Genomic DNA, 283810 nt, shown 5'->3' on the forward strand with positions numbered 1-283810 from the left:
TATTTGGAGTTGGTTTACATAATCTGTGTGAGTTTATTAATATAATCAAAATCTTGCAAGGTGGGAACTTGACATTTTCTTTTGAATGGATTAATATTAATATCATAGTTAATGGAGTAACGACTTTTTACACTCTTTTCTTTGCATTTTTTTCTTTATTTTCCATTTTCTCTCTTTCTTTGTCGTGATAGAGCTTTATGACTATATCCACTAATTACGTTGATTGTTTATTTTATAAAAAAGAAATGCTCAAAGTCAGAAATTGACGAGTAACAGAATAGATGAACAAAAATAATTTAAGAAAATATTTACTTAATCAATATATAGATAAAATTAAACGTTTCATCCAAGACTATTAAGAAAGAAAAATCATTGGCGAACACAAGAAAACAAAAGCAAACATACACCATATATACTCAATGTTAGCCACCAACCTTCATCGATCTTTATCTCTATCTCATGGATAAGTGTGGCACAAGTTAAATTATTTTTTAACCATTGAAATAATCATTTTAATTAGGGTAAAAAAAGTAGTACTAACTTTGTCTTATAACGACATAATAATGGTGGGATTTATCCACTTTTATATTATATAAAGGGGAAAGAAGAATGGGTCAATTATGGTACATTGTAACTTTTTCTATTTCGATCATAAAAATTTATTATTTTGATCCAAATTGACACTTTAGACGCCTCTCAATTAATCAAATTTAAAAATTGTCACTTTAGACGACATCTTAAGTGAGAAGTAGGTCCACAATTTATCAATCATTACAAAAAAAATGAATATATATAGTCATACGCACACATTATTTATATATCCCACTTATATAGTATAATGCACTATTGAAGTTCCTATATATGGAATTTTCAATTATTTATGACTTTTGTTGTATACTCCTTCCGTCTATGAACAAGAATTTCATTTTTTTATTTTAATCTGTTCATGAACTCTTTTGGTACACTTTTACTATAAATGATAATAGAGTTTTACATTCCACTAACTCATTATAGTCACATTTTATTTAAAACTAAAATTCTACAAACCATTTTTTCACTTATTTTTCTTAATAATATTTCTTTTAAAACTAAAATTCTACAAACTATTTTTTCACTTATTTTTCTTAATAATATTTTTTAAAATTCGTGTCAGAAAAAAAAAATGAGAATCCTAATCCTATTAATAGGTGGAAGGAGTATTAATCATGATTACTTAGTATTATGAAGTTTCTCACTTACCCCAATAGAAATATTCAAATACTACTACTACTAGCAACGATTTCAACTTAGCATTGATTACAACTTTTTACTTAAATATTCCTTATATAATATGATCATATCTATCTTTTTTTTTACTTGAAGAACAAATACAGCTGACGAATCAAAATAAAATCTAATCCAAATGACCCTATAGTTTGGACACAGATTCTGCTACGTAGTGTTTGGTTTTATTATATAAAAAATTTAAACACTAACAACACATTTAAAAATGTCCAGATTAATCAATAACCCTAATTAACCATTGTGATAGCTAGCCAGCCAAATAGATTAGGTATGGTTTAATATTTAATGTAAACACACCAGTTCCACTATCATAGAGATCTTCCCCATCATCCAATTTATAAAAAATTGACAATAATCATTTAAATGATGAATTTTTGTTAATTTTTTTTATCAGACCCACAAGGTTTGAACAACTGGTCACAAAGTTTCATTTTTTTGCAATCATCCCATCTGTTTACAAAACAACATTTTATCAAAATAAATATTTTTTATTTCAATTCTTATTATTTCAATGAAAAAATTTTATTTTATTTTGAGCATAACTAACATACATTATTTTATACACGAATAAGATAATTGTGAAAAACTAAAGTGATTTAATAGTTCTTTTTCCAAACTTTACAAGTCTGAATAGAAATTGATAAAAAAAAAAAATCGTGATTTATTAATAAGCATTATCCCTAAAAATGAATAGTTAATTAATACTCGTATTTTTTATTTGGGGTTGATTAGTTATCTTTGTGGATTATTTACTTGAATTTATGAGACATTGGTATCATAAATTAGTGAGCAGGCGGCGCATTGGGGGCTACGAAATTAATGTTAATTAAAGGGATTTAAGTTGGTTTTGTGTGATAATATCAACCGTGACAGTCATAATACATCTACATATAGTGTATGTATCACAAAAGTCTATGTCCATTTATAATAATAAGAAAATTAAAAAAAAAAAGTCTTTTGATATTAGAATATTAGTTAGACTTAAAAAAAATTGTAGATTTAAAAGAATTTCCAGAAAATTGAAAAGTAGATCGTATATTCTTGAATATATTTAGTTCATTGTTTCATAATAAAACTATCCAGTGATAAATTCAAGTGAAAGCGAAATCGAAGATTGACCGATTTTGCAACCGGCACATAAATGTGAAAAAACTCTTTTAAATTCGGCCTCACAAATTGTCGCTGACTCAAACTTCCTGATTGAATTTCATTTACATTATTCATCATGCAGTCATTCATTGCCAACGACGAGTACCATACAAAGTTAATTATCAAATGTCACAATCTTATAGCATAAATACCATTGAATACAATGTGGAAAATGCAAGCTTATAGGGTGATAATTTCCTATCATTTCAGCCAAACCTAATATATTAGCTCCAAAATATATAGCATGAGAAACGTAGTTAGTACTGTAATTAATTAATTAGAGCACTAGCTAGACCATGGACATCTTTGACATTTTCTTTTTACTATGTTTTATACTACTATTCATCACATAATTAAAAATTAAAATATTCAATTGAAAAAAAATGTCAATTTCTTTTTATCTGTAAATATACCACATTTTCTTCTACCTAACATACTAACATCATCTACTCAATAAAATACACACATGGTCGTAATAAATATATACAATGTGATGAATGATGCTTCCAAATATTTAATGTAAAACATAATTAACATTATTAACAAAAAGAGTATTACAAGTTACACGTGTGTATATATTATTTATTTTCAAATCAAATACTAGACGTAAGGGAACAAAATTGGCTACGCTAAGGAAATTTCGTTGAGTATACCATCAAAATACACACTATATTCAAACTTATTCAATATAAATTGGTAATATAATAAAGTCAAAAATTAAAAGCTATTTATAAGGTAAACCTTTACCAGTCGAGCCTGTTTTTTGCCAGCTCTAATCCTCGTAAGTTAATAAATTCACACCAATACAGATTTATAGTACTTTATTACAATATTATACATAGATCTCACATTTATTATAGTATATACTACTAGTATTTATTTCCATTACAAAACTTGGAGATATCCCACATAGAATCCTTCCAAATAAACAAATAGAAAGTGTTAAAACATCTTAATGAAGTTTTTCTAGAAGAAGAGAAGAATATTAGCACAAAATAGAATTTTAACAAAAGTTTTATTGCAAAAAACTTTTAACTTATAATCAATCACAAACACAATAATTTTTGGGAAAATGTTGAGAAATGTCACTTGAATAACTTTTTATAGAAAAAAATATTGGAAACTAAAATTAGTGAACATTAAATAGAAATAAGCATTTCAAAACAAAAACTACAACATAAACAAATAAAAATTCTATTCAAAATCATTTTAGAAGAAAAATATTATACAAACACAAAAAATAGTAACGGTATCAATACATATCTTTAACGTTATTCGCTAAACTCATCCATCGAACATACCAGAACGAGACCTACTATCGATAATATTTTAAAATACAATTTGGTCAAAAACAAATTTTCTTGTGCTTTTCTTAGTCACAACACCTCAACTTTGAGGTGTCAAAATAAAACTCAACTCGTGTTGTAGAAATCGAATTCAAACCGACTGAGAAAATCCCCTTTTGCCAAAAAAATGCAAAATCCCAAATTTTCTTTTAAAATACACACACTCTTTTTTTGTCCATTTGACTTTCTAATGAAAATCACACACTAATGTGTGTGTTGTCTTTCTCTATATATGCGGTTTTCTTGTCACCTTTCCAGTGCTTGTGTAAAATTTCATAACTTTAATCGAAACTAAAACAAGAAATTCGCATTAAATCCCAATCCCAAAACCCCTCTCTCACATAGAATTAAAATTAAAAAGCCTTTTTTCTCCAAAATCATTCCTTTGAGGTGAAATATGCAGAAGCTGTGGAGCTTCGAGAGTTCATGCAAATGGGCTTCTCCAATTTCCTATCTTTTGCAGTAAAGATTCGATTTTTATCGTTTTCTTGACTGTTTTGGGAGATGGGCTCGAGCCAAATCGGCGGCGGAGGGAGTAAGAATGGGAGTAGAGAGAGTTGCGGCGGCGGCGCGTCGTCAACTTTTGCGTTTTTCTTGTTTTCGTTTGTCGTTTTGGGGTCGATTGGGGGGCTCTATGCGAGGTTCATGGTGGCGGCTAACGTGCGCGCGGCGGCGCACGGCTGCGAAGAGGACAATGAGGGCTCGTGGGCTATTGGAGTTTACTATGGAGATTCTCCCTTTTCGCTTAAACCCATTGAAGAAGTATGTTTCTTTTCTTTTTTATTTTGTTTTTTGGTTTTCAAGATTGTTTTTTTTTTTTTAATTATGTGTATGTTGTTGGATCATTGGAATTCAGTTTTATAACTTTGTTGAAGTGTTTCTTGGCTTTTGAGGTGGTGGAGTTTTGATTATCTTGGTTGTGTTCTTGATTAGGGGACATAATTTATTGGTTTGTTTGCACCTTTAAATCTGTGTAAATTATGTGTATTTCTGTAGGCATGAATATGTATGTTTCTTTTTAATTATTAGTAATTTTTTGGGTTTTCAAGAATTTTTTTTCCATTATATGAATGGTGTTGGATCATTAGAATTGATTTTTGTGATTTTGTTCAAGTGTTTCTCGGTTGTGTTTTTTTTATTAGGGGACATAATTGTTTATTGGTTTATTCACACATTCAAATCTGTGTAGATTAAATATTTATGTAGGCATAATTTTAGTCATTTTTTTTTATTTTCAAGATTATTTTTTTTCATTATATGCTTGTTGTAAGTGTTTCTTGATTTGTGGTGGAGGAGTTTTGATCATCCTGGTCATGTTTTTGGGTGTAGATTAAATACTTCTTTATGTATGATGCTTTCCTTGTTCTGGTGAATTTCCTCAATCAATTGTTTATTTTGGTTTTTAAAATTATATTTTTCATCATATGCATGATGTTGGATCATTGAAACTGTTTTTGTAACTATGCTGAACTCTTTCTTGGTTTTTTGTGGTGGTGGAGTTTTGATCATCTTGGTCTTGTTTTTGGGTGTAGATTAAATATTGGTTTTAGTGAGATAATTTCTCAGTTTCAAATGATCTGTGTAATATATGATGCAATCATCTCTCTATATATATATCTATATGGGCATTCAAGTTGATGATTGATTGAAGATAAAGAAAAATGATTTTGTTGGCAGATGAATATTTGGAAGGAGAAGAGTGCAGCTTGGCCTGTGGCTAATCCAGTTGTCACTTGTGCCTCCCTTTCTCATTCTGGTTTCCCCAGTAATTTTGTTGCTGACCCTTTTCTCTTTCAACATGTAACTCCCTCTCCCTCTCTTTATTTGCATCTTTTTATTGTTAATTGCATTATACTATTGGAATCTGATGATAAAGGTTATAACTTTATCAGATTATAGCAAGTGGGGTTGAGTTGTAAATTGGATCTGGGATAAGTGTAAAGAACTGTCCCTCTTTTAGTTTAAGAAAACAAATATGGCAAACAAAGTAGATTTGAATCCTCACTGGCTAACTGGGAATGAAATAAATTCGATTTTCTGTTCGAGAATGGGATATATTCTTTCCCTTTTTGTATTTGAGACTTCTGTGGAGATTTGGAATTAGATGGATTGGATTATCAAAATTTGAACAAGGCTTACTTGAGAAGTAATCTGATAATAGTATTGTAAAGCTTTGTTTGATAGCATGGTTTAGGTAAAGATTAGATAAGTTATCTTAGCCTATGATAAAAAAACTGAGATAAAAAAGATTTATTCTTTACTCATGTTTGTGTATGTGAGTTTGTGTGTGTGTGTGTTTGATGTTTATGACAGTGAAATAGAGTTATGGTTTATCTACTTGTCTTGATTTCGGTTGAGGCAGTATTCACTTTCGATTTCCAGTTCATCTAATGTTTGATCACATGATCCAGGGCGATGTTCTTTACCTGTTCTTCGAAACGAAAAATTCGATAACAATGCAAGGAGACATCGGTGTTGCACGAAGTGTAGATAAGGGAACGACGTGGGAGCAGTTAGGGATCGCCCTCGATGAGGACTGGCATCTCTCATATCCGTATGTCTTCAAGTACAATGGGAATGTAAGAGCTCGAGTCGTTAAGCACATTTCATTTTCACCTTTCTTGAACGAATCACTCACTGTATTGTTTTGTGAAGATATATATGATGCCCGAGGGCAGTGCGAAAGGGGATCTCCGGCTCTATCGCGCAACCAACTTCCCTCTGAAGTGGACCTTGGAGAGGGTCGTCATGAAAAAGCCGCTTGTGGATTCGTTTATGATTCTTCATGAGGGGAAGTACTGGCTTTTTGGTTCCGATCACAGTGGCATTGGCGTGAGGAAAAATGGGCAGCTGGAGATCTGGTATAGCATCTCGCCTCTCGGTCCGTGGAGACCTCACAAGAAAAACCCGATATACAACACGGACAAGAGCGTGGGGGCTCGGAATGGGGGGAGGCCTTTCGTGTATAATGGAAACCTCTACCGCGTAGGTCAAGACTGTGGTGAGACGTACGGGCATCGGATACGTGTATTCAATGTGACCGTTCTCACAACTCTGGAGTTCAAAGAAGTCGAGGTGCCCTTGGGTGTCAATGAGCCGGTTAAGGGACGAAATTTGTGGAATGGCGGCCGCAACCATCACCTTGACGTGCAGCAGCTCAGCTCAGGTAAGTGGATTGCAGTTCAAGACGGAGACAGAGTTCCCTCAGGGGACTCTGTTCGTCGCTTTGTTCTCGGTTTTGGTTCGGTTATGGCGGTCGCTTTGCTGACCGTGCTCGTTGGAATGCTTCTCGGAGCTGTGAAGTGTGCCGTGCCATTGAGTTGGTGCCCCCATGATGTCGGGAAGAGGAGCGACGCTTTCTTGGCTTTGGAGAGATCGAGTTTTTTCTCCTCCAAGCTACGGCTCTTCTGCAGCCGCCTGAACAGAGGATGCTCTGCTCTTCGAACTAGGATAGGGCCGAACACGTGGACCGGAACTCTTGTCGTGGTTTCAACCGTCTTGTTTGCTGCGGTACTAGTGTGCACCGGAGTTCGGTGTATGTACGGAGGGAGCGGCGCGCAGGAGCCGTACGCGGTGGAAGGGCACTACTCTCAGTTCACGCTACTCACGATGACCTACGACGCTCGGCTATGGAATCTAAAGATGTACGTCAAGCACTACTCGAGGTGCGCCTCGGTGAGAGAGATCGTCGTGGTGTGGAACAAAGGAACCCCGCCTCAACCGGGCGACTTCGACTCGGCCGTACCAGTTCGGGTGAGGGTCGAGAATCGAAACTCGCTCAACAACCGGTTCAAGCCGGATCCCCTCATCAAGACCCGAGCGGTCCTCGAGCTCGACGACGACATCATGATGACGTGCGATGACGTCGAGCGCGGGTTCAAAATCTGGCGAAAGAATCCCGCCCGTATCGTCGGGTTCTACCCGCGCCTCGTCGGGACGAGGTACCGAGGCGAGAAGCACGCGCGTAAGCACGGCGGGTACAACATGATCCTCACGGGGGCCGCATTCCTCGACGGCCAGGCCGCGTTCAGGCGGTATTGGAGCGAGGAGGCCGAGGCCGGGAGAGCCTTGGTCGACGAGCTATTCAACTGCGAGGACGTGCTGATGAACTACTTGTACGCGAACGCAAGCAAGGGCGGCGTCACGGTGGAGTACGTTAGACCCGCGTGGGCGATCGACACGTCGAAATTCTCCGGCGTGGCGATTAGTAGGAACACTCAAGCACATTATGGAGTTAGGAGCAAGTGTTTGAAGGAGTTTTCTGGTATTTATGGGAGTTTAAGTCACAGAATGTCTAATTTTAGAAGAAGGAAAGATGGGTGGGATGTATAGTATAGTTGGGGATTAGTTTGTTGTTAATTTTGTCTGACTTTTTTTGTTTATTTTTCTCTTTTTTTTCTTTTTTCTTTTTACAATGTATTTCCTGATAATTGTTTATAGTCATCTTGTTTGTATATATATTGGTTTGGATGAGTTTTGATTGATATAATTTGATGAAATAGTAATGGATGAAGAATGTAGAAGAGTGACATGGACAGTCGTATTTGTCATTTGAATAATATTTTGGCTTATAGTTTGATTGAAAAGGAGTGTCTATGGCCATCCCTATATTATTTACATGTTTTAATTATTTGGATGTGTCAATATGGACCATTTCTTAGCACAATTATTTGAGTAAAATTGTTTTCCCATTTGACATATGTGGGTCCCCATTCTTGATGAGGATAAATTAGCCATTTAGCATAGATGAGTTATTCTTTTTAATCTACAAACATGATTTTTAGGCACCTTTAGTTGTTAGGCCTATATGTTTAATTGTCTTGTTGTTTCTCAATTCTTTCAACCTTGTCTTGTGGTTAGGACTGAAACTCAAGGTTTCAGGTTCGAATTTGTGGTGACATGATTTTTAATATGTTTTGTTTATTTATTTGTAAAAGTAAAGAGTTTAAAACTTTGAAAACTGGCAAAATTGAAATAGATGGCCTCGGACACTAATTATACTCTCTTTTTCATTAAAAACTTGCAACAATTGATTGTTAAATTTTCACAAAATAGTTCTGAAACATTATTAATATATAGTGTAATAGAAACGTGATCAAATGAAAACTCGAAATATTGTACAAACTAAAAATTATGATCTGGGCCATTGAAAAACGTCAACAGATCACAAAAAACATAAACATGAAAATGTCAACAGAATTTCAACGTTAGTTAATGATTGATGTTGTGTTGACATTAAAATCTTGAAATTTTACACTGATATTGTATATGAAATAATGTTAAACTGTGTTGAGGAGTTTTGAGTTTGTACAATATATAAGTTTGCATTTTATCACTATCTAGTGTAATAATATTATATTATATTATACTTAGGAGTATTATATTTGTTGTGGTTATATTGTTATATAATCTGTGTTGTAAGAAGTGGTTGTATTTTGAGTCTTACTATAATACACTTTATTCTTGTTGCATTTACTATCCAATGAATTTTATTTTACTGTATAACTTATTGAAGTCATTTAATTCACTCAATAATATCGTTTAGAATAGTATTTAAGAAAGGTTTATATGATGATGGGACAAAAAATTTTAAAATTGGGTGTTCAACACGAAGTTGGAAAGAAATCTAAGAGCTTAATGACAAAAGTAATTTTAGCATAAAAAATAGGCCGAATGATATCTTTTTTAAATTAATTTCCTTTATTATTAATTGATGTACTACTCCATAAGTCCATATATGCATTTGATTGAATCTCAACACTTGAGACTTTTTTAATCATTAGAAATTGGTATGTAAACTGATAATCCTGTAAATAATAAAAATTAAACTAAATCATCGACACATTTTCCATTATCATTGATTAAAGGATGATTTTTCTTTCAATGCTTTATAAAGGAAGATTTTGTTTTCTTCTAATTTACATTAAAATTGATATTTGACATTAAAAACACGTGGTTAATTTAATTCTGCAAAGAAACTCAAAACTAATTCAGTTCTAAATATAGTAAAAATACACACATTTATGACTTAGTAAAAAAAGAGAATATTTATTCATTTCATACCCGTGCAACATCTCATTTTAACCTATGAAATGGAAATGGAAATGAAATGCAAACTTTATTTACTTTTTCAAAAAGAAAAAGATGTAGAAAAACGATTCTCCTAAAATAATGGAATCATATAATGTTTTAATAAAAATTTACAATGGTTCAAGAATTAGGAGGCTTCATCTGCCAATGATTTTGATTTGTTTTAATATTATTTTTTTCATTTTCATGTAGTTTTCCATTCATCCTAATCCGAAGCTTTTCCTTTACAAGGCCTTGAAAGATTCACAAAGTTCATACCTTTTTCAGACATCACATTTTCATACTTGCATACAAAAACCAAAGAATAAAAAGGGGGGAATTGCAATTGTATATGTATTCAATCACAAATTTGTGTAAGGAATCATTTGCTTTTCTGGGGTCTCATTTGAAATGGTGGCTTTATCAGATTGCTGTCTGAAACAGAGAAAAGAGGGAATATTTGTGGAGAGTCTAATCTGATGTTTGATGGGTAGTTTCCTCAGGTTGTTTCTCTGCTATTCAACGGTCTTCACTTTCATTGAAAAAATACATCCAGCTCTTGTCTCAAGATTTCATTTTTTTGTCTCTAGAGAGAGAAAGATTGCTTTTTTAAAGGGGAATTAGGTGTTTTGTGTTGTTTTGCATGTAGTTTTGGGGGAAAATTATGTTGGCAACCGTTAATCCAACAATGGAGAAGGAATTTGATTCGAAGCTGAGGATTGAGAGCAGCAGTTCTTCTTCCAACAATGATGGTGGGAATGATGATTCTCAGAGATCTAAGGTTTTTTCATTCAGAGCTCCACAGGAGAATTTCAGCATTCAAGATTTTGAATTGGGCAAGATTTATGGTGTTGGTTCCTATTCGAAGGTCTATTCTTCCCCCTTTTCATTTCTGTGTTATTTTTGTTTTCCAATTTTTTTTTGCTTTTCTGTGTATGTTGCTGCTGATTGTGTCGATTCATGTGTTGATTTGATGCATTGTTTGAATTGATATCGATTCCATTGAAATTGATGTTTCTTGTCTTTTATTTTTCTTGATTTCCTTTGAGTGCGTGTTCTTTGTAATTAGAGGAGCAGAAGGTGCTTTGGAAAAATCCAACCTTTTTGTGGTGTTTCTATTTATATAATGTTTCTCTCAGTTATAGCACAAGACAACAAGATTTATGGTGTTGGTTACTATTCAAAGGTGTATTCTTCTTTGTTTTTCCTCTCTTATTTCTTGATTGTGTGGATTCATGTTGTTTTGATGCATTGTTTGAATTGATATTGATTCCATTGAGTTTAATGTTTCTTGTTGTTCCTTGGCTCTTTTCTTGATTCCTTTGAGTGCCTGTTCTTTGAAGGTGCTTTGGAATTTCGCAATATCAAACCTTTATTCTGTTGTAGTTTCTTCTAAGTTAGATCACAAGAATATAATCAATGCTTCATTTCTAATAATGAGAGCTGTGAATTTTTGAACTGGTTGTCAAGTCAATGAATTCTTTGAATGCTGGAAATTTATAATAATCGGATGGTTAAAAATCGATGGATGAGATGTTAAATCTTCCTGAAAACTCTATCTACAGATATTATGGTGTATGTTTCTGGTTTTAGTTGAAGTATGAGGAACTTGTGGAGGAAACTGTAATTCTAAATCGAACCTAATGTGCTATGGACATCGAGAATTTGGTGCTTGTTTCCCTTTTCATCAGTTGGTTATTGATTCTGTAGAAGCTTTTCACAAGCTATATAGTAAAGCTTCTACTAGCTCGTTTCTTCATAGATTTAAGCTATCAAACTTGATTTCTTCCCGCTTGAGCAGTTCAGAGTGATTCTGTGGTGTCATCCCAAATTTCCGATGGAAAGTATTAGTTTTTATGTGCGTAATGCAGGCGATGCTTGTTTCACATTTGATTTATTATCGACAGGTTGTCAGAGCCAAGAAGAAAGACACAGGAAAGATCTATGCTATGAAAATCATGGACAAAAAGTTCATTACGAAAGAAAACAAAACGGCTTATGTAAAATTGGAGCGCATTGTTTTGGACCAGTTAGATCATCCCGGTGTAGTGCGATTATTTTTCACATTTCAAGATAATTTCTCGCTCTGTGAGTATTACTCGTGACAATGCCATACACTCCTTTTATTTTCTTGGTTCACGAGCGTAATTTGATGTTCCTGTTTTAATTATGTTCTGTAGACATGGCGCTCGAATCTTGTGAAGGCGGAGAACTTTTTGATCAAATAACGAGGGTAAATAGACTTTTCACAAAAACATCGGTTTTTCCTAGTGATTTCTCCTTCTGAAGTATCATCGTTGGTTGGGCTGCAGAAGGGCCGTCTATCGGAGGAAGATGCTCGTTTCTATGCAGCTGAAGCGGTGGATGCTCTCGAATATATCCACAGTATGGGCTTGATACATCGAGATATTAAGGTATTTTGTCTCCTTCAAAATTGTTACCTTGTTATACTTAGCAATGCTAATAGTTTATAGACGGCAGCCGGAGAATCTGCTGCTCACTGAAGACGGCCACATCAAAGTCGCAGATTTTGGTAGCGTAAAGCCTATGCAAGGCAGCCAGATAACTGTCCTTCCAAACGCAGCATCGGGTCAGTCTGTAATACTATTATTTTGCTGCTTATATGAATTAGGTGAATTCCGAATTATCATTGTTTATTCTTTTTAATGTATTCAGATGATAAAGCATGTACCTTCGTGGGAACAGCCGCCTACGTACCTCCGGAAGTTTTAAATTCATCTCCGGCAACTTTTGGGTATGAAGTTGTGTTATTTATCGAGTTTTTTTTTTCTTTTCTTGTTGTGTTCGAACTTGTATTATTCTTTTCATCAGTCATGACCCGGTGCTCATTTGAAATGCGTACGACCAGGAATGATCTGTGGGCCCTTGGGTGTACGTTGTACCAAATGCTTTCGGGGACGTCTCCTTTCAAGGATGCCAGTGAATGGCTTATATTCCAAAGAATTGTTGCCAGAGACATCAGATTTCCAAATTACTTTTCGGAAGCAGCTCAGGATCTGATAGATAAATTATTGGCAAGAAATACTAAACCTCATTGCTATTTGTTTCCTCTCTGTTTCATACCTACTTTTCAACTTTTCTTTTGCAAATTCGCATCAGAATCATTCATTTTTGCTTAATATGTGAACTAGACAGCTCTCAATATGGACTTAATATCGGTTTCTGATGCTTTCACGAAAATATTCCACGTGCTAGTATAAAAGGATCGATGCTCTATCTGCACGTCGATTCATACGATGTTTGCCTCCTCTAACCATTTACATTTTTAGCAGAAAATCTCTGTCTCACATTTGTTTACTGGTGTGTTTTCCGATGCAGGATATTGACCCGAGTCAGAGGCTGGGGGCGGGACCCAATGGCTATCTAGCTCTGAAAGCCCATCCCTTTTTTAAGGGCATTGATTGGATAAATTTGAGGGATGTGAACCCACCTCAACTAGCTTTAGACCCAGCGGTAATATCCTTTCCATTTCGTTTCGTTTTCTATAGAGTTCTTTTCCTTGAAAATTGAGGTTTCAAGAAACGTGTGAAATTTCAAAAACTCTTGCTGCCTTGTTGAAATTTCCAAAACATTGTCCAGGCTCAGTCTCCTGGATGTGAAGATCACGATTCTTCGTGGAATCCCACACACGTTGGAGATGGTTCGGTGAAAACATGTGATGGAAGTGCTGCAGTTGCTTCTGCCTCTGACACCGGTAGCATCAATAGACTTGCTTCAATCGATTCATTTGACTCAAAATGGTTAGTCCCGAGAGTTGTTTTTTGTTTAAAAAAGTTGAGACCTTTGGATCATTTTGCTTCGTAGATGGATCACGTGAGTGCTATTCGTGCTACTCTACATGTAAATCCGTTGCACGACAATTTGTCTAGAACGTTCAGCTCAATTCGAAGATAGATTGCATCTTCTGTTCTTCGTTGATTTTTTTGTTTGTTTGACAGGCAACAGTTTCTTGAGCCGGGCGAGTCGGTTCTTATGATCTCGATGGTCAAGAAACTGCAGAAGTTGAGTAGCAAGAAGGTGCAGCTCATCCTTACTAATAAACCTAAATTGATCTATGTCGACCCAGCGAAACTGGAGGTCCGAGGAAACATCATATGGTCGGACAATCCTGCCGAGCTGAACGTTCAAGTTATAAGCCCTTCGAATTTCAAGATTTGCACGGTTAGTCTCCCTTCTTCTTTTATAATGCTGAGACTTGATTTTATGGCATAATAGCATGAATACATCCTTATGTAATGAAAAAAATTGTATCTTGATACAGCCGAAGAAGGTCATGTGCTTCGATGATGCAAAGCAACGAGCAGCACAGTGGAAGAAGGCGATCGAGGCCCTTCAAAACCGGTAAATTGCTTGCTGGCGTGACAACACATACTTCTGGATATACTTATGACACAATGGTAGAACACAAAGTCGAAAAGAGAAAACTTGAGGCCACCCGGGAATTGTTTCGGATGCTGCTCCGTTTGGAAGCTTTCGTTCGAGGATAGTCGTCGTTCTAGCTGTTTAAGATGAATTAATGATGCTCTCATGGATGTGTTATCCACCAGTTTTGCTGCAAAAAATAGTTTGTTCAGAATTGATCTCCCGTTTCAAATGTCATTTAATTTTTAGATCATGTTTTTGCTTCATTGTACTTCATATTTGGTTGATGAAATCTACAGACTATGAAGTGTAAAAGACCATAAAAACATTTGATTCATTTAAATTTGTATGAGAAAATTTATTGGGTTTAATTTGAGGGTTTCATTTAAGATTATAATTGCAGCTGTTAACACTAATTTACTTTAATTTATTAATCATCAAATTGCTACTTACTTACTCCTAGATTGGAGCAAGTTTGTTTTTTTCTTTACTTTAATAAAATTGTAATTTTACAATAAGTTTATGAACTTTTTCTAAAATAATCTACAAACTTAGGTGTAATCAGGCAATTGATCGATAAATTGTTGAAAAAATCATGAAGTTTGGCTATACGTTGCTCCATATTATGCGACTTTCAAAATCTCTCGAGAAAACCATGAAGTTTTGCGATATTCTCAATTATCTCATGTTGAATAAAATCGGTTGCCAACAAGTAATATACTATTGATCTTTTTCAATCAAATGATGCTGTTTTTATATGAATAGACGGTATCGAGTTACTCAATCTCGAGGAATTTGCGAGACAAACAATAGTTTGACCAAATTTCGTAATTTTTTCAACAATTTGCCAATACAAATAAATGAATGAAGAAAATATTTAGAGATTTTTTTTTCTTTGGTAGGTCAAGCTCCCACGTTCTTCAAAACTCTGTTTCTACTATCAACTCAAAATCTCTCTGTTTCTCCACTTTCATTCTCTATCAATCAGTTTTTGCTGTTTCAGCTCACTATCTTCGAAGACGATCTTCCCTACGCAGGTATATACTTACTATGGAAAGTTAGATTCTCCTTTTAAAGTAGTATATTCTCAAATTTTGTTCTAGGATCGGATCCAGTCCCTTTTTGTTATTGAAATTGCACATTTACAATCTATGCTGTGTAACTTGATTTACCAAAATCATGAATTGCTCAAGGGATAATTGAACTTGTTTCTCCTAAAATCCAATTGTAAACGGGTGGAAAAAACTGGTGAAATCTAGAATCTCGTGTTGGATCACATCTAGGGTTTATGATCTGAGCTTTGTGATGGGTTAGAAAATGCTAACTAGGATAAGATTGCATTGGATAAGATCTGAGCTTTGTGATGGGGCATCCTTAGAGATGGCAATTCAATCCGGATTGGGGATGGGATTAATGGCTCTTCTTAGCAGTTGAATTTGTTGGTAGTCTGAGCTTAAAGAGTGTTTATCAAAATCTGTAATGTAGGTTAGCTTGGTGATGAATTATGTAAACACGCTTGGACCCTGTAGTTGTGTAGAGTACCATATTCTTGTCGATGTTGGAAGAAGATGTTGCCATGTCAGACTTTGAGTTTTAGTGTTGCTTCTTCCTGGTGGTAGCGGACCTTGTAGTTGTATAGAGTATTATCATATTTTTGTCGATGTTGGAAGCGAATGTTACCATATTGGATTTCGAGTTTTTGTGTTGCTTCTTCCTAGTGGTAGCGGACCTTGTAGTTGTTTAGAGCTCGGATATTCTTGTCGATGTTGGAAGCAAATATTAACATGACGGATTTTGTGTTACTTGATATGCATTAACGTGCTTCTCTTTGTCAGTGCAGCCTTTCTTGAAGTTCTGTAATTATGGCCAGCAGTAGCCAGAACGGGATTCAGCTCTTGTTATCTGCAGAGCAAGAAGCTCAGCACATTGTGAATACTGCTAGAACTGGTGAGAACTCATTAACCTTTTTGTCGAAGATGTATTGCTCAAGCAGTCTGACTCTGCTGTCTTATAAATTCTGGATATTGGTTAGTGAATCTAGTTTCAACTTTTGAGCTCTTTCTGGTTGTGCCGAGTGCTGAAAGTTGATCTTTGGCATTTGGCGGATATGCATTACAACCTAGAGTTTAGTTGGAAGAAAGTAGCGTATAAGTTCCTACATTTAAAATGTGTCATATATGTATAGTTAGCAATTTGTATTAGTGTGTGAAAGATACACTACTTAAGCTTGGAACGAGTGATTTGAACATAACCCGGCCTTCGTGTGCAGCAAAACAAGCTAGGCTGAAGCAGGCAAAAGAAGAGGCCGAGAAGGAAATTGCTGAATTCCGTGCTCAAATGGAGGCGGACTTTCAGAATAAGGTTGAGGAGGTGAGGGTTTATAGGGTAGTTTGATGGGAACACTATTGAATTATTTGCCTGTTATTTTAACATGTCTAATTTACGTCGTCTTATGCTCCAAGACGATATTTCCAACGCACTTGTTTTTTCCTCATCTTATTCATTTCAAGAAGCATGTTTTTGTCAGATTGTTCCTGCTTAATCAGTTTATATTCTATTCTGAGTTCTTCTATGACAGAGCAAACTCTTGCAATCGACCATCTGGTCTGAGCTCTAGAGTCTCTAATCACATGAGATTGAACTTTTTCGTGTTTTTACAGAGCAGTGGAGACTCAGGTGCCAATGTGAAGCGCCTTGAGCAAGAAACTGATGCAAAGATCGATCATCTGAAAACAGAGGCTTCAAGAATTTCTCATGACATTGTCTCCATGCTTCTAAGGCACGTGACAACCGTGAAGAACTAAGCTCGTGTTCGAGTTTGTTCTATTGGTGCAGTTCTTGCCCATTTCTTGAAGAAGACTCGTTGTTTCCATCATTTTCTATTACTATGAATAGTGTCATTCTTTGTCTCTTTACTGGGCTATATTGAGATATTGAACCAATAAATTGTTTGTGCTAAATTAAATTGCAACGAGGCTTGTTGTAGAGTGTGAAATTTGAGTTCGGATTTGGTGTCGTTGTGAGGTTTGGCGTCGAATAATGGGTCTCGTAGATGTTACACCCGATGAAATAATATATGTACTATGTTTTATCTCTATCCTAGTTTGAAATACAAAGGCCCTTATATTTTGAAAGATTGGACTCCTAAATAGTGACAAGATAATTAAACAAGAATACGACTCAACTATATTGGGAAAAAGAGTAATTTTTAATAAAATTCATATATTTGTATCAACAACCCTAATTCCTCCTTGTTTATTACGATAAACAACTAGTGTAGAAAAACTATGTTTTAGTGGAATGATGAATCAGTTTAATGGATTAATTAGTTGTAGTTGGTGTAGATTTTCAAGTTAAGTCTTCATAGTTTTGAATGTGTGTATTCCAAGTCAAGTTGACTCAATTATGCCAATTACCAAACAATAAGTTGAAAAGGAATCTCAATCTTCACAAGCTAAAAATTAATCATCATACTATATCGCAACTTGCAATATAATCCCAAAACTATTAAACTAGTAAAGTTCATCTCTAACTTAAATCACTCTCACATGACAAATAAACGTCTCGTGACTCTTCCATCCTAATTCACATTAATGAAAATTCACATGAATCCCTATGCTTGGTCGACATGTGAGTTGGTAAGATGTACGGCTTATCGCGACTTAGATATAATATAATTGCACGCCTAAATAGTGACGGATTTAAAAACATGAATCTTAAGTTTAGTCTATATGGGAGTTGGTAAGATGTTCGACTTATAGCTATCTAGATACAATATAGTTGCACGTCTAGACAGTGACGGATCCAGAAAACAGAACTTGTGGGGTTGAAGCGTGGAGTTTGTTTTTTATATTGTGTGGACCAAGTCTTCCATCAAACAAATGCCCAATTTTTCTTCTTCTTTAGTATGAATATAAAGTCTACATTCTACGCTTGATATTAATATTTGCCATTTGCAATGATACATAGTAGAGTTCACAAAAAATGGATTTAACCAAATCTATATGGATGGACCTACCTATCCCATTTCCCTCTCCACCAAGGAATCATGATTTTCAACTTTGACCCTATCCTACCCTACCATGGTCTATTATATTAAACTCCAATAGTACTATACATCTCCCTTCTTGTATATAAATGATATACAAGAATTGATGAATGGAACACTAATGTGATTAATCAAATGGCCAAACCTATGCTACTCCTAACCCTCTCTCTCAATCTAATCCTCCTCACACAAAACAGAGTACTAAGTTGTGACAAACAAGAACAAAACTCCTTACTATCATTCATTTCTTCTCAATCACCTCCCCTCAACCTCAACTGGTCTCCCTCCTCCAACTGCTGCCACTGGGAGGGCATAGCTTGCACACCCGCCGGCCGAGTCACGCGACTCTGGCTGCCGGGGAAAAACCTCACCGCCGCCTCTCTGTCTCTGCCAAACCTCCCATACCTAGCCTACATAAACCTCTCCCACAACCACCTCACCGGCCTCCTCCCCTCCCTCCCGCCCCGCCTCCTCACACTCGACTTGAGCTTCAACGCCCTCACCGGCCCACTCAACCGCACCCTCCCCATCACCATCCACACACTAGACCTCTCAAGCAACCGCTTCAATGGCTCGCTCAATCCCTCACTCATGCTCCTTCAGCCATCTAATTTGGCTATCTTCAACATCAGCAACAACGCCTTCACCGGCTCCAACCCTTCGTCTATATGCAACGTCTCCCAATCCATCAAAATCTTGGATTTCTCCGTGAATCAATTCACTGGCCCTATATCCCCTTCCATCACCCAATGCTCAAACCTCCAAGTCCTCAGAGGAGGCTCCAACTCCCTCTCGGGTCCTCTGCCACGCGACCTTTACACCCTGACGAGTCTGCAAGAACTCTCCCTACCTAACAACCAACTCTCCGGGCCAATCAACGACGCCATTGCCAACCTCTCCAACCTCGTTATCCTAGAACTCCACGTCAACCAACTAACCGGCCCGATACCTCAAAATATAGGGATGCTTTCGAGACTCGAGCAACTCCAACTCCACTCCAACAACCTCAACGGCACATTCCCACCATCTCTAACAAACTCTACCAACCTCACCACTCTCCTCCTCCGCAACAACCTCCTCAACGGCCAAATCTCCGCGCTCGACTTCTCCAAACTCCAACGCCTACAAGCCCTAGACCTCGGAAACAACACCTTCACCGGCACCATCCCCGACACCCTCTGCCTATGCAAGTCCCTCACAGCGATCCGCCTTGCGTTCAACGAGCTCAGCGGAGAAGTCCCTCCATGCATGGCCTCTTTAAAAAACCTCACACACCTCTCCCTCTCCGACAACCTCCTCTCCAACGCGGCCCGAGCCCTGACCACACTCAAACACAACCACAACCTCGCAGTCCTCTTCCTCTCCCGATGCTTCCATGATGAAATAGTGCCAGACGACGACGACCTCCTCGTCCCCGACACGTTCAAGAATCTCCAAATCCTCACCTTAGGAGGATGCAAGCTAAACGGCCAAATCCCGTTCTGGATCTCCAAACTAAAAAAGCTCAAAGTCCTCAACCTCTCATTCAACAAAATCCACGGCCCAATCCCGGAATGGATAGGGACGATGGACAGCTTGTACGTACTCAACTTAACCAAAAACTCATTAACCGGAGAAATACCACACAAATTAACTCAGCTTCGGGCTCTAATATCCGACAACACCAGCACGGATTTGAGCCACCTCGCGCTTCCATTCCTATTCGACAGTCTCCAATACAACCGCCTCTTCAACCTCCCCCGCGGGGTGAAGCTCGGGAACAACAGCCTCACCGGGATCATCCCTCCCGCGATCGGGGAGCTGAAGCTCCTCCACATACTAGACCTCAGCAACAACAACTTGAGCGGAGGCATTCCGGACTCGGTGTCGAAGCTAGAGAATTTGGAGAAGCTCGACATGTCGGGGAACGAGCTCACGGGGGAGATTCCGGAGTCGTTGACGAAGCTGCATTTCCTTTCGGCGTTTAGTGTTGCGGATAATGATCTGGAGGGGGAGATTCCGAAGGGGGGGCAGTTTGAGACGTTTGGATTTGGCGCGTTTGAAGGGAATCCGAGGCTGTGCGGTGAGGTGGTGAATAGGAGCTGCGGCGGGGTTGGTTTTAGGCCGGCGGCGGCGGGGGAGGAAGAGCAAGGTGGTGGGAGTTTTTGGTGTGGTGCTCGGATTCCTTTTGGGGTGGGGTATTTTGTGGGATTGGTTGCGGTTAGTGGTGTGGTTTTTTTCAAGAGTTGGTAGAGAGTGATCAATGATGAATTGGCCTCATTTGATTGGATTTCTTCTACTACTTTTTTTTGTCAAATGAGATAGTTGTAGGAGAGGAGGATGTGGTGGTTGTAGGGTTGATTTGTCGGATTTGCATCGAGAAACACGAGCGTCGTGCAAGATGGATTTGAGGTCGGGATATCATCATATACGGTGATGGTATAGGATGTGTGTTCAACCTTTCAATGCCCATAATGTTTTTTTGTGTACATAGTGCTATTGTGTTATTTGTATTGCATCTTGTGTTTTTCTTTAGTTTCTGATCTGAAAGAGTATTATTTCAGAATGATAGATTTTGTGAAGTGGGATTATTGTTACAGTATTTATTATCATGGGGCATGTGTAAATAATTTTTACTACTAGCGTTTATAAAAAATAGTCTTATTTGCGTACGGTACGATTTTAATGATAAATTGGTAAAATAAAAGAGAATACGACGAAAAAGTGTGTAAAGTAAGAAATTTTGGAATATGGGTCTCAATTCGGCTGACCTTTCGAGATTAAAGATTAAAGTGGGAGAAAAATTGATGTTCGCATAGGGAGCATAATATAATTGATGTTTGCAGTTGGCTAAAAGTGGAAATAATAAAGTGGGAGCAAATTGAAATTTTAGAGAAATTGGCTTAAAAGGTGGTTTGGTCAATTTATAATTATTGGAAAAGAAATAATAAGAATAATGAAAAGAATAAATATAAAAAATAGAAATTCATTATTTTGAAAAATTTGCATGCCTCGAACCTATATTTTGAAAGGTCAACGGATTTAATCTCTAATATTGAAAGGTCAGCAAATTGAGACTCATATTCTGAAATTTCTCGCGTAAAGTAATAGAGAAGTTGAGAAAAAGAGAGGAACATATGAGAGAAATGGGAGAAAAAGTAGAAAAATATGAGAGAAAATTTTAATTTATAAAAATGAGACTATTTTTTATGGACATGTTAAAAATGTAACTATTTTTCGTGGACGAATGAAGTATTAGTACTAGTTACATTATATTTGCATAATGAAATTATTCCTCATCTGAAATAATTGACTCAAAGTTTGGAAAACGTGAAGCAAACTACAGGTTCAAGGTAAAGTTTAATTAAATTACTAATCATTGCCCATGTAAAATATATAAGCATATAGCATTATATTTCATCATAAATATTGAAAAAAAAAACTGAAATGACAGAGAAATTGCAAAAACTATGAAATTTGATAACTTTATAAAATGCAAGCTCTAATAACGAATTGAGTCGAACTCAATCGAAATATTAAAATTTATTTGGATATTTGGATCAAATTAATTTTCATTCTCCACTAAATTTAGAATTTCGTTCAATTCTAATTAATAAAGAAAGTCAAAATCCAATTGAACAATATGCAGAAATGCAACTGTAACAGTCGAAAATCTTGCAATTCTCTTTGTTGAAGACGACAAACTCCGGCGAGGTGCGATTTTCTGTTCCTCATTCGAATTCCGCGGATTGCTATCGATTATTAATTGCGATTTATACGAATATGGATTATTGAATATGTGATCTCAATTTGCAACTGGAGCGTCGTTTTGGTGTTTCTCAAGTGAATTTTGCAGCTTTTTTGCATCTATTAGAAAAATGTTATCTGGTTTTAAGTCATTTTGTTGAACTTTCGACATTAACAGTCGAAGTATTTTGAGTTAGGTAAATCGACCGGTTTAATTTCAATGATGTGAAAATGTGATATGCATTTCATTCAGATTTCTGTATAAAGCAATGAGGAAAAGAAGAATTATCTATTGCTATCTAACTATAGCTTCGATTTTCATCATCATGACACCCAATTTATCAAACAATAGCCTGATTATAAGTGTAGGGGAGAGATTCCATCTTTTCCCTGATTGTATGTGCCTCCTCTTCATAGATTGAGCTTCGATTGTTGTAAAAGAAGATAGGAGTATATATTTTGCTAAATATTCTAGTGGCTGCCGTTTGTATGACTTATTGAGGAGACCTAGGCCTTGGAAGCTCATATTCTTTGGTTGTTTTAATTTTCACCTTGATCTAAACAAGCCACTAGATCCTCTTGACGTTTCGATCACTGAAGTATCCATCTCATAAGAGCATTACTAGTGCATCCTTATTCTCCAAAAAAAGTCTTTAATCACTGTATTTACTAGTTGGCTTTTTGCAGCAGTTGTTATCCATATGAAGTCAGCCGACAATTCAAAAGGCATCATGGAGGACAATGATGATGAAGAGGAGGTGTGACCTAGATTATAATTGTTACTAATATGGTTTTATCCAAGCAAAATTGTTAAATGTGAATTTGTCTAATTTCTGCAGTTTGAGCATTTTGATGATTTTACTCTTGCCTCGTCATGGGAAAGGTATGGCAGTGTACTGGCAATACATATTAGGTTATCTTCAAAAAGAGCACACTGCTAACAGCTGCATAACCTTTTAGGTTCATTTCTGAGATAGAGGCCGTCTGTCGACAGTGGTTCGCTGATGGCCCAAAGAACCTATTGGTAAGCCTTGTTCCCTGGCGGATTTGTTCAAATTAGATAACTCCTTCTATACTGTCAAGCAGCAACCTTAAACTTTATTTCTTTTTCCTTTCTTTTATCTATTTGAACCGAATTAGAAGGCTAATATGTAGCTATGTTGCTCGAATCATGTTTCTGTTAAGTCACAAGATCTTGATGGTTCCATATCAAATCCTACTATATACAGCTGCAAATAATGTCATTGAGGTAGCTGTGGGGTATGGTAAAAAACTGAATCTTTGTCATTGTCAAATTAGTTTCTGCTTTGCCTGATAAATCTTCAGGAGAGGCTCTGTTGAAAACCAATATCACAAGTTGGCTTTATTTTAAATTGCATTTAGTTATATCCATAAATAATTTGCACTTGATGTGCAGATTGACTTCTGTTCTATTTGGTCATAGGCAAAGGGTGCTGTTCAGGTGAATCAGCTAAAAGATTTGTACAAGATCAAATCTGAATTCAAATATGCTACAAAAAGTTATTGCATGGAGTACTATTTTGCAACAGTTGATGATGGTACTCATACGAAAACTTAACTACAAAATTTACCTTCTTAGAAGGCGCTTTTTCTCTAGCACGTTTCTTACTAGGATATCTTACCGTCTCAGGTAAAACCCTTGATTGGGATCATCCATTGCACGATCTGCAGCTTTCATTTGGGGTGAAGGAGTTTGTGGTCTCTCTCTCTCTCTCTCTCTCTCTCTCTCTTTCCATGTGTGTGTGTAAACTATTGTTTTTTGGATAATACCTCTGAGCTCATTGTTCTCAAACTGTCAGGTGATTGCTCCGCAAAGTGCGAGTGGTGTAGTTCTTGATGCACCAGAGGCAAGCAAACTTTTGAGTGCAGTTGCGATTGCTTTGTCCAACTGTTCATGGTTTGACTGCTATTGTATTCTTGCTCAAGTGTTTCTTCCTTACATTTCCAACATTGGTATATTTTGTAAATTAAAGAAATGGTCTCAGTCTTAAGAGCATAGGTAATGAGGGGCAGTGAGCTGAACAGTAAAACTCTAGGGATCTAGAATGTCGATAAACTTGAGGATCAATTGGATGTAGATAAAAATCTTACTGGCTGAGATTTCCAGAGCATTTAGAAGCCAAGTGTTTTTAGAAACTCATGGCTTATTCATTGTCCCTATAAAAACTTCTTAGGAGTTCACAATGTGGACAAATGGCTGGAGGATGTATTAAATATGTTCAATTACTACCAAATATAACACAATCAAGCTAGCAGAGTGAGCTTCTTGGAACAGTTTAGAAGATTGTAAGGAAGAATAAGAAAACAATTGCATAGTATTAGTTTAGGTGCCGATATTTGTATTTGCTTATCCCAACTGTGTTAATGTAATTTTATCTTGTACAACCAGATTTCCAAATTTGATGTATGTTGGATTTCATGACCTTCTACCCTCTTGCTTTCATCTTCTTTGGTCATAATGTAGTTCGGTGCTCACGTTTACACTTATAAGTTGCTTTACTTCTTTTCACTGAGGACTAATAATGAAGTGCTGTTAATATGTGTTGGGATTGCTCATCCTTTGCAGCCTATGGCCTGCCTTTGTTCCTGTTCATGATTCTTCGCGTAAAGCATATATTGGTATTCAAAATATGGGAACTGTTTTCACTAGAAGGTTTGAAGCTGACCGCATTGCCAGCCAGGTTCCAGTAAAGCTTATGCATTTAGAAGGACTGTACGAGCTGTTTGTATCCAAATTTGTGAGTTCCCTCTTTCTCTCTCTCTCTCTCTCTCTCTCACACACACACTGGTAATTTTTTTCTCTTCTGGGGTTTAACATCTATGGAACACACATGGAACATGACTGTATTCATTTGCATAGCAGATGCATTTCAATAATTACTCGAATTGCTTATTATTTTGATAGCTTTGTTTTGTATAGTTGTATGTGTACCGAATGCCTTAGCATGTTCCACTGCAATATTGGTATCAGTTTTCCTTTTGGGAATTGGCTTCAATTACTAAGGGATTAACTGTTATGCCGTTTACTTACAAAAATCCATTTTCTGGATATATTCCCAAGGCCTATACTGCTGTGGACTGGTCTATGAATCATTTTGAAGTCCATTTTAAGATGAAGCTAACCTACAGAACTCCCATCCATGATGATGAGGATGAAATTCATGATCCTGATGCTGACATCACAGGATCCAGTGAAAATCCTGAGGTTGATAATCATGTGAAAGCTCAATGGGATGACAATTTTCCTTGGAGCAAGTGGTATTCTGCAGAGGACCCAGTAAACGGTGAAACACTTCTGCTAGCTATATTAAAAATTTGTTTTTGTTGCCCAATTTGTGTTGGTCAAAGTCTTTTTTACTGATTATCAAGAACAGTACATAATATTAGCATTATACCCGATGGTATATCTTGGATTCCTAAGTGCCATGATTTTTCTTATGCAGGATTTGAGTTGCTTGCCATATGGTTAGAGATAACAGCTGAAAGTTCACTAGATATGGCTGAACTAGAGAATGCCTCACCAGTAGAAGCTGATAAGTGGTTCTTAAGTCCATGCCTATCTGAATATCTGTAAGAACACCGTTGTAATATGTGGGATTTTCAAAATTTCCCCATCATGTTTTGAGAATTTTTTATTTTTAGCACACCATGTTGTCAGCTGCAAGCAACTTGTTTAAACTGTCGGAAAAGGGAAAGTGTTGCATAAAGTAAAGGAGAATAACATCTATATGGGCAATATATGTGGACTTGGACTCTTGAACTAATATTTTACACGTTCTATCTATTTGTTGATTCTACTCTGTTAGCCTTATTCCATACTTCTGTTTCTTCATGGCTCTTTTTTGGAAATTATATTACCATCAACTCCTCACCTAGTAAAAGTTTGTTTGAAATACAAAATATTTGTCCCAATCCCAATGTTTATGAAGTATATAGTTCTGTTTAACCTAAGGGAGAGAAGCTAACTTCTCTTCTTCCTATCAAATATTTCATAGCTGAAATAGTTCCAATCCTTGTTGACGAAATGGAATGATTTGTATTCATCCATTTTTAGCAGTGACGTTTCTGGTGGAAGCACTATTGGATTTGCGTCCCAGCTGCACCTTCTAGTTAAGGCACTGGAAATGTCATCAGAGGCCAAGTTCATTGAGGATTTTATATCAGGTTTGAAATTCTCCTACTGCATAAGTTCATGTATCAAATGTGAATTGTTGTTGACACATGATGTAGTTTCTCATAGTGACTTCTGATTATGTTCTCCGACCATGTTGAAAAATTAAATTTCCAGTAATTTTTAAAATACTGTATGTCTTCTAATTTAGTTTTTGCAAACTCAGGTTCTGAAGCTTTGAAGTCTTCAGCAGTTGTACCTCCACAGACAGTTCTTGACCGTGTGCTAAAAGATCTCTTTCATGAGGGTGCATACATTTTTTTCTCATTGTTGTTGTATCTTAGTTATTTGATTCTTAGATAAGAACTGTCCCTTACTGAACTTTTTGTCTCAAAAAATTCAATTCGTCAATGCTAGTTTCAAAGATCCATTATCTCCCCGAATTGTTTCTTTAGTTAATATCATTTTCTTTAATTTGCAGCTGTGGAAACAGAGATGAATTCCTCTCCAACTGAGCATAAAAATTCTCGATCCATTAAAGGCGCTCCGCAGGAATCACTCTTCGCACAGTTCTGTTTACATGCTCTTTGGTTTGGGAACTGTAGTATACGAGGTATTTCTGTTAATGGAACTTATTGTAAAACAGTGTATTCGTTTTTTGCCTGACCTATCATTTCGCAATTTTCTCATTGCTCTTCATCTTGTTTATTTGATTAGCAATTTCCGTACTCTGGATAGAGTTCGTTCGCGAGGTTCGCTGGTGTTGGGAAGAATCACAATCACTACCAAGAATGCCATCCAGTGGCCCAATCGACCTGTCCACTTGTTTGATTAACCAGAAACTGCACATGGTTGGTCCAATTGACTCTCTCTCTCTCTCTCTCTCTCTATTTATCCTTTTTAATGTCCCGTGACATAGCATTTAAAGCTCTCACGTTGTATATTTAGCTTGCTGTGTGCATTGATCAAAAGCATAGAGAGGCAGAAGGACAGTTTGTTGATGCAAATGACACTATGACTTCCCAGGTCTTGCTGTTTTGTTTTGATTTTGTTCCTTGTGATTTTTCTATTATGCTGCCATCCACCTTCTTACGTTTAGTATCCATTTAACTGCAGGAAGATCTTCAGTTTCCAACGCACAATTCTTCTTCTTCTTCTTCTTCTCGCGGAGCTAGTAAAGAAGGTTCTGACAGGAAAGACAGTAGGTATAAAAGATAATACTAAGAATTTAGGTAATTAAGATACTGAATATATCTATGTAGAACCTTTTTTGCAGATTATGCAACATGTGTTTTTTTTGTTTTATAGATAACAATCGTCTTAAATTCTCGATGTTTGTTTCGTGTAAGTTCTTGAATCTCTTATATTAATGTGTGTACTTGCATTATTAAGTTGTTTAAAGTGAAGCCATTGACGAGATTATCCTTCATAAATTCTGAGATTGCTTTCTTGGTAGTTGGTTCTCGAATGCAAGTAGTGAGTTATTATAGATACTTCATATTTCTGCATTTGCTAACAATCATCCCTAAATGCCAGCAATGATGCAGCTAATGTGGCAAAGCCGATGATGCTCTTAAAGTCGAACAAGATTATGCGTGCTCCGATCACCCTGGTAGTTCACTTTCTGCTGCTTTGTCTCAAACAACGGTAAACTTATATCTTTCTGACTTTACTATAGGAACCACCTCCAATGACAGAAGACATGCACGAAGAACGTCTGAAAGCTGCTGTAGCCTTGGGTGATTCATATGTAAGCAAAAATTACCATTTGATATGATATTTTCACTGTCTAAACATGACTCTCTTAATTTGTAATGTCATTTCGTGGAAATTAGTCTTGTGATCAACAATTTGATAGTAAGCGTTTCACATCAAATCACTAAAGTGACCATTGGGAAACTATTGGTGTTAATAAATTCGACTTTTTGCTGGTTTGGTTGCTGAAAAATATATTATGTATGTTCCTAATTCGTTTTTGTTAGACTTATATGTGAACTGACAATTGTTTCGTGCATGCCATTGCAGAGCTTCTCTGCTCAACTCGAAACAGAAATTTTGGCCTCAGGTGATTGACTTTCTTTATTATGCCTGAATTATTCAACTTAATATTGTATTTCTAGCTTCTGAACTTGAAACTTATTTTTCAATAAATCCTTGTACATTCTCTTTCACTTGGTATGATTTAGCCTCCAGAACTCTTATTTCTGTTCACATTAAACCTATGTTGGCAAGCCATTGCATATCATTTATTCGTATCTAGCCCTAGAAGTTCTCTATTTGACGATATAAAAGCATATCTGAAGTGTTTAAGATGCATTCTACATAGATATGTCGTGCTTTGCACACACGCATATATATAAAAATCATTTTCTCATGCCATGTATTGTAACCTGACTGCAGATATGTCTGCTTTCAAGGCTGCAAATCCAGATGCTGTCTTCGAAGATTTTATCCGATGGCATTCACCACGGGACTGGGAAAACGATGAAAGTGAGGAAAATGGTGCATCTGAGTCCAGTTCATGGCCTCCTCGTGGAAAACTTTCGGATAGAATGTCTGATCCGGGGAACTCATGGAGAAAGATCTGGAATGAAGCCCCTGCCGTGCCTGCTTCTGAACAGAAACCACTTTGGGACCCGAATAGAGAAGGAGAAAAGGTTCTACATTTACTGATCATAATCGTGTCTTTTTTCTTACTATTATTTCGACAGAGTTGTAGATTCCATTTCATCGATTTCTTCAGTCATGTTGGACATTTATTACCTGAAATCAGGTTCTTCATTACCTGGAGACTCTAAGACCATACCAACTGCTGGAAGAAATGGTCTGTGCTGCCTTCAGAGCAGCAGCCGACACTCTTAACCGGACCTCGTTCGGTGATTTAAAGCAGATGAACATAAAAATAGAACAGTTATACATAACCATTGCATCAGTTCTCAGAATTTTCCTAGGTAACTTTCCCTTAATACATGTTGCTTATGTAATTATATACGGTTGCAACTTCGAAGTAACAATTTACTGATCCTAATACAGCACAGAATACGGCCACTGATACCGAAGTTCTTGAGGACCTCAGGAGGCTATCCACTACTTTCGAACACATTGAGAAGTTAGTTCTACTCGCGGCATCTCTTCATGTCAAATTCTTGCAATCACCATACCTTGGCCAAGCGATCTTCACCGACTGCTTCAACTTCTACCTCCCAAATATGGGAACAAGCTCTGCCAATGTCCACAATGATACCCAAAGGGTAAGCTTCAACTGGATTCCTCCCCAACTCTTCGTTGAACGGTAACTGCCATTGTTCGATAACGATGCTGTTTGTATACACCAGGAATTCGACAAGAAGCAACAAATAAGGTCAGACGACAGGGACTTAATCCTCAGCATGTTTCCTCCACCCACAGCAAACCAGTCATGGAGGAGAGTGTTGAGCATGGGCAATCTCCTCAACGGCCACGAGCCTATCCTAAGGGAGATCATATTCTCTAAGCGTGACCCTGCGAGTGGAAGCTACTACGCTGCCTCATCCCCAAAGCTCCATCAACAGGACATAGAAACCTACAGAATGTATGTATCTGGAACTTCGAATGATCTTGGGGTTGCACTTGCTGTTGCCTCATTTGATTGAATTTCTTATGCTATATACATATTTTTTCGAAAAATGGGACAGTTATAGGAGAGGATGGGGTGGTTATAGGCTTGATTTCTCGAATGAGAAACAAGAGTGTCGTCTAAGATAGATTTGAGGTCGGGATATCATCAAATACGGGTGATGGTAGTTGTGTATTATTAGACTGCATATAGAATGTGTTTTCAACCTTTCAATGCTCAAAATGTTTTTTTTGTACATATTTTGGATATTGTGTTTTAATGTGTGGTGTTTTTCACTTAAAATATATTTAGGAATGTTTGATTTATAAAATGAGTGAAATTTTAGATTTACTGTTTCACATTTAAATAATACTATAAATATCGGAATATATTGACACCATAGTTTTTATTTGGCATTTTTTGTCAAGAAACGTCAATATCTCTTCTAAAGGGATCCAACTTTTTTGTTCAAATTTTATTGGACTGTATTAATAATTTTGTATTTTACACTCAACTTTTTGTCTTGTGGAGATCCGAACAAATGTCGACACTATGATAATTAATTTCCATAACACAATTTTTTTTTTCGAATTCTCGATTTTTATTTGACTTCTCCATTTGGCATTAATATATCCACTCTGTTTTTCCATAAACTCGTATTTTTAAATAGATTTACGCAAAAATCAATATTTTCATAAATTCATAATCACGTGCTACATTATCAATTAATATTCATTAATGAGATACATAAAAATGAGATGCATACAGCTAGCTAACAACCATGCTTCGTTATTTCCAACAGTAATAAATTTCGTCGGCTACAATTTTCTATTAAAACAATTTTTGCTAATTCCTATATCAAATCTGATTTTCAATACACTTGTTTCCATAGTCTAGAAATGCCCACAGTTCCGGAATCGACGGTTTCGGTTTCGAAAATCGTCAAGCTAGAACCAAACCGCGAGGATGTTTCGCTGTTACTGTTCTGGTTTCAAAACCGCTGGTTTCGGTTTTGGTTCCAGTTCTGAACCAATGGTTTTTCAGCGGTTTTTTTTACAGTCTTTCACGGTTCTGAACCGCCAGTTTTCAATGGATTTTGTGGTTTCGACTTGATTTTTCACAATTTTCCGATAATTTTTCACAGTTTCATTTCTAAAATTTTGGTATCCAAACCAGCCTACAGTTCCAAAAATAACGGTTTCCATCCTTTTAAATCTCACGGTCCCTTAATTTACTAAATAGTGGTTCTTTAATATATGTGTATGAAAGATACGCCTCAATTATGATTGTATAATTTTGATCATCTCTATCAATACAATGTTTGGATTAGTGAACTTTGTAGTTTTATCAAAACTTACACGCCATTTGTCTACGTCAATGATTTTTAAAAAAAAATTCTAGTAGCAATAATATTAATAAAATTAATAAATATGCAGAAGAAATTAATTCCCGAAGTCGTTGAACAAAAGAGGCACAAACGGCGCCGTTTCAGGTATTTTAATTCCACAAGCTTCCTCTTCTTTCTCACTCTCTCTCTCTCTATTGTTGCCTCCGCCATAGCTAAAAGCTCACCAAACCTCTCTCCAAAACCCCGCGTTGAAAAATGGGAGACTCCAACAGCATAGCGGAGGAGCAGAAGAACCCCTTCGTAGTCTTCTTCACGAACTTACTCGCCTCAATTAAGCTGCCCTTCCCCCCGAAGAAAAACGACGCTAAGCCGGAACACGCCGTGGAAGCAGCGGAGCCGCTGAAATCGGCGGCGGATGAGGAGAAGAAGCCAGGATTCGTGACGTTTCCGCGGCAGAGCGTGGAGGAGATCAAATTGGAAGCGGAGGCTGATGCAGCTGGACGGACTACTAATCCGTTGATTTTGTGGCAGGTATTGATTCTTTCGTGGTCGAATTGATTTTGATTGAGATATGTTTCGATGCATGTGATGAATGATGATTGTGTGAATTTATTTGATATATTCGTCTTGCTCCTTTGATACGGCTGAATATCTCTTGTTTATTATTGAGTTAATTAAACTGAAATTGTAGTTGATATTCATCTTACTCCTTTGATTTAATTTAAAAGGTAAAAAGAGTTGCTTGGAACTTGTAAACTGCTGAATTAACTGAAACTGTAATTGATATTCATCTAGCTCATTTGATTCTGTATAGGTTATATGCTGGATATCCTCTTGTTTATTGATTTAATTGAAACGGTAAAAAAATTGCTTGAAACTGTAGACTGCTGAATTGACTGAAACTGTAATTGAATTCATTTTGATGTTCTCAAGGTTATATGCTGAATATCTCTTCTGTTTGTTTATTGAGTTAATGAAAAAGATGAAAAAAAGACGAGGTTGCTTGTAAATTCTAGAATGTTATGTAGATTGCTGAATTGGCTGAAATTGTACTCATTTCGCTCCTTTGATTCTGTTTTAAGTTGTATACTGAATATATATTGTTTATTGAGTTAATTAAAAAAAGTTGCTTGTTACTTCTAGAGTGTTATGTAGACTGCTGAATTGACTGGAGCTGTATTCATCTTGCTCCTTTGATATTGTATAGGTTATATGCTGAATATCTCTTGTTTGTTGAGTTGATTAAAAGGTTTAAAAAAGGTTGCTTGTAACTTGAAGGATGTTATGGCGACTGCTGAATTACTGAAACTGTAATTGGTGAGGTGGTTAGGTAGGATGGAAATTCGATCAGTTGGTTGATTGCCACGGTTGCTTAGTTGGTCGTTTTATTCATAACTTTGACCAGATACCAAGTTATAGGAGGATTGCAGTTTATAATGTTTATCGTGAACTGTGATTAATAGGCAAGTTTTTGCTTATTCTATGCTATCTATGGAACAAATTCTCTCTTGTAAAATTGTGATAGCCATAGGATTTTGAGCCTATTCTAAACCGTGATTCGTGTTGTATCTAGCAGTGAAAAATGTAATACCTTTTCTGTTTATGATTTTGGTGGGGTGGGATATCAAATCTGAGAAAAATACATACTATTGTAACATATTCGAACTTGTTTCTATGAGCCTATGATTGACAAAGAATACATTCTTTCTTAAGGTATATTTGAACCTCTTGTTATTAGCCTAGGATCAAAATCTAAGAATAGATACTTTATAACGTATAATTGAGCACGTTCACATTTTCTAGAGATATCACATTGTGATTATCTCTACCTTCTACTATTGTTTACCAAATTAAGTTGGCGTCAATGAGAATAGGAAACCGTTTTTGATATCGTAATGCTTGCTGATCTACAATCGTTCATCTTCTGTTGTGTCTGGCTGGTCGCAGGTTTATGCTTTAGGCGGAATTTTAGTTGCGAGGTGGGCATGGATGAGGTGGAACGAGAGGAAGGGACAGAAGAAGCCAGACGATGGTCCTCCCCCGTCTCAAGACTAGCCTCTTTGATCCTTCAAGTAAATGGATTAGATATATGGTGTTCATAATCATGGTCTATTCTATGAAGAAAATGTAGTTTATACACTCAAAACATGAACTTTCTTTTACAACTGCGCTGCCCCTTTTTTTCTTGGTTCATTAAATCTTTCTACAGTTTTTCCATTATCAGTATTTCTTTCTTTTCTTATTCTTCGTTCTTGAAATATAATCTTGCACCAAAATTGTCGTACGCAAATGAATCATTTCAGTTTTTGGCAAAAATCAACTCTTTAATTTCTCTTATTTTAATTTTTCTCTTCAAATTCAATTCTTCTTCCATGTAACTCAATAAACACCACTTTCTTAATTCTTGTGTCGAAAATAATGTCTCGATTAATTTAGGACAAGAGTAAAAATGAAGAATAAGACTTGTGGTTGAGAGTTGTCTACTTCTTCTAGCCATACACACTCCATACCTTTGATCCATTTTTGGATAGATGCATCCATTCTATGTGTCTTAGAGAGAGAGGAGCACAAGTCTATCATTTTATGGCATGTGCTACATAGTAATTTTTTTTTAATTAAAGTGACAGCTACACATGTATTTATTCTAACAATCACAACTGGTTAGCAATTTCATACAATGACAAAATTTGCAACACAGAACGTAGAATCTATCAGAATATGCCAAAACAGTAAATTAATCATTACATCTGACAAAATGCATCTGACCATTCCTCCAAAGATATTTCAATTTATTGTATTATTGATCTTAGTTGAAGTATGAAAGTGACAAAATGCATTTATTCATCTAAAGGATAGCAAAAAAATTAGAGCTAGAGCTATTGAGTTGGGATTCTATTCACCAGAATGATACATACTACCTGATCCATGATGACAATAAGAGTGAGTTAGAAGAAGGAACTTGCCTTGTTTCTACCTATGTGGATCGCCAGAAATGAGTCCGGCTTGTGCTAACTCTGTTCGTGATGTATATACACTCCCGAAGACCGTGTCCAACTGAGGGTCTTTATATTTTTTTTCTCACAAAAAATTCTTGTAAAAGCTGCTATTGTGAATCAAAATAGCTGTCGTATATAGAAAGCCGGTCGAAAGCATCAAAGTTAGCCTTTAGGCCGACAAACTGACTACCGCACTGGGCACAGCCAGCTTCAGGCCATCTACACCCTCCCTCGCGGGTGCGTAGAGGGCATAAAGATTCACATACCCGGCATATAGGGTTGATGGAATCATCATCATCTTCATGACGAGCAACATACACGGGACTATCTGGTTTCTCATCACTCCGCGTGCCAGCAGTGGAAAAGAGAGATTTTTGAGGGATCTCTGTTGCTATGCTTTCGATGCTAACAATGCAATCACCTTCTTCGGAAAAATGGACTTTGGACCCGAGTGCTTGTATTGCCCGTTTTATAGCAACATTTTCCTTTTTGGCACTCCTAGCCCAGTCCCTGGCTGAGCTGCTGCTGAGTTTCTCGTTTCGCAACTCATCTGTCAAAGACTCCACAGCTGATGTTGCTTCTCTAAGTTTTGCCTCTGCTAGATCTTTTGCCTGCCAACATTTATTACTACCTGATTACTCTTCAATAATATCAATTATTGGGAAAGAATTATTGGGCTTTAAAGCAATCTAGAACTTTTTCTAGAGGGGTTTTTTTGTGTAAGCAGAAACAATAAAACCACCATCACGAACCCTTCCGTCCCAGCCCGTCTTATATACTAAGCCTTTCTGAAAACCCAAACCTATATAAGCATACCAATCCAGTTAGATTATCCTACTTGTACAAAAGAATCCAAATTCAGGTACTTATTCCAACTTAAAGTAGAACGTAGTTTAGAGGTCATGCTCCTTAAGAAAGGCCTCTACTGCACATTTTATTGACAAGCACGTCTACCAGTCTTTGATCATGATGTCTTACCAATCTTTCCTATTTCGAGCATGATCCTGATATCTGATTGATTGACATATTCATGCCGGGCCCACACGCGGGGAGGAGGGGGGGGGGGTGGTTAACAGGTGGTCATTTCTTTTGGAGACCACAATTTTAATTTTGTTTGTTTTCTTGAAAAGGATTGGAAATATCATCTTCCTTATTCCTTATGTTAAACAAACAGTTCCTGTTAATGCGGTTTATATTGTGTTCTCGATTAAATGCCAACATATGAAACTGAATCTACCATGCATCCATTATTCCACACCCTGTCTAGGCTTGTTGATTTGGCGAATTCTCGCACTATTATTTGTGCATACATGCAACACAAGGATTTTAAACTAGAAAGGATCTTTTCAGGTCCCACAGGCACAGATACGACACAGCAGAAAGAGAGGAAAATTAGGTGAACAATGATGAATAGAAACAAATTACGTACCTTCTGCAATTCAGATAATTTCTCAGCCATGTTTCTACAGTGTGTTTCTAACTCTCCACCTTGGGATTCTGATGGACAAGCCCATCGAAGGTGGAACTGAGGCCAAAGCGTTGGTGCTAAAGCTGCTGCTGGAGGTAATAACGGACCTTGAAATTTTGATGCGTCGTAGAAGTGGTTATAATGACCAGAAGGCCTATCTGAATCCCGCAACTCAGCCAAATAGACCCACATGCACCCACATGCATCATAAACACCAGCTTGATGCCTTTCTTTCTCACTGATTTAACAAAGAATAAATCAGACAAGAGCAATATAAACCAAAATATCAATACATTGTTTCCACATCAAGTTGTTTGTTGCATGATGCAAAAGCCAAGCAAAGACTTCTATAATCATGGCCGTGGTTACCAACTAAAATTCCTCACCACACAGCATGGTTGTCAATTGTAATAATAATTCATATTGTACTAAATATACTTTATACATGAGCAGATATTGGAGGTAATCAGAAAGAACTAGCTTTTATTGATGAACTCTCTGCTTCATGATTTAACTTTGTATGTCTTTGGTGATTGTTGAATAATAGATCATAAGTTCTACTCTACTTTGTAAGCTGAACACAGCTTTTAAAACGTCTCAATAATATCATTACCTTCCTATTTGTGGCAAATCCAACATCCCCAATTTTTTCAGCATTAAAACAATGTCATTCAGCAGTATACATCGTCCAAATTTCATTGTAAAGTTTGGGGATGTTGGGTTCCCACATATTTAAGTAAAGATGGTGGCATTCTTGAAATGTTTTAAAGCTGTGTTGAATTTGCACAATAGTTCATTATTTTATGATTTATTTCAGCAAATATCCCTACTAAAAACACTATACATAAAAAAGGGAGCTTGCAAAGAAGACAAGTAACATAATTATGGCAGTGAGCTAGCAAGGAAAGAAAAGGCATATACCTGTTGCAGAAAAAGTTTCCAAAACGGCAGGACAGAACACAGTCTAGTAAATCTACCAGGAATACCTGCAAAGCCATAAGATAGAGTCAGCAAGCAGCATTATGGCGTAACATCATCGAATTAGCTATCTCATTATGCATTGGAATGAAGGTACATTACCGAAGAAAACTCAAAGGCAAAGGGATACATTCGTAACAATTGGGAAATGCAATCAACCCACTGTAGAAAAATACTGTAGTCAGTGACCCGAAAAGAAAAGGTGTCGTAAGATATTCATCACAAAACTCAATTCACAAATAGGGATCTTTGGGACAAAAATAGTCAGACTGTAACTATGCCAGTTGGACAGCGCTTCTATAAGTGACAAATGACTATAATCACTTCCAAAATCATGATCAAATCTTCATCTGTTCATGTTATTTTGGCACTGGTTACTAAAGCAAATAATGAGCTGGTGTCCAACTGCCATAGCCATAGTAAAATTTAGTCTTACTGAAATTGAGATCTAAGCATTAGTATTTCTTAAACCCATTGAATATAGTAGAGTGGTGACTATAACATAAATGCACAACAGAACATGCTCTTTAGCTCTAATTATTTAAGGCGGAGCAATGGCCCTTTTCAAATCCCCCTAAAATCATTTACTAAACTGGTGCTACAAAATCTACTTTCTAAAAGATAGTTACTTCCATGAATGATCTCAACAAGCAGAGACAAAAACATAATGGTAGCAAAAATTAAGCATAAAAGATAGTTACTTCCATGAATGATCTCAACAAGCAGAGACAAAAACATAATGGTAGCAAAAATTAAGCATCAATTGGTCTACCAATGTTTCTAGTACATCTACCTGCAGAAAGATAGGTGAACAATTATTTTGTGCATGAGAAGAATTAGGCTGGGGAGATGATTGGCGACTTGGAGATGAAGTTAAACTCCCAGTAGATGCCTGCCGTGTAAATTCAGGAATGCTTTCACTTCCCGACACAGTAGGCAGTCCCAGACGATCTGAAAACGGATGACCAAATGCAAGCCAGTCTTTTTCTACAAGAGCCTGTTTATTCAGAAAGATTTGAACTCAGTTACAAAAGCCAATCTCTTCTCATACTCCCTCGTCCCATATATATTGACTTGTTTTCCTTTTTGGGCACATATATTGGACTATTTCCTTTTTACAACACCTGTATCACTCACACACCTTTAACTAATACTCCCTCTGTCCGCGAATAGGAGTCCCGTTTTTTCATTTTGGTCCGTCCGGTTCATAATTACTATAAATGGTAAAGAGACCACACATTCCACTAACTCACTCCACTCACATATCATTTAAAACTAATATATACAAGTGGGACTCATATTCCACTAACTTTCTCCCACCCACTTTTCTTAACATTTCTTAAAACCCGTGCTGGATAGGAATGGGACTCCTATCGCGGATGGAGGGAGTACTTTACTACCCACTCACCTTTACACCATAAAGCAACATTCCTGAAAACCCATGGCAATAAAAATAGGCCAATATATGGGACGGAGGGAGTAGCCTAATTATCATCACACAACAGGCCTAATGAACAAGATGCAATCTATATAATTGGCTATTGCATCAAACACAGTAATTAACCATACCTGGAAACCTTTGAATGTCCGGTAGTATGGATCAAGCAACAAACTTGCAAGAGAAACCAGCTGAGTTGTTCTGTCCCATCCATCACTGCAAACATCATTTTGGATCATTCATAAAAGATCAAATCAATCAGTTGTTCTCGGTCTTTAATAATGTTTAGATTTTGAAATGATGCACAAAATGAACAAATTATCCATTTGAAGCAGACAAAAATTCTTCAAGTGTTATGGTTGAAAACTTGCGTCTTTTCTGAATTTTGCATACATAAAACAGCTTTTAAAGTTTCTTCTCCCAGTTATGGGCTTCCACAGAATATTGGATAGAGATAATATGTTCTGGATGACACATAAGTACAAAAAAATATCATCTCTTACCAAAGTAGAAATGGAGTTCCATTTTCCAAGTATCTTGATGAGGACCAAAGATATTAATGCATATTTAATTAGTGCTATTGTAGAGAAAGCACTAGCAACATATATATGCCCTATGTCATGATCTCTAGATAACTAAGGGTGAGGGTTTCAGAATCAAGAAACAATTATATTATACCACCAATAGGACCAGTCAGCAAACAGGTTCAACCAGGAAGATACAATAAAATATCCTACCTACAATGGACTAGCACCGTAGCTGATTCTAGAGCAATTCGAGCAGCAATCCAAGCTGAGCCAGCCAAGACACTCTGAACATGTATCAACCAACCGCTGTCCCCCAGAGTTGAGACTGAAGCAGACATACTGCTGAGATTTCCTCCTCCCCAAGTCCATCCACCATGCCTCTGTCAATAGAAGGGCAAGAATACAAGTATACACTTAGAAATATTACTACCAAATAGACTAAATATTACTTCTTATAACCCCTAACTCTGCTATAATTTGTGAAAGATGAAAACATCACCGCACCACATTATGACTAATAAAATCGATGGAAACAACTGAAGAACTTTGTTAACAGAACTTTCTCTTCTTTACATCATAACATAAACCCTTAAAGAGAAAGAATGCTGATTTTTCAATCCCTTAGAAAAAACCTTTTGCGGACACAAGGACTTTACAGAAAGAAGACTAATGAAAGACTGCAAAAAAGTAAATGTCAGTAAATGAGTGAAGAGTGATTGCAACAACAAATGTAAACAAAATCCCAGCTATACATGTTAAAGTATATCATTAATCTCCCAAAAAAGAACCAATGTGTATAAACAGATTATTCTCTTGAGGTGCAACAAAATCATACCAAAAAAGAAGACAACCCATCTGAAGATTTGGCACCATGAGTATCAACATAGTCTCTAAGCCGAGCAAGACTCTCGCGCATTGCGTGTATATTGTCTATACCAAAGAAGACGATCTGAAAAATGGAAAAGGGAGGATGAGAAGAAGGCACCACTTACAGAACACATTATAAGTGCTTCTAAAAGTTAGGATGCACAATTTGATTATGGATTTAGATAGACCTCAGACTGAGAGTAGTTGGCGGAGGACTCTGACCCACCACCCATTGCACCATTCGCCAATGCATTTTTCCTAGGCCTTGCATCAGCTATATATAGCTTCCTAAATGAAAATATGGATTTGATGATTCACCAAAGAAAGTACTGGAGATATTTTAGTTAAATACCTCAAACTGAAAATATGAATTTCAGGTGATTTAGTTGCTTGATAACAAAAAACAAATACGATCATGGAGAGCCAAACATGGTTGAACTATAGAGAAGAAAATGAATACTGATGTAAACTCAATGAAAATAAGTTACCTCCTGCGCTCCCTTACTCCAGAAAGTTGAGTCCAAAGTGCGGCAACTAGTTTCTCATCAGAATTGCTGCAAAAAAGAGTGTATGGGTTCAGAAGACAATATATGGATTATGAGAGAGGAATGAAACTACAAGTTAGTTTAGAACTCCTACTACTCACTATGATCACAGTCATAAATTACAGTATCTATGAAATCATTCACAACCCTTTCAAACCAGCAGACCGACAGGATTATTTTACATCCTATAATCACCTTCTCATGTTCATCATGAGGCCAACCAGTGGTTGAGAAGATCGCGCTAGGACAGCTCCAGTTCCTGCAGCTAACCAATTAGTCTAACTTCAACATGATACGTAGAAAAATTATAATGTGAATTCAGCTCATACCTGGGTTACACCAGCATATTACAGGCAATCTACACCGTGCACGGAAGGAACAAGCCTGCAGTATCTCCACATCGCTGACAGAAGTTGCAAGGAAAGGCATGATCGAAATCACTAAAACTATTAGTATAAAACTCTAGCAGTGGCTCCCATGGAAAAATAGATCTGCATAGATTTTCTTACCTTATGGAGTTTGGAACAAGCAAGGCAAATGGATAGGTAGGGCACATTGTATAGTTAGAGTTCAAATTGCTGATTCTCCACCATTCATTGGACAGTGTGAATGATCCATCTTCAAGTGTTCTAGGGCAAGCTTTGCGTGATTCTAACCCAAGAAGCCGGAAGTACTCATTCAATAACCGCACTTTAGGGGTCGTGTTACTGTATCTTGAAGTTCCAGCAGCAAAAGCATAGAGATCCCAAAGTCTAGCTGGTCTAGTCCACCTTGATATAGCATCAAACACAGCACGCCTCTGCAAAATAAGCATTTTATTGCATAACAATGTGATTCAGATGACCATCTTCGGCATCAATAGTAGAAAGCATAACTGAGATGCTTAAAAGTTAAACTGATTTAGTCGCCCAAGTGAATAATTTGGACTACTTTTTAACCCACGCCAAAAATATGATTCTGACTCTACGTAGCGCCTTGCATTATAAATATACTATAAATTTGTAAGTACCCAAACAATTTAATAGAATTATTTTAAGGTTTTTAGGCAAGCTTATTTTAGAAATTGTTTAACTCTTCATCGAATACCACAAACGTCATGAATATAATCACCAAAGTAGGCTAGGAAAATCATCATATACATAAACTTCCAAATCCAAGATGACTGACCTGTTTCGTCCGAGGCCGAAAGCCAAAGACAACAATTCTCATATCTTTACCTGCAAAGGTTTATAAGAATAATACAATCAAATGCAAACAACCACACATCATAATCATGAGATACAAACACAGTGACAAACATCATTTATGCAAAAACTAAAAGTTACTCCGTCCATCCCATTTGCCTTCAACAAGAAGGGTCTAAACAAGTGGGCTTCTTAATAAGCGTGCCCAGAAATTTGGTATCATTGGGGGTACTAATTTACGATTAAACTGACATTCACCGCAAGAAAATTCAAAACCTTCATTCAACTATCTCAGTATTCTGATCCAATTATTTTCGATTGCTCTCGCCTCTCGATATATTTACTTTTTGAGAAATGATGCTAAGAACCATACCAATGACCTGAAGCAATCGTTGAGATGGATTCTTATCAATCTGCTTAGGAGCTGATGGAAGCTTCATACCCTTCAGTCAATAAAGAATATCAGAGTTAAGATCTTGCATTATGAACTAACAAAACATCTGCTTTATGGAGAGAGTTAAAGAAATTAAACAAAGCAAAAATTACCATGAGATAAAAACATCACATTTTTCTTAGGAAAGTACAATTTTATTGCATTGGAAAAATAAATACTGTGACAAGTAGGGCAGGGGCAAAGTGCTTAAATTGCCTATCACAGAAATTGGAGAAAACTATTCGGATCAACTCTGGAAAATGATTTGCAATGATTCCTAACATAGAAAACTATTAGGATGTAAAATTCTTTGTGATTAACATCTGCAAAGGATGTATACTAGCAAAATATACAAATAGACAAACTAGCATATAGAAGAAGATTGAAGGTTACTGACTCCATTCATTACAACTTACAGTTCTGCTGAACTTCTCGATTGCCGCCAATGGTATTGTGCCAAGTCCTATAACGCTTCTAGATCCATCGCTCTAGGAAAAAAAGGAACAGTCCTATAAGCAAAAGGTTACATTTATTTTCCAAATATTACATCAAAAAGGCAATACTTTGATTTATAAAGAAATGCAATCCAGAATTTTTCATGCGAATGTGGTTGAATTTCATAAGGTAAAGCACAAAAGATTGTATTTGACTCATATGTCCTGATGATGAAGACCGAATCAAAACTCAACAAGTTTTAATGTGACTGGATGAGATCTAGCCATCTAAGCAGTCAGCTCAAAGTTTAGTGGGTAAATAAATCATTTGAAAATTATTAACAATGGCTTCCACACAAGATACTTATTCATTAGTTAAACTATAGCTCTTCTTTGTGCAGATGGCCATTCCCCATACGAATTGTGTAATGAGAATAGTCAAACCAGAATAAGTGCAAGACTACAGTCCTAACCTTAATGTTTTATCAGCATGATATATGGCAAACTGCCAATAAAGTAGAAACACCCTAAATTTTAATACAAAATGAAAGAGACTGTATTAGCAACAGAGGAATGAACTTTAGTGTCTTACCAAGAAAAGAAGACGAAAATTTGTCACATATAAATCTCCGGCCTCGTCCGTGTTCACAAGAACAACGCCATGTCCCTGGAAATGAATCTTCAATTAAGTCACCCCAAAATATTCTTATTGAAGATGCAAAGAATGTGGAAGATAGCTCCTTTTTTCCAAAATATCATCAATCAGCATAAAGCATATATGCATCCTTACCAATATATACCACCCTCCACTCTCTAGCAACATCTAGAACAAGAATGACCTTATATAGTGTCTGTAATCTAAGGCATAATTTACAAATTACACCTCTTCTAAGCAATACACAGATTACCAGAAGCTAAAATCCTGATATGCTCCATAAATCATGTAAAAACACTAGATTACACCTTCACTTAATACAAGCTTTTCTAAATTTTGTCATCATCCAGAAATCTTACATTAGACTTACCACAAAAATTTCCATATTGCACAGTTATGATTAGCATCTTGAAGCTACAGAATTCAAATAAGTTAATTCGAACTATAATCCAAATTCACATCCTCAAAATCAAACACTACAAGAAATCATAAAATCCAAATTCATAGGCACACAACCACCAAAGAAGCTCAATTTTCAACATCACCTCTACTATGACAAACTCCCCGTCGAACAACAACTGCTGCAATCCCTGCGGCACAGGCCTCAAAGTCGAAACTTGCTGGAAAAAAAAGGGAAAATCACAAATCAATCACGCACATTTTCCGAAAACCTAGAAATTACAGAAAAAACGGCGCATTTCGATGAAATTGGCAATACATCAACTTTGGTCCATTCGAGGGTGTCCCAGCTGCCGTCGCCGTCGATTTTCTCCGGCTCCGGTTGACGGAGCGGCGTCGACCGTCCGGACCTCGCTCGCGGTATAGACATAGGGTTGCATATACAAATCGAATTGGCCAATTGGGGAAAGAATTCAGCTTAATCGGTGACAATTTGGGAGAAAAATTGTGATAAATTTGTGAATTGACGAATTTGTGTGTTGATGCGGGTGATCGACGTCAGCGTGACACGTCACCACGTAGGCCCCATCTGACGCGGGCCCAACCGCTTGTTAGTTAATTGAGTATTTCATTTTATTTTGCAAATTTGGCTCTTGAATATGTTCAATGAATCAATTTACTTTTTTTTTTATCAAATGATCATAATTTTTACAAAATTATAGCATTCCAAAAAAAGTTTATTCATTTTATCAAAGTTTGGAACGACGTCATTTCATCAAATATTATCAAAATTTTATTTTTTTCAAATTTGATGACACTTTCTTTAGAATATCAAAAAGTTTAGAATACTTTCTGAAACACACTAAAAATAGATAATACAAAAACACTTTTATATTCATTCGTACATTTTGTTATAGCGCAAGCGACATATTTTCACATGTTCAAATGGAAATAAAAACCATATCAAATTGAGGTGCGTGCGAAGAATAATTAATGGGTCCGCGGGTGGATACTCTTGGTAATTATCAAAGAAAAAAGAAACTATATCAAAATCCGCCAATATAAATCGATTTTCGCAGCTGACTTATTTAGCGAGATATTTTATTAAAAAAATGATTATAGTTAGGGATGTTAAATCGTTGATACTAAAATGAATGTTTGGAATATATTTTGCGGCATAGAGCTCAAATTAACTATAAAAATGTTATTGTATGTATGTTTAAAATTTATTAAATTGAAGAATATTATTAAAAGACACTTAGTAATTGGTACATAAAAATGTACGTACCCTTATCTGATTTTTATAAATTTTGTCGGTATTAAAATATGGAAGACTTATCTTATACTCCATTTTCTAAATATATATACAGGGATAATAGTAAAATAAAAAAGACGGCATTATAATATTTTTTATTGCCAGAAAATTGAGTTAATCATCTCTTAAAATACAGATAATTGAAATTATTATATTCATTATAATTATAAGGCCCAAACTACATATTCCAGAGTCCAACCCACTTCGGCCCAAAAATCTCATGACGAAAATACCCCCAACATCACACAAAATACCGAAAATATCCCTAAAACCCAAAATCTAAAGAAACACACTCAGTGCGTGAAAAAATCACACAGCAAAAACCAGTCAAAACCTGCTCGCAGTCGCCACTCTCTCTTTCTCAGCTTTCGTGGTGCGAGAAAATGGGGCTAAGCGATAATTCCATAACCAGACGGAGGAACAAAAGGATCAATAGAAAGGCGGAAAGTAAAAGGGATGCCTCGTCAAAAGTCTCCAGCCGCGTCGCTGCCTTCATCGCCGCCAAGAAGCGCCGCCAATCCGGCAAGCGCCGCCAGTGTCAGGTAACGCTTTTTCTCTTCAATTGAATTTTTTTTCCCAATATTGAGCTATTGGATTTTCAATTTCTGATTTCCTTGTTGTGGAATATGAGTTTAATTTTGGGTTCGTGTTGTTTGAAGGTAAATGTGCAATCTTTTAGGTTTTATTCTATTTGGGTGCTGATGTCAAGCTGCCTAAGTTGCTTTACGAGTTTGATTATAGTTAATTCAAGCTATGGTTTTGCTAATTATTCGTAGCTAATCTGTTTTATGTTAAAAGTGATGGGATATGTTGTTGAAAATTGGGATTTTTTTTGCTTTTTGGTTGCTGTTTAGGGTATGTGCTTCAGCCTTCCTTCTCTTGAGGACCCTTTCAATGAAAGAAAGGGGAAACCCGAACCCATGGGGAAAAGGAAGAGGGATTCGAAAGAAGATTGGAAGCTAAAGGATAAGAAATCTTCTAGGTTGAAGAAGGAGTTTGTGAAAGGAAATGATCAACGTGGACGTCTTCCTGGGAACAAAACGGAGAAGTCTCAGATCGTGGAGAAGGGAAAGATGGCATTGCATTCGTGTATTAAGTTTATGGGGTCGGAGATTGCAACCAATCTGGGGAAACCGACTCACCAGATTATTAAGAGGGGAGGGTCCAAAGGCTCTTGGGAAGAAATTGTCTCGGACAATGTTTCTGGGAGCCCGTCAAAGTTTTTGCTTATGTGTTTGAACACTATACAGGATGCTATGCACAATGGAACAGCCTTGAGTGATGAAAAGGACGAACCTCTATTTGCTAGTGCTTGGGGACTTGATTTTTGGAATTGTTACAGTACTGGAATAGATGTGCTGGAGGCCAGTGGAGCTGACTCAAAGAGGGAGCAAATTTCTTGGATAGCATCGACTGCTGCTGATATCATTTCAATGAAGGAGAAAGAGGGTGTATCATTTACTGGTCCTTTCCTTTTATATTTAGTGCCATCTCAAGATAAAGCCTCCGAGGTTTGTAGGATGCTTACTCCATTTCCTATCTAGCTGTCTATTAATTTTTTGTGCATATACCTTTCGGGATCTTAGATGATGCTATGGTGTCAATCATATATCTGAAATGTGCAATCACATATGCTGCGCGACAGTGTGCATCAAATTTTAATTGATACGATACTATATCATTATTGAAGGTTTCTGTTCCAAGATAATCTGTCTTGATAATTTATTATGCTGCCCTACATCATCTATAGGTACGCGGAGTCTGCAAGCCGTTGAAAGGGCTTGGCGTACATACAGTGAGTTTGCATTCAGGTGCCTCCATAGACCATCAAATAGACGGGTTAGTCTCCAAACTGGTTACTCCTTTTATGCAACAACAGATTACTGCCAACATGTTTGTGATTTCTAGAGATGCACGTTACTTTATTTTGGTCACTGATTGTTTAGTCTCGTATCTAAGAGTCAGCAGATTTTTTTTAGTTTGTAGTGGCGGGCATTAGATAAAGGGGCGACTGTTTTCTGACTCATTGTGTGGCAAGTTGATGTAAATCGACGTGCTCTCATCCTGTTCCTTTTCCAAAACTTATTCATGTGAAAAGCAGCTGTTTCGTATTTGTGTATTTGATATCAATGGGAGTGTTTTTCTTGACCTGTTCTCATCGTATTTGGCAGTTTAAATAATTGTGAACCAGAGTTTCTCGTCTCCACCCCCGACAGACTTTTGGAAGTTGTCGCATTAGAGGCCGTTGACATATCTGGAGTTTCCTTGCTGGTATTTTACTAATCCATCATGCATAACAGTTTTCTCCGCAAAACATTTACACCAACGTGTTCTCGTTAGTTTTTACATCTCGGTGTTCTCAACTTCTCATAGGTTGTTGATGGATTGGAAACCCCTTCTAGTGGTGCCTACTTCGATGCAGTCAAAGCCGTAAGGCAACACATCACTGGAAGCCTTAGAACAATTGTCTTCTCCGACTGCATGAATATTTCATCCGATAGCTGAATCAGCCGGCAACTGAAATGCCATACGGGTTCATTCGTGAGTGAAATTTTGTAATGTTTTTTTCGTTCTCCGGTGCATCGGAATATAGCTTCGATATTATTTGGGTGCAGTGATATTGCATTAGGCTTTCATGCATCAATTAGAAATGTAGGAGTTGGTTTCACTTAGAAAAAGGCTGCATTTTTGTATGTCATGAAAGAGAATACAATTCACACAATGAGAACTGCAATTCATGTTTTATGCAGTTGAATTTTTGCAACTTGTATGCTTTGGGAGGCTTTATTTTTGCCAAAGGATCAGTAATGATTCTATATTAACCCTCGTCTTCGTGATAGCTCGATCTCCTAACTTATTGTTGTCAACTAAGTTGTGTTTTATCGTCCTACGCAGAGAGAGAGAGACTTGGCCACTGAATGAATCCTATCTTTTATTTATATTTGGGGGGTTTTGATCCATGCAAAACTAGATTTAAATATAGAAGTGCAGAACAAAATTATACGGATGGCATATTTAGGTCACTGGTAGTTTATTTTTAGGTTATTTTAATAAATGATGACCTAAAATGATTTAACAATGACATCAAATCTGAATTTTATAAAATGACAAAATAGATTAATAATGATTTTTCTATGTTCTTGATTAATTATTGACAATCGGATTGCTTAATCTTAGCCCTTAGGACTACGATTTGGACTGCATTTTTGGATTTAAAGGCATTCTTTTTTTTGATCAAAATCCTGTTTAGGGGTGAATAATCAATTTGTCACATCTAATCCACATTATCATACAAGAAATATTTTTTTTACAACTTCAGGATGTAAAAAAAAGAAGGGAAATTGGTTTCTTAAATCATGAACTTTGTTTAAATTTTGGTATTTTCCACAAAGTTTAAAATTGGACTAAAATATTGCAAACTTTAAATTTTGTTTGTTATTTCCTATGGCAGCCTAAATAAGATATCTTCGGCAAAAATCTTATTTTGCGTGGGCAACCGTGAAATCTTATTAGTCTCATTCAAGTATTCTTGTATCCAAAATATTTCAACTTTTCATAAAAAAAAAAAAAAAGCCTCTTTTCATCTGTTCATTTATCAGTGCCAGAAACAAATTCAGTAATTATATATGTTGTTGCAATTTTTCCAAGCAAAGGTTTTTTTTTTATAAAAAATGAGTTTGATCAATTCTATCCTTCCATCCAATTACAACTAATTTCCTTTTTTATGTTGTGCAAATTTTTTGGGTATTCCAAATAATATTGCTAAAAACAAATAAAAGATTCCACTATCTTAAATGGCTAAAACATTATTTGAGTGCTATATACTATATAGAGTATGTTAGGGACCAATCACCAATGTTAAAAATGTGAATAATTGAGACTTTTAACAAAAAAAATGATGGGACTTATTATTCTACTTAAAAAGTTAGGTATGTTATAATGGTACTTTGAATGTAACTGAATTTATTACTATTTGACTGTGACATAATTATTATAACTATGAAGGTTCGAAAATTGAGAAATAAAATTATGAATGAGTGGATATTACCCAAAATGATGGATTTCATAGCCTGATACTAAAATTAAACTACTACTACTGCTATTACCTAATAGAGCAGTGATATAAGCAAAACTACTGCATAGTACCGAATCGTTGAACCAAATAAGAAGTTTATTATTAGACAACATGGAGTTCCCTTTAAGATCGTTTTAGTTCATTCTTTCTAGAATGAATTAAAACGATCTAAAAATGAATATCCATATAAAATGAACTTCAACAAAACTAAAAACAAACTCCGTAACAATATTTTAAAATGAACTAAAAAGGAAGGGTTCAAAACTTCGGTGCTATAAATTAGTTCGGAGACTAATCATAATCCATTACCTAATATTCTCAACATATGAAAATAGAGTCAAACTCTTGATATACTCTTTCAATTCATTACTAATAATCTTAATAGTGAATGATATTAGATTTAATGCAAATTTAGTTAAATGTGAAAAAATAACGTTGTTATTGTTATTTGAACGTTAATAACAATATAGAAGAGAGAGTGAGTAACAAGTCGTGTCGGTCATTGGGGAATGGAAGACGAATATATTTTTTATGAAATAACATAACTATTGATTAAAGACGGAGATATATACAGTTTTTAATGAAGTATCTATGCCCGTTGACGCAAATCTAGTTTTTCGACAATTTTTGGTTGTATTACGTTGTAGAATAATAGAATTGACTACGGAGTATATGACTATCAGTTGCTAAGTACGACGAAAATACCTAGATGTACGGAGGGAAGAAGTGAAATGTGAATATATTTTGTACGGAAAAGTATAGGAAAAGTATAACGTTTAATTATAAACATAGAAGAGTACATTTTTAAAATCAGTATCCTATCCGTACAGTGTAAATCTAAGACAATTTTTGTCTTGTAATAGATAATATAAAATTAAACGATAATACAATATAAATAGTACTAGTAATTTAGTAATATGTAACCCAATGTTCAAAATTAAATATAGGGACCGGAAATTAAATATTGGGATTGACTATAAGTGGGTTAGAGTATTAAATTTTAGTACTACTACTATACATTTATTTTTCTCAATACTCCTCCGTCCTATCATAAAAATAAGAATATTTTCTATTTAGGAATGTCCCATAAATATATCTCATTCTACTTATGATAACTTCTTTATTTATAATAAGATGAGTCTCATTCTCTAATCAGAGTCACACACTTACTCAACTGTAATTACTTTTTCTTTTTATCTCTTTTATTTACCAGTTATTTATCAGTTATGCATTAATTCTCGTACCGTCTTAAATGTTTGTATTTTTGTGGGACCGAGAGAGTATTATATTATCTCTCTCATTTCTCACCTTCTTTCTCTCTATAAAAAAAACCAAATACTGTTATAACTGTTGCTGACTTGGCTTTCCGACATTGACTCAATCTCAAACACATCACTCCGGCTATACGTACAAAACGGCTGTATGTATCCATCGGTGAGCTCGACTGTAACTGAACAAAACTCTTGAATTTTCCAAATCTTTTTTCCATCACATTTTTCCCCGTTAAACCCAATTAACACGCCTCTTAATTCTGTATCAGTAAAGGATCACATGAAATAATCTTCATTTAAGGTTTTTATGGGCTTTACTCAAGAGAGAGAGTGAGGAGAATTCATTGGCACATTTAAGCTAGGAATTAAATCACCTAATTCACTTTGATTTGCCTATTTATCTCTGTTTTGTGTTTTTCATTTCCATTCAATTGTGAGGCATAGGTTAGCTAAGAAGTGGTTAATTTGGCATGCCTATAGATAAAATATATTGTGTGGAATTCAAGCTGTGAAAAATGCAGGTGGTTTGTTTATTTAGGAAATTTGGTGTAAAGATGGAATTTTTTCATCATTTTCTATCACTTTGATTGATTGCTCTAAAAAGAAAGGTTTTTTTTTTAGATTTTGGGGTTTGAAGAAGCAAGAATTGGGAAAGGAGTATGAAAATGCATGTGGTTTATTTATTTTAGGAAATTTGAGAATATATGGATGAAGAAAAAAATTTGGGAAAGGAGAGTGAAAATGCAGGTGGTTTATTTATTTTAGGAAATTGGTTTTAAAGGTGGATTGATTTTTCCATTTTAGATCAGTGTGATTGTCATAAAAAGAAAGGCTTTTTCAGATTTTTGGGGCAAATATGGATCACAAAATAGCATAAGGCTGCTGAAGAAACAAGAATTGGAGGAGTATGAATCTGGAGTTTGGGATGCAGCAGAGTGATGGAGTCGAAAATTGGGAGGATTTGCTCGGGCTCTACACCGATGTTTTGCAGGACGGATGGGGCCAGGGGGAGAGTGTTGGGCCAGCTGGTGTGGCTTTTGGTGAGACGGGGAATGAGACGCGTGGTGGCTCGACTGGGCTATCCGGGGCAGATCAGTGGAGCCGTGGCGTTGAGGATGTTGGAAATGTGGTTCTTCCTAGAAAAGTTGAGTCTTTGGAAGAATTGTTGGGTAAGGTTGTGGAAAATCAGGATGTTGGTGGTTACAATCTGCAGCAAATGCAAAGTGAGTGTAATTTCTTGACATTTTAGTAGTACTAGTAGTGTTTTTATTCAAAAGATTTCAACTTTAATGTTTGCTATGTTCACATGATGTTGTAGGTTAGATCTTTTGTGTGTTTGAGTCATTTTATGAGCATTATGTGTATTGTCTCATTCTACTCCTTTACTAGATACTGAATTCTGCATAATACTTCCTTCGTCTGCATTAAGTGTCTCGTGTTATGGAACATGAGTTAGTGGAACGTAGATCTCACTTTTTAGATAGTACTTTAATTAGTTTCGTAATGAAATGTGGGACCCACCTAAGATTAATGGCGGACGGGTGAAGAGGTAAAAAGTTATGGTATACTTGCTCTAGACGAATACATACTCTTGGCAGAATAGAACAAAACAATTAGTTCTTTATTGATTCGATATGGATTTTAAGAAATGTAAAAGAAAGAGAGGGAAATTCGTTAGTGGATTGTGGGTCCTACTTTTATAAACTACTATTAGTTTTTTCAATGGAATGTGAGAATAATGATTTAGTGGAGCGTGAGGTGCACCTACCCAACACGGAAAAAAGTGAACTTGGACTTTTAATTATGAACGTACCGTTTGCCAAAATGACACATTTTTTTATCGTGGACGGGAGCAGTATTTGATGGTTGTGATGTTGTGTTTACAGGTAGAGTTTTGGTGGATAAAAGACCAAGCGACGGCCTAACCTTACCGCGGAGTTCAGAAGACGGAGACTCCACGAATGTGAGTCGGCCTTTCCATCTCGGACCAGCAACACCGGATCACCACAGCCTACTGAAGAACAGCCAGCACAGCCAGCCGCCTCATCTGTCAACAGAAGAAAACAGTAAGAAGTCTATGCTGCCTCAACAAGCTGAAACTGGAGAGAGAGAGCACGGCGATTTCGTCTCCGATGCCCTGAGTTCAGCGTCTCCTGACGCTTCAACGACAGAGGAGAAGCGAAATCCAGTTGGTGGAAACAACGGAGGAGAGTTTTGTAACGAAACACCACCTCAGAAGACACCAAAGAGGAGAAAGCACCGGCCGAAGGTAGTGAGGCCAGAGAAGCCTAAACGAACTCCAAAGCCCGCGGAAAAAGAAAACAAGACCCCCGGTGGAGATCCTCCCACCAAAAGGAAGTATGTGCGGAAGAAAGACATTAAAGGCTCGACGAATCAAGGGAAATCGTGTAAGAGATCGTTAAATTTTGACTTGGAGGACGAAGTCGGAAAGAAATCTAAGCGCAAAGAGTTTGACCACCGCGATGATAGTCATACGGGCAGTGAGGCTGTGCATCAAAACATTAGCAGAGAGCAGACACAAATGGAGCAAACGTTTGTAGGAAAAATCCCGCCTCAAGAGTCACTGGCATTCGCAGCCACAGTCCCGACAGCCTCATCGAAAGGCCACACTCTTAATGCCATTGCAAGGAGTTTGAATGCGCGAAGTACTAATCCGGGTGCACACAGGCAGGTATACAGTCATTCAAGTGGCGGCTTTAGTCAGCTTCTTATTCTAGCAAACACCCGACAGCAAAACATGGATGGACTGAGGCATCCGGGACTTCAAAATACGCCTCAACTTCCGTGGGAATTGGTAGGTAACAGGGAGGAAAAGCAACCCGAAAGAGCATATTCCTACACTGCGCCAACACAACCCCGGATTGTCAGTTCCCGTGGAAGCCACTTTAACGAACAAAGCATGACACCGTGGCAAGATTTTGCAAAGATGAATGGGCTCAGAATGCCTTCTGAAAATTTCTCCGAACAAACTGTAGGCCCGAGCAGGAGCATTCATGGCCATACATACAGACCGCGCACGAATGCTGGATTGCCATATTTTGGCATTGAAGAAATAACCAAATTGATGAATCCAACGTACGAAGCCAACAAGGCCACCCGCCATTGGCGCGTGGATTCCATCGGTTCTGGACTCCGGTTTCAGAAGCAAATGTCCACTTTAAACCAAGGCCCTAAAGTTGGAAAAAGAAAGGAGATGGCGGCTGCATTTGCTCGCGTGTCAGCAAAGAGGCATTACATCAGAAAGACGCCACCAAACAAAATGTCGCGTACAAATAGAGTAGTACAGCAGGAGACGAATGTCTCGGGTACGCATCTTCAGCAAACTTTCCTCTTAATGTATAGTTTTATTTGCACGAAAATGTAATATCTCTGTTTGCTCTGCAGGCGCACGCGAACATAAGAGAATCATATTGGCAGTTGACGATATAACAGAAGGCATGAAAAGGCTACAGATCAGTACGGGAGAGGAAAATGCTCTCATTCCGTACGCAGGAGATGGTGCTGTGGTTCCATATGAGGCGATCAAGAAACGGAGGCCACGTCCCAAAGTGGACCTTGATCAAGAGACGAATAGGCTATGGAACCTGTTAATGGGCAGTGAAGGAAGTGAGAATGCGGACACCATGGACGAGGATAAACAGAAGAAATGGGATGAAGAACGAAGAGTCTTCCGTGGTCGTGTGGATTCATTTATAGCCCGGATGCATCTTGTTCAAGGTATATTTATTAAGTTGATATTAGAAAAATTTCAGTATTCGGATAAAACCGGAATGGAAATTTATCTTGGCAGGCGATAGACGATTCTCCAAATGGAAAGGTTCAGTCGTTGACTCGATAATTGGAGTATATCTCACTCAAAATGTCTCGGATCATCTTTCGAGGTATGGTTGGTTTCCACGATAGCGAGTATTGAGGAATAGACGATGATAGATCGCGTTTTTAACGTTTTTCCGCATTGCCTGCAGCTCGGCTTTCATGTCTCTTGCAGCCAAGTTTCCTGTCAAGTTGACTAGAGATTCATCGTGCCAAAACGCGGGAAAACCATCAACTGAATATGTGGTCCGCGTAACGCATCCTGATGGAACGACTTGTCATCAACGAATGACAAGGGAGCCAGTTTACGATCACAAATCATCTGAACACGGTTCAGAAGAAGTTCCTCCGGGCAAAGAGGCCAGGATAACAGAAGAATGTATAGCTTCGTCACAAACTTCTTCAGGCTCCGTGAGTTTCCAAGCCTCGGAGGATATCAGATCAAGCTCGGGATCAAATTCTGAAGCCGAGGACCAAGCAACTGGGAGCAATTTGCATCGACCTTTGTACCTCTTCGAAGAGGCTGGAGGAATAGCAGAGCTCCAGAAAAATCAGATGCCAGAAATGGGAGTTTCGTATCCGGACAAGATTCTCCCGAACGATCATCGGGAATACGAAAAGGAATGCACCTCTTCCTTAAGTTCTACACTTTGTGATACGACACACGGAACAGTCGTAGAAGAGTTGCATAATAAATCAGCCGAAGCAATCGGGCAAAACCCCACAGGTAATCGAAAACTCTATGCAGATAGCACACTTGAGCCGACCGAGACGAAGACAGTCCACGCTTCTGATGAACAATCAACAAATGCAACTGCGAGAAAGCAGAAAAGCGAGAAGGAGAAGGAGAAGGAGAAGGAAAAGGAAAAGGAAAAGCCAACTGACTGGGATTCGTTAAGAAAGCACGTGCAATCAACGGGCGGAAAGGGAGGAAGAAGCAGGGACACAATGGACACTCTGGACTACGAGGCCTTACGAAAAGCTGATGTCCGTGAGATCTCTAGCACTATAAAGGAAAGGGGAATGAATAACATGCTAGCAGCACGAATCAAGGTATGCAGAACGTTGCATGTTACTTAACACTTAACCCTAGTGAAGAAACTAATTCGATGTTTCTGCAGGAATTTCTCGACAGACTCGTTAAAGATCACGGAAGCATTGACCTGGAATGGCTGCGAGACGCTCAGCCAGACAAAGTCAAGTATGCATAATGAAATTCGTCACGTTTACTAATTACACAGATTTACGTAGTCTTACATTTTCTCTATTAACAACGCGTGCTGTTGCAGGGATTACTTACTGAGTATACACGGGTTGGGGCTGAAAAGCGTGGAGTGCATACGCCTCTTAACACTTCACCATCTAGCTTTTCCGGTAAGCACACTTTCCTGCAAGGAACAACGAAAAAGAAAACCATTTCGCTGACTGTTTGTTTTTAGGTTGACACGAACGTTGGACGAATTGCTGTCCGGCTTGGCTGGGTCCCACTTCAACCGCTCCCGGAGTCTCTACAGTTGCATCTTCTTGAACTGTAAGTTTGCATCACATCATAAATAGTTAAGGCCGCGGCTGATAAAAACGCTATTGCTTTCTTGAAGGTACCCGATGCTGGAATCGATTCAGAAGTATCTTTGGCCTCGACTCTGCATGCTCGATCAAGAAACCTTGTAATAAATTCTCAACCTGAATCAGCCTATCGCGATAACAAAGTTATATCCTTATGTTCGTTCCACTGACAATTGTATTATGTACGACAGGTACGAGCTACATTACCAACTGATAACATTCGGGAAGGTAAATAACTAATCATCGTACAAATCCAGAAGAAACGTTTTACGATAGTTACTTACCATGCATCTGATTACGATACAGGTTTTCTGCACAAAGAGGCAACCAAATTGTAACGCATGCCCGATGAGAGGAGAGTGCCGTCATTTCGCCAGCGCTTTCGCCAGGTACGTGTAAAAATAATCGTATTCGAAACAGAGAATGATAAAACTGCATAACTGATGCATTTGCAACTGGTCCAGTGCAAGGCTTGCTCTTCCGGGGCCAGAAGAGAAACGCGTGGTCTGTTCAGACGTTTCAACGGATCCCAGTCACAGTTGTGGCGTAGTTGAAAAGCCTATGTTCTTACCTCCGCCCGAGGATCACATGGGAGGTGGTGCAGGGTTCACAGCGATAAACTGTGAACCTATCATCGAGGAGCCAGCCTCCCCCGAATCATCGACAGAATATACAGAAAGAGATATTGAGGATGCATTTTACGAGGAGGATCCTGACGAAATCCCGGAAATAAAGCTCAACATCGAGGAATTCACGACTAATCTAAAGAGCTTCATTCAAGGGAATAAAGAAATGCCAGAAGGTGATATGTCCAAATCCATAATTGCACTTAGCCCCCGACTTGCTTCTATTCCCGCACCCAAACTGAAGCACGTTAGCCGACTGCGCACAGAACACCAAGTGTAAGTTCATAACCTCCATCCAAAATAACAAAATATAACAATCCTTATTGGTATTCTTTTTCTCTCTTTCGTTCATCCTTCTGTTATTGTAGATGAGTAGTAGCTTTGAGCATCTTCGATCAGTCGAAATTTTCATCGATTTATGATACGTAATTGCAGGTATGAACTCCCGGATTCACATCCACTACTAGAAGGGGTTAGTTATTCCTCATCTCTACCTAAAGCTTTTAACATTTCACAATGCATCAATCTGACAACGAAGTAAAATATGTCTGTTAGATGGATAGACGAGAACCTGACGATCCAAGTCCGTACCTTCTCGCCCTATGGACGCCAGGTGAGACTGCAGACTCCACTCAGCTTCCGGAAGGTAAATGTAGCGCTAATGAAAGTGGCTCATGCGACGACAAAACATGTTTTTCATGCAACAGCACGAGAGAAACACACGCTCAAACAGTACGCGGGACTATTCTGGTAAGTGCTAGTATAAATTGCCATCCATAGACAAACAACAAACCCGATTGTTTTTCTTGCTAAAGGAACCACCTCGTTGCAGATACCTTGTAGAACCGCAATGAGAGGTAGTTTCCCACTCAACGGGACATATTTCCAAGTCAACGAGGTAAAAAACTTCTCACGATTCATATTTTCCGTATGAAATTGACAATCAGTGATGATCAATACATGCATATATGTTGAAAATACACGAAGGTTTTCGCTGATGATAAAACGAGCAAGGATCCTATTCACGTACCAAGAAGCTCGATATGGAATTTACCAAGAAGAACAGTCTTCTTTGGGACCTCGGTCTCAACTATATTCAAAGGTAAATTTTAACTAGTAGCTTACACGTAAAGAGTCGAAACAAAGTGACTTAGCGATTGGTGATTTTTAGGTATGTCGACGGAAGGTATCCAGTACTGCTTTTGGAAAGGATTCGTATGTGTTAGAGGGTTCGACCAAAAAACTCGAGCGCCACGACCTCTGAAGGCGAGGTTGCATCTTCGTGCAAGCAAGATAGCAAAGAAGAATGAGTGAAAACACAAGATAATGTAGAGCAAGCCACCATCACTCCAAGATCAAGATGATAGAAGAAGTGCAGTAGGATAGCATTATACATGACCAATTCTTTAACATTCTTGTTCTGGTTAGTGTCCAGACCACTTTTATACGTATGCAGCAAGGAGAAATTACTAGGATAGAATCTCATTTCATAGACATAGTCATTTTCCAACATGTAGTTTTTCATCTTTTCAATATATGCTTGACATTGATAATGAGCCATTTTTTCCAAGGGGGAATTATTTGACAGAAAACAATAAATAAGAAAATGTAACATTAAATCTTTTTTAAATGTGAGTATACTTTTCTAGCATGTTAAGCGTACTTGCTAATCAGCTCATGTACTCCCCCCCCCCATAAAAATAAGTAAATTTTCTTTTTTTTCTTCAGTCTCATAGAGGTATCTCATTTTTCCTTATGGAAAGTTTTGTCAAACTATTGCTTACATGCGTCAATTTATTTACAATTGTGATCACTATAACTCACTATTAAACATTAATAATACCCCTAATATCACATAACTTTCAAACAGTTGGTTTTTTCCACAAACTTTTAATTTGGCAAATAATATCGCGAACTATTACCCTAGTTTGTTATTTCTCAGCGACGGAAAAATTCCGACAAATAATACCATGATATGGATTTTTTTCATTATTTCTCGACAACAACTTCGAAAGCTTCAAGTTCTTCAATATTTGAAGATAGTTTTTCTTGAAGCATACCCTCTAAAATTATTCTTCAATCCATTAATATAGTCAGAACTCTTTAGCTAGTGAGAAATAACATTATCGGTTAAAAGTTTATGATATTATTTGCCAAACTAAAATAAAAAAAAACCAATTTTTTAAAAATTCCATGAAATTAGGGGCCAATATCCCTAATAACAATATCTACTAAAACTATTTCAAGGACCATCTTCTCATCTCTTTTACTGTTATATTGTTCGGTCGAGTCGTCCAAATATCCTTATTTTTTAAATAGAGGGATTATTAGTGAACAAAAGTAGTAGTGGCAATTCTTTTCCATCAGATTAACTGCAAAAATATTTAAACCAGAAATCATCAACAATGTCGCTGGATCCATCCATATTCGAAACCACAGTCCCGTCCCGCTACATCACCTTCACACTCCCCCTCCCCCACCTCCTCCTCCGCGCCGCCGTCCTCGATTCCCCCTCCCCCTCCGCCTCTTCACCCTCCTCCACCGCCGCCATATGGGTCCCACCAGGCCGCGAATCCGACTGGATTTTCTCCACCTTCTCCGGCCACCTCCAGCTCCTCCTCTCCTCCCCCACCTCCCTCCCCCTCTCCCGCCTAATCCTCCTCGGAAATCCCCCATCTTCCCCCATTCCCACCTCCTTCAATTCCACCTCCCCTCCACCGCCACCGCCGCAGAATCTCGCCCCCTTGCTTTTAGGGCTTTCCCCCAAATCCGAATTTCTAGGTCACAGTGAAATCCCAGAAGTGCCCTTGCTGGTTTACGAGGATGAGGTGGTTAAAAATTCAATCTTGGAGATCTGCGATGGGCCTTGTGTAGGTGAATTTCTCATTGAGAATGTTGAATTGAAGTTTGATGATGGGGTTAGAGAGTTTAGGAGGAGGTTGAGGTTCAAGAGAATGCCTAATTTTGTCCAATCCCAAATTAGAATTCGTCCTAAAAAAGTTTCAATCTTGGATAGTTTAGATGATTTGGAGTTTGAGTTGGAAAAGGGGGTTTTGGTTCAGCCCTATTTAAGCCCTATGGTGGCTGGCATTGCTGTGATTCACCGCTTCTTGGATGGAAAATCGCGGCCGAGAGCGTTGTGTTTGGGAATTGGTGGAGGTGCATTGCTCGGATTCTTGGCCGATCGCCTCCATTTCGAGGTTGATGGAGTCGAGGAAGACGAGGTTGTGTTAGAAGCTGCCAAGAGGCATTTTGGATTGAACAATGATGAGTTAATCCATTTATTTGTTGAAGATGGGATTAGATTCATCAAGGGGGTTGCCAACAAGTATGACATTGTGATGGTTGATTTGGATTCGAGTGATGTGATGAGTGGCGTCTCTGCGCCACCTGTGGAGTTCGTGGAGGGCTCGGTTCTAAGGGCTGCGAGGGAGGTTCTTCGGGACGAGGGTGTCCTCGTTGCGAACGTGATTCCCTCGAGCAAGATGTTCTATGAGAGGTTGGTTTGTGAAGTTGGTGAGGTTTTTGAGGAAGTGTATGAGATTGATGTTGGGAATGAGGAGAATCTTGTATTGATTGCAGCAAAATCAGGTGTTGGAGAGGGTTGGGATGGGGAAGATAGTACATTTTTGAACAAGTTGAAGTTGGTTGTTTCATGTAGTTACATAGATTCCATAAGGAGAATATCTAAGACTAGATGATGATCATATGATTTTCTTGGCTTCTTGCTATGTCAAGATCTTGAGTTCGGGCATATCTGTCATAGAATCTGAGGTTTTAAAATCTGAGGTTTTAAAATTTGAAATTTCAAATTTGAGGTTTAAACATTATACTAGTGGTTTATATTAAACTTTATCATTTATAGTAATATCATTTGAGCTTTAATTCAAATTCTTCACATATTTTATTTTAAATATCATTTGAGATTTAGTTCAAATTTTTAATTATTTGTGTGTATAATTTGATATGGTTCCTGATTATTACACAGAAGATCAAATTCAAATATATCCAAGATTACATAGCATAAGTATCTATAAGCCATTCATAAAAAAAAAAAAAAAAACACAAACTAATCTTAGTCATGCATCAAAAAATATATAGTATTTTGATTTCAATCGTTCATAAATTATAATAAATCGCAAATCAATCTTGGTCATATATTCAAAATTAGTAAGCCAAACGAACTTATCCATTCATAAAAGACACTCAAAATTAGAAAGCAAAACGAACTTATCCATTCATAAAAAAAAAACACAAACTAATCTTAACATTCATCTAAAATAACCAAATCTTTCTATTTTGTTCTATAAAATTACCATTTTAATGTGTCCTACATTTATAAATTCTATAAAATGAATATTGACAATATAACATTATTTTAATTTTATTCTCAACATTTGTTTCAAACCTAATAGCCATATTCAATTAAATAACAAAGTCCATTTTAGCACATCAAATTGTATATTTAAATACAAATATAAATTTATTGCAAAAATTTCCACCGCGCTATTTGTTTCCTCAACCCCATTCCATTATCTTCTTCAACTCTTCTTCTTTTTCCTCCCATTTTCATCGTCTTCTTCAAACTCTCCTCAACCCCATTCCATTATCTTCTTCAACTCTTCTTCTTTTTCCTCCCATTTTTATCGTCTTCTTCAAACTCATTCCGTCTTTCACGTTGAGCCATGTAAGTTTCCACTCTCAAATTTTGTTGTTATATGTATTATTCAAAATATTCAGAAGATAGGATTAAAATAGAAGAAATCACTCTAAAAAAGTTGCTAATCAGATCAGTTTACAGCTTTTAAAAGCAGGCCAGTACATAGTAATAGTAGTAATATTACATAACATGACAACTATGGAACCTTGCACATGAAACAAGGCTAAGTACTACTAATCTGTTCATAAAAGTACACAAACAAAAAGGAGTATATTATTTAATTGATGTGATAAAATGTGAGGAATGTATCTTCAAATTATAATGGACATTACAAAAACACAATTTGTATTTTTGTATGAAATTAATCTGTACTGTTGATCACAAAAATCACAAACCAATCTTCGCTTTCATATAAGAGCACAACAACACAATAATCTTAGTTCCATCACAAACCAATCTTAATGATCATCTAAAAACATTTTATATAATGTTTTCGAAATTTTATAAAAAAGAGATTTTTTTTTTATAAAATCTAAAATTCTGATAATATAACATTATTTAATATAGTTTTCATTTCAATGACAATATTTTTCAAGCCCAATTAGGTCGAATTTAATTACCCATTGGCCCAATCATTAAATTAATAAATGTACAAGCCCATTAGCCCATTAAACCAATATCATATGCTTAAATAAAAAAACTAAATTCTGCAACCCTAAAATTCGCCCTCTTTCTTCTTCAAGCGTATCCCTCTTTCTTCTTCGTTCAATCGATTGAAATATTGCAGCTAAAATGGGATTAAAATCGAAGAAGAAGCTAGCTGTGAAGAGCTCGAAGAAGGCAGCGGTGCAGTTTTCAGCTTCAAAACCTAAATCGGAAGGCGCTGATTACTTGGTTCGTTATTATATAAAATAATTTGAACTTTATTTGCAATTCCGATTGCAATTTTTTGTTGATACAAATGGAATTAATTATTTTGCTTGTAATTGGGAAATTCAGCCTTTGGAGGGCGGTCCGGCGAAGAGTATTCCGAAGACGGAGAATAAAGAGAACAAAGCAACCGTTTTGTATATTGGAAGAATTCCACACGGATTTTATGAAACTGAGATGGAAGGTTTGTTTTGCTTATTTTAGTTACACGGGCTTGAGTATACTGTGTTTTTCTGATTCCGTGAAATCGGCTTTTGCAGCTTTCTTTCAGCAATTCGGTGCGGTTAAGAGGCTTAGGATTGCTAGGAATAGGAAGGTTAGTTTCTTTTTCGTTTTTGAATTGCAAATATGCTTTGGATTGGGGAGGTTTGATTGTTTGGCTGCTGTATGTTATGTTGTTATATTGGTAGATTGTGCCTGTTAATTATTTATCTATAGAAGAGGCCTAGTATTTGGCGTAGGTTTTGGCATAAAGGTAACTGTAGTTGAGGCTGTTTCAACTGTAATCGATACTTAACGAGTGAAGAATACTAGGGTTATTGTTGAGGTAAACTAAGAGTTTGTGAGTTCTGACAACGAAGCACTCTATTTCTCAACTTTGGTTACTCCTACAGCTTTTAAGTAGATGTGGGTGTAGACAGTCTACTATTTTGCTGCATTGTTGCTTTAGGCAATTGTTGGTTGAGTATTATGGCTGCAAATCCAGTTGTTTCCTCGTAGTAACATGTAGCACGTTAGACCAGTGATCAACTTCTTTTAACAATTTAACTACCCATGTCTTGGCACTAAATAGTAAAGAGGATTAAGTTGTCTGGTTTTTAATCAACATTCTGAAAGTATGATTCCTTGTGCGATGCTTGGTGTTGGAATGAGTAAAATGTTGACGTATAGTCTTCAATATAAATATTGTATGTGTATGTGTGTTATCAAGCATTTTTTTTATTCCTCTGTTGAATTATGTGCATTATGAAGTTGATATAATTGTACCATTCAAAATGACAAGACATTCTATACCTTCTTTCAGTTCCTCCATTTATGTATCTTGTTTCATTTTTCTGTTTTAACAGACGGGGAAATCGAAGCATTTTGGTTTCATTGAGTTTATGTCTCCTGAGGTAGTACAGTTCTATTTAAGATAATATCATATCTTCCTTGGCATGCTCTCTGTTTGACTGTTCCCCTTTCTCACAAACAAATTTTCCGGCCGATGCAGGTTGCCAAAGTTGTTGAAGAATGTATGCATAACTATCTAATGTATGAGCACCTCCTCCAAGTTAGCATTGTTCCTCCTGAGAAAGTTCATCCAAGTTTGTGAGTACATTCTTTAACCGACCATCAATCTTGCTTCTTCAAATATTCTGTTTTGAAATCAATATTTTGGTCGTTGGAGGATTTGAATGCTGCCCTTAGAAGTCTTTTAGTGCGTCTTTCTAACCAGAAATATTTTTCAGATGGAAAGGCGTGGGCCGCTCTTTCAAGCCAGTGGACAGGGTTCACATTGAGAGGAAGCACCATGACAAGGTGAACCACACAGACTTCTTAAATCCTCGTATCTTGATTTCTCTCATTCTCATACTGTCTTCCCGATCAAATATAATTCATAGGAACGGACCCTAGAGCAGCAGCAGAAGTTAGTTACCGGCGTGCTGAAAAGGGACCAAAAGAGAAGAAAGCGCATTGAGGCAGCTGGTATTGATTATGAGTGCCCTGAAATGGTAAGATTTTGTGATCTCTTATCTTTTCCCCCTAGTTTCGTTCTGTTGCTTTGAAAGCCCGTCCTTGTATTCTCGTAGTGATTTATTTGTCATAACCTAGTTATGTCATTAAACTTTGCTATATGAAATTGATTGGGATAGTTTCTCATGCGAAGGGCGGTCAAAGACGATTGATTTTCGTTTCACTAATGGTTTTGGTTATTATGTTATTTGCAGGTGGGCTGTGTGCAGGCTGCTCCAAAGAAGATTAGATTCACAGATTGAGCGAGGAGGACTTGTGTTGATCTATATATTAATACTAAAACAATGGGAGCCAAAATTTTGTAACTGACTGTTGAGATTCTTGAATTAACCATTTTATTTTCATTGTATTGAAAGTTGAATCTCATATCTCAATCTTCAAAGGCTATTGAGCTTCTTTAGTGTTATGATATTCATTAGTCGAAACAAGTACTCGATTAATGCAAACTAAAGCTTCCTTGGATCTAAACAAAACTACAAATAGTAAAGGGTGCTCGATTGATGTAAGGTGTAATGAAAATAGGCTTCTTCAATAGTAAGTTCACATTTAAATTAACCTAGTCATAATAAGATGTCATTATTGATACTTCATAAAATTGATCGATGGCTTGTAATTATCTCGTGTGCTCTCAATTTTTGATAAATATTATTACCTCTGTCTGCATATAGGAGTTTCGTTTTTCCATTTTAGTACATCCACGAATAGGAGTCTCGGATCACTTTTACCATAAATGGTAACAGAGATCCACATTCTACTAACTCATTCTACTCGTATTTTATTTAAAACTAATATATACAAATGAGATCCATATTTCACTAACTTTTTTTCACACATTTTTTTAAAATTTCTTAAAACTCAGTTAAGTGGGCCTTGTGATGGCGGATATAGGGAGTATATGGTTAGTTAAGTAATGTATTAGAAGTCTCATTTTTATGACATTAGGTTAATGCTTTGATAAGTTGGCCAATGTTTCAGGCAATTGTCTTAGTTGGCAATTGTCTCGGATCGAGTTTTCGTGTCACGGTTTTTAAATTTAAATTTATTTACCCTAAAAAAAATAAAAAAAATATAAGCGTTCAACATTGAGAACGATTTTGAAAAAATTTCAATGTTCTATACACCCAAAATAACCTCATTCAAATCCAATTAAAAACTGCAACAGTTTTTCAGTATTCTCTTAAAAGCTCCCAAAGATTCAATAAGAAACAGCTAGAATCTGATAAATCTCATCCCAGAGTTGATTCATTTTGTTAAAATACGTCACAATCGGAAACAATCTATGCAAAACCAAATAAAAAAAAATCAGAGAAGAGTGATGAGGATGAAGACGAGCAGAGCAGCGACGATGGTGTATTTGAGGGCGGCGAGCACGATCGCCGCCGATATCACGACCAGCTGCCACAGCACCTGCACGCTCGCCCACGTCAGCAGCCCCGTCAATCCCACCGCCACGATGTTGTCCGGATCCGGATCCAGCAGGAGGTCCTTCCACCTCAGGTTCAGCCGCGGCCGCCCGTTCTTCGCGTTTTCATCGCCGGATTTCTCCTTCGGCAGCTCCTTGCCATTGTTGTCGCCGTTGTTCTGCGCGTGAATTAGGGTTCTAATTGGGCGGGATTTTTTGGGGGAAATTGAGATTGAGGGGAAATTGGGGATTTGGAGAGGGAGGGGTTTGGAATTGAAGGAGGAGATTGGGGGCGGCGGCGGTGGTGGGAGTTTCAGAGAGAGCATTGATTTCGGATTTCGGTGGATTCGACTGTGTGCGAGTGTGAGTCGTGAATTGGTTGAACAATATGAAGTGGGAAGAAGATGACGAAGATGTACAATCAGTTGTGCATAAAGTCCAATACCTATTTCATCTCTGTGTTTGTGTAGAACTGGTGAAACAATGTACAACTAGATATGCACAAGGTCCAATACATCTTGACTTACTGCCCAAAAAGAAAAAGAAAGAAGAATCTCATTGTATTGACGCAATACGGTATCGTTCTAATAATAATATGATAAAATAGAAACTCAATTTCACACAACATAATAATCATTCAAATGCTAAAACTCAAACAAACAATTACTAGTTAATTATGAACTGAATTTTTAAAAAAAAAAGTAATAACGATGTTACAATAAGGGTTACCACTTACATGAATTTGACATGTCAACACTAAAAAGACATGAACACGATAATATTTAACACTAACCAATTAATTTCATACATATTTGTGTAGTGTCCAATGTCCAACACCTTCAACACCTATTTTAATTCTTGTACCCCGAAAGTGAAAATTTAGAATGGACTACATGAATCATGACACATCTACACGATAAGACCACAAATACGTTAATACTTAATTTCGTGCTTCTCCAAAATTTTGAGGGTCGAACACCTCCTTTACTTCTTACTCACCCCGAGCTTGCCAAAAGATAACGTAAAAAAAATGAAGACAAAAGAGAAGGAAAAAACTTCTTGCTTACCCTACCATACTAGCCTAAAGAGTAGGGAAAAACATTGCAAAAGATAAAGTGAAGTAAAAACCAAGTGAAAATCGACCACAGTGGGAGTCGAACCCACGACCTTTTGATCCGAAGTCAAACGCGCTAATTCACTGCGCTATGCGGTCTGCTTGTTCTCCATGTCTAATTAAATTATTTGTAACATAGTAACGGTTGGTTGGTCACTATCATCATTGCTTCTTAATTTTAATTTAAAATGATTTCTGTTCGAATAGTATAATAATTCAATAACAAGAGTACTCCATAAAAGAGAAATTTGACCCTTCCTATTAACTCAGTTTTTCTTCTCATTTTTATTTTTGAGACATCAATAATAGATGGACTAATAACTAGTTTTGGAACAACTTATTCTACATCCATATGTGTATGTATTTTCATGCATAAATACCATAATATGATGTGCTTATTTAAATCAAAACATATAAATTTGGCTATTTTTTTCGATTAATAAAATGCTCAAAATCAAAGAAGAAAAATTCGAAATACACAAACAAATGGTTGAAAATTGGACAATGGTTATGAAATAAAGAAAACAAGGTTTTTATTATTTGCAACAAAAAATAGGTAGGATGTGGCATAACTCATAAGTGAAATATCATTAGCAGGGGCAATAAGGACTTTTCAGGTCTATTGGGCTTTGACAAGATTGCTGGACTTTATTATTCTTTAAATAGACATCGAAATTTCAACCTACAATTGTATCCCCAAATCCACTATATCAAATTAATGGGCCGATAAACGTAGGTATAATAGAGTAGGTTAATTTCTATATTTTTGTGGAATATCAAAATAATTTAATATTCTAGATAAAATTTTTAATATTCAATCTAAGGGTATGGTGTAAAATTATTTTTAATGTGAAATAAAAAATATTGTATTAAACATATAAAGTCAATGCATTTAGAGTAAAATTGACCGTATTCTAAAAAAATCTGTCTATTTTAAAAGGGAAATTGGTCTTTAAAACCATGAACTTTGCTTAAAATTTGGTATTTCCCATGAACTTTGAAATTGGTATATAATATCACGAACTTTGCATTTTGTTTGGTATTTCCCACGGCATGTTTATTGCTATATTTGACTAACTTACGAGGCTTTTTTATCATACTTGGCACAATATCAACGTAGTTTTCAACGTGACTTTTTATGCTACATGTTATGAACTTAAAAAGTGGTTTCAAGGTTGCCTATATTAAATAAGATTTTGATGAAAATATCTTATTTGAGTGAGTTTGGGAAATACCAAACAAAATGCAAAGTTCGTGATATTATATACCAATTTCAAAGTTCATGGGAAATACCAAATTTTAGACAAAGTTCATGATTTTAGAGACCAATTTCCCATTTTAAAATCTAATGTAACACAACACTCATTCAACAAGAAAAATGCATAACTCATAGATCTTTGAAGCGCATTAAAAGTTTCCATTTTCACAATAAAAACAACTTTTTATTTGAACCTATATATGGTGTGTATTGTTTAACGACAATAAGTCCTATTGGACGATTCGATATAAATTTCCTTTCTGTTTAACGTAATCAAACATTCATTGTAATGTTTAATTACAAAATGTCCAATCCAACTGATACAAAAGTAATTCAGAATATAAACAACAACAATAATAAAAAAACAAATGAGAACATTAAATGTGTTAAACTCAATTAATTTTGGTATTGGCTTAAATATAGTATACTACCGCAGCTATACCTAGGTCAACAATTATTTGTGCTATATCTAATCTTACACGACATAAATATTTTCCTACCTATGCTAAAATAATTCAAGCATTCATCGGAATAATTCCTTACCTCATTTAACGACTTGCATGTGTTACAGAATTTAATGACTCAATTCGTATAGCAGTGTACGTCCTTTCACATCAAATATATTTTCTAGCCTTTAGACTTATAATTAAATAATTAATCATATAATAGGAGTAATATTTTGTGTCTTCCAATATTTAATTTGTCATAAATCGGTGAGCTGAATTGAAGTTTATCTACATACTACGGCAACTGACAGCTGATGCATTTCTGACCATTCAATCATAGAAAGCATTATTTTTCTAACCATAATCTCCCAAATTGAGATAAAACATTGAATGTTATACAGATATATTCATATATGAATTAATATGTAGTCTAATGTAGAAAGCATTATTTTTCTACCCACAACCTCCTAACTTAAGATAAAACATTGAATATTATTCAGATATATATCCATTCATATATGAATAAATATATAGTCAGATGTAGAATAATAATTTCACATATGTTTACCATCAACCTTATATGAAACAATTACTCCAAATCAATCCTAGTATAAAATAAAATGAAAATCGTTCTGATAAATTTCTCATTTCTATAAATTTATTATTATTATTATTATTATTATTATTATTATTACTATATTATTATTATTACTATATTATTATTATTATTATTATTATTATATATTGTGTTAAAATGATTTAAATAAAACATTTTATTTAAATATAATATTCAAGTACAATTAAGTATATATATTAAATTATAATTTTTGAATTTTTAGACTCTTTCGATTTTGACCGAAAATCCAGAAGAGATTTGTTTCGATACACTAACCATAGAAAAATCAAAACCAAAATTATAAATTTGGCATTGTTCGAAAAATCATTAAGATTGCCTGACTTGTGTCTCACAACTTTAAAAACCAGATATTAGAAACATCATAATTTTTGAATTTGTTCCCTATTATCACACGTTAAAAAATATATTCTGACTGTACACGTGTTATACATTATTTGTAATTGTGAATCAAGTAATGTCATTTTCTTTATATCATGAATATACAACATTGTTTTTCCACGCCACGCGAGGTTTATGTAAGATTTTTCGACTATCATATTATATACAATTTCATAAAAAAAATTCACCACATAATAATTGCAAATAAATTTAAAATTTTCAATTTTATTATCTAATTATTAAAATTGCAGAAAGAATATAAATTTCAATCAATTTTCATCAAAAAATATATTGAGAATTTATCTAACATAAATTTTTATTACAATAGTTGAGACATTGCATATGCAGTTTTCTGACTGAATGCAGGTACACATTTAAAGTATGGCATAAATGCATATCTATTTTCTGACAAAATTCATAGCTGCATATGACTTTTACTTCACGGCCCCTAGCTTGTCACTGCCCACGGAATATTACAATCTGGTCAACTTATTTAAATATAACAATTAAAACAAAACATTATGCATCGAAAAATGATCAAATTTAAATACTCCTAACAATTTTAAATAAAACATTATGCATATAATTTTCCACTTGTAACAAATATGTGTATTGTCAACAAGAATATGCTTAATATCCTATAATTCGATGTTAAGAAGATATAAACTAGTAGTATCATTTTGGAATTTGCACCAATTGATATAGAGCTATATATAGCTAATGTAATATTTTTAGATAATGCATTTAAGTAAAATAAGAAAAAAATTAATGCACCAGCATGAATGTCTTAATGATATTGTTAGAGATTGGAATACTTGCTGTCATATAGTACTAATGTATTATTTGTAATTAATAGAACTAATTCAATCGATATAATAATTACGCCAGTGTTTGAGTTAAAAGCAAGTAATTTACATTAATTCTATATTACTGTGACATGATAGTACGAAATGAATTATTTTATGATACCAATTTTTATAATTAATTGTGTACCGTTAGACCAACCAAATATTTCTTAGGCATGTACATAATTCAAAAATTCATTTGGACAAATATATGCTAACGCAGGATTGTCGTCCGTGTCGAAAGACAGAAGTGGTGCGGTGGCCATCAAATAACAACAGATGACGGACGAAGAATGAAAGTGAATCATAATCATAAAGAAGTGGGATGACGCTGCCGCATACAATACTAAAATGTGGGCTTCATAAAGTGAACCCCGATTCTAAAAGATTGAAGTGAAACTGTTTAACGGTGAGATCGACGACAACTCTAATGCAAAGACATCTAACCAGTGAAGATATATGATAGCTTTAATATCACTTCTTTTTCTTTCACCAATATTTTATCGAAAATTATTTTGTCCTATAATTTAACACAAAGTGGCCCAAAGAAGAGATCTCTTTGACTTTGAGTTCTGCAAAATTCAATGACAGAAGGTAGTTGGAAGTGTTTAATTACTTAGATTACTGCTTTTTTTTTTTCTTTCTTGAACCTCCCAACCACCCTCTCTCTATTTCTCATCATTAATTGCCCATTCATTTCTTTTCCTATAATTTCCTTTTCAATTATAGTACACGTTATTTCATTACCATCATGTTTACATTAGTCCTCTACTAATTTAATGAGTGATGCTAGATTGATATCCAGTTCAGTTTATTTCCTATTTAGTAAAATCATCTTTTCTTTCAAATATATAGAAGGATATAATAATGTATAGATTTAAATATTAAATAAACCAATAGTAATTTATTTATATTTTATTAATCCACACAGTTAATATGTGTGGTGCTATTCAATCAAAATGTGATTTGTCATAATTTTTATTTAAGATAAAAATTAATTCATCTACTAGTGATTTAATAAAAGAATTGATTCACCTGAAAAATGTGATAATATAATGATATTTGAACATTAAATAAAACTATTAAATTAGAAGTATTCTTTTTACTAAAATTTACAAAAACCTGCATAGCTACAAAATAAGAAATGTAGACTTTTAGCAATTACTTCAATTTGAATTAACATTGATTATATCCCAATCGAAACATACACACAATATTCATAAAATTCTCCATATACACTTTATCACATGCACCACATAGAGCATTAATTAATGAAACACAACGTCAAACAAGAAACGAAAGCCAAATTCCAAAAGCTACTAATATTCACATAATAACAACCAACCATTAACCATTAACCACAACCACAGTTTATTAAATCAAAATCAAAATCAAAATCCAATACCCTTCAATACTAGTACTTCTCACCCACACCACCAAGTAGTGATAAAAATATATCTTTCCTAACTTCTTGAATTTATAATATACTTTTGGTTTAATTTTATGTAAAATTTCATAGAAATGTCTTCTTAATATCAACGTAAAATGTCAGTTTTCGGATAAAAAAAACTAGTAAATGTCTTCTTAGTTTCAACATGAAATGCCTAAAACCATAAAAAAAAATCTAGATTTGTTGAATTTATGATAATGTGTTTTAATTTGAAGTAAAATTCACAAAAGAATCCGTGAAATGATTTCTTGGCCTCAACGTGAAATATCTGACTTTGTCACTTTTCAGAGAAAAAAGAAGATGTAATGTCATATTGATACTACTCTTGAAAAATTGTTAAATATTCTCTTCATCTCAAGGAAAAATGTCCGACTCTGTCACTCTTCAGAGTAAAAACCTTAATCTCAATGTAACAGGTAAAATGTCCAACTACGTCAATCTTCTGAAAAAAATTGTGAAATATCTTCTTGATCTCAACGTAAAACATCCGACTCCGTCACTCTTTAGAGTAAAAACTGTTTCTCTCAATGTAAAAAATCCGACTCCGTCACTCTTTAGAGTAAAAACCACTTCTCTCAACGTAAAACATCCTACTCCGTCACTCTTTAGACTAAAAACCGTTTCTCTCACCGTAAAATGTCTTGTCACTAACTTAACAAACAATCAATTCCCACAAAAAGAAAAAAATCAAAATTCAACAGCCCTCATTAATCCCCACCTGTAATTTCCAGCCCTCAACCATTCATATAACAAACCCCTACTCCCCAACACTCCCATTCCTCAACCCTCAACAAACCATGGCTTCTCTCCTCTCCTCCTCCCTCTCCCCTTACTACCACCTCCTCTTCGCCGCCTTCGCCTTCCTCCTCTCCGCCCTCCTCCTCGCCCTCTCCCGCTCCTCCTCCTCCTCCAAAAAACTCCGCCTCCCCCCGGGCCCCCCGGGCTACCCGGTCGTTGGCAACCTCCTCCAGGTCGCCCGCTCGGGTAAGCCCTTTTTCCAATACGTCCGCGAATTAATCCCGAAATACGGCCCCATCATAACTCTTCATATGGGAACCCGAACAATGATCATCGTCAGCGATGCTGATTTAGTCCACGAGGCATTAAACTCCAAGGGCCAGCTCTTCGCCTCCCGCCCGCGTGAGAATCCCACGCGGGCGATCTTCAGCTGCGACAAGTTCACCGTCAACGCCGCCGTCTACGGCGGCGTCTGGCGCTCCCTCCGCCGCAACATGGTGCAGAACATGCTCAGCGCCACGAGGCTTAAGGAATTCAAATCCGCACGGGAATTGGCGATGGATCGGTTGATTGATCGGTTGAAATCCGAGGCGGCAGCGAACGGCGGCCTTGTTTGGGTTCTCCGGAATGCTAGATTTGCTGTTTTCTGCATTTTGCTGTCAATGTGCTTTGGAATTGAAATGGATGAGGAATTGATTGAGAGAATCGATGATCTGATGAAGGCGGTTTTGATTGTACTTGATCCGAGGCTCGATGATTATTTGCCAATTTTAAGCCCTTTCTTCTCGAAGCAGAGAAAAAGGGTCTGGGAGGTCCGCAATGACCAGATCCAGACCCTGGTCCCTCTGATTGAGAAGCGCCGTCGCGCGGTCCAGGACCGTGCGACGGCCACGGCCGGGATGGCCTCATTTTCTTATTTAGACACTCTCTTCGATTTAAGCATCGAAGGGAGGAAGTCGACTCCGAGCGACGCGGAGATCGTGACGCTGTGCTCGGAGTTTCTGAACGGCGGGACCGACACGACCGCGACCGCGATCGAGTGGGCGGTGGCGCGGATGATCGAGAATCCGTCGATCCAGACGCGTCTCCGCGACGAGATCCGGGCGACGGTCGGGGACCGAAAGGTCGACGAGAAGGACGTCGAGAGGATGCCGTACCTGAACGCTGTCGTGAAGGAGCTCTTGCGGAAGCACCCGCCAACGTACTTTAGTCTGACGCACGCGGTGACCGAGCCCGCGAAATTGGCGGGCTACGACATACCGACGGATGCGAATGTGGAGATTTTCTTGCCGGGTATTTCGGATGACCCGAAATTGTGGGTCAACCCGGAGAAGTTTGACCCGGACCGGTTTTTTGAGGGTCGGGAGGAGGCGGATATAACCGGGGTGAAGCAAGTGAAGATGATACCATTTGGAACGGGTCGGAGGATTTGCCCCGGTTTGAATATGGCAACGGTGCACGTGCATTTGATGCTGGCCCGGATGGTCCAAGAATTCGAGTGGGCGGGTTACCCGGATTCGGGGAAAGTGGATTTTAGTGAGAAGTTGGAGTTTACGGTGGTGATGAAGAATAGTTTGAGGGCTAAGATCACACCGATGGCATGATGGTAATTATTTTGTTGTTGTTTTTTTTGGTAATTTGTTCTTAATTAATTTTGATTTTTGGTTAGGTTTTATGATTGTGGAGAGTTTATTTTGGTTGAGTTGGTTTTATTGTATCATATGTGTATTTAGTAGCAATTTTATGTTACTATTAGTGCATTTAGATGAGAAGCACTTAAATAAGAATATTACCTTTTCCAAATATGTTTTGCAACCTACGCATATCAAGACTTGGACGGAATTAGCTATGTTATTGCTAATTAATTGATTGATTGATTAATTACTCTCCAGTTGTGGAAATATCCCATTAATCAATGAATCATACAAAATCTCATGCTAATTAGCCAAACCGTATGGAAACATTTAAAAACCTATATACTTCATTCTAATTTAGTAAATCAATTCATCTAAAACAAATTAATAATCAATTTTGTACTTAATTTTATGCGCATTGTAGTAATGCAATATATGGGGGGTCACCTCATATATTATGATGCTCAAAAGTTGATTGTCGAAATTTAGATCACATCAAATTTATTGTGATTTTGTTGGGTACACATCAAAATCAAAAGTGCAATTTTTGAAGGCCAAATATAGGTTCATGTCTCACTATTTAGCATTTTCAGACCTTCCAATATTAAATTATTATGAATATATATATATCCAATCCTTTGACATTTTCATAATACTATCATAAGGTCGCATTTAAAAAATGCATGATCATTTATAACGTGGACCTATAATCTATGACCACTTCTTCTACTATTTTTTCTTTATTTATTTTATTTTATTTGTTGTACATTAAAACTCGTATTATTTATTAATTTATTTATTTTTTCTGAGACAGGAAAGTACGAAATAATAAATCAACTTGGAATAAATTTTATTTCTTCCTAACTTAAAATTGTGGCACATGGTGGAGTACAAGTATACAACCAATTCTCACAAAAAGACAAAAGAAAGTAGGTATTATAAATTATTAATTACATTAAATTTTCACCTTTTTGATGGTTGGAATAGCTCATAAGGGCATTTATTTGTTTTTTCAATTACTTTCTCTTCCATTTAGAGAAGTCTAGAAGCATATATTATAGTTAGTTAATATCGTTTTAATCATAAATTATAATCTTTCTTTAATATTGTCACGACACTAGTAGATTTTATTGTTGTTTCATCCAGGATGATAATACCTTCTTTAATTGCATTTATGCATAGTAGTTTTGTCATTAGGTGTTAGGCCCCAAAAATAATAGTATTACCAAAATATTATCTAACCAAGGTAAACCAAGAAATCAAGGAAACATCAAACATGGCTTCAAGTTCATAACTATAGCTATATTAGTACATTTGTTTCTAACTAAACTAACAAAACTGCCTCTCCAAAATCACAAATACAAAATCAAATAAATCTATAAAGAGAAAGATAGAGAGGGAGAATACCACTAATTCCATATTCACAAGAAGCCTAAAATCAACAACAATATGCATAGACATATTAAAACAAAGCATCAACTTCTCCGAATGCTCGACTCACCGATCGGACGGGGTCCCGGTTTTCACATTTCCCGACTCTTTGGCGTGGACTGCGCCCGCCTCTGGCCGACAACGGTCCTCCTGAACGGTGGGGTGCAACGAGAGGTTGTTATGGGACAGGAACTCGGGTCTCGGGCCGTTTGCCATGCAGTGGCAGTAGTGCGCGTTGACAGGCTGCTGAGACCGGACAGCTGAGCTGAACATCGGCTGCATGAACCACTTTTTCTCGGGAAGCTCACGGAGCGAGACTCTGCACACCGGGCACGTGGAGTGCTGCTGCAGCCATATGTCGATGCACGCTGCGTGGAAGGAGTGCCCGCAGAGGGGCAGGAAACGGAGCGAGTCCTCTCCGTGATACTCGGACAGACAAATCGAGCACCTGCAACATTTTGTGCACACTTTAATTCAATGAAAGCAACAACAATGATGAATTCTTGTAGATGTATTTAGACACTATTAATTCAAACCAAAAGTGCCAATTAGTAACTTGTAATTGGTGAAGAATATCAATGTTATATTCCTACAAATGTTAGCAATTTTCAGAATCTTCAAACAATATTTGTATAAGAGCGGAAAACACAGTAACAAGCATGTTCTTCTAAGTTGAAAATAAGCATCATAAACGCGCTAAATGGTGTTCGAACGATGATACAGTATCCCTTCGATTGCTACTAAGCATCGTCTTTGAGATTTCTATCCGGTTTTGCCTAGACAGATGTAACTTGTCGTCTTAAGTTAGCTCGTCTCTGTTTTTTCCTCATCCTTCCAATGGATTCGGCTTCTAATAATTCAATCATGGCTAAATCCGGGCTTCATCACGACAAGAATGGCCTACCCCGCCCATCCCACACCGTACCACAACGGATATATGCAAAGCAACATCAAATTTACCAAAACATCACCATCTGATAGCTTAAAAAATCGAACTTTTTCACATACCGGACCTAAGAGATTCGCCTTAGTATTGTAAAGCACTATTTCAACATAAACAAGTAAGCATAATATGTTAAAGCAACGGAGTTTTTTCCTAACGAAACGAACCAAGAGGATGTCACAAAACTCACTGAGCATTTTCTTTTGATGTCAAGCACAGGTCTTGGTACTTTCTCGTGGGAAAATTGGCTACTACGAGCGGCTTGATTCCATGAAGTCCCCTTTCCAACTGTTGAAACACACAACAATCGAGTCAGAGACAATCATACCAGTGCTTATCCAATGAATTACACAGCTACATCAGATCAAACAGAGCAAACAGTGCTGGTAAAAACTCTTGATTCGACGAATCCAATATAAATAGACTAACTTTGGAGATGCTAAAGATCAACAGTTCTTATTTTCATATACAGAAACTAACCTCCTATTTGGGAGCCTAATAAATACAATTGCAACGAAAAGTCATACGAAAAATATTCCGACTGCCAATTTGAAACACATAGCAGCCAAAGACAAACAATCACAACAAACATGAATAGGATAATAATCCAACACAGCAAGAGATGGCACCAAATTTCATATGCCAAAAACAGTCTAAAACTCCCAATTTGAAACACATATGCAGAAACTAATTCCCTATTTGAAAGCCTAATAAAAAAGTCATGGGAAAAATTCCAACTGAGAAACTGTCCAAACTTCCAATTTGAAACACAAAGTAGCCAAAGACAAACAAGAATAGGAGAATAATCCAACACAGCAAGAGATGACACCAAATTTAAATGCAAAAACTGTCTAAATTCCCAAGTGTGATGAAAAGAAAATTCAAGATTTTGGTTTATGTCAAATATGCAACCAAATCCAGAAAACCAAAACCAAAAAACAGAAAAATAAAGAAAGAAATATGCTTACAATGCTGAAATCAGATCCAGAAGCTGTGGCAAAAGACCTTCTTGAAGCATTCAGCTGAATTCTTGCACAAATTAACCTCGTGCACACAAACACTATAAACATGGTACTGACTGTGAATCCAATCACTGTCATCACCAAATTTATGCCCGAAGATATCATTTTTATGCCTTCTTCCACTATTTCAACCAACAAGATTCAGTTTTTCGTTTGTTTTGTTTTTTATGCACTGACACTACTGTCCCACTAATCCAAGAATCATTCTCTCTGTCCCACTTCTGGAAACCCCAGATGAATTTTTTCAAAAAATCTTGCAGCCAACAAAAAAAAACCTCCAACTACAATCAAATTTCAAAAAGATTGCATCTTTCTCTCTCAAAATCCAATCTTTATGTTGGGTTTCTCATCCCCAAGATTCCTTGTAGCTCTATTTGCTCTACCTGGTGTGTGTGTGTGTGTGTGTGTTGGGAGCTTACATTTATGATGAGGAAAAGCTAATGGTGGAAGGTGGAGAGAACCAAAGTGGAGGATTGAGGAAGAAATGGGGGAACTCCATATAGGGAAAGGCAAGCTAGGAAAAGACAGATTAACAGTGAAAGTTTTAAAGTGGGAATGCAGAATTCATTGTCAATACAGTTTGAAGAATGATAGAGATAGAGGACAATTAAGCAAACTTATAGAAATGAGAAAGAGAGATTGGACTGAGTAGAAAACAGAGGAAAGTAGGAAGAAAAAAGCAGGAAAATTAGACAAGAAAAATGAATAAATTCACTATTTTATAGTACTAGCAACTTTTCTTGGTGATGATATGATCTAATAAAGATTTAGAAAGAGTAGTACAACGATATAGTATTTTATAGAGATGGTTGAAACTTAAAATAGAAACTTCACTTTGTGCACTATCAAAAATAATTCTACTACTACTACTTATGTTTTACCTAAAAAATGCACTATTGAGCTTATATGATCTATGATATCATATTTAAATTATAAAATTAGTATTATTATTATTATATCTATTTTTTAACTATAACTCGTGCAAAAAATAGGTCCGACATAAATTTACACAAAATATATGGATTACAAAATGAACTTCTAGATATTAAGCAAGCTATTATTTCTACAGGAACTCATAACATTTATATTTGGTGATTTATTGTGATTGTGAAAAATGTGAAATAACGTGTGTTATAAGGTTGATGGTTTCTCGTTAAAAAAAATTAAATTAGATTTAAACATATTTATGGTGGTTTTCTTTAATAGAGGGATTAATTTTAAAATTTTGCACATGATCCCACTCTCTTAATTTGTGGTGATTAATTATTTTCAATTTGACTACATAAAGCTTAATCCGCCACATATTAAAATAACATCTCATGGATAATTGAGATTCATAGCTTTTTGCCGATTAGATTAGGTATTTTCATTATCTTTTAAGATTTAAAGTTCATTAAATGTATAATTTCATACGTTTGACCACTATAAGGTCGGCGGTGCCTATTAGTTGAGGCTTTAAAATGTACCATTCGAATTAAAGTTTATACTTCTTAATTATATTTCACAAAGATTAAATTTTTAAAACGATGAATGGAAAGCAATATACTCCAAGTCTCCAACCGATGAGAACATTTAATTAAAATAAAATTAAATCTAGAATATTCGATGCGATTGTGTTAGTTTTTAATTCACAGTTCATATTACACGTAATCATATTCCCTTTAAACCCCTAATAATAAATTTTAAATGACGTCATAATAGTACTTAATTAAGATATGAGATACTATCTACCAACTAAATTTAATTTTTAGAAGCTTGATATATAAATTTTAAATAGATTCGAGAAGATTACAACATCTATGGATATTCAACATCATAAATATATTTATTTTCCCACACCATCCTCAAGAGCATTTTAAAAAAAAAAAAAATCTTATCAAAATATTCATATAGATTTTCCCTATTGTATGATATTCTGTTGTTGTGGTTTGTTCTTTAAATATTATTGTATGATTTCACAACAATTATTTTCGATGTGAATTGTAATTATCAGGCCTGTCTATCAATGTTTCTTCTCTAATTTTTTACCTTATAAGAGTCTCAGACATTTTAAAATTAGCATTAATTATTAATTAAAAGTGTGTATATAGTGATATATTCTTTAAATTTTATTGATACATATCATGTGATTTTGGAGAAATTAATTTGAGCATACTGATAATTGACACAGTGCCCATGATTTAGCATGTGTTTGGTTAGATTTCAAAAATCTTGAAAATCTTTTGATTTGTTTCTTTCTACTTTTTCCCATTCATATGCATATACCAATTACCAACTCCACAAGGATAGGAACAATACAAATTTCAAAATTTCAAATTTCATATTTCATATGATTTATAGTATATATATATTTAGGCATACCAATTAATTCTTCTAATAATATTCTATATAAACTGTCACTAGTGTCACCATTCTACATGTGAAGTGTGAACTATATATATACCAGTATATACTAAATGTTTTTATTTCTAATTGTATTTAATTTTCCACTGTGATGCGCAACAATGACTTGTTGAATGCCAAATAGAAATGTAATTAAACTTTATACCCTCCTCGAAATGTCCTTATGTGAGCAATATTATCAAAAAGTGAAATAATTACTCATATACTACATCTGTTAATAACATTTTTATTTAAAAACAAATTGATTAAATAATAATATTATTATAGTTAATAATTGAAATAATATTGCATGATAAAATTAATAATAAAAATAATTTTTCGGATGGTAAAAAAAATGAAAAACGAAATAATAATGAAGTGTCTTTCAAATATAATTTAAATATTTAATAATAATAATAATAATGTATTAACCACAACTACCTTGAGATTTTGGTAGTACACATGCAAATAATAAAAAATATTTGCAATTGTGAAGGTACTGTATTCATATTTGGTGTTATTCGATTGATCATTAATTAACATTTTTTTTACAAGCATAAACTTGCCACTAAAATTAATTTGAAAATTGAAGAGTCCCTTTTTTATAGTAGCTAGATATTGATTTTTATGCAACATAATGATATGAAGTTTCCACCCACTGTTCTAAATTTATAATGATGGACATTTAAGATGCCTTTTGAATAAATCAACTCGATTCTTTAGATATTTTGGAAAGGTGGCCAAAGTTGTTATTTATTGGAGCAAGCAATGATGTTGTTCTTGGTCTCCAAAATATCTATATAAGATATCCAAAGTTGTACTTTTATTATTAATATATAATTACTAAATTATGATTCAGGCTATCAATTTGTTCAAATCATGATGTTAAAAGGAGAGACAAGAAGAAGCCCTGTAATCAAGGTAATGAAATTCATGATGTAAAGGAATTATCTTATCGTGTTGTTTTTTTAATATATTCCAATTAAATTACATTTAAATTATGGACTTTAAATGAGATATATAGTATTATTTTTAAGACGGTGGGAGTATTAATTAAGAAAATAAAACTCTTCTTCTGTAGCTCTAATAACTCTATTAGAAAGATAATTGGTTTAGTTAAAATAGTCAAAAGTTTTAATTGTAAATTGATATTTTCACCTAAAGTAGGTGGTTGAATCATTTAAAGAGTAGTTTGAGAATTTGTTATTCCTAGTACTATTATTTAAGGTTATCCTATCATCTTTCATACTTCATTGCTTACACCATTTCAGTTAGCACCCAATTAAATGGTAATTAAAGAGACTTTGACATTGGTATATCTATGTGAGCTCGGTGCTTAATTCTGTTAAACGAGATACAAATTTTTTTTTATAAACTTTTATTGTTTATTAGTTAATATTTTTAGTTTGTTGTCATTTTGGTTTACAATATTTACAACATGGGACGATATAAATATTGAAAATAGCCACTCTTAAATGAAAATAAAATTTATTGAAAACTCAATAACAATATGAAAGTTTAACTAAAAATTAGTTGTAGGTAAAAAAAACCTTATTTGAAAATGGATTAAAATCCTAGAAAAAGAATAATTGATAAAACCAACTATCATTTTTAATTTATTTATTTGACACGTATACATCGAGATGTCTATTTAAAGACTAAAAATATGTATATACATAGTGCTCAACCAAGTTGGTTTTATCATCTAATATTTTGAACATGATTACCTATAATTGGAGCTTAACTTTGTGGGTGGGGGGCTCACCACTAAAATATGTACATCAACATAAAGTGGACTTAAAATCGACCCATAAATTATATACTCCATCCGTCCGCCATTAAGAATCTCGTTGACTTTTCTGCACTTATTTCATAAAAATAATAATAAATAAATAAAGTGGAGAAATAGTAAAGTAACAGAGAAAATAATATAGAAAAGAGTCACCACTAAAATATGTACATCAATATGAAGTGGACTTAGTCAACACATAAATTATACTCCTTCCGTTCGTCATTAGGAGTCCCGTTGACTTTTCCGCACTTGTTTTATAAAAATAATAATAAATAATTAAAATAGAGAAATCGTAAAGTAAGATAGAGAATGATGTAAAGAAGTCTATAAAACAAGTGCAGAAAAATCAACAAGACTCCTAACAGCCGACGACAGGAGTACCAACTATAGTACAAATTTTGATCACATTTCTTGATTTCGAAATGTTACATCCTCTAATTGGGGAGAGTGTCCCTTTCCCTAATCATCATGCAAACAAAGTTTAATCGTACTCTCCTTCCTTAATCAAGTAATTTTGTGAGTGAAATCACGATTTCACTTTTATTGTAATTTTAAATTAATTATTTTGGTTGTATTGCGAGTGACAAAAAGTATTACTTTTATTAAGTACTACTAATAATTATCGAGACGGATCCAATTGTGAACAAAAAGAGTTTTATCAAATCTTCTTTATCTTATATATCCATTATTATCCCATATAATTTGGGGCTTCCCAATCTAATTAATATACGTTTATTATTAAAAATGGAAAGACGACCGGCCGTAACAAACATTAAGATTTATTTATTCTTAATTTGTTGATAGAATATTGTTTATGCATTAATATAAAAATGAAATATTGCAATTGTGGAATTTTGTGGTTGGTTATGTGGGGCTGGGAGGCATAAAACATCACAACTTTTGACCATCATATGCAAAGCAACTACCAAAGCCCACTTGTCAAAAGTTATGGGATGCCACATATATACTTAGGCCCACACAATATTTTAACTTCCACTATATATTTTGCCATTTGGGAATATTATCAACACACCTTAAAATTTATCTAAATTTGGCAAAAATATATTGCATTAGGTTTTTCCTTTTTAAAAAATTGAAATTAACTAAAAGAAGCTGTGTGAAACCAAGACTTAGAAGATCGATTCCATTAATTCATTCTTAAATAATACTGTCAGAAAACAAAATTCACGAAGCCAGATCTATTAAATATGGAGCGATGTTAACTCGAAAGACTGTTTTTTTTTTTTTTAAAAAAAATTTGGTTCTCATTGGCCAAAAGTGTGGCCTATTTAACATAGTTCCTTCGAGAACATCCAAATAATGATGACATTTCGTCCTAATAAAGTAGTCTCTGATTTTAACTTAAAAAAAAGATATTGTATTAGTAATTTATTAAATCATGCAATAAAAATTCATTAAAACTCAAATTTTTAAAGATCGACTCACTGACCGACCTGAATCTACTATTGACGATTTGATGTAGACTACACAGCAACAATGCTAGTAAATGATTCACTACTTACCAATCCTCTACATTTATCTAGATCCTAATAATACATAATTTTCTTGTCTAAACACAACAAGATTATGAAATACTAAGAGTATCCGCAGCGGTAGCAGCTGCAGTGCTCGTCTGTCCGTGCCGCTGAGCACATAGCTGTCTGTCCGCCGTTGAGCCTCGTCCGTCCGTGCCAGCGGCACGGCGCTGCTCTTAGCTAAGAGCACGTCCGTGCCGCTGAGCACCATTACGTGGCAGCTTCTGATTGGCCAACGGCATAGCCGTTGGCAATTTCGTTTTTTTATTTTTTATTTTTTAAAAAATTCGAAATTTATTTTAAAAAATGTTTTTAAATAAAAAAAAATATTTTCCCACTTCCCAAAAAATATATATCCGTTTTCTACCCACTTTTAATTTATTTTTCAATTTTTTTCTCCAAAATTCACATTTTCATCTATAAATACCCCCACTCCAACACAAAAAAAATCGCATTCTCATCTATTATCTATTCTATCATCATCTACATTCTCTCATCTTTTTTCCTCATACTATCTCATCTAAATTCCCACCACACTACACAATGTCCGGCTCCGGCAATCACCCCTCCGGCAATCGCGGTTGAAACCACGATTGGTTCGACTCCGAGGCCGGATATAGTCCGGAAACCCAATTTATGGCCCCTCCTCAAACCCAAGGTTCGCAAGCTCCGAGTGACTACCGTCCTTACCCGTTGCACGACCTAAACGCCCCCGGGTTCGGGTGGGCACCCGAACCCGGATCGGGAGGGAGCAGCAGCTCTACTCCTACTCCTACTTCTGTTCCTACTCCTACTCCTCCTGTTCGTGGCACTCGCACCCCATACACTCCGGGTGAGATGATGGCGATGTTCAAAGCATACTTGGCAGTCTCCGAAGATCCGGACGTCGGCACGAACCAAACCGGGAATACGTATTGGTGGCGCATCACTCGCCTCTACAATGAAACCCGGCCGACGGGAACCATCTATCGCAATGATAGTATGGTTCGCAATTGCATCTACAGATGCAACGAGGCAATCGGAAAGTTCTAGGGGATTTACCTCCAGGAAGAGCGGTCGGCGGGGAGCGGCACGAACGAGCTCGACATCATCACTGCCGCCTTGGCGGCATACCAACGGGAGGAGTTCAAACCGTTCAAGTACCTCGATTGTTAGCAGGAGGGGCGCCTACATCCGAAGTATAGGGGCGGCATAGTAGCATCCTCCTCCAGCTCCTCCAGCAAACGGTCCAGGTCGGTTGCCCTATCCGACGGCGCCTCCGATGATGTGGCTACCCAGCTTGCCGGAGCTAACTTGGGTAGCCCCGACGCTGGCCCGAGCAGTTCCCACCCGCAAGGCAGGAAGAAGGCGGTGGCCAACCGCCCCCGCCGTCGTGCCTCGACTCCATCCGCCCCCGCCCCCGCTCCCTTTGTGCCTCCTCCACCCCCGAACAACACGTTGTGGGCCATCTTGAGTCAACTCTATATGAACGATACGTCTCAGATGACTCCGGATCAACTTGCAACACATGAGCAAATGATACAGGATCTCAAGAGTGGCAATTGGGGTTAGAGGAGTAGTCTTCCACGTGTGTAATTTTTAATTTGTAGGATTTTAATTATGTATTTTTATTTTTTAGTATTTTAATTATGTAATTTTTATTTTTTAGGATTTTAATTATGTAATTTTTATTTTTTAATGTATTTTTATAATGTAGAAATGTTTTTAATAATTGGAGTATTTAAATTGAATAATAGAATGGTGGGACCCTTGAGCTTGTCCTTAGCTAAGAGCACGAATGTGGGTGTTGTGCTCTTAGCTAAAGACAAGGAGTAAAAGTGGGTCCGGACCCACCTCCGTGCTCTTAGCTAAGAGCACGGATGAGGATGCTCAAATTTAATCAGGAGAAACGTGACAAATAATTAGTGACCCTTTAATTTCCTAATTACAAATGAATAATTGCATAACCACACACTTGTACGAATCCTTTCATCACATGTCCTTTCGAATGATGAATGTTAAAGATGGGGCTCACCACTAGGAAAAAAATAGATAAAGAAATAATCAATTATAATCACAAGAAAAAGGCATAATTATCTACCAAATTGTTAATTATCATGTTTTTAATTACTTAATGCTCTTTTTTTAGGTTCCTATCATACTTTTGATCATATCATCCTACTCCATATCAAAACAATAATAAATCCATTCTGCATAATCAACATTATTAAGACTGGTGATTAATTGTTCTAACTTCAAAGTATGCTTTAAGAGCATCCGCAATGGTGCTTAGGCCAGCAATAGGCCAGCAATAGGCCAGCAATTCTCTCCTCTGCCACGTCAGCAACACTAAAAAATCTACCTGTCACATCAGATTTAGGCCAGCCATAGGGTAGCCATAGGCCAGCCGCAATAAAAATAATTCAAAATATACTACATTTACGAAATTAAAATTACGATTAAAATACGGAATTAAATTTACGAGACATATACGGGAAAATTCATTAATTTTATTTAAATAAAAAAAAGTACATTAACTAAAAATCATAAAAATAACATAATAAAAAAAAATCCGGGCTTCCACACACAAGCCACCTTGAATCTGTTATAGTTTGCCGCTAGCCGAACGGGGGTCTCGCTGAGCGGTATGACATGTTTCTGTTTGCCCCCGGCCCGACGGTATGACATGTTTCTGTTTTAGGTCTTAATTTTGTATTGGACTAGTTGTTGTTGTCCATCGCTAGATGTTGCTCTTGTACAGAAATTTAGAGATAGAGAAAAAAAATCGCGTTTATATAGTTTTTCAAAAATTTAAAAAAAAAAATTGAATTTTTTTTTAAAAGAATTATAAAAAATTAAAAAAAAGAATTAAAAAAAAAAAAAAAATTCGGCGCTGGCCGATCAGGTCGCTACAATGGCGGCCAGCGCATCGGCTAGCGCATCGGCCAGCGCCGAGCGATCGGCCAGCCCACGCCGATCGGCTCGCCGATTTCGCTCTCGCCGACTGCAATGGTTCGGCTAGCCGATCGGCCAGCGCGACGAATCGGCTAGCCGGTCGCTAGCCGACCATTGCGGATGCTCTTATAGAATGCGAAATGTGGGCATTGTAAATTGTAATGTAGAGTAATTAGCTCATAAAATCACGATTTATTTTCAATTTCCAAACATCACCCGTTCTTGTAATATAAATGTTGTAAATTATAATTATTGTTAAAAAACGATTATTATTTGAAAATTTTAACTTTAATTTAATTTTTTAATGAATAAAATAATTTTAAAATAATAAATTAATATTAAGTGGTATTTATGTGTGAAAATATGAATTTTTTTTGGAAACTTTCAATGTTGGTTCATGTCGAGAAATCAACATCCAAAGGCTTAATCAGAACATCACAGGCTTAACTCATCATTAAATTAACTTCATTTTCCCCCTTTAAGCATAGGTTTGACTGATGTAGCTATAACCTGTAATCTGACTTAAATTTTAACACAATCAGTGTTTTTAAATGGATATACAAAATTTGATAACAAAAACAAACCATTGGTGGAATTAAATACAGGCTTCAAGAATTGCATTATATATATGAATATATCTATGCTCTTCAACATTAATTTCTCATTCATTTTTCTAGCTTACATTTTCTTGTACAAAGTGAAACGGATTATCAGTATAGTAGCCATGAAATACGGAGTTAGACGTTGTTAAAATACTCTCCTTACTTCATAGTTATGCGTTTAAAATTAGTTTTTTTATTGATTATATACACTACACACTCTTAAACTTATTTATAAATTTACACTAATAAATACTTAAATGATAAATAACTAAAAATGGACAATTGACATTTAAATTATACGAACGGATTAATTAGAGAGAGAACTATGATCTGGACCATTAGAAAATGTCAACATATAAAAAAATTACAGCAAAAAAAATGTCAACACTATGATCTGGACCGTTCACACTGTGTTGACATTTTGTTGCTATTATTTTATCGTCTATTGACATTTTCTAACGGCCCAAATCATAATTTGGAGTTTGTACAATACTTAGAATTTGCATTTTATCACCACCAAAGAAACATACTCCCTCCGTCCCCGATTAATTGTCACTGTTTTCTATTTTGGTCCGTCCCACAATAATTGTCACACTTCAATTTTACCATAAATGGTAAGTAGGTCCCATATTCCACTAACTTACTTCACTCACATTTTATTATAAAACCAATATAAAAAAGTGGGTCCCACCTTCTATTAACTTTTTCAACTAACTTTTCTTTACCTTTTAAGAAGTAGTATCTCAAAAAAAAAAAAAATGTGAGATATACTAAAAAAATATATTAGCTTCAATTGTTTCCTTTTCATGCTCCCTAATCAACAAATTTTGACTCTAACTTCATCTAAAATTTAGGATTCTAGCAAATCTATATATCATATTTTCAGCTATAGAATCAAAACCCTAAGCCACTATCTCACTAAAACCCAATCAAATCCACCTTCACTCCCACTCCCACAATCCAAAACTCCCCATGAATCTCTTCCACCACAGCCCCGGGGGCGACTGGGAGGAGAGGAGCCGCCGCACCGCCGCCGCCGACCTCCCAAAACCCTACAAAACCCTAACCGAAACCGACCTAAAAAACCTCCAAGAAAGCGACATCTCCACCGTCTCCGCCGCCCTCTCCGTCCCCCGAGGCCTCGCCTGTTCCCTCCTCCTCTCCAACCGTTGGGACCTCCACTCCGCCTGCGACAAATGGCTCTCCGCTGCTGTGACTCCACCGATGCAAGGATCGACGTCGAAACACGTGATTTGCAACATCTGCTTTGAAAAATTCCGCCCCTCGAAAATGGCCGCCGCCGGCTGCGGCCATCTCTTCTGCTTAAAGTGCTGGAGTAGCTATATTGGTAACTCGATCAACGACGGCGCCGCCTGCTTGACGCTCAGCTGCCCCGAGTCTGGCTGCGGAGCGGCTGTGACGTTTGAAATGGTTGAGAGATTCGCGCCGGTTACGAAAATTAAGAAATACCGCCGCCTTCTCCGGCGATCCTACGTGGAATTGAATCCGAATCGAAAGTGGTATTGTTACAGATATATTTATTTGTTTTATGCATGAATTTCACTTATAATATGTTTCGATTTAAAGTCTCATATACTAAATTTACTAATTGTATTCGTTAACCAATTGAAATCATTGGTTTGCTCTATAAAATTAATCCACTTTTATTTTTTTAAATTTGCCGAACATTTACTATAGGGAGCTGTTCAAGTTCATATTCTTTGGTATGGAAGGACGAGAAATAAATTCTGATGGTGTTTGGGCGTGTAGGGCCCACAGATATAACATCCATATCTTGTTTTCAACATTCCGAATATAGCTCTTGAATTAGTCAATTTTGAATTTTATATAAATTTTTTTAGTTGGTCTTCTGACCAAAATACCCACATTGGGCGGGAACAGAAATGAATTTAGGAGGGCTAGTGTTGTCATTTCAGCTTCATTTCGGGGTGTGGAATTCGAGACCACTCTCATTTACCACCTAATATATGGGTATAACATTGAACTTTAACAAGTACTAGGAGTATTAATAATGTATCCCACTATCTATTGATGTTTCATCTTATGAAACAATGTATGTATAGTCTAATTACCCACCACTGTCTACCGGCGACTATTTATCTCATTTTCTTTTAAATTTTTTGAAGTTTCGCATTAAAACTTAGGAGGTCCCCAAAGTTTTTATTTTCATCTTTTATACTTCATTCGTCCCTAAAAATTTGTCACTTATTTCCATTTTGTAAATCCCTAAAAGTTTGTCACTTTTCACTTTTATTGTTTTTGGTAGTGGATCCCACATTCCACTAACTTATTGTGTCATATCAAATGGTGACAAATAATATGGGACGGAGGGAGTACTATTTTAAAATTTTTGCAATATTATTTACTCCCTCTGTCCTCAAATAAGAGTCTAGTTTTTTCATATTACATGTCCGTGAATAGGAGTCCTGATCCATTTTTACCATCGCGTCCCACAATAAGAGTCCTATTTTGTCATTTTAGTTTGTCGCATAATAAAGTCTTATTTCACTTTTACCATAAATGGTATGTAGGTTCCACTAACTTTTTTCCATATTTTTTTAATATTTCTTAAAATCCTGCGTCGCTAAGAACTGAGATGGTAGACCGAGGGTGCACTTCACTTCCAAATTTTTTAATTTACATAAGAAAGACTATATAAAAGAGGATTTTATTTTGTTTGGCTCTCAGGTGCATACATAGTTGTTGGGATTTGATTTGATTTGATTTGATTTGAGTTTGTTCGGCGCTCAGGTGCCCTGCCCCAGAATGCAACCTAGCAATCGAGTTCGAATTCGACGGGAGCATGAGCCGGGAAGTCGTCTGCGCCTGCTCGTACACCTTCTGCTTCCTCTGCGCGGTGGAGGGCCACCGCCCCGTGTCGTGCAAGGTGGCGGCGGCGTGGCTGGCGACGAACAAATCCGAGGCGAAGAGCGCTGCGTGGATCGTCTCCAACACGAAGCCGTGCCCCAAATGCCACCGCCCGATCCAGAAAAACCAAGGCTGCAACCACATGATCTGCGGAGCCCCGTGCAGGTTTCACTTCTGCTGGAATTGCCTCTCGCCAATGAGTAACCACGACGTCAACTGCCGCAGCCTCACGGCCGAGGAGAAGGGGAAGATGAAGATACCGATGAGCGACGTGGCAAGATACGCCCACCACTGCGAGAGGTGGGAGTTTTACGAGAATTCGGGGAAGGCGGCGGTGGGGGATTTGCAGCGGGCGAGGGGGCTGTGCGGCGACGGGAAATTGGGGTTTGTGGCGGTGGCGTGGGAGCAGATTGTGGCGTGCCGGCGCGTGCTCAAGTGGAGCTGCGCGTTTGGGTATCACGTGGCGGAGGCGGCGCTGCTGGAGTATTTGCGGGGGGAGGCGGAGGCGGCTGTGGGAATGCTGCAGCGGTGCGCGGAGGAGGCGATGGGAGATGAAGGGGTTTATGTTGATGAGGGGAAGTTGAAGGGGTTTGAGGTGAGGATTTTGGATCTAACACGTGTTATGAGGAGGTGTTTTGATACTCTGGTTTCGGCGTCGGAGAATTGGTTGACTGAAGTTGGAAGCTCGAAGACGGGCAAGCCTGTGACAAGGCCCGTGATTGAGAACTCGAAGGGGCGTATTGGGAGCTCGAAGACGAGCAAGCCACAGAGAAGCTCTGAGACAAGGCCTGGGTACGAGAGCTCAAAGGGGAATATTGGGAGCTCGAAGACGAGCAAGCCACAGAGAAGCTCTGAGACAAGGCCAGGGTACAAGAACTCGAATAGGATTATGTACTTCTTCTCTACCTCTGACTCAGACTCAGACTCAGACTCTTTATCCTCCGACTCAGGCTCAGAGTCAGAGGAGCCGAAGAGGCTTAAGTACTCCACCTTTGAGCTTGAGAAGTTGAGGTGGCATAACTCCTCCTCGATTGAGACGGGAGAAAGCTCCAAATATGAGAAATCGAGGATGTAGGTAATAGGGTTTTTATTGCTTTATTGTGTACTACTCCCTCCGTCCCACTAAAGATGATCCACTTTCTTTTTTTTGTTTGTCCCATCCATACTCATTTCTATAAATGGAAACACCTTTATCTCTATTTTATTCTCTCCCTTACTCTACTCTCTCTACTCAACACATAAAATAAAACTGCATAAAACTCCGTGTTGTCTAAGGAATGAGTCATCTTCCTTGGAGCGGAGGGAGTAACATTTTTCGTTTCCCTAGTAAGTGGAGTAGTTTCTTAGGTTTTGTGTCATTTCTCAAGGACCTTTATTTAGAGATTACTTAACAACTTTATGGTTAAAAATTCACAACAAATGTTTTGCATGATAAATTAAATTATCTGAAATAAATCAACATTTTAATAATTAAGTTTTGGTCAGTGTTCATCAATAGACTTATCTTATAAAAATATAAAATTAGACGAAATTATGTGTTCAAATTTATTGAAAATTTGCCAAAATTTAGGATGCAGAGAAAAATGAGGTAGTTTTTCATAAAGCGAATGTAATGTACTTGAAAAAACAAATAAACGTTCTTAACTGAATAAAAATATTTGGCTAGCCAATCTTTTTTTGTAGGGCGCCTGCAAGGCTTTAGTTTTAGTTAGAAAATAAAGGCAATTACAAAGGAATTGTTTATCCAGTACGATATAGTCTATATATCTACGTTTGGGAATGATATATCTAGCCAGAGCTTACTATGTAATTTTAAAATGATTCTACCATGATGCCTCTAGACTCTAGTTATAAGCAAAAAAAAAGAAAATTTTAATTTAACTCACACTAGGAAACAAATTTACAATGAAATAGAGAATAAATCGAATATATAGTAAGAAATATAATAAGCTCAATCATTTCCTTACATGCTCCATAATTAACAAATTTGGACTCTAACTTTCCCTGCAATTTTTTCATTATTCTTTTAAATAATGTTAGAAAATCTTTTGAACCCAAATTTCTTCAATCCCAAAATCCAAACTCCACATGAATCTATTTCACCACCGCCGCGGCGGCGATTGGGCGGAGAGCAGCCACACCACCACCGCCGCCGGCCTCCCGAAACCCTACAAAACCCTAACCGAAACCGACATAAAAAACCTCCAAGAAAGCGACATCTCCACCGTCTCCGCTGCCCTCTCCGTCTCCAGAGGCCTCGCCTGCTCTCTCCTCTTCACCAACAGCTGGAACCTCCACTCCGCCTGCGAGCAATGGCTCTCCGCCGCAAGCATCGACGTCGAAACACGTGATTTGCAACATCTGCTTCGATAAATTCCGCCCCTATCAAATGGCCTCCGCCGGCTGCGGCCATCTCTTCTGCTTACAGTGCTTGAGTAGCTATATTGGTAACGCGATCAACGACGGCACTGCTTGCTTGGCGCTCCGATGCCCGGAGTATGGCTGCGGAGCGGCTGTGACATCCGATATGGTTGAGAGATTTGCGTCGGAATCTGAAATAGAAAAGTATCACCGCCATCTCCGGCGATCCTACGAGGAATTGAATCCGAATCGAAAGTGGTACTGATACAAATATATTTATAATATGGTGAGGATTTTGAGTCTAGCTCGTGTTACGAGGAAGCGTTTCGAGGATTTGGTTGTGGCGTCCGAGAATTGTTTGACTGAAGTTGGGAGCTCGAAGACGAGCAATCCCCAGAAAAGCTCTGACTCTAAATCCGAGCCGAAGAGGCATACGTTTTGGAGGTTGATTAAGAGACTTATCTTAGAGCAACTCCAAGGAAAGAAGGTAAATGAAAAGGGTATATCATGCTTATACCTTCTCAAAAAGTGTAATATACCTTTCTAAAAAGCAATCAACTCCAATGATAAAAGGTATATAGAAAGGTATATCATTTAAAAAAAATAAAATAATAGTACAAGATGCATTAAAAAACATAAAGTGTAATACCTTCTCAAATACCTACCCCCTTGGAGAATGATTTTTTATGAAAAGAAGGTAAATATGGTGGTTATATGATTTTACCTCTCCATCAATAGAGAGGTAAAGATACCTCTTTAAAATGGGAAAATGTATAATACCTTCTCAAATACCTCTCCCCTTGGAGAATGATTTTTCATGAAGAAAAGGTAAATATGGTAGTTATATGACTATACCCCTTCATTTACTTCTCCCCTTGGAGATGCTCTTATAAGGATACAAAATTAAAGAACTGAGTTAGAAATTTTTGAAAAATTATCTTAGAAGGATACAAAATTATATAGTATATAGATAACTATTTGAGTTGGAAATTTTTGAAAATCAATCAAAATTTAGGATGCAAAGAAAAATGAGGTTCCTTTTTAAAGCACATGTAATATACTTGAAATCACAAATTAATTTCTTTAATTGAATAAAAAATGTCGTTAGCCAATCATTTTATTAGTGCATCTGCCGGAAGATGACTTTAATTTTAGTTAGAAAATAAAAAATGACATAATAAGTGTATTTAAAAAAAAAAGAAAAGCAAAACAACCAAATCCAGATTAACAATAGAAATTCAATTGAAAAAAAGAATTATAATATATAAGCATTTAATTTTTTACTTAATCATTTACTATAAGTTTCCACCCAATGGTTCGGCCACTAAATTATGTTTTGGATTCGCCACTGGCCTGATTTCCTTGTTCACCACCTTCCACAATAACATTTGGTGTTCTAATCCTAAACCTCTCAGCTCTAAACTCATTCACTCCATTGATTTCTTCCACATCTATTCCTCTTCGACTCATGTACTTCATGCTCATGCTCCCACTCTTGATGATTTGTTTCTTCTTCATCTTCAACGCGTGCCCGATCTTCACGAACACTTCCTTGTGGTGACGTCGTTCAACATAGATCTCGCCAAACATCTCTAGTGCGCTCAGAAGCCTCGGTCGACCCTCTTGCCCGAGCTCCATCTGATACAGTGGGACGTTTTCGTCGTCTTGCCTGCTTGAATAATCAAAGGCAGGGTTGAAAAATGAGGGCGCACCATTGTGTAAGGATTCATATGGCTTTTTGTTCAAGAGAGTTGTTGATTATAATGTTTGTAGAGGTGGAAAGGTGTTGCTTGGTAGTGATATGTTTAGTATGTTGTAATATAGGGATTTGATGATAATGTTTGTATTTATAAGTGTGTGGAAAATGTAAGAAGCAAGTTCCATGCAATAACTTAGTTTGAAGAAGTCAAATTAATCTATTTAGAAATAGTCAATTTTGCCAAGCTGGAGAAAACGTGGCTAATTAAGACTTGGAATACAAGAGTTGACCTTTTCTATTCTATTTTAGAGGTGTATGATGTGTTCAAATATCTATTTGCTTAACGAGTAGTCTGTCTCCCAACAATTCCTAAGTTTCAAAATCAAACCACAAAACACAAGAAGGTAAAAAACAATTAAACCTAGTCCTGAATTGCGATAATCGGCGAATTCTGCCAGAAAGTGCATTGTTTATAATTTTCTTGTGTATTCGTTCGGTGCCTTTTATATGTAGTTATTTTGGATTATGTATTTGTTTTTGTTAATATATTAATTTCACTACATTTTTTTTGTTATTTATGCACGAGTTGCTTTTTTTTTTGCTATTTTGTTCGCCATTTCTATGGCTCGAGCATTTACACTACATCAAAATGAAATTACTACGTACTTTATTTGGAAATCTATTACTAGTAATTTTCACGGTTCATTTTAATTATGTAGCTTATGAGAAATGTGATCATATTTTGGAGGTGTATATGATGGGCCTATAAAAGATCTTATTTTCCTATAACGAACTAAAATGAACTAAAAATAACCTTAGTTGTTCGAACTTAACAATATAAAATGCAATTTGCCTATAACTAAAATACAATCTGCGAAAATGATGTACAACTTGACAAATGTGTATTACATTTTTCGTGCCACATGGCATCATATGATTGGAGATACGTTAGCACTCTAATTAAGGATGCACCCTATTGCTCCCCTTATAGAATATCTAAATCATATCATTAAACCCTAAACCACTATATCATTAAAACCCCAATTAAATCTACATCCAATCCCATAACCCAAACTCCCCATGAATCAATTCCACCACATCCGCGGCGGCGATTGGGCGGAGAGCAGCCGCACCAACGCCGCCGCCTTCCCAAAACCCTACAAAATCCTAACCGAAACCGACATAAAAAACCTCCAAGAAAGCGACATCTCCTCCGTCTCCGCCGCCCTCTCCGTCCCCAGAGGCGTCGCCTGCTCCCTCCTCTTCAGCAACAACTGGGACCTCCACTCCGCCTGCGACAAATGGCTCTCCGCCGCCGTGAATCTGCCGCCGCAAGCATCGACGTCGAAACACGTGATTTGCAACATCTGCTTCGATAAATTTCAACCCTCTAAAATGGCCTCCGCCGGCTGCGGCCATCTCTTCTGCTTAAAGTGCTGGAGTAGCTATATTGGTAATTCGATCAATGATGGCGCCGCTTGCTTGATGCTCCAATGCCCGGAGCCTAACTGCAGAGCGGACGTGACATCCGACATGGTTGGGAGATTTGCATCGGATTCTGAAATTGAAAAGTATCACCGCCATCTCCGGCGATCCTACGTGGAATTGAATCCAAATCGAAAGTGGTACTGATACTGATATTTTATTTGTTTTATATTCCACATGATTTAATCTTATGATATGCTTTGATTTAAAGTCTCATTTACTTACTTTATCAGTTAAAGTAGTCTTTATTTTGCCATTCGGTTTGCTGATACAATTAGTTTACTTCTATTTTTAAAAACTTATCATCTGATATTTATTAAGTACTCCCCCGTCATTGATTAATTGTCACTCTTTGATCGGGCACGCATTTTAAAAAATTTAAAGAAAAGTTTGTTGAAAAAGTTATTGTAATGTGAGCCCCACTTACCATTTATGTTAAAAATGAAGTGTGACAATTGTTGAGGAATAGACTGAAATAGAAAAGAGTGACAATTAATCATGGAAAGAAGGGAGTAATTTCTAATTTGGTATGAAATTTTATGCAGTCCTATTTTTTGGATTGAATGGAGAAAATAAAAAGGCTGAATAAAATGCAGGGAATGATATTTCAATATTAGAGAATGTGACTTTAGAGTGTGACATAAAAAAAAAAGGAAATGTATAGTATTAGTGATGTGACACTACTTATCTACTTATCTATTTTATTTACAAATTCGCAATTAAAACTCGTTCCGTCACAAAATCTTTATTTTAAGGAGACTATAAAAAAAGTGATTAGTAATTATAACATAGTTTATATAGTAATTATGTGATTCATTTATATAGTTGTTAGGATTTGATTTGATTCTGATCTCAGGTGCCCGGCCGCGGGGTGCGACCTAGCAATCGAATTCGAATTCGGCTGGAGCACGATCCACGACGTCGTCTGCTTCTGCTCGCACACCTTCTGCTTCCTCTGCGCGGCCGAGAGCCACCGCCCCGTGTCGTGCAAGGTGGCAGCAGAGTGGCTGAAGACGAAGAAATCCGAGGCGAAGAGCGCCAAGTGGATCGTCTCCAACACGAAGCCATGCCCCAAATGCCACCGCCCGATCCAGAAAACCCAAGGCTGCGACCACATGACGTGCGGAGCTCCGTGCTTGTTCTACTTCTGCTGGAACTGCCTCTCCCCGATGAAAAACCACGGCGACACCTGCGATCGGTACACGGCCGAGGAGAAGGGGAAGATGAAGATGCCGGCTAGCGGCGCGGGCAGATACGCTCACCACCGCGAGAGGTGGGAGTTTTACGAGAATTCGGGGAAGGCGGCGTTGGGGGATTTGGAGCGGGCGAGGTGGCGGTGCGGCGGCGGCAAAATGGGGTTTGTGGCGGCGGCGTGGGAGCAGATTGTGGAGTGCCGGCGCGTGCTCAAGTGGAGCTACGCGTTTGGGTATCACGTGGCGGAGGGGGAGCTGTTGGAGTATTTGCGGGGGGAGGCGGAGGCGGCGGTGGAGAGGCTGCAGCGGTGCGCGGAGGAGGAGATGGGGGATGAAGGGGTTTATGTTGATGAGGAGAAGTTTGGGTTGTTTGAGGTTAAGCTTTTGGATCTAACACGTGTTACGAGGAAGTGTATCGATGATTTGGTTGTGGCGTCCGAGAACTTTTTTACTGAAGTTGGGAGCTCGAAGACGAGCAAGCGCCAGAGAAGCACTGAGACAAGGTTTGAGCATGAGAACTCAAAGAGGCATAGGTACTCTGAATCCTCTGACTCTGATTCCTCCGACTCTGACCCTGAATCCTCTGACTCTGATTCCTCAGGCTCTGGCTCCGACTCTGAATCCTCTGAATCTGAATCCTCTGACTCTGAATCTGAATCCTCTGACATCTCATCAGAGGATGAGAAGTCGAGGAGGTATGACTCCTCCTCAGGGAGGTATGGGGAGTCGAAGAAGCGCAAGTATTCCACCTCCGAGCATGAGAAATCGAGGAGGCATAACTCCTCCACAAGGAGGTATATGGAGTCGAGGAGGCATAAGTTCCTCTTCAATCGTTTGAAGTCGAGGATACATAACACCTCCTCGACCCAAAAGACCGGAGAAAGCTCCAAATATAAGAAATCAAGGAGGTAGGTGGTAGGGTTTTTTATTTGGTTTTGTGTCATAAGAGTTGACCTTATCGTTCTTGTTTCGTTTTGATTTTGTGCCATTTCTCTTTGAACTTGATTTGGAGATTACCTTAAAAATTTAATGTTCACAAGAAATGTTTCTGATATAAAATAAATATAATTAAATTATCTGCAATAAATTCAAACTTTTAATAATTAAGTTTTGGACACAATTTTCATTAGTAGACTTATCTGCACACAAAATTAGGGGTAACTATTTGTGTTGAATTATTTTGAAAATCGGCCAAAATTTAGGATGCAAAGATAAATGAGGTCATACTAAAAAGCGCACGTGATGTACTTAAAAACAAAAATTAACGTCCATAATTGAATGAAAAAAATGTCGTAAGCCGATATTTTTTTAGTGCACGACAAGTTGGAGATGACTTTAATTTAGTTAGAAAATTAAAAAAAACGACATATACAATAGTCATTTAAAAAAAGAGCAAAAAAGCTCGTATATATAACAGCAACAATAGAAATCCAATTGAATAAAAATAAATACATTTGACATAAACACTTAATTTCTGCTTGATTCATTTACAAGTCTCCAATTGCAGCCACACACTTAGATTAACTTAAAAAAAATAAAAGAATGTCAATTAATACTATACATTTATTTTGAACCTTTTGCAGTCTGATCTCTTAGTTGAGGTCGGCCGGAAACGCCATGGCCGCTCCCGATCTGCAACTTTTTTTTATTTTTTTGAAGAATAAGTCAAACCCTATTTCCAGTCAATGGTTCTGCCTCCGGATTATGTTTTGGTTTCGCCACTGGCCTGATCTCCCTGTTCACCACCTTCCACAATCACATTTGGTGTTCTAATCTTAAACCTCTCATCTCTAAACTCATTTACTTCTCCCATATTTATTTCTCTCATATTTATTTCTCGCTGTCTCATGGACTTCATGCTCATGCTCCTCTTCATGCTCCCACTCTTGCTCATCTGCTTCTTCTTCATCTTCAACGCATGCCCAATCTTCTTGAACACTTCCTCGTGGTCTCCCTTGAAGATCTTGTCGAAGAACTCACGTCGTTCCACATAGATCTCCCCGAACATCTCTAGCGCGCCCAAAAGCCTCGGGTCAACCCTCTTGCCCGAGTTCCATCTGATGAAGTGGGACGTCTTCGTCTCGTCTGGTCTGCTTGAATAATCGAAGGCGGGGTAGGAAGACGAGGATGCACCATTGTTTGATGGCTCCATGTAGTATGTGGGTGTAGAATATGTGTAAGGATTCATATGGCTTTTTGTTCAAGAAAGTTGTTGATATTGAAAAGGTTTGTTTAGTTGAGAAGATGTTGCTTGGAGATTTGTTTAGTATGTTTGTAATGTAGGGACTCAATTAGAATGTTTGTATTTATAAGGGTGTGGAAGAAAGTTCCATGTAATAACTTAATTTGACAAAGTCGAATTAATTTATGTAGAATCAGTCAAATTGCTAAGCTGGAGAAAACTTGGCTATGACTTGGAGCACAAGAGTCGACCATTTCTGTTCTAGATATTTTAGATGTGGATGATGTGTCTAAATATCTATTGCTTATTTGCATTATAGAAGTCAACACTTTTATAACCTTGAAAAGTATAAGACTAGGTTTAGTTAATTTTTTTTTTTACCTTAGTGTGTTTTGTAGTTTATGTTTGGAACTTGAAATTGTTGTGAGACCATTCATCTGGATGCTCGAATTGTCAAAAAGTGCATTGATTATCGTTTTCTTGTGTTTGTTCGTTGCTTTTTTCTATAGTGTTTTTAAATTGTGCATTTATTTTCGTCTATATATTAATTTCATTGTTTATCTGTATGAGCTACTTGTATATATAATGCTATGTTGCTCACTAATTCCATGGCTCAAGCATTTGTACCTCATAGGAAAAAATTAACTTTATTTGGGAAGCACCAATTGAAGTTTAATTAGAATTGGAAGAAATCCAAATATCTTTAGATAAATTTTTTTCTTGTCACACGCAACTTTGTTTAATGCCATATTAAGATAAGTTGTTGCTTAAGCTATACATTGATATAGTTGAACTCCGAGATGAATGGATTCTGAGTGGATATATGTTAATTCTTAGCTAGACTTGTGATTAGCCTTAATTAAAGCTATTATACATTATTATCGTATTTGGTTTGCTTTCACGTTATTATTTGCTACTAGTAGTACTATTTTATAGGGATTAATCATGTATTTATATGTAAAAACTTATCTATACGCGTATTCTTCTTAAGTTGGGTGAGATCAAAATTATTCGCAAATTTTCTTTTGTACGAACTATTTCATGGATAATACTAACAAATTTTCATGCTCCAAAATACTATTCAAACATATAAATAATTGGCTGTAGTTTTTTATAAATTTATTCTAATAAAATATTAAAAAGAAAAATCGTTGTCATTCATAGTCGAAATAATAGAATTGCAGGGAAAAATTGTGGTCCACTTACTTTTAAAAATTTGTTTAGTTATTATTTCTTTGGGAAAGAGAGCTATGAATATTTGAATTTTCATAGCTTAAATACATAATTTAGGTTGTTTTGAGATCTTTCTACCAACAAACAATTCCGATAATATATAATAATGTGATTAATTTTAATACACTCTACTAAGTGATAAACTATATATTTTGTATGTTTTAATACACTTACAAAATATAATAATATGATAAAATATATCTTAATAATTAGACTCTTAGTCAAATGTATCACACATTGTTATAGGTCATGATCATTTATTATTAGTATCACTTTTTTCTATGTTTCCATCGTTGAACATGACATGCAATAGTAGGCCATGCCCTACTCTATTAAATTTGATCCTATGATGAGACAATCACTACATATATGTAATTAGTATAGAAAGAGACAAACATATTCAAATGGCAGATCTTATTATAATGATGATACATTCTTTAAAATTGACCTTTGGACAAATGAAAAATAAACACAACAAATATGTTCTAAATATATTGAAACTATTGGTTGTGAAAATAAATAAAACATCTAATAGTAAATCTATAGATTGCTTTATAAAATTAAAAACAATTAGAGATGTGCTGTGATTTACTACTCCGTTTTAAAGCAAGAATATACTCTCTCTGTCCCATTAAAAATGACACGTTTTTTTTTGTTTGTCCCATTAAAAAATATTTTCTAAAATGGAGACAACTCTATCTCGATTTTTTATCTCTCTTGTTTTACTCTCTCTTCATTAACTCACAAAATAACACTACATAAAATTCCGTGCCGATTCTCAAATGCTTAATTTTAAGTGGGACGGAGGGAGTATATCATACTGTAGTCCTCTTGAAAATCATAAATCGTACGAATCGTCACACCAGAAGGAAACCAAAAAAGAATAAAATAAAAAAACCAAAATTGCATAGTACTAATTTAATTTGTATTATTTTTATCTGACGAAGTCGAAGTCGAAGTCGAAGACGAGATTATGTAATATGGAATCAGTCAACGTTGATTTGTACTTTCAATATTTTAGCGGAGTAATTTGTTCTGGAGTGAGTGAAAATATGAAATGCTTCCAAAATTTCTCATCAATTTCATTTGAACTTTAATTTAGTGTGTGTGTGTGTGTGTGTGTGTGTGTGTGTGTGTGTGTGTGTGTGTGTGTGTGTGTGTGTGTGTGTGTGTGTGTGTGTGTGTGTGTGTGTGTGTGTGTGTGTGTGTGTGTGTGTGTGTGTGTGTGTGTGTGTGTGTGTGTGTGTGTGTGTGTGTGTGTGTGTGTGAGAGAGAGAGAGTGTGTGTGTGTGTGTGTGTGTGTGAGAGAGAGAGAGAGAGAGAGTGTGTGTGTGTGTGTGTGTGTGTGTGAGAGAGAGAGAGAGAGAGATATGCCTAATTTTCTTATTAAATCACCGAAAGCCTAATTTTCACATTAATTTCGTTGAAACTTTCTCTCATTAATTTTGCTAAATATAATTATATTTGAATAATTTTACGATTAATACTTAATGCCATATAAGTATTCAATAAAAAAAAATTAGAAAAGACACTCATATTTGAAGATTCAACTATTCAATAATTTTGTAATGAATTTGCTGAATTTCAAATTTATTCAAAATTTCAAATTATTCAAACACGTTTCAGTGTTCTGCTTGAGAAGGAAATATTAGATTTCCTAACTTTTGACCTATTACTAATTAGTTATTACTCACATTTTCTTTGAGGAAAAGTACACGAAATATATATTTAAAATCTGAATATATTCCCTATTCCTCATTCCTGACTTAAAAAATTACTCAATATATCTTGAGACGAACAACAATGAAGTATCTTGACTTTTATATTTGGACTGTATAACTGAAATAAATTATAGAAAAACAAATTTTCTGCAAATTAGGTAGTAAAGTGCTAAGAAATATACCTCGATTCGTCAAAGTCTTTATTGTACCGTGAAAGATGCTCCCATGCATTTCTTCCCCTTTCTGGAACAAAAATCAGCTACTAAAAGCTAAAACTCCAATTTCTACTATAGTGCTTCTTTTAGATATAAAAATTATAAAAATATAAGTTAAACAAACAAAAAATAAATTAAGAGAAAAAAAATAAAAAAAAGATAGTATATTTTTTTTTCAATAAGTACATAATTCACTTACACATACCTTCCTGTAAATGAATACGGCTCAGTTACACTGATACAGAAGAGTAATATTTTACCTACAATTCACAACTACGTAGTTCCTTACTTGTGAGTTGATTATTATTTTCATATAAAACGACTATGGAGCTTCTTAGTTGTGAATTTATTCTCTTTCTCCTATATTTAACTAATTCAAAACCAATAAACTGCTTTCTCACCAATTCATGTTGATTAAGTTAAGTATGCATATTTGTATCAATACAGAACTATTTTAAATGCTGAACGCAGAATAAAAAAAAGGGTTTATTATAAAAAACACATTTTGCTTTGTTTTTAGTTCATTAAAAAAAAATTAGATTATTTAATTCATCTTAAAATCTGAATTTCCTATAATATACTAAAAATAAAGTAAAAATGTTCTTTTGGTGTTGTCTTATACTGATATACATTTTTTTTGGTTATGCATTAAGGCGAAGTTTTGCCTATAAAATACCCTATTAACTTACATATTTTCTACGAATGGGTAAAGTGCGTAGGAATATGAAACCTGGATTATTATATTCCCAAGATTCAATTCAAATTTCAAAGTCTTTGTTTACACCGTGGAACAAGCTATTCCCATTTCCTAGCTCCCTTTCAATATCCAACAAAATTCAATACAAGACAAAACCCCAACTACTATATAAACACACACCACACACACCAAATCCTCATCATTCACCACAAACTCACAAAGCCAACTTCAAAAAAGACAAGAACTCCACACACAAATTTGAGACTAAAATGCCGAGCCACCAAGAAAAGATGATTCACCACTTCCCGCGGCGCATCATACTGGTGCGTCACGGAGAGAGTGAGGTGAACGAGGACGAAGGCGTCCTCGAGCACGTCCCCAACCACAAGATCAAGCTGATCAAGAAGGGGGCCGAGCAAGCTCGGGCAACGGGGCGGATGATAAAGGAGATCGTGTCGGAAGGGGAGGCGTGGAAGGTTCTTTTCTACGTCTCGCCTTCTAATCGGACGAGGGAGACGATGGAGGAGATCATCTCCCGGGGCAGAACGTTCGAGAAGAATCGGATCGTTGGAGTGAGAGAAGAGTGTAGATTGAGAGAGCAGCATTTTGGGAATTTTCAGGATTTGGAGGAGAGGAGGAAGATTAAGAGGAGTAGGGTTAGGTATGGGAAGTTCTTCTATAGGGTTCCCGAGGGTGAATCCAGTGCCGATGTTTACGACCGTGTTTCGAGTAAGTTCCTCGTCTCGTGTTTTCGGTTGATCGTAGTTGTGCCTGCAACTTTTAGGGGTAATAGTCATTTAATTTAAATCATGAATTTTGATCAGATTCTGATTTGATTTCACGCACAAAATATCATCTTTTAATGAAAACCGGCAACAAAATAATGAAACATCTAGTTAGGATCTGAATTATTCAATATAGAAAGAATACACTTAGAATCTTGGATTCAAATATCTCACACATTTTCAACATTTTATAGTAGTAGTTGGTTTTTAATCTTTGATCAATTCAATTGAAATTTGGAACATATATTATGCATTGTTACAACTGAATTAAATTATTAATGTCCTTAACCAATATTCTTACCACAAAAATTCCTTTTTTTTAGGTTTTCTTGAGGGGCTATGGAGAGACATGGAATCCAACAAATTTAGCAATGAGATGAATTTGATAGTAGTCTCACATGGACTCACTATCCTTCTATTTCTCATGAAGTGGTTCAATTGGACTGTTAATCAGTTTGAAGAGCTAGCCAATCCAGCTAATTGCGAATACCGAGTCCTAGAGCTTGGCCCGGATGGCGAATATAGTCTTGCTTCGTACCACCAGCTAGACGAGCTCAAAAAATGGGGATTATCTGACGAGATGATCGAGGATCAAATTATTCGAGCTCGAGGTCTCCAGCCTTTTCTTGATCGGAAGTGTCTCGTTGCACCTACCGATGATTCAGCATCGGACGACAGCATCGGAGATTATTTCGACGAGAAATGAATTGGCAAGCCTAGTAATTAAAAGTATTAGGGCTTGGTCTAAAAGGTTTGATGTTGGTTTAATTCACTAATAATTGTTGTTAATTTGTATTTGTTCATTATTATTTATTTATTGGTGGGTGTTTATGATGGTTAACATTATTCAATTGTTTTGTACGCATTTATATCTTGCATGATGTTGTACGTCCAGATTTTCTTGTTATGTATTCTTATATCAATAATGAAAATAAAGTGTTCTAATTTTTAAAGTTTGGTTGTAGACTTGTTGTTGACTTTTTCATGATATACTCTTTATGGTCTATATAAATTAATCTACTTTAGATTATTTGTTCCTGAGCCCATTCTCAAACTAACAAATCATTTGGACCCACTAAATTATGGTTTTCGGAGGGACCATGCTGAATTGCTGATGGATATATTATTGGTCACATTTTATTTTAATTATATTAATTATTTAACCAATATAATTTTAACATATATTTCAAATATTTGTACACATTATACTAAATTAAACTATTTTTAATTGGCATAAATATTGTTAAATAAGTTATTTTTCAAAGGTATCATGCTAAACTTTATTGTGGATAAGTTATTCACTCCCCATCACCCATACTTTATCTTATTAATTTCTATGCTTGGCTTCCGAGTTAAGGTTAAAAACATAGAAATAAATTAAAAGTTTCAATCATTTTATTCATATAAGAAAAGACATTGTTCGTTTTTTTCAGAGTCACCAACACTTAGAATGTGTCCCGACACCAAACTTGCTCATTTTTCAAGCAATATATTATTAGAGGAAAGTCAAAAATATTAATAATAACTCCACGAAAGTACACTAATTACTTGATTAATTCCAACTACATATTTCAATCTTGTTATCGAAATGATGTACTAATAAAAAATTATTATAAATATAATAGACTATTTGATAAAAAAATACTATTTCACGTGTATATATATGATTAGCTATGAAATTATAATAGTACTATAAAACCACCAAGTGGGCATACCACACAATTGTAATATGATTAAAGCAAAAGCAACAATGTGGATGAAATCATAACGTGCCAAAGAATACATATGGATCAATATATATAGGGATTAAGGAACCACAATTTGTTCATATAAAGTATTTGAGAATGATGAGTATTGCAAGCATGGGGAGCAACGGCCGGCCTTCGACGGATGAAGGTGACGAATGTGAGGCTACGAAGACGGCGATCTCGTCATATCTAGAGAGAGAAGAAGAGATCGAGAGGAAGAAAATGGAAGTGAAAGAAAGGGTCGAGTCTCAACTCAACCGTGCCGAGGAGGAAACCAGACGGTTAGCTCAAGTTTGGGAAGTAAGCATTTTTTTTCTAATAAAATAAACTTAATTATTTTTCTATTAATTAAATATATGTGATTATGTAGTCAAATTTAGTCAAATTCAAGCCAGTCACATAATTTTGTGCATGATTAGATGATTGTAAAATTTATCCATAAAAGAAGTTAGCTATAGAGAGTGAACCTAAGGAGTTTAGATTATTAATTTTAATTTATGTTTTATGATGAATGTTGGATTTAAATTATATTTTTGAGTTTTGATTAATGTAATAGGAATTAGAAGTGTTGACTGATCCAATGAGAAAGGAAGTTGGAGCTGTGCGCAAGAAAATTGACTTGGCCAACCGCGACCTTAAATCTCTTGCCCAAATCTGCCACAAGAAAGTAACCTTTCTATCTCTTATACTTTTTCCGTCTACGAAAAAAATAATGCCCCAGAAAAAGAGGAAAGACGATTTTTTTTAATACAATATATCATTAAATGTCTCATTCAATTTTTATTCTTTCCACTATCAGAGTTCATATAAAAATGAGATACACATTTCACTAAATTTTTTCCATTCATATTCAACCGATTTCTTAAATCGGTATGTTTAATGGTGGATATAAAAAAAAGAAGAGGAGAGAAACTATAGTTAAGAAAGGGGAAACTCAATGTTGGCCCAAGCCCACACAAGCCCAACTATATATATCGTCCTTGGCCCAATAATTGATGACTATTGTCATACTAGTTCGAATTAAGTAATTTCAGCACAATTAAATGTGATTATTTTTGAATTATATCAAAATTAAGAATAGTTAATTTATGGTTAATTATAACTTTTGCATTTTACATCTTGAAATTTGGCACAGGAGAAAGAATACAAAGAAGCAATGGAGGCTTTCAAAGAAAAAAACAATGAAAAGGCTCAATTAACCAATACCCTTGTGGAGGTAAATTATATGCTATACTTCACATGAATTTATAATATGTTTAAGAAATTTTGTTTACAAAATGTTCGTCTCTACGTAAATAAAATCAATTTATAATATTGCATAAAAATACTTTATATAAATACCTATTTTATACTAGTGACGAATTCTTCGCAAATATTATAAAGTTCAAATAATGTAGGAAGAGAGATTTGTGCAGCATCAACCTTAAAAATGATATATTTTCTATATATTGATGATTTATAATTATATTTATTTTCACATTTGGTGCAGTTGGTGAGTCAAAGTGAGAAAATCAGAATGAGGAAATTGGAAGAACTCAGCAAGATTGTCAGCTCAAACACTTGAAAACAGAATGCAAATCAATATTAATGTTGGTTAATCAAGTATCTAAATCTAATTTGTTTAATAATGTCCTTTTATCACCCAATGTCCATAATATCACTTGACCTTTAATTTTGCAATTTTAAAAATTAGTTGTAAAACCATGAATTTAACATTTTCTTAATGTAATATTTTAATTTTCTATTTGTAATATATTGTTATTTTGATGCACATGTGTTTTAAATTGGTGACGCAATTGAATTACTACTATATACTGTGTTTCTGTTGAGGAAAATGATAAACGAGTGATCTTGTTGTCGTAGAATTTTTCAGATACCATAACAATCCGAGATATGTTTAGCAAGTATGACTCTAGATATTTATCTAGGCAATTTTTTTTTTGAAATTTTGAAATAGTGTACAATAATACATGTGCAAAATAATAAAATAATATCCTATATCTATCAAGCATATTTTGAAAGTTTGATTGCATCTCTCCACCTGGGCTGTCTATTGTGTCAAGGACCAAGTAATCGCGTGGATACAAATTTTGAAACGTGTCTTATTAATATTTTAGTTTTACAAATATAATTGACAATTATTTTGTATAAAAACTAAATTTAAATAAAAGGTTAAACAATCAAGGTTAATGATCAAATTTGCACAAAATTTTTTAAAATTCAACTTTTGTAATCGCGACGAAAATTCTCACCTTTCAAGTATTATTATTATTACTATTATAATAGAGGATGATAAACTAAAATGGGCATTATATTTTCACATAGCTTAAATATTCAAACATCAAAATCGCTTATTCGAAATAGATTTGAAATATCATGATAATTTGTGATAAATTTTACTACTACTATTTAGTTTAAATAAAAAAACAAATCAAGAAAATATTTCCAAAAGTGGAATTTTTACACACAAACTCAAAATATTTACTCAATTATGTGTTCTCCGAAAATTAATAAAAAAAAATTAATGTTATTATAGCATGAATAAGAAAATATTTCCAAAAGTGGAATTTTTTACATAATCTCTTTTGAAGGGAAAAAGCAATCAACACCAATAATCAAACACTTTCTGAACAAAAAAAAAGGACTACTGTTCCCGAACAATTTCTCTCCGATCAAAGCTAATAAGCTATTTCAGCTCACAGAGAGACAAAGAGGAGAGACTAAACCAAGCCAGCACAGATTTTTTCCAATACAAGTAACTGAAATTCGCTCAAGCAAAGCAACGCAGTCACTGGTTCAAGAAAAAACAGCCAGCATATTAGTTTTTGCTGCAATTCTCTCTTTGCATCTGAAAGGACCCATTTCTTACCGATATTCCTGCTGTTATCACTCGGTAAAAATCGTTTCTTGCTTCTTTCTTTGTTAGGCTTATTTTTGCTTATACTTTTTTCTTCATTGTTAGGCTTATTTTTGTTAGGCTTGATTTTGGAGTTTGATGTATTGAATCTTCAATTTGGCTAGTTTTGTGATAATTAATTGATTTTTGTATCAGAATCTAGAGTAGAAGTTGATGAATTGAAAGGAAAGGGTTTGTAGAATCTTTTGGGGGAAATGAATAAGACTATCCTATATTTAGCTGAAATGAAATTATTTGCTGATTTTCTGGGGATTCTGAACTGATTTGCAATGATGTGGTTAAAAAGCTGATTTAGAAGAGATTCAGTTTAGTATTGCTCTTAGTTTTTACATTTGGATATTTAAGTAGGGATTATTGGCATTTAAATCAGAATTTTGGTTTAGTTCGATCCCATGACTTTTGAAACTGGAATCATAACTTTTCCATTCGCAATTGTCCCACGATGGTCAGAATCGAAGTATGATGTGCAAACAATACCACGTCGTTTTGGATAAAACGACAAAACGACGTCGTTTTAACTAACACTCAAAATAGAATGGCGTTGTTTTGTCCAAAACAACAATGTTTTGCTCTCACATCATATCTGATTTTGCATATTAGTTTAGGTTTTGACCACCGTTGGAGAATAGCGAAAATTTGAGAAGTTATGATTTTTTATTCCAGTTTCAAAAGTTATGAGATTGGCCGGAAGTCAAAGAAAAATATTGTCTTACATGACAGTTATCCCTTTTAAGTGCGGTGTGAAGTTTCTGCTTGTCTGTTTTGTTCCCAACTCAGTTTTTTATTGCTTATATAGTATGCTAGGATTTATTCGTTGGCGGGAAAGCCTTCGTGTGTACTTGATTACAACGATGAGGATAGCAATGACTATCTTTGATGCTTTCTGAAGTGGTTGAGTGTTGATTCTGTTAGTCTGTTCAATAACATTGCTGATTGTGCGTATGAATCCTGATTATATGATTTTCCGTCTTCATTAGGCATCGTTTCTTGAGGTGGATTTCTTGGTTTTACCTTTGCATAAAGTATTGAGTTTATGAACTGTGCCTCAAGCTTGCACTGTGTCAATGGCAACTGCTCAAACAGTATTACCAGTTTGTGGTGGTAATATACGTTGCTTTCTTAGTTCAAAGCCCCGTCTCAGCAGATCTTGGTCAGGGTCTCATTCTCGGTCTTTTGTGAAATATAAAAGAAGAAAGGCTGCAGCTTGTTTCGAACCTATCAACTTCTTCAAAAAACCATACAACGATAGTTCTTGTCAGTTTCTTCGTTCAGTCACCTCCAACCGCTTGGGCCTTAGCAGATGCAACTGCGAACGAGCTGAGAGTTTGAGAGGATTAACATCCGAGGACGGGTTTGGGACATCCAACGGTGGGATTCATAGCAATGGAACTATATTGCGTGAGGGTAACACAGATTCTATTGAGGATGAAGCATGGGATCTGCTAAGGGAATCAATCGTGTACTATTGCAATAGCCCTGTAGGTACGATCGCTGCAAAGGACCCCTCTGAATCCACCAATGTTCTCAACTACGATCACGTTTTTATCCGTGATTTCATACCTTCTGGCGTCGCTTTCCTGCTTAAGGGGGAGTATGATATTGTTCGTAACTTTCTTCTTCACACTCTTCAGCTGCAGGTGAGCATTTGCCTTAATTGTAACAAAGTTTAACCTCTCAACTTTCTTGTGATGCTCTTTAATCCCGATCGATAGAATAAATGAATAAAAATTATATTTGCAGAGCTGGGAGAAAACTATGGACTGCCACAGCCCCGGTCAAGGGTTGATGCCGGCTAGTTTTAAGGTGCGGACGGTGCCTCTGGAGGGGGACGACACTGCAACAGAAGAAATACTGGATCCCGACTTTGGGGAAGCAGCAATTGGGCGTGTAGCGCCCGTCGATTCTGGTAGGTGCTGAGACATTTACAGTGTAAGCTTTCTCCACCGTGAATTGCCTACATGAATGTCGTTGTTTTGTGAGAGTAGGTCTCTGGTGGATTATCTTGTTACGGGCGTATGGAAAATGCTCGGGGGATAAATCTGTTGAGGAGAGAATAGATGTCCAGACTGGAATTAAGATGATCCTTAGACTGTGTCTCGCTGATGGTTTTGATATGTTTCCTACGTTATTGGTGACCGATGGTTCTTGCATGATTGATCGCCGTATGGGAATACATGGCCACCCATTGGAGATTCAGGAAAGTAATTCTTTCAAATACTTTTCGTTAATAGATATAATGGCAAAATTCCGGAAAACCAAAATTTGGCTGAATTCTAGTTCGTCCCGCAACTTGAAAAATCAGCCGGAGAAACCATGAAGTTTGATTTTTTTTGCAATTCTTTATGAATAGACATCTTTTTAACTCACTGGTGGTGATATCCGCGTCTAATTTCCTGATTGCCGTATCAGATACTACACTTTCTCAAAAAATTTCATCAACTTGCGAACAAATTCAAACTTAATTGTTTTTCCAGCCTATTTTTAAAATAACGAGATGGACTAGAATTTGACCAAAATTTTCATGTTCCTTTCGGCAATTTTCCCTGAATATAAATATATATAAGCACTCCCTGTACACCGAATTTAATACGCGTTTTCTATGCTCCATTTGAGTATTGTGTTTTTGTTGTTTTCATTAAAAGCTTCACTTCGATGAAACCTCATCAAAGTTTCGGCTTCACATCTAGATGTAAATGTGATTGCAGGCTTTATTCTACTCTGCATTACTATGCGCACGTGAAATGCTTGCTCCAGAGGATGGATCAGCCGACCTTATCAGAGCATTAAACAACCGTCTTGTTGCATTATCATTTCATATTAGAGAATATTATTGGATCGATATGAAGAAACTCAATGAGATATACCGATACAAGACTGAGGAATACTCATACGACGCTGTTAACAAATTCAATATCTACCCCGATCAGATTCCTCCTTGGCTCGTTGAATGGATGCCTCACACAGGAGGCTATCTAATTGGAAACTTGCAGCCTGCTCACATGGACTTCCGTTTCTTCTCTCTGGGAAACCTGTGGTCTGTAGTTAGCAATCTTGCTACACCGGAGCAATCACACGACATATTGGACCTTATTGAAGCTAAGTGGTCGGATTTGGTGGCTGACATGCCGTTTAAAATATGCTATCCCGCTCTTGAAGACAAGGAGTGGCAGATCATAACTGGCTGTGACCCCAAGAACACGTACGCTTTTATCTTCCTTGTCATTTGTCCATCTATCTGTATCATGTATTTATCTTCCTCGTCACAATGTTTCGGTTTATTCTTTTTGCAGGCCTTGGTCCTATCACAATGGTGGTTCCTGGCCAACTCTTCTTTGGCAGGTAGACTGCTTTCTTTAATTCGGAATTGGTTTGTCTCTTTGATTTCTTAGTCTTCTTGAAGTAGCCGGCTTGCAAGAATATGTCCTAATCGACAACATACTCTAACGGATTGAATTGAATAATTTTGAGCTTGTGTGATCTTTCAGATACTCATTAATCAATCTAATCTATAACCGATGGCCATAACGTCTGCGGTCTCATTTCCTTTGCAGCTAACTGTTGCTTGCATCAAAATGGGACGACCCGAGATTGCGGAAAGAGCCATCAAGACTGCAGAGAAACGCATTTCGAAAGACAAGTGGCCGGAATATTATGACACGAAGAAAGCAAGGTTCGTTGGGAAGCAAGCCAGGCTATTCCAGACATGGTCTATTGCAGGATATCTCGTCTCCAAGCTTCTACTCTCCAACCCTAACGCGGCCAAAATGTTGACGACCGAAGAGGACTCTGAGCTCGTCAATGCCTTCTCGTGTGCGGTCAGCAGCTCGAGCCCAAGGAGAAAACGGGGCCCGAAGAGTTCCCAGAACCAGAAGGCTTATATAATTTGAGGATTAGCCACTTATATATGGAACAGGTTAGCACTTTCAAGATGCTTATAATTTACTCTTTAAAGCAAGGGTGATTATTTATTGGTTTGATTAACTAAACTGAAGTGTTCAGCTTGATCACTGAAATTAAGAATGTTTTATGAGATTAAGAATAGGGGTGTATTTTATGAGATTAAGAATAGGGGTGTGCTTATAATTTGAGGATTTCTTTGTTAAAAGGAAAAGTACAAAAACCATTTAACTCGTTTACCAATTACAGTATGTTTTATGAGATTAAGAATATGGGTGTGTTGGTACGATATACTTTTTCGAAGCTGTCATACTTTACCGAATATTCGGTACGAGTATAAATCATACTTTACCTTACCGGAATTCGATTTATTGAATTTTCGGTATGACCAATTTCAATACACCTTACAACATTTTGTTTTCCGTAAATTGGAATTGTATGGCATATACCGGACTTCAGTATGGTATCCACAGTTCCGTTATACCATTATATAATAGTATTATATTAAAAATATGTAATATATGTATAAATATATTCGTTGTTCACAATGTATACCATTTTTATTGTATATATTGATTTCATTATATATATGGTATAACATAAATTCCGGTATGTACTATATACCGAAATAAATTATAAAGAAGTAGACACACAATTGCTAAAGGTTATGAAAAACACATGCAAAGAGAAGGCTAGCCTTAGTACAACATAGAATCGAGATAGATAGCTTTATTGCTCCTACTGTCTTCTGACTTGATTTCTCACAACTCTTCTTCCTACATCCCTTCTCTTCTTCTTTTTGCGGAGGCTGACTATCTTCTCATAAACATCCTCAATTTTCTCAAAGTATCTCTCTCTGAAGCTTCGGCGAAATATGAGCACCCATAGAAAGCTTCCGAAGCCCACAACATAACCAGCAGCAGCAAACACATAATCCCACTCGATCTCCGTCTCCCCATCTGATTCCACAACATGAGTGTTTGTGCAGCTAACGCTAAGAGGGAGACCACATAAACCTATGTATCTTCCCAGTTAGCTGGTTCACTGAGGTCCAACGCTCCAAGCCCCGTCAAGTTACTCAATGACTTGGGGATTGTTCCTGTGAGACTATTGTGGGATAAGTTGAGAAGATAAAATGCGTTGAGCTCACCCAATGAGTCGGGGATGCCTCCTTGGAAATCATTGCATGATAAGTCGATGGATGTAAAGTCTGGCCATATCTTGACAAGATTCCGCTCCGCCCCTTAGATGATTAGTGATACCTTTTCGCTGTAGTCCGCGTCGCATGAGGAACTATTGATAAATGGGAATGTAAAAGCCAAGTTTACGTAACTCAATGTTGTGACAGTTTTCTCATCATTGGTCTCCAGCCCGAAAAGTTCAAAGGATCCACATTGCCACCGAAGTTATTGTTAGCTATGTCGAAAATTTGAAGATTTGACCAGCTCTTGTCACATCTCAGCCCTCCATGGAAGCTGTTGGAGCTAGACCTGTCCAAGGTTTACCGAACCGGTGGTTAAAACCGAAACCATAACCGGCAGTTACGGTTCCGAACCGAAACCGTGAGAATTTTTCCGAACCGAAACCGTGATTCGGTTCAGGTTCAAAAATTTTCGAACCGAAACCGTGCCGGAACCGCTGGTTCCGAGCGGTTCCAAACCGGAACCGCGAAAAACCGCCAGAAAACCGTGAAACCAAGTCGGAACCGCAAAAAACTGGCGGTTCGGAACCGTAAAAAACTGCCGGAAAACCGCCGGTTCGGAACCAAAACCGAAACCGGCGGTTTTGGAATTGGAACCGTAACTGCGAACACCCTCACGGTTCGGATTTCCGGTTCGGCACCGCCGGTTCCTGAACCTTGGGCACCTCTAATTGGCGCGCAACACAAGCACACGCAAGCTCAACGGAAGCATGCATGGGAAAGTTCCATCCAACCGGTTGCCTCCAACATTCATGACCTCTAACCGTTGGCAATTTTCCAGAGATAGCGGAACTTCCCCGATTATATTGTTGTTGTTGAGATCCAGATATCGTAGCCACAATCGGCAGTGAAGTTTGGGACACGACCAGTGATGTTATTTCTCCCTAAATTAAGGGCAAGAAGATGCGACTCTACCAGACAGCGTGGTATATTGCCATTTAAGTTAATTAACAGACAAATCAAGAATCCTAAGGTCTGAGGCTTTGCAAAGGGAGGTTGGAACTGTTCCGCTTAGCTTGTTGTTGGATAAATCCAAGACTGTTAACGCTATGCAATTCCCCACGGAATGTGGAACATCCCCAACTAAATTGTTGTCGCTCAAATCTAATGATTTTAGTTGGCAACTGGGAGAAATTTTATCTGGGATCCAACCACCGATGTTATTTCTCCCTAGATAGAGAGCAGAAGTGTTTTCAGTTAAACAATGGGGAATGCTACCGCTCAAGTAATTAAAAGACAAGTCGAAAACAAGAAAGGTGGCAGCTGTGCAAAAGAAGGTTGGAATTGATCCGGACAAGCTGTTGTTTCTGAGTGAAAATTCTGAGTTTCCAAAGAGAGCAGAGTCATTTCCAATTTCAACAATTCCAAACTGATCAAAATGATTATTAGGGAAATCCACCTTAGTAAATGGTTTTAGCAGCAAGAGTGAGGGAAACTCGCCCCGAAGTTGGTTTGAGTGCAAGTCCAGATACTGGGGAGAAGTGGGGATGTGATAAGGCTTTTGGACATCAACTAGCATATTATAAGAAAGGTTCAAATAATTTAGTGACCAGTTTCCGATTTCCCAGATCCAGTTAGGAATTTCCCCAGCAATCATGTCATCCGAAAAGTCCAAGAACTCTAAACTGGAGTATTGGTTTACGGGGAAACTGTGTGAACCCGAAAGTGACAAGTTGTTGGAAAGACCTAGACCTTCAAGGTAGGGAAACTCGCCCGGAAGCTGGTTTGAGTGCAAGTCCAGATACCGGAGAGAAGTGGGGATGCGATGAGACTTTTGGAGACCAACCAGCATATTACAAGAAAGGTCCAAATAATGTAGTGACCCATTTCCGATTTTCCAGATCCAATTAGGAATTTCCCCCGCAATCATGTTATCCGAAATGTCCAACAACTCTAAGGAGGATTGGTTTACAGGAAACTGTATGAACTCGAAAGTGACAAGCTGTTGTTGGAAAGATGTAGACTTTCAAGGTTGGGAAGGCTTAGAAACTCGTCTAGTTGAAAAGTATCATTGAACAAGTTGTAAGAAAGATCAAGATAATTGAGACTTGGAAGGTTGATGAAAGAGTTAGGAATAGGGCTCTCCAGTCTATTATAGCTGAAATCTAACCAATAAAGCTGAGATATATTTACAACAGCAAATTCATCCACTTTCCAACTAAGTTGGTTGAGGTAGAGGTAAATCTCCCTTAGTGAAGGTACATTAAACATAGATACGGGTATGCTACCACTTAGTGAATTGATACTTAAATCAATATACTCAACTTTTGAAAAACCTTCAAAGAGGCCGGAAGGAATTGAGCCGCCGAAGTTGTTGTATGCCATCTTCAGATCAACAAGTTGAGTCAGATTTCCGAGCATGGAAGGAATCGCGCCACTGAAACTGCAACCAGACAGGTCCAAAGAAGACAATCTTTTAAGATTTGTAATGTTGTGTGGTAAGGAACCTGAGATTAAATTGTGTGCCAAGTTCAGCTCTTCCAAGTAGTTGAGCCTGAAAAGACTCGACGACTCGTTTAGTCCACCTAAGATACCCTCATTGTTGATTCCCAGACGGATAACATGGCCTGCGTCGTCACACTCCACACCCTCCCAAGAGCAACAATCATCCTTTTGATTCCAGTGCACCAGTATTTCTGAATAAGATGAATCGAATACCAATTGGTTCTTCAACTCAAGCAACAAAGTTTTCTCATTCTCTATGCAATGTTTTGTTTGAGCAAATGTTGGTGAAAGTAGAACGGTGAAAAGTAATAGCAAAAGCAACGAGAGAGCCATTGAAGAGGAATAATATTGTGTTAGTGCAGAATTTTAGATTTATAGAGTTGCTCACTTGACTTCAAGTCTTCCATTGATCATTCCTAGTCTTTGTGGAGTCATTATTTTATTCCAACTATAATCTTTAATGGCGTTTACTTTGAAACTACTCTCCCCGTTTACGATTAAAAGGCTTATTTTGATTCAGCCACACTTCCAACAGTTGAGGTATGGATGTTGGAGTGTATATGGGCTATATGTAGTTATTTGCTATGGAAGGCCAAGATGGTTGGTGAAATTTATTTTGGTTGAAGCAATAGAGAGGGAAGTGCTTTAGTAGTATTAGTTATAATAACAACAATAATAGTCTAATTATTGCTTAGTATGCTCTAATTGCATATTTAGAGAAGTGATGATATTTTTTTTACAAAAATGTTAATAGTTCGATTATTTTATTGAAAATTCCCTTTTTTTGTTGTATGCATATTTATACAAACACGTTTTTTTTTTAAAGATTCCCATTTTTGAATTAACATTTCATCTGTTTTTAGATCATGTGCGTTTATACATTTTGATACTTCAAAATTGTAATTATCAATTTTCATGCATGTCAGATTGATTTTAAAAAGTTATGGAATTTTAGACCATATGATTTTAGAAAACTTGTGCTCTACAATTTGCCACGTATAATTTTCGTTTTTATTAATTAAATTGAAAAAAAAACTACAAAATTAGGATTTTGTATGAAAATGTCAATATAGTGTTTCGAAAATATCAATACAATGTTTTGAGAATGTCAACACAATGCTTTGAGAATGTTAACACATTTCTTATATTGACATTCTACATGTATTATATTTACATATTTTATATACTATGTTGACATTTGTGCGGTACGAAAATTTTTAAAAATTTTGAATTTTGTTTTAAATTTTTACGTTCCGATCTTGTTAGAATCCTTATGAAATTATCTTTAATTTGATATATGTTGTGCGAAAAAATAATTTAAATCGAGAAAGTTATAAGCATTTTAAAGTTATGAAATATTTTTCAAAAGTTAGTTACAATTAATTTGTTGTAAATTGACCTTAATACCCGACGTTTTTTTTATCGTATTGACATTTCAGGGCTGATGATCTAGACCCTTGATTTGAATATCTAAGGCTATTATTTAATTGTAGTTAGCAATTAGGTAACTCTGAAAAAAAAGGAAAAAAAATAAGAAAGAAAACTTGAAACAACTCAAGCAAAAGTTCCAAATTAAACAAAAATAGCATACAATTCATTAAGTTCCCCTGCGTGTTCGTGTTGGTGTAACTCTGTTGCGTCTCTTCTTCGTCTTATATGTATAACCAACCCCGAAAAAGAATTCCACTAACCATCTTGGTCTTCCGCTTCTTATAATCATGTAACCAATTCCAATCCCAACTAAGAATCCACCTCCATAACCCATCACAACACATCGCCAACCAAATCCATCTATGAATTCGAATTCATCATCTTCATCATCTTCTGCAGGCTGTATCGATTTCCCATCGTCCTCTTTGCATTTTCTCGTCAACGGAAGTCCACACAATCCCAAGTTTCCCACATATGAATCATTCTCAAATGTGGAGAACTGCTTAGATCGCGGTATTTGTCCAACAAGATTGTTCACTGAAAGGTTTAATTTCGCAAGAAATGTCAAACTTGTCAATTCACTTGGAATTTCTCCATCCAATTTGTTCGTTGACAAGTCCAACGATTCGAGTTCATTCATGTTTCCAATAGATGAAGGTATATGTCCTGTGAGAGTATTGTGGGACAAGTTCAAGTATTTGAGAATCTTAAGATCTCCTATCAAAGTTGGAATACTCCCAGTGAATCTATTGGAGGAAAAGTCAATTGTTGTGAACGTTTCCAACAATCTATTCAATAACTGATCCTGACCTTTCAGTGTGACTATCATATCCACAAAATTTTGATAGTCATCATTAAATCTCTCTGTGTCATTTGTCACCTCAATCATTGCCCTAAAATTGTTAAAATATCTTTGAGGTAGAGATCCTACAAATGCATTCTGAGATACATCTAAAACTTGCAACTTAGGAAATGGAAGTTTGGTTGGTGAAGGAAGTGACATGTTACCATAGAACTTGTTAGACCTCAATACAAGGACTTGAAGCTCAGGAAGACCTTCCATCCAAAATGGAAATTCGTCGTGTATTCGATTATTTCCAATATCGAGGCCCTTTAGACTTCGACAGTTGATCATGGATTTAGGTAATCCTCCTATCAATTTATTATCGTTCAAATTGATGGACATGAGACTACATCCCTTGGTAAACGTTGACGGAATTAGACCACTAAATTGATTCGCATTTAGATGGAAGATCGCCATTGACCGGCTTAAGTTTCCGAAGCATTGTGGAACTGTTCCTTCCAAACTGTTGTTTGAGAGAAGAAGATACTGAAGAGATGTCAAATTGCAGATTGAGGATGGGAGTTCACCGTTTATTTGGTTGGAAGAGAGGCCTAAGAACTGCAGATTTGATAGATTCTCAATGGTGGATGGTATTGTACCTTCAAAGTATAGAAATTAAAGAATTAGTTAGGAAATAACAATGATTCTTTACCTCGAAAGATAAATAGTGCTACTCCTACCACAACCTCCCAAAAATTCCTCCTGCCACATTCTCCCAGTCCTTCCACAACCCTCTCAACAACCTTCCCAAAAGCCCTCCAATTTTACTCTTTTTAATTGTTGGTGTTTATCAAAAATTAATATAGAGTAGAATTTTTTTTTTTTAAATGAAAAAATCGGGACAGCTCAGCAGTTGGCACACAATAGGAGCCTTCCCGACCACCGTCCCACATGGCGCACAATAGAAGACCCTTGTTGTGAATGCTCTAAGATCAACTTACCAGTTAACTTATTTGCACCAAGGTACAATTTTTGAAGCTTTGTCATGTTCCCAATCACTGTCGGCACTTGGCCAGTAAAGTTGTTGGAAATCAGAGCCATTTCTTGTAAATTAGTAAGAGCGCCGATTTCTTTTGGAATTTCACCTGTCATTTTGTAGAGTTGCATCAAATTATATTAAAAATAATAGTATAAAAGATAATACCAATAATATATGGTAATATTTTAAAACTAGTACTATACATTATTAGCCAAATACAAAACCATATTCCTCATGTTGATTTTGTCTTCTTCATTTCCTTCCCTAATTTAATCTTTTCAAGCATTAATTCATCTTCATTTCCTTCTCTAATTTCAACCCACTCCTGATCCTCAAACCTCTGATAATTGGTCTTTGTTTGCATCAGCTTTGTTAAAGTAATATTTGATTTTGATTCATAAACCTCACTTTGTTAGGAGCAATATTTTATCTCTTGGAATTTCAAGCTTTAATTTACAGTAGCTTTTATTTTAAAGTTATTGTTGAGCTTCATGATCCATGGAGGGAAGATCAACTTACCAGTAAACTTATTTGCACCAAGATACAGTGTTTGTAGCTCCGTCAAGTTCCCAATTTCTCTTGGCACAAATCCACCAAAGTTGTTGGAATTGAGGCCCAAATCTTGTAAGCTAACAAGAGCACCGATCTCTTTTGGAATATTACCTGTCATTTTTGATAATTAACTTTTTTAAATGAAACAATTAAATATGGATAAAAACATACTGCTTAGGATGTCTAGGACCAAAAATAATTCGATCAAATGCAGTGGACCAATTTTGGACTTTAGACCATGTTTGGTTGGAGGAAAAGTAAAGATGGCAGGGAAAATGATTCCTAGGGAAATGAATCCCGGGAATATGATTCCTAGTAACTTCACTTTTCCGTGTTTGGAAAATATCAAGATTTTAAATTTTATATTTGATTTAAAAATCAAACTATAAATATACTTATTATTTTTTTTGTTTATAAAAAAGAATAATAATATAAATTTTTAATAAATTATTAATTACAAATGATAATAAGTATATTATTATATTTATTATCTACGATGGATAGTTTAAATATGGATTATCTATCATATATAAAATAATATAATTATAAATGATAATAATAATAATAATAATAATAATAATAATAATAATAATAATAATAATAATAATAATAATAATTACATTATTTACAGATATTAAAATTAAATAATTATTATAATTTAAAATTACATTATGATTTTATTTATTAATTATTAATTAATTAAATAATACTTTTATTTTATTTATTCAGTAAATTAATAAATATTATTATGATAGTAATATACAAATATTAATAATTAAATAGTTATAATTATGATAATTTAAATTATAGTTATATATAATATTGAAATTAAGTATGATTTATAATTTGAAATTATTTTAAATATGATAACTATTATTATTATTATTATTATTATTATTATTATTATATATTATTAAATATATAAGAATACCTATGAAAAGTTAGGATTCTGAATCCTGGAAATTTGTACTGACTTTCTTTGTTCTCGGAATCTGGTTAATTTCCCAATTTGATTAAAAACCAAAACAAACACAACAATTTAAAATTTAAGGAATCAGATTACTTTCCCAGACAGAATCTACAACCAAACATGGCTTAGAGTATTTACAATCCGATAATATACATATTTTCAGCATTTTATATACACTTACGTAAATTTCATTGAACATTAGTCATTATACCACCGCAATAAATTTCATTGTATGTACATTGTTGAAATATGGCAACTTTCATTCAGGTCATTGCAAATTTGAAAATAAATATTTTGTCAGTATTATATACATTGCACATGGCCATCATAACATTTCAATGAAGAGCATTATACTTCCATGTATAGATACAATACAAAGTAGTATATTTTTTTCATGCAAATTTTGTTTGCTCGAACAAAAGCCATTGAGATTTCATTAGAATCCTCATAAAATTACTACTATTAATTTGTAAGTAAAAAATAATTAAAATTGAGATATCAAAGCCATATTAAGTAATATCTGATGAAATGATATAAAAAATATAATTCCAACCAATCAACCAAAACAAATGCAGATCTTACCATTTAACTTGTTCACCCTAAGCCGCAACACTTGAAGCATTGTCAAGTTCCCAATTTCTCTTGGCACGTAACCACTAAAGTCGTTGAAACTCATGTCCAAAGTTTGTAAATTATTAAGGGCACCAATCTCTTTCGGAATATTACCTAAAGTAAAACCCCATCAAATCATTAAAACTGAAATAAGTGTATGGATATAGTAAGAGCATGAGACAAGATCTCACCGCTTAACATGTTGGTACCAAGGTACAAACCTTGAAGCATCGTCAAGTTCCAAATTTCTCTTGGCACGTGACCACTAAAGTTGTTGAAACTCGCGTCCAAAATTTGTAAATTAGTAAGATCACCAATCTTTTTTGGAATATATCCTGTAATTGAATTGTATCAAATCAATATCCAATTTCATAATATGAGTTTGTACATGCAAATGCAATATGAAGTCTTAAAATCATGTTTTACCATTTAAATTGTTGGCACCCAAATATAATTGTTGAAGCAATGTCAAGTTCCCAATTTGTGTTGGCATGTTTCCACTGAAGTAGTTGCTGTACAAAGCAAGATACTCAAGCTTTGAACACTGCCCCAAACTCGATGGTATTTCCCCATACAACTCGTTGAAAGAAAGACGAAGTCTCTTGAGTTTATGCAAATTGTGTGTGCATACATCAAGAGGTAGACTACTAGACAAACTATTATGCACCAAATTCAAAACTTCTAAAAATGGGATGTTGAAAATAGATGGGGGTATAGGACCATGAAAAGAGTTCCCGCTCATATCTAAAGAAACGAGAAAAGAAAGATTTCCGATTTCTGGAGAAATGGTGCCTACAAGACCCATGGATGATATATTCAACTGAGTCACCCTTTGATAGCGAAGATCACAAGTAACTCCGATCCAACTACAAATACTGCTCTCACTACTCCAATTTTTGGTCAATGTATTATGGGGATCAAAAGAGATTTGAGATTTGAAGGCAATAAGTGAAGAACGATCGGTGTTGATAACTGAGTTGGCTGAGCTATAATCAATCAACCATTGAAGAAGTAAGAATGATGTTATAAGGAGGTAGAGATGGGAAGATGTAACCATTAGGCTTGATTTTAAAAGTAGCTAGCAATGTGTGGTGTATACAAGATTTGAGCTAGCTCTATATATATCTCAAAAGAGTGTGTCTTTATCTTTTGTTTTTGTGGAGGGAGAGGATTTGGGAATAATGCTGTGCATGAACATTTTGAATTTTCTACATAACAATGTAAGGACAATAAAGAAAAGTCGTCTAAAAAAGCATATACCTAGTGATGAATTTTATTTACTTTAAAATTATTAATTTCCTATACCACAAAAGGAAAAGAGAAAATGGTTTATGTATACAAATTTGCATTATGAAATCTCATGTTACCTGTAGATCTGATCTTGAAGTAGTGTTAAGAAAATTGAGGCTTTCATTAGTGCTGTAAATCTTACGATGACATCAAATTTAAAATTTGATTAACTTGTAAATTACTAGACGAAGACTTCATGATAAGTCAGGTCAATGTCCTTTTTCGGATAATAGAGGATAGATGTGTTTATGGTTCAAAACATCACACCAAAAGATAGCATCGAACCTAAAAACACGTTATGCCTTAATAGTCCAATTTAATGGAAGTCTATATCCATTACTTTTATTTTTATGGATAAAAGTATTACTACTATGATAGATCGAAATAAGTGCATTAATATAAAGAAGACTTGGTCTCCTCTTTTATTTTTTCATTTGACGAAAAATTAGAAAAATAATAAATTAATAGGTACTTAATTTAACTGAGATTTTTAAAATTTTATTGAAATACTACTTAAAAGTTAAAAGTGTGTATAATTTTGAAAGTTATTTAAAAATAATATTCAATTAAGTTCTTAGTTTCCATAATAAGTTTTACAAAAAAATATTTCATTATATTTATTGTGTTTAATATAAATACTACTCCCTCCGTTCCATAGTAACGGAGGTAATAATACTTATATGAAGTGCGGATTACAACTCTCCTTGTGGGCTTGAGCTTGATTATAGAAAATTATTCTGATTCCTGAATTTTAAATCATAGCATTTGTTATATATTTTTATTGAATAAAAAAAAGTCATAAGAATTTGGAAATAAGGAAACAAATACAATTTTTAATGATTTTTGGATATTCTTTTTGTTAAATTCACGATAATTACATATTCCCTCGGTCCCCAAATTATAATCTTATTTTGACATTTTAGTCCGTTTCACAAAATTAGTTCACATTAATTTTTACAAATTTATATCACTTGTGAGGAGTCTTATTCTCCGCTGACAATATTCTAAAATGTTTTGTTTGACAGTAAAATAAAGTTGACATGGAAAATTAATTCTAAAAAAAAAAAAGAATTACGGAAGTATGATTCCTAAAAACACTTTATTCCTAGTAGTCCAAGTTAGTGCGTTCTTTGATACACAATTGGACATATATATCAACGTATAGTGGTGATAGATTTCGACATAAAATATGACACATTTGGTATTACATATAGAATGAGAAACACATTACTTTTATTTTATATGGACAAAAGTAAGGAAGACTTGGTCTCTTCTTTTATTTTTTTATTTAAAGAAAAATTAGAAACATAATAAATTAGTAGATACTTAATTTAACTGAGATTTTTAAAATTTTATTGAAAATTTTTAAAGTGTGTATAATTTTCAATACACACTATAAATCTACACTTTTTCTGCACTAAAACATGCATCCAGTATTCCTCTTCAATGGCTATTTTTTTGCTTTTGCTATTACTTTTCATCGTTCCACTTTCACCAAATGCCACTCATGCTCACATACAACATTGCTTAGAGAATGAGAAAACTTTGTTGCTTGAGTTGAAGAATCAACTGGTGTTCAATTCATCCTATTCAACATATCTGGTGCAATGGAATCAAAAGGAGGATTGTTGCTCTTGGGAGGGTGTGAAGTGTGACGATGCAGGCCATTTTATCCTTCTGGGACTAAATGACGAGGGTATCTCAGGTGGATTAAACGAGTCATCAAGTCTTTTCAGACTCCACTACTTGGAAGAGCTGAGCTTGGCAGACAATTCATTCTCAGGTTCTTTACCACACAACATTTCCAATCTTGCAAGATTGTCTTCTTTGGACCTGTCTCATTGCAGATTCAGTGGCGCGATTCCTTCCACGCTCAGCAATCTGACACAACTTGTTCATCTGGAGATGGCATACAACTTCTTCAGCGGCTCAATTTCTTCCGCCCACTTTGAAGGTTTGGCAAAAGTTGAGTATATTGGTTTAAGTTACAATTCACTAAGTGGTAGCATTCCCATATCTATATTGAATATACCTTCACTGAGGGAGATTGACCTCCAACACAACCAACTTAGTGGGAAAGTGAATGAATTTGCTATTGTAAATATATCTCAACTTTCTTAGTTAGATTTGAGCTATAATAGATTGGAGAGCCCATTCCTAACTCTTTCATCAAGCTTCAAAGTCTAAATGATCTTGATCTTTCTTACAACTTGTTCAATGATACTTTTCAATTGGACAAGTTTCTAAGCCTTCCTAACCTTGAAACTCTACGTCTTTCCAACAACAACTTGTCACTTTCGGGTTCACACAGTTTCCCTGTAAACCAATCCTCCAGCTTCTTAGTCTCATTGGACCTTTCGGATAACTTGATTGTGGGGGAAATTCCTAATTGGATCTGGGAAATAGGGGACGGGTCACTTTACGAATTGAACCTTTCTTGCAATATGTTGGTTGGTCTCCAAAAGCCTTATCACATCTCCAATTCTCTCCAGTATTTGGACTTGCACTTGAAGCTCTAAGTCTTTCCCACAACAACTTGTCACTTTCTGGTTTTAACAATTACCCTGTAAATGAATACAACTTACACTTGTTGGACCTTTCGGATAACATGATTGTTGGGGAAATTCCTAATTGGATCTGGGAAATCGGAAACGGGTCTCCAAAAGCCTTAGGGCATCCGCATCGCTGACTCGATGCTGGCTCGGTCTTGTCTCGACGAGACGAGACAACATCGAGACAGCGTTGCGACGCTCGTCTCGTCTCGTCGCGCGACGCGTGCCGGCGAGGCCGGCCTGGAGCTGGCGAGACGACGCGCGCGCCCCATGTGGCGCGCGCTGGAGTATGGCGTGACGCCCACTCGCCGGCCCACGAGTGGGCGTCAGAATTATGACGATATAATTTTTTTTTTATAAATTCGAAAAATTCGAATTTAATAATAATAAAAAAATTTAAACGGTCAGAAGACCGTTGAAACCAACGGTCGATTTTTTAATTTTCTTTTATTATTCTATAAATATACTCCATACTCCATTCACCATTTTACACACAAACACCACTCTCATTCCTCTTCCATTCACTACACTCATCTATTCCTTTCTCTCAAATTGTTGAAAAAATGTCCGGCGATGGAAACTCCAGCGGCGGCTGCTCCGGCGGGTTCGACTTGAACTCGTTCGACGATTGGGCGAGCATGTACAACTTTTTGGGTACTCCCGGTTCATCGCCGGGCACCCAAGCCTCGACCACTCCGCCGGCGTACCAAACACTACATTTTGATGTGGATGCATACTATCGTCCCTCCCCCAGAGGTACGGGCAATCGCCGGGATTATCCCAAATTCCGGAGAATTTTTTGGCGCTTGAACGCACTTTGCCCGACTGGCCAATAGGTGGAGGCTCCGGCTCCGGCTCCGGCTGTATCGGCCTCAGGATCGGCGTCAATGCCGAGGAGGAAGAGGAGGAAGAGGGCGACCACGAGGTTGTGGGGGACGGCACCCGTCATCCATACAGCCAAGCAGAGACGTTGGCTCTGTACGACGCTTGGATCAGCGTCTCGTACGATCCTGTCGTCGGGAATCAACAAACCAACAAGAGTTTTTAGAAAAAAGTCACCGAAGTTTACAACGCACGAAGGCCGAAGAACACCTTTGCCCGCAACTTGAAGATGCTCCGCAGTCATTGGGATCGATGCGACAAAGATGTCAAAAAATTTTGTGCGATATATAGGGCAGATGCAGCGAATTATCAAAGCGGAGTCAGTGGAGCCAACATTCTGAGAGCGGGCGGGTCTTCAAAGACGACGTCGGTAAAGATTTCAAGTATGCCGATATTTGGTCACAAGTCCACCACCTTGAAAGGTGGGCTGGCGGTGTCGAAAGGTCGGGCTCGAAACGCACGAAGCACACGGCGCGTGGCCACTACTCGTCTAGTGATGGCGGAGAAGGCAACACCTCACGTGAGGGCACGCCAACCGATGATGCAGGGGGGTCTTCTTCCGGTTCACTGCGTCGGCCGCAAGGGACCAAGGCGGCGAAGGCGGCGAGAGCGAGAGGGAGAGGGAGGGGGAGGGGCCGCGGCGAATCAAGCCAGGCGGGCGAAGGCTCGGGCTCGGGCTCCGGCACGGGCACGGGCTCGAACACTCTAATATCCATGTACCTGGTCGCCACGATGGCTGACCTTTCAAAAATGACTCCCGCCCAAGTTTCAGCCCATATGGACGGAATTGACTATATGAAAGCTCAACTTGGTAGAGGGAATCGACCTAACTTGGGTGCACCGCCGACTTCGGGGGATGATGATTCGCCGACGGAGTAGTTTTTATAGTTTAATTTAGTGTATTTTAAATTATGTATTTTTTTATTTTTTAGGATTTTAAATTATGTATTTTTTTATTTTTTAGGTTTTTAAATTGTAATTTTTATTTTATTTAATGAAGTGTGTTTTTATTAATTGAATTTGTTGGAATTAAAAATAAAAATGAAATTGAGTGAGTAGTTAAGAGATGGTTAAGAGATGGTTAATAGATGGAGGGATGCAGGTGCCGTCTCTTAGTTAAGAGATGAGTTGAAAAGTACAATGGGGCCCATGAATAGTTAAGAGATGAGACGGTTAAGAGACAAATAAGAGACATGGATGCGGATGGCCTTATCACATCCCCCTTCTCTCGAGTATCTGGACTTGCACTCAAACCAGCTTCAGGGCGAGTTTCCCTCACTCTCGTTGCTAAAACATTCTACTTATGTGGATTTCTCAAATAATCTTTTTGATCAGTTTGGAATTCTTGAAACTGGAAATGACACCGCTCTCTTTGGAAATTCAGAATTTTCACTCCGTAACCAGGGGCATAGCCAGGAATTCATTACAGGAGGGGCAAAGTTAATAAAATTTTCATTTTTGAGAAGGGGCATTTGATATAATTTTACATATATACATGAAAATTTGTAATAAATATAGAAGGGATGGAAAGAGGTGAGGAGGGGCAAATGCCCCACCTACTAAAGGGCTGCATCCGCCCCTGTCCGTAACAATAGCTTGTCTGGATCCATTCCAACCTTCTTTTGCACGGCTGCAACCTTTCTTGTTCTTGACTTGTCCTTTAATCACCTGAGCGGTAGCGTTCCCTGTTGTCTATTTGAAAACAGTGTTGTGCTCAATCTAGGGAGAAATAACATCAGTGTTTGGATCCCAGATAAAATTTATCCCAGTTGCCAACTAATGATATTAGATTTGAGCAACAACAGTTTAGTTGGCAATGTTCCACATTCCATAGGGAATTGCAGAGCATTAAGGGTCTGGATTTATCCTACAACAAGCTAACCGGGACAGTTCCAACCTCCCTTTGCAAAGCCTTGGACCTTTGGATTCTTGACTTGTCTATCAATAACTTAATTGGCAATATCCCGCGCTGTCTAGTAGGGTCACATCTTCTTGCCCTTAATTTAGGGAGTAATAACATCATTGGTCGTCTCCCAAACTTCCCTGCCGATTGTCGCCTACAATATTTGGATCTCACCAACAACAGTTTAATCAGCGAAGTTCCGTTATCGCTTGAAAATTGCCAACAGTTAGAGGTCATGAATGTTGAAGGCAACCAGTTGGATGGAACTTTCCCATGCATGCTTCCGTTGAGCTTGCACGTGCTTGTGTTGCGCGCAACCAGATTCCATGGAGGGCTGAGATGTGACAAAAGCTGGTCAAATCTTCAAATTTTTGACATAGCTAACAATAACTTCAGTGGCAATGTGAATCCTTTGAACTTTTCAAACTAGAGACCAATGATGAGGGATACTGTCACAACGTTGAGTTACAGCAACTTGGCTTTTACATTAGCACTTACCAAAGATTACAAGGCGGAAGCAGACTACAACGAAAAGGTATCACTAATCATCAAAGGGGCGGAGCGGAATCTTGGCAAGATATGGCAGGACTTTACATCCATCGACTTATGTTGCAATAATTTCCAAGGAGGGATCCCTGACTCAATCGGTGAGCTCAACGCACTTTATCTTCTCAACTTATCCCACAATAGTTTCACAGGAACAATCCCTAAATCATTGAGTAACTTGACGGGGCTTGAAGCACTGGACCTCTCAGTGAACCTGCTAACCGGGAAGATACCAAAGGAGATTGCAGGGCTCACATTCCTTCAGGTGATGAATGTATCCCACAACAAGCTGGTCGGAGAGATTCCAATTGGCCCTCAAATCCAAACATTCCCTGGTGATTGCTTTGAAGGAAACATAGGATTATGTGGTCTCCCTCTCAACATTAGCTGCATAAAGCCTCTTGCTTCTCCGCCAAGTTTAAAATCCGATGGGACGACAGAGATTGAGTGGGATTATGTGTTTGTTGCTGCTGGTTATGTTGTTGGCTTCGGAAGCTTTCTATGGGTGCTCGTATTTGGCCGAAGCTTCAGAGAGAGACTCTTTGAGAAAATTGAGGATGTTTATGAGAAGATAGTCAGCCTCCGCAAAAAGAAGAAGAGAAGGGATGTAGGAAGAAGAGTTGTGAGAATTCAAGCCAGAAGACAATAGTGGCAGTAAAACTATGTATTTTGATTCTATGTTTGCACTATGGCTTTCCTTCTTTTGCATGTGTGTTTCATTTCTTCAGTGATTGTGTGTCTACTTCTTGAGTGGAAATAAAGTCAGGTATTGTTTGTTTCTTTATTAAGGATTATATTTTTAAGTATAGTATTCTTATTATTTATACTAATATGATTGAAACATGAGTTGAAACTACTCCCCAAATTGGTCCATTACATAAAATTAGACCATTTTTGCTATTCAATGTGTTCGTAAATACTCCCTCCGTCCCAATAAATATGAAGCGTTTGTTTTTCGGCATGAGATTTTATGTGGTAGTATTTTGAGTGAATGAAGATAGAATAAAGTAAGAGAGATGAAAAAATAGATATGATATTGTTTCTATTTTAGCAAACATTTCATTTTTAATTGGACAATTTAAAAAGAAAAATATTTTATTTTTAATAAGACGGAAGATGTATAAATCACTATTTATTTTATGAATTTTTTCTCTTCCTAACGAGGTTAACCCAATTCTCTCATTACAATACTCCAATTTAAATAAAAAGGTTAAATAATCAAGGTTCATGCTCAAATTTGCACAATTTTTTTTTAAAATTGAACTTTTGCAATGGCGGCGAGAATTCTCAACTTTCAAGTATATAAAAATAATAGAGGATGATAAATTTAAATGGCTATTATAATCTCACATAGCTTAAATATTCAAACATCAAAATCGTTTATTCAAAATAGATTTGAAACATCGATTATAATTTGTGATAAAAATTTTATAGTTTAATAAAAAAAATCAAGAAAATATTTCTAAAGAGGAATTTTTACATAAAAACTCCGAAATATTTACCCAATTATGTGTTCTCCAAAAGTGGAACGCCAACAGAGCTTTTCCAATACAAGGAACTGAAATTCGCTCTTTGCTGCCAACATATTAGTTTTTGCTGCAATTTCCTCTTTGCATCTGAAAGCAACCATTTCTTAGCGAGATTCCTGCTGCTATCACCCGGTAAAAATTGTTTCTTGCTTCTATCTTTGTTGGGCTTTTATATTCCAGTTTCAAAAGTTATTGGATCTGATCCCTTTTCAGTATCACGTGCAGATTCCGCATGTCTATTTTCTTCCCAACTCAAGTTTTGTTGCTTATATACTATGCCGGGATTTATTCATTCAGGCTGGGATGCATTCGTGTGTACTTGATTGCAACGATCAGGATTGCAAGAACAGTTTTTATAGCATACATGGTAATCCTTGATGCTTCTGAAATGGTTGAATGTTGATTCTAATTTTATTAGTATTTTCAGCATCATTGCTGATTGCGCGTATGAATCCTGATTATACGTATTTCGTCTTCATTAGGCGTCGTTTCTTGAGGTGGATTTCTTGGTTTTACCTTTGCATAAAGTATTGATATATGAGGATGGGTTTGTCACATCCAACGGTGGCGTTCATAGTAATGGAACCTTATTGCGTGAGGGTAAGACGGATTCTATCGAGGATGAGCATGGGATCTGCTAAGGGAATCGATTGTGTACTATTGCAATAGCCTTGTAGGTACGTTCGCTGCAAAGGACCTCTCTGAATCCACCAATGTTCTCAACTGAGACCACGATTTTATCCGTAATTTCATACCTTCTGGCGTCGCCTTCCTGCTGAAGGGGGAGTATGATACTGTTCGTAATTTTCTTCTTCACACTCTTCAGCTGCAGGTGAGCTTTCGCCTTAATTGTAAATTTGTAATGTAGTTTGACCTGTCAACTTTCTTGTGACGTTCTTTAATCCTGATCGATAGAATACATGAACGAAAAATCTTCCTGATTTTTTTTATGTTTTCAGAGCTGGGAGAAGACTGTGGACTGCCACAGCCCCGGTCAAGGGTTGATGCTGGCTAGTTTTTAAGGTGCGGACACTGCCTCTGGAGGGGGACAACACTGCAACGGATGAAATTCTGAATCTCGATTTTGGGGGAGCAGCAATCGGGCGTGTAGCACCAGTTGATTCTGGTACATGCTGAGGCATTTACAGTGTAAGCTTTCTCCATCACAAATTACCTACATGTTTTTTTGTACGAGTAGGTCTCTGGTGGATTATGTTATTAGTGACCGATGGTTCTTGCATGATTGATCGCCATATGGGAATACTTTTTGTTAATAGACATAAGGGCAAATTGCTGGAAAAACCAACATTGTTTAACTCAACGATGGTGACATTCGCGTATAATTTCCCGATTTCCATATCTGATACAATTTCAGCAAAACATTTTATCCTAGGAATTGCGGAAAAAAAAAAAATCAAATTTTGTGGTTTTTCCTACTTTTTTTTTAAAATTACGGGATGAAGCATCACTTCAGTTGAACCTTATCAAAGTTTCGGCTTCCATATCTAAATGGTAATGTGATTGTAGGCTCCGTTCTACTCTTCATTACTATGTGCACGTGAAATGCTTGCTCTGGAGGATGTGATCAGCTGACCTCAAACAACCGTCTTGTTGCATTGTCGTTTCATATTAGAGAATATAATTGAATCGATATGAAGAAACTCAACGAGATCTACCGATACAAGACCGAGGAATACTCATACGAAGCTGTTAACAAATTCAACGTCTATCCCGATCAGATTCCTCCTTGGCTCGTCGAACGGATGCCTCACCTATCTGATTGCAAACTTGCAGCCTGCTCACATGGACTTCCGTTCCTTCTCTCTCGGAAACGGGGTCCGAAGAGTTCCCAGAACCAGAACTCTTATATGATTTGAGGATTAGCCACATATATATGGAACAGGTCAGCACTTTCAAGATGCTTAAAGCAAGGGTGATTATTTATTGGTTTGATTAACTAAACTGAAGTTTTCAGATTGAACACTGAAATTATGTAAAGATTTTCTTTGTTAAAAGAGAAAGTTAAAAACACGTTATGGTTCAATAGTCCACTTGATAGCATTGGAAATATAGAGGTAAGATGTGTTTATGGTTCAAAATATCTCACCAAAGGATAGCATTGAACCTAAAAACACGTTATGCCTTATGGTCCAATACTCCAATTTAGTGGAAGTCTATATCCATTACTTTTATTTTTATGGACAAAAGTATTACTACTGTGACATATCGAAAAAAGTGCACTAATATAAAGAAGACTTGGTCTCTTCTTTTATTTTTTTATTTGACAAAAAATTAGAAAAATAATAAATTAGTAGGTACTTATTTCAACTGAGATTTTTAAAATTTTATTGAAATACTACTTAAAAGTGTGTATAATTTTGAAAATTATTTTAAAATAATATTCGAATAAGTTATGAGTTTCCATAATCAGTTTTACAAAAAATTATTTCATTATATTTATTGTGTTTAATAGAAATACTACTCCCTCCGTTCTAGTAACGGAGGTAGTAATACTTATATGAAGTGAGGATTACAAATCTCCTCGTGGGCTTGAGCTTGATTATAGGAAATTATTCTGATTCCTAAAATCCCTGAATTTTAAATTATAACGTTTGGTTTATATTTTTATTAAATAAAAAAAAGTCATAAGAATTAGGAAATAAGGAAACAAATGCAATTTTTAATGATTTTTGGATATTCTTCTTTCTAAATTCACGATAATTACATATTCCCTTGGTCCCCAAATTATAATCTTATTTTGACATTTTAGTCCATTTCATAAAATTAGTTCACATTAATTTTTATAAATTTATATCACTTGTGATGAGTCTTATTCTCCACTAACAATATTCTAAGACCATGTTTTCTGACTTTAGAATAAAGTTGACAGGAAAAATTAATTCTAAAAAAAAAAGAATTCTGGAATTATAATTCCTAAAAACACTTTATGCCTAGTAGTCCAATTTAGTGCGTTCTTTGATACACAATTGGACATAAATATAAACGTATAGTGGTGATGGATTTCGACATCAAATATGACACATTTGGTATTACAAATAGAATGAGAAAAACATTATTCTATATTATATGGACAAAAGTAAGGAAGACTTGGTCTCTTCTTTTATTTTTTTTATTTAAAGAAAAATAATAAATTAGTAGATACTTAATTTAACTGAGATTTTTAAAATTTTATAGAAATTCTTTTTAAGTGTGTATAATTTTCAATACACTCTATATATCTACACTATTTCTGCACTAAAACATGCATTAAGTATTCCTCTTCAATGGCTATTTTTTTGCTTTTGCTATTACTTTTCATCGTTCCACTTTCACCAAATGCCACTCATGCTCACATACAACATTGCTTAGAGAATGAGAAAACTTTGTTGCTTGAGTTGAAGAATCAACTGGTGTTCAATTCATCCTATTCAACAAAACTGGTGCACTGGAATCAAAAGGATAATTGTTGCTCTTGGAAGGGTGTGGAGTGTGACGACGCAGGCCATGTTATCCATCTGCGACTCGACAACGAGGGCATCTCAGGTGGACTAAACGAGTCGTCGAGTCTTTTCCGACTCAAGTACCTAGAAGAGCTAAGCTTGACAGACAATTCATTCTCAGGTTCTTTACCACACAACATTTCCAATCTTGCAAGATTGTCTCCTTTGGACCTGTCTCGTTGCAGATTCAGTGGCACAATTCCTTCCATGCTCGGAAATTTGACTCAACTTGTTCATCTGGAGATGGCAGACAACTTCTTCAGTGGCTCAATTTCTTCCACCCACTTTGAAGGTTTGGTAAAAGTTGAGTCTATTGATTTAAGTTACAATTCACTAAGTGGTAGCATTCCCATATCTATATTTAGTATACCTTCACTGAGGGAGATTTACCTCCAACACAACCAACTTAGTGGGAAAGTGGATGAATTTGCCATTGTAAATGTATCTGAGCTTTCTTGGTTAGATTTGAGCAGTAATAGACTGGAGAGCCCTATTCCTAACTCTTTCATCAAGCTTCAAAGTCTTAATTATCTTGATCTTTCTGACAACTTGTTCAATGATACTTTTCAACTGGACAAGTTTCTAAGCCTTCCCAACCTTGTACGTCTGAGTCTTTCAAACAACAGCTTATCACTTTCGGGTTTTAACAGTTACCCTATAAAACAATCCTCCTTAGAGTTGTTGGACCTCTCGGATAACATGATTGTTGGGGAAATTCCTAATTGGATCTGGGAAATCGGAAATGGGTCACTACAGTATTTGGACCTTTCTTGTAATATGCTGGTTGGTCTCCAAAAGCCTTATCACATCCGCAACTCTCTCCAGTATCTGGACTTGCACTCAAACCAGCTTCGGGGCGAGTTTCCCTCTCTCTCGCTTTTGAAACTTCCGTACTCAAACTCGCGGCTTTTATATCATTTTAAAGTGGATTTCTCAAATAATCATTTTGATCAGTTTGGAATTCTTGAAACTGTAAACTTGGAATCATTTTCACTCAGAAACAATAGCTTGTATGGATCAATTCCAACCTTCTTTTGCACAGCTGCAACCTTTTCTATTCTTGATTTGTCAGTTAATCACCTGGGCGGTAGCATTCCCCTTTGTCTACTTGAAAACACTTATGAGCTCAATCTAGGGAGAAATAACTTCAGTGGTTGGATCCCAGATAAAATTTCTCCCAGTTGCCATCTAATATCACTAGATTTGAGCAACAACAATTTAGTAGGGGATGTTCCACTTTCCTTGGCGAAATGCAGTGCGTTAACAGTCTTGAACTTATCAAACAACAAGCTAAGCGGAACAATTCCAACCTCCCTTTGCAAAGCCACGTACCTTCAAATTCTTGACTTGTCAGTTAATAACTTAAATGGCAGTATACCTCAATGTCTAGTAGATGCACATCTTCTTGCCCTTAACTTAGGGAGTAATAACATCACTGGTCGTGTCCCAAACTTCACTGCCGGTTGTGGCCTACAATATCTGGATCTCAACAGCAACAATTTAACCGGGGAAGTTCCACTATCACTGGAAAATTGTGCACAGTTAGAGTTCATGAATGTTGGAGGAAACCAGTTGGATGGAACTTTCCCATGCATGCTTCCATTGAGCTTGCGCGTGCTTGTGTTGCGCTCCAACAGCTTCCATGGAGGGCTGAGATGTAACAAGAGCTGGACAAATCTTCAAATTATCGACATAGCTTACAATAACTTTAGTGGCAATGTGGATCCTTTGACCTTTTCAAATTGGAGACAAATGATGAGGGATACTATCACAACATTGAGTTACAGAAACTTGGCTTTTAGATTGCCAATTATTGGGGTCGCGGACTACAGCGGAAAGGTATCACTAATCATCAAAGGGGCGGAACAGATGCTTGTCAAGATTTGGCCAGACTTTACATCCTTCGACTTAGCTTGCAATAATTTCCAAGGAGGCATCCCCGACTCAATTGGTGAGCTCAACGCACTTTATCTTCTCAACTTATCCCACAATAGTCTCACCGGAACAATCCCTAAATCATTGAGTAACTTGACGGGGCTTGGAGCACTGGACCTCTCAGTAAACCAATTAACCGGGAAGATACCAAAGGAGATGGCAGGGCTCACATTCCTTCAGGTGATGAATGTATCCCACAACAAGCTGGCCGGAGAGATTCCAATTGGCCCTCAAATCCAAACATTCCCCGGTGATTGTTTTGAAGGAAACATAGGTTTATGTGGTCTCCCTCTCAACATTAGCTGCATAAAGCCTCTTGCTTCACCACCATTGGTGAAATCAGATGGGACAACGGGGATTGAGTGGGATTATGTGTTTGCTGCTACTGGTTATGTTGTGGGCTTTGGAAGCTTTCTATGGGTGCTCATATTTCGCCGAAGCTTCAGAGAGAGACTCTTTGAGAAAATTGAGGATGTTTATGAGAAGATAGTCAACCTCCGCAAAAAGAAGAAGAGAAGAAAAGTTGTGTGTAATAAAGCCAGAAGACAGTAGTAGCAGTAAAGCTATCTATCTTGATTCTATGTTGTACTATGGTTTTCCTTCTTTTGCATGTGTTTCATACATCCTTCAGTGATTGTGTGTTTACCTCTTGAGTTGAAATGAAGTCCTGATATTGTCTGTTTCTTTATTAAGGATAATAGATTTAAGCATAGTATTCTTATTATTTATACTAATATGATTGAAACATGAGTTGAAACTACTCCTCAAATTTGTCTATCCCATAAAATTAGACCATTTTTTATATTCAGTGAGTCTCATAAGTACTCCATCCATCTCAATAAATATGAAACGATTGCTTTTCGGCATGAGATTTTGCGTGGTACTATTATTTTGTGACTTAATGAAGATACAATAAAGTAAGAGACATGAAAAAATAGATATGGTGTTATTTCTATTTTAGAAAACGTTTAATTTTTAATGGGATAATCTAGAAAGAAAAACGTTTCATTTTTAATGTGACGGAGTGGGAGTATAAATCACTACTCTCATCGTCCGTCATTAGGAGTCCCGGTTGACCATTTTCATCCGTCCGGCATTAGGAGTTCCGGTTAGACATTTCCATAAAAAGTGAAACAAAAATATTATAAAATAAAATACTAAAAAGCACAAGTAAAAACACATGCAAGGAATAAAACAAATAATAATGTAAATGGGTCTCACATTCCATTAACACACATTCCAATTTTCACACACTCAAACATTTCTTAAAACCTGCACCCAACTTAATCAGGACTCCTAATGCCGAACGGAGGGAGTACTATTTTATGAATTTTTATTCTTCCCGACGAGATGAACCCAATTTTCTCATTACAATACTCCAATTTAAATAAAAAGGTTAAATAATCAAGGTTAATGCTCAAATTTGCACAAAATTTTTTAGAATTGAACGACGAGAATTCTCAACTTTCAAGTACTATAATAATAATAATAGAGGACGATAAACTAAAATGGCTATTATAATTTCACATAGCTTAAATATTCAAACATCAAAATCGATTATTCGAAATAGATTTGAAACATCGATGATAATTTGTGATGTATTTTATACTTTAATAAAAAAAAATCAAGAAAATATTTCCAAAAAGTGGAATTTTTACATAAAAACTCGAAATATTTACCCAATTATGTGTTCTCCAAAAATTAATAAAAAATAGCCTGATCTGTATCTGTTCATAAAATAAATCAAGAAAATATTTCCAAAAGTGGAATTGATAAACAATTTCTATCCGATTAAAGCTATTTCAGAATATCCAATTTAACTAGTTTTGTGACAATTAATTGATTTTTGTATCAGAATCTAGAGTAGAAAGTTGATGAATTGAAGGGAAAGGGTTTGTAGAATCTTTTGGGGGAATGAATAAGACTATCCTACATTTAACTGAAATCAAATTATTTGCTGATTATTTGGGGGAAAGGGATCGTGCACTGGCTTGCAATGATGTGATTAAAAAAAAGCTGATTTAGAAGAGATTTAGTTTAGCTTTGCTCTTCGTTTTTACATTTGGAATTTTTAAGTAGGGATATTGCCTTTTAAATCAGAACTTTGCGTTGAATTCTGGTCAATCCCATAAATTTTGAAACAGGAATATAGAATCATAACTTTTCAATTTCTTGCAATAATCCTACGATGGTCACTGTACAATGTCGTTTCGGATAAAACGTCATTTTATATTCCAGTTTCAAAAGTTATTGGATTTTATCCCTTTTAAGTATCGTGTGCAGATTCCGCATGTCTATTTTGTTCCCAACTCAAGTTTTGTTGCTTATATACTATGCCGGGATTTGTTGATTCAGGCTAGGATGCATTCGTGTGTACTTGATTGCAAAGATCAGGATTGCAAGAACAGTTTTTATAGCATACATGGTAATCCTTGATGCTGATTGTGCGTGTGAATCCTGATTATACGTTTTTCGTCTTCATTAGGCATCGTTTCTTGAGGTAGATTTCTTGGTTTTACCTTTGCATATGCCACAGCCCCGGCCAAGGGTTGATGCCGGCTAGTTTTAAGGTGCGGACAGTGCCTCTGGAGGGGGACAAAACTGCAACGGGCGAAATTCTGGATCCTGATTTTGGGGAAGCAGCAATCGGGCGTGTAGCGCCAGTCCATTCTGATACGTGCTGAGGCATTTACAGTGTAAGCTTTATCCATATCACAAATTACCTAAATGTGTGTCGTTGTTTTCTGCGAGTAGGTCTCTGGTGGATTATCTTTTCACGGGCTGTTAAATTCTCTAAATTCTGTCCTACATCGACTTAGTGGAGATCCCATCTAATCTATATAAGTGTGGATAACCCTCCCCCTTATAAGGCCTTTTAAGGGGTGAGTGACCCATTTCTAATATGGGCATATGGAAAATGGTCGGGGCATAAATCTGTTCAGGAGAGAATAGATGTCCATACTGGAATTAAGATGATTCTTAGGCTGTGTCTCGCTGTATAAGTTTCCTATGTTATTAGTGACCGATGGTTCTTGCATGATTGATCGTCATATTGGAATACATGGGCATTAGAGATTCAGGCAAGTAAATTGCTGGAGAAACCAAAGTTAGGTCGAATTCTGGATCTATCCGCAACAACCCCATAGAGAAAAAGTCCGGTCGCCTACGTGAAAATATCGTTGATGTTTTTCTAATTTGCGACGTTTTTCTTATGAATAGAACACAACATTGTTTAACTCAACGACGGTGACATTCGCGTATAATTTCCCGATTTCCATATCTGATACCATTTCAGCAAAAAAATTCATCCTAGAATTGCGAAAAAAAATCAAATTTTGTGGTTTTTCCGACTAATTTTTAAAATTACGGGATGGACTACAATTTGACTAACCTTCATGTGTTTTCCATCAATTAGCCCTAGATAATGTAATATGTATTGCTAGGCTCTGTTTGCTTATAGCGTTTTGTTATTTTCATTGAAAGCTTCACTTCGGTGGAACCTTATCAAAGTTTCGGCTTCCATATCTAAATGGTAATGTGATTGCAGGCTCTGTTCTACTCTGCATTACTATGTGCACGTGATAGGCTTGCTTCGGAGAATGGATGCTTGCTCTGTTTTATGCTTGTTCTCCATTTAATTTTAATTCAAGTTCTCGTCTTCTGTTTTTGCTTTGTACTCATTTTTTTGCATTCATCTCATACTCTTAACGGATTGCATAATTCTGAGTTTATTTTGGCCGTCTGATCATTCAAATACTCATTAATCAATCTAATGTATCACCGAAGGTAAAGTACTCTTGCAGCTAACAAATGCCCATAACGTTCGACGTCTCACTTCCTTTGCAGCTAACCGTTGCTTGCATCAAAATGGGACGGCCCGAGATTGCTGAGAGAGCCATCAAGACTGCAGAGAAGCGCATTTTGAAAGACACCTGGCCAGAATATTATGATACGAAGAAAGCAAGGTTCATATGGAAGCAAGCACGGCTATTCCAGACATGGTCTGTTGCAGGATATCTTGTCTCAAAGCTTCAACTCTCCATCCCGAACGCAGCCAAAATGTTGACCACCGAAGAGGACTCTGAGCTCGTCAACGCCTTCTCGTGTGCGGTCAGCAGCTCAAGTCCAAGGAGAAAACGGTGTCCGAAGAGTTCCCAGAACCAGAAGTCTTATATAATTTGAGGATTAGCCACATATATATGGAACAGGTTAGCACTTTCAAGACGCTTATAGTTTATTCTTTAAAGCAAGGGTGATTATTCATTGGTTTGATTAACTAAACTGAAGTTTTCAGATTGATCACTGAAATTATGTAAAGATTTTCATCAGTAAAAGAAAAAGTACAAAAACCATTTAACTCGTTTACCAATTACAGTATGAGATTAAAAATAGGTGTAAGTCAATACGATATACCTTATCGAAACTGTCATACCATACCGAATATTTGGTATGAGTAAAAATTATATCTTACCTACCTAAATTTGATATACTGAATTTTTGGTTTAACCAATTTCTATACTGATACTTTACCAATTTCGGGACTAGTTTTAACTAATATTTCAATCATATTAAAATAAAAAATAAAAAAATGCAACTCTTTTTGAGCGCAGTCTTCTTCCTATTTATCTTCTTCTCCCTTCCAGATTATAGAAATCTGTTTCAGCTTCTACCGTTACTTCCATAATCTGCTTTTGAATCCTGCAACATTTAATCTGGCAAAATTTAAGCCCCTTTAATCCGAAATTAATCCTGTCATTATTTCATAATTATTCATAAGAATATTATACTTGAAATATTATTCTTAATAAAGAAATAGACAATACCAGGTCTGTATATCAACTCCAGAAGTAGAAACACAATTACTAAAGGATATGAAAAACACATGCAAAGAGAAGGCAAGACTTAGTACAACATAAAATCAAGATAGATAGCCTTATCAGTTATCACTGTTGTTGGCTACCAATTTTAGGACTAGTTTTAACTCATGTTTCAATCATATCAAAATAAATTATAAGATTATTATACTTGAAATATTATCATTAATGAAGCAGTACACACACAATCACAAAATATCTGAAAATTCATGCAAAGAGAAGGCAAGCCTTAGTACAACATAGAATCGAGATAGGTAGCTTTATTGCCACTACTGTCTTCTAAATTGATTTCTCACAACTCTTCTTCCTATATCCCTTCTTTTCTCAAAGTATCTCTCTTTGAAGCTTCGGCAAAATATGAGCACCCGTAGAAAGCTTCCGAAGCCCACAACATAACCCGCAGCAGCAAACACATAATCCCAATCAACCTCTCTCGTCTCATCTGATTTCACATTTGGTGGTGAAACATGAGTCTTTGCGCAACTAATACTGAGAGGGAGACCACATAAGCCTATGTTTCCTTCAAAGCAATCACCAGGGAATGTTTGGATTTGAGGGCCAATTGGAATCTCTCCGACCAGCTTGTTGTGGGATATATTCATCACCTGAAGGAATGTAAGCCCTGCTATCTCCTTTGGTATCTTCCCGGTTAGCTGGTTCACTGAGAGGTCCAGTGCTCCAATCCCCGTCAAGTTACTCAATGATTTAGGGATTGTTCCTATGAAACTATTGTGGGATAAGTTGAGAAGAAAAAGTGCGTTGAGCTCACCGATTGAGTCAGGGATGCCTCCTTGGAAACTATTGCAAGATAAGTCGATGGATGTAAAGTCTGGCCATATCTTCACAAGATTCCGCTCCGCCCCTTTGATGGTTAGTGATACCTCTTCTTTGTAGCCCATCGAGCTATTGAAATTTGGGTCCGCGAAAGCCAAGTTTTTGTAACTCAGCTTTGTGACAGTATCTCTCATCATTTGCCTCCAACCTGAAAACCTCAAAGAATCCACATTGCCACTGAAGTTATTGTTAGCTATGTCGATAATTTGAAGATTTGGCCAGCTCTTGTTACATCTCAGCTCTCCATGGAATCTGTTGCCGCGCAACACAAGCACGCGCTAGCTCAATGGAAGCATGCATGGGAAAAGACCTTCCAACATGTTGCCTCCAACATCCATGGCCTTCAACATTTTGCAATTTTTCAGAGATAAACTTCCCCGTTTAAATTGTTGTTGTTGAGATCCATATATTATAGGCTACAATTGGCAGTGAAGTTTGGGACACGGCCTGAGATGTTATTTCTTCCTAAATTAAGGGCAGGAAGATTCTTCACTAGGCAAAGAGGTATATTACCATGTAAGTTATTGTTATAAAAGTCAAGAATTTGAAGGTCTGTGGCTTTGCAAAGGGAGGTTGGAACTGTTCGGCTTAGCTTGTTGCTGGATAAATTCAAGATTGTTAACGAACTGCAATTCGCCAAGGAAAGTGGAACATCCCCTACTAAATTGTTGTCGCTCAAATCTAATGACATTAGAAGGCAACTGGGAGAAATTTTATCGGATCCAGCCACTGATGTTATTTCCCCCTAGATTGAGCATAAACGGTGTTTTCAAATATACAATGGGGAATGCTACCGCTCATGTAACAGCCCGGTATTTCTAGGGTATAATAAATACGACGACTGTTAACTAGTCGAACTTAAGGCGACAAAAATGTAGACTAGGGTTTCATTTAAAGAGATTTGACCAAGTGTTTAATGAACTATCAAGACAAGAAGTCAACGGCTAACTCACGAAAATCAAGATTTAATAGATAACATAGGCTAAGCTCAAAAAGTCAAGGGTTTACTGTAGCTCCAACAAAACGCAATATCTCAATATTCCCAATCTACGAAATAAGTTCAAAACAACCAAAGATAATAAGTTTCAAATATTCAGCGGAAGCATTCCAAGAGAAAGCGAAGCCATATATGAAGACACGACTACACTCAAAATCCCAACCATCCATATTATTCGATTCAACCATCTCAACACCACCGACCGCCCATCGCCGCTCAACCTGCACATAGGGAAACACATGCAGGGTTGAGTATTTTAAAAATACTCAGTGGACTCATGCCAAAACATTTTATAGTTATGTCACCCTTACCATAGTGAACTCGAATTTTTGTATTTATTTAAAGATAAGCATCGAGTATCACAAAATATATTTCATGGACTGGCCAGTCAAACAATACCTCCCATTTTCTCATCAATCAACAATTCATATGGTGCGACGAAGTGTGGCCACACTTTCGCCCACGAGACCGGCCGACTAGCAAGGACGGCTCCCGATCTCCATTGTACACTAGCCTGATAGGGTTTGCGGCCCTACTCAGACCCGAATTCGTTTATATAGCCCTTTAGCCTAATGGAGCGCACTCGCAAACTAGGCATCAGGCACACAATATCCAAAATAATCATAGGCATGGCATAACAGTTTAATCCACCCTTATTTCTCCAATATCATAAATTTGCAACATAGAAAAGTTTAAGAATAAAGCCCACCTCGATTTCCTTCGATTTCAAGTTCGTACTTCTTCTTGTTATCACACCGAGAACGCGAGCTATCACCTTTAATTTAGGTGTATCACAAGTAAGTCTCAATCATGGCTCAAAATCATGCATGTTCTCACGTTTCCCTTTTTCCATCAATTATTTTCAATATCACCATTTAAAATCAAAGTACGATTATCATATCGTTTTTATTCACACAACAACTCCAGATTTAACATCAAATCGTGTCACGCAGGAGTGTTTTCCACACACAACACACGCACACACACACAACACATGTACACATGCATCCCAAAATCACCGATTAATTTCCCCCTTTACTCGATCTAAATGCATGTGGACTCAAGAACACCGATTGATCGGTAGAAGAAGAGAAGATCAAAGATAAAAATACCTTTTCAATAGAACAATCGGTAGGAAACAAGTAGGATCTTGATTCTTCAACAAATTCTTGAATTGTAGCTTCAATTCTTCTCCAAAAGATGAAGAATTAATGGAGAAAGTAGAAGAAAAATTTGAGAGAGAGTGGGTGAGAGAGAGATCGAGATTGAGGGAGAGTGGGGGACGGTTTTTTGTGATGCCAGGGTTTAGGATTTCTCATGTATTTATAGAGTGCAAGATATAATCCAATAATTAAATAAATCAAGATTTGGAAGAGATTTATTGTTTGAAGTGGCGTTAAAATGGTAGAGAAAATATGGGATTTTGAAATTTCTAGGCTATTTAATTAGCCTATGATTTAATTTGAATATTTCACAGAGTAGAATAAAATATCACGGAGCAAGAATAAAAATAATAATCTTCCCCAATAATAGTGGAAAGTGGCGTGTAGTTTGACTCTTCCAAAAGGGATTTAATTAAAATCCCATTTAAATTAGGATATGATAAGATCTTCTTAGATTTGGCAAGATATGCTAGGATATTTGAATTTATTTATGGAAGAGAATAAATAAGGGATCAAATAATAGAATAAAATAATCCCTTCTCCCATAAAATTAGGAGATTTCGAAAATCTCCATATTATGATAGGGGTTTCGAAAATCTCATCAAATAATCAAGGAATATTGGACTTTAGATTTAATTCGGATAATTATCCCAAGCAATAATTAAATCCAAGAAAAATAAGATTTCTTTCCAATAAATAGGAGGGGTCGAAAATTCCACATAATTAAATAATGCCCCTATTAAATTCTCACTCATCCCTTAGGAAAATAATTCGCCACAATTATTATTTCTCCCCACATTAAAATATCCACATATTCGAATTTCACCTCCACTTCACATTTTCCAATGACTTTGACCATTCCACGGTCACGTCATATTTCCACAATATTGACTATTCAATAGCCACGTCACATATTCAACAAGTTTGACTATTCAACTCAAACTCAACTCAATATCGCAATTAGGCCACAAAGAATATTGCAATAAATCATTTATCATTTAATTCCACATAATCATAGCATTAAAAGCATTTAATGCAAAAAATTTCACGTTCAAAATTAGGGTTCGAAAAAGCGGGGCGTTACAGCTCAGGTGATTAACAGACAAGTCGAGAACATAAAAGGAGGTTGCAGCCGTGCAAAAAAAGGTTGGAGTTGATCCAGACAAGCTGTTGTTTCTGAGTGAAAATTCTGAATATCCAAAGGGAGCAGAGTCATTTCCAGTTTCAAGATTCCAAACTGATTAAAATGATGGTTTGAGAAATCCACATTACCTGAATTTAGCGGCGAGAGTGAGGGGATGTGATAAGGCTTTAGGAGACCAACCAACATATTACAAGAAAGGTTCAGATAATTTAGTGACCCGTCTCCGATTTCCCAGATCCAATTAGGAATTTCCCCAGCATTCACGTTATCTGAAAGGTCCAACAACTCTAAGGAGGATTGGAATACAGGAAACTGTTAAAACCCGAAAGTCACAAGTTGTTGTTGGAAAGACTTAGACTTTCAAGGTAGGGAAACTCGCCCCGGAGCTGGTTTGAGTGCAAGTCCAGATGTATGAGAGAAGTGGGGATGTGATAACGCTTTTGGAGAACAACCAGCATATTACAAGCAAGGTTCAAATAGAAAAGTGTCCCGTTTCCGATTTCCCAGATCCAACTAGGAATATCCTCCGCAATCATGTTATCCGAAAGGTCAAAGAACTCCAAGGAGGATTGGTTTACAAGGAAACTGTGTGAACTCGAAAGTGAAAACTTGTTGTTGGAAAGACCCAGACGGTCAAGGTTGGGAAGGCTTAGAAACTTGTCTGTTTGAAAACAGTTTTATGCTCAGTCTAGGGAGAAATAACATCAGTGGCCGGATCCAGATCCCGGATAAGTTCTCTCCCAAGTGCAAACTAATGTCATTAGATTTGCGCGACAACAATTTAGTTGGGGATGTTCCACTTTCCTTAGCGAAAATTGCAGTTCGTTAACAGTCTTGAACTTATCCAACAACACGCTAAGTGGAACAGTTCCAACCTCCCTTTGCAAAGCCACAAACCTTCAAATTCTTGACTTGTATGTCAATAACTTACATGGTAATATACCTCTCTGCTTAGTGAAGAATCTTCCTGCCCTTAATTTAGGAAGAAATAACATCTCGGGCCGTGTCCCAAACTTTGCTGCCAATTGTAGCCTACAGTATCTGGATCTCAACAACAACAATTTAATCGGGGAAGTTCCACCATCTCTGAAAAATTGCAAACTGCTAAAGGCCATAGATGTTGGAGGCAACATGTTGGAAGGTCCTTTCCCATGCATGCTTCCGTTGAGCTTGCGCGTGCTTGTGTTGCGCGACAACAGAAACCATGGAGAGCTGAGATGTAACAAGAGCTGGCCAAATCTTCAAATTATCGACGTAGCTAACAATAACTTCAGTGGCAATGTGGATTCTTTGAGGTTTTTAGGTTGGAGGCAAATGATGAGATATTGTCACAAGGCTGAGTTACAAAACCTTGGCTTTCACAGTCCCAAATTTCAATATCTCGACGGGATACAAAGAAGAGGTATCACTGATGAGCGGAATCTTGTCAAGATTTGGCCAGACTTTACATCCATCGACTTATCTTGCAATAGTTTCCAAGGAGTCATCCCTGACTCAATGGGTGAGCTCAACGCACTTTATCTTCTCAACTTATCCCACAATATTCTCACCGGAACAATCCCTAAGTCATTGAGCAACTTGACGAGGCTTGGAGCACTGGACCTCTAGTGAACCAGTTAACTGGGAAGATACCAAAGGAGATTGCAGGGCTTACATTCCTTCAGGTGATGAATGTATCCCACAACAAGCTGGTCGGAGAGATTCCAATTGGTCCTCAAATCCAAACATTCCCCGGTGATTGCTTTGAAGGAAACATAGGTTTATGTGGTCTCCCTCTCAACATTAGCTGCATAAGGCCTCTTGCTTTACCACCAAATTTAGAATCAGATGGGAAGACAGAGATTGAGTGGGATTATGTGTTTGCTGCTGCTGGTTATGTTGTGGGCTTCGGAAGCTTTCTATGGGTGCTCATATTTTGCAGAAGCTTCAGAGAGGGATACTTTGAGAAAATTGAGGATGTTTATGAGAAGATAGTCAGCCTCCGCAAAAAGAAGAAGAGAAGGGACGTAGGAAGAAGAGTTGTGAGAAATCAAGCCAGAAGACAGTAGTGGCAATAAAGATATCTATTTTGATTCTGTTTTGTACTATGATTTTCCTTCTTTTGCATGTGTGTTTCATATCCTTCAGTGATTGTGTGTTTACTTCTTGAGTTGAAGTAAAGTCCTGGTATTGTCTGTTTCTTTATTAAGGATAATAGATTTAAGTATAGTATTCTTATTATTTACACTAATATGATTGAAACATTTGTTGAAACAACTTCTCAAATTGCTCCATCCCATAAAATTAGACCATTTTTTTTTCTATTTGATGTGTCTCAAAAATACTTCCTCCGTCCCAATATAGATAAAACGTTTACTTTTCGGCATGAGATTTTATATAGGAGTAGTATTATTTTGTCAGTTCATAAAGATAGAATAACGTAAGAGAGGTGAAAGAAATAGATATGATGATGTTTCTATATTAAAAAAATTTCATTCTTAATGGGATAATATATAAAAAAAAATGTTTTATTTTTAATGGGTGGAGGAAGTATAAATCATTAATACTATTTTATGAATTTTTTCTCTTACTAACGAGGTGAACCCATTCTCTCGTTACAATACTCCAATTTATATAACAAGGTTAAATAGTCAAGGTTAAAGTTCTCATCTTAAATATTCAAACATCAAAATCGATTATTCGAAATAGATTTGAAACATCGATGATAATTTGCGATATATTTTATAGTTTAATAAAAATAAATTAAGAAAATATTTCCAAAAGTGGATTTTTCACATAATCTGCTTTGAAGAAATGTAAACCAATAAACAATTTCTATCCGATTTAAGCTATGCTACTTTAGCTCGAGTCAGAGGAGACAGAAACACAAGCCAGCACAGAGCTTTTCCAATACAAGTAACTGAAATTCGGTCAAGCAACGCAGTCATTGGTTCTAGAAAAACTGCCAAAATATTAGTTTTTGCTGCAATTTTCTTTGCATCTGAAAGCAACCATTTCTTATCGAGATTCCTGCTGTTATCATCCGGTAAAAATCGTTTCTTGCTTCTCTCTTTGTTGGGCTTATTGTTTGCTTGATTTTGGAGTTTGATGTATTGAATATCCAATTTCGCTAGTTCTGTGATAATTAATTGAGTAGAAGTTGATGAATTGAAGGGAAAGGGTTTGTAGAATCATTTGGGGGAAGTGAATAAGACTGTCATATATTTAGCAGAAATCAAATTATTTGCTGATTTTCTGGGGATTGTGCACTGGTTTGCAATGATGTGATTAAAAAAAAGCTGATTTAGTAGAGATTTAGTGTAGCTTTGCTCTTAGTTTTTACATTTGGATTTTTTAATCAGGGATATTGGCATTTAAATCAGAACTTTGCGTTGAATTCTGGTCAATCCCATTAATTTTGAAACCGGGATATAGAATCATAACTTTTTACAGTGTCGTTTTGGATAAAATGACTTCATTTTAACTAACAATAAAAATAGAATGATGTCGTGATAGGCTTGCTCTGATCTACTCTGCATTACTATGTGCGCGTGAAATGCTTGCTCCGGAGGATGGATCAGCTGACCTCATTTGGGCATTAAACAACCGTCTTGTTGCATTGTCGTTTCATACTAGAGAATATTATTGGATCGATATGAAACAACTCAACGAGATCTACCGATACAAGACCGAGGAATACTCATACGACGCTGTTAACAAATTCAACACCTATCCCGATCAGATTCCTCCTTGGCTCGTCGAATGGATGCCTCACGTATCTGATTGCAAACTTGCAGCCTGCTCACATGGACTTCCGTTTTCTTCTCTCGAAAACCTGTGGCCCGCAGTTAGTAATCTTGCTACAGCGGATTAATTGCACGACATATTGGACCTTATTGAAGCTAATTGGTCAGATTTGGTTGCTCACATGCCGTTTAAAATATGCTATTCCGCTATTGAAGACAAGGAGTGGAAGATCATAACTGGCTGTGACCCCAAGAATAGGTACATTTCTTTTCTCGATTATTATCAACCAGCACCGGATCTGTATCTTGTATTTATCCTCATCGTCATAATGTTTCGGTTTATTCTTTTGCAGGCCTTGGTCCTATTCCTATCACAATGGTGGTTCATGGCGAGCTCTTCTTTGGCAGGTAGACTGCCTTCTTTAATTGCATCTTTGAGTTAATCGGGCTGGGAATGTCAAAATTTAGTTCTTAATGAGCTATAATTTCTATATGCATATGAGTGTACTCAAATATAGTTGAACACAAATATGGGTTTTGTTATGAATACTATTGAACTTCATCGGACTACTATGTGTAGTGCTTGTGGGTGTTTATTTAACGTAAGCCTCTTTGGAGGATTGCTCTCCATTTAATTTTAATTCAAGTTCTCGTCTTCTATTTTTGCTTTGTACTCATATTTTTGCATTCATCTCATTCACTTAACGGATTGCATTATTTTGAGTTCATTTTGGTTATTCAAATACTCATTAATCAATCTAATGTATCACCGAAGGTGAAGTACTCTTGCAGCTTACAAATGACCATAACGTTCGACGTCTCACTTCCTTTGCAGCTAACTGTTGCTTGCATCAAAATGGGGTGACCCGAGATTGCTGAGAGAGCCGTCAAGACTGCAGAGAAACGCATTTCGAAAGACAAGTGGCCGGAATATTATGACACGAAGAAAGCAAGGTTCATAGGGAAGCAAGCGCGGCTATTCCAGACATGGTCTATTGCAGGATATCTTGTCTCGAAGCTTCTAGTCTCCAACCATAATGCAGCCAAAATGTTGACCACCGAAGAGGACTCTGAGCTCGTCAACGCCTTCTCGTGTTCGGTCAGCAGCTCAAGTCCATGGAGAAAACGGGGGCCGAAGAGTTACCAGAACCAGAAGTCTTATATAATTTGAGGATTAGCCACATATATATGGAACAGGTTAGCACTTTCAAGATGCTTATAGTTTATTCTTTAAAGCAAGGGTGATTATTTATTGGTTTGATTAACTAAACTGAAGTTTTCAGATTAAACACTAAATTTATGTAAAGATTTTCCTTGTTTAAACTAAAAGTACTAAAACCATTTAACTTGTTTACCAATTACAGTATGAGATTAAAAATAGGTGTGAGTCAATACGATATACCTTACCGAAACTGTCATACCATAACGAAGAGACTGATGAGAGAAGTACACACACAATCACAAAGTATCTGAAAACTCATGCAAAGAGAAGGCAAGCCTTAGTACAACATAGAATCAAGATAGATAGGTTTATTGCCAACACTACTGCCTTCTGACTTGATTTCTCACAACTCGTCTTCCTACATCCCTTCTCTTCTTCTTTTTCCGAAGGTTGATTATCTTCTCATAAACATCCTCAATTTTCTCAAATAGTCTCTCTCTGAAGCTTTGGCGAAATATGAGCACCCACAGAAAGCTTCCGAAGCCCACAACATAACCAGCAGCAGCAGACACATAATTCCACTCGATCTCTGTCTCCCCATCTGATTCCAAATTTGGTGGTGAAGCATGAGTCTTTGCGCAGCTAATGCTGAGAGGGAGACCACATAAACCTATGTTTCCTTCAAAGCAATCAACGGGGAATGTTTGGATTTGAGGGCCAATTGGAATCTCTCCGACCAGCTTGTTGTGGGATACATTCATCACCTGAAGGAATGTAAGCCCTGCAATCTCCTTTGGTATCTTCCCGGTTAACTGGTTCACTGAGAGGTCTAGTGCTCCAAGCCTCGTCAAGTTACTCAATGATTTAGGGATTGTTCCTGTGAGACTATTGTGGGATAAGTTGAGAAGATAAAGTGCGTTGAGCTCACCCAATGAGTCGGGGATGCCTCCTTGGAAATTATTGCAAGATAAGTCAATGGATGTAAAGTCTGGCCATATCTTGACAAGAACCCGCTCTGCCCCGTTGATGATTAGTGATACCTTTTCGCTGAAGTCCGCGTCTGCCATGGAACTATTGGAAATTGGGACTGCAAAAGCCAAGTTTTTGTAACTCAATTTTGTGACAGTATCTCTCATCATTTGTCTCCAGTCTGAAAAGCTCAATGGATCCACATTGCCACTGAAGTTATTGTTAGCTATGTCAAAAATTTGAAGATTTATGTAATTTGGCCACCTATTGTCACATCTCAGCCCTCCATGGAATCTGTTGCGGCGCAACACAAGCACGCGCAAGCTCAACGGAATCATGCATGGGAAAGTGCTATCCAACTGGTTTCCTCCAACATTCATGTACTCTAACTGTGCACAATTTTCCAGAGATATCGGAACTTCCCCGATTAAATTGTTGTTATTGAGATCCAGATATTGTAGGCCACAATCGGCAGCGAAGTTTGGGACACGACCAGTGATGTTATTTCTCCCTAAATTAAGGGCAAGAAGTTGCTCTACTAGACAGCGCGGTATATTGCCATTTAAATTATTGACAGACAAGTCGAGAATCCATAGGTTAAAGGTTTCGCAAAGGGATGTTGGAATTGTTCCACTTAACTTGTTGTAGGATAAATTCAAGACTATTAACTCTCTGCAATTTGCCACAGAATGTGGAACACTCCCCACTAAGTTGTTGTCGCTCAAATCTAATGATTTTAGTTGGCAACTAGGAGAAATTTTGTTTGGGATCCAACCACTCATGTTATTTCTCCCTAGATTGAGCACAACACTGTTTTCAAATAGACAACGGGGAATGCTACCGCTCAGGTGATTAAAGGACAAGTCAAGAATAAGAAAGTTTGCAGCTGTGCAAAAGAAGGTTGGAATTGATCCAGACAAGCTGTTGTTTTTGAGTGAAAAGTATGAATTTCCGAAGAGAGCAGAGTCATTTCCAGTCTCAAGAATTCCAAACTGATCAAAATGATTATTTGAGAAATCCACATTAGTTGGATTTAGCTGCGAGAGTGAGGATGGATGTTTTAGCAAGGAGAGTGAGGGAAACTCGCCCCGAAGCTGATTTGAGTGCAAGTCTAGATACTGGAGGGAAGTGGGGATGTGATAAGGCTTTTGGAGACCAAATAGCATATTACAAGAAAGGTTCAAATAGTAAAGTGACCCTTTTCCGATTTCCCAGATCCAACTAGGAATTTCCCCTGCGATCATGTTATCCGAAAGGTCCAAGAACTCAACACCGGAGGATTGGTTTACAGGGAAACTGTGTGAACCCGAAAGTGACAAGTTGATATTGGAAAGGCTTAGACCTTGAAGGTTGGGAAACTCGCCCCTAAGCTGGTTTGAGTGCACGTCTAGATGCCGGAGAGAAGTGGGGATGTGGTAAGGCTTTTGGAGACCAACCAGCATATTACAAGAAAGGTCCAAATAGTAAAGTGACCCGTTTCCGATTTCCCAGATCCAACTAGGAATTTCCCCCGTAATCAAGTTATCCGAAAGGTCCAATGATTCCAAGGAGGATTCGTTTGCTGGGAAACTGTGTGAACTCGGAAGTGACAAGTTGTTGTTGGAAAGACGTAGATCTCTGAGGTTGGGAAGGCTTAGAAACTTGTCCAGTTGAAAAGTATCATTGAACAAGTTGCCAGAAAGATCAAGATAATTGAGACTTTGTAGCTTGATGAAAGAGTTAAGAACAGGGCTCTCCAGTCTATTACTGCTCAAATCTAACAATGAAAGCTGAGATATATTTACAATAGCAAATTCATCCACTTTCCCACTAAGTTGGTTGTGTCGGAGGTAAATCTCCCTCAGTGAAGGTATACTAAAGATAGATATGAATGCTACCACTTAGTGAATTGTAACTTAAATCAATATACTCAACTTTTGCCAAACCTTCAAAGTGACCGGAAGAAATTGAGCCGCTGAAGAAGTTGTCTGCCATCTCCAGATCAACAAGTTGTGTAAGATTGCTGAGCATGGAAGGAATCGTGCCACTGAAATTGCAACCTAACAGGTCCAAAGAAGACAATCTTTTAAGATTGGTAATGTTGTGTGGTAATGAACCTGAGAATAAATTGTCTGCCAAGCTCAGCTCTTCCAAGTAGTGGAGTCTGAAAAGACTCGACGACTCGTTTAATCCACCTGAGATTCCCTCGTAGTCGAGTCGCAAACGGATAACATGGCCTGCGTCGTTACACTCCACACCCTCCCAAAAGCAACAATCATACTTTTGATTCCAGTGCACCAGTATTGTTGAATAAGATGAATCGAACACCAATTGGTTCTTCAACTCAAGCAACAAAGTTTTCTCAGTCTCTAAGCAATGTTTTGTTTGAGCATGAGTGGCATTTGGTTTGGCAAATGTTGGTGAAAGTAGAACGGTGAAAAAAAATTGCAAAAGCAAGGAAATAGCCATTGAAGAGTAACAATATTGTGTTAGTGCAGAAAATGTGTAGATTTATGGAGTTGCACACTTGACTTCAAGTCTTCCATAATAATTCCTAGAGTCTCTGTGGGGTCATTATCTTATGCCAACTATAATCTTTAATAGCGTTTACTTTGAATCTACTCTCCCCATTCATGATTATAAGGCTCATTTTTATTCAGCATGGATATTGAAAAATTATTTTATTTTATAATAGAAATAGATGGAAAAAAGTTAGAAAAAGGTGGACCTGATTATTTTTTACAGTAGAATGTGAGTGTAATTGTTAGTGTAGTAAGTATGTGGTCCACTTACCAAAAAAATAAATGGATATTTTTTAAATTGTAGACGTCCCAAAATGATCAAATGTGTCATCGTCCCTAAATTATAAAATTGGGTCTTGATTGTTGTTGCTTGCATTAAAATGGTAGACCCGAGATTGGAGAAAAAGCCATCAAGACTGGAGAGAAACGCATTTCGAAAGACAAGTGGCAAGAATATTTGACACGAAGAAAGCAAGGTTTGTAGGGAAGCAAGCAGAGCTATCCCAAACATGGTCTATTGCAGGATATCTCGTTAACGCCTTCTCATGTGTGGTCAGCAGCTCGAGTCTGAGGAAACGCGGTCTGAAGAGTTCCCCGAAGTCTTATATAATTTGAGAGTAGCCACATATGGAACAGGTTAGCACTTTGATCTGTTGCTGCTTTCTTCTGTAGATGCTTGTAGTTTATTCTTTTAGTTGCAATAATTGGTTTGATTATTTAACATGTATATATGTGTGGAGCTGAAAAAGTCAATTGATGGTTTCGAAGTTATTACATTCTCCTTGTTAGAAGTAAATTATGTTTTATGAGGTAAAGATATTTATTTTACGGGAAGTGTTATGCTACATATTTATGTGAGGATGATCTGTGAGCATCACTTTCATTTAGGCCACGTTAGTATTATTTATTTTGTTTTATGCATTTAGTTTGTTTCTAATACTTAAATTGTTATTGATGTCGTTAATTTTACAAATTACATAAAATCAAGTGTTGATTTGTTCACCTTCTCATTAACTTCAAAATCATGAATAAAATAGCAAATTGAGCCTAATAATTTTTCCCCATGAGCCTGATTTGGAAACAACGCCTTTTTGATTGCTACGTTAATGCTGATTTTGCCAAATCACCTTGAATTTTAAGGCAATTTTGCCAAGTCAATTTGTTTTAGAGGCTAATGTCCCCTCAATTGAAAGGGATGTCTGCAAATCACCACTAATGTGTATGAGTATTTATATTACTCCTTCCGTAAGTGAATAAATGACCCATTTTATCATTTTGAGACGTCTATAATTTAAAATGAGGTCAATATTCCATAACATTTCCATCTATTTTTTTATAAAATAAAATAATTTCTTAAAATTCGTATTGAATCAAAATGAGCCTTTTGATTGTGGACGAGGAGAGTAGATTCAAAGTAAATGCCATTAAATATTATAGTTGGCATAGGATAATGACCCCACAAAGACTCTAAGAATGATTAATGGAAGACTTGAAGTCGAGTGTGCAACTCCTTAAATCTACACGTTTTTTGCACTAACACAATATCATTCCTCTTCAATGGTTGTTCCTTTGCTTTTCCAATTATTCATCTTTTTACTTTCACCAAAATTTACCAAACCAAATGCTACTCATGCTCATACACAATATTGCTTAGAGAATGAGAAAACTTTGTTGCTTGAGTTGAAGAATGAACTGGTGTTCGATTCATCTTATTCAGAAATACTGGTGCACTGGAATCAAAAGGATGATTGTTGCTTTTGGAAGGGTGTGGAGTGTGACGACGCAGGCCATGTTATCTCTCTGCGACTCGACTATGAAGGCATCTCAGGTGGATTAAACGAGTCGTCGAGTCTTTTCAGGCTCAAATACCTGGAAGAGCTGAGCTTGGCAGACAATTCATTCTCAGGTTCTTTACCACACAACATTTCCAATCTTGCCAGATTGTCTTCTTTGGACCTGTCTCGTTGCAAATTCAGTGGCGCGATTCCTTCCACGCTCAGCAATCTGTCACAGCTTGTTGATCTGGAGATGGCAGACAACTTCTTCAGCGGATCAATTTCTTCAGGCCACTTTGAAGGTTTTGCAAAAATTGAGGTTATTAATTTAAGATACAATTCACTGAGTGGTAGCATTCCCATATCTATCTTTAGCATACCTTCACTAGGTTGGATTGACCTCCTACACAACCAATTTAGTGCGAAACTGGATGAATTTGCTATTGTAAATATTACTCAGCTTTCTGTCTTAGATTTGAGTCGTAATCGATTGGAGAGCCTTCCCGACTCTTTCATCAAGCTACAAAATCTCAGTGTTGTAGATCTTTCTGACAACTTGTTCAATGACACTTTTCAGCTGGACAAGATTCTAAGCCTAATTCCCAACCTTCGAGTTCTAACTCTTTCGAAAAACAACTTGTCACGTTTAAGTTCAAACCCTTTCCCTGTAAGCCAATCCTCATTGGATCACCTGGACCTTTCGGATAACAAGATTGCAGGGGAAATTCCTAGTTGGATTTGGGAAATCGGAAACAGATCACTTACCTATTTGAACCTTTCTTGTAATATGCTAGTTGGTTTCCAAAAGCCTTATAACATGCCATCCTCTCTCCATTTCCTGGACTTGCACTCAAACCAGCTTCGCGGCGAGTTTCCCTCACTCTCAATGCTGAAATATCCTACAAATGTGGATTTCTCAAATAATTATTTTGAGAAGTTTGGGATTCTTGAAACTGGAACTGATGCAAGAGTATCACTCAGGAACAATAGCTTGTCTGGATCAATTCCAGTCTTCTTTTGCAAGGCTGCAAGCTTTGTTGTTCTTGACTTGTCCGTTAATTACCTGAGCGGTAGCATTCCCCGTTGTCTGTTTGAAAATAGTTTTGTGCTCAGTCTAGGGAGGAATAACATCAGTGGTCGGATCCCGGATAAGTTCTCTCCCAAGTGCAAACTAATGTCATTAGATCTGCGCGACAACAATTTAGTCGGGGATGTTCCACTTTCCTTAGCGAATTGCAGTTCGTTAATAGTCTTGAACTTATCCAACAACACGCTAAGTGGAACAGTTCCAACCTCCCTTTGCAAAGCAACAAACCTTCAAATTCTTGACTTGTCTGTCAATATCTTACATGGTAATATACCTCTCTGCCTAGTGAAGAATCTTCCTGCCCTTAGTTTAGGAAGAAATAACATCTCTGGTCGCGTCCCAAACTTCGCTGCCAATTGTAGCCTACAATATCTGGATCTCAACAACAACAATTTAATCGGGGAAGTTCCACCATCTCTGAAAAATTGCAAACTGCTAAAGGCCATGGATGTTGGAGGCAACATGTTGGAAGGTCCTTTCCCATTCATGCTTCCGTTGAGCTTGCGCGTTCTTGTGTTGCGCGGCAATAGATTCCATGGAGAGCTGGGATGTAACAAGAGCTGGCCAAATCTTCAAATTATCGACATAGCTAACAATAACTTCAGTGGCAATGTGGATTCGTTCAGGTTTTTAGGTTGGAGGCAAATGATGAGAGATACTGTCACAAGGCTGAGTTACAAAACCTTGGCTTTCGCGGTCCCAAAGTTCAATAGCTCGACGGGATACAAAGAAGAGGTATCACTGACCATCAAAGGGGCGGAGCGGAATCTTGTCAAGATTTGGGCAGACTTTACATCCATCGACTTATCTTGCAATAGTTTCCAAGGAGGCATCCCCGACTCATTGGGTGAGCTCAACACACTTTATCTTCTCAACTTATCCCACAATAGTCTCACTGGAACAATCCCTAAGTCATTGAGCAACTTGACGGGGCTTGGAGCACTGGACCTCTCAGTGAACCAGCTAACCGGAAAGATACCAAAGGAGATTGCAGGGCTTACATTCCTTCAGGTGATGAATGTATCTCACAACAAGCTGGTCGGAGAGATTCCAATTGGCCCTCAAATCCAAACATTCCCCGGTGATTGCTTTGAAGGAAACATAGGTTTATGTGGTCACCCTCTCAACATTAGCTGCATAAAGCCTCTTGCTTCACCTCTAAATGTGGAATCAGATGGGACGACTGAGATTGAGTGGGATTATGTGTTTGCTGCTGCTGGTTATGTTGTTGGCTTCGGAAGCTTTCTATGGGTGCTTGTATTTGGCCGAAGCTTCAGAGAGAGACTCTTTGAGAAAATTGAGGATGTTTATGATAAGATAGTCAGCCTCCAGAGAAAGAAGAAGAGAAGGGATGTAGGAAGAAGAGTTGTGAGAAATCAACCCAGAAGACAGTAGTGGCAGTAAAGCTATCTATCTTGATTCTATATTGTACTATGGTTTTCCTTCTCTTTGCATGTGTTTTTCTGATCTTTTAGTAATTGTGTCTACTTCCTGAGTTCGAAAACCTAGTATTGTCTGTTTCTTTATTAAGGAAAATAGTTTTAAGTATAGTATTCTAATAATTTATTCTAGAATAGAGGTGATGGTCTGATGTATTTTGACATAAAATATGACACAGTATTATATATAGACTGAGAAAAGTATTACTTTTATTTTATATGGACAAAAGTAGTATCATAGATCCAAAAAAGTGCATTAATATTAGGAAAACTTGGTCTTTTCTTTTTTATTTGACGATATATTAGAAAAATAATAAATTAGCAGGTTCTTAATTTAACTGAGAATTTCAAAATTTTATTGAAATTCTTTGAAGTGTTTACTCCCTCCGTCCACAAAAAATAGTCATATTTTGCTATTTTGAGATTCCATAAAAAATAGTTTCATTTCTGAAAATGGAAAATTCATTTTTCATACTTTACCCACTTTTTCGCCCCTCTCATAGTTTATCCATTTTTTTCTCTCTATTCTTACTTTGCATCTTTTTTCTCCTCGTCTATCTTACTTTATCAATTTCGTATTAAAACTTGTGCCGTCCATAAATGGACTATTTTTAGTAGAATGAGGGAGTATAATTTTCAATACACTAACTCATTACCATGAACCACAACTCCTTACACATACATTCTACTTTAGAAATGAGGTATATCTTCCACCTATTCTTTACATCTATTTCTTTAATAAAGTAAAAACAATTTTTAAAAATTGCGTATTGAATTAAAATGAACCTTTAGATCGTGAATGGGGAAGAGTAGATTCAAAGTAGACGCCATTAGAGATTATAGTTGGCACAAGATAATGACTCCACTGAGACTCAAGCAGAGCTAAATGGAAGACTTGAAGTCTCTAGGAGTGATGAATGGAAGACTTGAAGCCAAGTGTGTTAACTCTATAAATCAACACTTTTTCTGCACTAACACAATGTTAATCATTCCTCTTCAATGGCTATCTCTTTGCTTTTACTATTACTTTTCATCGTTCCACTTTCACCAACATTTTCCAAACCAAATGCTCACACACAACATTGCTTACAGAATGAGAAAACTTTGTTGCTTGAGTTGAAGAATCAACTGGTGTTCAATAAATTCAATTCATCCTATTAGATTGGATCAATAGTTTTTATATCAAAATTAGATTGGTTTTTATAATTACCATAAATGGTAAAAAGGTCGTGTATTCCACCAACTCATTTCACTCACGTATCATTTAAAAACTAATATATACATATAAGTAAGACTCATATTCCACTAACTTTTTCCCACCCACTTTTCTTAACATGTATTAAAATCTGTGTCGGATATAAATGAGACTCTGTACTGAGGAAGTACCTTCCAATAACTTATATGTTTACACAGTTATATGTAAAATATATTGTTTTAATAACTTATAAATTACTGAAATATTTTGATTAATGATTTTATAAATAAAAAAGAGTGCCAACATTTCGAATTCTAGAGACTAGAACGAAATTGAAGAGAGCTAGAGATTTGTGAATTACGTAGAAATGACATGGATATTTAAAAAGTATAATGGAATAAATTAATTTTGTAAATTAATTATGCATTCAAGAAGGTAGAATCGTAATTGAAGAGAAAGGGATTTGTGAGTTGCGAGGAAATGAATTGTAACTAAGTAGTACTCCCTCCCCCTAAAAATAAATTTTTTTGAAGCCGGGTTTTGAAACTTGTGAATTGAAGTGATAATATCAAGTTGGAAGGTCGTTATGACTTTAAAATTAGTACATGCCAACTATTATATTTGTAATTTATAATTATTTGAAATTTACTTTGTTAAATATTTTTCAAAAGTTTATCAAGTTTTAGATATTTGAAAAATGTAAGCTAATAATTAAACACGTACTTACTCAATTTTAGTTCTCTTCAATTTCTTTAAATGAGATGTACTAGTAAAAAAGAAAAGACCAAGTCTTATATTTTCTTTAGTTCGATACGAGATTTAATGTATAATTTATAAAGAAATAGAAATAGAGAGAAAAAGTATTAAGTATTGTTAGTGGATAATAGGTCCCACATTTTTAGAGAAAAAAATACTTTCTAAAAATAGAATATTCATATTTTTTAGAATAAAAAGGAAATTGTTCTACTTATCGGGGACGGAGTAAGTATTAGTAAAGACATAATTGGGCCCTCTACCTAAGTCAAAATACATCATAACTCTATATAATTGAGGTCCATTTAATTATTTTCCACAATATTCCACCTCCACTTTGCGCAAGAGAAATCAATGCAGTTTTTTCTCAATAAATTCTTGTGCTCAATTCAATTGAATTTTTTTCCATCACAAATCATTAGTTTGCTCATACCTATATAATTGCAAATGTATCATATTTTTGTCAAATCAATAACGACTATACATGAATCTCCTTCCGTCCGCCATTAAAAGTCTCAGTCACTTCTGCGCACTCGTTTTATAAAAATGATAATAAATAGTTAAAGTGGAGAAATAGTAAAGTAAGAGAGAATAATGTTGAGAAGACTCTCTTGCCTTGCCATTTCTCCACTTAAACTATTTATTATCAATTTTATAAGAAGTGTGCAAAAAGTGACCACGACTGTGAATAGCGGACATAGAGAGTATATTTGTGAAATTGTGTATTAAGGCACGACGTGTTTTAAGTATGTGATTAATTTTGAAATATTTTCCTTTTTCGAGCCGTTTCACAGTCTCACTAAGGGTGGTTTTTTTTCCAAAAAAGGAACAAAACTATGTGCCCAAAATTAACAAGCCACACATATTTTGACGGAGAATAAATTTGTCAAATAGACTGTCCCGACCAGAGAAGTTATAATCCCCTTTTTCTAAAAATAGAAATTCTTTCATTTTTTATTTTGTTTCCTATAAATGAAAAGTTTCTATTTTAGATAATTGACTCCACAGTCTACTAACACTAATTCTTCTATGTTTTCTCATTCTCTCTCTTACTGACCTATTTATGCATTAAAACTCGTGTCACTTCTAGAATTCCTATTTTTACGAAATGGAGGGAGGGTTTTATTCTCGGTTATGTATCATATAAATTAGATTTGCATAGTTTGATTTGTAATAAATAATTATTAATATACCCCATTCGTCCTAAAAAAATATGCACTTTAAATTCGACACAGATTTTAATGCAAAATTGGTAAAGTGAGAGAGAGGTGGAGAGAAAAAGTAATTAAAGTATTGTTATTGGGGAATGAGTCACACCTTATTAGAGAGAATTTTTTTTCTAAAACTAGAAAGTGCATATTCTTATGGGACAGACTAAAAAGGAAAGAGCGCACATTCTCGTGGGACGGAGGGAATATAATATACTAAAGTCCATTAATGAATGATAGTGGGAAGACTCTACCAAGTCGTCCACAAACCAAAATGTCCTCATGACTATGATTATGGTACTACAATTTTCTATACTATTTCTACTTCCACATTGTTGACGTGCTTAATTGTTAATATTTGGTCACGTTATTAGAATTTCTCGGCATGAATAAGATTGGGGTTTGATCACATAATTACATTTCAAATTCAAAGTGATTTATTATTGTTGCCGCTTCTTTTAGCCAAAAGTCCAATTGTATTAGAATTAAGCATGTTTTTTTAACTATCATTAATACAAGCCTGAATTCCATATAAATATATGATTGCATGAGACAGTATCCCAAATCATGAGGTAGACTTAATCTCGACCTTTTGTTCAAAATATGGAGAGCTAAGATTGGAGAAGACAGACTAAGCATATGGATCTTGCAAAATGGTAATTTTTTTATTATTATTAGTATTATCATTATTATTGTTGATTGATTGATTGATTGATTATAGCTCTGCCAACTCCGATATCAACACTGATCGTTCTTCCCTTATTTCCTTCAAATCTCTACTAACAATATTCCGATTACTTTTTCTTTCTATCTCTCTCTTAATTTACCATGTATCAGAACTCGTGCCGTTTCAAATGTTGTCTATTTTTTAGGAACAGAGAGAATATTACTTTATTCTTTTAAAAAATAATTTATATTGCATGTGCGAATTTATATTTGACTGGATGTTGGTCTAATGCAATTTTACTCACAGGTAACATTCCAAGTGAAATTGGAAACTTGACAATGCTTCAATCTTTGGACTTTGGTGACAGCAAGTAAAGTGGTAAGATCTTATTTAATGCTCTTACATATTTTGGCTTTTTTTGTCTTGAAATTATCTTTTTAATGTCATTTCATTAATTATTCTTGGAGGTATTATTTGTTTTATTTCTTTGCTGGTTTTATAGTTATGCATGTCTTTCTATATGGTCCATTTTATAAGTAATAAATGAGAGAAATATTATTATAAGAGAATTCTCAATGTCATTCCTTAATTAAAGAATGTCATACACTATTCATGGACAACGCATACAATAAGTCACTTCATTTCTTAATTATTCATGAGTCCTACTATTCTACTTTTCAATTTAAAAATATATTTAATAAATGAACCACAACTCCTTATAGATACTACTGTAAAAATGAGAGATATCTTCCGACTAACTTTTTTCCATCTATTTCTTTAATAAAGTAAAACAATTTTGTTAAAATTGCGTGCTGGATGGAAATGAGCCTTTTGATCATGAACGGAGGAAAGCAGGGACGGATGTATATGCATCCTACAAGGGGCAAAGTGGTAGCATTCCCATATCTATCTTTAATATACCTTCACTAAGGGAGATATACCTCCAAGACAACCAACTTAGTGGGAAAGTGGATGAATTTGCTATTGTAAATATTTATATAACAAAAAATCTATTTTAATTTGAAGAAAGTTTTAATATTTAAATTAAACTAAAATACTAACTAAAACTAGAAAGTGCATATTCTTATGAGACAGACTAAAAAGGGAAAAATGCATATTCGGTATGAGTAAAACTTCTAGAATTCCTATTTTTACGAAATGGAGGGAGGGTTTTATTCTCGGTTATGTATCATATAAATTAGAGTTGCATAGTTTGATTTGTAATAAATAATTATTAACATACTCCCATTTTATATGTTGTATGGATTTTCAGCTCGAGTCAGAGAAACACAGTAAACGTTCCTATGCAAGTAACTTAAATTCGCTCAAGCAACACAGTCATTGGTTCTTGAGAAACTGTCAACATATTAGTTTTTCTTCAATTTCCTCTTTGCATCTGAAAGCAACCATTAGTTTTTGCTGCAATTTCCTTTATCACCCGGTAAAAATTGTTTCTTGCTTCTCTCTTTGTTGGAATTTTTTTGCTTATATTTTTTCATGATTGTTTGCTTGATTTTGAAGTTTGATGTATTGAATATCCAATTTTGCTAGTTTTACGATAATTAATTGATTTTTGTATCAGAATCTAGAGTAGAAATTGATGAATTGAAGGGTAAAGGGTTTGTAGAAACTTTTGGGGGAAGTGAATAAGACTATCCTGTATTTAGCTGAGATCAAATTATTTGCTGATTTTCTGGGGATTGTGTACTGGCTTGCAATGATGTGATTTAAAAAAAAGCTGATTTAGAAGAAGAGATTTAGTTTAGCTTTGCTCTTAGTTAAATCAGAATTTTGCGTTGAATTCTGGTCAATCCCATAAATTTTGAAACCGGAATATAGAATCATAACTTTTCAATTTCTTGCAATAATCCTACGATGGTCACTGTACAATGTCGTTTCGGATAAAATGACGTCAGTTTAACTAACACTAAAAATAGAATGACGTCGTTTTGTCCAAATCAATGTTGTTCTGCTGTCACATCATAATTGATTTTGCCATATTAGTTTAGGTGTTTTGCTCATTGTGGGAGAATTGCGAAAATTTGAAAAGTTGTGATTTTGTAATCCAGTTTCAAAAGTTATTGGATTTGATCCCTTTTAAGTATCATGTGCAGATTCCGCTTGTCTATTTTCTTCCCAACTCAAGTTTTGTTGCTTATATACTATGCCGGGATTTATTCATTCAGGCTGGGATGCATTCGTGTGTACTTGATTGCAACGATCAGGATTGCAAGCACAGTTTTTATAAGTCTTTTCAGCAACATTGCTGATTGTGTGTGTGAATCCTGATTATACGTTTTTCGTCTTCATTAGGCATCGTTTCTTGAGGTAGATTTCTTGGTTTTACCTTCGCATAAAGTATTGATTTTATGAACTGTGCCTCAAGCTTGCATTGTGTCCATGGCTACTGCTCAAACAGTATTACAAGTTTGCGGTGTAAACATACGTTGCTTTCTTAGTTCAAAGCCCTGTTTCAGCAGATCTTGGTCAGGGTCTCATTCTCGGTCTTTTGTAAAATATAAAAGTAGAAAGGCTACAACGTTTCGAACCTATCAACTACTGTTTTAAAAAACCACACAGTGATAGTTCTTGTCAGTTTCCTCGTTCAGTCACCTCCAACTGCTTGGGGCTTAGCAGATGCAACTGTGAACGAGCTGAAAGGATTCATATATGAGGACGGGTTTGTCACATCCAACGGTGGCGTTCATAGTAATGGAACCATATTGCGTGAGGGTAAGATGGATTCTATCGAGGATGAAGTATGGGATCTGCTAAGGGAATCGATCGTGTACTACAATAGCCCTGTAGGTATGATCGCTGCAAAGGAACCCTCTAATCCACCAATGTTCTCAACTATGACCACATTTTTAATCCGTGATTTCATACCTTCTGGCGTCGCCTTCCTGCTGAAAGTCATAGTAATATTTTATACCTTTTTCTTCGTGGTTGAGCGGGACGAGTTGCGGTGTTGAGCCTTCCGTATTTAGTACGTTAGTAAAAGGTTACAAGGATAAATTTTTAAATTTTGAAAAGACTCTTGGGTCCAGAGCAGAAAGAACTGAGGCTCTGATACCAACTGTAACAGCCCGATTTTCTAGGGTATAATAAATACGGTGACTGCTACCAAAACGGACTTAAAAGTAATAAGAACATAGGCTAGGGTTTCATTTAAAGAGGTTTGACCAAAGTATTAAACGAACTATCAAAGCAGTAAGTCAACGGTTTAATCAAGAAAATCAAAGAAGAATAAATACTATAAACTATGATAAAAAATCAAGGGTTCGACATAAATCCAACAAAACCACAACAAGTCTCAATCTTCTAAACCAAAAAGGAATAAGTTCAAAATAACCAAATGATACTAAAGTGTTTCAAAAATTCAGTGGAAACTACGAAGAGAAAGTGAAGCCATGTATGAAGACACAACTACACTCGAAGTTCAAAACATCCATCTTATTTAATTAATGTGCTCAACACCCGCCACCGCTCATCGCCGTTCAACCTGCACATAAGGAAAACACATGCAGGGCTGAGTATTTTGAAATACCCAGTGAACTCGTTGCCAAAACATTTTATTAGTTATGCCACCCTTACCATAGTGAACTCGAGTTTTGCAATTATCAAAATAAATATCATCGAGTATCACAAAAATATTTTCATAGACTGGCCAGTCAAACAAACTCCCCACTTTCTCAACAATCCATCAATCACAACATTTCCATAGTGTGACGAAAGTGTGGCCACACTTTTCGCCCACGAGACCGGCCGACTAGCAAGGACGGCTCCTGATCCCACCGTGTACACTAGCCTGGTAGGGTTTGCGGCCCTACTCAGACCCGAATTCGTTTATACATATCCATAGTCCTATAGCCCAATGGAGCGAACTCACAAACTAGGCATCGGGCGCACAACATCATCAAAAAAAAAACACAGGCATGGCATAATAGTTTAAACCACCCTTATAACACCATAATCAATATTTTGGAAATAAAAGAGTTAAGTGAATAAAGCCCACCTTGACTGCTTAGATTTCAAGTATGATTCCCTCTTTTGTTATCCGGCTTCGCAACCAAACTTTCACCTTTTAATCACATATGCACATATCATGTATTAGCTTCAACATCAACTCCTAAATCATGCAAGTCTCTGTTAGAGTTTGTATACTAGAAATCACCTTTCGTAGTGATTGAATACTGTTAAAACTCTCATTTTATTTTCCAAAGGAATAAACAGATTATTTTTGTCATAATGGTGTTATGTTTTACATTTAATGGATGTTTATTACATGTTTAAATGTATAAGTAACTTAACAAAGTCTAAGTCTTTGTTTTAGTAGACCGGTTTGTGGGCGTCGTTCACTTTAAGGTAACACGGTCAGTTCTAAACAAAGAAAAAGAAGAATTTCACAACCTAGATAGGCTTAGACTACCTATCGTGAAAGGTTGCAATGTCAGTCCGATTATTTCTAAGCCTTACTGAAATAAAATGACGTTGGTGTGGTATAGCACTGAATGGATCTAACAGCGAGACAGTCTTTATGCTATCTACTGAAAGACGAGGTCTTGTAAATTGTTATTTCTTAATCAATGTACGTTAGCATTGAGCATACAGTATTGATTATGCACTACTTTGACTTACCAAATGGTGTGGGTTTTTCGCAACCCAATAAGCCTGGTATATTGGGTAGTGGTGATTAATATATAGCGGTGCTAGGATTGCTATTATGTTGAATCATGCGCGAGGTGTGTCTCGTTTGATAACATCCTCAAGAGAAGCTTGAAATAAGTTTTTAAAATTCGGAACCTAGCTAGTTGGAGTTTAATTACTCTATGAATAATAAATAAGATTTTCTTGCTGAGTCCTCTCTTGGAATAAATAAGATATTAATTAATTAAGTCCATAGCAGACGATAATTATTAATGGATATTTCTATCTTAAGCGCGGGAAATAAATATCAAATAATGGAAACCCGAAGTACTTATAATTTCGGATTTGGATGGGGAGTGCAATATTACTTCTGTAGTGGCTGCTCGTAATATTCCAATTTTAAGCTTATATTGAATTGTGTTTAATTTAATTAGTGAAAAGCTAATTGGAGGAGCCCATATCCAAAGCCTTCCATAGATCCTTGTCTGGGCCCAATATGTGACTTATTATAAATAGGAGAATAAAGGAGACAGAAAATACACTTGTTTTCTTCCAAAATTTTCGTCCCCCTCTCTACATAGAAGAGAGACGATTTTTCTTCTCTTCCGTGGGAAAGGATTTCTGTCTTCTTTATTTAAGTCCTAGTACACTGGTGAGATCAGCCCACCCTGATATCAGTTTACAGTCTGGGAACCAGACAGAAGATCCGTGGTTTTGTACTAAAAATCTTCACGTGGAGAAGACGCTAGCTATCTTCGATTCTTTGGAGAATCATCAAGGTATAATGGCTATAGCCTAGAAAAGCATGTTTTAGGTTTCAATTAATTTAAAACATGTTTTATTTGAGTTATGAGCATGATACATGTGATAATTACGCGAATATAATTTTTTTAAATTATCTGCTAAATAGATCAGAATTATTATGTAATTTATTTATGTGAGCGCTTCCGCTGCCAACCCCTTCAATTGGTATCAGAGCCAGTTTTTGGCTCTAATTATTTGGATTTAAATTTCGCGAAATTCATGTATGCATGTGTTTTTGTTTTCGAAGCATGTTCTTTTTTTTAGTTGTTATATTTTTATGCATGATGAACTCAAGAACTATCGAAATAAAGAACTCAAATATTTGGAACGCACGAGACGTGCGATTCGTCGGCGCTTGCGCCGAGACGAATCGCGCGGCATGCGATCCAATTAGGGTTGTCGAGCGAGTGGGAGCAAGGGAGGTGATCGGCTGGTGACGCGCAGACGAGGGTGGACTTGTGCGCGACGGCGGCGAGACCGCCCATCCCGGAATGCCTCGGAAATCGCACCGAACAGTGGGAGCATCGCGGCGATCAAACGGCGACGTGAAAACGAGCGAGGGCTCGTCCATGCCACCGACCAGACCGCAGCGGCGATCTCCCTCGGACATACGGCCTTCGACGTCGGTGGAGATGATCGGAAACCTAACCCTAACCGTAAACCTAACCCAAGCGACGCGAGACCAAGAGCAGCATCGCCCTTCACGGCGGCTGCTGTGTCCCGCGAGACCGCCGGGGTGGAAGGAGAGTCGCTGGAGCTGCGTGGCGGTGGCTGCGCGGCTGAGCGACGTCAGTTCTCGGCGTCTTCGCGCCGAGGAGGGAGAAAGGAAGCAGCCGCGCGTCGCGCGGGCTGCTGGAGGTGGCTGGACGGCGAACTCGCCGGTCCAGCGGTCGAACTCCGGCGGATCTCTTCGTCGTCGTTGATCGTGTGATCCTCGATCACGAGATAACGATGAAATATTATTTTAATGAGTATTTGATTCCTAAATTAAAAGATATCATTAAAATATTATTATTTAATGGAAATAAAATATTGACCATCTATGGATATTTTTAATCCTAGATGATGTGGACAAGAATAATTTAATAGTTTCCTAATTATATTATATATATCTAGAATCCTAATAAGGATAGATATGTAGGATTTTATTAAATAATAAAATATATTATTCTCTTTCCAATCTTAATGAGGAATTAATTTAAGTTTATTTATTCATGTCCGTCAAAGATATAAATAATTAATTATTTTAGATAAATCTTATAGAAGACATGAATATGGATTAAACTTTAGTAATTAATATTTCATGAAAAACCATAACTTAAATATCTAAGCGATAATTACGAACTAAGTTTGTATATGGTCTCCATCGATTGGTCTACAACTTATGAAGCTAGTTTCTGAATCTTATCGCCACCCATGCTGTGAGGACAATAATCCTAAGAAATAGCGAGTTCATATAGGTGGACTTCTCAAATGTAAATAGTATGGACTAGAAAGTAGTTTCCAATATTATCGCCACCCATGCTGTGGGGACAATAATCCTAAGAAATTACAAGTTTCAGAAGTTCAAACAGAATTTACGAGATAGCTTGGTCTTGTTATCAACGCATGAGCATTGTTATGGAAGTGTGTTGTAGAAACGAGATTCTGTAATGCTAAATCTGATGGTCGTGCTTAGGCAACATTTGGCGGCCATGCCGTGCTGCGGTCTCTGGACTATTCGTCGGTGGTGTGAACAGTAAAAATGTTAAAATTTTAATGCGTATTAACCTCTGCTCGAGGGTACAAAATTTTAATTTTACAGTTGTGAGAATTTGAAAAGTTTTATGGTTAATCTACTCAATTTCATCACATAAGTTTATGACAAATAGTAAACATTCTGTTTTGCAGTGCAAACCAAATCGTCAACATGTCACTCAATCCTCTTTCTGCAATTTTTAAAGAAAACAAACTCGAGGACCAAAATTACATAGAATGGAAACAAAATTTGGACATCGTTCTCACGGCTGATGAGTACAAGTTTGTGCTCACTACTCCACGGCCCCCAGTGCCTGCGGCTAACGCCGCACAGGCAGTGCGAGATGCCAATAGACGGTGGCATAAGGCGAATGAGATGGCTAAGTGTTATATGTTGTCCTCCATGTCAACAGTGCTTAGACATCAGCATGCCGCCATGGCAACTGCCACTGAGATTATGGAAAATCTCACAAATCTCTTTGGTACTCAGAATCGAACGGCTAAGTCTCAAGCCTTTCGGAGTATCATGTGCAAGACTATGAAGGAAGGCTCATCTGTGCGGGACCATGTCCTCGAGATGATGCTCCACCTCAATCAAATTGAGGTTTTGGGAGGTGTCATTGATGCCGAGTCCCAAGTTACTATCATCCTTCTGAGTCTGCCCCCTAGCTTTCAGCAGTTCAAGCTCAACTTTGAGATGAACAAGAGAAATTACACCTTGGCTGAGTTTTTTACTGAACTTCAGTCGGCAGAGGATCTCATGAACCAAGCTAAGGCTGCGATGGTCAGTTCGTCACATCGTTCCTCTGGCCCTAGGCCAGGCACAAGAAAGAAGAAAGTGACGAACCAAGTCGCACCTAAGGAAGCTAAGGGAAAGAGAAAGAGGAGGTCGGGAAAGAAGCAAACCGGAAAGTGTTTCAAGTGTGGAGAGAAGGGGCATTGGAAGCCAGACTGCCCTAAAAAGGGCTAGGCTACAGGTATGCACCAAGCTCTAGTTGTCGAGTCATGTTTGGCTTCGACTTCATCTCATTCTTGGGTTATAGACACTGGTGCGACTTATCATATTTGTTTTGATCCTGACTTAATGCAGGTGACAAGACGGCTGTATGATGGAGAGATCGAAGTCCAGCTGGGCGACGCTACTAAAGTGGCGGCCGTAGCTGTGGGAGACGTTTATTTGCGTTTTAGTAGTGATAGATTTTTTATTATAAAGAATGTTTTGTTGATACCTTCTTTTAGAAGAAATTTAATTTCAGTTTCTAAATTGGTTTTTGACGGATATTCGATTTCTTTTAATGACAGTTGTGTTATTAAGAAAGATGGTTCTTATATCTGTCGTGGTATCATGGAAAACAATCTGTACACAATCATATCTACACAATTTAATAATCGCAAATTAGAATTCAATAATGCATCGAAAATTTCAAAGAAAAGAAAGGAACCTTCAAGTTCAATGAACGAAACGTACTTATGGCACCTTAGACTTGGTCATGCGAACCAAAGGAGGATTCAAACTCTCGTGGATCAAGACCTTCTTAAAGGACTAGATACTGAATCATTTTCCACGTGTGAATCCTGCTTGGAAGGCAAGATAACTAAGAGACCTTTTAGGGTGAAAGGAAATAGGGCCAAGGAACTACTAGAACTCGTTCATACTGATGTGTGTGGACCAATGTCAACCGAGGCAAGAGGCGGCTTTCGCTATTTCATCACTTTTATTGATGATTACTCGAAGGTTGGATATGTTTATTTGATGCACTTTAAGTCTGAAGCTTTTGACAAGTTCAAGGAGTTTAAGGCTTATGCCGAGACGCATTATGGAAAATGTATCAAAAGCCTACGATCTGATCGCGGAGGCGAATATCTCAGTGCCGAGTTTTTGGACTACTTATCGGTAGAGGGAATTGAATCCCAACTGACTGCGCCAGGCACACCCCATCAGAATGGCATAGCTGAAAGAAGGAACAGGACCTTGTTAAACATGGTCCGATCAATGATGAGTTATGCACGACTGCCTATTTCGTTTTGGGGACACTTGCTTTCCGCAAGCCATATTTTGGGCAATTTACCGTCAAAATCTATTCCTACCACTCTATATGAGTGGTGGAATGGGCGCAAGCCCAATCCAGAGCATCTCAAGATATGGGGGTGTCCCAGCTCATGTTTTGGAAAAGGATCCAACTAAGCTGGACTCGAGGACAGAGGTATGTTTGTTTATAGGATACACCAAAGGATCGAAAGCTTATGAATTCTATAGTCTCCGAGACAAGAAAATCATTGTGAGTACTCACGCGAAATTCTTAGAGGAAGACTTTGTCATGAATCATAAACCCAGCAGTGAGGTGGCTCTTGAAGAGCTCACTTCAGTCACAAGTTCCATTAACCAAGAACAAGTACCTATAGTACAACCAATTCCTGAACCTTCAACTTCTACACCTAATATTGCAGTGGGAGGGTCTCTCATGAGCCCGAAAGGTACATTGGTTTGGGAGAATCCATGGATCACTCCTCGGACAGCAATGTACTAGATCCCTGGAATTTTGCAGAGGTGCAGGCGGATGTCGATCATTGCCAATGGGTAAGTGCAATGGATTCGGAACTACAATCTATGATAGACAAAGACGTCTACGATTTATCTGTCCTACCCGAAGGCTGTACTGTCATTGGGAGTAAATGGATATACAAACGTAAACGTGGACCCGATGGACGAGTTAAACTCTTTAAAGCAAGACTAGTGGCTAAGGGGTATACGCAAAAGGAAGGTGTCGATTACGACGAGACCTTCTCCCTGGTGGCCATGCTCAAAAATCGATCCGGATACTATTGTCTATAGCAGCTTACATGGATTGGGATGTGTGGCAGATGGACGTTAAGACTGCGTTCTTGAACGGTAGTCTTGAGGAGACCATCTACATTGAACAACCCGAGGGTTATGCCGTCAAGGGCAAAGAGCACATGGTTTGGAAGCTTAAGAAGGCCATTTATGACCTCAAGCAAGCATCTAGATCATGGAATTAGTGTTTCGATCAAACTGTTTATAAGTTTGGATTCGAAAAATGCCCTAACGAGAGTTGCGTGTACAAGAAGGTTGAGAAGGGGAATGTGGTGTTCTTAGTTTTATATGTAGATGACATTCTTCTAATTGGAAACAATAAAAAGATGTTGTTATCAGTACGAACGTGGTTGTCAAACCATTTCGAGATGAAAGATATGGGAGACGTGGGACACATTCTAGGTATCAAGGTCCTACGGGACCGTGAGAAAAGGATGTTGTGCTTATCTCAAGAGCCCTACATCGACATTGTACTTAGTTGTTTCAGCATGCAAGATGTCAAGAAAGGTTTCTTACCTTTTAGACATGGTATCCATTTATCTCAAGAGATGTGTCCTAAGACTGCATCTGAGATAGCAGAGATGAGAAGGATATCATACGCTTCGGCAGTTGGTAGTCTCATGTATGCTATGCTTTGTACAAGGCTTGATATTTGCTTTGCTGTTGGCATGGTAGCAAGATATCAGTCAAATCCGGGCCAAGGGCATTGGACTGCAGTAAAGAACATACTCAAGTACCTTAAACGGACTAAGGAATATGTTCTACTTTACAAAGAAGGCGAGCTATGTCCTTTGGGATATACTGATTCAGACTTTCAAGCTGATCAGGACTCGAGGAAATCTACTTCTGGTTATGTGTTTACCTTAGGAGGTGGAGCCATAATTTGGAAGAGTGTAAAGTAGAAATGCATTGCAGACTCTACCATGGAAGCCGAATATGTGGCCGCTTCCGAAGCTGCAAAGGAGGCTGTATGGCTCAAGAACTTTCTTATGGACTTAGGTGTGGTTACTAATCTGCCCAAGAGCATCACCATTTATTGTGACAATTCTGGTGCTGTGGCAAATTCGAAGGAACCAAGAGCTCACAAAGCGAGCAAACACATTGAAAGGAAGTATCATATCATCAGAGATATAGTGCAGAGAGGAGACATACAAGTGGGCAAGATTGCGTCAGAGAACAACCTGGCAGATCCTTTTACTAAGGCATTGGCGGTCAAACCGTTCGAGCGCCATGTAGAAGGAATGAGAGTTCGACTCGCTCGAGACCTCAACTCGCTTTCAGTATAAGTGGGAAATTAGACGTAGTGCACATTTTTTTTGTATACTCGAAAGCTGTTTTGAGTATAAGTGGGAGATTGTTAGAGTTTGTATACTAGAAATCACCTTTCGAGTGATTGAATACTGTTAAAACTCTCATTTTATTTTCCAAAGGAATAAACAGATTATTTTTGTCATAATGGTGTTATGTTTTACATTTAATGGATGTTTATTACATGTTTAAATGTATAAGTAACTTAACAAAGTCTAAGTCTTTGATTTAGTAGACCGGTTTGTGGGCGTCGTTCACTTTAAGGTAACACGGTCAGTTCTAAACAAAGAAAAATAAGAATTTCACAACCTAGATAGGCTTAGACTACCTATCGTGAAAGGTTGCAATTTTAGTCCGATTATTTCTAAGCCTTACTGAAATAAGATGACGTTGGTGTGGTATAGCACTAAATGGATCTAACAGCGAGACAGTCTTTATGCTATCTACTGAAAGACGAGGTCTTGTAAATTGTTATTTCTTAATCAATGTACGTTAGCATTGAGCATACGGTATTGATTATGCACTACTTTGACTTACCAAATGGTGCGGGTCTTTCGCAACCCAATAAGCCTGGTATATTGGGTAGTGGTGATTAATATATAGCGGTGCTAGGATTGCTATTATGTTGAATCGTGCGCGAGGTGAGTCTCATTTGATAACATCCTCAAGAGAAGCTTGAAATAAGGTTTTATTATTCGGAACCTAGCTAGTTGGAGTTTAATTACTCTATGAATAATAAATAAGATTTTCTTGCTGAGTCCTCTCTTGGAATAAATAAGATATTAATTAATTAAGTCCATAGCAGACGATAATTAATTAATGGATGTTTCTATCTTAAGCGCGGGAAATAAATATCAAGTAATGGAAACCCGAAGTACTTATAATTTTGGATTTGGATGGGGAGTGCAATATTAAATTGGGTGCAATATCCCATATCCAAAGCCTTCCATAGATCCTTGTCTTGGCCCAATATGTGACTTATTATAAATAGGAGAATAAAGGAGACAGAAAATTCACTTGTTTTCTTCCAAAATTTTCGTCCTCCTCTCTACATAGAAGAGGGACGATTTTTCTTCTCCTCCGTGGGAAAGGATTTCTGTCTTCTTTATTTAAGTCCTAGTTCACTGGTGAGATCAGCCCACCCTGATATCAGTTTACAGTCTGGGAACCAGATAAAAGATCCGTGGTTTTGTACTAAAGATCTTCACGTGGAGAAGGCGCTAGCTATCTTCGATTCTTTGGAGAATCATCAAGGTATAATGGCTATAGCCTAGAAAAGCATGTTTTAGGTTTCAATTAATTTAAAGCATGTTTTATATGAGTTATGAGCATGATACATGTGATAATTACGCGAATAGAATTTGTCTAAATAATATGCTAAATAGATCAGAATTATTATGTAATTGATTTATGTGAGCGCTTCCGCTGTCAACCCCTTCAATTGGTATCAGAGCCAGTCTTTGGCTCGGATTATTTGGATTTAAATTTTGTGAAATTCATGTATGCATGCGTTTTTGTTTTCGAAGCATGTTCTTATTTTTAGTTGTTATATTTTTATGCATGATTGTAATATAATAATCTTATATTTCAACTATCTATCTTGATTTTATGTTGTTGGCTAATTTTAGGACTAGTTTTAACTCATGTTTCAATCATGTTAAAATAAATTATTAGATTATTATACTTGAAATATTATCCTTAATAAAGAAGTACACACACAATCACAAAGTATCTGAAAACTCATGCAAAGAGAAGGCAAGCCTTAGTACAACATAGAATCAAGATAGATAGGTTTATTGCAAACACTACTACCTTGTGACTTGATTTCTCACAACTCTTCTTCCTCCATCCTTTCCCTTCTTCTTTTTGCGGAGATTGTCTATCTTCTCAAAATCATCCTCAATTTTCTCAAAGTATCTCTCTCTGAAGCTTCGGCGAAATATGAGCACCCATAGAAAGTTTCCAAAGCCCACAACATAACCAGCCACAACAAACAAATAATCCCAATCAATCTCTGTTGTCCCATCTGATTTCACATTTCACAGTGCTCCAAGCCCCGTCAAGTTACTCAATGATTTAGGGATTGTTCCGGTGAGACTATTGTGGGATAAGTTGCGAAGATAAAGTGCGTTGAGTTCACCCAATGAGTCGGGGATGCCTCCTTGGAAACTATTGCAAGATAAGTCCATGGATGTAAAGTCTGGGCAAATCTTGACAAGATTCCGCTCCGCCCCTTTGATTGTTAGTGATACCTCTTCTTTGTATCCCATCGTGCTATTGGAATATGGGTAAGCGAAAGCCAAGTTTTTGTAACTCAGCTTTGTGACGGTATCTCGCATCATTTGCCTCCAACCTGAAAACCTCAAAGAATCCACATTGCCACTGAAGTTATTGTTAGCTATGTCGATAATTTGAAGATTTGGCCAGCTCTTGTTACATCTTAGCCCTCCATGGAATCTGTTGCCGCACAACACAAGCACGCGCAGGCTCAATGGAAGCATGCATGGGAAAAGACCTTCCAACATGTTGCCTCCAACATCCATGGCCTTCAGCATTTTGCAATTTTTCAGAGATGGTGGAACTTCCTCGATTAAATTGTTGTTGTTGAGATCCAGATATTGTAGGGTACAATTGGCGGTGAAGTTTGGGACACGGCCCGAGATGTTATTTCTTCCTAAATTAAGGGCAAGAAGATTCTTCACTAGGCAGAGAGGTATATTACCATGTAAGTTATTGTCAGACAAGACAAGAATTTGAAGGTATGTGGCTTTGCAAAGGGAGGTTGGAACTGTTCCGCTTAGCTTGTTGTTGGATAAGTTCAAGATTGTTAACGAACTGCAATTCGCCAAGGAAAGTGGAACATCCCCTACTATATTGTTGTCGCTCAAATCTAATGACGTTAGTTCCCAACTGGGAGAAATTTTATCTGGGATCCCAACCACTGATGTTATTTCCCCCTAGATTGAGCATAACGGTGTTTTCCAATAGACAATGGGGAATGCTACCGCTCAGGTGATTAACAGACAAGTCGAGAACATAAAAGGTTGCAGCCGTGCAAAAGAAAGGTTGGAATTGATTCAAAAAAGCTGTTGTTTCTGAGTGAAAATTCTGAATATCCAAAGGGAGCAGAATCATTTCCAGTTTCAAGAATTCCAAACTGATCAAAATGATTATTTGAGAAATCCATATTAGCTGAATTTAGCGGCGAGAGAGAGGGGATGTGATAAGGCTTTAGGAGACCAACCAGCATATTACAAGAAGGTTCAAATATTTTAGTGACCCGTCTCTGATTTCCCAGATCCAATTAGGAATTTCCCCAGCAATCATATTATCCGAAAGGTCCAACAACTCTAAGGAGGATTGGAATACAGGGGAACTGTTAAAACCCGAAAATGACAAGTTGTTGTGGAAAAGACTTAGACCTACAAGGTTGGGAAATTCTCCCCCAAGCTGGTTTGAGTGCAAGTCCAGAAACCGGAGTGAAGTGGGGATGTGATAAGGCTTTTGGAGACCAACCAGCATGTTACAAGAAAGGTCACAAATCGTAAAGTGACCCGTTTCCAATTTCCCAGATCCAACTAGGAATACCCCTGCAATCAAGTTATCCGAAAGGTCCAAGAAGTCCAAGGAGGACTGGTTTACATGGAAACTTTGTGAACTCGAATTTGACAAGATGTTGTTCGAAAGACTTAGATATCTAAGGTTGGGAAGGCTTAGAAACTTGTCCAGTTGAATAGTATCATTGAACAAGTTTTCAGAAAGACTAAGAAGTTTGAGACTTTGAAGCTTGATGAAAGAGTTAGGAATAGGGCTCTCCAGTCTATTACTGCTCAAATCTAATGAAGAAAGCTGAGATATATTTACAATAGCAAATTCATCCACTTTCCCACTAAGTTGGTTGTGTTGGAGGTAAATCCAACGTAGTGAAGGTAAATTAAAGATAGATATGGGAATGCTACCTCTAAGTGAATTGTACCTTAAGTCAATATACTCAACTTTTGAAAAACCTTCAAAGTGGCCGGAAGAAATTGAGCCGCTGAAGAAGTTGTATGCCATCTCCAGATGAACAAGTTGTGTCAGATTGTTGAGCGTGGAAAGAATCGCGCCACTAAAATTGCAATAAGACAGGTCCAAAGAAGACAATCTTTTAAGATTGGTAATGTTGTGTGGTATCGAACCTGTGAACAAGTTGCCTGCCAAACTCAGCTCTTCCAAGTAGTTGAGTCTGAAAAGACTCGACGACTCGTTTAATCTATCTGAGAGGCCCTCATCGTTGAGTTGCAGACGGATAACATGGCCTACGTCGTCACACTCCACACCCTCCCAAGAGCAACAATCATCCTTTTGATTCCAGTGCACCAGTATTTCCGAATAAAATGAATCGAATACCAATTGATTCTTCAACTCAAGCAGCATACTTTTCTCATTCTCTAAGAAATGTGTGTGAGCATGAGTGGAATTTGGTTTGGCAAATGTTGGTGAAAGTAGAACGGTGAAAAGTAATTGCAAAAGCAAAGAAATAGCCATTGAAGTGGAATAATAGATAGTGCTAGTGTAGAAAAACTGTAGATTTATGGAGTTGCTCACTTGAGTTCAAGTCTTCCTTTGATCATTCCTAGTCTTTGTGTAGTCATTATCTTATGCCAATTGTAATCTTTAATGTCGTTTACTTTGAATCTACTCTTCGCACTCACTATTAAAAGGCTTATTTTTTTCAGCACAAATTTTAAAAAAAAAAATATTTTGTAAAGGGAATAGATGAAAAAAGTTAGAAAAAGGTGGACCTGATCATTTTTACAATAGAGTTAAGTACGTGGTCCACTTACCAAAAATATAAATGGTTATGTTTTATAATGTAGACGACCCAAAATGATAAAATGTGTCATTGTCTATTGCAGGATATCTCGTCTCGAAGCTTCTACTCTCCCACCCTAAGGCGGCCAAAATGCTTTCAACCGAAGAATATTCTGAGCTCGTTAACGCCTCTCATGTGCGGTCAGCAGCTCGGGTCCAAGGAGGAAACGCGGTCCGAAGAGTTCCCCAAATCTGAAGTCTTATATAATTTGAGGAATAGCCACACATGTGGAACAGGTTAGCACTTGATCTGTTGCTGCTTTTTCTGGATATGCTTATAGTTTATTCTTTTATTGCAAGAGTGATTATTTAGTTGCAATTATTGGTTTGATTATTTAACATGTAAATGTGTGGAGCTGAAAAACTCAATTGATGGTTTCGAAGTTATCACATTCTCTTTGTTAGAAGTAAATTACAAAAATCATTAACTATGTATGTTTTATGAGGTAAAGATATGCATTTTACAAGAAGCATTATGCTACATATCTTATGCGAGGATGATTTGTGAGCATCGCTCTTGTTCAGGCCACGTAAGCATTATTTTTTTTACGCATGTAGTTTGTTTCTAATACATAAATTGTTATTGACGTCGTTAATTTTACACATTACATAAAATCAAGTGTTGATTTGTTCACTTTCTCATTAACTTCAAAATCATGATAAAATAACAAATTGAGCATAATAATTTTTCCCATGAGCCTGATTTGGATAGATATGACGCCTTTTTTATTGCTACGTCAATGCCGATTTTGCCAAATCACCTTCACTTTTAAGGCAATTTTAATAGCAATTTTGCCAATTTGTTTTAGAGGCTAATGTCCCCCCAACTGAAAGGGATATGTTTGCAAATCATCACTCGTCACTGTCATTATTAATGTTTGGAAGACTTGATCAATCAAGTGTGTGTATGACTATATATATTACTCCTTCCATCAACGAATGAATGACCCATTATTTTATCATTTTGGGACGTCTACAATTTAAGAATGATGAGGTTCATCTTCCATTAACTTTTCCATCTATTTCTTTTATAAAATAAAACAATTTCTTAAAATTCGTACGGAATCAAAATGAGCCTTTTGATTGTGGACGAGGAGAGTAGATTCAAAGTAAATGCCAATAAGGATTATAGTTGGCATTAAAGATAATGGCTCCACAAAGACTCTAGGAATGATTAATGGAAGACTTGAAGTCAAATGTGCAACTCCATAAATCTACACTTTTTATGCACTAACACAATATCATTCCACTTCAATGGCTGTTTCTTTGCTTTTGCAATTACTTTTCATCTTTCTACTTTCACCAAAATTTACCACACCAAATGCTACGCATGCTCAAACACAATATTGCTTAGAGAATGAGAAAACTTTGTTGCTTGAGTTGAAGAATGAACTGGTGTTCAATTCATCTTATTCAGAAATACTGGTGCACTGGAATCAAAAGGATGATTGTTGCTTTTGGAAGGGTGTGGAGTGCGACAACACAGGCCATGTTATCCATCTGCGACTCGACTATGGGCGTCTCAGGTGGACTAAACGAGTCGTCGAGTCTTTTCAGACTCAAATACCTGGAAGAGCTGAGCTTGGCAGACAATTCATTCTCAGGTTCTTTACCACACAACATTTCCAATCTTAAAACATTGTCTTCTTTGGACCTGTCTCGTTGCAGATTCAGTGGCGCAATTCCTTCCACGCTCAGCAATCTGACACAGCTTGTTCATCTGGTGATGGCAGACAACTTCTTCAGCGGCTCAATTTCTTCAGGCCACTTTGAAGGTTTTGCAAAAATTGAGGTTATTAATTTAAGATACAATTCACTAAGTGGTAGCATTCCCATATCTATCTTTAGCATACCTTCACTAGGTTGGATTGACCTCCAACACAACCAATTTAGTGCGAAACTGGATGAATTTGCTATTGTAAATATTACTCAGCTTTCTGTCTTAGATTTGAGTCGCAATCGATTGGAGAGCCTTCCCGACTCTTTCATCAAGCTACAAATCTCAGTGTCGTAGATCTTTCTGACAACTTGTTCAATGACACTTTTCAGTTGGACAAGATTCTAAGCCTAATTCCCAACCTTCGAGTTCTAACTCTTTCGAAAAACAACTTGTCACGTTTAAGTTCAAACCCTTTCCCAGTAAGCCAATCCTCATTGGATCACCTGGACCTTTCGGATAACAAGATTGCAGGGGAAATTCCTAGTTGGATTTGGGAAATCGGAAACAGATCACTTACCTATTTGAACTTTTCTTGTAATATGCTAGTTGGTTTCCAAAAGCCTTATAAAATTCCATCCTCTCTCCATTTCCTGGACTTGCACTCAAACCAGCTTCGCGGCGAGTTTCCCTCACTCTCAATGCTGAAATATCCTACAAATGTGGATTTCTCAAATAATTATTTTGAGAAGTTTGGGATTCTTGAAACCGGAACTGATGCAAGAGTATCACTCAGGAACAATAGCTTGTCTGGATCAATTCCGGCCTTCTTTTGCAAGGCTGCAAGCTTTGTTGTTCTTGACTTGTCCGTTAATTACCTGAGCGGTAGCATTCCCCCGTTGTCTGTTTGAAAACAGTTTTGTGCTCAGTCTAGGGAGGAATAACATCAGTGGTCGGATCCTGGATAAGTTCTCTCCCAAGTGCAAACTAATGTCATTAGATTTGCACGACAACAATTTAGTTGGGGATGTTCCACTTTCCTTAGCGAATTGCAGTTCGTTAACAGTGTTGAACTTATCCTACAACAAGCTAAGCGGAACAGTTCCAACCTCCCTTTGCAAAGCTACATACCTTCAAATTCTCGACTTGTCTGTCAATAACTTACATGGTAATATACCTCTCTGCCTAGTGAAGAATCTTCCTGCCCTTAATTTAGGAAGAAACAACATCTCGGGCTGTGTCCCAAACTTTGCTGCCAATTGTAGCCTACAGTATCTGGATCTCAACAACAACAATTTAATCGGGGAAGTTCCACCATCTCTGAAAAATTGCAAAATGTTGAAGGCCATGGATGTTGGAGGCAACATGTTGGAAGGTCCTTTCCCATGCATGCTTCCGTTGAGCTTGCGCGTGCTTGTGTTGCGTGACAACAGATTCCATGGAGAGCTGAGATGTAACAAGAGCTGGCCAAATCTTCAAATTATCGACATAGCTAACAATAACTTAAGTGGCAATGTGGATTCTTTGAGGTTTTCAGGTTGGAGACAGATGATGAGAGATACTGTCGCAAGGATGAGTAACAAAAACTTGGCTTTCGCGGTCCCAAATTTCAATAGCTCAACGGGATACAAAGAAGAGGTATCACTAATCATCAAAGGGGCGGAGCGGAATCTTGTCAAGATTTGGCCAGACTTTACATCCATCGACTTATCTTGCAATAGTTTCCAAGGAGGCATCCCTGACTCGTTGGTTGAGCTCAACGGACTTTATCTTCTCAACTTATCCCACAATAGTCTCACAGGAACAATCCCTAAATCGTTGAGTAACTTGATGGGGCTTGGAGTACTGGACCTCTCAGTGAACCAGTTAGCGGGGAAGATACCTAAGGAGATAGCAGGGCTCACATTCCTTTAGGTGATGAATGTATCCCACAACAAGCTCGTCGGAGAGATTCCAATTGGCCCTCAAATCCAAACATTCCCCAGTGATTGCTTTATAGGAAACATAGGTTTATGTGGCCTCCCTCTCAGCGTTAGCTGCCCAAAGGCTCATGTTTCACCGCCAAATGTGAAATCACATGGGGAGACAAAGATTGAGTGGGATTATGTGTTTGCTGCTGCTGGTTATGTTGTGGGCTTCGGAAGCTTTCTTTGGGTGCTCATATTTTGCCGAAGCTTCAGAGAGAGACACTTTGAGAAAATTGAGGATGTTTATGAGAAGATAGTCAGCCTCCGCAAAAACAAGAAGAGAAGGGATGTAGGAAGAAGAGTTGTGAGAAATCAAGTCAGAAGACAGTAGTGGGAATAAAGCTATCTATCTTGATTATATGTTGTAGTAAGGCTTGCCTTCTCTTTGCATGTGTTTTTCCTATCCTTTAGTAATTGTATGTCTACTTCTACAGTTGAATACTGCCTACTACTTTATTAAGGATAGTATTTCAAGTAATAATATTCTTATAATTTACTTTAATATAATTGAAACTAGTCATGAACTTTTTGACTTCTTATCAATGCCTAAGGATGGCCATAGAAAATAAAATCAAATCCACAAGCTGTGAACTAGGCTAAGGAAATTGTTATAAATTAGTTTCTTAATTTCTTTGATTATTTGTACTAATATTTATGCTGAGTGAGGATTATAACTCAGCATATAATTTGTAGCGAGTCACAAAAATAATGTTGTTAGATATTATGGTCACTGAAAAATATGAATCATGTTAATGTCTGAAAAAAATCAAAGAGAGTGCTTGAATTTTGGAATTTATATTGATGCATTAAATTAAACTAAGTAATTAACATAATAGTTAAAATAAGATTTTTATAATAATAATCGTTATCATAATCATAAATTAAGATGATCCATAACTTTAAATTACATTAGATCTTTCTTAAAAAGTTATTAATTAATAAATAATATAATTAAAAAAAAGTATGACTATTATAAATCTAACTATTTACTATAATAATAAATCTAATTATTATAATAATAATTATTATTATTATTATTCTCAATCCGTCCACGGTTTAAAGTCTCACTTTGACTTGGCTCTAGTTTTAAGAATGTGAAAGAAAATGAGTGGAAAAGGTTAATAGAATGTGAATTTCCACTTTTTTAATGAGTGGAGTAATGCGAGTGCAATGAGTTAGTCCTCTAACCGAAAACTAAAAAAGTAAATATAGATATCATTTTGTGGATTATCAAAACGAAAATACGAACATTATTTCGTCGATGGATGGGGAAGAATCCTCTGCTATGTCTCAACCACAGTAGAGACTGATGTACACCAAATACAGCTGCGTTTAATTGCCGATTCTTCTTCATTTTCATTTTTATTGTATAAATACTGCTAAGTGTTCACCGCCTTTTATCATTTGAATTCATTTTTTTTTATTTTTTTTGAATAATTTGCCTTTCTGCAAGTAAGTAATAAAGTTCTTATAAAAATTTAGTTGCAAGTTGCAACTTCTTTTATTTCTTTTATTATTTTTCTTATCAGCTTTTTAGCATTAGTTTCATTTTATTGCTTAGGAATCAATAATCTACTACTAATGGTGTATTAATTTTTTTACTATTTTATATGTCTATATTTTTATGAGATGAAAGGTGTATAATAATAAAATTCTACACAATATGTCTGGATACAACTAAAAATAAATTAAAACAAATCAAATCAAAGTAAATCAAATAAACTTTCTTCTTTGGCAGGTAGACTTCCTTCTTCAATTCTAATATGATTTGTCTCTTTCCCTTCCAAATAGTGCTTGTGGATATTTCCTCTTTGAGCTTGTTTTGATCGTTCGATCTTCAAATACTCATTTATCAATCTAATCTTTCACTGAAAGTAAAGTACTCTTGACTGTATACTTTATGAGATTAAGATATGCCATTTATTTATTTTGAAACGTATGACATTGATCAGAAGGTTTGTAAAATTGATTTAATAATTTTCAAGTATTCAGAATAGAGTTTGAATCCATTATTGAATTTATAAAACTAACATCACATAAACTGAATAACAAAACTTATTTCATTGTAGCATTGTAATCCTCTAAATCAAGACTACCAAATCAACTTTTCTTTGTTATTAAGAAATTGTTATGGTTAATTTTCTCCTTCCAAAAATAGTTTCTTTTTGTCACTTTGGTGGGTTGACAAAATTAATCCTCTTTGATTTTTAGTAAGTTTTTTTTCTAATAGGATGAATCTTATTCTCTACTAACAATATTTCAATCACTTTTTGTCTTCATCTTTTTCTTATTTTGTTAATTTATATTAAGTGTCTTTCGAAAGTTTTTATTTTCAAGAGATGGATAGAGTATGATTTTAGTAGACAGTTTCCCTTAACTTTCCCTTCAATATATAGGGCCCCCCATTCCCTTATACTACTGAAAAAAAAAAAAAAAATTGAAGCATTGTTGCTATAATCAAACAATTAAGAGACTAAGAAAAATAGGAGAGATTGAGAAAAATTGGCTGGCCGTATTGCAAAAATTGAAAGAAAACTAATATTTTTGGATGAACTAAAATAGGAAAATATGACTTTTCTAGTAGTAGAGAATATAGTTTTGCCCTTCTAAAATTGAAATGCTATATTTTCACCGTTTCTCGTACTTTATCTATATTTTTATTTTATCCATATTTTCAGTTGAGAATATGCATTTTCTCTCCCATACTTTATATATATTTTTTACTTTGCCTCTATCCATTTTTTCTCATATTTCATCCATATTTTCTTCTTATCTCTCATACTTTATCAGGTCATTATAATTCCTCCTGTTCATAAATGAGACTAATTTTAGTAAATAAAAAATATTAAATTTGTAAAATATTTTAATGATAAATTTAATTAGTTCATCTTCTTGTCATTGTCTTCTACTTTAGTTCACATTATAACAACCCATCGCTTCCTCATGACGTGAATGATTGCTAATGGGAATACAACTTTACAAATCTTCTAGATGACCTTTGGCCCATTGACTTGACTTTGAAGTCTAAAGAGCTATCAATCCTTAATCACATTATTACAATTATGTGTGTTAAACTGTTAATAAATTCATTTTAGGAATATTTTGAAAATTTAATACTGTTAGGTTTGGTATACTGAAAAGCATGTTTCGAGCAGTTTCGCTCGAATAGAATCTTGCTTGTATACGTAAAACTCTATAATCCACTTTTAACCCGATTCAGTATTATTCGAGCAGTTTCGCACGAATAGAATCAGTATATTATTATATTGTGTTTGCTTATGCATTTATAAGATGTTTTATAAACATTTAAATGTATAAGAAGCAAACAAAGTCTAAGTCTTTTGCTTAGTAGACTGGTTGTGGGCGTCGTCCACTTTAAGGTAACACAATCGGTTCTATGCAATGCTTTGCAAAAGAAAAAGAAGAATTTCACAACCCAGATAGGCTTAGACTACCTATCGTCAAAGGTTGCAATGTCAGTCCGATTATTTCTAAGCCTTTCTGAAATAAGATGACGTTGGTGTGGTATAGCACTGAATGGATCTAACAGCAAGACGTGTCTTTATGCTATCTACTGAAAGACTAGGTCTTGATAAAATACTATTTCTTAATCTACATACGTTAGCATTGAGCATACGGTATTGATTATGCACTACTTTGACTTATCAAATGGTGCGGGTTTTTCGCAACCCAATAATCCTGATATATTGGGTAATGGTGATTAATATCTAGCGGTGCTAGGATTGCTATTATGTTGAATCGCGCACGAGGTGAGTCTCGTTTGATAATGTCCTCAAGAGGAGCTCGAACAAGGTTTTATTATTCGGAAACTGGTCAGTTGGAGTTTTATTACTCTATGAATAATAAATAAGTGTTTCTTGCTAAGTCCACTCTTGGAATTAATAAGATGTTAATTAATTAAGTCCATAGCAGACATTAATTAATTAATGGACATTTATATCTTAAGCGCGGGAAATAAATAATATAAATAATGAAAACCCGGATTACTTGTAATTTCGGATTTGGATGGGGAGTGCAATATTACTTCTGTAGTGGCTGCTCGTAATATTCCAATATAAGCTTGTATTAAATTGTGGGTTCAATTTAATTAGTAAAAAGCTAATTGGGCGAGTCCATATCCAAAACCTTCCATAGATCCCTGTCTGGGCCCATAAGGAACTTAATATAAATAGGAGAATAAATGAGACAGAAAAATCACAATTTCATTATTTGTAATTTTCAAAAATTTCAGCTTCCCCAGCTGTAGGAATTTTTGAATTCCACTCCTTTTTCCAAAAGGATTTCTTCTGTCTTCTTTATTCGAGTCCTAGTATTTTGATAAGATCAGCCCACCCTGATATCGAGATACAGTTCGGGAACCAGTCAGAAGATCCGTAGTCTAGTATTGAAGATCATCACGTGGAGAAGGCGCGAGCAATCGACGATTCTTTGGAGAATCAAATCGGTAACTCTAAACCGTAGAATTCATGTTTTAGGATTTACTTTCTACAAGCATGAATTATTTGCGTTCTAGCATGCAATTACTGTTTAACATGTGAATTGATTAATCGCATAATCGATCAAATAGATTCGTATCTGATTTATTTGTTTTGTACATGTCTTCCGCTGTGCAAGGGGCTCCAAACCCCAGCAAATACTACCTCCCATTAAAATAATAGTCTGATAGACATTACATGTTTTAATATAAAATTAACAAAATACTCCCTCCGTCCACGAATAAGAGTCTCGTTTTTTCATTTTTGTCCGTCCACAAATAAGAGTCCCGGTTCATAATTACCATAAATGGTAAAGAGACCCCACATTCCACTAACTCATACCACTCACATATCATTTAAAACTAATATATACAAGTGGGACCCCTATTCCACTAACTATCTTTCACTCACTTTTTTTAATATTTCTTAAAACCCGTGCCATATAGAAATGAGACTCTTAATCGTGGACGGAGGGAGTGAAAGAGAGAGAAGAAAAGTGATTAAATTATTATTAAATTAAAATAGACTCATCTCACTAAATAGAGAAACTTATTACATAAACAGATACATACTAGTTGTAGTGTATGACTCAAAATAAAAAAAGAATATGGCTATTTTATGTGGAAGTAATCTATCACTTTACCAATAGAAGTTCTAGTTTGACCGGAAATGGATTTTAAGAAACGTAATGAATAGTGAGCAAAAAGGGTTAGTGGAAGGTGAGTCATATTCTTATATATTCCCTTCTTTTACAAAGAATATGCATTTTGGGTTCAAAATGAGTTTTAATGTAAAATTGATAAAGTGAGATAGAGGTAGAGAGAAAAGGTAATTAAAGTATTGTTAGTGAAGAATGAGTCTCACCTTATTAGAGATAAAAAGAGTTTCCAAAATTAGAAATTGCATATTCTTGTAGGACGGACTAAAAGGAAAGAGTGCATATTCTTATGGGACGAAGGGAGTATTAGTTTTATAATAAAATGTGAAGTGAGATTAAATTTATTAGTGAAATGTGGGATTCATTACCAAAAGTTGTAAAACAAACTAGACATTTATTGATGGACAGGTGGAGTAAATTTTTTACTTGGATTTGTAACAAACAAAAACAATGTGTATATATAGTGGTAGCTCATATCTTGTCTACCCACCACATATTACTACTTTTAGAATCAAGCATAATGGATAGAATTTCCCATCTCTACCACCTTATAACTTCACTCTTACTTCTTCAGTGTCTGATATTTTATAGCTCAGCCAACTCAGATATCAACACTGATCGATCTTCACTTACCGCCTTCAAATCTCGAATCTCTTTAGACCCTCATAATATACTGACCAAAAATTGGAGTAGTGAGAGAAATATTTGTAGTTGGATTGGAGTTACTTGTAATTCTCGCTATCACAGGGTGACTCAGTTGAATATATCGAGCATGGGTCTTGTCGGAACCATTCCACCAGAAATAAAAAATCTTTCTTTTCTCGTTTCTTTAGATTTGAGTGAGAACTCTTTTCATGGTCCTATCCCCCTATCTATTTTCAACATGTCAACTTTAGAAGTTGTGAATTTAAGGAATAATAGTTTGTTTAGTAGTCTACCGTTTGATATGTGCAAACACAATCTCCATAGGCTCAAGAGACTTCGTATTTCTTACAACGAGTTGTATGGCGAAATACCATCCAGTTTGGGGCAGTGTTCAAATCTTGAGTATCTTTCTTTACATAGCAACAGTTTTACTGGACACATGCCAACACAAATTGGAAACTTGACATTGCTTCAAGAGTTATACTTGGGTGCCAACAATTTAAGTGGTAAGATCTTATCTTTATAGTCTTAATAATTTTCATATCATATTCTATTTAATTATATAACTTAATTCTATGCTTAATTACATTTGAGTATATATAATTGGATGTTGATTTGATGCAATTAACTGACAGGCAACATGCCAAGAGTGATCGGGAACTTGACAATGCTTAAAAGGTTGAACGTTATTATCAACGAGTTAAGTGGTAAGAACTTATCTTATGCTCTTTCATAATGTTTTGACTTGATTGGTATTGAAATTATCTTTCTAATGTCATTTTGTTAATTTCCTAATATGATAACTGACATACCAAAAGAGATTGGTGGTCTAACTCGTTTACAAGGATTGTACATGAGTTCCAACATATTAAATGGCACATTGCCAGCAACTATTTTCAGCATGCCCTCCTTGCAATATGTCGACTTTTCTGCCAATGAACTAAGTGGACCATTATCACCACAAATTGGGAACTTAACAACAATGTTAGGATTGTTCCTTCATAGCAATGCTTTAAGTGGTATGATCCTAGTCTCTTACTTACAACTACAAGTCTTATATTTTACGAATATCGAAATTTTATATCTGTACAGGTCATATTCCTAAAGAGATTGGTCATCTTAATAAATTGGAGGAGTGCAACTGGAAGTAAACAATTTCGATGGAACAGTGCCCGAAGAGATCTGAAACATGACACTCCTTAGATACTTGTGGCTCAACAACAATAATTTAAGTGGTATGATTTCATGTCTCTTTCAAGTCCTATTCGAACACTAAAAAAAACTTATTTTTTAAGGACAAGAAATTGAGATGCAATTACCTTCGTTGGAAACTTTTAAAAATAAACAATAATTTAGGACACAAAGAAAAGCGTTCCTGAATGGACAAATTAACTTAATCTTCTGCTTTTTTAGGACACTTCCATTTGCATCCTCTAATTTTAATTGGGACACCAACAATAGAGACGTTTTTTGAAGTGTTCAAGGTATATTTAGAAACACAAATTAGTGTCATTAATTTTATTACTCCTTATCGGTGTTTTTTGTTGTAGTGGAAGTCGAACATTTTAACCTATTATACTTGTGCATATTATCTGTTTGCTACACTGCAAGCTACTTAGAGTAATTACTTGATTGATAACAAAATGTATGTGTCGATGATTTATAATCTCACAGGTGATATTCCAAAAGGAATTTTTCCATTCTTAATAAGTTAGTGTATTTGAACATCGCAAGCAACCGACATTGCCGAGAGAAATTGGTAACCCAAGAATTGGAGGCCTATGGCTTCACTTTAATAACTTAAGCGGTATGATTATCTATCTCATTTTGCTGGTTCATAATCGCAACAAAGGTGGTGAAAGAATGATGTTTATTAGATAATTCATGTTGATTTATTCTTATAATTTCATGCTAGTTCATTTTTTCATATAGCAAATTAGGAGAGTGTTAGGGTGTCACCACCTCTTAAAATAACACCAATCACCATACCACCATTCCTAGCCAATCATTTGAAAAAGTTATAAGTGGAATGTGAATCCATTTTTATATATTAGTTGTATAATAAAATATGAGCGAAATGAGTTAGTAGAATTGTGGAATCTAATTACCATTTATGGTAAAAAGTGAAAGTTTACAATAAATGGTGGACGGTCGAAAATGACAAAAGTTAGACAAAAAATGGGGGATACAGGAAGGTATTGTCCATATCATATTGAGATACAAATTTGAAATATAGCCATTTTGGATTGATTATTATATCCTTACACCATTTTTTATAACCGTGTTGTAAATCTACAACGTTATACTCCTATAATTTAAATTAAATTGTAAATTCACATAAAAACACATAAATTTCTCTATAAAGGTACTGAGTAATGCATGGCTGTGTATAATTCCTATTATTATACGCCATTGAATGTTTTATAGAGTGCTTTCCCCTTTATAATACAATAATACTGGTACATTTTTATGGTAAACGTGTATTTTCAATACCATAATGCATATTATTTGCGAGAAATTATAGATCATCCTTTGTTTTAAGAACAAATTTTCATGAAAACCATAATGATTGGTCATAAGTGAATCTTGCAACTTTTAATAATATCTATTATATAAAAAATTTCTTTCAATCTGTCTATAAATATGTCTATTATATTCTAACTTTGACATTTTTTTTAACTGTGCCATGATAAAAAATTCTAGTGTACTACGTTTTCTGAATTTATTGACGTAACATTTACGTGTATAAAAATTAAAGGCATGACTACTAATTGTATTAAACAACGTTGTTTAGGTAGCCGAATGTTTTGTTGTTTAGGTAGCCGAATGTTTTGTCAAGATAGTATTTTTGTTTGCCACATTATAAATAATGAATTTGCCCTTCTTTAATTGAATATGCTTTCAAATTGATCAAAATTTAGACTTGACACAACACAAAGTGAACTTACATGTACATTACCATCCACCTTTGTGAACCAATCAAAATTGGTTACTTTAGTACTACGCTCCAACAACTTAAGTGGAGAAATTCAACCATCTATTTGCTACTTGAAATCCCTTCAGGTCCCTCAATTTATCAGACAATGATTTGGAAGGAGCACTTCCATATTGTTTTGGAAACTTGAGCACATCTCTGATTATCCTTCATTTGAGTGCAAATAAATTTACTGAAATCATCCCATCAACATTCACAACGGGTTGCAGTCTCCAGTCAATAAATCGGAATGGAAACAAATTGGAAGGAACACTACCCCAAACCCTAGTCAACTGCAAGGATCTGCAGGGCATCGACATTGGTAATAATGAAATTCAAGGTGCGTTTCCCTTTTGGATGGAAACACTCCCTCAACTTCGCGTCCTCATCCTGAGGTCAAATAAGTTCAATGGTACGATGTTGATGGCTTCAAACTCAAACACGGAGCGGCCATTTCCAAAGTTGCGAGTCTTGGATGTATCCAGTGGCGGAGCCAGAATATTAGCGATGGGGGTCCAAACTACCATTAAAATTTCTTGAGTGTGTTCAGTGCTAACGACGCGGAAACATGAGAAAAGTACTATACTTTCATTTTATATATGGACAAAAGTATTATGATAGATCCAAAAAAGTGCATTAATACAAGGATGAGTTGGTCTCTTCTTTTATTTTTTTTATTTAAAGAAAAATTAGAAAAATAATAAATTAGTAGGTACTTAAGTTAACTGAGATTTTTAAAATTTTATTGAAATAATAATTTTCAATACACTAACTCATTACCATGAACCACACATATACATTCTAATATAAAAATGAGGTATATCTTTCACTAACTTTTTTCATATACTATTTCTTTAATAATGAGAAAATTAATTTCTGAATAGATCTTTTAGAGGATAGCACATATTTACTAATATTATAGGAAATATTTTCTTATTTATTAGATCAAAGAGTTGTTTTCTATTATAGAACTACTAAAAAGCTAAAAAATCTTACTAAAAAAAGTAGAAATAAATAAAATGCTAAAATCAAATAATGTTAAGAGTTCAAACCAACCAAGATAATGAAAAAACCAAGTACCAACTATTAAATCAAAAACAACATAGCTTCAAAATTAAATTTACTAGTATTATATTATACTATACGACTATTTATAATCATAAGTTAAATTATTAAAACAAAATTACTAATATTATTAATAAATAAAGCATAAATGAACAAAACTAGAAGAAATAGTGACCCAAATACCAAAATGCTACCGGATGGAATTGAACTCAACATCACACGGTGGAGAGGCAGAATTCAGAACCAACTGTGCAATCATTCCATATTCTAAATATTGCGTACATGCATCATATATAGTAGTTATAAAAATGGGTGAGGGGCCCAAGGGCCCCCCTGCCCCATCGTGCCTCCGCCCATGGATGTATCACAGAATGCATTTGTTGGCCCTCTGCCTGATAGATATATCAAGAACTTTCGAGGTATGATAGATGGAAAGGAAAACCAGACTGGTGATGACATAACTAATATGTTTCGAAGTTTTGTAGAGTTGAAGCTCACATTGAAAGGATTGGATCAGTTATTGCAGCGATTGCTAGATACCTTTACAACTATCGACTTATCCTCCAACAGATTCTCTATTCTCTGGGAGCATTCCACCTTCGGTAGGGAATCTTAACTCTATTAGGTAATTGAATTTGTCTCACAATACCATCGGGGGACATATACCACCATCTCTTGGGGGTATGAGTTTGCTTGAGTCACTGGACTTATCTTCAAACAAATTGGATGGAGAAATTCCTAGTGCATTGGCAAACCTGACATTGTTTGCGAAGTTAAACCTTTCGATGAATAATTTTGAGGGAAAAATACCACAATCCACTCAACTTTCCACATTTGGTAATGAGATATATGCGCGAAATGCAGGATTGTGTGGTTTTCCATTGACGAAAAAATGTGATACGAGCGATGGGAAACCATTGTTGCTGCAAGAAGATGATGATGAGTCTGATTTTATAGATGGATTTGGTTGGCGAAGTGTCGTGATGGGGTATGGATGTGGATTTGTAGTTGGGATTGGAATTGGTCACATGATTGTAAGATATGGAAGGCCAAGATGGTTGGTGGAATTCTTTTTTGGTGTTGGATATAATAATGAGATGAAGAGAAGAAAGAGAGCGAAAGCAATACCAAGGAGAAGGTGATTCAAGACAAACATTGTTGTTTTCTTGTATGTTAATGCATCTAATATTGTAATGTTGTACTCTGTATTTGCCTCATTGTACCAATGTGTGATTGTTACTATGTTTGTTACTGTTGGGTGATTAATTTCTTACGTGCAATGGCGGAGCCACAATTATAGCTTGAAATTATATTTTATTTTATGTGGCAAGTAATTGCTTGTATTGAACACACTTTTTAATTATTTTATTTTATGTTTTTTCTTTCCTCAACGATTACTTGGACCTCATCTCAGCACATACTTGAAGAGAAATGAATGAACCGAAATGATCGTTCTGTCTTATGATAATAGACATAAATTATTCTTTTAGTAAGAGTACTGCAAATAATGTTAGTGCAATGTCCAGAGACTAAAAACGTAGTTCTTACTAAATTAAATTATATTAAATCCAATCTAAATTGATATCTTGAACTCACCTATGGATTAATCCCATCTTCAAGATTCATTGAAGCAACAATTCAAGGCCTTCTTCGATAGTCCCATTTGGGAATAAGCGGAAATATATAAAGCCCAATTGTGACGAGATTTACCTGGCATTCTCTGGGCTTTACCCTTGAAATCGATTTACAGTTATTGCAACCTAAATTAATTATAAAAGCCCAATGTTAGCCCATTAGGAAGCATATTAACAGTAGAGGCACGCTTTAACGACAGAGAATATATAACTAATATATTGAAAATAGTGTCGTATAATGGAATTTTTTGTAAATCGAATATTGAAACTATTAAATATTTGTAATTTTATTTGGTCAATTCTTTTCTGAAAAATTTACAACCTCTTAAATATTTTGAAAAGTTCAACTAAACTTGTAGATACGTACCACTCATATAAGGAATGGATTATCTAAAAAATTATAGATAAAAAATGATTAAATTTAAATTGATATGAGACCAGAACAAAAAATCTTCATTGAAGTATTTAATACTCCCTTTATTTTTTAAAAATAGCAATTATTTCAATTTTGGGTTATTCCTTAAAAATAAAAACTTTAGAATCTTTCTATTTTAGGATATTGACCCCATAATCCATTAACTCTAGTTTCGCTATTTTTTCTTTTCCTTTCTCTTACTTAGCTTTACTCATCTTTTTGTTCATCTCTTACTTTACGAAATCTTTTCATTTACTTTATTAATTATGCATTAAAACTCGTGTCGTTTTAAATGTTTTATTTTTTGAATACCAGAGGGAATAAGACGTAATTGAGCCCAGGGACGGATCTATTTGGAGTTCACAAGGGGCAAATGCCCCACCTAGAAATAATTTATGTATATAACTTTTAATAAGTTAATTTTAATTTTTTTTAAAATATGCTTATTTTTGCCCTTTCCCAATGTATTAAAATATCTTTATGTATATTTTTGCCCCACCTATGGAGAATTTCTGGCTCCGTCCCTGAACGAGCCCTTGCCTAAGTCAAATACATTCATACATCTCTATACAGTGTATGCCCCACATGGCCCACATGTAAGACATGGCCGTTTATATTATTAAACATATATTTCCACAATATTCCAATTTCCACACCCACTTTGTGGAAGAGAAACTAATGAAGTTTTGGCCAATAAAATTCTTGACATCATCTTGCTAGGTCATCAATCATCATTATCATTGTAAGGACTATGAAAATTTTATTTTCAATCAGAATTCATCACAATTCTTCCTACCATAAATCTAAGCAATATACTTTTCTCTAAGTAAGACTTCCAAATCAACTTTTTCTTTGTTTATGAATAAAATATAGTAATACCAGTACAAAATTAATACTTTCTTAGTCCCTTATTAATTGTCCATTTTAACATTTTACCATTTAGACTATACATTCCACTAACTCTTTCCACTACATTTTATAATACTAATAAATAAAAATAGACCAAATTCTATTAGTTTTTTCAACTCACTTTCATTTACATTTCTTATAATACATGTCATAACTAAAATGAACAATTATTAGAGAACGGAGGAGGTATTTGGTAGATGTCAAATTTCCATTGTTATCCTCTTGGCCCCACTTGTCACCTTTCTGTCATTAAATAATTCTTCTGGTGGAGGTTTTATCTTCGTTAGTTACGTCCATTTCTGTAAAATCTTCAGTTATATAAAAAAAAATATAAAAAGTAATTTAATTTAGAAAATAGCATGTTAGGATTACAACATGATCTAATGAGTTTCCAAATGAATAAGTTTTAGCACAGATTTATATTATTTCGTATGCAAAAGGATTTGAAACTAAATCCAATATAGTAAATTCTAAGAGAAATTGGATTATTGACAAACTCATAGTTTCGTATGGTTTTAGAGGTGTTTAACCCATGTTTTTATTGAATTAAGGTGTTTATAATAGGTTTTCACCCATATAGTCGTTAATTAGATGAAATAATGAGTTTGTTGGAGTTTTGAAGTAAAAACAGGTTAAAACGGAGCAAAATGGAGCAAATGGACGATTCCAGAGACTTCGCCCGATCGGGCGTTTTTCATCCGAAGAAACGCCCGATCGGGCGTTTTGACGCAGCATTGAAGTCCAGAGAGAAAACCCGATCGGGCTTTTCGCATCCGACAAAAAGCCCGATCGGGTGTTTTGAAGAGCATTGGATTCCAGAGAGAAAACCCGGTCGGGCGTTTCCCGTCCGAGAAAAAACCCGACCGGGCGTTTTGGCAGGCAGCGCGACAATTCCGTGTTGCCCGATCGGGCGTTTTTACCTATTGCCTAACGCCCGATCGGGCGTTTTTACGCAGTATCCGTTTTTTCCCTTTTTCTCTCCAAGTATAAAAGGGGTTCTTCTTCATTTTCGAACCCTAACCTTCCCCACGACAAATTGAGAGAAAAAATCGAGAGATACAAGTCATTGAAGGCAAGGAGGCTTCCATCTTCAAGAGATTGAAGAAGAAAGATCCTCCCCTACATCAAGTCTACATTAGGGAGTTCTATTACCTTTTCTTACTATGTTTTCCTTTGAAGTTTTTGTATTTTCTTTTGTCTTAGCTTCCATTATGAGTAGCTAAGTTCTTATTAGGGATATTGGTGAAGTTTGTATGGAATTCATGGGCTAAATCTTGATTTATGCTTATCTATGTCTTATGTGGTGGTTTTGTTGGTTGTTGTGCTTTTTCATTATCCAATTGATTAGCTACCAGTTTGATATGTCTTATTCTAATTATTGTCGTTGAAAGATGCTTAATTAGATAGTTAAATGACCAACAACTCCGTGCGTTGTATGTGCTCGAGAGAGACATAGCTAGAGAGAGGGCTTGGGTCCGTAGGTTGTAGGAGTTGGTTTCGAAGTGTAGGGAGGAGACTCCGACATTAGAGGCCGATCAACGCGTTAGGTGCACCCGAGAGGGGGTCTAACCAATTAACCCGACCTTCCTAGCCACACATAGGACTATTTAGATGAGCATGATCCCTAGGTGAACACCCGTGATCCATACCAACGGATCAATATCCCTATCTTTCCAACTTGAGTGAAAACTATCCTTTTTCTTGTCTTAATTTCCTTTTGCTCTTACTTACTTACTTGTTCTTTGATCTTAGTTAAGAAAAAACCCAAAAACCCCTTCTATTAGTCTAGATAGTGTTCAAAGTTGCATCGTAGTACTCAAGCCGGCATTTAGTCTTCGAGAATCGATAATTTCAACTTGTCACGTGCTACATACCCCATACACTTGTGGGTGACATATTTATTGCAAATTTAGCATGAGTCAATTATTAATTGAACCATTCTTGAAAAGTTCAGATGGTTGAATTTTATTTTTCAGTCCAGTTAATTTCACCGCGAAAAGCAGTCACTTTATAGTGTCGCCGACCGTATATATTCTCAAAATAACGTTTGTATTTTAATCATTCCTACGTAAATAGTACTATCTCTGTCCCGCATTAATTGTCACATTTACTTTTCAACACTCGTTGTGTAAAAATGATAATACATAGTTAAAGTTGTGAAATAGTAAAGTAAGAGAGAAAATAAAGTAGAGAAGAACTATTTCTCCACTTTAACTACTCCCTCCGTCCCACAAAAGATGTCACACTTGTGGGATGACACAAGATTTTAGAAGGTTTTGTTTTGTGTGTTAAATGGACAGAGAAAATATAATTTTTATATTTATGTGAGAGAGGACTTTTTCCAAAAAGGAAAATGTGACATCATTTGTGGGACAAACTAAAAAGGAGAGTGTGACATCTTTTGTGAGACGGAGGGAGTATTTATTATCATTTTTACAAAACGAGTGCATAAAGTAAATGTGACAGTTAATGCGGGACGGAGGTAGTAACTCTATTCGATAAATAACAAAATTATGGTAATTATCAGGCCAAATTTTATTAGGAGCTTTATAAGAAAAGTGTCCACCTTGCCTATTGACTTGACTTACAAAGTCTTCGTCAAGCTCATTAATAAGTGCTCATGTAGCTAGAATGGAAAAATATATGTTACGTATATACTTCCTCCGTCCCCCATTAAGAGTCACATTTTTCCATTTCGGTCCGTCCCCAATTAAGAGTCACACTTCATTTTTACCATAAATGGTAAGTAGGTCCCACATTCCACTAACTCACTTCACACACATTTTATTATAAAACCAATATAAAAAGGTGGGTCCCACATTCCACTAACTTTTTCAACCAACTTTTCTTTATATTTATTAAAACCCGTGCCCGGTCAAACTGTGACTCCTAATCGGGGACGGAGGGAGTATCACATACAAATGGAGCTATCAATCCTTAATCACATGACAATGGTCATGAATTTTTTTTCACGGTTAAAATGTAAATAATAAATTCTTTTAATAAATATTTTGCAAATAAATATTGCATTTCCATTTTGGGGTACATTAATATTTGAAATAATATACACTTTATAAAAAGGATTAATAGATGAATTAAACTATTACTCGTAGATTGGTAAACAAAATTTTTCAAAACATAGTTTTTTGAATAATAGGTACATATATATTGATCGATGTATGAAGATGTTCAAATGAAAATCTTTCGGACGTTCAATGCAAATGTTTTCACGTTTTCAAAAGAACAAGATTTGTAGTTTGACAAACCCCAGCCGACATATCTATATAATTCTCCTCAATAAATAAAAAAAAGTTTAAGGTAATTATCAGAATTAAGCCAAAATTTTATAATAAATTCAATATGAAAAAGTATCACCTTGCCCATTGACGCACGCCATTGACTTGATTTAGGAAGTCTTCGTCAAGTGTGAATAATAAGTCATGTAGAAAGATTCGCATACATATGAATTATCAACCATAAATCACCTGACAATGGAGTTAATTCTAGGTTAAACTTTAAATAAATACACTTTTAGAATATTTTGCTATTTTATTATGCCATTTTAATTTTAAAGCATAGCCGTTGGAATATTATATATAAGTTAATAATTTCTTTTATTTGAATTTATAAGTTAATAACTAAAAGCACAATTTCTGGTGCCTACTCCTATAGTCACGTGCATTAGGCAACTTGAACTCTCAATCATCAAAGAGTAATATTTATAAAGATGGTGTGGTTGCATTTAGATCTCATATAGTATTATTTATTTTATCATCATACCAATACACGCACACAAAAATAAAAACAATATAAGCACGCAAAAAACCTATCTTTTAGATATTATTATTAAAACGGTTATTTTCTTTTGAATGTTCCATCATGGACAAAATTCCCTTAGAAGGCATGTATGTACATATTGTTTCACTATTGCAAAAACAAATCATCATCAATTTTCTTTATTTCTTTTGCCATCATTCATTTTACAGTTATTCATGACTTTTTGCAGTAGTATGTGAACGAGCCATCATAATTCACCGATTCAAACCTACATGCATTTTTTAGAAGACTTTTTCTTCAACCCTTAAAATGTACTATAGTATGTAAATAGCATTTATTTCACTTTTGTGACTCCCCTATCTGCCCAACCCCTCTCCCCTCCACAGAAATAACACACACACACACACACTCACATGCATGTTTGAGGTATATATATTTGTATCTTGTCTACCCACTACACATGACTACTTTTAAAATCAAGCCTATAATGGATAGATATTTTCATCTCTTTCTCCTTATAACATCACTCTTACTTCTTCAATGGCTGATTGATCATAGCTCAGCCAAATCAGATGTCAACACTGATCGTTCTTCACTTATTGCCTTCAAATCTCGAATATCTTCTGATCCCCATAATATATTGTTAAAAAATTGGAGAAACGAAAGCAATATCTGTAGCTGGAACGGAGTTACTTGTGATTCTCACTATCACAGGGTGACTCAGTTGAATATATCGTCCATGGGCCTTGTCGGAACCATCCCACCAGAAATCGGAAATCTTTCTTTTCTTGTTTCTTTAGATTTGAGCGAAAACTCTTTTCATGGTCCTATTCCTTCATCTATTTTCAACATGTCAAGTTTAGAAGTTTTGAAATTGAGGAATAATAGTTTGTCTAGTAGCCTACCAATTGATATGTGCAAACACAATCTGCATAGACTCAAGAGACTTCATATTTCTTTCAACAAGTTGTTTGGGGAAATACCATCGAGTTTGGAGCACTGTTCACAGCTTGAGTATGTTTCTTTGGTGAGCAACAATTTCAGTGGACTTGTGCCAACAAAAATTGGGAACTTGACATTGCTTCAAGAGTTATACTTGGGTTCCAACAATTTAAGTGGTAAAATCTTATATCATGACTTCCATATGTACAAACTCATACGTAATTAGATGGAGTATTTATTTGGTGTAATTTTTTCGCAGGTAATATTCCAAAAGAGATTGGTGCTCTTACTAATTTAGCAGGTTTCGACCTGAGTATCAACAACTTTATTGGACAGGTGCCAAGGGAAATTGGGAACTTGAAAATGCTTCAATTGTTGGACCTTGGTAAAAACAAGTTAAGCGGTAAGATCTTGTCTTGCATATTTGCTATCTCTAAATGGGCATTTTAGTCCATTTACATGTTACATATTACTCTTTTTCTTTAATTAAAATATATTTATAGTAGAACAAATATGTATATGATCGCTTCTTAACTATTGGAACTCCACCAATTGGCAGGTAATATTCCAGAAGAGATCGGTTATCTTACTCAATTACAAGAATTGTATTTGGGAGTCAACAAGTTATCAGGCCCTTTACCCTCAACCATTTATGGCATGACTTCTTTGGAGTATTGTGACTTTGCATTGAATGATTTGAATGGATCATTATCAAGAGATATTGGAAATATGACATCCCTTCGAAGAATAGGCCTTGAAGAAAATAATCTTATTGGTACGAATTCCACCACTTTTTTGTGATTTTTAATACTCCCTCTATCCTACAATAGAAGTGACTCTTATTGTGGGTACAAATTTTAAGAAATATAATGAATAGTGGGTTAGAAAGTTAATGCAATATGAGACCCACTTTTTTATATTGGTTTTATGATAAAATGTGAGTGAAATGAGTTAGTGGAATGTAGGACATACTTACCATTTATGGTAAAAATGAAATGTGACTTTTGTTGTGGAATGGATCAAAATGGCAAAGTGTGACTCTTATTGTGAGATGAAGAGGGTAGTTGGTAGGATTTTGTGACATGGTAGTTTGTATACTTCTCAACTGGGCCAGCACAGCCCAATCAATAACCAAGCCCAGTCGGGGCTGATCAACCCATGCACATGTGTGAAGCGGGCTCGGTTGAATTGGGCCATAGATGTGTCTTATTTGGGCCAATCTACATTGGGTTTTAAAATTTTCTGGGCCCATGCCAGTCTTGGGAGAAGAAAAAGGTCCGAGTTGATAAGCTTAGGCTCGACTCGTTCCATTTCTATGATGAACCGGTCCTCAATCAGCCCATATCGTGGGATGGGTCGACCCCGCCCACTTGACAAATTTAACTCTGGTCCGCAAGCTAGGGATAAAATAGACTTTATTTTACCTCTATTTCTTCACCACTCACTGAAGAATTATATACCCTACTTATCGAAAACTCCCTCCGCCCACAAAAAATAGAACATATTTGTCATTTTTAATTGTCCAAAAAAAAATAGAGCACATCTAAAAAAGGAAAAATGACAACTTCTCTCTTCCTTTTGTTCCTTTTCTCTTACTAATAATATGGACTCCACTTTCCACTAACACTATTTCTCTTTTACTTTTTTCCCTTCTCTCTTACCTTTTTCTATTATCTCTTATTAATAATATGGACCCCACATTCCACTAACACTACTTCTCTCTCACTTTACCAATTCCACATTAAAACCCGTGCCATTCACAATGTGTCCTATTTTTCGTGGATGGAGGGAGTATAATATATCTTGTTGAGTATTAAATCGAACTAAGTGCATGATTTAATGATAACACCTACAGGCGAAATTCCAAAAGAGATCGGTGATCTTCCTTATTTCGAGCGATTGAGCATGTGTTGCAACAGCATTAGTGGTTCAGTGCCAAGAGAACTTGGGAACTTGACAAACATGGTTGGTATATACCTTCACAACAATGCTTTAAGTGGTATGATTCCAACCCCTCCTCCCTTCCTTTTTCTGTCCAACTTCATTGCGTTTATTTCTTCTAAAACCCGTGAAGGATCATTCAAAATTCATTGTTACTTAATAACGAAATTGAATTTTCGAGATGAAAAATTGTTGTAGGTCCTATACCAAAAGAGATTGGTCGTCTTGTTAATTTATGGGAGCTTCAGTTGGAATACAATTATCAAATCAATGGATCATTGCCAAAGGAAATTGGGAACTTGACATCCCTTTCCTACTTACTGCTTAACGATAATAAATTGAGTGGTATGCTATTTTCTTTATCATGCATATTATTTTCTATAGCATCAAACTTATAAGTGGATGAATTCTAATCTCACAGGTGAAATTCCCAAAGAAATTTTTCTTCTCAATAATTTATTGCAATTGAACATCGGGAGCAACCAACTTAGTGGATCATTGCCGAGAGAAATTGGCAACAACACAAGCATTCAAGATTTGTGGCTTCACTTCAATAACTTAAGTGGTATGATTTTCTATCTCATTTTGTTATTTCATTATTAGAAGAAATGTAGTGGAAACAAAGGGGTGAAGAATCAATTTTATTAGATTATTAATCTTGATTTTATGCATATTCCTTGCTAATGCATTTTATATGGATGATCATTATATAAAGGCCTATCAATGACAAAATGTCGAAATAGTAGTTATTTTGGATTGTGTGCAATTTTCTCTTTTTTATTGGCAAATAAAAAGAAATTTATAGATCACGTGACTCAAATGTGAGACATTCGCTTCGAACATGAATCACTCTACTACTAGGTCAACTCAAACACACACAGTTTTCTCCTTACTCTATGTCACATTGAGCTTCATCATATTACAATATTGAACATGTATTTTTCATTTTCACCCTTTCAGGTCCAATACCATCCACCTTTGTGAATCAATCAGGTCTGGTTAACTTTGCACTACGTTCCAACAACTTAAGTGGAGAGATTCCACCATCCATTTGCAACTTGAGGTCCCTCAGAATCCTATATTTCTCAGACAATAATTTGGAAGGTGCACTTCCAGATTGTCTGGGAAACTTGAGCACATCCTTGGTAATCTTCCATTTGAATGCGAATAAACTCAATGGCCTCATCCCGTCAACATTCACAAAGGGTTGCAGTCTTCAGTCAATCAATCTGAATGGAAACAAATTGCAAGGAACACTACCCCAAACCCTAATCAACTGCCAGGATCTGCGAGGCATTGACATTAGTGATAACGAAATACGAGGTAGGTTTCCCTTCTGGTTGGAAAGACTCCCTTACCTTCGCATCCTCCTTTTGAGGTCAAATAACTTCAATGGAAGGATGTTGGTGGCGACAAACTCAAACACAGAGAAGCCGTTTCCAAAGTTGCAAGTCTTGGATGTATCAGAGAATGCGTTCGTTGGTTCTCTACCGGATAGATATTTCAAGAACTTTCAAGGTATGATAGATGCGAAGGAGAACCAGACCGATGATGGTGCAAATTTGTTTCTAAGTTTTTTAGAGATGACACTCACAATAAAAGGATTGGATCAGTTATTGCAACGACTGCTGACAACCTTCACTACTATCGACTTATCCTCCAACAGATTCTCTGGGAGTATTCCGACTTCTGTTGGTAATCTTAACTCTCTTAGATACTTGAATTTGTCTCACAATACCCTCATAGGACATATACCGCCATCTTTTGGAGGTATGAGTTTGCTCGAGTCGTTGGACTTGTCGTCAAACAAATTGGAGGGACAAATTCCGGGTGAATTAGCAAAGCTGACATTTCTTGCAAAGTTAAACCTTTCGATGAATAATCTTGAGGGAAAAATACCACAGTCTACTCAGCTTTCCACATTTGGGAACGAGACATATGCGGGAAATGCAGGATTGTGTGGATTTCCATTGACGAAAAACTGTGATCCGAGCGATGGAAAACCATCGTTGCCGCAAGAAGAAGATGATGACGAGTCTGGTTTTGTGAATGGATTTGGGTGGCAACCAGTTGTGTTGGGGTATGGATGTGGGTTCATTATTGGTGTGTTTATGGGCTATGGAATTATTCACTATGAAAAGCCAAAATGGTTGGTGAAATTTCTTTAACAATAGAGGGAGTGAAGTGCTTAATTTAGATGTTTTTTTCATTCTTGTATTTAATGAGCATGTGATTAAGTGATGTTATTAGTGCATGTGTATATGTTTGTTGTATAATTAAGTGATATTGATTGTAATTATAAATAAGAACAATGTTGTTATTGTAATTATGCTTATATATTGTGTATATAATTCGAATAATGATAACATTTTAATTTGGTACAATATTAATATGTTTAGAAGCCCAGCTAAATATCTGCTAGAGTTTCTTTTTCTTTATCCTTGAATAAAATTAAATAAGAAAAGACCAAGTCTTCGTTGTATTTAAAAACAGACATAATTAAGCCTTGCCCCACTTGTAAGACATGGCCGTCTAATTTTTTCTACAAACAATTTCCACAATATCCCACACCTACTTTGTGCAATGGAAATTAATGCAGTTTTTACCATTAAATTCTGGAACTATTACGTCGTTTTTCAATTACATGAAGTTATAAGATAATTGAGTACTCATTTTTGTTTTTGGCAAAAAGTAACTTTCTCTTTTAAGTATTTTTTATTTTTGGCAAAAAGTAACTTCCTTTCTTACTTTATTCCCCGTCTTATTAAAACACTATTTTTAATCTCTGTGTCGAAAAGAAGTGCTTCAATTAACATAGGACCGAACGGCGGAGGTATATTAATGATATGTCAAATCATAATCATTATAGAAATTAATCAAATCATATCAAATCAAATACTAACAGCTGTGAGATGGAGGGAGGAAGTATAAATCATTATACAGAGAATATAAGCTCACTTCCGGAATAAAATGAATTTATAGGTTGCTATCAACTCTCTCACAATTGAAATACAACTTATCCGGAAGGTGGAAATGACTTCGTCTTGATCATCATTTGATTGAGCGAAATTAGGCAGAAGCTTTTTGTAGGGAATTGGGATTAACTCTGAATGATGCTTATAATTATTCTTGAAACACATGATAACCAAATTCCAAAATTAGTCTCATTCACATCATGTTTTGATCATATTAATGAGTTCAATATCATTTTAATTAATAGTTTTAACTTATTTAAGTCAATATTTAAAAAAACACATCTTAATGCATTAAATATAAAAGGAAGCTTTTCCGGTTCTAATATATTATGTTAACTTAATTAATTTAAAATGATTAATTAAAAATGATATATAAGTCATTAAACTAGTCAAAACGTAATTGACCGTTAATTATTGATGAAACCTTTAGAAACTGTTATACATTATACTCTTAGAACTCTACCAGTATGTCCTTTTATGGACAAAAGTATTATGATAGAACAAAATAGTGCATTAATATAAAGAAGACTTGATCGAAAAAATAATTCCATTATATTTGTTGTGTTTATTATAAATATTACTCTACTATACACATTTGATTTCATTCTAATTCACAAATCTATCCCTTCAATTTCGATTGTAGTCTCTTGAATTCACAATTTTATGTTTTTGATCTTATAGTTGGGCCTCTAATATATTGAAATAGATTTTTTTATAGGATTTGAACATTGGCCCCATAAGATCGAACAGGGCCCGCGGACTAAGTTCAGTTATTATGTACTGCATTTAGTTTCTTGCTTTGATTATTCATACTGCACCCTCTTTTAACACATATTTCTATTTTGATCTATCTCTTACATGTTTTATCTTAGAAAATGTTTGGACAATATAAATAATATTAATAATGTGGGCTGCATAATACACTGATATAACTTTCACTATATTTTTTTTTCTTTTTTCTTTTTTCTTTTATTTTATAAATTATTATACATTAAAATTCGTGTTATTTCCAAAGTTGTTATTTTTAAAGGACGGAGGTAGTATGAAGTGAGGATTACAACTCTCCTTCATGGGCTTGAGCTTGATTATAGGAAACTATTCTGATTCCTGAATTTTAAATTATAGCGTTTGTTTCATATTTTATTAAATAAAAAAAGTCATTAAGAATTCGGAACTAAGGAAATGAATGCAATTTTTATTGATTTTTAGATATCCTTTTTTCTAAATTCACGATAATTACACATTCCCTCAGTCACCTAATCATAATCTTATTTTTGTATCACTTATGAGGAGTTTTATTCTCCAAAATTTCCAATAATTAATATTGGCGAGAAAGTAAAGTTGGCGGGTAAAATGAAACTCTAGAAAAATGATTTTCGGGACTATGATTCCTAAAATCACGTTATGTCTATACTTATCAATGAATAGTCGTTCTTTGAATACACAATTTTGACATAAATATCATCGTATAGTGGTGATGGATTGACTTAAAATATGACATATTTGGTATTATATATAGAATGAGAAAAGTACTATACTTTCATTTTATATATGGACAAAAGTATTATGATAGATCCAAAAAAGTGCATTAATACAAGGATGAGTTGGTCTCTTCTTTTATTTTTTTTATTTAAAGAAAAATTAGAAAAATAATAAATTAGTAGGTACTTAAGTTAACTGAGATTTTTAAAATTTTATTGAAATAATAATTTTCAATACACTAACTCATTACCATGAACCACACATATACATTCTAATATAAAAATGAGGTATATCTTTCACTAACTTTTTTCATATACTATTTCTTTAATAAAGTAAAATAATTTCTCAAAATCCATGTTGGATTAAAATGAGTCTTTTGGTGAACGGGGTAGAGTGGATTCAAAGTAGACGCCACTAAAGTTTACAGAAGTGTTAATGGAAGACTCCACAAAGACTCTAGAAGTATTAATGGAAGACTTGAAGTCAAGTACTAACTTTATAAATCTACACTCTTTCAGCACTAAAACATGTACTAATAAGTATTCCTCTTCAATGGCTATTTTTTTGTTTTTGCTATTACTGTTCATCGTTCCACTTCCACCAAGTGCCACTCATGCTCACACACAACATTGTTTAGAGAATGAGAAAACTTTGTTGCTTGAGTTGAAGAATCAACTGGTGTTCAATTCATCCTATTCAACAAAACTGGTGCAATGGAAGGGTGTGGAGTGTGACGACGCAGGCCATGTTATTAGTCTGCAACTCAATGACGAGGGCATCTCAGGTGGACTAAACGAGTCGTCGAGTCTTTTCAGACTCAAATACCTGGAAGAGCTTAGCTTGGCAGACAATTCATTCTCAGGTTCTTTACGACACAACATTTCCAATATTGCAAGATTGTCTTCTTTGGATCTGTCTCGTTGTGGATTCAGTGGTGCGATTCCTTCCACGCTCAGCAATCTGACACAACTTGTTCTTCTGGATATGGCAGACAACTTCTTCACTGGCTCAATTTCTCCCATCCACTTTGAAGGTTTGGCAAAAATTGAGCATATTGATTTAAGGTACAATTCACTTAGAGGTAGCATTCCCATATCTATGTTTAATATACCCTCACTAAGGGAGATTTACCTCCAACACAACCAACTTAGTGGGAAAGTAGATGAATTTGCTATTGAAAATATATCTCAGCTTTGGGTTTTAGATTTGAGCAGTAATAGACTGGAGAGCCCTATTCCTAACTCTTTCATCAAGCTTCAAAGTCTCAATGATCTTATTCTTTCTTACAACTTGTTCAATGATACTATTCAACTGGACAAGTTTCTAAGCCTTCCCAGCCTTATAGATTTGCGTCTTTCCAACAACAACTTGTCACTTTCGGGTTCACACAGTTTCCCTGTAAACCAATCCTCCTTGTACTTGTTGGACCTTTCGGATAACATGATTGCGGGGGATATTCCTAGTTGGATCTGGGAAATCGGAAACGGGTCACTTTTCTATTTGGACCTTTCTTGTAATATGTTGGTTGGTCTCCAAAAGCCTTATCACATCCCCAATTCTCTCCAGAATCTGGACTTGCACTCAAACCAGCTTAAGGGCGAGTTTCCCTCACTCTCACTGTTAAAACATCTTCCCTCTTATACTACTAATGTGGATTTCTCAAATAATCTTTTTGATCAGTTTGGAATTCTTGAAACTGGAAATGACTCTGCTCTCCTTGTAAATTCAAAATTTTCACTCAGGAACAATAGCTTGTCTGGATATATTCCGACCTTCTTTTGCACGGCTGCAACCTTTGTTGTCCTAGACTTGTCCGTTAATCACCTGAGCGGTAGCATTCCCCGTTGTCTATTTGAAAACAGTGTTGTGCTCAAGCTAGAGAGAAATAACATCAGTGGTTGGATCCCAGATAAAATTTCTCCTAGTTGCCAATTACAATCATTAGATTTGAGCGACAACAACTTAGAGGGGAGTGTAAAACATTCTGTGGCGAATTGCAGAGAGTTAATAGTCTTGAATTTATCCTACAACAAGCTAAGCGGAACAGTTCCAACCTCCCTTTGCAAAGCCACACACCTTTTGATTCTCGACTTGTCTGTCAATAACTTAAATGGCAATATACCGCGCTGTCTAGTAGAGTCGCATCTTCTGGCCCTTAATTTAGGGAGAAATAACATCACTGGTCATCTCCCAAACTTCACCGCCAATTGTAGCCTACAATATCTGGATATCAACAACAACAATTTAATCGGGGAAGTTCCACCATCTCTGAAAAATTGTGCACAGCTAGAGGTCATGAATGTTGGAGGCAACCAGTTGGATGGCACTTTCCCATGCATGCTTCCGTTGAGCTTGCGTGTGCTTGTGTTGCGCGCCAACAGATTCCATGGAGGGCTGAGATGTGACAATAGGCTGTCAAATTACACAAATCTTCAAATTTTTGACATAGCTAACAATAACTTCAGTGGCAATGTGGATTCTTTGAGCTTTTCAGGCTGGAGACCGATGATGAGGGATGCTGTCACTAAGTTGAGTTACACATACTTGGCTTTTAGATTCCCAATTATCAAGAGAATGTATAGAAACATGGGTAGTGCCGCGGGGGCCGCAGACTACAACGAAAAGGTATCACTAACCATCAAAGGGGCAGAGCGGAATCTTGTTAAGATATTGCCAGACTTTACATCCATCGACTTATCTTGCAATAATTTCCAAGGAGACATCCCCGACTCAATTGGTGAGCTCAACGCACTTTATCTTCTCAACTTATCCCACAATAGTCTCAGAGGAACAATCCCTAAATCATTTAGTAACATGACGGGGCTTGGAGCACTAGACCTCTCAGTGAACCAGCTAACTGGGAAGATACCAAAGGAGATTGCAGGGCTCACATTCCTTCAGGTGATGAATGTATCCCACAACAAGCTGGTCGGAGAGATCCCAATTGGCCCTCAAATCCAAACGTTCCCCGGTGATTGCTTTGAAGGAAACATAGGTTTATGTGGTCTCCCTCTCAACATTAGCTGCATAAAGCCTCTTGCTTCTCCGCCAAGTGTAAAATCCGATGGGACGACAGAGATTGAGTGGGATTATGTGTTTGCTGCTGCTGGTTATGTTGTTGGCTTCGGAAGCTTTCTATGGGTGCTTGTATTTGGCCGAAGCTTCAGAGAGAGACTCTTTGAGAAAATTGAGGATGTTTATGATAAGATAGTCAGCCTCCAGAGAAAGAAGAAGAGAAGGGATGTAGGAAGAAGAGTTGTGAGAAATCAACCCAGAAGACAGTAGTGGCAGTAAAGCTATCTATCTTGATTCTATATTGTACTATGGTTTTCCTTCTCTTTGCATGTGTTTTTCTGATCTTTTAGTAATTGTGTGTCTACTTCTTGAGTTGAAAACAAAACTATGTTGTATGATAAGTATCCCACATCAGTTATGTATACTAGTCTGACCTTGTCTTTTGTACTTCCTCCGTTTCATTGCAGTGGAGGCATTTTGCCATTTTGGTACGTTCCATAGCAGTAGAGTCATTTCCCTTTTTGATAAAATTTCTTTTCACTTACTTTACTCTCTCTTACTTTACTCTTTCTTCATCTTTTTACCTTTTCCACTTCCTACTTTATTCTTATTTTTACTTAACTCATTTAACATAATTTTTCTTAAATCGCATGCCAAAAAGAAACGCCTCGACTACTATGGAACGGATGGAGTGTATCTCTATACATTACTGTATGTGTCTATATTATTGTTCTTATAGTTTATTCTTTGGTTGCATATAATTTCTTGTTTTATGAGATTCCAATATGCCTTCTAGTTTTATGAATTAAGTGAAGCCCCAGATTTACAAGGCATTTCACCGAACAGTTTCTGGGCTTTTCCGTTGAAGTCGATTAACATCTAATTTAATTATAAAAGACCAATGTTTGCCCATCGGGAAGCATATTAATAGTAGGGGCACGCTTTAAATATATAAATCATAAAATAATCCTATAAATTATTGAAATGATATGTAGATATTATATATTGAAAATAATGCTAAATAATCGAATTTTCTGTGTTTTTTTTAATTTGTTATGTCAATGTTATCTCAAAAATATTTAACTTAAATATTTTGAAAAGTTCAACCAAACTTGTGGATAGGTGTCACTCAACTCCTTAAAAGGAATAGTAAAAGAGATGGTTATTCAAGAATATATAGATGAGAAATGATTATTTTCAAGTTGATCTAGAACAAATAAGAGGTTTTCTACACGCCTCGCACGCTAGCATCAGTGTATACGTCAAACTTTCACATGCGCAACAATAGATGGACAAAAAGATCAAACTGGTCCGATATGGTGTTCTCGTGGATCGTCGACAACATTGAAAACAAAATCGTCGCCGATTTCGCGCATCATCTGACATCTAAGGCTTTATGGGACAACCTTGCAGTCACGTTCAAGAACAAAGCAGATCGTTATCTCATCTACGACCCGGAAAAAAAGCAATCAACATCAAACAGGGCAGTCTCGATCTAGAGACATATTACCGGAGTATCCACGGATTGTGGATCAACATAGATCGTTGTCAGAAACAACCTATCAACTGCTGTGATAAGGGCATCGATCAATTCCGAACCCATTCGAACGACAAGCGTCTAATTAAGTTCCTAACCAGATTGAATCAGGAGTATGACTCGATCAGGCGGGACATCTTGAAAGGAGGATCCACCCCCATAGTAGAAGCGGCGTATGGGAGGGTGAAGACGGAGGCGGCTCGACGTAGCATCATGCCACCGGCGTCGCCCTCACCCACCAGAGAAGCCAACGGTGGAGGCACCGATTCATCATTTGGGGGTGAAATTGGCCACGGGCTCGCCGCACAGATCCACCGCCCGTCACACCGCAACGGCCAACCACCACCACGCTCCGCAGCCACTGGCCGATCGATGGGAAATCGCCCCGATACCTGGAAATTATGGTGTCCCCATTGTGGGAAGCAAAAGCATACATGAGAGACGTGCTTTAAACGTTTGGGCTACCCAGAGTGGTGGGAAGATAGACAGAAGGCGAGGGCTACCTGAGCTCAGGCGAAAATGGCCGCCGGGGTGAACGGAGACATAGCACCGCGGCGAATTGAAACCAGCAACCATGGGGAAACGACTGGACCAGGGACCGGGAAGCGTCAGGCGAGACCCTTGGTCGATGACAATGTACGAGGGATCGGGAATTTTGCAGAATGGACTGAGCCGACTGGCGGCGGCGAGAGAGGAGGTAAAGGGTTTGGTGTATATCCAAACCCTAATTATAAGTTTTATGAATTTAGTTCTAAACCCCCAGAAATTGAGTATTATGAAAAAGTCCCATTCTATTAAATTCGACCCCCTTGATTTTCTAGAAACTGATAATAAACCCCCACATGTCCAAAAAATGCATAACTGCCCCAATTTTGTGTCTGTTAATCGGTTTGCACCGTTACGAGAGATTTCCGCTGCGTTTCATGCTTCTAGCAATACTGATACTAAGGGTTGGATATTTGATTGTGGGGCTACTGATACCATGACACCTTATAGGAGTGAGTTTATTGATCTACATGATGTTACTAGATAATATATTAAGACCGCGAATGAGGAGTTTATTACTGTTGTGGGGTCGGGTACTGTTGAAATATCACCTACTCTCCGGCTCACGAACTGTTTATATGTTCCTACTCTATCCCAGAGACTGATGTCTATTAGTCATGTGACTAAGGAGCTGAATTGCACACTACTAATGCATCCCAACTTTTGTATCTTGCAGGATATTCAAACGAGGAGGATTCTTGGACGTGGCACTGAGAAGCAGGGGCTCTATTATGTGGACGAGATAGCTCAAAATGGCAGTGCAATGTTGGCTCACGGATCCACGAAACAGGAAACTTGGCTCTGGCTCCGAAGACTGGGACATCCTTCTCCTGGTTACTTTAAATTACTTTATCCGAACCTTTCAATTCCGTCTGATTTTTCATGTGAAATTTGTGTTTTGGCCAAGAGCCACAGACAGACTTTTAAACCCACAAACACTCGTATGAAGTCCATGTTCTTTTTAGTATATTCTGATGTTTGGGGTCCTGCACCAATTGTTGGTGGGAATGGTTTTCGATATTATGTTATTTTTGTTGATGATTGCACTAGAATGACATGGATAAATTTTTTGAAAAACAAATCTGATGTATTTGATAGATTTACCTCGTTCCTTAAAATGATCCAAACACAATTCCATACCACTATTAAAACCCTTAGGTCAGATAATGTGAGGGAATTTGTTAACAGTGCTATGAACCAATTTTGCAAAGAAAAAGGCGTGATCCACCAAACCTCTGTTAGAGTTTGTATACTAAAAATCACCTTTCGAGTAATTGAATACAGTTAAAACTTTTATCTTATTTTCCAAAGGAATAAAAAGATTATTTTTGTCATAATGTTGTTATGTTTTACATTTAATGGATGTTTATTACATATTTAAATGTATAAGTAACTTAACAAAGTCTAAGTCTTTGTTTTAGTAGACCGGTTGTGGGCGTCGTTCACTTTAAGGTAACACGGTAAGTTCTAAACAAAGAAAAAGAATAATTTCACAACCTAGATAGGCTTAGACTACCTAACGTGAAAGATTGCAATGTCAGTCCGATTATTTCTAAGCATTACTGAAATAAGATGACATTGGTGTGGTATAGCACTGAATGGATCTAACAGCGAGACAGTCTTTATGCTATCTACTGAAAGGGAAGGTCTTGTAAATTATTTCTCAATCAATGTACGTTAGCATTGAGCATACGGTATTGATTATGCACTACTTTGACTTACCAAATGGTGCGGGTTTTTCGCAACCCAATAAGCATGGTATATTGGGCAGTGGTGATTCATATCTAGCGGTGCTAGGATTGCTATTATGTTGAATCGTGCGCGAGGTGAGTCTCGTTTGATAACATCCTCAAGAGAAACTTGAAATAAGGTTTTATTATTTGGAACTTAGCTAGTTGGAGTTTAATTACTCTATGAATAATAAATAAGTTTTTCTTACTGAGTCCTCTCTTGGAATAAATAAGATATTAATTAATTAAGTCCATAGCAGACGATAATTAATTAATGGATGTTTCTATCTTAAGCGCGGGAAATAAATAACAAGTAATGGAAACCCGAAGTACTTATAATTTCGGATTTGGATGGGGAGTGCAATATTACTTCTGTAGTGGCTGCTCGTAATATTCCAATTATAAGCTTATATTAAATTGGGTTTAATTTAATTAGTAAAAAGCTAATTGGAGGAGTCCATATCCAAAGCCTTCCATAGATCATGTCTGGGCCCAATATGTGACTTATTATAAATAGGAGAATAAAGAAGACAAAAAATACACTTGATTTTAACTCAAAAATTTTCGCCCCCCTCTCTTTCTAGGAGTGCTCGAATTTTCTCTCCTCCAAGGGAAATGATTTCTTTCTTCTCTATTTAAGTCCTAGTATACTGGTGAGATCAGCCCACCCTGATATCAGTTTACAGTCCGAGAAAAAGACAAAAGATCCGTGGTTTTGTACTAAAGATTTTCACGTGGAGAAGGCGCTAGCTATCTTCGATTCTTTGGAGAATCTTCAAGGTATAATGGCTAAACCCTAGAAAAGCATGTTTTAGGTTTCAATCAATTTAAAGCATGTTTTATTTGAGTTATGAGCATGATACATGTGATAATTACACGAATAGAATTTGTCTAAATTATCTGCTAAATAGATCAGAATTATTATGTAATTGATTTATGTGAGCGCTTCCGCTGCCAACCCCTTCAATTGGTATCAGAGCCAGTCTTTGGCTCTGACTATTTGGATTTAAATTTCGCGAAATTCATGTATGCATGCGTTTTTGTTTTCGAGGCATGTTCTTGTTTTTAGTTGTTATTTAATATGCATGATGAACTCAAGAACAATCGAAACAAAGAACTCAAATACTTGGAACGCACGAGACGTGCGATTCGTCGGCGCTTGCGCCGAGACGAATCGCTCGACATGCGATTCAAATTAGGGTTGTCAAGCGAGCGAGAGAACGGGGGGTGATCGACCGGCGACGCACGGACGAGAGTGGTCTCGTGTGCGCCGCCGGTGTGATCACCGGTACCGGCGGTCTCTGAGCGTCCGCGGTCGATTGAGTGGGAGCTTGGCCGCGATCATGCGGCGGCGTGAAAACGAGCAAGGGCTCGTCCACGCCGTCGGCAAGACCGTGGCGGCCTCCTCTCCAGAAAAAACGGCGATCGACGATGGTGGTGGTAGTCGGATATCGTTGCTCGTCCGAGAGCAGCGACGGTATCACCCCAAGAAACCCTAACCCTAACCCTAAACCTAACCCTAGTCGAGCCTAACCCTAGCGACGCGAGACCGAGAGCAGCAGCCGCCGGAATGAGGGGTCGCCGGAGCTGCGTGGCGGTGGCTGCGCGGCTGGCCGTCGTCGACGGAGGGAGTTCTTGGCGCTCATGCGCCGGAGAGGATGAAGGAAGCAGCCGCGCCGTCGCGCGCGCTGCCTGAGATAGCTGGGCGGCGAATTCGCCGTTCCGGCGAGTTAACTCCGGTGGATTTTCGTCGTTCGTCGTGTGTGCCAACCTCGTACGAGTAGATAACGATGAAACATTATTTTTAATGATTATTTGATTCCTAAATTAAAAGATATCATTAAAATATTATTATTTAATGGAAATAAAATATTTTGGAAAGATTTCCCTAGATTTTAGGAATCTTTAGATTATTGACCATATCTATGGATATTTTTAATCCTAGATGATGTGGACAAGAATAATTTAATAGTTTCCTAATTATATTATTATATATCTAGAATCCTAATAAGGATAGATATGTAGGATTTCATTTTAAATATTAAAATATATTTTTCTCTTCCCAATCTTAATAAGGAATTAATTTAAGTTTATTTATTCATGTCTGTCAAAGATATAAATAATTAATTATTTTAGATAAATCTTATAGAAGACATGAATATGGATTAAACTTTAGTAATTAATATATTATCCTTTAATAAGATGTTTAAATGATTATAAAAGATTTAATTATCCAGTCAATTAAATACCAACAGAATTTAATTAAGCCTTTAATCTGCACTAAGGCTAAGGATAATTAATGAAAAACCATAACTTAAATATCTAAGCGATAATTACGAACTAAGTTTGTATATGGTCTCCATCGATTGGTCCACAACTTATGAAGCTAATTTCTGAATCTTATCGCCACCCATGCTGTGGGGACAATAATCCTAAGAAATAGCGAGTTCATATAGGTGGACTTCTCAATTGTAAATAGTATGGACTAGAAAGTAGTTTCCAATATTATCGTCACCCATGCTGTGGGGACAGAAATCCTAAGAAATTACAAGTTTCAGAAGTCCAAACAGAATTTACGAGATAGCTTGGTCTTGTTATCAGCGCATGAGCATTGTTATGGGAGTGTGTTGTAGAAACGAGATACTGTAATGCTAAATCTGATGGTCGTGCTTAGGCAACATTTGGCGGCCATGCCGTGTTGCGGTTTCTGGACTATTCGTCGGTGTTGTGACCAGTAAAAATGTTAAAATTTTAATGCGTATTGACCTCTGCTTGAGGTTACAAAATTTTAATTTTACAGTTGTGGGAATTTGAAAAGTTTTATGGTTAATCTACTCAATTTCATCACATAAGTTTATGACAAATAGTAAATATTTTGTTTTGCAGTGCAAACTAAATCGTCAACATGTCACTCAATCATCTTTCTGCAATTCTTAAAGAAAACAAACTCGAGGGCCAAAATTACATAGAATGGAAACAAAATTTGGACATCGTTCTCACAGCCGATGAGTACAAGTTTGTGCTCACTACTCCACGGCCCCCAGTGCCGGCGGCTAATGCTGCACAGGCAGCATGAGATGCCCATAGTCGGTGGCATAAGGCGAATGAGATGGCTAAGTGTTATATGTTGGCCTCCATGTCAACAGTGCTTAGACATCAGCATGCCGCCATGGCAACTGCCACCGAGATTATGGAAAAGCTCACAAATCTCTTTGGTACTCAGAATTGAACGACTAAGTCTCAAGTTTTCGGAGTATGATGTGCAAGACTATGAAGGAAGGCTCATCTGTGCGGGACCATGTCCTCGAGATGATGAGCCACCTCAATCAAATTGAGGTTCTGGGAGGTGTCATTGATGCTGAGTCCCAAGTTACTATCATCCTTCAGAGTCTGCCCCCCAGCTTTCAGCAGTTCAAGCTCAACTTTGAGATGAACAAGAGAAATTACACCTTGGCTGAGTTGTTGACTGAACTTCAGCCGGCAGAGGATTTCATGAACCAAGCTAAGGCTGCGATGGTCAGTTCGTCACATCGTTCCTCTAGCCCTAGGCCTAGCGCGGGAAAGAAGAAAGTGACAAACCAGGTTGGACCTAAGGAAGCTAAGGGAAAGAGAAAGAGGAGGTCGGGAAAGAAGCAAACCGGAAAGTGTTTCAAGTGTGGAGAGAAGGGACATTGGAAGCCAGACTGCCCTAAAAAGGGCAAGGCTACAGTTATGCACCAAGCTCTAGTTGTTGAGTCATGTTTGGCTTCGACTTCATCTCATACTTGGGTTATAGACACTGAAGCTACTGATCATATTTGTTTTGATCCTGACTTAATGCAGGTGACAAGACGGCTATATGATGGAGAGATCGAAGTCCAGCTGGGCGACGCTACTAAAGTGGCAGCCGTAGCAGTGGGAGACGTTTATTTGCGTTTTAGTAGTGATAGATTTTTGGTTATGAAGAATGTTTTGTTGATACCTTCTTTAAGAAGAAATTTAATTTCAGTTTCTAAATTAGTTTTTGATGGATATTCGATTTCTTTTAATGACAGTTGTGTTATTAAGAAAGATGGTTCTTATATCTGTCGTGGTATCATGGAAAACAATCTGTACACAATCATATCTACACAATTTAATAATCGCAAATTAGAACTCAATAATGCATCGAAAATTTCAAAGAAAAGAAAAGAACCTTCAAGTTCAATGAACGAAACGTACTTATGGCACCTTAGACTTGGTCATGCGAACCAAAGGAGGATTCAAACTCTCGTGGATAAAGACCTTCTTAAAGTACTAGATACTGAATCATTTTCCACGTGTGAATCCTGCTTGGAAGGAAAGATGACTAAGAGACCTTTTAGGGTGAAAGGAAATAGGGCCAAGGAACTACTAGAACTCGTTCATACTGATGTGTGTGGACCAATGTCAACCGAGGCAAGAGGCGGCTTTCGCTATTTCATCACTTTTATTGATGATTACTCGAAAGTTGGATATGTTTATTTGATGCGCTTTAAGTCTAAAGCTTTTGACAATTTCAAGGAGTTTAAGGCTTATGCCGAGACGCATCATGGAAAACGTATCAAAAGCCTGCGATCTGATCGCGGAGGCGAAAACCTTAGTGCCGAGTTTTTGGACCACTTATCGGTAGAGGGAATTGAATCCCAACTGACTGCGCCGGGCACACCCCAGCAGAATGGCGTAGCTGAAAGAAGGAACAAGACCTTGTTAAACATGGTCCGATCGATGATGAGTTATGCATGACTGCCTATTTCGTTTTGGGGACATGCCTTGCTTTCTGCGAGCCATATTTTAGACAATTTACCGTCAAAATCTGTTCCTGACACTCCATATGAGTTGTGGACTGGGCACAAGCCCAATCTAGAGCATCTCAAGATATGGGGGTGTCCAGCTCATGTTTTGGAAAAGTATCCAACTAAGCTGGACTCAAGGACAGAGGTATGTTTGTTTATATAATACCCCAAAGGATCGAAAGCTTATGAATTCTATAGTCTCTGAGAAAAGAAAGTCATAGTGAGTACTCACACGACGTTCTTAGAGGAAGACTTCGTTATGAATCATAAACCCAGCAGTGAGGTGGCTCTTGAAGAGCTCACTTCAATCACAAGTTTCATTAACCAAGAACAAGTACCTATAGTACAACCAATTCCCGAACCTTCAACTTCTACACCTAATGTTGTAGTGCCGCGCCGTAGTGGGAGGGTCTCTCATGAGCCCAAAAGGTACATTGGTTTGGGAGAATCTATGGATCACTCCTCAGACAGCAATGTACTAGATCCCTGGAATTTTGCAGAGGCGCAGGCGGATGTCGATCATTGCCAATGGGTAAGTGCAATGGATTCAGAACTACAATCTATGATAGACAAAGATGTCTACGATTTATCTGTCCTACCCGAAGGCTGTACTGCCATTGGGAGCAGGTGGATATACAAACGTAAACATGGACCCGATGGACGAGTTAAAGTCTTTAAGGCAAGACTAGTGGCTAAGGGGTATACCCAAAAGGAAGGTGTCGATTACGACGAGACCTTCTCCCCGGTGGCCATGCTCAAATCGATCCGGATACTATTGTCTATAGCAGCTTACATGGATTGGGATGTGTGGCAGATGGAAGTTAAGACTGCGTTCTTGAACAGTAGTCTTGAGGAGACTATCTACATGGAACAACCCGAGGGTTATGCCGTTAAGGGCAAAGAGCACATGGTTTGGAAGCTTAAGAAGGCCATTTATGGTCTCAAGCATGCATACAGATTATGGAATCAGTGTTTCGATCAAACTGTTCATAAGTTTGGATTCAAAAAATGCCCTAACGAGGGCTGCGTGTACAAGAAGGTTGAGAAGGGGAATGTGGTGTTCTTAGTTTTATATGTAGATGACATTCTTCTAATTGGAAACAATAAAAAGATGTTGTCATCAGTACGAACGTGGTTGTCAAACCAGTTCGAGATGAAGGATATGGGAGACGCGGGACACATTCTAGGCATCAAGGTCCTACGGGACCGTGAGAAAAGGATGTTGTGCTTATCCCAAGAGCCATACATCGACACTGTACTTAGCCGTTTTAGCATGCAAGATGCCAAAAAAGGTTTCTTACCTTTTAGACATGGCATCCATTTATCTCAAGAGATGTGTCCTAAGACAGCATCTGAGATAGCAGAAATGAGAAGGATACCATACGCTTTGCCAGTTGGTAGTCTCATGTATGCTATGCTTTGTACAAGGCTTGATATTTGCTTTGTTGTTGGCATGGTAGCAAGATATCAGTCAAATCCAGGCCAAGGGCATTGGTCTACAGTAAAGAACATACTCAAGTACCTTAAACGGACTAAGGACTATGTTCTAGTTTACAAAGCAGGCGAGCTATGTCCTTTGGGATATACTGATTCAGACTTTCAAGCTGATCAGGACTCGATGAAATCTACTTCTGGTTATGTGTTTACCTTAGGAGGTGGAGCCGTAATTTGGAAGAGTGTAAAGCAGAAATGCATTGCAGACTCTACCATGGAAGCCGAATATGTGGCTGCTTCGGAGGCTGCAAAGGAGGCTGTATGGCTCAAGAAATTTCTTATGGACTTAGGTGTGGTTACGAATCTGCCCAAGTGCATCACCATTTATTGTGACAATTCTGGTGCCGTGGCAAATTCGAAGGAACCAAGAGCTCACAAAGCGAGCAAACACATTGACAGGAAGTATCATATCATCAGAGATATAGTGCAGAGAGGAGACATACAAGTGGTCAAGATTGCGTCAGAGAACAACCTGGCAGATCCTTTTACTAAGGTATTGGCGGTCAAACCGTTCGAGCGCCATGTAGAAGGAATGAGAGTTCGACTCGCTCGAGACCTCAACTCGCTGTCAATATAAGTGGGAGAATTAGACGTAGTGCACTTTTTATTTTATATACTCGAAAGCTGTTTTGAGTATAAGTGGGAGATTGTTAGAGTTTGTATACTAGAAATCACCTTTCGAGTGATTGAATACTGTTAAAACTCTTATTTTATTTTCCAAAGGAATAAACATAATATTTTTGTCATAATGTTGTTATGTTTTACATTTAATAGATTTTTATTACATATTTAAATGTATAAGTAACTTAACAAAGTCTAAGTCTTTGTTTTAGTAGACCGGTTGTGGGCGTCGTTCACTTTAAGGTAACACGGTCAGTTCTAAACAAAGAAAAAGAATAATTTCACAACCTAGATAGGCTTAGACTACCTATTGTGAAAGGTTGCAATGTCAGTCCGATTATTTCTAAGCCTTACTGAAATAAGATGACATTGGTGTGGTATAGCACTGAATGGATCTAACAGCGAGACAGTCTTTATGCTATCTACTGAAAGGCAAGGTCTCGTAAATTATTTCTCAATCAATGTACGTTAGCATTGAGCATACGGTATTGATTATGCACTACTTTGACTTACCAAATGGTGCGGGTTTTTCGCAACCCAATAAGCCTGGTATATTGGGTAGTGGTGATTAATATATAGCGGTGCTAGGATTGCTATTATGTTAAATCGTGCGCGAGGTGAGTCTCGTTTGATAACATCCTCAAGAGAAGCTTGAAATAAGGTTTTATTATTCGGAACCTAGCTAGTTGGAGTTTAATTACTCTATGAATAATAAATAAGATTTTCTTACTGAGTCCTCTCTTGGAATAAATAAGATATTAATTAATTAAGTCCATAACAGACGATAATTAATTAATGGATGTTTCTATCTTAAGCGCGGGAAATAAATATCAAGTAATGGAAACCCGAAGTACTTATAATTTCGGATTTGGATGGGGAGTGCAATATTACTTCTGCTCGTAATATTCCAATTATAAGCTTATATTAAATTGGATTTAATTTAATTAGTAAAAAGCTAATTGGAGGAGCCCATATCCAAAGCCTTCCATAGATTCCTGTCTGGGCCCAATATGTGACTTATTATAAATAGGAGAATAAAGGAGACAGAAAATACACTTGATTTTAACTCAAAAATTTTCGCCCCCCTCTCTTTCTAGGAGTGGTCGAATTTTCTCTCCTCCGAGGGAACGGATTTCTTTCTTCTCTATTTAAGTCCTAGTATACTGGTGAGATCAACCCACCCTGATATCAGTTTACAGTCCGGGAACCAGACAGAAGATCCGTGGTTTTGTACTAAAGATCTTCACGTGGAGAAGGCGCTAGCTATATTCGATTCTTTGGAGAATCTTCAAGGTATAATGGCTAAACCCTAGAAAAGCATGTTTTAGGTTTCAATCAATTTAAAGCATGTTTTATTTGAGTTATGAGCATGATACATGTGATAATTACGCGATTAGAATTTGTCTAAATTATCTGCTAAATAGATCAGAATTATTATGTAATTGATTTATGTGAGCGCTTCCGCTGCCAACCCCTTCAACCTCTTGTGCCTATACACCTGAACAAAATGGGGTAGCGAAACGGAAAAATAGGACAATCCTAGAAATGACCCAAGCCATAATGATCGACTCCAAAGTTCCCAAATACTTTTGGCCATAAGCAATTGCTACCTCCATCTACCTCATAAATCGACTTCCCACTAAAATCTTGAACATGAAAACTCCCCTTGATACCCTATCCAAACAAGCCAAGATACCCGAACACCTGAACCTTCAGCCCAAAGTCTTCGGATGTACCGTCTACACTCATATCCCAAAACATGAAAGAACCAAACTGTCACCATGTGCAACCAAATGTGTCTTCGTGGGGTATGGGGTGAACCAAAAAGGGTACAGATGCTTTGATCCCCACAATCGAAAAATTAACACCACTATGAACTGCAACTTCCTGGAAACTGAGTTTTTCTATACCACCCACCTTAGTAGTAAGGGGGAGAAAGGTCCAGATAATTCCAAAGACTATCTAAGTTGGGTTGTGCCATTGCCAAGCTCCTCGATCGAGGGTCCAACAGATCCAGTGATAGTCACTGCTACCGAGCAAGTCTCGCCAACGGAGCTATCTCATCCGCCCCCAAGCAATCCTTCTCCTACGATATCCGAGATAATTACTGAACCAAGTATCGGTGAATACAGGACTCCAAGGGGAAGATAACACTGTAGATGGAGACACCGGGAAATATGTGCTTCTGTTCAGAAGTACAAGGGGAATTCTGCCGAAACGATATTCCCCCAAAAAGATAGGAATGGGGTGGAAAACTTTGTGCAAAGAAACCTGACTAAAATGGCCCGGGCCTTTGAAGCTGCACTGTATGAAGAAGAGGAAATTCCACAGTCAGCTGAAGAAACAATGAAACATAAAAAGTGGAGAGAAGCAATGCTTACAGAAATAAAAGCCCTAATGAAAAATAGTACGTGGGTCAAGAGCAAATTGCCTGAAGGAGCTAGAACTGTCGGATGCAGATGGGTTTCACGATAAAAAGGAGACCAGATGGGACGATCAAGAGATATAAGGCACGACTCGTGGTGAAGGGATACACCCAGACATATGGTGTGGATTATGCTGATTCTCACCAGTTGCGAAGATTAATACCGTGAGGGTGTTATTTTCGATTGCAGCTAACAAGGATTGACCGCTTCACCAGTTCTATGTGACAAATGCATTTTTGCACGGGGAGTTATCAAAACTAGTTTACACGGAACCACCGTCTGGGTTCACAGAAGAATTTTAAGATGGAGAAGTCTGTCAGCTCAGGAAGACACTGCACGGGTTGAAACAGTCTCCGCGAGCATGGTTCGGGAGATTCACAGAAGTAATGAAGAAATATGGGTACAAACAAAGTAATTCAGGCCATACTTGGTTCCTCAAGAAAATGGAGGGAAAGATCACTTGTTTGATTATCTATATAGACGACATGATTATTACTGGAGATGTTAAGGAGGATATAGCCGAGCTAAGGAAGAATTTATTTCATGAGTTCGAGATGAAAGACCTAGGCCTTCTTAAGTACTTCCTTGGAATAGAGGTACTAAGGTCAAAGAAGGGAATCTTCATAAATCAGAGGAAGTATATACTTGATTTGTTAGCAGAGATAGGAATGATCGATTGTAAGCCAACAGACACTCCTATGGTACAAATTCATGGATTACAGATGAAGGAAGAAGCAAAATTAGCCGATAGTGTGAGATATCAGAGGTTAGTTGGAAAGCTTATCTATTTGTCTCATACTAGGCCGGATATTACGTATGCAGTTGGAGTGGTCAGTCAGTTTATGCACGCACCACAAGAGGAATGATAAGTCGTATTCTAAGCCTTGGTTACTAGTCAGTATGCCGTGAAATGCATGTATTATCTGCAAAACATTTGCTTAAGTGTGCAGGATTGAAGGATCCAAGTCAGTAGGTGACGATTCGGGTGACGCAAGTGAAAAGGGCGCCAGGAGGGTGTGAAACTGACCAGGATGCATACCAGATAAAAGGCTCGAGATGGAGAAGGAGGATAGCTGGGATGATCATTGACAAGGGCAAAAAGGTCAAAACGCGGGAGAAGTCTACCCTAAAAGCAAGGGCAAGCCTCCCTATAAAAGAAGCCACTTGGAGAGAGAGAGGAGTCGGGAAAAAAACGCCCCTTTAGAGTCGGTTCAGAGTTCGGTTCGGAGTTTGACAATCATACTTAGTAGAATTCTCTCTAGAAGATCCATCCTTCAGCATTATCCCACCTCTCATTCCTCGCCACAGCCATGGTCACTTGACGTCCAGAGTTGCCGGAGAAGTCATCGGTCCACCGTTCCAGCCAGTTTATCGTAGCAGTATAGTAGTATCATCGCCCGGAGTGGCAAAAACAATCTTAATCGCTTTCTTAGTTTAAAGTTTAATGGTTTTCATCATTTAAGTTTCTTGCAAACACTCATCGTTGTTGCTCTTTTGAAGTACCTTGTTATTTTCCAACATTCACGTTATGAAGTTTCTATTTCGCATGTCACTTTGGGTCGAGTTTGCTTCATTCTGCCTAGGAAAGTTAGATTTAGTTATTGCTTTCAATTCCTAAGTGTTTTCTTATCGGGAGTTGTTGATATCGTAAGTTGCAGCTATGATTAGCAAGTTTTCATGCATGAGTTTCCTTTCTGCGCCGTGAGTACCACCGTGCATGTCAGTCAGTAGAAGTAAAGTTACAGTTTTATCGTTTAATTTAAGTTTAAGCATTTTAGTCAATGGAATGTGAGCTTGAATTCATAAATCTGAAGTTTTAGTTATGGTGTCTGTGTTCATATGATTTTTGTCAATACTTGGTGAGGAAGAAAACGTCAAAATCAACTTTAATTTGGACCACTTTTACTTTCAAGTTACTTTTGCTTTTGTTCCCTACTTTTCGGACGTACTATCCAGACCTGTCAGAGAGCCCCAGCCAACAAATATACCTTGTAGTCTAATTTTCCCTTTTTAGTAACTGTCCACTTTTCATATGTCTCTGATACACCTTGTCCCCTATTTTCACGAACACTCCCGCATGTCTGTTATTTTCCTGCCTACTAGTCAGTAGAGTACCACCTTTATTTCCTGTCTAGGTAAAATCTCAACCCAAGCGTGGTAGCTAACCAAAACACCCAGGAAAGTCACCGCAATTCTAAAAACGTGTCCATCCTCGTGGGATTCGACCCTTACCTCCATTATACTAGCCAGTAGAAGTGGGTTGAGGAAACTTGTTTGAGGCCAGGTCCCGCTTATCGTACCAACGACTCAGCTGGGTCGGGAATCTCTTCCTGATCAGTTGAAACACTCAAATTTCCACATTCGGGAACCGTGAGGGAGACAAAACCTGACCGATCAAAATGGCGCCGTTGCCGGGGGATGGATGGCGTTTATACCTGTTATTGTGTGTGATCTTTTTGGTGTACATATTGTTTATAATTTTTCTTTTCTTTTTGTTTTAAGTTTATGAGAAGTGGCTCAGCTCCTGGCCAGTGGAGACCAAGGATACTTCCCAGAGGAACAATACTCGTTACCACTCGTTCTGGCCTGTCGACAGCACTGTCCGACCTAGGCACGAGTAGCGACGAAGAAAAAGAGGAGCTAGAGTACCAACTCCCGGAGCTACCACCCCAGCCAGTAAGAACACTAGTGAGGATGGCTGACCATGGTGAGGACGATCCCGAGCTCGCGACACTTACCGCACATGCCGACAGAGATCCCCCACAAGCCATAGTGGTCACCCCAGGCCAGACCGCCTGTGATGTGAAACCCCACGTTATCCCAATCTTACCGACGTACTATGGGAAGAGCTACGAGGGACCATACGAATTCCTAAATGAGTTCTGCAAAATCTGTAAGGCACAGAGGCGGCCCGCAGGAGCGAGCGAGGACGATTACAGACTGAAAGCCCTGCCTTTTGTCTTGAAGGGAGAGGCCAACACTTGGTTCATGCGCCTGCCAGCCGACTCTATCAATACATGGGCTGATTTCAAGTCAGTTTTCCTAGCTGAGTTTTTCCCGTCTTCGAAGACAAGTGCATTGAAGAGGAAAATATCGTGCATAAGGCAAGAATATGATGAAACTCTGAGTGAATACTAGGAGAAGTACATGAGCCTTCTGGAGTCATGCCCCAACCATCGCATGAAGGAGATAGAGGTGCACCACACCTTCTATGAGGGGATGAACAAGGAAACCAAGGATCTGGCGAATTCATCATCTGGTGGTGATTTCACCCAGTTGAGAGTGAGTGAAGCCAAAAAGGTGCTATGCAAGCTGTTGAATGCGAAGAAGACGTACGACAACGCGAGAGATGGGTACGGTAGAGAAAGGGTAGCAAGTGCTTCGGCTACTGACCAGGAGGAACAGATGGACTTGAAGATGGAGGAATTAAAGAAGGAATTGCTGACTGCAATCAAGCAGAACACTCCACCACCTTCTCCAACTGGAGGCCAAGAAGCCCCAGCACTACCGTATGATCAGCCGGACAACTCGCCGGATGTGGAGCAAGCGAATGCCGCAGGTTACTACAATTCCAATGGCAATTGGATTCCGGGGAAACAAAGGGATGCACCGTGGAGGGACCACCAAAATTTCCGATGGGGAGATGGGAATCAGAATCAGAACCAAAATCAGGCTCCAAATCAACCCAACCCCCAACCGAACCAATATCCCAACCGCGGACCAACAAACCCTGACTACCAGTCGAACTGGGTAGGAAGAAACCAGCATCCCCAGAACCAGAACTCTCAAAACCAGAACCCGAATCCCACCTATGTGCCACCCCATCAGCGAAACTCACCAAATCAAAACCAGAACCAGCACCAATTTAACCCAGGACCTCAACATAACACCCACCACCAAAACCAAGGTCAGTACCAGCACAACCACGATCAGTATAACCCTCCTGCCCAGTATAACTAGTACCCGCCGAACCAAAACCAATAAAATTTCTCAGGGTACAAGTCAAACCCACCACCTCAGTATAACCAGCATCAGAGCTCGAACCAATTCCATCACCCAAACAGGTCGAGGAGGTCCATGGAGGACATGATGGGAGAGATGCTTGCCTCGCAGCAAAGCATCAAAAATGACTTGCAGTCCAGTAATGAAACAATGCAAGGAATGCAAAGTGCCCAGAAGGAGCATAGGGCAAATATGGATATGATGAACAGGCAGTTGGCCCAGCTCGCTAACTCGGTGGGCGAAATGAAGGGGAACTCAGGGAAACTCCCATCTACAGTCCATGTACCTGAGAAGGCAAATGTGAGCAAGATTACACTGCGGTCCGGGACAGCCTATAATGGACCTCAGCTCAAGAACCCTGTTGGGGAGTCTAATGGAGAAAGGGTGCTGAGCGACGTCATTCCAGCGGAAGAGCTCAAGAGGCCTCTGCCTCAGATGGAGGATCCGTTTTTTCTAAACGAGAAGCCTACCGTGGAGGGAAAGGAGGAAGAAACACAACCTGGGAATGAGCAACCAGGAGGAGTAATGCCCACATCGGAACCTCAAGCCCAGGAGGAGCCAAAGGGAATTCCACAAGGACTGACTGGAGAGGCTAAGGGAGAAAAACCGTTCCCATATCAGTTTGTGACGAAGAGGAAGAAAGAAAACCCGGTGGATTTCATGTCGATCTTTGGGAAGCTGGATGTCACTATACCATTCCTCCAAGCCGTGAGACTGCCTCCTCTGGGGAAGTTTGTAAAGGAGTTCATAGCCGGGAAGGCCCAGGAAGATGGAAAGATCATGGTGGAGGGAATAACATCGGCCATTGTACAGGAGAAGCTACCACCCAAGAGAGCCGACCCAGGTATGTTTACCCTACCCATAACGATTGGAGATGTGAAAATCGAGCATGCAATGTGTGATTTAGGAGCATCTATCAATGTTATGCCGTTATCCATTTATAATCGGTTAAAGGGGGTAAAATTGTCGAATACTAGGGTGTTAATCCAATTGGCTGATAGGTCATGTATCAATCCTGAGGGTGTGTTAGAAAATGTGCTGGTCAGGATACAGAACTTTACTTATTCCGCTGATTTTTATGTCATTAAAATGAGTGAACCAGAAGCTAGGGAGTCTAGCGGGATATTGTTAGGTAGACCATTTTTAAGAACGGCCAAAACAATTGTGGATATGGCCGAGGGGACAATATGCATTGACTTTAACGGAGAGAAATTTGTCTTTGACATCAATGAAGCCATGAAAAGACCAATAGATTCTGAAAATCTATGTTATGTTGATGTAATTGACCCCCTAGTCCAAGAATTTCTTGAGACCGAATTTTTGCAGGAAAAACTCCAAGCCTTGGATGTGTATGCCCAGGCTGATGTGGAAGCAGCCGCATGGTGTGATCTGATCAGTAGCCGAGGGTTGACTGACGAAGAGATCGAAGAAGCAATTATGGAATTCTGTCAGAAGTCAGAACTAGCAGGATCCGTAGGGGCCGTGGTACCGGCCAGTATGGAAGAAAAATCAGATGCTGAACAAGAACAAGAGGAGGATTCAAAGAGGAACCCTCTACCTACAGACACACTACCCCTGCAAGTGGAGTTGAAAAAGTTGCCAGCAACCCTTAAGTATTCCTACCTAGGGGAGGAAGACTCATTACCTGTAATCATTAACAGCGGGTTGACTGAAGAGCCAGAAACACATCAAGGGGAAGCCTCAGTGGTGACTAAACCCAAGACAGTAAAGAGCAGGATTTTATTAAAAAACGACCCCAAGGCGGAAAGGCAGAAACCCCAAAGAGTGTCACAGAGATGTTTGGAAAAGTGGACGTACAACAAGGAAGGAGCAAACACCGCAGCAGATGCAGTGGAGGTTTCGAGTGATGACGAGAAGACTACTCCTACAAAACCTGGGGAGGAGCCCTCGAATGCTAGCCAGGAGGACACCCAATTGGCAACAGGGACGGTATCAGCAACGCCGACTGACCAGGAGGAGAATACTGACACGGTGGCTGAGGGTCTGGACCTCGCATCAAAGTCAGTAGGTCGGGAGGAGGCAGCAAGAAGTGATACTAGTACCCGCCTGGTGGCCGAGCCTACCGCCCAGGAGGACACCTCAACACAAGCCGACGAGGAAGCAGAGGCAATGGATATCGAAGGAACCAAGAGCATTCAGGAAAGGAAGAGGAAGGGGAAAGCCCCTGTCAAGACAAAACAAGTCATGAAGAAGCAGCGCACTGCCAATGCAAGCATAGTGATCAAAGAGCCGGAAGAGAAAGAGAGATCAAGCGACACGGACTACACTTCCAGCGAGGATTCTGACTCAGAGAGCGATATCTCTCTGGAAGGAGAAGACTATCACGAGCAGCAGCTCCCAGACAACCACCTTGAACTAGTCCACCCTCCGGTAGAGAGGATTGTATATCGGCGGTGGAGGGTAACGCTCACTGATGAGCTTATGGAGGACATGAAGCACTACGACACCAAAAAGCTTCAAGATGCATTTGACGACAAGGATGACAGTAGCAAGCAAGTCAAATGCGGAAAGGTACTCCATATACCCTCTTTGGATGAGTTGTCTGTTCGTGATTCCTTCCTGGCTAGTATGGAAGCATTGGGTTTTGAATGGCTGCTAGAGAATAGGGACCCAGAGATATCTGTGAGATTAGCGAAGGAGTTCTTCACCACGTTTAGGTTCCAACTCACTACGGACCTAGACGAGGTGTCAATCTCCTTTAGGATATTCGGTGGAGAACTATCGATGAGTCTGATAGAGTGGACTGTGCGATTGGGTATGTGTAGCCTGGAGGAGGCTATAGGTCCGGACTGGAGAAGCCGTGAGAGGGGGGTACCGAGGCGTCATGTAGAATTTGAGCCCCAGGAAGCCTGGGAGGAGTTAACCCACCCCAATGCTGGCCAATTCGCCTCCACAAAATTCAGATCCACCCACTTCAACAATTCCATGCTACGGTTGGTGCAGCTCTACTTAGGCTATAACCTACTGGGGCAGAGCAACTCCGCTGCAAGAACGTCCATGACCGAATTGTACTTGGTATGGTGCGCAAAGCATGGAAGGAAACTGCACCTATGGTTTTGGACAGCCTACCAATGCCACCTGATAGCCACCTACCCAGCCAGAAACTTGTCACTCTGCCACATACTAGGAGCCTTCGTGCGCAACAACATCATCTTAACAGAGGCAGAGAACCTGTCTCCAATGTACATGGTCGACATTCCTGGCCTATTTGATATACCCTTCTTCGCCCGCACCAACTTGGTATACTACAGAGAAGGTGTACCCCAGTTCTACCCAATGGGAGAAGCACCTGGAGGAAGGGCACAACAAGGCCAGGAAGTGCAAGCTGCCCAGATCGACCAAGCGCAGAGGCTGAGGCAAGATAATCTGGAGAGGGTAGTGACTGAGCTGACTGAGGAGAATAGACAATCGCGGGCAGAGATGGCGAAGCTGACAACCCTAATGGAGAGCATACTAAAGGAGTTGGCAAGAGGGAAAGCAAGCAGTGGAGCTGGAACAAGCGGACATGGAGGACAGGAAGAAGAACCCACCGGACCTGAGGAAGAAGACGGCGATGGACAACAGGAGGATGATGACAACCAACCCGGACCTACTGAAGAAGAACCAACGAAACCACCTGCACAGAACCCTGCACCAAGAAGGAGCAGGAGAAACATCTGACCGAACCACCCCCAACTGACCAGTTAGTTTTCTTTTTAATTTTTAAGTTTTTCTTTTGTTTATGTTTTCGTACTTTTATTAAATAGGTAGATTTATGTGTTTTAATTGTATGCAAATCTCATTCATAACACTTAGCCTATTTAATAGTCTAAGTGTGAGAAGTAAAAGGTTTGCAACTGTGGTGCATATGTTTAATTGTTTTTCTTTGTGTTTCGTCGTGGGCATATTACCTCACACTTAGCCTACTGCGTAGTCTAAGTGTGAGGAGTTTATATGTTTATATTTCATATTTGTAAGTATTTTGCTTTGTTTTGTTCATAAATCTAGTTATATATCTGAAACTCTCTCACTTAGCCTATTGCATAGTCTAAGTGTGAGAAGGTTTTAGATATAATATGTGTTTGTTATAAGTGTGTGTCCATCATACTAGCCATTCCCAATTTTCACTTTACAGCCCGTATCTGGGGCAGACACTTGTGAAGTGAGAGGGGGGAGCAAATGGCCAGTATGACATGTATATATGTGTTATTTGAGTCAGTGCATGTTAGTTTTTTTTAGGTTTGTTTAGGTCTAGGAATTATGTGTTATGTTTTATGAGTGGGCTTAAAACTCAACTGCCTCGAACTGACGGTAAGGGGAATTGAGGGAGATAAGGCATGCCGGAAAACAGAAACCACCCCCTCCAGTAACCCCTAGTCAGTATAGATGATGCAAGTATGAAGGAAAAACCCATCCCTTAGGTCAGACACGAAAGCCCTCTTAAAAGGTGAGTTAGAAACCCCAAAGTGGAACTACTTTCCACTAAATACTGAAAAAAAGGAAGAGAGGCTACCACATGATGTCTAGGGCAAGGTGACCGCGTGTGGCAAACCCTGAAGGCAGTAGGAAACCCCCCCCACAAAAAAAAAAAAAAAAAAAAAAAAACTACCCTTAGAACCCAATTTTCTAGCCTGAATTATACCCCGAAATAACCCAACAGCCACTGGAACTGTGTGCGTGCAAGGCGTGAGGCAAGGAAGCTACTGACCAGGAGGGCATACAAAAGGAACCAGCTGAAGAAGAGAAAAACAAAGAAAGAAGGAGAAAATCGATCTGAAGTTGCCAGATCCAAAAAATAGAAGAAGGAATAAGGGTGGCGAAGCCACAGAAAGAAAAATTGAAGAAAATGGTCGCAGATACTTGACCACAAAAGAGAAAGGAGAAGAAGGAATAAGGGTGGCGAAGCCACAAAGAAGCTACTGACCAGTTGGAAGCCAATGTCAGAAATTGCCCAGCCGAAGAAGAAGCCCTAGCCAGAAGCCCGAATACACACAGTTCTCCCTCATCAAATAAGCAGTTATTATTGAACCTTAGAGCCTTAGGGACAACTACCCCAAACATTACAAGCCACTAGCCCCATTACAAGTCTTAAAGACCTTCGGGAGCTGCATGTGAGATCTGAGTCCGAAACATCTGTGGTTTAGCATTAAGAGAAAACAGTCCTAACATCCCCTGTGAGGAATGAGTGACTGAGTGAACCCAGTGTTTGGCCTAGGATTGGGTGATCCTGACAAGCAGATGTACTGACTAGGGAAGAAAAGGGGGGCGGCGGAAGTTCAAGGCTGCCTAAGGCCGGATTGCACCTGATCTCGAGGGGAAGGGTGGTTGAAAATATAGCCTGTTCTATGTGTTTAAGTTAACTATGTGTCTTATTTGTTTATGTCATTTTGTTTTCTTTCCTTTTGCGTCAGAGTCTTGAGTCTAGCTAGGTAGAGTCGGTCAGGGGAGTAACCAGGCTCGAATTCGACTTATTTCTTTTTGTTTGTCTTCACGCTTGAGGACAAGCATGTGGTAAGTGTGAGCAGTTTGATAAGTCGTATTCTAAGCCTTGGTTACTGGTCAGTATGCCGTGAAATGCATGTATTATCTGCAAATGCAAAACAGTTGCTTAAGTGTGCAGGATTGAAGGATCCAAGTCAGTACGTGACGATTCGAGTGACGCAAGTGAAAAGGGCGCCAGGAGGGTGCGAAACTGACCAGGATGCATACCAGATAAAAGGCTCGAGATGGAGAAGGAGGATAGCTGGGATGATCATTGACAAGGGCAAAAAGGTCAAAACGCGGGAGAAGTCTACCCTAAAAGCAAGGGCAAGCCTCCCTATAAAAGAAGCCACTTGGAGAGAGAGAGGAGTCGGGAAAAAAATGCCCCTTTAGAGTCGGTTCAGAGTTCGGTTCGGAGTTTGACAATCATACTTAGTAGAATTCTCTCTAGAAGATCCATCCTTCAGCATTATCCCACCTCTCATTCCTCGCCACAGCCATGGTCACTTGACGTCCAGAGTTGCCGGAGAAGTCATCGGTCCACCGTTCCAGCCAGTTTTATTGTAGCAGTATAGTAGTATCATCGCCCGGAGTGGCAAAAACAATCTTAATCGCTTTCTTAGTTTAAAGTTTAATGGTTTTCATCATTTAAGTTTCTTGCAAACACTCATCGTTGTTGCTCTTTTGAAGTACCTTGTTATTTTCCAACATTCACATTATGAAGTTTCTATTTCGCATGTCACTTTGGTTCGAGTTTGCTTCATTCTGCCTAGGAAAGTTAGATTTAGTTATTGCTTTCAATTCCTAAGTGTTTTCTTATCGGGAGTTGTTGATATCGTAAGTTGCAGCTATGATTAGCAAGTTTTCATGCATGAGTTTCCTTTCTGCGCCGTGAGTACCACCTTGCATGTCATTCAATAGAAGTAAAGTTACAGTTTTATCGTTTAATTTAAGTTTAAGCATTTTAATTAATGGAATGTGAGCTTGAATTCATGAATCTGAAGTTTTAGTTATGGTGTCTGTGTTCATATGATTTTTGTCAATACTTGGTGAGGAAGAAAACGTCAAAATCAACTTTAATTTGGACCACTTTTACTTTCAAGTTACTTTTGCTTTTGTTCCCTACTTTTCAGACGTACAATCTAGACCTGTCAGAGAGCCCCAGCCAACAAATATACCTTGTAGTCTAATTTTCCCTTTTTAGTAACTGTCCACTTTTCATATGTCTCTGATACACCTTGTCCCCTATTTTCACGAACACTCCCGCATGTCTGTTATTTTCCTGCCTACTAGTCAGTAGAGTACTACCTTTATTTCCTGTCTAGGTAAAATCTCAACCCAAGCGTGGTAGCTAACCAAAACACCCAGGAAAGTCACCGCAATTCTAAAAACGTGTCCATCCTCGTGGGATTCGACCCTTACCTCCATTATACTAGCCAGTAGAAGTGGGTTGAGGAAACTTGTTTGAGGCCAGGTCCCGGTTATCGTACCAACGACTCAGCTGGGTCGGGAATCTCTTCCTGATCAGTTGAAACACTCAAATTTCCACATACGGGAACCGTGAGGGAGACAAAACCTGATCGATCAAGGAACATTGGGAAGCCGTTTTGAGAATCGTCCGGTATCTGAAGGGAACCACCGAGCATAGACTTATGTTTGGAAAACATAGACATATGGAGATACATGGTTTTACTCATGCGGATTGGGCAGGAAATCCTAATGATAGTAAGTTGACTGCCGGATATTTTACCTTTGTAGGAGGTAACCTTTTGACGTGGAGAAGCAAGAAGCAGAAGGTGTTAGCACTTTCAAGTGCAGAAGCAGAATTCAGGGGAATCAAGAGTGGACTAATAGAAATTCTATGGCTACGGTGACTTATGACTGAATTGGAACTTCAATCTGTCCTTCCTTGTAAATTATTCTGTGATAACAAGGCGGCTATCAGTATCTCCGAGAATCCGGTTCAACACGATAGAATGAAACATGTGGAAGTAGATTGGCACTTCATAAAGGAGAATCTTAAGGAAAAAGTGGTGGAGATACCATATGTCAAATCTGAAGACCAACTGGCGGACATCTTGACAAAGGCGGTGAACTCGAAGTCTTTCCGAGAAGTATTACGCAAGCTAAGTATTGGGAACTCTATTACTTAGTATTGGGAACTCCGTTACTTAGCTTGAGGGGGAGTGTTAGAATGAGATCACATAAAATCAGGAAAATAACATGTAATTAAATGGGAGAATATTTTGCCTAGAATAAAGTTGTAAATTAGGTTTACCTTTTATAGAGATAGCTAGCACTATAAATATGTAATCTCCGTAGTATACCTTTCATAACATAATAAAATGAAGAATCAACTTTTTCTTTGAAGAAATTATAGTAATTTAAAATTTATATTTGGCAGATGCAGCTTTCAATCGTCTCAACTTCACCCCCTATTTGCCAATGTACGTACATTGCATTTATTTCAATTTTGTCACTCTCCTATTTTCCAAAACGCCTCTCTTCCCTCAAAGAAACACACACACACACACGTTTGAGGTATATACTTTGGTTGCTCAAATCTTGTCTACCACTACACATTACTAATTTGAATATCAAGCCTAATGGATAGATCTTCCCATCTCTATCTCCTCATAACATCACTCTTACTTCTTCAATGTGTGATTGATTATAGCTCAGCCAATTCGAATACAAACATAGTTCGTTCTTCACTTATTTCCTTCAAATCTCGAATATCTTCAGATCCCCATAATATATTGTCCCAAAATTGGAGAAATGAGAGCAATATCCGTAATTGGATCGGAGATAATTGTGATTCTCACTCACTATCACAGGGTGACTAAGTTGAATATATCTTCCATGGGCCATGTCGGAACCATCCCACCTGAAATCGGGAATCTTTCTTTTCTCATTTCTTTAGATTTGAGCGAAAACTCTTTTATCTAAATACACGATAATTACCCAGTCCCCAAATCATAATCTTATTTTGACATTTGTTGTTGTCTCACAAAATTAGTCCACCTCAATTTTATTCACTTATGAGCAATCTTATTCTCTACTAGCAATATTCTAAGACTACATTTGTTTGATGAGAAAGTAAAGTTAGCGGGGAAAATAAAACCTAGCTAGAAAAATGAATGCAGGGAATATGATACCTAAAAACACATTATGACTATACTTCTTTCTTTGAATACACAATTGGACATAAATATCATCGTACAGAGGTGATGGATTTTGATATAAAATATGACACATTTGGTATTGCATATAGAATGAGAAACGTATTACTTTTATTTTATATACGGAGATAGATCCAAAAAAGTGCATTAATATAAAGAAGCTTGGTCTCATTTATTTTTATTTATTTAAAGAAAAACTAGAAAACTACTCCCTCGGTCCCACATAATTTGGGACACTTTGACCCGGCAAGGATTTTAAGAAATCTAATGGAAATTGAGTTGAAAAGGTGGGTGGGATGTGGGTCTTACTTTTAAAGTACTATTAGTTTTACAATAAAATGTGAGTAGAAATGAGTTAGTGGAATATGAGGTCCACTACCAAAAATGATAAAAGTGAAGTGTGTCAAATTATGTGGGACGACCCAAAATAGAATACTGGGTCAAATTATGTGGGACGGAGGGAGTATAATTTTCAATACACTAACTCATTACATGAACCACAACTCCTTACACCTACATTCTATTGTAAAAATGAGATATATCTTCCATTAATTTTTTTCATCTATTTCTTTAATAAAGTAAAATAGTTTTTTTAAATTCATGCTGGATTAAAATGAGCCTTTTGATCGTTGCACAGGGGAGAGTAGATTCAAAGTAGACGCCATTAAAGTTTATAGTTGGCATAAGATAATGACTCCACAAAGACTCTTGAAGTCAAGTGTGCTAACTCTATAAATCTACACTTTTTCTGCGCTAACATAATACGGAGTATTAATTATTCCTCTTCAATTGCTATCTCTTTACTTTTGCTATTAATACCTCTCTGTCTAGTAAAGAATCTCCCTGCCCTTAATTTAGGAAGAAATAACATCTCGGGTCGTGTCCCAAACTTCACTGCCAATTGTAGCCTGCAATATCTCGACCTCAACTACAGCAATTTAATCGGGGAAGTTCAACCATCTCTGAAAAGTTGCAAACTGCTGAAGGCCATGGAGGTTGGAGGCAACATGTTGGAAGGTCCTTTCTCATGCATGCTTCCATACGCGTGCTTGTGTTGCACGACAACAGATTCCATGGAGAAGTGAGATGTAACAAGAGCTGGCCAAATCTTCAAATTATCGACATAGCTAATAATAACTTCAGTGGTAATGTAGATTCTGATACGGAGTTAGCCACAACTCCAATTGTGGAGACCACGACGTGTGAAACCAGACCCGAGGAAGAGGCCGGAGAAGCAAGAACAGAGGAGAAAGCCGCAGAGTTTGTGACAGCAGACGAAGAGGAAATTCCAGCTGAGGGTCCGAGGGTAAATGAGTGACCTCAAAGGCAACCGAAACCGGTGGTGAGATATGGGGACTTCGTCTCGCGTTGAAGAGGCAGAGGATGCTTTATTTTTGTTGCTTAGTTAGTAGTGGTTATTTTGATGTTTATTTTTCTTTATGGACTGATTTAATTAAATATTTGAGTCGAGCCCAATAAGCTCCTTTCCAGGTTTTCTTGGTGATTCTTTCCCGGATCGCAAAAGAGAGTCGAATCATCTAGGGTCCTTAGAACATAAAAGGGAGTTGTGTTATGCATTGATCAATCAAGAAATAACGTATTTTCCCAATTTTTGCCATCTTCTTTATTTTTCACAACCCTAGTTTGGAGCTGATCCCGGGGAAAGCCCGAGACGTCCACCTTTATCGCTTCGCCGTCGATCTCTCGTAGACGCCGAGACCTTGTTAAGGGAGAGCACCCTTAACAGATTCGTTGAGGTTTTCAGGTTGGAGACAAATGATGAGAGATACCGTTACAAAGCTGAGTTACAAAAACCTGGCTTTCGAGGATCCAATCAATAGCTCCACGGGCTACAAAGAAAAGGTATCACTAACCATCAAAGGGGCAGAGCGGAATCTTGTCAAGATTTGGTCAGACTTTACATCCATCGACTTATCTTGCAATAGTTTCCAAGGAGGCATCTCTGACTCAATTGGTGAGCTCAACGCACTTTATCTTCTCAACTTATCCCACAACAGTCTCACCGGAACAATCCCTAAATCATTGAGTAACTTGATGGGGCTTGGAGCATTGGACCTCTCAGTGAACCAGCTAACCGGGAAGATACCAAAGGAGATAGCAAGGCTTACATTCCTTCAGGTGATGAATGTTTCCCACACCAAGCTAGTCGGAGAGATTCCAATTGGCCCTCAAATCCAAACATTCCCCGGTGATTGCTTTGAAGGAAACATAGGTTTATGTGGTCTCCCTCTCAACATTAGCTGCATAAAGCCTCTTGCTTCACCGCCAAATGCGAAATCAGATGGGACGACAGAGATTGAGTGGGATAATGTGTTTGCTGCTGCTGGTTATGTTGTGGGCTTCGGAAGCTTTCTATGGGTGCTCATATTTCGCCGAAGCTTCAGAGAGAGATACTTTGAGAAAATTGAGGATGTTTATGAGAAGATAGTCAGCCTCCGCAAAAAGAAGAAGCGAAGGGATGTAGGAAGAAGAGTTGTGAGAAATCAAGCCCGAAGACAGTAGTGGCAATAAAACTACTCCCTCCATCCCACATAATTTTACACACTTTGACCCGGCACGGGTTTTAAGAAATGTAATGGAAAGAGTGTTGAAATAGTTGGTGGGATGTGGGTCTTACTTTTAAAGTATTAGTTTTATAATAAAATGTGAGTAGGAATGAGTTAGTGGAATATGGGGTCCACTAACAAAAATGGTAAAAGTGAAATTGGTAAAATTATGTGGGACGGCCCAAAATGGAATACTGGGTAAAATTATGTGGGACGGAAGGAGTATCTATTTTGATTCTATGTTGTAGTATGGTTTTCCTTCTTTTGCATGTGTTTTTCATATCCTTCAGTGATTGTGTGTCTACTTCTTGAGTTGAAATAAAGTTCTGCTGGTATTGTCTGTTTCTTTATTAAGGATAATAGTTTTAAGTATAGTATTCTTAGGGGAGTGATCAATTGCTAACTCATCATTTAATTGCTAACCACAACTAATTTAAAACCACAAGATTTTAGAAAATGTGTGGTCTACAATTTGTCACATGTAATTTTCGTTTTTATTAATTAAATCGAAAAAGAAAAAAAAAACTCCAAATTAGGGTTTTGGATGAAAATGTCAATATAGTGTTCCGAAAATATCAACACAATGTTTTGAGAATGTCAACACAATGCTTTAAGAATGTTAACCTATTGCTTATATTAACATTCTATATGTATTATATTGACATATTTTGTATAGTATGTTGACATTTCTTGTAACAGCCCGCCCTCCTAGGGTACAATAAATGCGGCGGCTGCTACCCAAAACCGACTCGAAAGAAGTAAACATAGGCTAGGGTTTCATTTAAAGAGTATTGACCACAAGAACTGAAACAGATATCAGAGTATTAAATGCAACAACTTAACCTAGAAGAATAAAGGAAGAAGGATTTCATAAAAGGCGATCAAAACTTAAGAGAATGACATAGGTTTCAAGATAACGTCACGAGAAAAGTATAAGGCCTCAAAAACGAAGAAGAGTGCCAATCAACCAAATCAATATCAGAGTATTAGCATAAGCGGAAAACGACCAAGAGAAAAAGCATAGCTATGTATGGAGACACAACTACACTTAGAGTTCAACATATCCATTAATTAATTGAGCTGCTCAACACCCGCCACCGCTCGTCATCATTCAACCTGCACATAGGAAAAACACATGCAGAGCTGAGTATTTTGAAATACTCAGTGAGCTTGTTGCCAAAACATTTTATTCAAAAATTATGCCACCCTTACCAAGTGAACTCGAGTTTTAAGCAGTTAAGAGAAATATCACGAGTATCACAAAATATTTTCCATAGACTGGCCAGTCAAAATAACTCCCCATTTTCTCATCAAATTCCACAATCACATATCACAATCTTTCCATGGTGCGACGAAAGCGTGGCCACGCTTTTCGCCCACGAGACCGGCCGACTAGCTAGGACGGCTCCCGATCCCCTCGTGTACACAGCCTGGTAGGGTTTGCGGCCCAGACTCAGACCCGAATTCGTATATCATATCCATAGCCCTATAGCCCAATGGAGCGAACTCACAAACTAGGCATTAGGCACACAATCTCACAATAAAACAAACATAGGCATGGCATAACAGTTAAACCACCCTTATAGCTCCGATAATTATCTTTGACAAAATAAAAGAGAGTTTTTGAGAGTAAAGCCCACCTCGACTGCTTAGATTTCAAGTAGTTTCGCTTTTCCGTTATCTGGCTTCGCAACCGAGGTTTCACCTTTAAATTCACATAGGCACATATTCACAAATTAGGTTCAATTATAACTCTTAACTTATGCATGTCTCGTTACTTCCCTCTTTCCCATCGATTCACCTTAATCTTCATAACTTATAAATTTCAAGTCACACTCATCATAAATTACTAATTTCAAGTCACGCTTAGCATACATATATTTCTTAGCATCTCAACCCTAGATCTATCATCATATGTCATACAAAAGTATTTAGCCATCAAGCACGCACTACACAACACACACTTCAACACACACTCACACACGGCACACACACCTCACACACTCTCGGCACACACACACACATACATGTTCCCATATCCCTTCTTATCCCTTTTTCACTCAATTAATATGCATGAAGGTTCAAGAACACCGATTAAATCGGTTGGAAGAAAAAGAAAAGAAGGGGTAGAAGAAAAACAACATAACTCTTAAGAAAAAATACCTTTTTAGAGAAAATAAATCGGTAGAAACAAAGTAGAGACTTGGTTCTTCAATATCCTCGGATTAAACTTCGATTTCTTCTCAAAAGATGAAGGATTTGTGGAGTAAAGTGGAAGAAAATTGAGAGAGTGAATGGGGGTGAAGTTTTCGAAAATATGGGGGCTAGGGTTGGGGGTTTTGGTTCTTATTTATAGAGTCCAATGAGATCTTTAGGTAATAAGAATAGAATATTTGGTAATATCTTTTGCCTTATAAATAAATAGAATAAAATAATATTGTGGAGTAGGGAAGAAGAATTAACAAAAATAGAAGATGGCAATATTCTCAAATTTTCGAAAATTAGGCTAGGGGATTAGCCATGGTTTTGTTTTTGGTATTTTTCCATATAGAATAAAATATCATGGAGCAAAATGAAAATAAGGAAAATCCTCCATGAAACAAGGTAGGGGCCGATTTCTATGCCTTTTAAATAAGGCATGGATTTTTGAATATTGACTAAAACAAAGTAAGGCAAGATCTCTTGAAGTATGGAAAGATTTGGTAGAATAATTAAATTCTAGGTATGGAAGGAATCAAACAAGGGATTAACTAAAATAAAACAATTCCTTCCTTCCCAAAATTAAGTGATTTTCGAAAATCACTAAGGTAACAAGGGGGCTCGATTTTTACATCTCTAAACAAGGAAATAATTGGCTCTTGGAATTTAATTTGGGTAAATATCCCAAGGATTAAATAAATTCCGGAAAAAATAGAAATTCTCTCTCCAAGGGGTCTAGGGTTCGAAAATTACAAGAATTAGGGTGATAAGTATTTATGGCAATTTTCTCTAATATTCTCACTCACCCATAAACAATTAAATTACCACATAAATCACACAAATAAATAAATCACATGCCACATCATTAAGTCAAATAGTTTGACTTTTCAAACTTTCACACAACCCTAAACTTAATTCGACCATATCACCTCGTGAAATAACTGCATTCTCGATGCCACGTCATCAACAATAAATTCTAGGGCTCAAAAATTAGGGTTCTAAAATCCGGGATGTTACATTTCTGCTTGTACGAAAAAATTAAAAAATTTCGAATTTTTTTTCAAATTTTGACGTCGGAACATATGCATGTATGATATCGTTGGAATCCTTATGAAATTATCTTTAATTTGATAATGTTATATGAATTTAAAGGTTTGAGATTTCTTTTAAAAGTTAGTTATAACTAAACATGTAGTTAATTGACATTAATACCCCTATTGATATTTTTTGGAATTAATCCAATGGCCTTATTGACGTTTTTCGTTGATCGTACTGACATTTAAGGATTAATGATCTAAGCCCTTAATTTGAATATCTAATGACTATTATTTAGTTGTAGTTAGCAATTAAGTTATGAGTTAGCAATATAACACTTCCGGGTATTCTTATTATTTATATGCTTGTATTAATGAAACATTAGTTGAAACTTCTCCAAAAGTTGGTCCATTCCATAAAATTAGACCATTTTTGCTATCTGATGTGTCTCGTAAACACTCCATCCGTTCCAATAATATGAAACATTTGCTTTTCGGTATGAAATTTTATGTAGTACTATTATTTTGTGAGTTAATGAAGATAGAATAAAGTAAGAGAAATGAAAATTAGATATAATGTTATTTCTATTTTAGAAAATGTTTCATTTTTAATGAGACAATCTAAAAAGAAAAACGTTTCATTTTTAATGGGAGTGAGAGTATAAATCACTACTATTTTACGAATTTTTACTCTTCCCAACAAGATGAACCAATTTTCTCATTACAATAATTCAATTTAAATAAAAAAAGGTTAAATAATCAAGGTTAATAATGGATTATAGTATTATAGTAATAATAATAGAGGATGATACAGTAAAATGGCTATTATAATTTCACATAGCTTAAATATTCAAACATCAAAATCGCTTATTCTAAATAGATTTGAAACATCGATGATAATTTGTGATAAAATTTTATAGTTTAATAAAAAAAATCAAGAAAATATTTCCTAAAAGGGATTAATTTCGTTGACCTTTCGAATGAGGGATTAATTTCGCTGACCTTTTGAAATATGAGTATGAGGCATGCGAATTTTTCGGAATAAGAGATTTTCGATTTTTTATGCATTTTCTCTTCTTTTTACTTATTATTTCATTCCTAACATTTATTAATTGACCAAATTACCCTCTATCACGACCGCACTTCCTAAGGATAGAAAGCTCGGTTGATCGCGACTAGGGGAGGATGAAAGAAGCGGGGAAGAAAGGGGGAAAACGGTGGCACAACTGAACTTGAACTGAAATAACTTAGAATAATATATATCAGAATGCATAATACAAGGAGTGTAAACTCGACTTTTACATTGCAGCGGAAGAGTCAAGAGCAGATGGCATCGTGTATGGAGACACGACGCATCCAAGTACTATTCTATCGAAGGATCTTCATTTGTCTGTGCTCAACACCGCCCGCCGTCATCACTGCTCAACCTGCACATTTTTAAAACATATGCAGGGCTGAGTACTTGGTGTACTCAGTGGACACGTGCCGAAATATATTTTACTGAAAAGGAAACTGGTTTTGTCAAGCCACTACTGAGTGAGCTCGGGGTTTTATCTTAAAAGGCCTGAGGACACTAAAAGCATTTCTATATAAAAACTGTGACTGTAGTCTATTTTTCCTGGAACAAATACCATATCTGAAACTGAGTGAACCGGGTATGTATGGGCTGACCCCACTTACAAACCCGCATTCACTAATTCCTGGTGAACCGAAATTCACGAACTCTTGGTCTAGTAGGGACGTCGCCCTTGCTAGACAAACAGATAGGCAAAGTTCAAAACAAAACTTGGCAAGACAAAACATACTGATAACTAAAATAACTGAAAGCATTCGTACTGAAAATGTAAATAACTGAAAGCACATTCGTATAAGGCTCACGTAATATCATTTCACAATAGCACTTTTCATAAAAACTGTACTTTAAATATAAAGGCATCGTCGTATCTTAAATAGAAAGCCTACAATCATAGTGTAGGTTAGAAAAGCCCACGTAAAAAAACACTTTAGTTCGAAAGGCCACCTTGTTCTTTACTTGAATTTCTCGCTCTGATCTTAACTCGCGGAGATAGTCCTTTGTGAAAAACATAACATAACGACATACTAATTAGACTCGAGACAAAATCTCATACTTATAGGAATGCATGCCCTAATTAATTTCTTTTATTCTTTGTTCACTAAACTTGCATATTAATTAAATCGGAAAATTTAATTAATAGCATTTCTTTCATAAACATGATTATTTTCATGACTTGAGAACGTCGTTTCCCTTTTCTGGCGTCTCTAAATTTTCTACTGATTAAAAGTCAGCCCATTTCTTAAACAACCTTGGCTCAATATTTAAGTCCTCCTTGGCCCCTTTAAATTAATTAGCCCTCTGGCCCAGGTCACTAACTAATTAAATGATGGCCCAAACTCTTTAATTTATCACTTCCGGCCCAAACCAATTAATTAAAATTGGAGTCAACCCAAACATATACTCCCTTCCAACGTGACTTCTCTCTTCTCAATTTTAGTCAAAATCCCTAAATTTCAGAACAGCAGCAGTGCCTCTCTTCTCCGGCGAAAATCGCCGCTACCTCGACGGGATCTCGGAGTCCCGTCAGCGGATACTCCCTCCTCCATCGGGTTCTCTCCCTCCGTCAAGTTCGGAGGAGTCCTCGGCTGCTCGACGAGCAGGGCTGCCGCCTGCTGCGTCGCTCGGCGACGGCTCCAGTGGACCAGCCATCGCCGCCTTTCCTCTCCGGCGATATCGCCGCCGACGGTTCGCGTTGCTGCTCCGGCAGAGTCATCAATTGAGGGGAAAGGCATCGCCTTTCTCCCTCCGTCTCTTTCTACGTCGTGGGTCGTCATCGCCCTTTTCTCTATCTTCACTCGGAGCGCCGGCAACAGCTGCGGCTGCTGCCCCTGTCGGCTCTCCGGAGCTCCGTCGTCACTCGACCCTCGCCGGATAGCCCCATATGCTAAGCTAAGCCTTCTATCCAGTTTGCTACTTAACATAATTATGTTCGATGTTTGGGCTGTAGCTATGTGATGTTATTACTTGGTGGTTTGGCTAGTTCACAGTGGTGCACTATTTGGTTTTCTGTTTCATTTGAAAGCTATGGTATTGAACTCTAAAATTTATGTGTTCTTGAGCATCTATGGTTCTAAGTTTTAAAGATGTGGGATTTCTAACGTGATGCAAAGGGTGGTGTTGGGAGATTACCTTGGCTTGGTGATTCCTCTTGGTTTACCGGGCTGCCCTCTCGCACAGCCACTGCCTTCCTCCCTCGTTACTCCTCCGTCACTTGTGGATTTTTGGGGGTCGAAAATGGTGGGGAGAGGATGGAACTGGCTATGTATACATGTATATATATAGGCTGAAAATCTGCTTGGTTGTTGGGATTTTGGCAGAGGGATGTGTGCAGAGAGAAATCTGCTCTCTTGGCTTCTTCTTGCTTAGACCTTAATGGAGTTTGTCTTCTTGTTGCAGCTCCTGCGACCTTTTGGGATTTGGTCAATATTTTGATTAGGGACAACCCAGATTTTGATTAGGGACAACCCAGCTCTTCCTTGGCTCTTTGTTAACTACTTTTGACATTTTGTGTAGGTGTACTCATCTTCAATAACTCCTCACTTGCTTTTCCTTAACTGAATTTGGATTTATCATGCAGGCATAGGAGTGTTGTTAGCTAAACAGGTGACAATCGGTTGAGGCCCTATGTGGCTGATCTTCAAGCTATTGGGCCGAGTTTTGAGTGGGCCGAAGAAAAGACATTCGGCTGGATAAGAAGAGGCCCGAAATCTATATACATTTTTTTTTGTATAATCTGAAACATGTTCTTGATCCATTATTTATTTTGGGCTTAAGTTCTCTTGTACTAAACGAAATTTGAAAATACTCATAATCAATCCTAAATGTCCAATTCTCCTTTAATCGTCTAGTTTGATCGAAGTTTTCTTCACTTTGATCGCGTAAATGGAAATAAACGTGAAAATACTTGAGCTCTTGATTCATAAATCAAAATCACAAAATAGTACTTAGTTCTTGGATAACAACCCCATAAGTTTTCAAAATATAACATGGACAGCGTTCGATTTAAAGTTTGACGCTCTTTCGAGAATAACAAAAGATATCAAAAGTTGGGGTGTTACACCCTCCGTAATAATAACATTTATTAATTAACATTCACTTCACATAATAATAATAATATTTCATCACAATAGTAAAATAAAAAAATAAACCATAAAATTAATACGCAATAAATAATGATTCAAATACAATACACTCCGTCACCATTAGCGGCGTCATATCGGCACTCCTCCTCCCCCTTGCTTTCACATAGCGCCCTCCCCCTCGTCTCTGGCAAGCACACCACAAACATCGCACACACCGCAATTGCCACCCCAAACACGCCGTAAGACAAAAACGTGTTTTCCCTCCCTGCCGCCACCAGCAATGGGCTCAGCGCCCCCCCCCCCCCCCCCCCCCCACCAGCGCCTGCCTCACCATCGACACTGCCGAGTTCCTCACTGTCGTCAGAAACAGCTCTATCGTGTAGATCAAGAATTGGACGCAATTCTCTTGAAATTCTTGATTAAAGCCCATTTCTTTGATTTGGACTTGTACCTCTGTCGCTGCTGATCTTACTGATTCTCCGAGAGGCTGGGAGGAATCCGCACTCAATTTGGCAGGAGATCGGGCTGGAATTTCTGAGGATCGGGACAAATTTAATGGTTGCGGTTGAGTTTTCTGGAGACCGATTGGAGCGAGATTGAGGAGAAGAAATTGGAGCTCTGAAAGGCGGAAGCTTTGTCGATTTGAGCTCTCAAAAGTTTGTATATCTATGTATTTTTGGTCCCGCACATAGACGCTGCCATGGAGGAGAGAACAGGGTGGGGCAGGTTTGCGGAAGCTGGAAAGAGGCGTGCAGTTTGGAGGTGGGGTTGGAGGTGGTGGGGGGGGGTGTTGGGTGATTTTTTATAAATTGTGTTAAAATTTATGGAAGGTAATTTGGTTAATTAATACTAAATGTTAAGAATGAAATAATCATTAAAAAGAAAAGAAAATGCATAAAAAATCGAAAATCCCTTATTCCAAAAAATTCGTATGCCTCGGACTCATATTTCAAAAGGTCAACGAAATTAATCCATCATTTCGAAAGGTTAGTGAAATTAATCCTTTTTTCCGAATTCTACGTCTCCGGAAAGCAGAGAAACACAGTAAACCAAACCAACACATAGCTTTGGTTCTTGAAAAACTGCCAACATATTAGTTTTTGCTGCAATTTCCTCTTTGCATCTGAAAACACCCATTTCTTACCGAGATTCCTGCTGTTATCATCCAGTAAAAATCATTTCTTGCTTCTATCTTTGTTAGGATTTTTTTTTTCTTACACTTTTTGTTGATTGTTTGCTTGATTCTGGAGTTTTGTGTATTGAATCTCCAATTTTGCTAGTTTTGTGATAATTAATTGATTTTTGTATCAGAATCTAGAGTAGAAGTTGATGAATTGAAGGGAAAGGGTTTGTAGAATCTTTTCGGGGAAAAGAATAAGACTACCCTAAATTTAGCTGAAATCAAATTATTTGCTGATTTTCTGGGGATTTTGCACTGGCTTGCAATCATGTGATTAAAACGAAGCTGATTTAGAAGAGATTTAGTTTTAGCTCTGCTCTTAGTTTTTACATTTGGAATATTTAAGAAGGGATATTGGCATTTAAATCAGAACTTTGGTTTAGTTCGATCCCATGACTTTTGAAACTGGAATGATAACTTTTCCATTTCTCGCAATTGTCCCAGGATGGTCAGAATCGAAGTATGATGTGCAAACAATACCACGTCGTTTTGGATAAAACGACAAAACGATGTCGTTTTAACTAACACTCAAAATAGAATGGCGTCGTTTTGTCCAAAACAACGCTGTTTTGCTGTCCCATCATATCTGATTTTGCATATTTGCGAAAATTTGATAAGTTATGATTTTTTATTCCAGTTTCAAAAGTTATGAGATTGTCCGGAAGTCAAAGAAAAATATTGTCTTACATGACAGTTATCCCTTTTAAGTGCGGTGTGAAGTTTCTGCTTGTCTGTTTTGTTCCCAACTCAGGTTTTATTGCTTATATAGTATGCTGGGATTTATTCGTTGGCGGGAAAGCCTTCGTGTGTACTTGATTACAACGATGAGGATTGCAAGATATTAGAAATGAGCCACTCACCCCTTGAAAGGCCTCATAAGGGGGAGGGTTATCCACACTTATATAGAAGAGATAGGAGCATCAACAAGCCGATATGGGACAAGATATTAGAATTTTAACACGCCCCCTCACGTGTGGGCCGGAATGACACATCGGACTTCCATCACGTGGGTAGGCAAGAGAAGAGATAAAGAGATAAACCATCATCGACTTGGGCCCTGCTCTGATACCATATTAGAAATGGGTCACTCACCCCTTAAAAGGCCTCATAAGGGGGAGGGTTATCCACACTTATATAGAGAAGCTAGGATCATCACCAAGCCGATGTGGGACAAGATATTAGAATTTTAACACGCCCCCTCACGTGTGGGCCGGAAAGGACATCAGTCTTCCATCACGTAGGTAGGCAAGAGAAGAGATAAAGAGAATAAATCCATCATCGAGAAGAGATAAAGAGAATAAATCCATCATCGACTTGGGCCCTGCTCTGATACCATATTAGAAACTCACCCCTTAAAAGGCCTCATAAGGGGAGGGTTATCCACACTTATATAGAGAAGTTAATTTCTAATATGGTATCAGAGCAGGGCCCAAGTCGATGATGGTTTATCTCTTTATCTCTTCTCTTGCCTACCCACGTGATGGAAGTCCGATGTGTCATTCCGGCCCACACGTGAGGGGGCGTGTTAAAATTCTAATATCTTGTCCCACATCGGCTTGTTGATGATCCTATCTCTTCTATATAAGTGTGGATAACCCTCCCCCTTATGAGGCCTTTCAAGGGGTGAGTGACCCATTTCTAATATGGTATCAGAGTAGGGCCCAAGTCGATGATGGTTTATCTCTTTATCTCTTCTCTTGCCTACCCACGTGATGGAAGTCCGATGTGTCATTCCGGCCCACACGTGAGGGGGCGTGTTAAAATTCTAATATCTTGTCCCACATCGGCTTGTTGATGATCCTATCTCTTCTATATAAGTGTGGATAACCCTCCCCCTTATGAGGCCTTTCAAGGGGTGAGTGGCCCATTTCTAATATGGTATCAGAGCGGGCCCAAGTCGATGATGGTTTTCTCTTATCTCTTATCTACCTCACGAGTGGAAGACCGATGTCCTTTCCGGCCCACATCGATGATGGTTCTCTTATCTCTAGCATTGCCTATCCACGTGATGGAAGACCGATGTCCTTTCCGGCCCACATGTGAGGGGGCGTGTTAAATTCTCTAAATTCTGTCCCACATCGACTTGGTGATGATCCAATCTAATCTATATAAGTGTGGATAACCCTCCCCCTTTTGAGGCCTTTTAAGGGGTGAGTGGCTCATTTCTAGTACAAGAACAGTTTTTTTTATAGTGTACATGGATGGCTATCTTTGACTGATTCTGTTAGTCTGTTCAATAACATTGGTGATTGTGCGTGTGCGTATGAATCCTGATTATATGATTTTTGGCTTCATTAGGCATCGTTTCTTGAGGTGGGTATCTTGGTTTTACCTTTCATAAAGGAGAATAGAGTTTATGTACTGTGCCTCAAGCTCGCATTGTATCAATGGCTACTGCTCAAATAGTATTACAAGTTTGTGGTGGAAATACACGTTGGCTTCTTAGTTCAAAGCCCCGTCTCAGAAGATCTTGCTTAGGGTCTCATTCTCGGTCTTTTGTAAAATATAAAAGAAGAAAAGCTACAACTTGTTTCGAACCTATCAACTTGTTTCCTCGTTCAGTCACCTCCAACTGCTTGGGGCTTAGCAGATGCAACTGTGAATGAGCTGAGCGGATTAACATCTGAGGACGGGTTTGTCACATCCAACGGTGAAGTTCATAGTAATGGAACTATTGCGTGAGAATAAGACGGATTCTATCGAGGATGAACATTGGATCTGCTAAGGGAATCGATCGTGTACTATTGCAATAGCCCTGTAGGTATGATCGCTGCAAAGGACCCCTCTGAATCCACCAATGTTCTCAACTATGACCATGTTTTTATCCGTAATTTCATACCTTCTGGCATCGCCTTCCTGCTGTAGGGGGAGTATGATATTGTTTGTAATTTTCTTCTTCACACTCTTCAGCTGCAGATGAGCTTTCGCCTTAATTGTAATGTAGTTTGACCTGTCAACTTTCTTGTGACGTTCTTTAATCCCGATCGATAGATTGCGGATCCAGAGACTTAAAACGGAGGGGGCGAAATGAAATAAAAAATAAAATAATAAAATTTTAAATATCATTAACTTCAATATATATTTTTATATAATAACAAAAATTACATATTACAATTCAAGTAGCACTTGCATCCGCTAATCGCGATAACTGGCTTCTACGGGTATCCATATTTTGAAAACGTGTCAAGATTCTTTCATTAGAAACAGTGGCGAAGATGGACCTTTCACTGTATATCACCAAACTATCATTCAACCATTCATCTCCCATCCTGTTCCGTCGATCAGTCTTGACAATTTTCATATCAGAAAATACTCTTTCAACGGATGCAGTTGCTACGGGTAAGAGTAATACCAATTCAATCAAGCGATAAACTAATGGAAAATATATATGCTTCTTAGTTTCTACCATCTTCCGAGCTAGGCCACCCAAATCTTCAATACCAATCAACCGGTCATCTTTTCTCATCACACCAACAAATAGTTCAAGTTCTTCAAGCAACATTGTTCGTTCATTCGATGAGAAATCTTTTGGATAAAGACTAGCAAGATGAGCAAGCTTCTCAACATCAAAAGCGGCGAAGTAATTTTTCGGATTGAGACATGCCATACAACGAAGCAAGTCTGTGGATGATTCAGAAAAACGATTTTCCATCTCTTGCATGAGTAGGTCAATGACCTAATTGTACAAGCAAAATTAAGTATAAAAATAAATCTAATGTAATAAATTAATAAGATATTAAATTTTATCAAATTACCTGGCAAAATATTTCAACGCGGTAATGATGGTAGTTAGTGATCTTTGTGCCATTCCTCATGCAAATCCGTTTCGGAGCAACATCATCCATTTTAGTGACCGCAATGTCATTTGCCCCACAAAAACTATCCACTTGTTGCAAGAAAGTATCCCATCCAACTTCTCGAAATGATCTCAAGCTTTCTTTAGCATTCTCAATCAAGTAAGTTGCATTTAAAATATCTTGATCTCTTTCTTGCAAGGCACAAGACAATGGTTGAATCTTCCCTAACAATTTTTTCATCAAGATCATAAGAAATACAAATTCATATGTCTCCATTTTTTGTAGAACACCAACCACTTTTCCCCTTATTGGGACCTCAGTTCCATCAGCAAGTACGTTTTCAAGCACTTCTGTTACCGAAGGCCACATACTTTCAAGACGAATTATAGAGGCATAATGAGATCCCCACCGAGTGTCACCCGGCCTCTTCAAAGATGTTTCTTGATTTTTGCCTTTACCTGTTTCAATCTCCATGTTCTCCAACATTTGAACAAGTCTATCATGTTCATTTTGTCGAAGTTGATCGGCCCTTTTGCAAGAAGATCCACATAATGTAACAATTAAGCCAAGATAACTAAAAAAGTCACAAACATATTGATTTGTTTGAGACACAGCTACACAAATCAATTGAAGCTGGTGGGCAAAACAATGGATATACCAAGCAGATGAATTTTCCTTTAAAATTAATGCTTTCAATCCATTGAATTCCCCTCTCATGTTTGATGCTCCATCATATCCTTGGCCCCTCACTTTTGACAAAGATAATTCAAACTTAGCAAATATAGAATCAATAGCCTCTTTCAAACAAATTGATTTAGTTTCTTTAACATGAACAAGGGCTAAAAATCTTTCTATTATCTCTCCTTTCTCATTCACAAATCTTATAACAATAGCCATTTGCTCCTTTGTTGAGCAATCCCGAGACTCATCAACCATAATAGAAAAGAATCGATCTCCAAGCTCTCTCAATATTTCAAGTGTTGTTTCAACTGCACAAGCCCTAACTACATCTTTCTGAATTGACGGAGATGTCATTTGATTATTTCCTGGATCATTTTTCAATATTACTTTACCAACTTCATCATTCCTCAAACCATACCATTTTAATAGCTCAAGAAAATTGCCTTGATTTAAAGAAGTAGATGACTCGTCATGTCCCCTAAAAGGCAAACCTTGACTCAAAAGAAAACGAATAACATCAACAGTTGCAGTCAAACGAATCCGGTATTCTTTTTCTTTTGTTGTAATACCTCTACGAACAACATAAGTCACACTTTGCCTTTGATTCAAAAAATTTTCATATTCTATTCTTGCTTTGTTGTGTGAACTATTCTCATCTCCAACATGACTATTGAACTTTTCAAGTGCTTTTTTCCAATTAGAAAACCCACCAGTAGTAAATGCTTCATCCCCCGGTGCCACAGAATCACGCTTGAAAAGAAAACAATAGAAGCAATATGCGGCATCATTCAAGACACTATATTCAAGCCAATCACGATCCTTGTACCAAACATCCCTAAAACATCTATTGTCTTTTCCTTGACGTGTTTTTTTAAAGTCGAGACCTTTTGGTTGACAAGGACCTTTAGCTACATACTCTCTACGAATTCGATCACGAATATTCACATCATAACTTGCAATTGAACTTCGTTTACCAGGGTCAGCTTCAATTTCATCTTTATCAATTATTTGGTCCGGATCTTGTGAATCTTGCCCAATACTAGAAGATCCACTTGAAACTCTAGGCCTCTTTGTCAAATATTTATCCATTTGCTGATGTTTCTGATAAAACAAAAGACACCACACAAAATTAATAACTTAACAAAAAAATTGAAATTAAATATATACCCTGACCCCACTACACCACATACCAATTCCATTCACAGATGACAGATTCACTTTCATTAAAGAAAGAAACTACACTACACGACAAACACTTGTCCACTACTCTCCTGTCTCCACTTTCCACACCAAGTCACCACTTTTCTCTATTTAAATAAACTACTACCATTAAATAACCCTACGGCAGTCCCCATCCCCAAATCCAAACCCCCAACTTCATATTATTTAGCAAAAAATCAAGCTCCCTACTTCATAGTTAAAAATTACTTTATTAATTCTGCAACGGAAGAGAAGAATTGAGATTTGAGAACTTACTTTGTCGGATTGTAGGCGTGAGAGTGAGAATGGAGAGGATTAATGAACTGAAGAAGAGCAGCGACGCAGCGTCGGCGTAGGGTTAGAAGTTAAGTAATTTGGATTTTGCAATCTCTTTCTAAATTTTATATTTAATTAAATGCATTTTTTAAGTTATAATTGTTATATGACATATCACGACTATGGAGTGTGGACTGCTGCCATGGGCTTAGTTATATTTGTGATTGAATGTGGGCTTTAAATTTAAAGTACTTGGGCTTCAACAAATTAGATCCAAGTTGAATTTGAATAACAACCAATTAAACTCTTCTTCTCAGGCCAGCCTCACTGCGACGGAAACTTGGAATTCGGAAGGGGAGGGGCGACGTCGGAGCCTATCGGAGGGGGCGACGTTGGAAAATTTATGTCCCGGTCCATGTAAGCGGGTCGCCGGGGAGGGGCGGTCGCCCCCTCCTGCCCCTCCCTGGATCCGCCACTACGATAGAATACATGAACGAAAAATCTTCCTGATTTTTTTTATATTTGCAGAGCTGGGAGACGACTATGCCGGCTAGTTTTAAGCAGCAATCGGGCGTTTAGCGCCGGTCGATTCTGGTACGTGCTGACTCATTTACAGTGTAAGCTTTCTCCATCACGAATTACCTACACGATTGTCGTTGTTATGTGCGAGTAGGTCACTGGTGGATTATCTTGCTACGGGCATATGGAAAATGCTCGGGGGGATAAATCAATGTCAGTCTAGTTCTGGCTCGTCTTGCAACTTGAAAATCAGCTAGAGAAACCAGAAACGATGTAAGTTTGGATTTATTTGCAATCGGACATTGAAAAAATCCAGTCGCCTACGTGAAATATATAATTAATGTTTGTTTTCTTTATGAATAGACAACATCATTTAACTCAACGGTGGTGGTATCCGCGTATAATTTCCTGATTGCCATATCAGATACAATTTCAACAAAAAATTGTCTTCGGACTTGCGAAAAAAGAAAATCAACTTAGTGGTTTTTCCGGCTGATTTTTAAATTACGGGACAAACTAGAATTTGACTAACCTTCATGGTACACTAGATTTAATATGTACTCCCTCCGTTCCATAGTAATAGGGGCGTTTTTCCATTTCCGTCCGTTCCTTAGTAATAGAGTCATTTCCCTTTTTAGTAAAAGTCAATACATTTTTCCACACCTACTTTACTCTCTCTTACTTTTTTCTATCTTCATCTTTCTACCTTTTTCATTTTTTACTTTATTTTCTCTTTACTTAACTCACCTAACACAATTTTTCTTAATCTCTGTGCCGAAAAGTGTTGCCTCTATTACTATGGAACGGAGGGAGTACTATGCTACACTCTGTTTGCTTATAGTGTTTCATTATTTTCAATAAAAGCTTCACTTCCATAGAACCTTATCAAAGTTTCGGCTTCCATATCTAAATGGAAATGTGATTGTAGGCTCTGGTCTACTCTGCATTACTATGTGCACGTGAAATGCTTGCTCTGGAGGATGTGATCAGCTGACCTCAAACAACCATCTTGTTGCATTGTCGTTTCATGTTAGAGAATATTATTGAATCGATATGAAGAAACTCAACGAGATCTACCGATACAAGACTGAGGATTACTCATACGAAGCTGTTAACAAATTCAACGTCTATCCCGATCAGATTCATCCTTGGCTCGTCGAATGGATGCCTCACCTATCTGATTGCAAACTTGCAGCCTGCTCAGATGGACTTCCGTTCCTTCTCTCTCGGAAACCTGTGGTCCGTAGTTAGTAATCTTGCTACACCGGATCAATCACACGACATATTGGACCTTATTGAAGCTAATTGGTCAGATTTGGTGGCTGACATGCATTTTAAAATATGCTATCCTGCTCTTGAAGACAAGGAGTTGCAGATCATAACTGGCTGTGACCCCAAGAATAGAAGACAAGGAGTTGCAGATCATAACTGGCTGTGACCCCAAGAATATGTACGTTTCTTTTCTCAATAATAACCAACACCGGATCTGTATCTTGTATTTATCCTCATCTTCATAATGTTTCGGTTTATTCTTTTGCAGGCCTTGGTCCTATCACAATGGTGGTTCCTGGCCAACTCTTCTTTGGCAGGTAGACTGCCTTCTTTAATTCTGAATTGATTTGTCTCTTTGATTTCTTAATCTTCTTGAAGATGTTAGTCTAAGCTTCATCATTGAGTTAATCGGGCTGCTAATGTCGAAATTCAGTTACTAATGGGCTATAATATCTATATGCATATATAGGGGTGTGAACAAATACTAACTAATTTACCGCAATAACTAATAACTAATTTCAATTTTATATGTTAAAAAAATATATATAGTCAAATATAACTGAACATAAATATGGAGTTAGTTATATACTACTGAACTTCATCCAACTCTTAAGCATAGTAGGTTTTCACTCCCATCCTATCCTTGAACTACTCGCTAGACGAAAGCCGCGCTTTTCCTTCCTAGTAGTGCTTATAGTAATTTCATTCAAGCTGTTCCACTTTGATTACAGTGTAGGCCAAGACAATTTGTGTTTAATTTGGTATACTCTTAACGGATTGAATAATTTTGAGCTTGTATTAAACATCTAATTCCTTCAAATACTCATTAATCAATCTAATCTATCACCGAAAGTAAATAATCTTGATTATTCTCATTAGTGTGTAGATTGTCTTTTAAGTCGATTTACTTTTGTAGTTTAGAGTTAGTAGGAGTCCTATAAATAGCTCCTCTGTTTTAGATATATCTCGTATGTGAAATTGACAGTTTAGGACGGTATCAACCGTAGGCCTCTTCGGAGGATTGTTATTCTTGATTTTTAATTCAAGTTCTCACCTTCCGTTTTCTCTTTGTACTCGTTCTTTTGCGTTCATCTGCCTTTACTCCATAACACACTCCCGACCTATCCTCAAACTCACTAAACAAGAGCCGCCTTTACCCTTCCAGGTAGTGCTTGTGGTCATTTCATGGAAACTATGTGTGTTTACTTTGGGTGATAGCTAAAAACGTACGTGCTAATCGACGATACACTCTAACGGCTTAATTAATTTGAAGCTTGTTTTGGTCGTCTCGTCTGAACCTTCAGATACTCATTTATCAATCTAATCTATCACTGATGACCATAACGTCTGATGTCTCACTTCATTTGCAGCTAACTGTCGCTTGCATCAAAATGGGACGACCCGAGATGGCTGAAAGAGCCATCAAGACTGCAGAGAAACGCATTTCGAAAGACAAGTGGCCGGAATATTACGACACGAACAAAGCAAGGTTTATAGGGAAGCAAGCGCGGCTATTCCAGACATGGTCTAATGCAGGATATCTCGTCTCGAAGATCCTACTCTCCAACCCTAACGCTGCCAAAATGTTGACCACCAAAGAGGACTCTGAGCTCGTTAATGCCTTCTCGTGTGCGGTCAGCAGCTCGAGTCCAAGGAGGAAGCGCGGTCTGAAGAGATCCCAGAACCAGAAGTCTTATATAATTTGAGGATTAGCCACTTATATATGGAACAGGTTAGCACTTTCAATATGCTTATAATTTATTCTTTAAAGCAAGGGTGATTATTTATTGGTTTGATTAACTAAACTGAAGTTTTCAGCTTGATCACTGAAATTATGTAAAGATTTTCTTTGTTAAAAGAAAAAGTAAAAAACACTTTATGCATATGGTTCAATAATCCAATTGATAGCATTGGATAAATAGAGGTAAGATGTGTTTATGGTTCAAAACATCTCACCAAAGGATAGCATTGAACCTAAAAACACGTTATGCCTTAATGGTCCAATACTCCAATTTAGTGGGGAAGTCTATATCCATTACTTTTATTTTTATGGACAAAAGTATTACTATTGTGACAGATCGAAATAAATGCATTAATATAAAGAAGACTTGGTCTCTTCTTTTATTTTTTCATTTGACGAAAAATTAGAAAAATATAATAAATTAGTAGGTACTTAATTTAACTTAGATTTTTAAAATATTATTGAAATACTACTTAAAAGTGTGTACAATTTTGAAAGTTATTTAAAAATAATATTCAATTGAGTTCTTAGTTTCCATAATCAGTTTGGAATTCTTGAAACTGGAAATGACTCTGCTCTCCTTGTAAATTCAAAATTTTCACTCAGAAACAATAGCTTGTCTGGATCTATTCCAACCTTCTTTTGCACGGCTGCAACCTTTCTTGTCCTTGACTTGTCCGTTAATCACCTGAGCGGTAGCATTCCCCATTGTCTATTTGAGAACAGTCTTGTGCTCAATCTAGGGACAAATAACATTAGTGGTAGGATCCCTGATAAAATTTCTCCCAGTTGCCAACTAATGTCGTTAGATTTGAGCGACAACAGTTTAGTCGGGGATGTTCCACTTTCCGTGGCGAATTGCATGGCGTTAACAATCTTGAATTTATCCAAGAACAAGCTAAGCGGAACAGTTTCAACCTCCCTTTGCAAAGCCTCAGACCTTTTGATTCTCGACTTGTCAGTCAATAATTTAAATGGCAATATCCCACGCTGTCTAGTAGAGTCGCGTCTTCTTGCCCTTAATTTAGGGAGAAATAACATCACTGGTCGTGTCCCAAACTTTACAGTCGATTGTCCCTTGCTATATCTGGATCTCAACAGCAACAATTTAATCGGGGAAGTTCCACTATCTCTGGAAAATTGCCAACTGTTAGAGGTCATAAATGTTGGAGGCAACCAGTTGGGTGGCACTTTCCCATGCATGCTTCCGTTGAGCTTGCGCGTGCTTGTGTTGCGTGCCAACAGATTCCATGGAGGGCTGAGATGTGACAAGAGCTGGTCAAATCTTCAAATTTTTGACATAGCTAACAATAACTTCAGTGGCAATGTGGATCCTTTGACCTTTTCAGACTGGAGACCAATGATGAGAGATAACGTCACAAAGTTGAGCTATGAATACTTGGCTTTTACATTCCCAATTATCAATAGTTCCACGTCCCGAAAGATGGGGAATGTTTACACTGCGGTGAATAACAGAAACTCGGCTTTTAAATTCGAAAGTTTTATCTTGTAGTGGGGGTCGCGGACTACGGCGGAAAGGTATCACTAACCGGGGCAGAGCGGAATCTTGTCAAGATTTGGCCAGACTTTACATCCATCGACTTATCTTGCAATAGTTTCCAAGGAGGCATCCCTGACTCAATTGGTGAGCTCAACGCACTTTATCTTCTCAACTTATCCCACAACAGTCTCACCGGATCAATCCCTAAATCATTGAGTAACTTGATGGGGCTTGGAGCATTGGACCTCTCAGTGAACCAGCTAACCGGGAAGATACCAAAGGAGATAGTAGGGCTTACATTCCTTCAGGTGATGAATGTCTCCCACAACAAGCTAGTCGGAGAGATTCCAATTGCCCCTCAAATCCAAACATTCCCCGGTGATTGCTTTGAAGGAAACATAGGTGTATGTGGTCCCCCTCTCAACATTAGCTGCATAAAGCCTCTTGCTTCACCTCTAAATGTGGAATCAGATGGGACGACTGAGATTGAGTGGGATTATGTGTTTGCTGCTGCTGGTTATGTTGTGGGCTTCGGAAGCTTTCTGTGGGTGCTCATATTTCGCCGAAGCTTCAGAGAGACTCTTTGAGAAAGTTGAGGATGTTTATGAGAAGATAGTCAGCCTCTGCAAAAAGAAGAAGAGAAGGGATGTAGGAAGAAGAGTTGTGAGAAATCAAGCCATAAGACAGTAGTGGCAATAAAGCTATGTATTTTGATTCTATGTTGTACTATGGTTTTCCTTCTTTTGCATGTGTGTTTCATTTCCTTCAGTGATTGTGTGTGTATGTCTATTTCTTGAGTTGAAATAAGGTTCTTGTATTTGTCTGTTTCTTTTTTAAGGATAATAGTTTTAAGTATAATAATCTTATTATTTATACTAATATGATTGAAACATTAGTTGAAACTACTCAAATTGTTCCATTCCATAAAATTAGACCATTATTTTTCTCACATAGCTTAAATATTCAAACATCAAAATCGCTTATTCAAAATAGATTTGAAACCTCGATGACAATTTGTGATAAAAATTTTATAGTTTAATAAAAAAAATCAAGAAAATATTTCCAAAAGTGGAAATTTTACATAAAAACTCGAAATATTTACCCAATTATGTGTTCTCCAAAAGTGGAACTTCTACATAGAAACACAGTAAACCAAGCCAACAGAGCTTTTCCAATACAAGTAACTGAAATTCGCTCTTTGCTGCCGACATATTAGTTTTTGCTGCAATTTCCTCTTTGCATCTGAAAGCAACCATTTCTTAGCAAGATTCCTGCTGCTATCACCCGGTAAAAATCATTTCTTGATTCTCTCTTTGTTTGAATTTTTTATGCTTATACTTGTTCTTGATTATTTGCTTGATTTTGGAGTTTGATGTATTGGATATCCAATTTTGCTAATGTTGTGATAATTAATTGATTTGTGTATCAGAGTCTAGAGTAGACGTTGATGAATTGAAGGGAAAGGGTTTGTAGAATCTTTTGGGGGAAGTGAATAAGACTATCTTATATTTAGCTGAAATCAAATTATTTGCTGATTTTCTGGGGATTGTGCACTGGTTTGCAATGATGCAACTGCGAAAGAGCTGATATAGAAAAGTTCAGTTTAGTTTTTACAATAGGATTTTTAAGTACATATTATTGGGACATACGCTCGGGGCTTGCAGATGCAACTGCGAAAGAGCTGAGAGTTTGAGAGGATTAACATCCGCGGACGGGTTTGGGACATCTAACGGTGGCATTCATAGTTATGGAACTATATTGCGTGAAGGTAACACAGATTCTATTGAGGTTGAAGCTTGGGATCTGCTAAGGGAATCGATCGTATACTATTGCAATAGCCCTGTTGCTGCAAAGGACCCCTCTGAATCCACCAATGTTCTCAAGTATGACCACGTTTTTATCCGTGATTTCATACCTTCTGGCATCGCTTTCCTGCTGACAGTGGAGTATGATATTGTTCGTAATTTTCTTCTTCACACTCTTCAGCTGCAGGTGAGCTTTCGCCTTAATTAATGTTTCAGAGCTGGGAGATCAAGGGTTGATGCTGGCTAGTTTTAAGGTGCGGACTGTGCCTCTGGAGATCAAGAAATTCAGGATTGCATAATTTGGAGTTCATTTTGGTCATCTGACCATTCAAATAATCATTAATCAATCTAATGTATCAATAGACGAGGACTTCACATATTTTGACCTCAATTGTAATGTAGTTTGACCTGTCAACTTTCTAGTGTATTTAACATGTATTTCTACGCTCTGCTTCCATACCTAAATGGTAATGTGATTGCAGGCTCTGTTCTACTCTGCATTATATGTGCACGTGAAATGCTTGCTCCGGAGGATGGATCAGCCGACCTCATTCGGGCATTAAACAACCGTCTTGTTGCATTGTCGTTTCATATTAGAGAATATTATTGGATCAATATGAAGAAACTCAACAAGATCTACCGATACAAGACTGAGGAATACTATACGACGCTGTTAACAAATTCAACATCTATCCCGATCAGATTCCTCCTTGGCTCATCGAATTGATGTCTCACCTATCCGATTCCAAACTTGCAGCCTGCTCACATGGACTTCCGTTTCTTCTCTCTCAGAAGCCTGTGGTCTGTAGTTAGTTATCTTGCTAATTGGTAAAATTTGGTTGCTGCTGACATGCCGTTTAAAATATGCTATTCCACTCTTGAAGACAAGGAGTGGCGGATCATAACTGGCTGTGACCCCAAGAATACGTACGTTTCTTTTCTCGATTATTTTCAACCAGCACCGGATCTGTATCTTGTATTTATCCTCATCGTCATAATATATCTTGTATTTTCAACCAGCACCTTCTCGTGTGCAGTCAGTAGCTCAAATCCAAGGAGGAAACGGGTCCAAAGAGTTCCAAAGTCTTATATAAGTTGAGGATTAGGCACATATATATGGAACAGGTTAGCACTTTCAAGATGCTTATAATTTATTCTTTAAAGCAAGGGTGATTATTTATTGGTTTGATTAACTAAATTGAAGTTTTCAGATTGATCACTGAAATAATTAAAAGATTTTCCTTGTTAAAAGAAAAAGTACTAAAACCATTTAACTCTTTTAACAATTACAGTATATTTTATGAGATAAAGAATAGGGGTGTGTTGGTACGATATACTTTTTCGAAGCTGTCATACTTTACAGAATAGTCTGTATGAGTAAAAATAAAACAAAAGGATATTTTTTTAAGTTGTAGACGTCCCAAAATGATAAAATGTGTCATCATCACAAAATTATAAAATGGGGTCTTGATTGCTGTTGCTTGCATTAAAATGGGCGATCAAGACTGCACAGAAACGCACTTCGAATGACTAGAGGCAGGAATATTGCAGGATATCTCATTAACGCCTTCTCATGTGTGGTCAGCAGCTCGAGTCCAAGGAGGAAACGCGGTCCGAAGAGTCCCCGGAATCTGAATTCTTATATAATTTGAGAGTAGCCATATATGGAACAGGTTAGCGCTTTGATCTGTTGCTGCTTTCTTATAGTGGTGATGGTCTGATAGATTTTGTCATAAAATATGACACATTTGGTATGAGGTGCGTTATATTACTAACTATTTAAGTTGCTAACTCTGCTAACTCATCAATACAGTGGATTAAAAATGTCAATACGGTGACATCAAAATGTCAACACATAATATCAACACATTATATTGAAGTTCAACAAAATTATGTGTTGACATTTTGATGTCACTGACATTTTTAATACACTGTATTGAGAAGTTAGCAAGTTAGCAACTTAAAAAAGTTAGCAATTGATATTATATATAGAATGAGAAAAGTATTACTTTTATTTTATATGGACAAAAGTAGTATCACAGATCCAAAAAAGTGCATTAATATTAGGAAAACTTGGTCTCTTATTTTTTATTTTTTTATTTAAAATTTATTGAAATTCTTTTAAGTGTGTATAATTTTCAATACACTAACTCATTACCATGAACCACAACTCCTTACACATACATTCTACTTTAAAAATGAGGTATATCTTCCTCTAATTCTTTCCATCTATTTCTTTAATAAATTAAACAATTTTTTAAAATTGCGTGTTGAATTAAAATGAACCTTTATATCGTGAATGGGGGAGAGTAGATTCAAAGTAGACGCCATTAGAGATTATAGTTGGCATAAAATAATGACTCCACAAAGACTCTAAGAATGATTAATGGAAGACTTGAAGTCAAGTGTGCTAACTCTATAAATCTACACTTTTCCTGCACTAACACTATTAATTATTCCACTTCAATGGGTCTCTAGGAGCGATAAATGGAAGACTTGAAGTCAAGTGTGCTAACTCTATAAATCTACACTTTTTCTGCACTAACACAATATTAATTATTCCTCTTCAATGGCTATCTCTTTGCTTTTGCTATTACTTTTCATCTTTCCACTTTCACCAACATTTTCCAAACCAAATGCTACTCATGCTCACACACAGCATTGCTTACAGAATGAGAAAACATTGTTGCTTGAGTTGAAGAATCAACTGGTGTTCAATAAAATCAATTCATCTTATTCAGAAATACTGGTCCAATGGAATCAAAAGGATGATTGTTGCTCTTGGAAGGGTGTGGAGTGTGACGATGCAGGCCATGTTATCCGTCTGCAACTCAATGACGAGGGCATCTCAGGTAGACTACACGAGTCGTCGAGTCTTTTCAGACTCAACTACTTGGAAGAGCTGAGCTTGGCAGACAATTCATTCTCAGGTCCTTTACCACACAACATTACCAATCTTAAAAGATTGTCTTCTTTGGACCTGTCTCGTTGCAGGTTCAGTGGTGTGATTCCTTCCTTGCTTGGAAATTTGACTCAACTTGTTGATCTGAAGATGGCAGACAACTTCTTTAGTGGCTCAATTTCTTCCGCCCACTTTGAAGGTTTGGCAAAAGTTGAGTATATTGATTTAAGTTTCAATTCACTAAGTGGTAGCATTCCCATATCTATCTTTAGTATACCTTCACTAAGGGGGATTGACCTCCAAGACAACCAGCTTAGCGGGAAAGTGGATGAATTTGCTATTGTAAATATATCTCAGCTTTATTCGTTAAATTTGAGCAGTAATAGACTGGAGAGCCCTCTTCCCAACTCTTTCATCAAGCTTCAAAGTCTCAATTATCTTGATCTTTCTTACAACTTGTTCAATGATACTTTTCAACTGGACAAGTTTCTAAGCCTTCCCAAGCTTATACATCTGAGTCTTTCCAACAACAAGTTTTCACTTTCAAGTTCACACAGTTTCCCTTTAAACCAATCCTCCAGCTTTGAGTTCTTGGACCTTTCAGATAACTTGATTGCGGGGGAAATTCCTAGTTGGATCTGGGATATCGGAAACGGGTCACTAAATTATTTGAACCTTTCTTGTAATATGTTGGTTGGTCTTCAAAAGCCTTATCACATCCCCAATTCTCTCTCGTTTCTGGACTTGCACTCAAACCAGCTTCAGGGTGAATTTCCCTCACCCTCACTGCTAAAACATCCTACTTATGTGGATTTCTCAAATAATCAATTTGATCAGTTTGGAATTCTTGAAACTGGAAATGACTCTGCTCTCTTAGGAAATTCAGAATTTTCAGTCAGAAACAACAGCTTGTCTGGATCAATTCCAACCTTCTTTTGCACAGCTGCAACCTTTCTTAGTCTTGACTTGTCAGTTAATCACCTGAGTGGTAGCATTCCCCGTTGTCTACTTGAAAACACTATTATGCTCAATCTAGGGAGAAATAATATTAGTGGTTGGATCCCAGATAAAATTTCTCCCAGTTGCCAACTAATTTTATTAGATTTGAGCGACAACAATTTAGTAGGGGATGTTCCACATTCCATGGGGAATTGCAGAGCATTATGGGCCTTGGATTTATCCATCAACAAGCTAACCGGAACAGTTCCAACCTCCCTTTGCAAAGCCTCACACCTTTCGATGCTCGACTTGTCAGTCAATAACTTAAATGGCAATATACCGCGCTGTCTAGTACAACCATATCTTTTTGCCCTTAATTTAGGGAGAAATAACTTCACTGGTCGTCTCCCAAACTTCCCTGCCAGTTGTTTCGTACAAAGTCTGGATCTCAATAACAACAATTTAATCGGGGAAGTTCCACCATCTCTGGAAAATTGTGCACAGTTAGAGGTCATGAATGTTGGAGGCAACCAGTTGGATGGCACTTTCCCATGCATGCTTCCGTTGAACTTGCGCGTGCTTGTGTTGCGCTCCAACAAATTCCATGGAGGGCTGAGATGTGACAAGAGCTGGTCAAATCTTCAAATTTTCGACATAGCTAACAATAATTTCAGTGGCTATGTGGATGCTTTGAGCTTTTCAGGTTGGAGCCATATGATGAGAGATACTGTCACAACGTTAAGTTATGAATACTTGACTTTTGTATTCATAATTACCAATAATCTCACGTCGGCGTACTACAGCGAAAAGGTATCACTAATCATCAAAGGGGCGGAGCAGATACTTGTCAAGATATGGCCAGACTTTACATCCATCGACATATCTTGCAATAGTTTCCAAGGTGGCATCCCCGACTCATTGGGTGAGCTCACCGCACTTTATCTTCTCAACTTATCCCACAATAGTTTCACAGGAACAATCCCTAAATCATTGAGTAACTTGACGGGGCTTGGAGCACTGGACCTCTCAGTGAACCAGCTAACCGGAAAGATACCAAAGGAGATTGCAAGGCTTACATTCCTTCAGGTGATGAATGTATCCCACAACAAGCTGGTCGGAGAGATTCCAATTGGCCCTCAAATCCAAACTTTCCCCATTGATTGCTTTGAAGGAAACATAGGATTATGCGGTCTCCCTCTCAGCGTTAGTTGCACAAAGGCTCATGTTTCTCCACCAAATGTGAAATCAGATGAGGGGACTGAGATTGAGTGGGATTATGTGTTTGCTGCTGCTGGTTATGTTCTGGGCTTCGGAAGCTTTCTATGGGTGCTCATATTTCGCTGAAGCTACAGAGAGAGATACTTTGAGAAAATTGAGGATGTTTTTGAGAAGATAGTCATTCTCCGCAAAAAGAAGAAGAGAAGGGATGTAGGAAGAAGAGTTGTGAGAAATCAAGTGATAAGACAGTAGTGGCAATAAAGATATCTATTTTGATTATAAGTTGTACTATGGTTTTCCTTCTTTTGCATGTGTTTTTCTGTTACGGACACACCAAACTTCCATGATGAACAGGCTGTGAGTGAGCAAGGAAAGACGACGCGCCACCAACCAGTGAGGAGTTGGAAGTTCGGGAAGAGTCAGAGTCGGCGAACAGAGAGGGAGTCTTGGAAGGCAGAAAGCTTCGTCCGAGGAAGCAGCTGTGTTGGAATAAGGAAATTAATTAATTGGAGAACAAGAAGGCAAGAAGGAAGGAAATTAATTAATTGGAGAACAAGAAGGCAAGAACGAAGTTATGACAATAATAAAGAAGGAAATCAATTAAAGATTATGGAAAATCAAATAAAAAGGATATTAGTATAATTAGAATATACTCCCTCTGTCCCACTTAAAATGCAACATTTGAGAATCGGCACGGAATTTTATGTAGTGTTGTTTTGTGAGTTAATGAAGAAAGAGTAAAGTAAGAGAGATGAAAAAGTAGAGATAGAGTTGTTTCCATTTAAGGAAACATTTCATTTTTAATGGGACAACCAAAAAAGGAAAACGTTGCATTTTTAATGGGACAGAGGGAGTATTTTCCCTGTATAGCTAGAATTAGAGCCTATAAAAGGTTGTGTAACCATTGAGAGAATTTAATTCAAGTCATTCATAATGTAGTCTTTAAAGTTCTCTCGTATTTTACTTTCTGCAATAGTATTTTATTTTCCGCATTTTACTTATCAACAAGCTGAAGCCGTCGGACAGACTCTACGACCTCGTCGCCAAGTAGGAGAGCCGCTGCTATTATTTTGTTTTATTTTTGAGTCTAGTTTATTATTATTATTTTTTAGTAATTTCATGATGTAACAAACTTATTTATTTGAGTCAATTATAAGCTCCGTCGGGTTTTCTTTGTTGGTTCTTTCCCGATGTATAGATTAGGTCGAACCAACCCTAGGGTCCTAGTTATTATAAATAGGGCTTTCATTAAAATCCGTCATTCAATTAATGAAGAATTATTTGTCCAATTGACTTGCGAAATACTCAAACCCTCTTGTTAGGGCGCGGGAATCGGTGTTTCGTGTGTGAAAACGGAAATGTTCTTCGTTAAGAGAGGGAGACTCTTAACATTTTCATATCCTTGAGTGACTGTGTGTCTACTTCTTGAGTTGAAAACAAAACTCTGTTGGCCTAGTCTTTTTTACTCCCTCCATTTCATTATAGTGCAAACATTTTGTCATTTTGGTATGTTCTATAGTAGTAGAGTAATTTCCATTTTTGGTAAAAGTGAACACATTTCTTTTCACTTACTTTATTTTCTCTTATTTTATTATCTCATTCATCTTTTTAGCTTTTTTGCTTTCTATTTTATTTTTTTTCACATTTCTTAAATCGAGTGCCAAATAGAAACGCCTCCACTGCTATGGAACGGATGGACTATATTGTACTGTATGTGTCTACATTATTGTTCTTATAATTTATTCTTTAGTGTTAAAAGACTATTTGGTTGCATATAATTTCTTGTTTTACGAGATTCCAATATGCCTTCTAGTTTTATGAATTAGGTGAAGCCCAGATTTACAAGGCATTTCACCGAAGAGTTTCTGGGCTTTTCCGTTGGACGTCGATTAACATCCAATTTAATTATAAAAGCCCAACGTTAGCCCATTTACAGGTTTTGCAACCTAAACTAATTATAAAAGCCCAATGTTAGCCCATTGGGAAACATATTAATAGTAGAGGCACGCTTTATAAATCATAAAATAATCCTATAAATTATTGAAATGATATGTAAAAATATGATACATTGAAAATAATGCTATATAATGGATTTTTTTGTGATTTGAATATTGTAAATTGTTTTTAATTTTATTTTGTCAATATTATCTGAAATATTTATAAACTCTTAAATATTTTGAAAAGTTCAACCAAACTTGTGGATATGTGTCACGGATAGTGATAAAATACAAAATCTATATATTGAACAAACTATAAATTTTTCAACACAGTGTCAACACCAGTGACGTACCCACTTTAGAACAATATTATGTATTAAGAATGATATATGTTCAAGAGATATATCGTAGTCTGGTGGTTTTACCCACCCATTTTAACACGGAGGTTCAGAGTTTGACTCTCTAACGCGCGCTGTTTTATTTTATTTTTTGTTCTTTTCTGTTTTGATTCCTTTACCATTTTTTCATGTTTCATTCTATTCTACTCTGAGCATGGAGTACTTATTTTAATTCTATTTCTCTTTTGTTTAGTTAAAACAATTAATTTACTTTTCTTTTCAGGTATTGTTTTATTAAAATAATTATAAGTTCTATACATATAGCCTTTTACTACTTTTTTTTTTAATCTTGTTTTATTAAAACTACGGATTTACTGTTTTTATTTAGTTTAACCAAAACAATTGAAAAATAAATGTATTTTCTTTTGTGTTTGCTAAAACAATTGAAAGAATAAATTTATATTCTTCTTGAGCAAATTCTCAATTCTCAAATAATAAAAATAAATTATTTTCAAACTATTTTATCTATTTTGTAGCAATTATATTCACATATACATGAGATATTTATAAAAAAAGATTATTTTTTAAAAATAATTGTCATTTTGCTTAAATTATTAATGTTCATAAGTTTCACTTCTAAAAACTATTTATCTATAACAAATAATTGAAACTTTACTCCAATATTTTACGTTCAATTTTTTTTTTAAACTATATGATTAAATTTTTTAAAACTATATGATTTCTTGTTTAGTTATTATATTCGCGTCTATACAAGGTATTCATATTTAAGAGAATGAAAAGGATTGTTCAAATTTTCAAACTCTCATAGTATTATTTGTCGTACCTCCAAACCGAAAATTCTGGATACGCCACTGGTCAACACAATGTCAACATATTGTAAAATTTCAAGATTTTGACGTCAAGACAATTTCAACATAACATCAACCGTTGACATTTTGTTGACATTTTTTGTGGTAATTATTTTGTCATATGTTGACATTTTTGAACGGACCAGATCGGAGTTTGAAATTTGTACTATATTTAGAGTTTGCATCTGATCACATCCATATGTGTGACTCCATACCTTAAAAGGAACAGTAAAAGAGATGGTTATTCAAGAATATTTAGAGAAATGATTATTTTTAAGTGGACGTGGGACAAAATAAGAGGTTTTCTACACGCCCCGCGCGCTAGCGCGAGTGTATACGTCATACTTTCACATGCGCAAAATAGATGGATAAAAAGATCGAACTGGTCTGATATCGTTAAGAAATCAGTTATCCATCCCATTAAAAAACCCCATAAGAGACGATTATTCAAGAATATATATAAATGTGATATGATAATTAAAAAATCGATATAAAACAAAAATGAGAGTTTTAAATATATAAATGAGGGGTTTTAGTCTATGCAAAACTAGATTTAAATACAGAAACACAGAACAAAATCATGCGTAGGACATTTTTAGGTCATTGTTGGTTTATATTTAAGTCATTCTTACAAAGGATGACCTAAAATGATCTTGACATGACATTAAACTCAAATCTTATAATATGACCTAAAATTATTTAATTATGCCCTTTCGTGTTTTTGATTAATTATTAACCATTAATTTATCTAATTCTAGGCCAAGATTTGGGCTGCATTTATGAATTTAAATATATTCTTATTTTGATCAATCATTCCTTTGTCATATGATCGTTACAAAGGCTGAGTCTTCTTTGCATTTAATAAGACATTATTGTGCGCTAGCCCACATGTAAGCCATGGCCATTTATGTTTTTTACTCAAACAATTCCACAATATTCCAATTTCCTCACCAACTTTGAGAGCATCTCAGGTGGACTAAACGAGTCGTTGAGTCTTTTCAGACTCAAGTACCTGGAAGAGCTGAGCTTGGCAGACAATTCATTTTCAGGTTCTTTACCACACAACACTTCCAATCTTGCAAGATTGTCTTCTTTGGACCTGTCTCATTGCAGATTCAGTGGCGCAATTCCTTCCACGCTCAGCAATCTGACACAGCTTGTTCATCTGGTGATGGCAGACAACTTCTTCAGCGGCTCAATTTCTTCCGCCCACTTTGAAGGTTTGGCAAAAGTTGAGTATATTGATTTAAGTACCAATTCACTAAGTGGTAGCATTCCCGTATCTATCTTTAATATACCTTCACTAAGGTATATTAACCTCCACCACAACCAACTTAGTGGGAAAGTGGATGAATTTGCTATTGTAAATATATCTCAGCTTTCTTTTTTTAGATTTGAGCAGTAATAGCCTTGGGAGCCCTATTCCTAACTCTTTCATCAAGCTTCAAAGTCTCAATTATCTTGATCTTTCTAACAATTTGTTCAATGATACTTTTCAACTGGACAAGTTTCTAAGCCTTCCTAACCTTGCAACTCTAAGTCTTTCCAACAACAACTTGTCACTTTCGGGTTCACACAGTTCCCTTGTAAACCAATCCTCCTTGTACTTATTGGACCTTTCGGATAATATGATCGCGGGGGAAATTCCTAGTTGGATCTGGGAAATCGGAAACGGGTCACTTATCTGTTTGAATATTTCTTGTAATATGTTGGTTGGTCTCCAAAAGTCTTATCACATCCCCACTTCTGTCGAGAAGCTGGACTTGCACTCAAACCAGTTTCAGGGCGAGTTTCCCTCACTCTCGCTGTTAAAAGATCCGACCTCAATTTCGCCGGTACTACATTCTACTGATGTGGATTTCTCAAATAATCTTTTTGATTAGTTTGGAAATCTTGAGACTGGAAATGACTCTGCTCTCTTTGGAAATTCAAAATTTTCACTCAGAAACAATAGATTGTCTGGATCAATTCCAACCTTCTTTTGCACGGCTGCAACCTTTCTTGTCCTCGACTTGTCCGTTAATCACCTGAGCGGTAGCATTCCCTGTTGTCTATTTGAAAACAGTGTTGAGCTCAATCTAGGGGGAAATAACATCAGTGGTTGGATTCCAGATAAAATTTCTCCCAGTTGCCAACTAATGTCATTAGATTTGAGCGACAACAATTTAGTTGGGAATGTTCCACTTTCATTAGCGAATTGCAATTCGTTAATAGTCTTGAACTTATCCAACAACAAGCTAAGCGGAACAGTTCCAACCTCCCTTTGCAAAGTCTCAAACCTTTTGATTCTCGACTTGTCTGTCAAAAACTTAAATGGCAATATCCCGCGCTGTCTAGTAGAGCAACATCTTCTTACCCTTAATTTAGGGAGCAATAACATCACTGGTTGTGTCCCAAACTTTACTGTTGATTGTCGCCTACTATATCTGGATCTAAACAGCAACTATTTAATCGGGGAAGTTCCACCATCTCTGGAAAATTGCCAACTGTTAGAGGTCATGAATGTTGGAGGCAACTAGTTGGGTGGCACTTTCCCATGCATGCTTCCGTTGAGCTTGCGCGTGCTTGTGTTGCGTGCCAACAGATTCCATGGAGGGCTGAGATGTGACAAGAGCTGGTCAAATCTTCAAATTTTTGACATAGCTAACAATAACTTCAGTGGCAATGTGGATTCTTTGAGCTTTTCAGATTGGAGACCAATGATGAGGGATACTATCACAACATTGAGCTATGAATACTTGGCTTTTACATTCCCAATTATCAATAGTTCCGCGTCCCGAATGATGAGGGATATATACACTAGGGTGAGTTACAGAGACTTGGCTTTTAGATCCCCAAAATTCAAAGATGTCTTGGGGGGCGCGGACTACAGCGAAATGGTATCACTAACCATCAAAGGGGGAGAGCGGAATCTTGTAAAGATTTGGTCAGACTTTACATCCATCGACTTATCTTCCAATAGTTTCCAAGGAGGCATCCCCGACTCAATCAGTGAGCTTTACGCACTTTATCTTCTCAACTTATCCCACAATAGTTTCACAGGAACAATCCCTAAATCATTGAGTAACTTGATGGGGCTTGGAGTACTGGACCTCTCAGTGAACCAGCTAACCGGGAAGATACCAAAGGAGATTGCAGGGCTTACATTCCTTCAGGTGATGAATGTATCCCACAACAAGCTGGTCGGAGAGATTCCAATTGGCCCTCAAATCCAAACATTCCCTGGTGATTGCTTTGAAGGAAACATAGGATTATGTGGTCTCCCTCTCAACATTAGCTGCATAAAGCTCATATTTCGCCAGGTGATTAATGTTGTTTTGGCCAATAAAATTCTTGACCTTATCTTGCTAGGTTGTAATCATTAGTACTAATTAAGTACTATGATAAATTTGTTTTTAATCACTACCATAAAAAAAATACTCATATTTTCTATTGTCTTTGTTATGAAGAAATTCTAGTAATTTAATTTTTATATTTGGCAGATGCAACTTTCCATTGTCTCAACTCTTCCAGTGGCATCTTTATCTTCGTCAATTACGACATTAGGAGTTATTTAAAAAATATAAACATAAATATAATTTAGAAAAAAAATAGCATAGGATTACGACATCATATAAATTAGAATGTGTTTCCCTATAAACAAGTTTTATCACAATTTCATGGAACCATTCTTGAAAATTAAAGTAGACAAGGATATATACTAGAAATATAATCAATACTCCAGTAATATACACTTAATTAGATGAATATGAACTATTTGCTCTTAATAAAATGTTTGTTTTTTAGTCAACCCTTTATATATACAGGGAAGATAAGATAATTCTCTTCAATAAATTAAAAAAATTGTTGTAGTTATCAGCACAAATTTTATTAGGAGATTAATATGAAAAAGGACCAGCTTGCCGTTTGACTTGACTGACGAAATATTCGTCAAGCTCAGTAATGAGTGATCATGTGAAGTTGCCACGTGTGAACATATTGCTTCACAATACATATAAAAAAATTCATCACAAATTTTCTTTTATTCCTATTAAGAAACCTGCCATCATTCATTTACCGATTCAAACACACAAATGGTTTTTTTAAGATGACTATTTTTTCAACTCTATTTGCCAATGTACGTACATAGCATTTATTTCAATTTTGTCACTTTCCTATTTTCCAAACCGCCTCTCCCATCAAAGAAAAACACACACACACACGTTTGAGGTACATATATATTGGTAGCTCAAATCTTGTCTACTACTACACATTACTACTTTGAAAATCAAGCATAATACAATGGATAGATCTTCCCATCTTCACCTCCTTATAACAACTCTCTCACTACTTCAATGGTTGATTGTTTATAGCTCAGCCAATTCGAATATAAACACCGATCGTGTCACGCCCGCATTTTCTAAGATAGAAAACACGGTGAATCGTGACTAGGGGAGGATAAAAGAAGCGGGAAAGAAAGGGAAAAACAACAAAACTCGACCCATAGCTCAAAATAAATGGAATAGCTCGAATAAAATCAGAGTATTATCTCAACAATCAACAACTCCAAATGAAACTATCTTGACAATACACGAACTCAAAAGAAACATCATTCAGCGGAAGCATTCGAGAGAAGAATTATACTATGTATGAAGACATAATATATTCGAAATCTTTATTTGTTATCTTCTTCACTTTTATACTCAACACCCACCGCGCTCGTCACAGCTCAACCTGCACATTTAAAAAAAAAGGAAATGCAGGGCAGAGTACTTGATGCACTCAGTGGACTCATGCCGAAAACATTTTATAAAAAGTATTTATCATGCCACCATTCAGTGAACTCAGGGTTTAACTTTGAAGATGCCCAAGACACTAAAACCATTTCCATTGTAAAAGTCGACTGATCAGTCATTTTCCCATAGATGTCTACCATATCTGATCCATTGATGACAAGGAATGTGGCCACATTCCAAGTCACTAGACCGGCCGACCCAAAAGATGGCTCACGATCCCCATTGGTGTACACTAGCCTGAGTAGGGACTCACTCCCTAGTCAGACCCGAATTCGATTATCCATAGATGGCAAAAGTCACATCAAATAGGTTCCATAGATAAAACAAAACACGGCATGACAAATATTCACATCATTTTCACATAAAAGTATACTTAGGGCATTGCCCTTATTTAAAAAGAAAGCCCACCTCAATCGCTTAATTTTCTGAATTTGAAATCATTTCCGTCCTCGAAAGCGTGCGTGAAAAGCCTTCGTCACCTAGAGTGTTCCACTTAGCCCATTTCTTTTTAATTTGTAATCTGGCCCAAGAAACCATGAATTCCAATCCCATAAATCCTCTTTAATCTATTGACTCAAAGTATTAACTAAAAACAAGGCCCAACAAAATAAATAAACAACACCACAACTTATTCTCACCTTCCCATCGTGTTTCTCTCTCAGTTTCAAAATTTGTTCACACAATCAAAGAACACCGGCGCCTAATTCTTTCTTCCTTCTCAACAATCGGTTTCTTCTCTCTCCTCTTTCTTCTTCCTCCTCCACGATTCATTCTTGGAGACCTACCCCGGCTCTGCAGAGCCGTCCGTCTGCTACGTGGCAGCGCTGCTGCCTGCGCTTTCACTCCCACCACCGGCCCTGCTGCACTCGCTCACCGTGGGAGTCCGTCGTTGTCAGCCCTCGCTGTTCGGTCCTCTATCTCAAAACGATTTCGCTCTGTCTTCCTCTCTCTTCCTCCTAGCGGAGAGCAACTTCGCTGCCGCCCGTCGCCATTGGATCCGGAAATTTTCTCCTCCGTCGATCATTGCCGCTGATGTCTCCAGTTCGCGAACTCCGTTGTCACTACAGTCCAGCGAAGGTGAGCTCGCCGTCGAGCAGCTCCTTCAAACGGGCTGCTGCCACCGTCGTCCTTGCCGGAACTCGGCCGCCCCAGCCCTCTCATTCAAACTCTCTGCGTCTTCGTCATCCGTTGTATCGCGCTCCGAATTGCAGCGCCGTCACCTCTCCGTCTGAACCGATCGCCGCCTCTGTTCGTAAGCAAGTTTCGCTGCTGCCGTTGCCGGATCGTGCCGCCGTGCAGCCGTCGTCGATGCTGCCAGCACAGAGCCGGCGCCGCGCCGCCTTTGGCTCCATATGCACCCCGTCGTCGCTGAGCCCGTAGACCACTCCGTCGTCATCTCTTCTCCCTCCATCCAACTCTCTCAAACACAACGCCTACCATCTCTCATTCTCTAATTTCTAACTCTTTGGATTTTCTTGGAATTGATTGTGATGAAACGTGTGGGGAGATAGATATGTATACATAGAAAACTGATTTCAAGAAATCTTTTTCAGCTTGTCAAAGTTGGATTTTGTGGAACAGAAAAGTGAGTGGTGGTTTCACGTTTAAAATTCTTGCTGACTAGGTTATTGATCTAAGATGGGCTCAAAGAAGAAAGCACTAAATAAAAATTCTTGGGCTCATAATAAGTGGGTTTTAAATTGGCTAGAAAATAATAATTGTTTAAGCCCAAGTTTGTAAAATCCTTCTCTCGACAACAGAAACAAAGGCGAAAAATTTCCAGGTGCACAACGACGTCATTTCAAGAACAAATAAAAAGGTAGAAAAAGTCGGGGTATTACAGATCGTTCTTCACTTATTACCTTCAAATCTCGAATATCTTCTGATCCCTATAATATATTATCCCAAAATTGGAGAAGCGAAAGCAATATCTATAGTTGGATCGGAGTTACTTGTGATTCTCGCTATCACAGGGTGACGGTTGAATATATCATCTATGGGCCTTGTCGGAACCATCCCACCTGAAATCGGGAATCTTTCTTTTCTCATTTCTTTAGATTTGAGCGAAAACTCTTTTCATGGTCCTATTCCTTCATCTATTTTCAACATGTCAAGTTTAGAAGTTTTGAGATTGAGGAATAATAGTTTGTCTAGTAGCCTACCAATTGATACGTGCAAACACAATTTGCATGGACTCAAAACACTTCATATTTCTTAAAACAAGTTGTTTGGGGAAATACCATCAAGTTTGGAGCAGTGTTCAAAGCTTGAGTATGTTCCTTTGGTCAGCAACAATTTCAGTGGACTTGTGCCAACACAAATTGGGAACTTGACATTACTTCAAGAGTTATATTTGAGTTCCAACAATTTTAGTGGTAAGATCTTATGTCATGTACAAATTCACATGTAATTGGATATTTATTTGGTGTAATTTACTCGCAGGTAATATTCCAAAAGAGATCGATGATCTTGGTAATTTAGCAGGTTTGGACCTGAGCATCAACAACTTTATCGGACACATGCCAAGGGAAATTGCGAACTTGACATTGCTTCAATTGTTGGACCTTAGTAAAAACAAGTTGAGCGGTAAGATTTTCTCATGCTCTTAGTTTACTAGTTAAAAATTTAGCTAGTATATTTATATTCTACATCTATTTTTTTTTTTCTTTTTCAAATTATTACAATTTGGCAGATAATATTCCTAAAGAGATTGGTTATCTTACAAACTTACAAGGTATGGGCATGAGTTTCAATGAGTTTTCAGGTCCTATACCTGCAACTATATACAGCATGACTTCCTTGTATTTTGACTTTGCATCGAATGATTTGAATGGATCGGTATCAAGAGATATTGGAAACATGACATCCCTTCGCAGAATAGGACTCGAAAGAAATAATCTAATTGGTACGAATTCCACTACTTTTTTTTTTTTTTTAATACTAGTTGATATACTTATCAAGTGGGCCACCCCAGCCCAATCAAAGTCCAAACCCATGTGTGAAGCGGAGTATGTTGGATTGGGCCTTAGTTGTCTTATTTGGGCCGAGGGTTTCTGACAATTTAGGGCCCATGCCAGTCTTGGGTTAAGAAAAAGGTCTGAGTTTGCTAGATAAGCCCATATCATGGGATGGATCGACCCGGTCCCACCTGAAAACTTTAAATCTGGTCCACAAGATTTGTTTAATATAGATAGTTCTTTTATGCTAATTAGATAAAGTTGGAATGCAAATTATATACCGTACTTATAGAATATGTCCTTGTTGAGGATTAAATCGAGCTAAGTCCATACATTCATGACATAACAGGTGAAATTCCAAAAGAGATCAATCATCTTGCTAATTTCGAGCGATTAAGCATGTGTTGCAACAGAATTAGTGGTTCAGTGACAAGAGAAATTTGGAACTTGACGGCCATGTTTGGTATATATCTTCACAACAATGCTTTAAGTGGTACGATTTCAACCCCTCGTCAAGTATTGCTTTCTAAAATTCGTGAACGATCGTTCAAAATTCGATGTTACTTGATGAAGAAATTGAATGTTCAAGATGTAAAATTGTTGCAGTTGGAATACTATTATCAAATCAATGGATCATTGCCAAAGGAAATTGGAAACTTGACATCCCTTTCCTACTTATTGCTTAACGATAATAAATTGAGTGGTATGATATTTTCTTTATTATGCATATTATTTTCTATAGCCTCAAACTTTTAAGTGGTGGAATTCTAATCTCACAGGTGCAATTCCAAAAGAAATTTTTCTTCTCAATAATTTATTGCAATTGAACATCGGAAGCAACCAACTTAGTGGATCATTGCCGAGAGAAATTGGCAACAACACAAGCATTCACGATTTGTGGCTTCACTTCAATAACTTAAGTGGTATGATTTTTTATCTCATTATGTTATTTCATTAGTATAAGAAATGTAGTGGAAACAAAAGGAGTGAAGAATCAATTTTATTAAATTATTCATCTTGATTTTATGCATATTTCTTGCTAATGCATATATAAAATGCCTATCAATGACAAAAATGTTGAAATAGTAGTCACTTTGGATTGTGTGCAATTTTCTCTTTTTTATTGGCAAATAAAAGGAAATTTATAGATTATATGACTCAAATCTCAGACATTTGGCTTCGAACGTACCACTAGGTCAACTCAAACATACACAGTTTTCTCTTTACTATATGTCACATTGCCTTTACTATAAAATAGCTTCATTATATTACAATATTGAACATGTATTTTCCATTTTCACCCTTTCAGGTCCAATACCATCCACCTTTATGAATCAATAAGGTCTGGTTAATTTTGCACTACGTTCCAACAACTTAAGTGGAGAGATTCCACCATCCATTTGCAACTTGAGATTCCTCAGAATCCTTCCTCTATTTCTCAGACAATAATTTGGAAGGTGCACTTCCAGATTGCTGGGAAACTTGAGCACATCCTTGGTAATCTTCCATTTGAATGCGAATAAACTGAATGGCCTCATCCTGTCAACATTCGCAAAGGGTTGCAGTCTTCAGTCAATCAATCTGAATGGTAACAAATTGGAAGGAACACTTCCCCAAACCCTAATCAACTGCCAGGATCTGCGGGACATTGACATTAGTGATAATGAAATGCGAGGCACGTTTCCCTTCTGGATGGAAAGACTCCCTCACCTTCGCATCCTCCTCTTGAGGTCAAATAACTTCAATGGAACGATGTTGGTGGCCACAAACTCGAACACTGAGAAGCCATTTCCCAAGTTGCAAGTCTTGGATGTATCAGAGAACTTTTAAGGTATGATAGATGCGAAGGAAAACCAGACCGATGATGGAGCGAATTTGTTTCTAAGTTTTTTAGAGATGACACTCACAATAAAAGGATTGGATCAGTTGTTACAGCGACTGTTGACAACCTTCACAACTATCGACTTATCCTCCAACAGATTCTCTGGGAGTATTCCGCCTTCGGTAGGGAATCTTAACTCTCTCAGATATTTGAATTTGTCTCACAATATAATTGAAGGACGTGTACCGCCATCTCTTGGAGGTATGGGTTTGCTCGAGTCGTTGGACTTGTCTTCAAATAAATTGGAGGGACAAATTCTGGGTGAATTGGCAAAGCTGACATTTCTTGCAAAATTAAACCTTTCGATGAATAATCTTGAGGGACAAATACCATGGTCTACTCAACTTTCCACATTTGGGAACAAAACATATGTGGGAAATGCAAGATTGTGTGGATTTCCACTGACGAAAAAATGTGATCCGAGCGATGGAAAAACCATCGTTGCCACAAGAAGATGATGATGCATCGTTGCCACAAGAAGATGATGATGAGTCTGGTTTTGTGAATGGATTTGGGTGGCAACCAGTTGTGTTGGGGTATGGATGTGGGTTCATAATCGGAGTGTTTATGGGATATGGAATTATTCACTATGAAAAGCCAAAATGGTTGGTGAAATTTATTTAACAATTGAGGGAGTGAAGTGCTTAATTTAGATGTTTTTTTCATTCTCTTGTAGTATTTAACAAGCATGTGAGTAGGTGATGTTAGTGCATGTGCATGTGTTTGTTGGATAATTAAGTGATATTGGTTGTAATTATAAATAAGAACAATGTTGTTATTGTAAATAGTGCTTATATATTGGGTATATATAATTAATAATGATAACATTTTAATTTGGTACAATATTAATAATTTGAGTATTTTGTTATTGTTAATATGATTATATTTTGTTCTAAATTGATTATTGTCACATAAATTGTTAAAAAAATTCGTTTTGTTAATTTTTGTTTCAAAAGTTTATAAAATCTTAACTAACTTTTTAAAAAGCCAGCTAAATATCTGCTAGAGTTTTCTTCTCTTTTATCATTAAATAAAATTAATTAAGAAAAGACCAAGTCTTCGTGTATTTAAAAAACAGACATTATTGAGCCTTCAGCCTTGCCCCACTTGTAAGACATGGCCCTCTAATTTTCTCTACACACAATTTCCACAATATCCACAATATCCGACACCTACTTTGTGCTATAGAAATTAATGCAGTTTTCACCATTAAATTCTGGACCTATCTATGCAGGTAAACAATCATAATCTTGTTTCAAAAGTAAGCACTATGGAGAATTTTAAAACACAATTTTGTTTATGGCATTATAAGATTTTTTTGATGGACTCTGACTTTTTCTCTATCCTCATTAATTAGTTGGTAAAGAAATTCAAAAACTATGTATTCAGCATTTATATAGAGTGGTGGTAGTTCACATCTTGTCTACTACAACACATTAGACCTTCTAAAATTAGGTCTAATGGATAGATCTTCCCATCTCTACCATCTTATAACATCTCTCTTACTTCTTCAATGGCTGATTAATTATAGCTCAGCCAACTTAGATATCAATACTGATCGTTCTTCTCTTATTGTCTTCAAATCTCGAATATCTTTAGATCCCCATAATATATTGACCAAAAATTGGAGTAGTGAAAGCAGTGTTTGTAGTTGGATCGGAGTTACTTGTGATTCTCGCTATAAGAGGGTGACTCAGTTGAATATATCTTCCATGGGTCTCGTCGGAACCATTCCTCCAGAAATCGGAAATCTTTCTTTTCTCGTTTCTTTAGATGTGAGCGAGAACTCCTTTCATGGTCCTATTCCCTCATCTATTTTCAACATGTCAACTTTAGAAGTTTTGGATTTGAGGAATAATAGTTTGTCTAGTAGTCTACCGGTTGATATATGCAAACATAATCTCCATAGGCTTAAGAGACTTCGTGTTTCTTACAATGAGTTGTATGGGGAAATACCATCGAGTTTGGGGTGGTGTTCAAAGCTTGAGTATCTTTCTTTGTACAACAACAGTTTCAGTGGACACATGCCAACACAAATTGGAAACTTGACATTGCTTCAACAATTACACTTGGGTGCCAACAATTTAAGTGGTAAGATCTTAATTATCTCCTACTCTTTTGGCTTTGATTGGTGTACAAATGATCATTATAAGGCCATAATATATTTATTTTTTTATTTTTTATTCTTTAAATATGGATATTTTACTCTTATCCTTTTCTAAAAAATAACGACCACATTATTAATTAGTCATAATAAATTCAATAGTACTCCCACAGTCAGATAATATATAGTATCTCATTTTTCTATTTCTGTTAGTACATTATAACATGACCCATTTACTTTTTCATATACTTATTAAGCGAATATCACATTTTCTAACTCACTCAAAGTTATTATAAAAATATTAATAGTCCATATATAATGGTAATATTCACATTTTACTAACTTTTTACATATACATCTTCTACATTTTTATAACACCCGAATCAAAATAGGACACGTTGCCGAGGGAGTAACTCTATTTGAATTGGATAAAAAATAAGTACAAGACTCACATGCAATTTACCCACAGGTAATATTCCAAGAGAAATTGGAAACTTGGTAATGCTTCAACAGTTGGACTTTACTTACAACAAGATAAATGGTAAGATATTATGGTGCTCTCACTAAATTACAATCTTTGGACTTGAGTGTGAACAACTTAAGTGGCAACCTGCCAAAAGAAATTGGAAACTTGGCAATGCTTCAATTGTTGATCTTATTTCATGCTCTTACATTCCCTACATTTTTTCTTGCCTTGATTGATTCGATGCAATTTTAACGCAGGCAATATTCCAAAAGAGATCGGTGCTCTTACTAATTTACAAGCTTTAGGTATGAGTTCCAATGACTTTAGTGGCCACATTCCAAGAGAAATTGGGAACTTGACAATGCTTCAATTGTTGTACCTTAGTACGAACATGTTAAGTGGTAAGATCTTATCTCATGTTCTTACATTTCGTACATTTTGGTTTGGCTTGATTGATTCGATGCAATTTACTCACAGGCAATATTCCAAAAGAGATCAGTGCTCTAACTAATTTACAAACTTTGGACGGAAGTTCGAACAACTTTAGTGGCTACGTGCCAAGAGAAATCGGGAACTTGACAATGCTTCAATTGTTGGATCTTAGTTACAACATGTTAAGTGGTAAGATCTTATTATCTTAGAAATAGGGTACTTGTGAATATTATCTGTTTTTTGTACTTAATAGATGCTATAGTAATTACTTGATCAATAACAAAATATATGTCTGGATAATTAATGATCTAACAGGTGATATTCCGAAAGAAATATTTCTTCTCAATAATTTACTGCAATTGAACATTGATATGAACTTACTTGGTGGATCAATACCGAGAGAAATTGGTAACACTACCATTCAAGAGATATCGCTCGAGTACAACAGTTTAAGTGGTATGATTTTCTATCTCATTTTGCTCTTGCATTAACATAAGAAATATAGTCGAAATAAAATGGGGCGGGCGAAATATGAAGTTTATTTATAACTCATGTTGATTTATGCATCTTTCATTATAATACATTTTATATAGAGGATCATCCTAGCCCTTTCTATATAGCAAAATAAATAAAAGTTTTAACCATGTTGATAAAAATGTAGAAATAGTAGTCATTTTGGATTACTATACCCTTGCATAAAAATTGTATAACTGTGTTACATACAATGCTAAGATATAAAAAACAATATCACATGAATTACTGATCTACCTCCTCCAAATTTATATGAAGGATCCACTACTGCAATTTCCTATTACTTTATGTCATTGGCTAAACTATATAGTGCTACCTCTTTTATTTTACAATAATACATTATTATGATGAAATGGGTGTTTTAGATTTTTTCAATATTACTTCCTCTTTCCTAGTAAAGACGATTTTTTTCCCATTTTGGTCAGTTGCAACGAAGATGACCTATTTCTAAAAATTGAAACACAACTGTCTCTACTTTATTCCCATTGTATGCATGATATAAAATCCCGATCCTTCAATGAAAGGGTCATTTTCGTTGGGAAGGAGGGAGTACTGTATGCATGATTTTATGACAACGATATATCATCCATTGTTTGAATGAATTTGAACTTGACACAATCAATATTAACTTTCAGGTCCTATACCATCGACCTTTGGGAATCTATCAGGGTTGGTTGATTTTGCACTAGGTTCCAACAACTTAAGTGGAGAGATTCCACCATCCATTTGCAACTTGAGATCCCTTCAAGTACTTTATTTATCAGACAATCATTTGGAAGGATCAATTCCAGATTGTATGGGAAACTTGAGCACATCTCTAGTAATCCTCCATTTGAATGAAAATAAACTCAGTGGCCTCATACCATCAACATTCACAAAGTATTGCAGTCTTCAATCAATCAATCTGGATGGAAACAAATTGGAAGGAACACTACCTCAAACCCTAGTCAATTGCCAGGATCTTCAGGCCATCAACATTGGTGATAATGAAATACATGATGTGTTTCCCTTTTGGATGGAAACGCTCCCTCTACTTCGCATCCTCATCTTGAGGTTAAACAAATTCGACGGTGAGATGTTGTCGGCTTCAAACACTGAGAATCCGTTTCCAAAGTTGCAAGTCTTGGATGTATCAGAGAACACGTTTGTTGGATCTCTACCTGATAGATATTTCAAGAACTTTCGTGGTATGATAGATGCAAAGGAAATCTATACCGATGATGAAGAAAATTTGTTTGTTGAATCCATATCGTTGATTCTCACGTTGAAAGGATTGGATCAGTTACTGGAGCGACTGCTAACAACATTTACAATTATCGACTTATCCTCCAATAGGTTCTCTGGGAGCATTCCACCTTCCGTAGGGAATCTTAAATCTCTCAGATACTTGAATTTGTCTCACAATACCTTGACAGGACGTATACAACCATCTCTTGGAGGTATGAGTTTGCTCGAGTCGTTGGACTTATCTTCAAACAAACTTGATGGAGAAATTCCTGGTGCATTGGCAAGGTTGACATTTCTTGCGAAGTTAAACCTTTCGATGAATAATCTCGAGGGACAAATACCACAATCTAATCAACTTTCCACATTTGGAAACGAATCATATGTGGGAAATGCAGGATTGTGTGGGTTTCCGTTGACGAGAAAATGTGAGAGGAGCGATGAAAAACCATCGTTGCCGCAAGAAGATGATGATGAGTCTGGTTTTGTGAATGGATTTGGGTGGCAACCAGTAGTGTTGGGGTATGGATGTGGGTTCATAATTGGAATTTTTATGGGCTGTGGAATTATTCACTATGAAAGGCCAAGATGGTTAGTGAAATTTACTTTTGGTTGTGAGTGAAGTGCTTTAGATGTGTGTACATTTTCTTGCATATGATAGTTTTGTTTGTGCAATTGTATGTGTTTAGTACTGCTATATTTTCATAATTAGTTTTGCATGAGATATACGATAATAGTGATTGTAATTTCAAATAATAGTACTAACAATAATAATGCTATTATTATGCTTAAATTGCAGAATAATAGCATTAATACAGGCTAACCTTACAATAATTAATAATAAAACTATTAGTAGCACATTCTTCTTTATTTTTGTCTGCTAACAAGCTAAATAGCCTTATCATCCTCACTACTATTGTAACAGTCTGCCCTCCTAGGGTACAATAAATGTGGCGGCTGCTATCCAAAATCGACTCCAAAGAATTAAACATAGGCTAGGGTTTCATTTAAAGAGTATTGACCAAGAGAATTGAAAGAGATATCAGAGTATTGAATGCAACAACTTAACTTAGAAGATTAAAGGAAGAAAGATATCATAAATGGCGATCAAAATATCTAGTGAGCACGGCTCATTATCCCAGACGAAATCACAAGAAAAGACTAAGGCCACAACCTAAAGTAAGATGCAAATATTCCAAAAAGAGAAGTTCTAAAGTGTATAAAAAATTCAGCGGAAAACGACCAAGAGATATAGCTATGTATGAAGACACAACTACGCTTGAAGTTCAACATATCCTTTTAAATTCATTAATCTGCTCAACACCCGCCACCACTCGTCGTCATTCAACCTGCACATAAGGAAAACACATGTAGGGCTGAGTATTTTGAAATACTCAGTGAGCTTGTTGCCAAAACATTTTATAAGTTATGCCACCCTTACCAAGTGAACTCGAGTTTTAAGCAGTTATAAAAGAATTTTCACGAGTATCACAAAATATATTTTCATAGACTGGCCAGTCAAAATAACCTCCCATTTTCTCATCAATTAACAATCATTCCATGGTGCGACGAAAGTGTGGCCACACTTTTCGCCCACGAGACCGGCCGACTAGCAAGGACGGCTCCCGATCCCAATGTGTACACAGCCTGGTAGGGCTTGCGGCCCATACTCAGACCCGAATTCGTATAAGCAGATCAGATATCACATTAAAACAAACATAGGTATGGCATAACAGTTAAACCACCCTTATATCTCCCAACAACATTTAGATAAAATAAAAGAGAGTTTTTAGAGTAAAGCCCACCTCGATTGCTTAGTTTTCAAGTAGTTTCGCTTTTCCGTTATCCGGCTTCGCAACCAAAGTTTCACCTTTTAATCACATAGGCACATATCACAAATTAGGTTCAATACTACTCTTACTCATGCATGTCTCATTACTTTTCCCTCTTCCCAACGATTTATCTTATCATTACTAATTAATCAAGATCATGTTTATCACACCATATTATTTAACTATCAAACACACACTACACCACACAACAACACACACATACACACGGTACACACACACACACGCCACACACACACTCGGCACACACACATACACATGTTCCCACATCCCTTTTTATCCCTCTTTCACTCTACTAAGATGCATGAGAGTTCAAGAAGACCGATTAATCGGTTGGAAGAAGAAAAGAAGAGGTAGAAGAAGAACAAACATAACTCTTAAACAAAAATACCTCTTTAACGAAAAACAATCGGTAGAAAACAAGTATTAGCCTTGATTCTTCAAAGTTCTTGGATTATACTTCAATTTCTTCTCAAAGGATGAAGGATTAATGGAGTAATGTAGAAGAAATATTGAGAGAGTGTATGGGGGTGAGGGAGCCGAAAATATGGGGTCTAGGGTTGGGGTTTTGGTTCTTATTTATAGAGTCCAATGAGATCTTTAGGTAATAAGAATAGAATATTTGGTAAGATCTCATTCTCCCAATTAAATAAATAAATAAAATAATATTGTGAAGTAGGGAAGAAGAATTAACAAAAATAGAAGATGGCAATATCTCCTAATTTTCGAAAATTAGGCTAGGTAATTAGCCATGGTTTTGTTTTTGGTATATTTTCCAAGTAGAATAAAATATCATGGAGCAAAATAAAAATAAGGAAAATCCTCCATGAAACAAGATAAGGGGCGATTTCTAGCCTTTTAAATAAGGCATGGATTTTTGAATATTGACTAAAATAAAGTAAGGCAAGATCTCTTGAAGTATGGAAAGATTTGGTAGAATAATTAAATTCTAGGAATGGAAGGAAATCAAGTAAGGAATCAAATAAAATAAAACAATTCCTTCCTTCCCAATTATAGTGATTTTCGAAAATCACTAGAAGAATAAGGAGGCTCGATTTTTTTCCATCTCTAAACAAGGAAATAATTGGCTCTTCGAATTTAATTGGATAAATATCCCAAGGATTAAATAAATTCCGGAAAAAAAAATAGAAATTCTTTCTCCAAGGGGTCTAGGGTTCGAAAATTATAAGAATTAGGGTGACAAGTATTTATGGAAAATTTCTCTAATATTCTCACTCACCCATGAACAATTAAATTGCCACATAGTCTCATAACTTAATATATCACATGCCACATCATTAAATTAAATAGGTTTGACTTTTCAAACTTTCAGCACAAACCCTAACTCAACTTGACCATATCAACTCATGAAATAAAAGCATTCTCGATGCCACGTCATCAACAATTAATTCTAGGGCTAAAAAATTAGGGTTCTAAAATCCGGGATGTTACAACTATCGTCTAGCCTGATTCCTCAAAGCTTTTCTTAGTCTCTTCTTTTCTTACGGCGCTGACAACACTCTAAGATCTTCTCGAAAACATCATCAACTTTCTCGAAGTATTTATAACTGAAACTTGGGCTAAACAGAATCAGCCAGGAAAAGATTCCTAAGCTCACAACATATTCAGCAGCAGCGAACACAAAATCCCACTTAATCTCCCTATCCGATTCCACTTCCACATACGGTGGTGATGCTTTTCCATCGCCCCTCTCACATTCTTTCGTCAATGGAAATCCACACAATCCTGCTTTTCCAACATATGATTCATTCCCAAGCGTGGAAAGTTGAGTAGACCGTGGTATTCGTCCTTAAAGATTATTCATTGAAAGGTTTAACTTCGCAAGACATGTCAACCTTGCCAAGGCACTTGGAATTTCCCCATCCAATTTGTTAGAAGACAAGTCCAATGACTCGAGCGAACTCATACCTCTAAGAGATGACGGTAGACAAATTTAAGAATATAAGAGAGTTAAAATTTCCTAGGGAAGGTGGAATGCTCCCAGAAAATCTGTTGGAGGATAAGTCTATAATTGTAAAGGTTGTCAGCAGTCGCTGTAATAGCTGATCCAATCCTTTCAATGTGAGGTTCAACTCTATGTAAGTTGTAGAGAATTGTGATCTATCATCAGTATGGTTTTCTATTGCATCTTTCATAGCTCGAAAATTGTTTATATGTTCAACAGGTAGAGTGCCAACAAATGCATTCTGCGACACCATCCAATACTTGCAACATTGGAAATGGCCTCATTGTGTTTGAGTTTGAATCCACCGAGATTGTACCATTGAACTTATTCGATCTCAGGATAAAGATGCAAAGTTTGGGTAGTGTTTCCATCCAGAAGGGAAATGCACCTCGTATTTCATTGTTACCAATGTTGATGACAAGTAGATTATGGCAGTTGGCTAGGGTTTTCGGGTAGTGTTCCTTCCAATTTGTTTCCGTTCAGATTGATTGACTGAAGACTGCAACCCTTTGTGAATGTTGATGGGATGACGCAACTAAGTTTATTTGCATTCAAATGGAGGATTTTCAGAGATTTTCTCAAGTTTCCCATACAATTTGGAAGTTCTCCTTCCAAATTATTCTCTGATAAATTGAGAATTTTGAGGGATCTGAAGTTGCAAATGAATGGTGAAATCTTTCCACTTAAGTTGTTGGAACGTAGAGATAGAAAAAGCAAAGTAGATAAGGTTGGTATTGGACCTGAAACATAAATTTTGCACGTATGAGGTTTCAATACCGAGCCACTTCATCGGTCCGCCAAAACTTGACACATTTAACTATATCGATTTGTTCGCCATTTAAAGACATATTTACCTTTTTCTATTTTTAGTAAGTGGAACATATACTCCTCTAATTTGTTACGCTCATATTTTACTATAAAATTAATATATAAAAAATGGCACTCACATTCTACTAATTTTTACACTAATTTTCTTTATAAAATTAGATAAGTTTTTAAAATGCTTGCTAGAGTCAAAACATGTCTTTTAATGGCAGAGAGATGGAGTATGAAAGGACCACTGTACCTGTAACGCCCCACTTTTTCAAACCCTAATTTTTGAGTTATAAAATTTTTTGCATTAAATGCTTTAAATGCTATGATATGTGGATTAATTGATGAGTGATTAATTACATGATGTCTTTGTGACCTAATTGCGTATGGGAGTTGAGATTGAGTTGAATAGTCAGCTTGTTAAAAATATGACGTGGCTATTGAATAGTCAAAGATGTGGAAAATATGACGTGACTGTTGAAAGGTCAATGCGTTGAGTAAATGAAGAGAAAATAAAGAGATGATTGATTTGGTGTGAATATTTGATGCGGAGTAATATAATTATGGGGAATTATTTTCCTAAGGGATGAGTGAGAATTAAATAGGAGAATTATTTAATCACGTGGAATTATTCGATCCCTCCTATTATTATTTGGAGAGTAAATCCTATTTTTCTTGGATTTAATTATTTGTTTGGGATAATTATCCAAATTAAATCCAAAGTCCGATTATACTTTAATTCCATCTTGGAATTTTCGAAACTCCATCCTTTGATTTTCCATGAGATTTTCGAAAATCTCACATATTATGGGAGAAGGGATTATTTTATTATTTGATCCCTTATTTATTCTCTTCCATGAATAAATATAAATATGCTAGAATA

General features: G+C 37.0%; 30 protein-coding genes, 2 long non-coding RNA genes, 1 other non-coding gene and 11 pseudogenes across 63 annotated transcripts; 31 read left to right on the forward strand and 13 right to left on the reverse strand.

Moving 5' to 3' along the window:
• The first annotated feature begins 3902 nt into the window (after window positions 1-3902).
• LOC125200851 (glucosamine inositolphosphorylceramide transferase 1) lies at window positions 3903-8252 on the forward strand. 2 transcript variants are annotated; one of them, XM_048098651.2, is made up of 5 exons: window positions 3903-4541; window positions 5457-5579; window positions 6191-6358; window positions 6435-6945; window positions 7075-8252. In XM_048098651.2, the coding sequence occupies exons 1-5, from the start codon at window positions 4284-4286 to the stop codon at window positions 8109-8111; spliced, it is 2097 nt and encodes a 698-aa protein (XP_047954608.2). In that variant the 5' UTR covers window positions 3903-4283; the 3' UTR covers window positions 8112-8252. The 2 variants fall into 2 exon arrangements, with proteins under 2 accessions (XP_047954608.2, XP_047954607.2); XM_048098650.2 differs by having other exon boundaries at window positions 3904-4541; window positions 6435-8252.
• Window positions 8253-9981: 1729 nt separating this feature from the next.
• LOC125201716 (3-phosphoinositide-dependent protein kinase 2-like) lies at window positions 9982-14602 on the forward strand. Its single transcript, XM_048099941.2, has 12 exons — window positions 9982-10351; window positions 10498-10716; window positions 11756-11936; window positions 12029-12081; window positions 12161-12262; window positions 12330-12438; window positions 12525-12603; window positions 12718-12883; window positions 13188-13322; window positions 13449-13609; window positions 13808-14030; window positions 14131-14602. The coding sequence occupies exons 2-12, from the start codon at window positions 10513-10515 to the stop codon at window positions 14212-14214; spliced, it is 1497 nt and encodes a 498-aa protein (XP_047955898.2). The 5' UTR covers window positions 9982-10351; window positions 10498-10512; the 3' UTR covers window positions 14215-14602.
• A 531-nt stretch (window positions 14603-15133) lies between these two features.
• On the forward strand, window positions 15134-17328 carry LOC125211853 (V-type proton ATPase subunit G 1). Of its 2 annotated transcripts, none has more exons than XM_048111805.2 (4): window positions 15134-15268; window positions 16067-16178; window positions 16501-16601; window positions 16892-17328. In XM_048111805.2, exons 2-4 carry the CDS (start codon window positions 16094-16096, stop codon window positions 17033-17035), a joined length of 330 nt encoding a protein of 109 aa, XP_047967762.1. In that variant the 5' UTR covers window positions 15134-15268; window positions 16067-16093; the 3' UTR covers window positions 17036-17328. The 2 variants fall into 2 exon arrangements, with proteins under 2 accessions (XP_047967762.1, XP_047967753.1); XM_048111796.2 differs by having other exon boundaries at window positions 16072-16178.
• Window positions 17329-18387: 1059 nt separating this feature from the next.
• Window positions 18388-20870, forward strand: LOC125219741 (receptor-like protein 2 pseudogene; annotated as a pseudogene).
• A 925-nt stretch (window positions 20871-21795) lies between these two features.
• On the forward strand, window positions 21796-29990 carry LOC125201857 (Rab3 GTPase-activating protein catalytic protein). 6 transcript variants are annotated; one of them, XM_048100134.2, is made up of 23 exons: window positions 21796-21972; window positions 22679-22763; window positions 22845-22888; window positions 22966-23029; window positions 23450-23564; window positions 23657-23724; window positions 23826-23923; window positions 24593-24764; window positions 25088-25310; window positions 25470-25596; window positions 26081-26190; window positions 26364-26444; window positions 26619-26750; window positions 26855-26988; window positions 27086-27163; window positions 27254-27342; window positions 27674-27749; window positions 27816-27887; window positions 28163-28202; window positions 28538-28794; window positions 28911-29088; window positions 29171-29388; window positions 29473-29990. In XM_048100134.2, the coding sequence occupies exons 2-23, from the start codon at window positions 22707-22709 to the stop codon at window positions 29767-29769; spliced, it is 2730 nt and encodes a 909-aa protein (XP_047956091.2). In that variant the 5' UTR covers window positions 21796-21972; window positions 22679-22706; the 3' UTR covers window positions 29770-29990. The 6 variants fall into 6 exon arrangements, with proteins under 6 accessions (XP_047956091.2, XP_047956090.2, XP_047956089.2 ...); XM_048100133.2 differs by having other exon boundaries at window positions 22693-22763; XM_048100132.2 differs by having other exon boundaries at window positions 22696-22763.
• A 1233-nt stretch (window positions 29991-31223) lies between these two features.
• On the forward strand, window positions 31224-33300 carry LOC125218802 (uncharacterized). Its single transcript, XM_048120578.2, has 2 exons — window positions 31224-31611; window positions 33028-33300. The coding sequence occupies exons 1-2, from the start codon at window positions 31336-31338 to the stop codon at window positions 33133-33135; spliced, it is 384 nt and encodes a 127-aa protein (XP_047976535.1). The 5' UTR covers window positions 31224-31335; the 3' UTR covers window positions 33136-33300.
• A 548-nt stretch (window positions 33301-33848) lies between these two features.
• Window positions 33849-43505, reverse strand: LOC125218778 (Myotubularin-like phosphatases II superfamily). 3 transcript variants are annotated; one of them, XM_089064535.1, is made up of 19 exons: window positions 43330-43505; window positions 43151-43225; window positions 42543-42617; window positions 41933-42004; window positions 41457-41526; window positions 41067-41116; window positions 40409-40698; window positions 40229-40302; window positions 40095-40158; window positions 39843-39908; window positions 39543-39642; window positions 39323-39436; window positions 38698-38867; window positions 38092-38176; window positions 37316-37519; window positions 36625-36684; window positions 36466-36530; window positions 35506-35782; window positions 33849-34687 (listed from the first exon to the last, which is right to left on the reverse strand). In XM_089064535.1, exons 1-19 carry the CDS (start codon window positions 43432-43434, stop codon window positions 34184-34186), a joined length of 2520 nt encoding a protein of 839 aa, XP_088920661.1. In that variant the 5' UTR covers window positions 43435-43505; the 3' UTR covers window positions 33849-34183. The 3 variants fall into 3 exon arrangements, with proteins under 3 accessions (XP_088920661.1, XP_047976515.1, XP_088920662.1); XM_048120558.2 differs by having other exon boundaries at window positions 43324-43505; XM_089064536.1 differs by lacking the exons at window positions 43151-43225; window positions 43330-43505 and having other exon boundaries at window positions 41933-42025; window positions 42543-42576.
• Window positions 43506-44622: 1117 nt separating this feature from the next.
• On the forward strand, window positions 44623-47083 carry LOC125213667 (uncharacterized). The gene is made up of 5 exons (XM_048114369.2): window positions 44623-44861; window positions 45174-45830; window positions 46070-46158; window positions 46491-46590; window positions 46693-47083. The coding sequence occupies exons 1-5, from the start codon at window positions 44703-44705 to the stop codon at window positions 46822-46824; spliced, it is 1137 nt and encodes a 378-aa protein (XP_047970326.2). The 5' UTR covers window positions 44623-44702; the 3' UTR covers window positions 46825-47083.
• A 2617-nt stretch (window positions 47084-49700) lies between these two features.
• Window positions 49701-57342, forward strand: LOC125212785 (DNA glycosylase/AP lyase ROS1-like). The gene is made up of 18 exons (XM_048113053.2): window positions 49701-49828; window positions 50507-50888; window positions 51552-52991; window positions 53071-53403; window positions 53477-53567; window positions 53652-54552; window positions 54621-54700; window positions 54789-54873; window positions 54939-55030; window positions 55098-55166; window positions 55257-55293; window positions 55372-55454; window positions 55530-55967; window positions 56127-56163; window positions 56247-56441; window positions 56524-56589; window positions 56679-56793; window positions 56863-57342. Exons 2-18 carry the CDS (start codon window positions 50573-50575, stop codon window positions 57003-57005), a joined length of 4521 nt encoding a protein of 1506 aa, XP_047969010.2. The 5' UTR covers window positions 49701-49828; window positions 50507-50572; the 3' UTR covers window positions 57006-57342.
• A 676-nt stretch (window positions 57343-58018) lies between these two features.
• On the forward strand, window positions 58019-59589 carry LOC125201723 (S-adenosyl-L-methionine-dependent methyltransferases superfamily protein). The gene has a single exon (XM_048099951.2). The coding sequence runs from the start codon at window positions 58097-58099 to the stop codon at window positions 59390-59392; it is 1296 nt and encodes a 431-aa protein (XP_047955908.2). The 5' UTR covers window positions 58019-58096; the 3' UTR covers window positions 59393-59589.
• Window positions 59590-61059: 1470 nt separating this feature from the next.
• LOC125210791 (RNA-binding (RRM/RBD/RNP motifs) family protein) lies at window positions 61060-63384 on the forward strand. The gene is made up of 8 exons (XM_048110388.2): window positions 61060-61245; window positions 61351-61465; window positions 61542-61597; window positions 62349-62396; window positions 62495-62592; window positions 62733-62802; window positions 62886-62996; window positions 63213-63384. Exons 1-8 carry the CDS (start codon window positions 61144-61146, stop codon window positions 63258-63260), a joined length of 648 nt encoding a protein of 215 aa, XP_047966345.1. The 5' UTR covers window positions 61060-61143; the 3' UTR covers window positions 63261-63384.
• An 851-nt stretch (window positions 63385-64235) lies between these two features.
• On the reverse strand, window positions 64236-64933 carry LOC125201864 (uncharacterized). The gene has a single exon (XM_048100150.2). It carries the CDS (start codon window positions 64744-64746, stop codon window positions 64321-64323), a length of 426 nt encoding a protein of 141 aa, XP_047956107.1. The 5' UTR covers window positions 64747-64933; the 3' UTR covers window positions 64236-64320.
• A 626-nt stretch (window positions 64934-65559) lies between these two features.
• On the reverse strand, window positions 65560-65633 carry TRNAR-UCG (transfer RNA arginine (anticodon UCG)). The gene has a single exon. It is a non-coding gene; the product is annotated as a tRNA-Arg (tRNA).
• A 5683-nt stretch (window positions 65634-71316) lies between these two features.
• LOC125193975 (cytochrome P450 77A2-like) lies at window positions 71317-73089 on the forward strand. Its single transcript, XM_048091988.2, has one exon. The coding sequence runs from the start codon at window positions 71346-71348 to the stop codon at window positions 72888-72890; it is 1545 nt and encodes a 514-aa protein (XP_047947945.1). The 5' UTR covers window positions 71317-71345; the 3' UTR covers window positions 72891-73089.
• Window positions 73090-74179: 1090 nt separating this feature from the next.
• LOC125213846 (RING-H2 finger protein ATL38-like) lies at window positions 74180-77042 on the reverse strand. The gene is made up of 3 exons (XM_048114603.2): window positions 76263-77042; window positions 75485-75582; window positions 74180-74799 (listed from the first exon to the last, which is right to left on the reverse strand). Exons 1-3 carry the CDS (start codon window positions 76419-76421, stop codon window positions 74418-74420), a joined length of 639 nt encoding a protein of 212 aa, XP_047970560.1. The 5' UTR covers window positions 76422-77042; the 3' UTR covers window positions 74180-74417.
• Window positions 77043-86533: 9491 nt separating this feature from the next.
• Window positions 86534-89525, forward strand: LOC125190609 (putative E3 ubiquitin-protein ligase ARI11). The gene is made up of 2 exons (XM_048087949.2): window positions 86534-87081; window positions 88334-89525. Exons 1-2 carry the CDS (start codon window positions 86534-86536, stop codon window positions 89523-89525), a joined length of 1740 nt encoding a protein of 579 aa, XP_047943906.2.
• A 4065-nt stretch (window positions 89526-93590) lies between these two features.
• LOC125190615 (putative E3 ubiquitin-protein ligase ARI7) lies at window positions 93591-94142 on the forward strand. Its single transcript, XM_048087961.2, has one exon. It carries the CDS (start codon window positions 93591-93593, stop codon window positions 94140-94142), a length of 552 nt encoding a protein of 183 aa, XP_047943918.2.
• Window positions 94143-101446: 7304 nt separating this feature from the next.
• On the forward strand, window positions 101447-102974 carry LOC125223952 (phosphoglycerate mutase-like protein AT74H). Its single transcript, XM_048127277.2, has 2 exons — window positions 101447-101965; window positions 102345-102974. Exons 1-2 carry the CDS (start codon window positions 101506-101508, stop codon window positions 102725-102727), a joined length of 843 nt encoding a protein of 280 aa, XP_047983234.1. The 5' UTR covers window positions 101447-101505; the 3' UTR covers window positions 102728-102974.
• An 867-nt stretch (window positions 102975-103841) lies between these two features.
• Window positions 103842-105540, forward strand: LOC125223980 (uncharacterized). Its single transcript, XM_048127309.2, has 4 exons — window positions 103842-104069; window positions 104326-104436; window positions 104905-104985; window positions 105259-105540. Exons 1-4 carry the CDS (start codon window positions 103866-103868, stop codon window positions 105331-105333), a joined length of 471 nt encoding a protein of 156 aa, XP_047983266.1. The 5' UTR covers window positions 103842-103865; the 3' UTR covers window positions 105334-105540.
• An 816-nt stretch (window positions 105541-106356) lies between these two features.
• LOC125223943 (alkaline/neutral invertase E, chloroplastic-like) lies at window positions 106357-110872 on the forward strand. Its single transcript, XM_089063731.1, has 7 exons — window positions 106357-106662; window positions 107664-108323; window positions 108427-108592; window positions 108672-108880; window positions 109389-109885; window positions 109977-110025; window positions 110238-110872. The coding sequence occupies exons 2-7, from the start codon at window positions 107751-107753 to the stop codon at window positions 110571-110573; spliced, it is 1830 nt and encodes a 609-aa protein (XP_088919857.1). The 5' UTR covers window positions 106357-106662; window positions 107664-107750; the 3' UTR covers window positions 110574-110872.
• A 348-nt stretch (window positions 110873-111220) lies between these two features.
• Window positions 111221-114591, reverse strand: LOC125190632 (receptor-like protein 47; annotated as a pseudogene).
• A 1169-nt stretch (window positions 114592-115760) lies between these two features.
• On the reverse strand, window positions 115761-120713 carry LOC125223923 (uncharacterized). Of its 2 annotated transcripts, none has more exons than XM_048127244.2 (6): window positions 120044-120713; window positions 119839-119952; window positions 119588-119731; window positions 118003-118146; window positions 117446-117589; window positions 115761-117103 (listed from the first exon to the last, which is right to left on the reverse strand). In XM_048127244.2, exons 1-6 carry the CDS (start codon window positions 120672-120674, stop codon window positions 115827-115829), a joined length of 2454 nt encoding a protein of 817 aa, XP_047983201.1. In that variant the 5' UTR covers window positions 120675-120713; the 3' UTR covers window positions 115761-115826. The 2 variants fall into 2 exon arrangements, with proteins under 2 accessions (XP_047983201.1, XP_047983194.1); XM_048127237.2 differs by having other exon boundaries at window positions 119809-119952.
• A 1640-nt stretch (window positions 120714-122353) lies between these two features.
• Window positions 122354-127572, forward strand: LOC148931934 (uncharacterized; annotated as a pseudogene).
• Window positions 127573-128683: 1111 nt separating this feature from the next.
• LOC125190642 (alkaline/neutral invertase E, chloroplastic-like) lies at window positions 128684-148596 on the forward strand (annotated as a pseudogene). The gene is made up of 9 exons (XR_016135556.1): window positions 128684-128710; window positions 128802-129151; window positions 129279-129445; window positions 129518-129533; window positions 136642-136834; window positions 146262-146750; window positions 146845-146899; window positions 147327-147688; window positions 148145-148596. The product of XR_016135556.1 is annotated as an alkaline/neutral invertase E, chloroplastic-like (transcript).
• On the forward strand, window positions 131604-134437 carry LOC148931935 (uncharacterized). Its single transcript, XM_089063689.1, has one exon. The coding sequence runs from the start codon at window positions 131604-131606 to the stop codon at window positions 134304-134306; it is 2703 nt and encodes a 900-aa protein (XP_088919815.1). The 3' UTR covers window positions 134307-134437.
• LOC148931936 (receptor-like protein 54) lies at window positions 138898-140153 on the reverse strand (annotated as a pseudogene).
• LOC125190711 (receptor-like protein 54) lies at window positions 147560-155630 on the forward strand. Of its 2 annotated transcripts, XM_089064532.1 has the most exons (3): window positions 147560-147688; window positions 151511-151759; window positions 152841-155630. In XM_089064532.1, exons 2-3 carry the CDS (start codon window positions 151669-151671, stop codon window positions 155378-155380), a joined length of 2631 nt encoding a protein of 876 aa, XP_088920658.1. In that variant the 5' UTR covers window positions 147560-147688; window positions 151511-151668; the 3' UTR covers window positions 155381-155630. The 2 variants fall into 2 exon arrangements, with proteins under 2 accessions (XP_088920658.1, XP_047944042.2); XM_048088085.2 differs by lacking the exons at window positions 147560-147688; window positions 151511-151759 and having other exon boundaries at window positions 152657-155630.
• On the reverse strand, window positions 147771-151070 carry LOC125190653 (receptor-like protein 54). Its single transcript, XM_089064959.1, has 3 exons — window positions 150719-151070; window positions 150548-150661; window positions 147771-150495 (listed from the first exon to the last, which is right to left on the reverse strand). Exons 1-3 carry the CDS (start codon window positions 151068-151070, stop codon window positions 148034-148036), a joined length of 2928 nt encoding a protein of 975 aa, XP_088921085.1. The 3' UTR covers window positions 147771-148033.
• Window positions 155631-172384: 16754 nt separating the features above from the next.
• Window positions 172385-175103, reverse strand: LOC125190719 (uncharacterized; annotated as a pseudogene).
• A 1581-nt stretch (window positions 175104-176684) lies between these two features.
• Window positions 176685-179517, forward strand: LOC125190727 (receptor-like protein 47; annotated as a pseudogene).
• Window positions 179518-184728: 5211 nt separating this feature from the next.
• LOC148931937 (uncharacterized) lies at window positions 184729-190034 on the forward strand (annotated as a pseudogene).
• A 6053-nt stretch (window positions 190035-196087) lies between these two features.
• Window positions 196088-200770, forward strand: LOC148931938 (uncharacterized). The gene is made up of 7 exons (XM_089064606.1): window positions 196088-196745; window positions 196829-196972; window positions 197129-197344; window positions 198425-198568; window positions 198709-198855; window positions 198932-199075; window positions 199471-200770. Exons 1-7 carry the CDS (start codon window positions 196088-196090, stop codon window positions 200676-200678), a joined length of 2661 nt encoding a protein of 886 aa, XP_088920732.1. The 3' UTR covers window positions 200679-200770.
• A 2749-nt stretch (window positions 200771-203519) lies between these two features.
• On the forward strand, window positions 203520-206384 carry LOC125190679 (uncharacterized). Its single transcript, XM_048088036.2, has one exon. The coding sequence runs from the start codon at window positions 203520-203522 to the stop codon at window positions 206250-206252; it is 2733 nt and encodes a 910-aa protein (XP_047943993.2). The 3' UTR covers window positions 206253-206384.
• A 27186-nt stretch (window positions 206385-233570) lies between these two features.
• On the forward strand, window positions 233571-234317 carry LOC148931939 (receptor like protein 26-like). The gene has a single exon (XM_089064960.1). It carries the CDS (start codon window positions 233571-233573, stop codon window positions 234315-234317), a length of 747 nt encoding a protein of 248 aa, XP_088921086.1.
• Window positions 234318-240063: 5746 nt separating this feature from the next.
• Window positions 240064-241443, forward strand: LOC125212904 (uncharacterized). Its single transcript, XR_016135490.1, has 2 exons — window positions 240064-241179; window positions 241248-241443. It is a non-coding gene; the product is annotated as an uncharacterized LOC125212904 (long non-coding RNA).
• A 4604-nt stretch (window positions 241444-246047) lies between these two features.
• Window positions 246048-247626, reverse strand: LOC148931940 (uncharacterized). Its single transcript, XM_089064624.1, has 2 exons — window positions 246688-247626; window positions 246048-246608 (listed from the first exon to the last, which is right to left on the reverse strand). The coding sequence occupies exons 1-2, from the start codon at window positions 247624-247626 to the stop codon at window positions 246048-246050; spliced, it is 1500 nt and encodes a 499-aa protein (XP_088920750.1).
• Window positions 247627-248499, reverse strand: LOC148931941 (uncharacterized; the record flags this gene model as incomplete). The annotated part of the gene is made up of 1 exon (XM_089064961.1): window positions 247627-248499. A coding segment is annotated over exon 1 (873 nt), but the record flags the coding sequence as incomplete, so codon positions are not given.
• A 553-nt stretch (window positions 248500-249052) lies between these two features.
• Window positions 249053-254770, forward strand: LOC148931942 (alkaline/neutral invertase E, chloroplastic-like; annotated as a pseudogene). Its single transcript, XR_016135557.1, has 8 exons — window positions 249053-249116; window positions 249204-249303; window positions 249415-249503; window positions 249659-249678; window positions 250334-250812; window positions 250949-250994; window positions 252048-252409; window positions 253486-254770. The product of XR_016135557.1 is annotated as an alkaline/neutral invertase E, chloroplastic-like (transcript).
• A 235-nt stretch (window positions 254771-255005) lies between these two features.
• On the forward strand, window positions 255006-261730 carry LOC148931943 (receptor-like protein 54). Of its 17 annotated transcripts, none has more exons than XM_089064610.1 (7): window positions 255014-255206; window positions 255584-255802; window positions 255906-256117; window positions 256207-256651; window positions 256762-256849; window positions 257276-257397; window positions 258466-261730. In XM_089064610.1, the coding sequence occupies exons 6-7, from the start codon at window positions 257298-257300 to the stop codon at window positions 260907-260909; spliced, it is 2544 nt and encodes an 847-aa protein (XP_088920736.1). In that variant the 5' UTR covers window positions 255014-255206; window positions 255584-255802; window positions 255906-256117; window positions 256207-256651; window positions 256762-256849; window positions 257276-257297; the 3' UTR covers window positions 260910-261730. The 17 variants fall into 17 exon arrangements, with proteins under 17 accessions (XP_088920740.1, XP_088920736.1, XP_088920738.1 ...); XM_089064612.1 differs by having other exon boundaries at window positions 255016-255206; window positions 255906-255978; window positions 256745-256849; window positions 257265-257397; XM_089064613.1 differs by having other exon boundaries at window positions 255016-255206; window positions 255688-255802; window positions 255906-255978.
• A 4737-nt stretch (window positions 261731-266467) lies between these two features.
• LOC148931944 (receptor-like protein 54) lies at window positions 266468-267292 on the forward strand. The gene has a single exon (XM_089064962.1). It carries the CDS (start codon window positions 266468-266470, stop codon window positions 267290-267292), a length of 825 nt encoding a protein of 274 aa, XP_088921088.1.
• Window positions 267293-268208: 916 nt separating this feature from the next.
• LOC148931945 (uncharacterized) lies at window positions 268209-274168 on the forward strand (annotated as a pseudogene).
• On the reverse strand, window positions 268349-270151 carry LOC125198938 (uncharacterized). Its single transcript, XR_007172489.2, has 3 exons — window positions 269341-270151; window positions 269111-269222; window positions 268349-268640 (listed from the first exon to the last, which is right to left on the reverse strand). It is a non-coding gene; the product is annotated as an uncharacterized LOC125198938 (long non-coding RNA).
• Window positions 274169-274960: 792 nt separating the features above from the next.
• On the forward strand, window positions 274961-279032 carry LOC125198933 (uncharacterized). Of its 2 annotated transcripts, XM_048097156.2 has the most exons (6): window positions 274961-275632; window positions 276115-276186; window positions 276369-276512; window positions 276589-276732; window positions 276859-276999; window positions 277710-279032. In XM_048097156.2, the coding sequence occupies exons 1-6, from the start codon at window positions 275002-275004 to the stop codon at window positions 278918-278920; spliced, it is 2343 nt and encodes a 780-aa protein (XP_047953113.1). In that variant the 5' UTR covers window positions 274961-275001; the 3' UTR covers window positions 278921-279032. The 2 variants fall into 2 exon arrangements, with proteins under 2 accessions (XP_047953113.1, XP_047953114.1); XM_048097157.2 differs by lacking the exon at window positions 276115-276186.
• A 2570-nt stretch (window positions 279033-281602) lies between these two features.
• Window positions 281603-282485, reverse strand: LOC148931946 (receptor-like protein 54; annotated as a pseudogene).
• Between the last annotated feature and the right edge of the window lie 1325 nt (window positions 282486-283810).

The sequence above is a fragment of the Salvia hispanica genome, chromosome 2 (assembly GCF_029641045.1).
Source record: "Salvia hispanica isolate PSC_SH4W2 chromosome 2, Shi_PSC_v1, whole genome shotgun sequence".
Classification (NCBI taxonomy): domain Eukaryota; kingdom Viridiplantae; phylum Streptophyta; class Magnoliopsida; order Lamiales; family Lamiaceae; genus Salvia; species Salvia hispanica.

Bases quoted from the DNA above. Each gene is read 5' to 3' on its own strand.
- LOC125200851 (XM_048098650.2), top strand. From the start codon at position 4,284: ATGGGCTCGAGCCAAATCGGCGGCGGAGGGAGTAAGAATGGGAGTAGA. The intron at 5,580-6,190 runs GTAACTCCCTCT...CACATGATCCAG, and splicing joins ACCCTTTTCTCTTTCAACAT to GGCGATGTTCTTTACCTGTT. The intron at 6,359-6,434 runs GTAAGAGCTCGA...TGTTTTGTGAAG, and splicing joins TCTTCAAGTACAATGGGAAT to ATATATATGATGCCCGAGGG.
- LOC125201716 (XM_048099941.2), top strand. From the start codon at position 10,513: ATGTTGGCAACCGTTAATCCAACAATGGAGAAGGAATTTGATTCGAAG. The intron at 12,604-12,717 runs GTATGAAGTTGT...GCGTACGACCAG, and splicing joins TCATCTCCGGCAACTTTTGG to GAATGATCTGTGGGCCCTTG. The intron at 13,323-13,448 runs GTAATATCCTTT...AACATTGTCCAG, and splicing joins AACTAGCTTTAGACCCAGCG to GCTCAGTCTCCTGGATGTGA.
- LOC125211853 (XM_048111805.2), top strand. From the start codon at position 16,094: ATGGCCAGCAGTAGCCAGAACGGGATTCAGCTCTTGTTATCTGCAGAG. The intron at 16,179-16,500 runs GTGAGAACTCAT...CTTCGTGTGCAG, and splicing joins TGTGAATACTGCTAGAACTG to CAAAACAAGCTAGGCTGAAG. The intron at 16,602-16,891 runs GTGAGGGTTTAT...GTGTTTTTACAG, and splicing joins TTCAGAATAAGGTTGAGGAG to AGCAGTGGAGACTCAGGTGC.
- LOC125201857 (XM_048100134.2), top strand. From the start codon at position 22,707: ATGAAGTCAGCCGACAATTCAAAAGGCATCATGGAGGACAATGATGAT. The intron at 27,343-27,673 runs GTATAAAAGATA...CCTAAATGCCAG, and splicing joins TCTGACAGGAAAGACAGTAG to CAATGATGCAGCTAATGTGG. The intron at 29,389-29,472 runs GTAAGCTTCAAC...TGTATACACCAG, and splicing joins TCCACAATGATACCCAAAGG to GAATTCGACAAGAAGCAACA.
- LOC125218802 (XM_048120578.2), top strand. From the start codon at position 31,336: ATGGGAGACTCCAACAGCATAGCGGAGGAGCAGAAGAACCCCTTCGTA. The intron at 31,612-33,027 runs GTATTGATTCTT...GGCTGGTCGCAG, and splicing joins ATCCGTTGATTTTGTGGCAG to GTTTATGCTTTAGGCGGAAT.
- LOC125218778 (XM_048120558.2), bottom strand. From the start codon at position 43,434: ATGTCTATACCGCGAGCGAGGTCCGGACGGTCGACGCCGCTCCGTCAA. The intron at 40,303-40,408 runs GTAAGAAAATCT...AACTTCTGTCAG, and splicing joins CTTGTTCCAAACTCCATAAG to CGATGTGGAGATACTGCAGG. The intron at 39,643-39,842 runs GTAACTTATTTT...ATTTTCATTTAG, and splicing joins GGAGTAAGGGAGCGCAGGAG to GAAGCTATATATAGCTGATG.
- LOC125213667 (XM_048114369.2), top strand. From the start codon at position 44,703: ATGGGGCTAAGCGATAATTCCATAACCAGACGGAGGAACAAAAGGATC. The intron at 44,862-45,173 runs GTAACGCTTTTT...GTTGCTGTTTAG, and splicing joins GCAAGCGCCGCCAGTGTCAG to GGTATGTGCTTCAGCCTTCC. The intron at 45,831-46,069 runs GTTTGTAGGATG...CATCATCTATAG, and splicing joins CTCAAGATAAAGCCTCCGAG to GTACGCGGAGTCTGCAAGCC.
- LOC125212785 (XM_048113053.2), top strand. From the start codon at position 50,573: ATGAATCTGGAGTTTGGGATGCAGCAGAGTGATGGAGTCGAAAATTGG. The intron at 50,889-51,551 runs GTGAGTGTAATT...TTGTGTTTACAG, and splicing joins CAATCTGCAGCAAATGCAAA to GTAGAGTTTTGGTGGATAAA. The intron at 56,794-56,862 runs GTAAATTTTAAC...GGTGATTTTTAG, and splicing joins GGTCTCAACTATATTCAAAG to GTATGTCGACGGAAGGTATC.
- LOC125201723 (XM_048099951.2), top strand. From the start codon at position 58,097: ATGTCGCTGGATCCATCCATATTCGAAACCACAGTCCCGTCCCGCTAC.
- LOC125210791 (XM_048110388.2), top strand. From the start codon at position 61,144: ATGGGATTAAAATCGAAGAAGAAGCTAGCTGTGAAGAGCTCGAAGAAG. The intron at 62,803-62,885 runs GTGAACCACACA...TATAATTCATAG, and splicing joins AGAGGAAGCACCATGACAAG to GAACGGACCCTAGAGCAGCA. The intron at 62,997-63,212 runs GTAAGATTTTGT...TGTTATTTGCAG, and splicing joins ATTATGAGTGCCCTGAAATG to GTGGGCTGTGTGCAGGCTGC.
- LOC125201864 (XM_048100150.2), bottom strand. From the start codon at position 64,746: ATGCTCTCTCTGAAACTCCCACCACCGCCGCCGCCCCCAATCTCCTCC.
- LOC125193975 (XM_048091988.2), top strand. From the start codon at position 71,346: ATGGCTTCTCTCCTCTCCTCCTCCCTCTCCCCTTACTACCACCTCCTC.
- LOC125213846 (XM_048114603.2), bottom strand. From the start codon at position 76,421: ATGATATCTTCGGGCATAAATTTGGTGATGACAGTGATTGGATTCACA. The intron at 75,583-76,262 runs GTAAGCATATTT...GTGTTTCAACAG, and splicing joins CTGGATCTGATTTCAGCATT to TTGGAAAGGGGACTTCATGG. The intron at 74,800-75,484 runs GTGAGTTTTGTG...AAAATGTTGCAG, and splicing joins ACATCAAAAGAAAATGCTCA to GTGCTCGATTTGTCTGTCCG.
- LOC125190609 (XM_048087949.2), top strand. From the start codon at position 86,534: ATGAATCTCTTCCACCACAGCCCCGGGGGCGACTGGGAGGAGAGGAGC. The intron at 87,082-88,333 runs GTATTGTTACAG...TTCGGCGCTCAG, and splicing joins TTGAATCCGAATCGAAAGTG to GTGCCCTGCCCCAGAATGCA.
- LOC125190615 (XM_048087961.2), top strand. From the start codon at position 93,591: ATGAATCAATTCCACCACATCCGCGGCGGCGATTGGGCGGAGAGCAGC.
- LOC125223952 (XM_048127277.2), top strand. From the start codon at position 101,506: ATGCCGAGCCACCAAGAAAAGATGATTCACCACTTCCCGCGGCGCATC. The intron at 101,966-102,344 runs GTAAGTTCCTCG...CCTTTTTTTTAG, and splicing joins TGTTTACGACCGTGTTTCGA to GTTTTCTTGAGGGGCTATGG.
- LOC125223980 (XM_048127309.2), top strand. From the start codon at position 103,866: ATGATGAGTATTGCAAGCATGGGGAGCAACGGCCGGCCTTCGACGGAT. The intron at 104,070-104,325 runs GTAAGCATTTTT...TTAATGTAATAG, and splicing joins GGTTAGCTCAAGTTTGGGAA to GAATTAGAAGTGTTGACTGA. The intron at 104,437-104,904 runs GTAACCTTTCTA...AATTTGGCACAG, and splicing joins CCCAAATCTGCCACAAGAAA to GAGAAAGAATACAAAGAAGC.
- LOC125223943 (XM_089063731.1), top strand. From the start codon at position 107,751: ATGGCAACTGCTCAAACAGTATTACCAGTTTGTGGTGGTAATATACGT. The intron at 108,324-108,426 runs GTGAGCATTTGC...TTATATTTGCAG, and splicing joins TTCACACTCTTCAGCTGCAG to AGCTGGGAGAAAACTATGGA. The intron at 108,881-109,388 runs CAGGAAAGTAAT...TAAATGTGATTG, and splicing joins ATGGCCACCCATTGGAGATT to CAGGCTTTATTCTACTCTGC.
- LOC125223923 (XM_048127237.2), bottom strand. From the start codon at position 120,674: ATGGTTACATCTTCCCATCTCTACCTCCTTATAACATCATTCTTACTT. The intron at 119,732-119,808 runs GTGAGATCTTGT...GTTTTACTTTAG, and splicing joins TGGTACCAACATGTTAAGCG to GTAATATTCCGAAAGAGATT. The intron at 117,590-118,002 runs GTAAGTTGATCT...ACAAAATGACAG, and splicing joins TGGTGCAAATAAGTTTACTG to GTGAAATTCCAAAAGAAATC.
- LOC148931935 (XM_089063689.1), top strand. From the start codon at position 131,604: ATGGCTATTTTTTTGCTTTTGCTATTACTTTTCATCGTTCCACTTTCA.
- LOC125190653 (XM_089064959.1), bottom strand. From the start codon at position 151,070: ATGGCTATTTCCTTGCTTTTGCAATTTTTTTTCACCGTTCTACTTTCA. The intron at 150,662-150,718 runs GTTCATTACCAC...TGGACCTGTTAG, and splicing joins GGCAGACAATTTATTCTCAG to GTTGCAATTTCAGTGGCACG. The intron at 150,496-150,547 runs GTTTGGCAAAAG...ACTAAGTGGTAG, and splicing joins TTCTTCCGGTCACTTTGAAG to CATTCATATCTATCTTTAGT.
- LOC125190711 (XM_048088085.2), top strand. From the start codon at position 152,681: ATGGTTGTTCCTTTGCTTTTCCAATTATTCATCTTTTTACTTTCACCA.
- LOC148931938 (XM_089064606.1), top strand. From the start codon at position 196,088: ATGACTACTTTTAAAATCAAGCCTATAATGGATAGATATTTTCATCTC. The intron at 198,856-198,931 runs GTATGCTATTTT...CTAATCTCACAG, and splicing joins TAACGATAATAAATTGAGTG to GTGAAATTCCCAAAGAAATT. The intron at 199,076-199,470 runs GTATGATTTTCT...TCACCCTTTCAG, and splicing joins TCACTTCAATAACTTAAGTG to GTCCAATACCATCCACCTTT.
- LOC125190679 (XM_048088036.2), top strand. From the start codon at position 203,520: ATGGCTATTTTTTTGTTTTTGCTATTACTGTTCATCGTTCCACTTCCA.
- LOC148931939 (XM_089064960.1), top strand. From the start codon at position 233,571: ATGATGAGAGATACCGTTACAAAGCTGAGTTACAAAAACCTGGCTTTC.
- LOC148931940 (XM_089064624.1), bottom strand. From the start codon at position 247,626: ATGGCTATTGTTATAAGATTTGTGAATGAGAAAGGAGAGATAATAGAA. The intron at 246,609-246,687 runs GTAATTTGATAA...TTGTACAATTAG, and splicing joins GCGTTGAAATATTTTGCCAG to GTCATTGACCTACTCATGCA.
- LOC148931943 (XM_089064614.1), top strand. From the start codon at position 257,298: ATGTGTGGTCAGCAGCTCGAGTCCAAGGAGGAAACGCGGTCCGAAGAG. The intron at 257,398-258,465 runs GTTAGCGCTTTG...CATCTTATTCAG, and splicing joins AGTAGCCATATATGGAACAG to AAATACTGGTCCAATGGAAT.
- LOC148931944 (XM_089064962.1), top strand. From the start codon at position 266,468: ATGCTTCCGTTGAGCTTGCGCGTGCTTGTGTTGCGTGCCAACAGATTC.
- LOC125198933 (XM_048097156.2), top strand. From the start codon at position 275,002: ATGGATAGATCTTCCCATCTCTACCATCTTATAACATCTCTCTTACTT. The intron at 275,633-276,114 runs GTAAGATCTTAA...ATTTACCCACAG, and splicing joins GGGTGCCAACAATTTAAGTG to GTAATATTCCAAGAGAAATT. The intron at 276,733-276,858 runs GTAAGATCTTAT...ATGATCTAACAG, and splicing joins TAGTTACAACATGTTAAGTG to GTGATATTCCGAAAGAAATA.